Here is a 285,599-nt window from a genome sequence, read left to right as displayed (position 1 = left end):
AAATCACCCGAAGTGGGATTACTGTATATAGTATACTGTGGCTTAGTTGTTATTACCTCTTTTAAAGGGCATACAAAGCTGAAATCAGACTCTAAGGCCACCTTTCATCAAAGGTATGGATAAAATAGTTGATGAGAGTATTCTAGAGTTATAGTGTTCTCTCTATCCTCTAGGAGTTTTTCGTTTAATGCCGTAATGAAGGAATTTCTGAAATTCGAAAGCCTGACAGTTCCACTACTTACTGGAAGTTAGGGGAGTGCAGTTTCAACTTTCCAGGTTGCAGCCAAAAAGGAAGGAAAGCTAACGAATTGGATGAGTACCACCATTATTTTTCAAACTAATTTGTTCAACTGTATAAATAAATTAGACTTGTTTCAACCCCTAGTATGTACAGAGCTAGGTATTAGTATATTAGAAAGTGAGTTTTGTAAAGTCACGTAGTATAGACGTTCTCTCTCTCTCTCTGTCTCCAAAGAAAAGGTTGCATTAATTGAACTACTTAGGAACCACCCGTCTCCACTGAGCTAAACAGTGCTCTACCCTACCTCAAATACTGGCTTTCGGTAGAGCACTATAAAATTTTGATACGGTTTCACCCTTCAACAACTGATAAAACTCTTACATAGTATATAAAGACTCCTTCTGAGCCAAGAAAAAGCCCATAACAGCCGATAAGTTTGTATGTCAGAGTCAGAAATGCTTTATTGTCATAAAAGTTTAGGTTTTGTTGTCAAAGCAGGCTTAAGAACTAAAACAATCTGAAACATTAACAAGAATTTAAAACAATATATTAATATGGCTAAAGCACACTTCAAGAAGTCTATGGTAAAAGTCTGTGATAACAAATTTTATATGTTGACAAAGTAGGCTTGAGAACGAAAAAAATCATAAACATTAAAATAAAGGTCAAGAATTAAAACAAGATATTAATATGGCTCAAGCACACTTCAAGAAGTCTATGGTAAAAGTCTGTGATAACAAATTTTTTATGTTGACAAAGTAGGCTTAAGAACGAAAAAAATCAGAAACATTAAAATAAAGGTCAAGAATTAAAACAAGATATTAATATGGCTCAAGCACACTTCAAGAAGTCTATGGTAAAAGTCTGTGTTAACAAATTTTTTATGTTGACAAAGTAGGCTTGAGAACGAAAAAAATCAGAAACATTAAAATAAAGGTCAAGAATTAAAACAAGATATTAATATGGCTCAAGCACACTTCAAGAAGTCTATGGTAAAAGTCTGTGTTAACAAATTTTTTATGTTGACAAAGTAGGCTTGAGAACGAAAAAAATCAGAAACATTAAAATAAAGGTCAAGAATTAAAACAAGATATTAATATGGCTCAAGCACACTTCAAGAAGTCTATGGTAAAAGTCTGTGTTAACAAATTTTTTATGTTGACAAAGTAGGCTTGAGAACGAAAAAAATCAGAAACATTAAAATAAAGGTCAAGAATTAAAACAAGATATTAATATGGCTCAAGCACACTTCAAGAAGTCTATGGTAAAAGTCTGTGTTAACAAATTTTTTATGTTGACAAAGTAGGCTTGAGAACGAAAAAAATCAGAAACATTAAAATAAAGGTCAAGAATTAAAACAAGATATTAATATGGCTCAAGCACACTTCAAGAAGTCTATGGTAAAAGTCTGTGTTAACAAATTTTTTATGTTGACAAAGTAGGCTTGAGAACGAAAAAAATCAGAAACATTAAAATAAAGGTCAAGAATTAAAACAAGATATTAATATGGCTCAAGCACACTTCAAGAAGTCTATGGTAAAAGTCTGTGTTAACAAATTTTTTATGTTGACAAAGTAGGCTTGAGAACGAAAAAAATCAGAAACATTAAAATAAAGGTCAAGAATTAAAACAAGATATTAATATGGCTCAAGCACACTTCAAGAAGTCTATGGTAAAAGTCTGTGTTAACAAATTTTTTATGTTGACAAAGTAGGCTTGAGAACGAAAAAAATCAGAAACATTAAAATAAAGGTCAAGAATTAAAACAAGATATTAATATGGCTCAAGCACACTTCAAGAAGTCTATGGTAAAAGTCTGTGTTAACAAATTTTTTATGTTGACAAAGTAGGCTTGAGAACGAAAAAAATCAGAAACATTAAAATAAAGGTCAAGAATTAAAACAAGATATTAATATGGCTCAAGCACACTTCAAGAAGTCTATGGTAAAAGTCTGTGTTAACAAATTTTTTATGTTGACAAAGTAGGCTTGAGAACGAAAAAAATCAGAAACATTAAAATAAAGGTCAAGAATTAAAACAAGATATTAATATGGCTCAAGCACACTTCAAGAAGTCTATGGTAAAAGTCTGTGTTAACAAATTTTTTATGTTGACAAAGTAGGCTTGAGAACGAAAAAAATCAGAAACATTAAAATAAAGGTCAAGAATTAAAACAAGATATTAATATGGCTCAAGCACACTTCAAGAAGTCTATGGTAAAAGTCTGTGTTAACAAATTTTTTATGTTGACAAAGTAGGCTTGAGAACGAAAAAAATCAGAAACATTAAAATAAAGGTCAAGAATTAAAACAAGATATTAATATGGCTCAAGCACACTTCAAGAAGTCTATGGTAAAAGTCTGTGTTAACAAATTTTTTATGTTGACAAAGTAGGCTTGAGAACGAAAAAAATCAGAAACATTAAAATAAAGGTCAAGAATTAAAACAAGATATTAATATGGCTCAAGCACACTTCAAGAAGTCTATGGTAAAAGTCTGTGATAAAACATTTTGTTGTTAAGGCCTTCTCTTATATCAGCAATGACACACATTTTCCAATTTATTCTTTTAATATAAAGTGAATACCAACTCAGCTATAGAGTCTGAAAAGTCGAAAACTGTTTATATTTACCTCATTTTACGGTACTCAACCTACATACCGATCATGGTGTGCGGTATATACTCTAAGTCTTTGAGAAAATAATCATCAGATGGCACAAAGTCTTCAAGTTTTCGGACGGATGAAAACTCATTTAATACACTAACAAAGGTCTCTGCCCACTGTACCGTACCAACCATGACCGTGCTAGGACCGTATCAGACACGGAAAATAACACGACACAATCTACTTTTCCCACTGTAATGGATCAACCGTGTTCTAAGCCCGTAAGCAACACGTATCATACGGATATGATGACCGTTAGATAGCCCTTTGACAACTATAGGTAATGTGAAGTATTGTATGTTTTTCCGGCTTACTCATCAGTGAAGTGTGAACGTGAAGAAGAGTTTACCACGAAGAACGAATATGGCTGTGAGATTATTTGCTCGACAATTGGCATTGGTAGCTATTATTTTGGACGATGAAGAAGTAGAAACTCAAAAAAAGACCCGACGCTATTGGATTCACGACTCTTTAAGAGAACGAGAAAGTGAAAGAGACTATTGGACATTCTGGTATTTGTAGAGTAGGGAAGGAGAGTGTAGACTCACAGCACTCAGGCCACATGTGACCCATTGTACATTCCCCCGAGGAGTTGTCCTTCTAGCTCATCGTCCATCCTGTCCTGTCCAGGAAGGTGGACAGGTCACTAGGAGACATCTCCTTTATATTGGCAGGTGTAGGCCAAGACTCGCCGAACACACACTCTCTTTGGCAACTTTGAGGTGTCTCACGGTGGCCTCTGCGAAGGTTTTAGAAGGTGCAGCAATATTACTGTCGTTGCGCGCCTTCTTCAACCATCTTGGGGTTCCCTTCGTGAAGGTGCATAAGTGAGGGAGCTTTCCTGCAGGGGCAGCCGGTTCCTTGCCTTTAATCAAGGCTGAGCTCTTGGCGCCCGCCGCAGGAAGTTCCCTTGCTGTTGAAGGTGATATGCTATGTCCAGCCTCATCCCAAGCAGTAGATTGGGGTGGACATTTCTGTTCATCCCCAGCCACTGCCTTAGATTGAGGTGAGCACTTCTGTCCAGCCTCGAGATTGGTTTTTGTTGTTTCTGTTGTTTCATTCATATGTGTTCCCACCAGTAGCAAGGGAAGAGTTGGTCACCTCTGGCAGAGCCCCGCATTACCAGAGGTAGGCTGATTACAATGAGGTTTCGCCCAGTTCCCCAAGGGGATCGATCGTGACCGCATATCACCCTGCGGCCATTCAGCTGTCGGCACGATTCCTTACACTTTAGCGTGGGAAGGCTGGTCCACGGTGGCATGTTTTGCAAAGGCTTTTGGGGGGTTCTAGTTCCCCCCGCCAAGACTCACCGAACACACACTCTCTTATTGGCGACAACTACGGGCACTCGCACAGGACATGCCTGACAGTCTCATCTTCCGCTTCACACATCCTGCATAGAGGTGTGTCCACTAGCCCCATATCATGGAGGTGTTTCCCCAGTTGACATTGGCCAGTCAGAAATCCTGCTGTTAGTCGTAGATTTTTTCTGGGCATCGCCAGATATTTCTTCGGCGCCAGCTTCCCAGGGTCGCCCAAGGTGATCTTTGATTTCATCCCATCTCTTTAAGGATTGAGCATGGGTGTAACATTTGACTAGTTCCGCAATTGTCGAAGTCATCAGAGGCCGTGGGTGCCACTGGGTCCTAAAATTCTTAGTCCAGCCGCTTCCTTGGCTAAAGAGTCGGCAATGCGATTATCACAACACAACAAAAAAATATTTTTTGAATGTTTCCTACACTGAATTAGTCAATTTCTACTAATTTTGGGGTGATAAAAACGAAAATAACAATGAAAATTTTTTTTAGCTCTGGTTTTTGAGATACACAGTACTTAATCTTAAAGAGTAGTTATACTATACGTGAAAAGTGAAAGTACATAAAACAATATTGTTATGTTTCTTTTAGAATATTTTAAGTACAAAATTAATAAAAAAACCATTATTCTTAGTGTTTTGACAAATAAAAGAAGTTTGTACCACCAAATTTCAATTAAGTCCATCCGATTCATTGTAAGATCGCTGTCGTTTAGCTTGTCTTTTATAAAACACTTCTGGAGCATCCCTACACACAGACCAGCAGTAGTCTGCAAGCATTGCTTCATTCCAACGGCCCTGATATCTCTGTTCCATTAAGGCAATGTCTTGATGGAATCTTTCTCCATGTTCGTCACTCACAGCTCCACAGTTTTGTGGGAAGAAATTAAGATGAGAGTGAAGAAAATGAATTTTTAAGGACATGTTGCATCCAAGTTGGTGGTAAGCTTGAAGAAGCTCTTTAACCAATGCTGTGAAGTTATCATCTCTTTTGTTACCTAAAAACCCATGTACAACCCCCTTAAAGGCTTCCCAGGCTCTTTTTTCATTTCCTGTTAAAATCATGTCAAAAGCAGGATCATTTACGATTTCACGGATTTGAGGCCCAATAAAGATGCCTTCCTTGACTTTAGCATCACTCAACCTGGGAAACTTTGCTCTCAAGTACTTAAAAGCTTGTCCTTCCTGGTCCATGGCCTTCACAAAGTTTTTCATTAGTCCCAACTTAATATGTAATGGGGGAAGGAGAACATCCTTAGGATCTACAAGAGGCTCGTAAACTACATTTTTCTCATTAGGGTTTAGGTCTCGTGTAGGCCAGTTCATTTTTTTATAGTGAGATTTTCTATCCCGACTGTCCCACAGACACAAAAAACAACAGCACTTGGTGAACCCTAATTGCATTCCTAGGAGTATAGCAATGACTTTCAGATCACCACAGATGTGCCACTTGTGTTGTTCATATTTGATTGATTGGAGAAGTGTTTTCATATTTATATACGTTTCCTTCATGTGAACTGCATGACCTATAGGAATAGAGGGTAGCTGATTTCCATTATGCAGAAGTACAGCTTTTAAGCTCAGTTTTGAAGAGTCTATAAACAGTCTCCATTCAGATGGAGTGTGATCCAAATTCAAGCAGTCCATCAAACCATTAACATCAGAACAAACTACGAGGTTTTCTTTCTTCTCAAAAAAAGGAAGCAAATCTTTTTGACGCTGTCTATACTGAGATATTTTCACATCATGTTTTAGAAGATTCCACTGTTGTAGTCTTGACCCTAACAGCTCAGCCTTTTCCTTAGACAAGCGAAGATCTCTTATAAGGTCACTCAACTCTGCTTGACTAATTCTGTGCGGATCACTAGACCTATCGCTTACCTCAAAATCAGGGTCATAGGATGTAGAAGGATGGGTTGCTCCTTCTAAACAGTCTTCATCACCTTCCTCTAAAATTTCATAGTTTTGGGGTGGAGAAGGGACTGGCAAATTGTCTGAGTGTGGTACAGGCCGAAGAGCAGATGGGAGATTAGGGTATTTAACCGTTCCTCTTTTCTTCATAGATAAACCTTGCTTAATGGGAGGAGTTAAGCAGAAATAACAGTCGTCTGTATGATTGGTAGGCTCACGCCAAACCATAGGTACTGCAAAAGCCATTGCCCGGTTTTTATTTTTCAGCCACTCTCGCAATATGACGGAACAAGAATTACAACATATATGAGGAGCCCATGATTTATCTTGGTCCCCAACTTTCACACCAAAATAATGTTCATAGGCTGTCTTAACGATAGGTGTCATTTTACGTTTCTGAGCCTTAAATGTTATTTCACCACATATATAGCAAAAGCTATCGACAGAATTCATACACTTTCGAGGCATTTCAGATCAGCACTTAAATTAATTTAAAAATCAACTTCAGACGATAATTTCAATAGCAACCTCGTGCGTACAATTGACAAACTCACATAGGTTATGTTTACTACTTAAGAACAGCTGATGAGAGGGGTGTTATGTAAACAAACATGTGTACCAACTGTTGGTGATGAAATATTTCATTTGTTGAAAACTCAATATACATATATATAATATAATGATACTATATCTTGAAAACAAGAGCTAATATATAATTTTTATGGTCACTTTCGGTTTTAACACGTGGAAATACATTAAAATCATCTAATTTCAACCCCGAAACAAAAACTTTGTTGTGTTGTGTTACCTTTACTCCTGTCGTGTCCTTTAACCTACCTCAGGATAATGTTATTATCTACCGAGGCTTTGGCTAAATCTTGGTGGCACTCTAGTACTAGCCCTGAGGTAACACGTTGTCTGTTCAAGGATAATAGGACTTGTCTGCTATCAATGCAGATTGTTATGTGTTTGCCAGAAATTCCTGTGTTGGTTATTTCTGTTTGGACCACGCTGGTATTTTTTTCCATTCCCTACTCAATCCTCAGCCTTAGTGATCTGGAGTACACTCCACATCCTGAGCCTTCTTTAGTTTTTGAGCTGTCTGTATATATGCGTATTGCATTTGTAGCATCTGATTCTGTGTTCTGCTTAATTTGTATTTTGTAGGGTTTATTAAACACAAACCTGGGTTCAATTGCACCACTGGTTGCCTGCAGCAGAGGTTGCGCAGTGAGCGTTTCTCGCCAAAGGCCCAGCCTCAATCGACCCATTCCTACTTCGAGGTTTACACCAGCCGTGCAGAATCGTACCATGGCCATTAACGCAACCTCCTTTGGCCGTTCCCCTATTTAGACATTTAGTTGATGATGAGGAATTTGTTTTCAGTATTTTTGTATGTCTACATCTCAATGAATGTATTGCTGAATAGAATTGAAAATGATAGTGTCAGGAAAGACACATGCTTTAGAAAGTGTCTGTTACCAAAAAGAAAAGCTTGCTGTGTTTTTACGGTAGGTAAAATGAAATTCCTTTTTGCTTATTTAATTTTTAATCAAAATAAGGTATCATTACATATTATTTGCATTCCAAGGATTATCTTTATACATATTCCACTGAGGAGACGTTGGCATAGGCGTAGAGCTCAATTCAGATCAAGTACTTGTGAATTCGTGTCGAGATGAAGTGCATGTAGTAGGTGGTGCAAGCTGCTGTAATTCCATCTCAGAAACTAAACCAAATATCTTATTTTTCGCAACAGCTTGTAAGTAAGGAGAAAATTTTTTAACTGTTCCTGAAATACTTAAAAAAAAGTGATCCAGTTCATCGTGATCCCGTGGTGCAAGGTTATTTTGACTTTCTAATAATTTAATCAACACTGCAGATGCAGTCGTCTGTCCTCGCATATCTTGGTCACGAACTTCGCTATTCATAATGGATAGGTCAGAACCAGTATCATTCACAGCATCAGCGTTAGTACTGATTATTTCTTCCTTGATTTGAGACATGTGGACCGCCGTCGTAACATCATCCTTCATTTGAGAAGCTTCATCGCCTTCATCCGGTTGTTCATCGTCGCTTGTCAGCTGCGCGGACTCTAGCCTTTTTCTTTCTACGAAGAAAGGAACAACAAATGACATTTCTTCTTCATATTTCCATTTTTTAATGTTTTTAGCAGCCTGTCCAGTTTTTCGTTTTTTTTTATTGAGAGCTCTTCTGTATGAATCTCTTAAACCTTGCCATTTTAGTCTGCACGATGAAGCTGTAAGAAAAATAATCAATTTTTAATTTATTTTCAGGTTTATATCAACTGGTGATTCGTTCACAACCATTACGTTAAGCTATCATATGGGAATGAGTTCAGTGAGACGTTCAGTATTAGAAGTTTGTGATCCTATAATTGAAAATACAGTACATTTCTTTAATGTCTCCCCCTTTCATTTTTTGAACGGGTCGATTCAAAAATTGAAATTTGGGATAATGAAATTAATGCATGAATACTTTATTTTGAAGTGAAATTAACAGATGGCGATTGGATGTCATCTGGGAAATAAATTAAATGGAAAGGGTGGGTCTTGTGACACATTTTTTGAAGCTCCTGATAAATGCTTCACAACCCTAGAATATGAAGTCAATATATTCAACTACTACAAAATGACGGAACTCATGATCATTGCCTGAACACATTGACATTTAACTACATAATATGAGGAATAGTCTATCCATTCCCAATTGGAACGACAATAATATGAGGACAGTCATGAACATTTCTTGCCTGTGGCCCCTAGTCGCTCAGATAATTAGTAAACGTGGTATCAAATGTAGTTGAGGAATAAAGGCTCGGCTAGCTGGACTAGCTAAATACTAATTTTTTGTCGTTTCACAATATTTCTTTATCAGTGCCGTGTGTTCGTGGGGTTAGGTTAGGTAGTGAGTGGTTTTGCAAACCGATTTTTGAAAACTTTTTCTAGAGATCAATTACCCTAACACCAAACTGATATTTTTGCACTCGACGCGCGTTTCGCTAACAAGGTTAGCATCTTCAGGAGAAGCAAATTGATACTGAATCTAAATACAAGGGTTAGCTGTTTATATACATAAATATACAAATTAATTTGTCAACAATAGATATGGCTTTTTGGAGACATTTTGAAACAAATTACGTGTGAGGAATCTGTGTAAATCGACAGGGATCCGGAATTCGAAAATAAGGACTTACATGTTCAAGTTCAGGAAGTAATTTCAAATATTCATGAATGCTTGAAGTAGGAAAACTGTCACACTTCACAGAATGCTATTGTGAATAGAATATGCGAGTTAACGAAACTATCGCGTTCGACAGTTTTTCGAATCATTAAAATAGGGGATGTCATTAACCATGCAATGAAACGAAAACAAAGGATTAAAAAATTCGCAAACGTTGATGGTGCTACAAAAGATGTGATTCGGCGAACAATTCATGGTATATACCAAAAAAATTAAGTACCAACCTTGGAAATGATTTGGTATAAATTACTCGACTATCCTTATTACAATTACAAATCTTTAGAAACTCTACGAGGTGTCTTATTATCTTGTGGTTTCAAATATAAAAAATTGAACAAACGGATGGTCATAATGTAATCGACACGCATTGTTCAACTTCGACAAGAATATTTGAGGCGAATAAAAAGCTACCGAGAATCCAGCAGACATATAATCTACCTCGACGAAACTTGGTTCGACACCCATGAGGTGATCAAATATGGCTGGGTAGACGAAACCAAGTATTGTGCTTTGAACACACCTTCTTCAAGGGTGAAACGTGTTATAATTTTGCATGCCGGGAATGAAAGTGGTTTCGTACCTGACGCTTTGCTTCTGTCGGCCAAAAATATAAAAGATTCGTCTGCTGATTACCACAAAGATATGACTGCGGCTTTATTCGAAACCTGGTTCAGTGAGCAGCTTCTCCCAAATATTCCTGCATACTCGGTTATTGTTATGGATAACGCTTCGTATCATTCTCGGTTATTGACTACAATACCAACAATAACACAAAAAAAGCAGATATTGTTGATTTCATGCGAAATCTTGACATGGAAATACCCGAAAAGATTCCAACGAAAAAGGTATTACTGGCGACCATAAAACAACGTAATTTCAAAAAAGGGTATATTATTGATTCGATGTGTGAAACACGTGGTCATATTCTCTTAGGTTTGCCTCCATACTATTGTGTGTTCAATCCAATTCAAATGATTTGGGCCACAATGAAAGAAAGCTTGCGGAAATGTAATCAGTCACCGACTTTGAATGCTGTGGTGCTTGACAATATAAGTCGAGTGGTGAATGAAGTAGGTAATAGTGATGTGTGGAATAACTGTGTGGCCCACGTTATAAAAGAAGAGAACAAATATTATGTGCAAAGTTCCATAAATCCGATCGTTATTCAACCCAATGATAATTCCACCTCATCCGGATATAGCGAAAAAAAATTTTGATTTTTCTAGCAATTTTGTTGGCCTCTATTATTTTGTAAATATATGTTTGACGAGAATTCGGTGTGATTATTTGTGTTTTCATTGTATTTTAGAGTTTTCGACTCGGAAATCAACTACCTTAAATTTCGAAGTTTTTCATAATCACTCATGATAGAAAAATTCAGTTGAGATAACTTTTTCATGGGGTGATCAATTGCTATGAGTGTAAGAATAAGTAACTGAAAAACTACCACTGAAAAATAATATGCCGACGCCTATGTCGGCATATTATTTTTTGCTGTTCCAATTGGTATTGGAAATACTATAATAAGAAGATCAGAAGATGCTCCAAATGGTTGCTTTGAACTTCTTGACATATGAACAGCCTATCCGATATTTCACGCCGAACATTTTCGAACACAGAAACGTCAATATCTCTACAAATATTTATTATTCTCTGCCGTATATCCAATATTGAAGCAGGTTCAGTTTCGTACACCTTTTGCTTCAAATAGCCCCATAAAAAAAGGTCAAAGGTGTCAAATCTGGCGAGCGGGCTGGCCATTCTGTAGGACCTCGACGGCCAATCCAACGACCGGGAAAAGTAGTATCCAATTAGTTTCTTACTTGTCTGGAGTAATGTGGTGGTGCTCCATCTTGTTGGATATACAATATTCATATCGAATTCATTAGGATTCGCTTCGACGATTTCAGTGATGAGAGGGTCAACAGTAGTTTCCTGCATATAAAAATACAGTTCCCCTGTTAAATCTTGTAAATCTAAAGAAATGAACTTTAGACGTTCAAGCCAGTCTCGAATATACCTACACAGTAGGTTGAATGGACTGACGCCTATCAGAAAACAACTACTCCCCTGGCTAATACCACGTAGGGCGTTGGATACAACTCCCCTCAAATATTTTCTACAGATAGGACGATTTGGAAAACGTTCATTGAAAATCCTTTCGGTCTCGTGAAAGTTACGCGTCGCACCGTAAATAAAAATCGCTTCAATTTTTTCTTCCAATGGACGAGAATTGACCATTTTAGAAATTGTTGACCTGGTACCTTTCTACTAGTAAAACCGAAAACTAAATGAGACTATTCTAACTGAACAATGATGTTCATTGTCGTACTGACATTTTTTGTCGATTCTATAAACTAAAAATAACCTAACAAACCTTATCGGGTTGTTGGAATGGCCATACGGCAGATAAAAAGGAATATTTCTAGAAATATCGATATTAATGTGTTTGTCTTCAGGAAATTATTAAATGTCCCGTCATTTTGTAGTAGTTGAAGATATTGACTTCATATTTTAGGGTTGTGAAGTATTCGTCAGGAGCTTCAAAATGATGTATCACCTCTTTCCATTTAATTTTTTTTTCAGATGGCGCTCAGTCGCCATCTTGAAAGTTTCATCTGTCAATTTCACTTCAAAATGAAGTATTCATGCATTAATTCCATTATCCCAAATTTCAATTTTTCAAGTTGACCCGTTCAAAAAATAAAAGGAGGGTATTAAAGAAATGCACTGTATGTTTCATAAAAGTTTTCCAACGCCTAGCACAGAAATATGGGAGATAAATATCAATGGATTTTGGAACAAATGGAGTTTTCCCAACTGTGTTGCTGCTATAGATGGAAAACATGTCGTCATTCTAACAAGTCCAAACAATGGTTCTCTGTATTTTAATTATAATTAACTGTATTAACGAAAAAAAAAATATTACTCACTATTCTGATAATTTAAGATACATTCAGTTCTTACGGAGACTAGTTTTTTTTTCGCCTTTTCGAATACACACTTTTTATAAAGGTGTAAGTAATATGATACGGTTCTTATAAAAAGATAAGAGGGTATTTTGTGACGGTGAAGTAATATCGGAATAATCGTACAATATTATTTCTTCTTCACGAAATCCCCTCCAACCTCAGTGATTATTTTGCGTAGAACCAATTACGACTAGGTGAGTATTGTAAATAAATATTGATTAAAGTTCCTTTTTGCAAAAATAATGTGGTTTTTTAGGCTAAATTATACTTTATGGGATACTCACGGATTTTTGCGATTTTTTCTGTGATGATACTGCCTGATGGTAGGAATTCAGAACACTTTTTATTTTTTGTCGAACTTAATTAGTTTCCGAGATATAGCCCGTCAAAGTTTGTATGACGTCATATTTTACCTTTTTTTAAAAGCAATAAACGATTGCAATTCACATATTTTTTTATTTAACACAACTTGTTCCATATCATCGCACCTTTTTCTATCCCTTTTCAATCACTCATTGTCAAGTTTCCTGAAATTAGAATGAAATTTAATTATTTGTCGGGTGCACACAAATCACTTTTTATAAATTGCATTTAGTTTCACTATTCGAAAATACGTTCCTTTAAGAATTTGGAGATCAGGTTAGATGTTGAGGAAAGATAGTTTTTACAAAAGTGAATATTCGAAAATACGTTCTTTTTAAAATTTGGAGGTTAGGTTAGATGTTGAGGAAACATAGTTTTTTTAAATTCTAAAGTAAGGTTAGACTGAGTTAGGTTAGGTCGGGTTAGGTTAGATTGAGTTAGTATGTGACAAATTATGGAATTTCAATCTAATTTCAAGAAACTTGGCGATAAGTGAATGAAAAGGGATAGAAAAAAGTGCGATGATATGGAAAAAAAAGTGTTGAATAAAAAATATGAGAATTACAATCGTTTATTGCTTAAAAAAACGGTAAAGTATGACATCATACAAACTTTGACAGGGTATATCTTGAAAACCAATTGAGTCCAAAAACTCAAAAGTGTTCTGAATTCCTACTATCACGTAGTATCATCACAGAAAAAATCGCGAAAATCCGTGAGTATACCATTAAGTAAAAGTTTCCTTTTTTTTTTAATTTGTAATATACCTACCTGGGCGTTGCATGAATGCTTCAACTATTTGCCAGTAATAAAAATAATATGTAGGTAGGTTAAATACCTAATGTAAATAAATATTGACGTACCTGGTTGTTTCAGTTGTTCTGCAATCTCTGCCCAAGCCCTGCTCTTTTTCTTGCTATCCATATATTTAGGATGCTGCAGATTGTACAAAAATTCGTACTTCCGCACAAGTTCAATTAGTTTTTCGTCCTCCATTTTAACAGCGTCTGCTTTTGTTGATGTTACTCGTTCAACTGATTGTGACTCGGCGAGCTGCAACAACGCGTTACGTATCCGTTTATCACCGTCGTCATACGCGTTTACATCCCGTTTATACACCGCACCGTCCCGCTGCCGGAGACCTACGGTTTAGCAACGTTGCCATACACGTTGCGTATCAGTACATGCAAAATATGCTCGACTCGAATACTGTGATTGTAAATAAACGCTGGTTTATTACGGCCCTACATCTATCGTGCATCGACAAAATGAGATTGTCAATGTCTTGTTGAGGTACATTTGCCCATTCAGCGATTAAAAGCTCTCTCAATTGAAACGTTGTGTGAATGTTCCCCATATGCGGAGTAATTCTTCGTTGAAGCATGTCCCACACATGCTCGATGGGATTCAGGTCCGGTGATTGTGCTGGCCATGGCAATACATCAACTCCTTCGTTGGTGAGCCAGTCAGTCACTAGACGCGCGACATGTGGACGAGCATTATCGTGCATTAGGTGGAAGTTTTCACCAACAGCACCAGCAAACGGACGGACGATAGGTAGAAGAATGGTGTCGAGGTACTGTCGAGCTGTGAGGGAGCAATTTGGAAAAACGAGATCGGTTCTGCCGCCGATCATGATTCCGCCCCATAGCATTACTCTACCACCTCTGTATGTGTGGACATCCTGGACGTGTCTCAAACGTTCATTATTTCCAGGTCGTCTCCACAGTCTTACTTGACGAGAATCTGGATGAAATCCAAATCTGGATTCGTCTGTAAACAAAACTGTGGCCCAATCATTTTCATCCCAGTTTTGATGTTCTTGACACCACTCTAATCTTCTACCGCGATTGCCTCTCGACAAAGGTGGACATCTAAGTGGCCTTCTGTTGTGGAGATCTGCTTCATGCAGACGATTTCTGACAGTATCACGACCAATGGTTACCTGGTGCGTCTGCTGCAACACGTTAACCAACTCAGGTGCTGTGATTGTCGGTTGTCTTCTTGCGGTTAAGACCAAAAATCGGTCTTGAACTGCAGTTGTAGCGTGTCCTCGCCCTGGATGTTGTTCGGCTGGACTGCCAGTTTCACGGAAACGCCGCCACAATCGACTGATAACACTTTGGGAGACCCCCAAACGAAGAGCTACATCATTTTGTCGCATGCCACCTTGAAGAAGCCCTACAGCTCTATTCATCTCAGCCAATGGTAAGTGATGGCGTTCCATGTTGAAGCACAATATTTCCAGTTTAATTGCTGAGCAAGAACTGCATAGAATGTACAAACTCGACACTTTCAGATTATTCATTTTAGCCGAAAACCTACAGTTTGTAAAAAACTTGAGGAAAGATTAGTTACCGTTTTTGCAGGCTTTGTTCAACCCATAGAATTCTACAGGGTGGTCGAGTGTACCAATTTAATCGAAATTAAACGACCTCATGCATTTATTTTCATGATATTTAGTATGTTATAAAAATATCCCTAGACTTTTCCGATGTGTATATACCGGGTGTCCCACATTTTATGTGACAGGCAATATCTGGTTTGTTGAAGGAGATACACAAAAATGTTATATACAAAAGTTTCAGGAGTTCATGAGAGCTATATTTTGATATAATTTTTAAATATACAGGGTGTTTGGTGTAGGTGCTACAGACCAAAATTCCATTTTTTAAAATAGAACGCCCTGTATATCATTACATATTCAGATGCTACGTTAAATTCTGATATCATTTCATGTTTGGTTTTTGAAATTCGGTTACGGCGTTGTTGAGTTATTGCACTTTTCCTTAAATATAAAGTTTCAAAAAAACTTATTTACTCGTACACGAATCCAGTCTATATCTTTTATTAAATTGAACTAGACTACTACTGAATACAAACCATTATTCTCACCTCTACGATACGATATCGATATCAGTTGAATATAATATTGAAATTCTTGAGAATGTGACTAACTTGAGGGTGAATTGCTTTATATTGCACAATTTCATCAAGTAGCTTATGCTTGTTGATGCCATAGTAACAAATGTTGTTGAATTGTATCTACTTGTCAGTTCGATTCAGTGATTCTTTGCAAAACAGTAACTGTGTTCTTTGTGCGAAAACTCCAGTATGCCTTTCGCGTTTAATCCAAGTGATTGCATTGATATGTTATTAATTTTTGGGAAATGTCAGAAAAACTGCCGTCAAGCACAACATCTATACCAAGAACGTTTTCCAGACAGACCCATTCCGTCACGAATGACTTTTTCGAGAATTGTAGAAAAATTGCGAACTGGGTCATTTCCTTCTACTATAAAGCATCGTCATCATACGAGATCTGTTAGAACTGAAGATTTAGAGATCAATGTGTTGGCTTATATTATTATTCATCCACATGTTTCTATCCGTACTCTTGCAGAAGAAGTCGGTGTGAGTAAATCTAATGTAGAGAGAATTCTGAAAGAAAATAAATACCACCCATTCAAAATTCAGTTGGTACAAGGTTTGAAACCCACGGACTTTGAACGACGACTTGAATTCATTGCTTGTATTCAGGTAATATTACATGAAAGTCCTAACATATTCAGTCAAATTTTGTGGAGCGATGAATCGCGATTCCACAATAATGGAGTTGTGAATCGATATAACAGTCACTATTGGTCTCAAGAAAATCCCCACTGAGTCCGCGAAAGTAATTTTCAAACTACTTGGGGTATTGATGTATGGTGTGGATTGTTCAATGGCCGCATCATAGGACCTTACTTTTTCAATGAAAATCTCAATGGATTGCGATATTTACATTTTCTAGAAAATGATTTGATCCAGTTGATGGAAGATATTCCCATAGCAGAACGACAAGGAATTTGGTGGCAACAAGATGGTGCTCCTCCTCACAATTCACAGGTTGTATCTGGATAGAACGTACCCAAGTATATGGATTGGTAATAAGGGTCCAATTCGGTGGCCGGCTCGTTCCCCAGATTTATCACCACTTGATTTTTTCCTATGGGGTTATTTAAAAGATATTGTTTTCACTACTCCCCCTTTGAATGTGGATGATCTAAAAATGAAAATTCGACTAGCGTGCAGTGATATTACGCCTGATATTATAAGAGCGACTTGTACGAGAGAAGTGATTCGACGTTTCGAAGCCTGTATAATATCTAATGGGCATCACTTTGAACAATTTTTATGAATTATTGCTAGGTACCTACCATTCTTATGAAATGATTTATCAAGTTATATTATTTACATTGTTATTAATTAAAGATTTGTTTTCGAATACACCTCTTTCAATTTCGCAATTGTTTCATATTCAAAATGATTCCTGACTGAATTCCACAACTCAAAATTGAAACCATTACTTCGAACACCCAAAATTTTGACTAATTTTCATGTGATCTGATGCGGAGAGAATAATTGTATGAGATATTAAAAAAAATAATAGTCGTTCTCAAGACTTTACATTTTAAGCAATAACTCAACAACGCCGTAACCGAATTTCAAAAACCAAACATGAAATGATATCAGAATTTAACGTAGCATCTGAATATGTAATGATATACAGGGCGTTCTATTTTAAAAAATGGAATTTTGGTCTGTAGCACCTACACCAAACACCCTGTATATTTAAAAATTATATCAAAATATAGCTCTCATGAACTCCTAAAACTTTTGTATGAAACATTTTTGTGTATCTCCTTCAACAAACCAGATATTGCCTGTCACATAAAATGTGGGACACCCGGTATATATATATATATATATATATATATATATATATATATATATATATATATATATATATATATATATAGATATATTAGTGTCATAGGCGTACTGCATTCAAATTATTTACTCTCAACGAATTGAATAAATGTATTTATACGCCGAAAATACAATATATATTCTTGAAAAATATCATTCATAACAAACAAAATAACAAATCTACTATGACAAATGTTAAAATATGTCCAGTAGTGACCAAGACATTCTCCAACAAATAGGTATTTAGTTGAAGGGGATTGAAAAAACATTGTTTTTTTTGAAGGCGGTATAAATAAATATTCCTTTGAATTATACTGTCAACAGACACATCGCACCCATCAATAAGACCGACTTGGCTTTTTAGCGGGGTTATTCGTGATATTCTTCAGTTTACTTCGAGAGTGCGTTGAATAAACAGCTATACAACATGGAAGCTAGTTGTTCGGGAATCGTGGAGCGTCTGAAATTGTCACCATTAAATATAAATGAAAAAACAATTGTTATAAATGTATATAATTCTTTAAGAATACAACATCCGCCCGAAATAAAAAGTAAGGAGGAAGTAGTGCAAAAATGCACGAGTATGACCGGTGTCAATAGATCGACAATTTTTAGAATTCTCGAAGAAAACAACAACTTTTTCGAGTCGAAAGTATCTACTGGTAGAAAGTGTTTGGTTTTCGATGAAGAAGTGAAGAATTCTATTAGGAGAACAGTACACTCTTTTTACATAAAAAAACGAAATACCTACATTAAATAAAGTTTTTTCAGTTATTCGTGAAGAAAGTTTTTTTTCCTGATATAAGAAGAACTCGATTACGAAAGATATTACATGAGCTGAATTTCGTTTTTGGAAAGCAAAATAGAAAGCGCATGTTAACACGTTCAGTGGCGGTTCCCATATGGAAATTACACTTCGTGTGACACTAGGATTTTATTGTGGAAATAGATTCGTTATTGCTTTAGGTAAGTGATTTATTTGAAATTTTATGTGAAAAAAAAAATCATAATATGCTTTTTTTTACTACTTTTGATGACGCCGATCAGCGTCCTGTCACGCTGTCAAGGTATATTAGCATTTGTCTTAGCATGACGCTGAACGGCGTTATGAATAAAAACAAATCAAAAATGTAAATAAAATAATTATTCAAAAACAAAAGCGCTTCTATCATAATAAAAAAAGCCTGGGTTCTACCAAAAGTGTGACATCTAATTGTAATGCCACTCCTCAAAACAGGTAGGGCACAAAGATGGCTTTCCAACACATCCCTTGCATCGGAAACTGGTTTCGCGGCGTGTGTTTTTCATAGTACACAGTTTACACTTTCGAAAAACAGACTTCTTTCCAGACTTAATTCCTGGGAGACCAGGAATTTTCTCGGGCCAATGACCTAAGTTTTCTTTTTCTTCAGAATTTTGAAATTTTCTGATACTGTATCTGCTTGTTATTACCAAGCTCTTTGTCTCGATGTTTTCGGGCAGGTTTATCAGGCACTTGATCAAATCATCCCTGAATTGAATAAAAGAGTATCTTTTATTACCGCCTTTGAAATACTTTCTGTAAAGATAGAAGGCATTCCATACTGACACGTCTAATAAATGGAACAGAACTTTTTTGTACCATCTAAGCGTTTTGCGCGGAGAAGAGTAAGTGGAAGTAATTTGATCGCATCTATCGATCCCGGACATGTGATCATTATAGGTTACAACTTCTTCAGGCTTCAAATATTCTTTTCCAAATCTGTTTGAACGTGTCACCAAGCGTGGATGGTTCCGAGTTGTAATCACAAGAACATCTCTCTTGTCCTTCCATTTCGAGACATATACGTTTCCTCTACGTTGCCAGATATGTTTTCTCTTTTTGAGTTTAGATGCCACAACTTTTTGGGATTATTTTTTCGATTAGCCCTTAGGGTTCCGTTTGTGTGTGTTCTCAACGTCAAAAGCTTCTTTGATAACTCGTAGCTGTTGTAGTAGTTGTCCATAAAAATGTGGTGTCCTTTCATAATATAGGGCTTCAGCAGTTTTAGTACGAGAGCGGTGGTTTTACTGACATTATTGTCAAGCGCTGCAGCCTGAGCTCCACTATACATTTCCATGTTTAGAAGATACCCATCTGAAGTGGTTACTTCGAAAAACTTGATGCCATATCTACTTTTCTTGTTTTTTATGTACACTCGAAATCCTAATCTTCCACGAAAATGTAAGAGACTTTCATCCAGAGAAAGTTCCTTGCTTGGACCGTAGACGTTTTGGAATTGGGAGATCAACATATCGAGAAGGGTTTGCACTTTGTCTTTGGATCTCGAACCAGGAGGGGAACAGCAGATAACTCTGAGGATTTGTTGGTAGCGCCTTCCAGACATGGTAAAAGAGAACACTAGATGATAATACAACGGATCCGAATAAGAAAAGTAGCGTTTCATATTTTTCGTAGATATCTGGCCTTGAAGCAAGCATAAGCCAAGAAATTTCTTCATTTCTTCAATTGAAATGGGGCGGAAATTCCCGTCTCTACTATGTCTAGTTTTGGGTCTGTTCATGTTGACTAAGCTATTTCCATAGTTGTTTGAGCATTGTAAAATATATGTCTGTATTTCTGGAGTGAACAGTTTTTCAAATACCTGGAGTGGACTGGAGTTATCATCAAGGGTGATTTTCAAACAGTTGCCAGCTTCATCGAAGTCAAACTCTGGTATATCTGTTGTTGTGTCCTCCCAATCGCTGTCCCCCTGGTTTTGAGTTTGCTGAACAAAAAGTGTCCGTCAGTGTAGGTTCAGTGTCAGTCTCCGAATTGGCGGTCAAATCTGCTTTATCATTCTCCACATCTAACTCTGTAGAATTTTCACTTGGTACATAATCCTAATCCGATCCATCCTCTCCATCATCCTCATATGGATTTGATTCTTCATGTTCAGATCCAGAAGATAACTCGTCAAACAAACGTTTCAATCTGCGTTGCTCTCTCTCATAAGGATCATTTGTATGACCATCTCCATCCATCTGGAATTCAAATAAGTATTTAGCTATTTATAGAAGTGTAGGCAATTATAAAATCATAATAGATCAAGACACTGAACGTGTTAATAGAAAAATCAGAGATTGTAGAATGAAGAAGAAACTATTTAAGAGAAATAAAGAAAGACAGAGCACTAGGTAAATCTATTTTTTATTTCGATGAAACATGGGTCAATGAGGGTCATACCGTCTCGAAGGTTTGGCAAGATCAGAACATCAAAAGTGGAAGACAAGCCTTTATGGAAGGTTGGTCCACTGGTTTGAAAATTCCAGTTGGAAAAGGTCGTCGTCTTGTCATCACTCACATAGGCAGCAGTGAAGGATTCGTGAAAGATGGATTGATGGTGTTTGAATCGAAGAAAAATGGGGATTATCATCAAGAAATGGATGCCACAGTATTTGAAGAATGGTTTAAAAACATACTTGTAAAATTTCCGCAGGGATCCGTAATAGTAATGGATAACGCAAGTTACCACAGTAGACGAGTCGAGAAGCTTCCGACGTCGTATTAGAAGAAAGCAGATGCTACTGAGTGGTAACAAATGAAAGCTATTTCTTTTGAATCGACCATGTTAAAAGCGGAGCTCCTCAACTTGGCTAAACGTCATAAGTCAAAATTCATCAGGTATGTCACCGATGAGATGGCGAAGACTAAAAGAATGTCGGTTCTTCGGTTGCCGCCTTATCACTGTGAACTAAATCCAATAGAGTTGGTTTGGGCTCAAGTTAAAGGAATCACCGCAAGGAATAATAAGACCTTCAAGCTGTGTGAAGTAAAGAAATACCTATACAGTGCTCTGGAAACAGTCGACCACCAATCTTGGGAAAAATATATCCACAAAACAATTATAATCGATGCAGAAATGTGGGATCTGGATGATCGCATAGACTCATTATCAGAAAAAATTATTCCAGTTGTCATCGATCCTAATGAAACTGATTCATCCAGTGAAGAATCACTCAACGAATCCCTGTAGACCTTTCTCAGATTAAAATTATCGCAATGTCTTATTCGAAGTAAGTATTCCCAATAAATCTATAAAATTGTTTCTGAATCAACTATAAAATCCAATAAGGAATATGAATCTTCATTTCCAAACCAACAAGAATATATAAAGTGTATCTCTCAGTGCAGCCACACTTTTCTACTTCCTGAAAATGTCAAAGTTGAAGCCGAAACGTCAAATTTTGAACGTGGTTCAACTCTAAATCAGATGTTCAAATTTCTAACCGCGGAAATCTATTTGTATACTTATCTGGTGATGTTTTGAATACTTTATCCATCTTCATTATCATATCGACGATCAATTTGATATTATCAGTATCAATGATAATAATAATATAAAATTTATTTACATCAAAAGACGAATCATAACCACAAATTATAATGTTTTGATTTAAATAGGTTTGATAAAGAAAATGGATAGAGTCTTCAAAATGTCACCAGATGATACATATTTCTTTTAATATGCAACATATTTTAAATTTAAGTTATTGACAAATTTGATTTTTTTTCCAAAAAGCTAATTTATCAAATGCAGTAACATTTTGCCCTTTCTGTTTAAAATCTGTTTTTCCGTTAATCAGTTGTCGTTCCCATACGAACAACAACTCTCAGAAGTTGAGAAATTTGTGCAAGCTAAGGACTAACGAGGTCTTACCTTTTAACGTGTTATTCCTAACACGGTTGCAGAATCATTCCACCTTCAACCAGATAAATTCTCGCGAGAAAAATATCTGGTCGAGGCGGGAATCGAACCCACGGCCTTCCGATCGTGAGTCGGGCGCACTACCACCGCGGCCTATTCCACAACATTTGTATTTATTTGTAAATTTAATATTCTGATTATTTTATAGATCTGTAGAAGGTAAGAATTCTAAATACTTGAACAAAATCAGTTTTCACCATATTTTAATTATCTTGTCATCATACAGAATATATCAATGGAACATTTATATCAATACCCCCAGTCCGACGCCTATTAATATTATCTTTAACGTAATATCAGAAAAAGCATCGAGCGGTTCTTTTGGCGGTATTCGCATTCTTTGTCGGTGTTTTCGCGTTCTTTGTCGCATATCCCTATTTCAAGGGCTCGTCAGCGGCGTCCTCAATGATTTTGTGGGTGAATTGCAGTGCCATTTGCTTGAGACGACTATGTTGCTTTCTTTGATGTAGCGACATGTTTGCATTCTTGAAATTCTTCTACTCTCAGACAATACTGAACGAACCATAGCATGTGCCGGTACGTTTATGGTCATGGTTTGGTCTATATCATGTAATAATAATGATAAGAACAATACAAAGATATATTTGAAAATGAAAATAGGTTACAGGAGATTCTGGTACTACTTGGCGAAGTCTAAAGGCTACTCTAACTCAACCAACAAGCACCACTCCATAATGCACGCAAACATACAAAAATAAAAGCAATTAACAGTGATGGTACCACGAAATGAGAACCGTAAATAAAATAATAGTTTGTGATTACCTTCTAAAGATAGTTGATAAATAATTTAATTTAATTGATCTGTTGTCTAAAACGCAAAAGTTGACATTACTGACTATCATAGATATAATTTTTATATTTGTATTTGAATTTCCTGATATTGAATCTCTTCAATTGCTCAGGCAATGAATTATAGAGTTTTACACCACCAAAAAGAAATGATCTCTGAAACTGTGCAGTGCGATGTTGAGGCAAAGTTAATTTGTTTTTATGTCTAATGTTTCTTGAGTGAATATTTTCACGCAGAATTAGTTTTTGTATTAAAAGAGGAGAATGGGGAAGGATGATCAATTTATGGACAAAACAACCCAAATGATGAATCATGCAGTTTTTCATATTGAGCCAGCGGGAGTTTTTAAAGGCTTCAGAAATTGAATCATACTTACGAAGTCCATAAATTAGGCGGCAACAAGAATTTTGCACTTTTTGTATTCTTTTTGTATCTGAATTATATAAGAATGGCCCATATATAAAGTCACAGTAGTTGAAATGGCTTAGCACCAAACTATCACAGAGCATTCTTTTTAGAGGTTGGCTCAAAATAAAACGATTACAGTATAACAGTTTCAATGACATATAAGCTTTTTTCATTAAATTTTTATTAAAGATCAGTGTCAAGCATGACGCCTAAGTTTTTAGCTGTATTGACAGGAGTCAAGATAGTATGACCTAGTTCTAAACGGAAATTGTTTTCTGCAAATTTACGATTCTTCTGCCATCCAAAGTGCATCATCATTGTTTTATTAGGATCAATTTTCAAATCATGTTCACTTGATAGCCTATTGATCAAATCAAGATCAGTGCTGAAGAGATTTTGTGCCTCAGCACACTCATCGATTTCAAAGTGCATGTATAATTGTATGTCATCAGCATACGCCTGTATTTTACATTTCTTGATGGACGATATAATGTCAGTAGTATAAATGATGAACAATATAAGTCCCAAAATGGAACCATGTGGTACTCCTGATAGAATATCAAGAGGTAAGTAGTGATGACCATCAACAACAACTTTTTGAGATCGACCAAGTAAATAAGACCAGATGAGAAATAAGGCAGCACTATCAAAACCATAATATTTGAGTTTCATGCAAATCAGCTCATGATTGATGGTATTGAATGCTTTCGAAAAATCTAGTAGTACCAGAGTGCTAATCATTCCCTTATCAAATCCCCCAACAATATCTTGTGTGACAGTAGCAAGAGCTGTAGCCGTGCTAAAACCCTGCCTAAAACCACATTGCGATGATGATAACAGATTATTGGTATTGAAATATTCATTAATTTGTAAATAAACTCTTTCAAAAATTTTACTCATGGTTGGAAGTATACTGATAATTCTGAGATCAGAATAACTAGCTGGATCATTATTCTTGTGAATGGGTTTCCCAATGTCCATTTTCCACAAGTCTGGAAAATATGAATATTCAAAACAACAATTGATGATATGTGTAATATATTTACCTATAAATGGGCTACAAAGTTTCAACATTCTGATTGAATTATTATCAAACCCTGAAGCTTGACTTTCAATATCATTCAGGATTTCATAAATAGCTTCTTCAGTAGCGAATCGAAATGAGAAGTTATCTTGCCTGATTAAATAATTATTGCTATAAAATTCAATATTTTCATCACAATTATTAGAAACATTTTGTACGAATTGGGCAAAATAGTTGTTTATTTTATCGGAATTCGAGAGGTGATTGGGTAATGGATATTGTTTTTTTGAACGAACATCGTATCAATTTTGTTGTCTATGAACTTGGAATATCAAGAGATGGAATTGTGGATACTGAGTGTTTTTGTTTTAGAATATTGAAGTTGAGGTTGGAACATCTTTCAATTCATGTATTTGCTTGAATTAATTGGAATTATTTCATGGCTATTTTCCATATTTGACAATAACATGGAAAGTTTGGAAGAACCTGTTGGTAAATGTTAGAAAATGGGTTTGTGTCTAATACTTACATTAGATGGAAATCAAATTGTAATACAGGAGATTATCACAACGAGATTAATTTTGAGAAATAGGTGTCGGAACAGTTGATCCCCAATTAGCCGTTAAAGGGCGTTGTGGTGATCATAAAGGTGACCTTGAAGGCTAAGGTTGTTTTTAATATTAATCCCCGCACTGCGCATTAACTTCAGGTTATATTGGAACTTTTTAGCTGGTAGCGTATCCTTGGAAAGTATTTTAGTATTCAAATGAAACAAGAGTTGATTTTTGTTTTGTTTCTAAAAGGGTAAAAACTCCAATCGAAAATGAAATGATAGATAAATAAATACTTAGAAAGACATTTCATTTATGAATTCATTCATATGGTTCGCCACAACATACAGGTAATGAAAGTAATCTTTTTTTCTTAATTGCTCTCAATTCTAGCCACTGTTCTTGATTTGGAACATACATTTCTGCTGGCATCAATTCATCTTTCTCACTTTCGGAAGACAATTCTGGATCTGAAAAAAACCGATATTTATTATACAGCTGCATGTACTCGATATCATTTGAATCGAAAAGAAAATGTTTCCACAAAAAATTAGTTTTACACATTTTCAAACTGTTGATTCTTAAGTATATTGGTTTGACAGAAGTCACACCAATGAATTTTTTCAGTAATTACATTCCGTAGAGGCGTCAAATGATGAAGATTGGTAATGATATTACTGGAGTTTTATCCCGACACCAAACCTTTATTTCAACACCTCGACACGAGTTTCGATCACCAAGTGACCATCTTCAGGAGGAAGATTAAACTGAATATACATACAATGTCTCCTTTTTCAGTTTGTGAAAATCTTTTTCATCATCATTATTAGTGAAATTATAAAACAACGATAAAAATAAAAACAACAATAAGAATTAATTGGCGTTCCGTGGCGACTTCATTGATTCGTGTTTCCTTATTTATACCATAGATATCTCTGCTAGTTATAGTCGTAGTAACTAATATAGTAATTCTTAAAGCTATCGGCGAACTCAAAGGCCAAACAAACCAATACAAAGAAATAATGCCGCTTCGAATTAGTCCACGTGGACTGAAGAACTGGCGGTTCGTATACAATAATTTTTACTAACTGAGTTTTATGATTGGCTGAAGAATCATAAAATCAAATTTGAAGTCATGTTACGGCGACCAATCAAATATAGCGATGAGTATCGCCGTTGTGTCGTCAATGTTCAGTTCAGAACTGATCGCGATTCGAGTGTTGTAATTCGATATTGGTGGAGTTATAATAACTTAAAATTTTGTTATTTGTTTAAAATGTGGCGTCCTTGGACAAGTACTAATGGTAATAAGGAGTGTGATAACAACGCAAACTTTTTTCTGTGTAGTGATTCCAATAGCGTTGGTGAACAATGCGAAAAAGAAATACCATCAGTGAATGAGATTCGGATGCATTTGAATATTGAAACACAGAGAGTATGTTTAATTGTATATATTAATCTACATATTAAGTTTGGTTTCGAGGGAAAAAAACTATTACAAGCAACATCAGATTGGATCGAAATTCCTTTCTCAACTGTACGTAAAATAGTCAAAAACAAACCTTATGAATGCAAGACGCGATGTGATGCGGGGTTACCAAAACCTTTAGATGTTCATCTAATAAAATCTTCCGGCCATAACTTGAGCTGTTATGACAAAACTCTTCAGAATTGGATAAAGAAACTAGGATTTAGATTTGAAATAATAAACAAACGTCAAACAGTTATGGAAAGCAAAAGAATAGTGGATTTGCGTAACAAATACTTAGAACAAATAACTAAATATAGACAAGAACAACGGCAAATTTTCTATTTGGACGAAACTTGGTATGACATTATCGACACAGTTACGAAAGGGTGGACTGGTGGTTCGAAAATATGTACGCCTAACATGCCTGCAAACAAAGGATCGCGACTAATCATTGTACATTGCGGAGGAAGTAAAAGATGGGTTTCGAATTCTTTGAAATTATGTGGAAAAAAACTGTAATGTTGTTTATCATAAAAACATGGAAGCTAATATTTCTAAGGAATTGTTTGAAAACACATTGGTCCCTTTGGATGCGAATAGTGTAATAGTTTTTGGCAACGCTTCCTATCATTCGCGACAGTTCATCAAAGAACCGAATAAAAATTCGTGGAAAGATGAAATACAAAGTTTTTCAATGGATAGCAATTTGTATTTTGAAGATAACTATACCAAAAACCAACTAGTTGAAGTTTTACAGATAAAAACATTTGAAAAAGTGTACGCCCTTGAGAGTATTGCTGAAAAGTATGGATACACCATATTGAAACTTCCCCCCTATTTTTGTGTTTTATATCCCATCGAGTTGATTTGGGAAAAATTGAAAGAAAGCATCAAGTGTAAAAATAATTTTCCATAATTTAGTAAGAAGGTGATAAAAAGGAGACTGGCAGAAAAGGATCAAAAAAGAAATTTTAGTCGAAAAAGGCTATATGGAGACATTTCCATATCAATGGTGGAAATAAATTCATCATTGATTTAAACGACGACAGTGATAGTGAAACGGAGAATATGGAGGATGAATTATCATAAAGCACACAGGTATATTTATGTAAAAATAAGGTACCTAAATCTAGGTCTATTAAACGCATAACTTAAAATTTCACATACACGTAAACACACACACCCATTTAAAAATATAGGAATATATTTACACACATACACATATATATCTACAAACATAAATTCACAATGAGTTGTTTGTGAGGTTGTCATCCAAGAATTCTTGATAACTATAATAGCACTTATCTATTAAAATGTTTTTTATGACTGCCTGAAATTTTATGTCGCTTCTAATTCCTTTAACTTCAGTTGGTAACTTGTTGAAGCAAGTAATGGCATTGTAGGTACTGAGGAGACTTCTTAAAAAGTGTCATTCTATGTTGGGGAATTTTAAGAAGGTCACCATTACGTGTATTATAGTAATGATGATAGATATATAATCAGAAATGATTATTGAATAACAAAATTAGTTAGATCCCTAACTATTTTATTAAAGGGGACCTGCTGGAAGATAGGGTGCAACTATATCCTTTATTTGAACTATACCTGCGTCCTAATTATCTTAAATTAATTTTACGATGTGGCCTTATGTAATAGATAGGTGAATCCGATAATTAGAATATTATTTCAACAAGCTCTATAGTATACTATTAGGTATTGGTCCACCATCGTTATTAATATTCCATATTTCACGTGCGTCTAATGTTCCTCATATCTTATTTTCATAGATCTTTTAGTCTGTCCATAATATTTTGCATCAAGTCCTTACGTTCAATTTCGTAAATTCCAGACTTTTCCGAATTTTCGACTTTATCTTATGGACTTCCCCAAAAGGCTCTGTAGTATATGACCTGTTTTAAAAACCATCTTCATACCTAGTTCCTTGAAAATCTTTCCAAAGTTACTCGTATATTGGTGGTATGAAACTGAACAACAGGAGGGAACGGCTATGGGTTACCCCCTTGAACACGCCAATAAAACTGTTGAGAAAGCAGAAAAGACAATGACTGCCTCTCCTGCCTTTTACCAAACGTGAGGGGCCCTAGAGCATCGAAGAGGAAGCTCTATGCAAAGTTTATATACCAGCGTGGAAAAACGTTGTTAAAAACAAAAAGCTGTAGCTAAAACTTGCAACAATCCAAAGAACAACAATAATCAAGATGTGTTGTAAATAACTAATTGATTAGTTTTTTAATATGGATTTTCATCAAGTATCGGCCAATTCTAATAAATTAAGGTGTGTTGTGTTTACCGAACCATATCCACAGATGGTGATGCCGTCATAGTAGGGTTTCCGCTGATAGAACTCTTAGTAAGAGAAAGAACGGAAATGTTTTTCCATGGTATATCGAAACAATTTGCTAGAGAAACTTTTCTGACGAAATGAGATGAGATGAATCAAATGGAAAGGAAAGCGATAAGAATACCATTGAAATACCGAGACCATATTTGATGCAACAAACATTATGACGTCCCTCATCTCTGGAGAAAAAGGATGGCGAATAGCATATAAAACCATAAGAGACATCATAGAAACTAAAGAAAAAGAGGACAGAGAAAAATTTGGAACAGTAAATGTACAGTACAATGAACAGTAAAATGTTATTCAGCAGGCGAGGGAATTAGCGGGGTATACAGGATTTGCACCCAGCGGCCTGGAAGTCTCCGGACTGTCGTGTGAGGCAAGAACTTTGCACGGCGCTATACAAATTTTCCCTCTGAGTCAACATTGCAGTCCTCAAAATTTTTCCCGCATAATTTCGGAGAATTCGGAACACATCCTTTACTTCCTCCGCAATGCACAATGATTAGTCACGATCCTTAGTTTGCAGGCATGTTAGGCGTACATATTCTCGAACCATCAGTCCACTCTTTCGTAACTGTGTCGTGAGTGTCATACCAAGTTTCTTCCAAATAGAAAATTTGCAGTTATTCTTGTCTCTATTTAGTTATTTGTTCTAAGTATTTGTTACTCAATTCCGCTATTCTTCTGGTTTCCATAACTGCTTGACGTTTGTTCATTATTTCAAATCTAAATCCTAGTTTCTTCATCCAATTCTGAAGAGTTTTGTCACAGCTGCTCACGTTATGGTCGGAAGTATTCAATTTTTTTCTTATGATTTCAGTTGAAGGAATCTCATTGCTTTTGTAACAGTCGTTTAATGTTTTTTTCAATGATTTCATTAGAATTCGCCTTTGAATTCGCCGCTGGCTTTAAGAATTACTATATCTGTTACTTCGACTATACCCTTGATGATATCAACATTCAAAACCTATTTCTACATCCCTAAATAAAGTGAAGATATAAACTAATTTTTTATACTTACCTGGTAGCTTCCTAGACTTCTTTTTCATCATTTTTATTCTTTCTCCAGGTCGCCTCAACAATAGTTTACCTACCCCTTCACATCGTTTCAATACTTCATTTTTGAGTAATTTTTTCCGCATCGGATCCGTTACATAATGAGAATTGTCCAACCATACTACAACATATCCAAAATCATGAAGTAACTGAAGTGCACCGTCTTCACTGAATCTGATTTTATTCACATAAATATGGTCCAGCCAAGATTCACATATTAATGTCAATATCATATTTGTTACTGAAGGATCGTCTGTAGCTTGCAGTACGGGAACTAATATTCGATCTAGAAAAGTTGGGGTTAGAGAGCGATCAAAGTTAATTAAATCAACTACCTAGGTACGTAGTGACAAACGAACTTGGATTTTCAGGTTTTGTATTCGACTGGGGTTTTCTCCAATAAGAATGGCATGGAAATATCATTTGAAGATTGGCCGAACAAATTATTTTGCAGACAGTTGCTAAATTACTAACACATTCCTTCGGGATATCCTGAAATCATTTCATTTCTATTATAGAATGAAGTTATCAGTTACATAAGAGGCCATCCATAAACTACGTCACACGAATTTTAGAACCTTCAGACCCCCGGCCTTGTCACGGTTTGTCACATTTTTAGAACCCCCCCCTGATGTGACGTCATACATTTTTCAAACTTATGCATGGCATGTATTTGAAAATAATTAAAAGGAAACAGTTATTTTAATTTCTTTTATTATTATTATTATTGAATAATCTTGAATTGAATAAAATCAACATGAAATCAAACATCTCTGATAACGAAAAGAAAAAACGATTAGTTAGGAAACAATAAGCGACTAATTACGTTAATTAAAGATAAAAAACTTGATCATCTTATGTCCACGGGCTTTGAAATATGTTTGAAATATGTTTTTCCGTTAACCAGCTGTCGCACCCCTACGAACGACAACCCTCAGGAGTCGAAACTTGTGCGAGCGAAGGACTAACGAGGTCTTACCTTTTAACGTGTGATTCCTAACACAGGACCCGATAATTGAAAATCGAATTCCTTCAGAGTATCATTCCTCAAACTAGGCTGAAGCGGACTACTAACAACAGTTTTGTCATCGCCCCATCTGCCTGTGAACGAGGTAACCAACCGCATATTCGAATTTACTCCAAATTCCTCGTATAAGGAAAGAAAACTGTACATGAAGTAAGTGGGCATACTTGAATACTGTCTATAAATCAAATAATCGGAAATCATCGACTTTATGTTGATGATAGACACTACCTTGCATTAACGAGTTGCCAAACAGTGGTCAACGAAAATCTATTGCGACAGTTGTAACGCCAACAGCATATGCAGGAATAACTTCAGTGAAAAATCCTGCACTGACACCTGTCGGATATAATTAAACGACCTTCGTGGTATTAGCCAGGGAAATAGTTGTTTTCTGGTAGGTGTTAGTCCATTAACATACAGTGTAGGGTGTTAAGACTGGCCTGAAAGAAATATTCCTTTGCATGATTTGATTTATAGCCAGTCTTCAAGTATGCCCACTGACTATACAGTGTCACCGATAAAGTCCGCATCAAATGGGAAACTTTTTTATTTATCGTTTTATGTGAAATTTGATTTTGGCAGTAGATTCTGCTTAAGAAATGATGTCAAATGGCGTCTACAAAATAGGTCACGTGATTTCCTTAACCTGTCAAAATTGACATTTAAAAAAAGAAACATCGAAAAATGACATTATTCTTCAAAATATCCAAAAATATCAAAGGATAAAAACATTTTCTTTTGTAATTTTATACCCACACACCAACTTTCAAACCCATAATAAGTATTTTATATTTTCACTATTTTTCCGCATTCCTGCTTTTTCTACTTATCAAAATTTAAGCACACCTGTACTAAATCATTTATTTTAACTAAACTCATCACCGAATTTCTTTTTTTGTAATATAATAATATTTTAAGAGCCTCTTTGATGTTAAAAACAAATTTTGAAAAATAAAAGTTGTCAAACTTGATGCAAAGTTCATCTAGTTTCAACGGGGCTTTCCAAACTATACAGTACTTAAGTTTTTTAATGAGCAAATGGCCTCACAATATGAATTAGAACAAAACGGAACATTAGGAAACAATATCTTAGAGTGTTTATTGTTTTTTTAACAAAAAATACAGTGGAATTTAATCTTAATTAAAAGGAACTGAAAATAAACATGTACCTATACCTAATAGCAAAAAAACACGAAAAAAAGACTCACGACATTAAATACACTACATTTCTGTATGTCTTCCATCGCGTTCTATGCAGATAATTGTCCTTCTTGATACATCTTTTATTGAGTTGCTGATACTCACAGGGTTTATGTTTAAAATAGAGTTTCTAATAACAGTTTCTAGGTGATTCACGTCACGAAAAGGTCTTTGTTTATAAACGATTTGTTTTAAGTAACCCCACAAGAAAAAATCTAGTGGGGTTAAATCTGACGACCTAGGCGGCCATATTTGCTCCATATTTCGCCCAATAACTTTGCCCCTAAACATTTCTAATAGTTTCTCTTTGACTTGTCTTGAACTATGAATAGGAACCCCGTCACATTGATACCACAGACTGTGTCTTATTTCAACCGGCATATTGTCCACTATATCACTGATCTCAGTATTTAGAAATTGCAAATAATCCTGAGAAGTTAAATTGTGTCTAAAAAAGAATGGTCCCATTACCTGATTATTTAAAACACCGCACCACACATTTGTTTTAAATGAATATTGGTCCCGACATTCTATCACAAAATGAGGATTTTCCTGAGCCCTCCACCTACAATTCTGAGAACTGAATACGCCGTTCGATGTGAAGGTAGCTTCGTCGGTCCATAGGATTTTGTAAGGAAATTTTCTGTTTAATTCTACTTCTCCTTGGTACCAGAAAGAGAAATCTAGTCGAACATCGAAATCTCTTTCCTTTAAGGTATTTATAAATTTGGGTTTGTAGGGTTTGAATTTATTTTTATGTAAAATTGCTCTCACGCTTTCTCTTTTAACGCCAGTTCTATCTACAATATTGGTAATACTTGATTTTCCCTGTTCGATAACATCCAGGCAGACAGCCAACTGAACCTCATCATTATTGCGTGATGGATTATGACGTTTTTTAAAAGTATTTTCAACTGAACCAGTCAGTTTGAATTTTTTTAAAATCCTACTTACAGTGGATTGCTGTACATGTCTACCAGGATGTCTTGCGTTAAAAATATCAGCCACTTGTCGATGCAATGTGTTTTCACCACAAATTAGCACAATTTCAATTTTTTCTTGTAAAGATAACATATTATTTTAATTTTCATACATTACATTGAACTAACGGGCATTAATTTATTCAGTGACAGTGACGTTTTCTAAAACACATTATGTAGTTTCATATTTTTTCACAGCCTACCCAGTTTTTTTAGGTAAATGTAAATACTATGAGTTTTTTTCTTTTAATGAATGGGCTTCAAGAATCACGAAATAATGTTTCCTAATGTTCCGTTTTGTTCTAATTCATATTGTGAGGCCATTTGCTCATTAAAAAACTCAAGTACTGTATAGTTTTGAAAGCCCCGTTGAAACTAGATGAACTTTGCATCATGTTTGACAACTTTTATTTTTCAAAATTTGTTTGTAACATCAAAGAGGCTCTTAAAATATTATTATATTGCAAAAAAAGAAATTCGGTGACGAGTTTAGTTAAAATAAATGATTTAGTACAGGTGTGCTTAAATTTTGATAAGTAGAAAAAGCAGGAGTGCGGAAAAATAGTGAAAATATAAAATACTTATTATGGGTTTGAAACTTGGTGTGTGGGTATAAAATTACAAAAGAAAATGTTTTTATCCTTTGATATTTTTGGATATTTTGAAAAATAATGTCATTTTTCGATGTTTCTTTTTTTAAATGTCAATTTTGACAGGTTAAGGAAATCACGTGACCTATTTTGTAGACGCCATTTGACATCATTTCTTAAGCAAAATCTACTGCCAAAATCAAATTTCACATAAAACGATAAATAAAAAAGTTTCCCATTTGATGCGGACTTTATCGGTGACACTGTATGTGATGAGAACTGTGTATTCATGTTATTTGCAGGTACAAAAAATGTGTACGAATGTTCGAAATGGCCTCCATTTTCCTGACTACACATTTGGCACCGTTTTAAAAAGAAAAACCAAATTCTTTGGAAGATGATAGGCTTCTGACGAAATCGATTTGCACCTCCGAAGATTCGATGCCTCAGTTGTTGTTCGCCAATTATTTCAACAGAATACACTCTCTTTCATAAAACACGGAAAACGAAAAATAATATGGCTAAGATCTGGACTTCTGGCTGGCTGAGAAAAAGTGCATCTGGGCCCCTTCCAATCCACTGTATAGGGTACAGACCGAAAAGATATTCCCTAAATTCGTTATCGAAATGAGCTGGAGCTCAATGTTGTGAATACCATATATTTTGCCTCATTCCTAATTTTACCTCTTCCAAACATTCTGTTAAATCGAAGAACTGTAAGTTACTTGCGCCATTTGAATTATTTGGAAGTAATACTGGTCCTATTAAATTCTTATTCAAAATGTCTTCCCAAACATTGACTTCAAAAGTCTTTTGGTGATGAGTCGTTTGTTTTGCGTGAGGGTTTTTTTTCGTTCCATTTGTGTGCTGTATAGTGAATCGTGAACTGTTTTAGGTAATAGTAATCCGGTCAATCTAGACATTGGGAGGTACATAAATTCACAAGCTGCAAACGCGTGTAATTGTTCAAACATAGTTAAAAATAAGATTTCAAAATTCCGAATGATTGCGATGCCTGGAAAAAAATTTATTCGAGGTCAAAGGTCAAAAATCTGGAAAAAAAATTGAAAACTTGCATAATAAAATACAGTGTGTAACAACGAAAATTTAACAGAGCCGTTTTTGAATACAAAAAGTAAGATTTTTAAAGAAAGACGGACACGTCGATTTCTAATTAAAGGGGGGCACCTTTAAGACTAATCAGATTTTTTGTAGTATGCATCCCCTCGGAGGGGTGCGTCCGACGACCCTTATTTAGATAGGGAAATTAGGTCGAGTGGCACCTTGTTTTAAAGGTCTTTCGAATACCTTCATATCTCTGTTAAAAGAAAATGTTTGTAACGATTAGTTTTCGAGATACTTTGAAGTTAAAATTGCCATGTTAATAATACATTAGACAGACCACTCGGTAACTTGTATGCCTAGATAAGAAAAATTTCGAGCAGTTCTTCTTATCAGTTCTTTGTTAAATAAAATCCCTTTTTTTAAATCAATACCCACTCCTTTTCTTCAAGTTTTCATTAGTACATCGTTCGATTGTTTTGTTTAAACGGGTCGTGTATTGTTATTTGTTTAAAAATGGCTCACACTACTGCTGAAAGGGTTTCAGTTATTGCTTTATTTCTTGGCAACGACCAAAATGCTGATAGAACATCAATTTTATTTAACGAGCAAAACCCTGGTAAACACCAAAGCAGAAATTACATTCTGGATTTGGTCACAAAATTCAGGGAGACAGGTTCGGTTTTGAATAAGAAAAGAAATGTTCAGAGAAGGGTAGTGAATGATGATAATGCGATTGGAGTGATTGGTCAAGTCATCGCCAATCCCAGGTTAAGTACCAGAGGTTTATCAGCGATGGCCGGAATAAGCCATATGAGCGCATGGAGAATCCTTAAAAACCACAAATTCCATTCTTACAAAATCAAACTTGTTCATGATTTTAACCGAAAACAGGAGTTTTGTAAGGGCATGAGTGAGATATTAATGCAAAATCCCAAGCTGCTTTATAACATCTGTTTTTCGGACGAAAGCTCATTTTATTCAAATGGTTGCATGAATCGTCACAATTGCCGTTATTGGTCGGATGAAAACCCAAGACGATACGCAGAAATACATACCCAACATCCCCAAAAGTTGAATATCTGGGCCGGAATATTGGGCAATCATATTATATGTCCATTTTTCATTGATGGAAATTTAACCGGTGATTCTTATTTACAACTTCTTGAAGAGGCAATACAACCTCGTATAGTTGAGATAATTGAACAGGATCCAAGATGTCAAGATGAATTTATCCATTTTCAACAAGACGGTGCACCACCCCATTATGCCCAGCAGGTTCGAAATTTTTTGAATAATCATTTTGAAGGACAATGGATTGGCAGAAGAGGTCCAATTGAATGGCCAGCACGATCACCAGATTTAACACCACTGGACTACTTTTTGTGGGGATATTTAAAGTCTAAAGTTTATGCTACACAGTCAGCCAATTTGGATGAATTATGTCGTAGAATTATTGATGAATGCCGAGCTATAACTCCTGAGATGTTGAATAATGTAGGAGCAAAATTCGAACAAAATCTTTATTGTTGCATGGAGCAAAATGGGGCACAGTTTGAACATTTACTCTAAATTTCCTATGTGAGTTACCCTTATTAGGTGTTACTTTTTTTGTGTGTGTTTTAAAAACAATTATTAGGATTTATTAACCCTAAAACAGTTTTTTAAACTTTTATGTCATCAGAATTCAAGGAAATCAGCAGGTTGTATTCGTTGTGTAGGTAAGTTTTTAGTATGATTCACTTTTTTATCACAAGCATAAAATATTCACGTCAAAAGGCAACCTTCATAAGGAGGTAATAGCAGGTTGTCATAAAAAGCAAACATCAATTTTTTTTTATGAAAGTTCTGAACGTAAATTGTACCTTAAAAACAATTTGATTTATTTTAAAAAGAGTTGAACTCAATAAAAATACCTTTAAATCTTAAAATTATCTCGAAAACTAATAGTTACAAAAATTTTCTCTTAACAGAGATGTAAAGGTATTCGAAAGACCTTTGGAACAAGGTGCCACTCGACCCACTTTCCCTATCTAAATAAGGGTCGTCGGACGCACCCCTCCGAGGGGGTGCGTACTACAAAACATCTGATTAGTCTGAAAGGTGTCCCCCTTGAATTGAAAATCGACGTGCCCGAGCTTTTTTTAAAAATCCTACTTTTTATATTCAAAAACGGCTCTGTTAAGTTTTCGTTGTTACACACTGTATATTAGAAGGGTTGGAAATTGTAAAAGCGATTGAAATTAAAAAAAAGTAAACATTTATTCATCTGAGTCATAACCTTCAAATTCTTCTTGTCGTTCTTCTTCTAGGTTTTCTTCTTCTTCTTGATCTTCTTCTTCTTCTTGATGCTCATCCTGGGTGTAGGTAAACTGCGTCAAGAGTGACGTATCGCATGTTTCCTCGTTGGTATCAAATGAATCCTCCACTATTGGTGATTCAGCATTAGAACATGACTGGCCTTGACAATGTGTACATGCCAGAGAACACAACAGTCCAACTTTTTTACCACCACATTTAGCGCTGCATCCTTTTTTACAGTTGCAAAAAATTGTGTTCAGCAGTTTTTCCGGCGCAGGTGGGAGTAAAGTCTGAATCGGTTCTAATGCATTATCGACCAACTTCCAACCCAGTCTTTTGGGTCTAGCTGATAACCAAGCCACACTTGAACCTGGTAATATACCCGGAAAAGATGTTGATGAGCAGCAACTGAGGTTGGAGGAAGACAAGCTAATTGCACCTGTTTCTTATTTTTAGTGTTTTTTACGAAACATGCATATCGATACTTATCTAAGCAGGCGGTTTTTTTTGGAGCTTTGTACATAGGAAGTAGAAACTGAATCCCGTTGGTGATAATTTCTTGTTGAGTCAAATTACTTTTTTGAAAACTTCAGCACATTGAACTAAATATTGTTTTTCAAACATTTTAAAGACTGTTGTTTTACCCCTCATGTAAAATGAAGACGTCATATCACAGCCAGTTATTGCATGTAAAAATAGTACATGATTTTTACTCTTTGCAAAAGTAGATAAACTTTTTGACGAATATATTTCTGTTTGACTTTGAGCTTTTCCTGGCTTTAGAAAGAAAATAGTTTTTTCAAGTGGAGTTCTAGCAGTAAGAAGTACGAGTAAGTCTACACCTTCACCAACAATAATAGTTGTATTTGTCAAATTAAATTGCTCTATAGCTGTTTCAATAATCAGTACGTCGGCATCGTTATTAGCCTGTTTAACCAATATATTTTCGCCAATAAACTTAGTGGTAGTAATCTTTTTATTATCCTTCTCCTGTTTATCCTTTGAAAGCATAGTTTATGATTCACTATTTTATAGTTTAAAAACCTCACTCTGTGACATTCAACATGGTTTCTTCGCTAAACGTTCCATCGAAACAAATTTAGTCATTTACACCGAATATATCTCGAGTGCACTGGACATCCGTGAACAAGTTGATTCACTGTATACTGATTTCAGCAAGGCTTTTGACAAGGTTGATCATAACATACTCGAAACTTGCTGGAATTGGTGTACAGGGCGATCTTCTTAGGTGGCTGTCCTCTTATGTATTTAATCGTAGTCAACTTGTTAGCATCAATGGATTCAAGTCGACGCCCTTCGTGGTTATCTCAGGGGTACCTCAGGGCTCACACCTGGGTCCACTGTTGTTTTTAGTATTCATAAATGACATACAGTCTTGTTTCCTTTATTCTAATATTTTGTTATATGCGGACGACTTGAAAATATTTAAAAAAATTACCTCTATAAGAGACTGTTTAAAAATTTAGGAAGACCTTGCTAGATTTGTAATATATTGTGATATGAATAAGCTGAAACTCAACGTGGAAAAAAGTAGATGTATTTCGTTTTATAGAAATCATTCACCCATATTGTTTCAGTATTTGTTGAATAGTATTGCATTAAATAGAGTAGAATATATCAAGGACCTTGGAGTATACTTTGACACAAAATTGAATTTCAATCGCCATGTTGAATATGTCATAAATAGAAGCAACAGAACACTGAGTTTCTTCAATAGAATGTGCAGAGACGTCAACAACGAAGCCGCTATTAAAATTATCTATTATGCATTTGTTTATAGCAAGTTGAATTTCGCTAGCATTATATGGAATCCTTGCTATAATACATTCAAATTGCGTTTAGAACGACTGAAAAATAGGTTTGTTAGACATCTCCATTACCGAATCACTAATGTCTATGTAACTCACGGTATTATTCAAATCCGTAACTATTATAACATTCAGCCTCTAGAGCAACGGAGAATCACTTCGGATCTAGTGTTTGGCTATAAAATTTTAACGAATCTTATTGACTCACCTGAGTTGATAGCAATGATGTCCTTTCATGTACCCCAGAGAAACACAAGGAATAAATATTTATTAGCTACTTCCACATATAACACCAATGTGGGGAAAAACTCTCCAATAAATAGAATTACAGACTCATTCAACAGATACTGTTCCAATTTGGACGTTTTCTCCATGTCCTTACAAATGTATAAAAGTAACATAAGGAAAATATTCAATTTTTAATCATTTATGTTTTAGATTAAGCATTTAGATCATTTACCTGTTGAACGCCAGTTTTGTTAGCACAATCTGTATTTTAGTGGATACTTGTTTGGGTTCTTTTACCTGTATGTGTCCCGAATTTAGAATAAATAAATAAATAAATAAATAAACATTGAAATGAACCAAGATTTGTTGTAAGTATTTGCAAGAAATTTCTGTTGACTGGTAGGAACTGTCATAACTTCATCAAATAGAATATCGGAAGATGAAGATGTTGCTGAAGTTCGGCAAGGCATACTTATGCATATAATGACGATTACAACTTTTTGACTCGTCGTATCTCAGAAACGGTGGCTCTAAGAAAAAAAAGTATTGAAACATTTTTTGTAGAGAATTTTATGATCTACAATTTTTATTTTTATTTCATGATAAAATTTACCGTTTTCCTGAAAATCGCGAAAAACCAATTTTTTTCGTGATTTTTGACCTTTGACCTCGAATAATTTTTTTTCCAGACGTCGCAATCATTCGGAATTTTAAAATCCCATTTTTAACTATGTTTTTAACAATTACACGCATTTGCAGCTTGTTGTAAATTTATGTACCTTCACTCATATTTTTTAGTCTAACTTGACCGGACTATAGGGAAAAAAAATCATCTGTTTGGTGAATTCCGATTGGGATATTTTTCGCATAACGCTTTGCAGCTGCTGCACTTTCCCCTTGGCATTCACCTGTGATTACCAGAAATACAGATAATCATCTGAAACCTTGTTTAAGCCTGACCAAACTTACCCAGAATTAAATGCATATCTGCCATTTCTGCAACCGTATAAACCATTGTAACAGAAAGTTCCATCACATATTATTTAATAATTTCGATGAGTTTTTTCTAATCGATTCAGTCTTTTTTGAAAGATCAATTGTTTTTCCTGCATCGTAGAAGAATATTTATATTTACCTTCAGTTTTTGTAGATTGACTTTCACTTCAGAGACAAGCTTGGCTCTCATTAAAGCACAAACTTCTACATGCACTCCCAGGCCTCCTTTTTCAATTTCGACATTATGATCACTCATTCGCAGATTATTCATCTGGCTAAGGCAGTTCACAATATCTCCATGAGTCAGAGTGAAAAATTCTGTCACATTCCACGTATTGGCAATTTTCTTACTCCTGTTCATAGCCCAAAGTCTTGTTGTGTGTATAGAATGATCTGAAAATGTAACTATTCAAATTTCATCCTTCATGAACACTAAATGCAGTTATTTCATTCCACTTAATCTTCAGGTTTTGGTTCAAAATTTATTATTAAAATCAATCAAAAGTATAATATACACTGAATGGAAATAGTGAAAAAAAAACATTCGTTTTGAGGACATGAGTTTTTGGGTTCTCCCAGATTTATTACAGCCAGGGCCGTAGCGAAAAGAAAAACCAGGGGGGGGAATCCAAATTTTCCCAACTCCACCAGCAAAATTCCCCAACTTTCGAAGAAATGAAAGCCGAGGGATTAGTTACTACTATAATATATTAATTTTCTTACTTAGCTAACCAAATATTGGCTGAATGCTTATGCCCGTTACGGTATGCACAAACAAAAATAAATTTTGGTGATTATGAAAGTAATAATGGGAATTATTCTATTTTGAATCAAGGTCCTTGGTCTTCCACCATACCTAACATGTATAGGAATATTCAATACAAATGAAAGGAAACAACACTTAAATAATATTGTGCTTATTATTTTCTACTATTATTTTTTCTATCTTCACGGTCCGAAATTTCCCAACTTCTCCAAGTCGAAAAAACAGCAAAAAGTTGGGAATTTTGTAAAATCGTCACTTCAAAATTTGTGGACTGTTCAGGGCTGTTTTCTTACTTGGGAGAAATTAAACTTTTTTGAAGATTTCAAACTACTAAGAATTCTCTTCAAGTTATACATATTGGGAAATCCCAACCTTCTCCTGGTTCTTTCCCTTTTCTTATTACCTCTCCTTTCCTTTTCTCTCATTTTTACTTTTTTAATTTTTATTTATTTTCTTACTATTATTTTCGTCTATGGCCCAAAATTTCCCAACTTTTTCCCAAGTCTAAAAAGCAAGGGGGGAGGTTCCCCCCCCATGGCGACAGCCCTGATTACAGCAAAACCTTCGACTCACAGAAAATTGTTATACAAATCATTAATATGATTAACTATAGTTTTAAATGGTACTTATTAATTTTGAGCTGCTTATTGATACAACAATGGAAATGGATACGTGGACTATTCAAAAAATGAGGTGAATTTTCAAATTTCGCGGGCTAAGTATATTCGGTAAGCGTTTTTTTTATTTGTTCATAATGGTACACTCTCATGTCTTTCCCAGTAACTTCGAGAAAATCAAAATTAAATTTGCAACACAGTTATTCAATGCCACCATTTCGAAAGCCTTAAAAATGTATGTTGAATTTGAAGTCCTACCTATGCTACTTCAGGATTTTTTGAAAAAATTAACGAACTTTTCGACATATTCAACTATTCTTGATGCACAGGCTCAAAAAAATGTAATATTGCAAATCAATTTTTTAAAAGACTCTTTGAATACTTATATTCAACAGTCTCAAAATTGTAAATAAAGAAAATCAAAATGTTATGAACAAAGAACCTTATATTCAGTTTTTCATTAAAACAACGATGAAAATAAAGACAACAATAAAAATTTTTGCATTTGCTTTTTCTGCTGCAGGAAAACCTGGAAAAACCTGCAGCACCACATCATCTGAAGATCTTGATCTACCAATGTCCTCTTTCTTATACAACAAAATTGTGGGGTGTCTCCAGAGGCTTCAATAAATTCAATACATCGCCAGGACACGATTATCGTCAAACTTAAACCAGTCCCTTTCGTAATAATGACCAAATTCAACGCCAGAACCACAGTGAACAATGACTGCATGAGTATTATAATAGTGGTCTGCTAGCCTGAAGTTTCGAACCTTCGTAAGAGTTTGGTGCTTCCGTCAGAGGTTGAGTCATGTTTGAAGATCATCCGTGTTATTATTAGATTGACTGGTGCCTCAGCTATACTTGTTTCCTTAAAACAGTCAGTTAGTTTGCCGCATGTTTGCAATACAGTCGATCATCACCTGTTAAAAATTCCATTTTCAGATGATTTAACAATAAGCTTTGCACGGACTGGTTATTAGTCATATTAGGAAAAGCTAGATGAAGTTCCAGAAATTCGCTACCTCTTGAACATTTACTACAAAGTAAACAAGTGAGGATTTTTCCAGCAAAAGATTTACAAACACAAGACGAGATGGACTGTACGGAATCATTGATTTTGCTATTGTTTTGCTCACGAAGAGTATTCAACAAGAACCCCAAGAACTCGGAACAATCCTCTTGTCATTCTAACGAGTATCTAGTGGACTTCAAAGACTCCAGGAAATCGGTTGGAGGGAAAGATGATACCTTCTTACGAAACTGCAGCTGCATGAACAGGTGTTTGAGTTTGATGAATAAATAGGAAACATTTCCGTTCTCGTTCATCATTGAAACCTCGGAAATTCTTTGTCATGAACAACACTTGTAAAATGCTATTCATGTAGCAAGTGTTTCCTAAATTATCCAATCCAATTTTTTTCTCTAGATTTTCAGGAAAACTCTACTGATTCGTAAGGAAGAACACGTTTCACAGAAAATCTCCATAAGAACCATTTCTCAAGCTGCAGTCGATCCTTCCAAGTGAAGAAGGGTTTCGTAGAGGGATCGATTCGGCTCTTACTTCATGAAGCTCTTCCACTGAAAGGGAACCAGTTCTACGAGGACTGCAACTCATATTTGGGGGGCAAGAATGACCTGAGTCCACTGACCGCACTGACCGCAGGTGGATCAATCACTTGTGAATTAACCTTGATAGGAGAATGATGAATGTTCACATATCTCGGCTTGTTTCGAAGAGGTTTCAGTTCCGTACTGAAATTAGGGCAATGCATGGTCTCATCAAAATTATGTGAAGGAGGAATGGTTCCCAAGGCCGAAGCAGCATTGCCACGTTGAATAGCAATACTAATTCTTTCTATTAAAAAAGAGGTAGAACGGTGATCTTTCGTTGCTTGGCCTATTCTCCTTCTGAGTTCATGAACGAATAGCAGAGACTCCGGGCCATAAACACCAAAAGTTTAAACCGCTACTGGGTGGAACAGATTGTTGTTACCAAGATTTTGGTATTTTTTTCTTTTCAATTTCTCGCCAGACAATGCTGCAGTTCCAGCAGACTTCGAACTTCCGGCTAGATGGGAAGCCGCGACCGTGTCAACGCAAGTGAAGTCCCAAAGTGAACAAAGTGAAATTTGTAAATGGTTTTAAAATCTCAATAAATGCATTGCTACAATTATGGCCAGTGCTAGAAGGAAACAAATTTTCATTTTTATCAACAAGAAGACCTTCCATCAATTTCACAATGGAGAAGAAAATCCACAACGAATTGCCATTCTTAGACGTTTTGGTGAAGGGGACCGACACTAAATGGGAAACATCTGTATACCGAAAACCCACTCACACGGAACAGTATCTGAATCACGAATTTAACTACCATCAACCTACCAATAGAGGTATCGTCAATATTCTATTAGACCGTGCTTTTGGGCTCTTTAATACGATAGAAGGTCTCGAAAAGGAACTAGACATCATCAAAAATGATCTTCAATGGAATGGCTACTCCAGAGAGATAGTGAAACAGACTTTTTGCTAAAAGACAGCAGAAGCATCGCAAGGAAAAGAAGCCGTCACAACCAGTGCTTGCACTTCCCTACAACAAAGGATTATCGAAAAGAATAAGAAGAATTGGATCCAAGTACAACATAAGAACCTATTTTACATCTGGGAACAGTATCCGTAACATCCTCATGAAAACCAGGCCACCAAACGCGAACTGCGACTCCAAGAATTGCATTTACCGGATACCCTGCGAGTGCGGAGAATCCTACATCGGTAAAACTAAGAGGCCATTGAAAGTTCGCATTACCGAGCACAAGAAACACACAGAGCGAGAAGAAACCAGCAAATCAGAAATAGCAGAGCATGTTTGGACTCATTAAGTTTTCATAATACCTCGTCACGTGTTTCGATCACCAAGTGATCATCTTCAATATGAAGATTAATATTTCTCTTGAAGGTGATCACTTGGTGATCGAAACACGTATCGAGGTGTTAAAACAAGGGTTTGGTATCGGGATAAAACTTCGGTAATAGTCACTGAATAACATAGTTTGAAATCATCTATCAATATTTCTTGAATGTTAACATTTTTGTATAATTTACCTAATCGGTGAAGGACAGGAATCTGTTCAACTAATGGTAGTTCGTCCAGAGGAGCACCAACTATCCAATCTATCGTGGTTTCACATTGATTGCATAGCATGACTAGATCTTGTAACAGATTGGCAAATAGTTTTCCAGCATCTGGATTACAGGTTGTTTTAGCAGCGACAACCGCCAAGCGAAAATTTTGATCCCAGGATGTTGAGGTCACATGAACACCGAGAGCATCTGCTAAATTTGCTAGAGATGATAGTACAACAGCAGAAACATCAGCTGAAAATTAAGTCGTCATTCTATATAATACGTATATCATCGATTACTATAAGTAGTTTATATGCTAGTATTGAATCTATATGGTTTTTGGTTAACCCTAACCTTCACAGCTGGCGGACTATTAGTTTGTGGGATAGAATATTCTGAATGAAGCAACTTTTGTCAGTTTGAAAAAAGGGATAAAAAGAAATTGTGTGTGTTGATGAAGCATTGCTTTTTGGCGAGAAAAAAAAACGGTGAAGCAGGCTTGTCTTTATAAACATTATTCGGACCGTTAAGAGGTGGTTTGCTAAATAGATCAGGGTCGATAATTTTTGAAACCGAAAAAGTAACAGTAGGATGAAACTCAATAGAAAAGGAGGGAAATATGATAAAAATGAAAGGAAAAATAAATTACGGGCGATCTGGGTTGGGAAAGTGGGGTGTGTTTTTGAAGGAAAAAAATGGTTTATCTCTCGATTTCCGGCAAAACTACAAATTCTATGGAAAAAAGTTGAATGGCAAAGTTGTAGGTAATAAAAAGATCTACAACTTTTGTTGTTACAATTTTTTCACTAAACTTCAAAATGTATGTAAAAAATTGAAATAACCAAGTTTTAGCTTTTTTATTTTTATCTTTTTCAAAAGAACATTTTTTCTACGAAATTTGGTGAAAACTCACTTTTTCATGTCCCAAATAAAGTGTAATTTATTTGATTTGAAATATTCATTTTTTCACCTTATTTTGACTTAATATCAAAAACCCTAATTTTCAATTGAAAATTCTCGCGTCAAAATATCAACTTTTTTCAAAAAGTCGGTGTGCTTTTTGTTCGTTGAAATCTCTACTTTCTTATGGTGTAAAAAATTACATTACTATAGTAAATGGTCTCAGAAAATGTAATAAATCGAAACAAATCGAATTCGATTTTTTTTAATCATTATGTATAATTTCATCAAAAAAATGTGATTGCTGCATTTTTATCCAGTTAAAAAGTTCATTTATTGAATTCTAATTATATTCATGTCACAGAAAATCTCATAAAATATAAATATACATGTAAATCGTACTATTGAATTTAGATTCTTCATTCTGATTACGTTATTAATTATATTTTTAAAAACGTTGATCTTGTTATTTATAAATACCTTATCTTGAATTTTAATCACTCAAACACCAATTTTTGTCTCTTTGATGGCATTTCGTCATTGTTAGATTCGACAAACCTTTCCAATTTTAGTTGATCTTTTAAATCTTTAAGACCATCACCTTCTTTGTCTCCAATATTATTTCCAGTCTACATTGATTCTTCATCGACAATTTCATCTGAATCATCAACTTCCTTGAAGGTTTTTTCTTCCATATTGAAGCAATTTTCAGAACCATGACAATTTGAGCATAAATTTGTGCATTTCAAACCGTGTTTTCGATCGCCACATCCAGTTTCACAGCTGCAGCAAATAGTTTCGAGCAATACTTCCGGAATTCATTCCTTTTCTGTAAATTTGGGCATAATTCCCCGTTGATGTTGCTTCCAGCCCCAAGCTGTTGCTGTCATTTTGTTACCCAACCAAGTTTGAAGCTGATAAGATCCCTATAACAATGTTGCTCCGCTGCTCCTTCTCTGGGTGGGAGGTTTGCCAAAGTGAAAGATGATTTAATTTTTGCCAATTTATATTTTTGAAATCTTAATTGATTCAGTGTTATTTTTTCATTTCTCCATTTATAAATAGATTTGATTACTTGTAATCCATTTTTAATATCTTCTTTACTTGCATCTTTCCAATAAAAAACATTGGTCAAATTTGACAATTTTTTAGCGTCTAATGATGAATTTACGAGACTTTTCTTTTCTTTTCCGGCAAATCCACATGTTGTATGGCAACCGGAAAAACAATGCAGAAATGGAACAATATATTTTTGAAGATTTATTTTTGAAACTACTAGACGTGAAAAATAGATCCCTTGCATTTCCAAAACCATTTCCATTTGAGAAGTTAAATATCATGATTATTTAAATTTAATTGATTTAAAAGGACCAAAAGATCAATATGTAGTAAATAAGGCCCAGACCCTCCTAGCCCCTTCCCCACTTCTATATGAAATACCTTTCAATATGCTAAAATTTTCTGCAATAAATAGGCACCTACAAATATTATTTAAAGAAGATTCTAAAACTTTCTCAAAATATTGTAGATGTTTTTATCGACCTTTTTTGGGTATTTGTTACCTTCCATAATCTAAACAATATAAAAATTATAATGGAGAACTTCATACAAGTGTACATAGAGCCTTATTCTAAGAGACGTAAGCTAAAAGAATCAGCGTATATTCTCATATCTGGAGAGAATTGTATTCCGAATAGCTCCTTAGAAATAGACCGTACTTGGCTACCCATTTTGAAAAAAAATTCGAATAGTAGCGAAATGACAACAGACTGATATCGGAGAGCACCTTGTATTACATCCAATTTTTCAGTTGTCAATCAACAACATTGACATAATTTCATATTTCAAAACTCCTTTGACATCTGTCGAAGAAGTAAAGAAATAAATAATCGAAAAGGAATAACTCCCAGTATATTAGAACTTTTTGTCCATTTCTGGACAAAAAAAAAAATTCCTTCATATTTTTTCATCTGAACTTTTTATATTCCAAAACTGATACTAACCATTCGGTATGAACTGAGTTATCCATTCTCTTAAATATTGACTTGATTGAGGTGGGCGAGCTGACAATGGACACGTTGCCCACCATAATATCACGTGTTCTAGATAATTTCCAACTTCTCCCCATAAAACCTGTTCATAGTACTCTGTAACTTTTGATCGAGCTCTTGAGCTAATCTTTGGCTTGCCTTGAAATAAGAAAGAATACTGTAAACAGGAGCATCCTAAATGGAAAAAGATATCATAAAACTAAACAGAATGGTTCGTAAGGAAGCCTTTATCTTCCACAGCCAAATATTTACCTGAACTCGTTTTTTTAATTCCATCATCTCCTAACATGGCTGGAGCTTCTCTCACAGTGACTGCAAGTAAATCCAATACATTTTTTTCTTCATAGGAAATCAGATCTCTCAAATTTGAAAAACTGTGACTGTCACTAATATTTTCAGACTTGTCCTTCACGAAATTATCGGATATTTCAGGGGGAGACATGTGCTTCGTTAAAGTGCTAGAGAAATGAAAATTAAAAAAGTTTTACATTAGATAGTCTGTTCTTTGGAGAACCTTCACGAATTACAGACGAAATCAGTCATCTTGCATGTAAAGCGAGCTCAATAGGAATTTGAAAATATATTCATTACTTTTCTTACCTCAAAAAACATTTGTTAGAGAAACAACATCAAATAACTACCTATACATTTGAATAGCGTTAGTGAAATAGATAGAGAAGAAGTGATTTCTGAAATGCTTGAGCGTCAAAATCGTGCATCAAACCTCATCATGTTGAACATTAATGAATCGCAATTAAAGACTTAGGCTGAAAGAATCTCACAAGATACAGAAACTGTTAAAAAAGTTCTTGAAAATTGTAATGTAAATAAAAATAATTTGAAACTGTTCAGATTAGGGAAAGCATTAGCAAACAGAACCCGTCCTATCGAAGTTATATTACAATCGCCAGACGATGCAAAATATGTCCTTAAAAATAAGCAACTCTTAACAGTCCCAAGTATAAAAATATTTAGCGATCAGACTAGAGCTCAGCGAGAGTACTATCAAAGGTTTAAATCAGAATTGCAAAACTTGATTGAAAACGGTGACAACTCAAAAACAATAAAATATATGAATAACAAACCTATGATTGTCAACAAAATTTGGAATAATCCTTCAAAAAAGTAGAAAATAATTCTAATATACAATTAAACACTGACATTATATACCTAAATATTCAAAGTCTTCTTAAAAACAAAGAAACAACCCAAAAATTATATTACTAAGTGAATCCCGAATAACCAATGATATTGAAGAAAGTGAACTGAAAATTCCTAATTACAATATAGTACGCTGTGACTCAAAAAGTCGACATACAGGTGGTGTCTTAATATATATAAAAAGTGACATTGTGAACTCTGTATATAAAACATTTATATTAGAAGGTAATTACTGGTGTAAAATTCTGAAAATTAGACTCAAACGCCCAATTTTAGTGGGATGTCTTTATCACTCACCCTCAGGATCTAATGCAAAATTGTTAGAGGATTTTGAAAATATCTGTGATAGTTTATTTTCGACAAAATGTCATTGTATTTTAGTGGGCGACTTCAATCTGAACTACTCTGATGATAGTTTTTATGTTTCAAGATTAAAAAACCTTCTCAATACGTATGGCATCTCGCAAATAGAGAGAGTTACTAACCACAGCGAATCGCTTATAGAATATGTATTAACGAACGTAAATACATGTCAAGCGTCGGTGCACTCATATCCAATAATAACAGACCATTCAACAATCACTGTCAACTTTACTAATATTCATAATAACGAAAATCAAACTATAAAAAAATATAGAAACTTAAGTGAAAGCAATTTGGACCTTATAAAAATTAACTTAATATCATGTAAATGGTCTTTAAATTCTACTGATGTTGAAGTTATTTATAAAGAAATACTGTATAATTGCAAAGCAGTTATTGATGATATTTCTCCAATACAAAATTGTAGTATTAACAGTCATTTGCCATGGTTTGATAACGAAGTTCACTGTAAAATTAAGAATCGTGATAGGGCATACAGAGCTTTCAGAAAACAAAATAACTGGGAAACTTTCAAGAAATTGAGAAATGATGTCAGTGTGTTGAAAAGAAAAAAAGATCAATATTATTTTGAAAAAATTGATCGGTATAGAAACAACTCTAAACAAATGTGGAAAACTCTCAAAAAACTAGTTAAAGGAGATGACATTGACTTTCCAAATTGTATTCAGTTTGAGAAAACTGGTGAACTTATATTACTAAAAGATGTTATTGAAATATCAGATAACTTCAACAGTTATTTTGTTGAAAGCATAAATGAAATTGTGGCGAGCATTGACTATTCAGAGTCATGGTGCAATAAAAACTTTAATTTATACAAAACTTTCTCAGAATTCAGATTGCTTTCGTTTAATGACCTACGTAAAATTATAATTTCCTTGGATAATAAGTGCAGTATACATGAAATCCTCAACTTCAAAATATTGAAACAAGTTTTTGAGACTATCGGTCACGTTTTATTGCACCTTATCAACACCTCTCTTGAAACTGGCGAAATACCAGAAAGATTGAAAAGTACTACTATTGTTCCTATACCCAAAATTCCTCATACTATTAAATGTAAAGAATTCAGGCCAATCAACACTTTACCTCCGATTGAAAAGGTACTTGAAACAGCAGTATATAACCAACTAATAGAATATGTGGAAAAAAACAACATTTTAATCAACAATCAATCGGGTTTTCGCAAATTGCATTCGTGTGAGTCAACTATCTCTAAACAAATTTAAATCTGAGCTGGATAATAATAAGTTTGTTGTAGTCGTGTTCCTTGACCTCAAAAGAGCATTTGAGACCATTGATAGGTATATACTACTAGCCAAATTGAATATATAAGGAATTGAGGGCAAAGTGTATAATTGGTTATCTAATTAATTGACCAACAGAAAACAACGGGTAAGAGTTAAAGACATGTTCTTTTGTGAAATTGACAATTATGTTGGAGTTCCCCAGGGTAGTGTTCTGGGACCCCTTCTTTTTATACTAAACGACATGCCATTGTTTGTCGACTGTGAATTTATGATCTTTTTTGCTGATGATACTCTATTGGCATGTAGCGATGTGAACCTTACGATGGCTATACAAAAAATGAATAATACTCTAGCAAGTGTCAACAAGTATTTAAAAATTAATAAACTCAAGCTGAATGTGATGAAAACAAAAGCGATGATAATCACCACCAAGTTTAAATACAGCCAAATAGACTCTAAAACTATTAATCTCAACATTGATGATGACAAAATTGAAATAGTGAATTCAACTAAATATCCAGGATTCCAGATAGATAACACTCTATCGTTTGATGAACATTTTGAATATATTCATAAAAAAATTTCAAAGAAATTATTCTTTTTTTCTAGAATTGCCAATAATAATCTTTCAACGGAGTCAAGTATCACAGTGTACAAGTCAATTGTTCAGCCACACTTTGACTATTGTTCCTCTACCCTATATCTATTCAATCAGAATAAATTGTCTCAACTCAAAAAACTTCAGAATCGTGGTATGAGAATCATTTTGAAGTGCCGCAGAGATACTCCTATCACTATTATGCTCAATGTTTTAAATTGGCAATCCATTTCCCAAAGACTGCTATACTTCACAATGATCTTCGTATACAAAATATTGAACAATTTAGGACCATCTTATTTTAATCAGTATATTGTCTTTCATCACGATATTCACCACCACTTCACTCGAAATAATAATAACTTATATATTAACAGAACAAAAAACAAAAATACTATGAACTCATTGTTTTTCAAGGGTTTTGATCGGTTCAACAAATTACCTAATGCAATTAAAAATAGCCCATCTCTGAACATGTTCAAAAATGAACTGAAGAAATTTGTTTTAAATGTACAAATATCATATGTATTTGTTACCTGTAGCTGTAATTTGTATAATTCCATTCATCTAATGTTCGTTATATATTTCAAAGAATTATGTAATTTATCTTTCTACATGTTGCATTGAAATTTTTCGAATGTATAATGTTGCTGTTTTTGTAGTAATGTCTTTAAAAATATTTTATTGAACTTATCTTTGTCATACATTTAAGTCATTTCTATATGTAACACATACCTTTTTTTTATTTCTGCCATTCTAGTTAATTTGTATATTATTAGGATATCCTATTTAAATAAAGATCTATCTAATAATAATTAAATTGATAATTATAGGCTTCCTAAATGTTACGATTTGGCAATGTTGATTATTTCTATTGTTCCTATTGTCAATCAAACAAGAAGTGGGAATAGGCCCGTGCTGTCACCGGCCTACCACATTCGATTTTTAATAATTAATTAGGGGAAAACTACAGTACTTAGAGAGCTGAAACAAAGTGTACTGTTTTTCAATTTGAAATTTCTATCAAGATCATGAAACAAGTCCATTTTAATATTTCTCCAAATTGGAATTTGAACAGCAAAATAACTCACAGATAAATCTCCAAACTAGAATTATCTGACCCATTATCGTCATCGGTGTTTTCATAAAGTTTATAAGTTTCCAATAAGCAGTCAATTAGTTTATGGCAACACAGTTCTGCTCGATTGTAAGCTATAATCTGCAAAAGTCGAGTAACTGATATTTTTCTCATGGGCAACATCAAATAAGGACAGGTATTGATGCATATACTTGTGTTGTTCATAATATTATACTTCTTGTCCATATCAAGTAATCCATTGAAACACACTGATATCCTGAAAGTGAAGAAAAATCAGTCTTTAACATTTTGGAAAATACATGAAAATTTGAATTTGAAATTTGTGTGATTAATAGTAATAATTAATAAGAATAATAATCAATAGATAGATAGATCATTTTTCATTTCCGACAGGTATAAGAATACCCAATAATAGGGAATCTAAAGACTAGATACATGTGTATAAAAAATGTTTTGAATTCGAGAAAAATTTACATTCACGTGTGTGTTTGAATAGATATTACAAAGAAAATATTACGTATTGTAGGTAAACGTCGTGATACAATTTATTATTATATAAAGATAATGGAGATGGGAAAAATGTTTTTGTCTGTAAAACTTCAAGTAGTTATCTTCAAAATACAAATTGTTATCTATTAAAAAACTTTGTATTTCATCTTTCCTCGAATTTGTCAAGAACTATTACACTATTTGCATCCAAAGGGACCAATGTGTTTTCAAACAATTCCTCAGAAATATAAGCTTCCATGTTTTTATGATAGTCAACATTGCAGTCCTCAAGTTTTTTCCACATAATTTCAAAAAATTCAGAACCCATCCTTTACTTCCTCCGCAATGCACAATGATTAGTCGCGATCCTTTGTTTGCAGGCATGTTAGGCGTACACATTCTCGAACCATCAGTCCACCCTTTCGTAACTGTGTCGTGAGTGTCATACCAAGTTTCGTCCAAATAGAAAATTTGCCGTTGTTCTTGTCTATATTTACTTATTTGTTCTGCGAATTTGTTATGCAATTCCACTATTTTTCTGCTTTCCATAACTGCTTGACGTTTGTTTATTATTTCAAATCTAAATCCTAGTTTCTTCATCCAATTCTGAAGAGTTTTGTCACAGCAGGTCACGTTATGGCCGGAAGTAATCAATTTTTTCCTTATGATTTCAGTTGTAGGAATCTCATTGCTTTTATAACAGTCGTATATTGTTTTTCTCAATGATTTTATTAGATGAACATCTGAAGGTTTTGATAATCCAGCATCAAATCGCGTCTTGCGTTCATAATTTTTATTTTGACTATTTTACGTACAGTTGAGAAAGGAATTTTGATCAAATCTGATGTTGCTTGTAATAGTTTTTTCCCTCGAAACCAAACTTCAGATGTAGATTTTTATATACATTGAAACATACTCTCTGTGTTTCAATATTCAAATGCATCTGAATCTTATTCACTGGTATCTCTTTTTCGCATTGTTCACCATCGCTATTGGAATCACAACACAGGAAAAAGTCTGCGTTGTTATCACACTCGTTATTACTATTAGTACTTGAGCAAGGACGCCACATTTTAAACAAATAACAAAAATTTTAAGTAATTATAACTTCACCAATATCAAACTTCAACACTCAAATCGCGATCAGTTCCTGAACTGAACACTGACGACACAACGGCGGTACTCATCGCTACATTCTATTGGTCACATGCCTTCAAATTCAATTTTATGACTCTTCAGCCAATCATAAAACTCGTTTAGTAAAAATTATCCATAACGAACCGCCAATTCTACAGTCCACGTGGACTAATTCGTAGCGCATAATTCCTTTGTATTTGTTTTTTGGCTTTTGACTTCGCCGACACCTTTAAGATTACTATATCGGTTACTTCGACTATAACTCTCCTTTTCATTTCATTTCTGGATCAGTATTCGACAGAATTATCGACAATAATGTCGCTTGGACGCTTTGTGCCATATTTTTTGTATATCAAGCACCCGTCGCTTTTTTTCACAATAATACCAATAATTTTCCTTCGTTATTGTTTCAAGCTGATTTAAAAAAATTATCTTTGAATTTTTAGTTCGATGTTCTTTAAAAGCGTGTTTCTTAATCTTTCAAACTATATTTATTTTTCATTTTTTAGTTATTCGTGAGATTAACCTACTAACCTACCTCAAAGTTAATACTAGTAACCTCTCTCCATAATAAATGAACAGAAATGCAATTTCATTAATCAGTTCCTGAATAAAATACGAGAGTTTCAATTTAACTTTCCAAATCAAATCCTGCCACATTTTATTAAGTTGACCCTTCTTCAACAGAAATGTAGTCTTGAAATCTTCTGATATTGTTTCAATAGAAGTAATAATATTTTCCAAATCCTGGAATGTAATAACTAAACAAATGATCGTACTATATTATTTCATAACTTACTGTGATCTGTACTTCATTATCGGTGGTAATATGTGAATAGTACTTCAAAGTAGATTGGTTTTTCAAAGTGGTCAACAAAATTTCGAATCTATAGAGTGTATTCAGGCACGTCACTTCTAAATCACTGCAAGTTTTGAATGCGTCAGCATTATCCACAATTTCAATTGGCAACCATTTCCCTATAATCTGAATGCTCCTCGACATTACAGGAATTCAACAGGAAAAGCATTAATGGAAAAATCAATATAATATTCTACCTTCAGTTACTTCCTATATTGACGTTCCACACTCAGGTACATTTTTATTCCACTTTTTGATTATTGTGTTGGAAGTTACCACTTGATCAAAAAACATTGTTTCTAGATTTGTAGACGATACAGTTAAAATCAATTTAGTTCAAGAGACTTTTCATTTCATTGAAAACAGTACTTGTTTATTAAGGTTGTTATGGCAATGGGGAGTGTCTTAGGAAAGTCCAACTAAAAAGAATACGCATACTTTCAGCAATTTTCTAATGGATATAATCAAGAATATCCCATTTTATTCACTAGGTATATTCATAAATTCTCTCTGTGTAACCTCCACGTAAGCAATGTCTGACTTTTTTCCCCGCTTCCGGAAAATATGAACAAGGTGTCATTCGATTTGGAATAACGTGTAGATGATTTTTGAAAAAAATTCAATGCCGCTTGCGAAAATTGTAAAACTTATAAACAATTAACTGAATAAGATGGTGTTTGGTTTTTTGCAAATATCTTAAAAACTATTTGACATTTTTCAAATTTGGAACTGTAGGACCAATATTTATAATTTTCCCAAACGGTTGAAAGTACGTCCTAAAACAGATGTAGTTCAAGTAAACGACTCCCCAGCTCCCCTTTAATAATATAGTTAGGGAGCTAACTAATTTCGTTATTCAATAATAATTTCTGATTATATACGAATCAAAATTATATATATATATATATATATATATATATATATATATATATATATATATATATATATATATATATATATATATATATATATATATATATACATCCCGATATCAATATGGCATCCATACATTGAATGCGCTGATAGGGCGTCCATCATAATTTGAAGAATTTACCGAATATATTTCATGGTAAGTACTAGAAAACTGATTTCTGTAGGCTGGCATGACATTTTTACCACCATAAAAAAATTGAGTTCACTATTGATTCGATAGTAGAGCGTCCGTCCGTCAAACATTCATAAGAACTCCTCAGTATACACCATCATCAGACATCTGATTGATAATAGGGAGTCCAATAAGTATATTTTCATACATGAAATAGATTATTGGGAATCCTTACAACGTTGCCAATATTTACCGCATTAAATGTAGGCAGCAAGTGGGTTTTAATTTCTTCACATCTGTTTTTCAACAAGCGTTGTGCCAACGACAAATTGCGTATGGATTTCAGGTAGCCGGTATGTATTTCATTTTTACATAGGTACCAAGTGATATTGACTGATCATGAAAAGTTTATTCCATAACGAAATTTTCAATATCATTCGATAATTTTTGTCTTGGTTGGCATATTTCCATTTTAACACTGTATGATATTTAAGCGAGCCGAATATAATGATAGGAGAAGTGAAACCGACACATGCATGGTGTGATTATTGAAAGTTCAACTTTAATTACAAAAAGTTCATTGTATATTTCCATTAGAAAACAGCAAGAATTCAAAGTATTCAAACTAGTTGAAGACGCCAAAATGACAGACGATAGGATAAATAATATGAATTACCAAAGAATGTAAATATTCACGGCCGTAGATGACAGTGTAAAATCTGTTTTCAGCGTTTGCGTGGTTTGCAGGTTTTTATGCCTGACGTTTCGTCTACTACTGCGGTATACATTATCAGAGGCGATGTGGTAACGGTTGCAAAGCCCGAGTTCGTGGTCGAGTTGTTGTTCCCGTTAACTGAGTTATTGAGCATTGAAAAATTTGGTTGTTGAAAATTGGACGTGCCTGAGTGTTTTGTTGAGCACAGTCATATTTACTCAGTGTCATATTTATTCCATTTGGCTGATACACACTACACAGGATAGCCATCTAGAAGGCATCAAGACCTGTCAAGATTCATTTCCGTGTATGGTATACGATTTTTCGAGTCATGCATTTTTCAATATTTCTTTAAGGACTGACCTAAATATTTTTTAATTTTTTCTAGAGTTTTTCGTTTTTAATACGCTTTTATTAGGTCGACCTGTATGTATGTATGTAACTATGTAGTCAAATCTAAGAAAACTAATTTAACCATCTTTTAAAGATCGTAGCGTTATGAAAATTGGCAGTTTTATGTGATTTTGATGACAATATGGTAGGTACTCTGGAGCTGATTTGATGATGGAGCCGGAAGATAGGCACTAGGATTCCATGATGAAATATCGTATCATAGTCGTGTTTGGTCTTGTAATGAACGTGAATCTCTTTTTATCAATGTGCTCCACAAGATCACATTATAAAAGTTCAAAAACATTATATTTTGTTCATTATGATTTTTTTTAGTAACATAACATATTGTTTTAATTTTTCTATATATTTATCATTATATCCTGTTTCTGTATCAAATAAAGACATTCGGTAAGTTGAACAAACTGTTTTAGCGCAATTTGTTTATAAATTGTGTGTGACCGTATGGGAATTCAAAAAATTTTTATCTTCATAATATGATATTCAGAAAAAAATACGATTTTTAATTGTTTATGAACGTTTTTTTATATATCTCGAATGTTCAAATGATTATTCGGAGAATGTTTTCTATTTTGAAAATCATAATTGACATTTCTCTACAAATTGACAGAAACATTTTTCATAATTAATTTTATCATTTATTACCAAAACAATTTATTATTAACGCATTCTTAACCGTCAGAGTTAGTATCTGAGTTTGATACGTAGAATGCCTGAATCAGTTTTCGATATACTGGATGGTTAGTATTTTGTTGATCAACAATCATGCCGTACTCGAAGTTGAAATTGTCATCATCCCAACAACATCGGATGCACTCATCACTGTTTTTCTACTGCTTTAAGTTTTACTGCAGTTAGATACCTACTATGCAACTACAATGAACTAGTTTCAGTAATTCTAAACCTGCCAATGATTATGGTGTTTTCATGGGCAAAAACAGAGTCTCTGTTTTTTCTCATCCCCAATCTGTAGCTGTTGAAAGATTGTTAAGCTATGTTTGAACTTGACTAATCTGATCAAGAAGTGCTTTTTTCCGAACTTTCTTCAGCAGTCTCCGAAAATTATGGTTGAGGTGTCATTCGATTCGGAATAGCGTCTAGAAAGTTTTTGAAAACGGACGACTTCCGAAAATGAAAATAGCAAAAGTTATAAACAATTTAGAGAATAATAAAGAATGGATTTAATTTTTTGAAAATATTTCTAAAACTAATTGAGATTTTCAAAATCGAAAATTCGAAAATAGGAAGAAATTTCCTATTAAAAAGTTTCAACTCCCGGAACTGTAGGACCAATATATATAATTTTCCCGAAGCCCTGAAAATGAGCTCGAAATCGGCTGTCTGGCCGCGCGTGAGCCGTGCCTGTTTGGGCCATTTTTACTAAAAAAAATTTCAGCATTAAAAATATATAAATTAAGGAATGAAAGAATTCAGGCATATACTCAAATGATAAATGAACAATAATCTGTCGGTAAAAAATGTTTATTGCAGTTATTCGATTTATTACGCTATTGTTAATTAACAATTTTCTATCGCTCGATCATCAACAAATCAGAAGTTAGATGAACATATTTCTTTAAAATTTTTATCACTCATTGTTTAAAAATTTATTATAAACAAATGCATTGTTTATAACATGATTGAATTTTTTTTGGATCTTAATTTTTGATAAAAATCATGATTTTTTTCAATTGTCTCTTGAAGAAATTTTTACAATGCAAAAATACGCATTTGTTGAGTAACAATTTTTTTACCACCAATTAATAATATTAAGAAACCAATTTTTTAAAATAATTATTCATCTTGTTTTTAATTCGGAACAAAAACAATTTAATTTTTAAAATTCTCCATTGTGTATTGAATAAACAATTTGTTATAAACAAATGAATGTTTTCATTTCATTTTTGTTCCAGTTGCAATTGATGAATGAAAAAAACCATGCATTTTTTCATTCACTCCATTTTTTATCGAATTTATAACAAAGTTTTAAACAATAAGTGATGAAATAAAAAAAATATTTTTATGTAGCTTCTGATTTAAAAAAAACATATCAGTAATAATGATGAATAAAAAAATTTTTTCGATTATTTATTAAACTTTTTCATCAAAAAATGCAGTAAATTGTTAATAAATAATTGAAAAATAATAATTTTTCAATATTTCGAAAATGAATCTATTCCTAACCGTTATAATCATAACTCTACGAAAGGAAAAAATTTCACACTTTTAGTTTAAAGTGTGAAAATATTACATTTGCAATAATGATAATCGAGTGATAAAAAATTGTTAATTAACAATAGCATAATGAATCGAATAATTGCAAAAAAAAATTTTTACCGACAAATTATTGTTCATTTATCTTTTGACTATATGACTGAATTTTTTCATTCCTTGGTTCATATATTTTATATGGTAAACACTCTTTTGTAAAGCTTAGCCCAAACAGGCACGGCCTACGCGCGGCTAAACACCCGATTTCGAGCTCATTTTCAGAGCTCCGGGAAAATTATAAATATTGGTCCTACAGTTCCGGGAGTCAGGACTTTTTGATAGAAAACTTCTTACTCTTTTCGATTTTTTTTTCGATTTCGAAAATTCCAATTAGTTTTCGAGATATTTCCAAAAAAATAAATCCATTTTTTATATTTCACCAAATTGTTTATAACTTTCGCAATTTTCATTTCCAAAAGTCATCCGTTTTCAAAAAAACTTTCTAGACGCTATTTCGAATCGAATGATACCTTAACCATAATTTTCGGAGCATATTGAAAAAATTTCGAAAAAAAAGCACTTCTTGAGTAGACTAATAAGTTTTCGAAGAATGAGTAATTAAAGCGGTCGGCGGTCATGTTGCTAAGATTTCCGTCTTTGTGTTAGTAACACTCACCGATAAACGGTCTATTCTACATTGATTTATAAAATGTTGAATAGCTCCAAACAGTCTTAACATTATTCGTTCTCCAGCGTCTATAACATCCCTGTTGAGTGGGATCTATAGAAAATTTTCAACTTCGTTTCTCAAAATTGAATCTTTCAAAATTGAATTCATCAAAGTGTTTACCTCCATTGATAATCTTCGAATTGCATAATCTTCGAAAATTTGCTGAAATATGACATTTTTATACCAAGTGATTTTGTGCAAAATACATCCACCATCAATAATGAATTCATTTTCAGGAGGATCAGTTGTAGACTGTTCTGATGTATGCAGCAATAAACTCATACGTTCATGAAGTAAAGAAATTAAAGTTTTGTTGTCAATCATCGCTGCTACAATCCGCTGAAATAACAGTGAAGCATCGACATTGACAGATTCATTGTCGATTGAGAAGAATAGATTTGGTGTACCTGCAAGACTTTCAACTCGGTATTTCATATAAAGAAATCTGTGGGATATCATTATTTGAATTTATATTCCATATGACACAACATAAATACGAAGTACGAATGTTCAGTGAAAATTAACGATTGTAAAAATCCAATTCTTCACAGTGAATTCATTCAGCTACATGAATTATAGAATACAAAAAAACATTCTGTATTGATAGTTAATTTTATATCCTAGAAACCAAACAAATTAGTTCACTTACATAATCTGCGGGAAATATTCCAATGCTCATTTCCCAACTTCTTCAATGTCAGTTGCAAATTCACAACTTATGACAAAACAAAAACTGTCTTATGAGCTACATGATGACAATTTGAAAATTTTCAATGGCTTTATCTGAGCAACCGAATGAAATAAAAAAAAATCTCAGAAAACAACTTCCATCATAGGAAGGGGGTAACAAAATGGTGTGATAACTAACTTGTTTTCACTTACCCCCTCGCCCCCAGCCACCCCAACTTTATAATCTCAAATGGCAACCCCTACTTATACGCAGCTACATTCGATGTAGTAATTTTTGGTTTATTAAATAAAGCACTATTTATTTAAATTACAATTTTATTTTTTATTATTAGTTTACGAAATGTTCAAAATGATTTCCGTGTTAGGAATCACATGTTATAAGGTAATATCTCGTTAGTCCTTAGCATGCACAAATTTTGACTTCTGAGGGTTGTCGTTCGTAGGGGTACGATAACTATTTAACGGAAAAAACAGATTGAAACAGAATTAGATTTCCATCTTTTTCAAGATAATAGAAGAGTATATTTTCGAACTCTTGACGTATATTGGCAAATGTTTCTTTGGAAATAGCTCAGCATTCTTGGATTATTCTTTCCTTCAGTGGCTTTATTGAATCAGATTGCGTCGTCTTTAAAACAACCTATTTTAAGTAAGTGGCCCAGAGGAAAAAATCTAGAGGAGATAGGTCCAGGGATGTGAGAGGCCATTCAGTAGAATCTCTTCTTCCAATACATTGATCAGCATAATTATTATCTAACCATTGAATAACTGGAACTACAAAATAATAAGGTTCCCCATTCTGTTGAAAATGTAATACATTTTCTTTCAAAGATAAATTGCCGTGTATGTCTCTGTGATTCTCTAATTCATGAACTATCCGAGGTTCGATAGATCTTTCTAGCATGTGATCATACATTTCGCCATTTACATTTTCTTCTATATACAGTGTGTAACAACGAAAACCTAACAGAGCCGTTTTTGAATATAAAAAGTAAGATTTTCAAAAAAGCTCGGACACGTCGATTTCTAATTGAAGGGGGACACCTTTCAGACTAATCAGATTTTTTGTAGTACGCACCCCCTCAGAGAGGTGCGTCCGACGACCTTTATTTAGATGGGGAAAGTAGGTCGAGTGGCACCTTGTTTTAAAGGTCTTTCGAATACCTTCACAACTCTGTTAAAAGAAAATTTTTGTAACGATTAGTTTTCGAGATAATTTGAAGTTAAAATTGCCATGTTGATAATACATTAGACAGACCACTCGGTAACTTGTATGCCTAAATAAAAAAAATTTTAAGCAGTTCTTCTTATCAATTTTTTGTTAAATAACAACGTTCGATTGTTTTGTTGAAACGGGTCGTGTATTGTTATTTGTTTAAACATTTCTTTCACTACTGCCGAAAGGGTTTCAGTTATTGCTTCATTTTTTGGCAACGACCAAAATGCTAATAAAACATCAATTTTATTTAACGAGCAAAAACCTGGTAAACACCTAAGCAGAAATCACGTTCTGGATTTGGTCACAAAATTCAGGGAGACAGGTTCGGTTTTAAATGAAAAAAGTGATGTTCAGAGAAGGGTAGTGAATGACAATAATGCGATTGTAGTGTTTGGTCAAGTCATCGCCAATCCCAGGTTAAGTACCAGAGGTTTATCCGCAATGGCAGGAATAAGCCATATGATCGCATGGAGAATCCTTAAAAACCACAAATACCATCCTTACAAAATTAAACTTGTTCGTGAACTCAATGAGGATGATTTTGACCGAAGACAGGAGTTTTGTGAGGGCATGAGTGAAATATTAATGCAAAATCCCGAACTGCTTTATAACATCTGTTATTCGGACGAAAGCTCATTTTATTCAAATGGTTGCGTGAACCGTTACAATTGCCGTTATTGGTCGGATGAAAACCCAAGACAATACGCAGAAATACATACCCAACATCCCCAAAAGTTGAATATCTGGGCCGGAATATTAGGCAATCATATTATAGGTTCATTTTTCATTGATGGAAATTCAACCGGTGATTCTTATTAACAACTTCTTGAAGAGGCAATTCAACCTTCATAAGTAGGTGCCACTCAATTTACCTAAAATGTAATGGTGGTAACCAACCCCATCCCCGGAGAAATCTCCTCGTAATAAACAAATAATTCGACATCAAATGGACACGTATTAGCAGGTTGTCATAAAAAGCAAAAATTTATTTTTTTTATGAGAGTTCTGAACGTAACTTACACCTTAAAAACAATTTGATTTATTTTAAAAAGAGTTGAACTCAATGCAAATACCTTTAAAACTTCAAATTATCTCGAAAACTAATCGTCACAAAAATTTTCTGTTGACAGAGTAGTAAAGGTATTCGAAAGACCTCTAAAACAAGGTGCCACTCTCCTTCCCTATCTATCCCTATCTATTATCGAGACGAATAAAAAAAAATAGAAGAGGCGTAAAATATTCAAGTCTTAATATTAATGCTACGATGGTAAAAATCATGTTTTTGAAAATTTACTAAATTAATAATAGAAAATAAAATTTATTCTGAATGAATTCTGTTATTTGATGAACCAAAACTTACTGCATCGAATGTAGCTTTGAAGAGTACCATTGAAGAGCATATCTTAAGAGCTTTCAGATAATGTATCACAAGTAGGTGGTTGCCTTTCAAAAATATGAAGTTGTGGTGGCTGGGGGCAAGGGTGTGAGAGAAAAAACAAGTTAGTCATCACATCATTTGTTTCTCCCTTTGTATTATGAAAGTTGTTTTCAGCGATTTCTTATATTTTATTTGGTTGCTCAGAGATAGACCTTGTAAGTTTTCAAATTGTCACCCTGTGTATGAAACCGGCGCCGACCTACAAACATACCAAATCAACGATATTTCTAACAAATCATTGAGACTTCCCTCTCGCAAAAACTATTGCATTGTTGTCAGTTATATGGACGCCTCATAATCGCTCACATGTATGAAAAATATACGGCACAAGTATACGCGTACCTCCCGAGCGCCACCAAAATAAAAAAGACTCAACTAGAATATACGCCAATACATATAATTTTGACAATGAAATTGATAAATAGGCGCCCATCTGAAATTTTGTCAGATGGAAGATAGGGAACCTCTGAACTGCCTGGCATGGTGAAACAATTCGGCGTCCATATATGGACGCCTCATTGAAACCGGACGCCCGATTGATAGAAAATTGTAAATGTACGGAAGCTCTATTGATAGTTGGATATATATATATATATATATATATATATATATATATATATATATATATATATATATATATATATATTCCCATATTGATTTCAATTTAAGAGCCACCGGTATACAGCTGTTTCAGCCTATTGGGCATCGTCAGTACCGGGAAGGTGTTCCTCGATTGAAGACAAAATGTAAAAAAAAACAAGAAAGTATTTGATAAAAATAGCTGCGTAAACGCAAGCGAAACAAAAGTGGAACCACCTATTGGTGTGAGACCCAAGTCAACTTGTCAAGTACTTTCTTGGTTTTTCTCATTTTGTCTTCAATCGAGGACCGCCTGCCCGGTACTAACGATGCCCAATAGGCTGAAACAGCTGTCTACCGGTGGCTCTTAAATTGAAGTCAATATGGGAATGATCAAAAAGTACTTATCTATTCATTCATTCATATATATATATATATATATATATATATATATATATATATATATATATATATATATATATATATATGTACACATATAAATAGAGATTTTATCGAGTGTGCATAATACAATTCAATTCAAAAATGAAATGATTGTGGACACAACATTTCTAAAAAGGGGGGCAAACCGCGGACACGAGGTTCTGGATATTGGCCTCGACAGCGCGGTGCAGTCAAGTGTAAAGATGGGCAACACTTGTTTGCCGAAAGCAGGAAACAACGAATACGCACGGAGTCTACAACAGAAGTCAACCACACATTTGTGGTTCCAGTTAGAAGACCTAGAATTCCCAGGCTACATCTAACATGACCACTTAGGCAGCTACAGTTAACTGCGTAACATCCGGGTCCAGGATATAAATCTGTTTTAAAAATCTGTTTTAAAATCTGTTTTTCCGTTAACCAGCTGTCGCACCCCTACGAACGACAACCCTCAGAAGTCGAAACTTGTGCGAGCTAAGGATTAACGAGGTCTTACCTTTTAACGTGTGATTCCTAACACGGGTTGGACGGTAGCAAGTGAAGATCGATCGTTCAGACTAGGGCTTGAACCACCGACCAACACGGCAGTCAATTCGAGTGAGTGAACAAAGCACCCACGCCGAACCGCTTGGCTACCGACTGACAAATACAAATAGAGATTTTACCGAGTGTGCATGATACAAATCAAAAATGAAACAATTCATGGACACAACATTCCAAAAAAGGGGGGCAAACCGCGGACACGTGTTTCTGGCTATCGGCCTCATCAGCGCGGTGCAGCCAAGTGTAAAGATGGGCAACACTTGTTTGCCGAGAGCAGGAAACAACACATACGCACGGAGTCAACAACAGAAGCCAACCGCACATTTGTGGTTCCAGTTAGAAGACCTAGAATTCCCAGGCTACATCTAACATGACCACGTAGCTACAGCTAACTGCGTGACATCCGGGTCCAGTATATAAATACAAATAGAGATTTTATCGAGTGTGCATGATACAAATCAGAAATGAAACAATTCGTGGACACAACACTCCAAAAAAGGGGGGCAAACCGCGGACACGTGTTTCTGGCTATTGGCCTCATCAGCGCGGTGTAGTGTTGTGTGTTGTGTTGTGTCCACGAATTGTTTCATTTTTGATTTATATACATATATATATATATACATATATATTATATATATATATATATATATATATATATATATATATATATATATATATATATATATATATATATATATATATATATATATATATATATATATATATGTTAACTCGAAGATTCTCACGGATAAAGTATGATGAGCTGTTTTCTCGGGTTTCGCTCCGTGTTCTGTGTATTTTCTCCCCATAAGGATTATTTTCACAACGTTTCGGCAAAGTCTCATTTGCCATCTTCTGGTGATGTCTGGTTTTTTCAACTAGACTGATTACTTCGAACTCTGTGTCTCAATTTATAGGGATGGATGTTTCCCTTTACCTGCGTTGCTGCCACTACCTGTGTTTGTTCGACTACCTGTTTTGGTCTTATTAACCAGGAACTGTCCAGGTTTTTTAATCATTTGAATGAAATCCATCCACGCATTAAATTTACGAAAGAAGTTGAAGAAGGCAACCAGCTCGCATTTCTCGATGTACTGATTATGAAAAAGCCAGACGGAACATTAGGTCACACGGTATATCGAAAGCCAACACACACGAACAGGTACCTAAACGCAAATTCACACCACCACCCAAAACAAATTCACGCGGTGGCAAAAACACTCATTACACGTTCGAGGAGGCTGGCAGACAACGATCACAGACAACAAGAGTTGAACACCATCGAAACAACGCTACAAATGAATAACTACTCAGAAAGAAGTATAAAAGCGGCTGCCAAGACCACACGGAAACAACAAAAAACTCGAGATACACCGGTCATAACAACCACACTACCATATATTGCAGGAACAACAGATAAAATCAGCAGAATTCTTCACCGACATAACATATCAACTTCGTTCGTACCAGAACGAACAATAAGGTCCATGCTTCGTAATCCCAAGGATCAGATACCACTGGAATCACAAGGAGTGTATGAAGTACCATGCCATGATTGTGACAGGACTTACATCGGCCAGACCAACAGACGAATCAACATTCGCAAAGATGAACACAAACTAGCAGTGAAGGGAAAAGTCACCACGTCTTCTCTCTTCCAACACGTACTTCAAACAGGACATAACATCAATTTCGACAACACAAAAATGCTAGCAAGCAACGAAAACTTTTACTCACGAACAATCAGAGAGGCAATCGAAATTGAAAAACGACCTAATAATATGAACAAGAGGGATGATGCGCAAAGATTACCATCAACATGGAGATCCGTTTTATCACTTCGCACAAGCAATCAGACCGCTCAACTTCAGAGGCAAAACTCGGTACATGACAATACAGGTACAATAACAGAGACAGGAGAGGCAGCTCAGGTAATAAGACCAAAACAGGTAGTCGAACAAACACAGGTAGTGGCAGCAACGCAGGTAAAGGGAAACATCCATCCCTATAAATTGAGACACAGAGTTCGAAGTAATCAGTCTAGTTGAAAAAACCAGACATCACCAGAAGATGGCAAATGAGACTTTGCCGAAACGTTGTGAAAATAATCCTTATGGGGAGAAAATACACAGAACACGGAGCGAAACCCGAGAAAACAGCTCATCATATATATATATATATATATATATATATATATATATATATATATATATATATATATATATATTAGATAGATAGATTCATTCTCAATTGATACACAAAAGTGCTTACAGTCGTCAGTTGCATAAATGAATGTCATCAGATTATAAACCAATGGTTAGTTACATGAGTCAGAATACATCTTAAAATGTTAGTTTAACTAATACAACATATATGCACATAGACAAAAACTTACTAAATATAGTTAAAATAAATAAAAGGTTACCAATTATGAGTACACATGCTTTATCCCGTCATAATAATCATTTGTTCTGTATAAACACATATCCTTCAAGATTTCTTCAATTTTATTTCTGAAACTAGTCAATGACAAGTTTTCTATATGGTCTGGAAGCTGGTTGAAATAGCTTATTCCTACTATTTTGGTTTTGTTAATTCTATGGAGAGGTTGTAAAATATGATTTTTCCCCCTGGTGTTATATGTGTGATTCATTCTGTAATTTGAAAAATTATCTATGCAAGATTTTCGTACACAATGCTGGAGTAGAGTCATAACATGTATTTTTTCAAAAATTGGTTTGCAAGAGTCATCAAATTTGGCTTTTACAATTGAACGCATAGCAGCCTTTTGCACCATAAATATTCTTTGCAAGTGGGTATCAGCTGCATTTCCCCAACTTGGTATTCCATATGTCATGACAGAATGAAAAAGTGCATAGTAAACTGTAATAGCAATATCTTTATTGGTGAGATGTGATATGCTGCGTATGGCAAATACTGTTTTTGACATTTTGCTACACAAATAGTCAACTTGAGGTATCCAAGACATGTGATTATCTAAATATACACCAAGGAATTTGACACATTTAGTTTCAACAGATGTATAATCAGTCGTAAAAATACAAGTTTGAGTTTTATTTTGATTTAGATACAATTCGTTGTGATCAAACCATTCTTTTGCCGTTGACAAAACATTTGTAGGAATAATAAGGTTTTCATCGTCAGTACCGGGCAGATATAGGTGAGTGGGAAAGTAGGGATTCAAATAACAGGGTGATAATTGAAAATACTTCTGAATACTACTTACTCACATATATATACAATCGATCGCTTTAAAAACACTTCAACAACTTTTTTGAGAGTTTCTGATAATTCCTCTTCCATATTCTGAAAGTGTCCAATCTCCATGTAGTCTTTTTCAACTAATTTACCTTTTTTTGATCCTTTTCTGCCAGTCTTCTTCGGTAATATTAGATACTTCTTCTTTAATTAGCTCTATAACCTTCTTATCAAATTTTGGAAAATTATTTTTACGCCTTATGCTTTGTTTATTTATTATTTTAAATGTAAATCCTAGTTTCTTCATCCAATTCTGAAGAGTTATGGCATCTCAGCATCTCACGTTATGGCCGGAAGTATTCTATTTCTTCCTTGTGATTTCAGTTGTACGAATCTCATTGCTTTTGTAAAAGTCTTATATTGTTTTTTTTAATGATTTTATTGAATGAACATCTTAAGGTTTTGGTAATCCTGTAGCACATCGCGTCTTGCGTTAATGAGGTGTTTCTATTATCTGTTTCTGTATTTCAATATTCAAATGCATTCGAATCTTATTCACTGGCAGCACTTTTTCGCATTGTTCACCATCGCTATTGGAATCACTACACAGGAAACAGTCTGCATTGTTATCATACTCGTTATTACTATTAGTACTTGTCAAAAGATACCACATTTTAAACAGATACAGAAATTTCAAGTACCTGATTAAAACTACACCAATATCGAATTCCAACACTCAAATCGCGATCAGTTCCTGAACTGAACACGACGGCGATAACCATACCCGTATTCTATTTGTCGCCGTTTCAGCCAATCATAAAACTCGGTTAGTAAAAATGATCCAATACGAACCACCAATTCTACAGTTCACGTAGACTATTTCGCAGCCGGTTCATTTCTATGTATTGATTTTTCCGGACTTTGAGAGTGCCGCCAACTTTAAATGTGCACAATATCTTTCACTTCGAGTAAACTCTGGCTTGCGCAAGACTCGCACAGTTGGGACCTTTAATGAACAAATAATATTTCGACTGACTAAACATCGAAATTGAGAATTAAAAAAATCAAGGCACCTATTGGATGAATGAATAATAATCCGCAGTTAAAAAATTTTCACCGTGATTTCTATGTTCGCATATCTCATGAACTACAACAAATATGACAAACAAATATCACTCATATATTATTTTATCCGGCGTATATTTATCAATAATTTCAGCGTCATCAAATTCACTTAAAATGCATCATTTTAAGTGAATTTCCATCCTGGAAAGTTTACCTTTCAAATTTGATTTGGCTTTATGCATGAGCTTCTCAGGTACAGTGGAAATTAATGACTTATCTGGTACTCTCTGAAGTCGACAGCTTTCCTTTATCTTTTCTGTATTTTGCTGAAATACACGTCATTTCTCTTTATAATTCATTTCAGTTTCAGGACCAAAAAGCCTATCCAACTTTTCGTTCATTCCAGTATCATGGTCCGGTTCTTTTGTTTTAGGCTTGTCATCAGACTTAGGTGGGAGTGAAATTGATGATCGATCGTATGTTTTCTTGAGCTGATCACTATCGTCTCCCAGATGGATGTTCACTGTCGTCTGCTGTAACTTTTGTCCTTCCACCAAACCTGCTTCAAAATCCTTTTCTGAGTCTCTTCAACTTTTTGTTTATCTCAGCACCATTTCTTTCTAAAGTTGATTTGATTTTGTGTATGTACCTCTCGGGTCCAGAAGAAATTGATTATCGAATTCCTAGTTTCTGAAGTGGACGACACCCCTTATCCAGGTGTCTGAGTTCTTTTATCAATTCCCGTATTCTCCCTGACTCTCTCACGATTTTTAATAGCCTCCAGAGATTCAGATCGTTCCAACACCTGTGCAGTTCCTCTTTCTCTCAGCCCCTCTTTAGACTCATTCATTCAAGCTCCCCCGCACTAGATCAAAAGAAATATTTCGACAATTACATTTCAAATGTCGAGCAGACGTAGTATAAATTTGAAAAGTTTTTGAAGCACTCACGATATAGCAGAATTATTTTCAAAATTTTTCACAGACGTTTTTGTTGATGAACAAAATACATTTTCTTAGACTCAATTTACTAAAACGAATAATACTTCTAATTCATCACAAGAGTAAAAGTCGAACAAGGTTGAGAAGAAAATTGGATTTGATAATTTAGGAAACACTTGCTACATGAATAGCATTTTACAAGTGTCGTTCATGACGAAGAATTTCAAGAATGATTCTTTAACGATGAACGAGAATGTTTCTTACTTGCTTTGTCTTGAATTCTCAATTCTCTAATCCGTTGCTGATATCCTCGAATTATTTTTGATTTGTCAATTACCTCTCGACCCACCCTTCTTTCCTGCCCTCATGTTCTTTCGTCTACCTCCGTTTCCTCGATGATTCATATCTGATGGTGGACGTGTACCTGCTGTCACTGGTAAGCAATCTTCTATAGACCGTTTCTTGGCCGGTATAACGACGCGCTGCACTTTACTAGGAGGTTCATCATCTAATCCTTCTTTGATCAAACATCTCTTTCGCCGCACTGATTCACACTTCAAACTGTCATCCATTTTGTGAATCCCATCCCTTTGGGTACCGTACAGCTTTTTCAACCTTTCGATCAATCCAGCACCTGTATCTTCCTCCTCCGGACCATAAAGCCTTTTTCACCTTTTCATCAATCCATCAACTGTGTCTCGCTGAAATTCACCCCCTTTCTCCCCTGGTTTAGTACCATAAAGCCTCCTCAACCTTTCGGTCAATCCATCATCTGTGACTCGTCCTTTTGGTTCAGACTCTTCACCAAACACATTTGATTTGGCTTCATGCATGGGCTTGTCCGGTTCAGTGGAAATTAATGACTCATCTGTGACATCCTGAAGTCGACTACTTTCCGTATCTTCCTGAAATTCACGTCCGTTAACCTTCTCTGGCTCAGGACCCAAAAGCTCTTTTCCAGCATCATGATCCCGTTTTTTTGTTTCAGACGATTCTTTGCCCGTCTTACAAGATAAAGACTCATGCATGGACTTCTTTGGTGCGAAAGAAATTGATGGTCGAGCCTTTGTATATTCAAGTCGACCACTATTCTCATGCTGGTGTTTACTCTTTGTCGTTTGTTGCAACTTAAATTCTTTCACTACATCTGCCCCATTTCCTTCTTCTGGTTCAGGAGAAAAAAGCCTCTTCAACTTTTTGTTCATTTCAGCACCACGGTCTGCTTCTTTCTCGGATGTTGATTTGTGTAGGGGCCTCCCGGGTGCAGAAGAAACTGATGAACCAACACCTATTTTCTGTCGATCACTCCCCTTCTGCAGGTGTCTGATTTCTGTCCTCTGCTGCAATTCCCGTTTCCTCCCAATATATTTTCCACGATTTTTGCTTGCTTCTAAAGAAACAGATCGTTTCAACTCCACTACTGCTCCTCTTCCTTCCAGGCATACTTTAGACTCTAAAGACTTTTTATCCTTCAAAACTGCCTCAGTAGACGATATTCTGACCAGGGCCGCCTTGGGATCCTGTTTTATAAAGTTTGGTTTGCCTTCGTTTGAATCTTCTTTTAAAACTCGACCATGTTCCGCCTCCCGGCGTACGAAGTCACTATTTTGCTGACATCCGTCTCTTTTGTTTCCTATTCCACCATCACGGTCGGGAAATTCTTCTTTTGGATCTGAAGACTTTTTATTCAACCTTTTACTTGAAGTTTTTATATTCCTTCCCTTCGCTGACTTAATAGATGACATTATGACATGGTCCATTTTTGAAATCTCGTCTTCAAAACTTGGCTGAAGATTTCGTTTCTCATTCAAAAATTTGCAGGTATCCATCTTGATCAACTGGTAAATGAATCTGACAATAAAACAATCCAGTTCAATAACCACAGGTAAACAACACTAATTAAATGTACTACTTAAATTTCTCAAATTTATATTATATTACATCCATTATGGTCGGACGGTCGACTAAATTGCGCTTTCACCAATCAGAGTGTTACCTGGAAACATTAGAATTGATAGTTACTTTGCTTCTTTTACTACCTGAATAATATATGTTCTATTTTCTAAGTAGGTGGGGCTGATATTATTGAGTTCTATATTGTTTTCATATAGAAAAATGTGAAAATTAATATTTTGGTATTTCAATACCAAATATTCTCCTAGTAATATTTCATTGATTTGATTATACAAAATGCACAACATGTTTTTTTTTTCATATATTCACGATCTAATATTATACTATGAAATATAGATATAAAACATGTAAAACGTTGCATAATTCGTTTTTTTTTTTAATAAAGCAATCAGGAAAACTTTACTATTACTTTTCATGTGTAAGGTATATTAAACTCAAATAACACTTTCGAAGTTATACTTTTCAAAAAGGTATCGGCAAAATCTTTTGAAATTGTGATTGAAATTGTATTTTCAAAGGAATATTGAAATGTTATATTCAATTAAATAATTCATTTCAGAATTATATTCGTCATCATCGACTCGTCTACGATCTGAAAATCATTAGTGACATACCATTCTGTTACAAAATGACAGTCAACTGATTAACCAAGTACAAAAGTTTTAATGAGTCGTCCCATGAATGCCCCGCTTTCCATAATTGTCAGATTGCTTTGATACTGATACTACATTATCAGTTATTGAATAATTTCTTGCAACAGAATCACGCAAGTTTAAAGCCGCAGAACCTCCGTATTGCATTTTTTCTCTACCCAAATCACATGTTGATGGTTTTCCAAACGGCTTTGATGAAGATCCATAATAATTTCAAAAACTACACCTCACGATTTGATCTCAACAAACTTCAAGCTTGTGGTAGTTTAAAGGCGTAGTTAAAAAAAATGTGATAAATATGTTCATTATATCCAGACGACTTTCTTTTAGTTTCTCAAGGTGTAGGATCCGAATTCATTGCGCAGAAGATTCTAGAATTTAGCTGCGGGTACAAACTGAAGAACTGTGTTTAGGAATGACCAGCACCGACCTGTTTCTAGTGAAAAAGCTGTTAATAATCGAGAAATAATTCACTTTTTTCATTAAATAATGTGACATTCCGGTGTTCAAGACTTTGTGGGTGTTTGTGAGTAGGTGCAGTGTCCTGAGTTTCACTAGTTGCGGCCAACCTGATTTCTTCATGACCGGTGGGTCGTATTTTCGAATGTCAAAAGAAAAACGAAGGCAACTGCTTAGAATTCGTTGAAGACAGAGGTAATCAAATTGAAGTATAGCAGGGTCATAAATGCTATCGCAATATAAGACTTACATAATTTCAGTTTGAGTTGTTGATTAAGTCCCGATTTTGGAACAGTTGCTTCAAGTTATCAAAAGACGTTCGGATCAAATTGCTAACGTGTTTTGTAGAGCGCACTTCAGAATCAAAACACAGGCCTAAGTTCTTGACATCAGTTACAAAAGGCAGAGAATGTCACCATTTATATGAATATGAAGACTATTTTTGCAATATCTCGCAATCTTTTATGTCCAAAGATCATTACTGCCGACTTTTTGGAGTTCAACTTCAATTTACGAGCTGATAAAATATCAAACATGATCTGTAAATCACTATTGATGAGGTTTCGAGCGGAAAGTACGTGAAGACATTCAAATACGTTTATGTGTTAAATACAAAAAATGTATTTATGCACGAAAAAATTATTTATAACGAACAAAATAACTAAAAGACTACAACCTCCACTTTCCAACGAGCTATGAAAAGTTACAACCGATGGAGATGATCATGAAAATGGTATTATCAACAAGATCCTAAAAAGAAACACGTGTTTTTTCTTTGATATGCTTTCTCTAACTCATATCTCAACTGTAGATGTCCTTATTCAGTCTTTATTTCATAATCAATATAGTATAATATAATCATCAACCCGAAATGTGTTGATTGATAGTGATTGATTATTATTTCAATAAAGAACTGTTTCAGTGAATCAAATACAAACCATCATATTCAATTATGTAATACTGAACTATTGTAATTTCTGGAATTAGATGAATGATTAAATCTGGTAAACCTAGGTTAGATTTTAAAATAACCATACAGTATTACTTCTAGGAAAACAGATAAAATATTTGCATTTTATGTCAAAACCTAATTAAATGATCAATTCTGACAAAACAGATAGATTCAGGAGACACAATTAAGACAATATTATTTTTAGGAAAAGAGTTTTGAGTTGTCCTACTGGAGAAAGTGACAATAAATCAAGAATCACTTGGAATGTGATAAATACTCTCAACAACAAGGCAGGAAATAGCAACACCGTTTTCTCTAATACTCATGGAGACAGGGTAAATCTAGCAAATGATTTTAATGTCCAGCTATCGAGAGTATTCATAACAGGTAAAATTTCACCCCAAGTAAACTCACCCAGCTGTAAACTCAAAAATTAAATGAACGGTGGAATAGGTTTTTGAATATTTACGAAACTGACCAGTGTTACCACCTTTTCAAAGTTGGTACTATCACTCAATAGTATCTTTAAAACGAAAAATATGGCTTTTTGGCATCGACCTAAAAAAAGTGATCACCTAATTTGATTACTACCTACATTTGATTTCGATGATCAAATAAAAGAAAGCGCCAATACAGTTAATCCAATTTATTTATACACGAAACAATAACAAACAAAACAAATACAAGATTACTTCTCCTTTTGCCTTCCCTCTTGTTCTTTCCTTACACCGTCTACTTCCTTATACCACGATGATTTCTATAATAATGGTAGATATGACCTCTCGGAAGAAGTGTGGATCACTGTCATCCCAGTAACGGCATTTATGCCTATTCACGGCTCCATTCAAGAAAAAATTATTCTCATCGGAAAAGCACGTATGATAGGTGCGGATCATCAATTAGTAGCTGGCTCAGTTGTTCAAAAAATTGCAGCCTTCTATCAGGATCATCTTCATTGAGTTCCTGTACTGATTTAATTTTGTACGGATTAAATTTATAGGCTTTTAATATCCGTATTACGGACGAACGGGAGACACCTGAGGCTGCAGCAAGCTGACGGGTACTTTGAGTATGATCCAATTCAACATGTCTCAAAATAGCGACCTCCTTTGCTTCATTTCTGATCGGTTTCCGTGGCTGGTGTTTCACGTTACAGACAGATCCGGTATCGACAAACTTTTGGACTAACTTGGCAACGAACCAATCATTCACATTTTTCCCGGGATGACTGTTATTAAAGAGGCGAGCAGTAAGTCTAGCACAACTATTATGTTGATAATGAAGTTTAACAATTTCAACTCGTTCAGGAATGGAATAAACGATTTTTACAGTAAAGTTGAAATAATTTCAGAAGCAACCGAACTGAATCAATGAACGTTTGCCTAAATTTTTTTTGTACACTTATCTGCTGTTGTTGTTTGAACCAAAATACGCACGAGAGGAATTGAGGAATGTAGGAGTGATGAAAATGCCGTTTTTTCCGCATTTTCATCAACACCAAAAATATCGAGTAAATGTTCTTGCTTTTTTTATAACTATTGAAGTAAGTACAACAAATTAGGTATCATTGGAAAGAGAATTTTGTGCCCTTTCAAATGACATATCACTCGACCCCACTTTTCATTTAAAATTTCAGGGTTGTTACTCACCCTCGCTAGGGGGTTGAAGGCACAGGTAGAAAAATACATCTAAAATGTGTCCCCCTCAAAAGCAAAATTGACCTGTCCGAAGAAAAGCAAGGTGCATACTTTTCGTTGGACCACTCGATATATGCACATAGACAAAAACTTACTGAATATAGTTAAAATGAATAAAAGGTTACCAATTATGAGAACACATGCTTTATTCCGTCATAATAATCATTTGTACTGTATAAACACATATCTTTCAAGATTTTTTTAATTTCATTTCTGAAACTAGTCAATGACAAGTTTTGTATATGGTCTGGAAGCTGGTTGGAATAGCTTATTCCTACTATTTTGGTTTTGTTAATTCTATGGCGAGGTTGTAAAATATGATTTTTCCCCCTAGGGTTATATGTGTGATTCATTATGTAATTTGAAAAATTATCTATGTGTTTTCTAATATATATAAGATTTTCGTACACAATGCTGGAGTAGAGAGTCATGATACCTAGTTTTTCAAAAATTGGTTTACAAGAGTCATCAAATTTGTCTTTAGCAATTGAACGCACAGCTGCCTTTTGCACCATAAATATTCTTTGCAAGTGGGTATCAGATGCATTTTCCCAACTTGATATTCCATATGTCATCACAGAATGAAAAAGTAAACTGTAATAGCAACATCTTTATTGGTGAGATGTGATATGCTGCGTATGGCACATACTGTTTTTGACAAATTGCTACACAAATAGTCAATTTGAGGTATCCAAGACACGTGATTATCTAAATATACACCAAGGAATTTGACACATTTATTTTCAACAGATGTATAATCAGTCGTAAAAATACAAGTTTGAGTTTTATTGTGATTTAGATACAATTCGTTGTGATCAAACCATTCTTTTGCCGTTGACAAAACATTTGTAGGAATAATAAGGTTTTCATCATCAGTACCGGGCAGATATAGGTGAGTGGGAAAGTAGGGATTAAAATAACAGGGTGATAATTGAAAATACTTCTGAATACTACTTACTCATATATAAATACAATCGATCGCTTTAAAAACACTTCAACAACTTTTTTGAGAGTTTCTGATAATTCCTCTTCCATATTCAGAAAGTGTCCAATCTCCATGTAGTCTTTCTCAACTAATTTACCTTTTTTTAATCCTTTTCTGCCGGTCTACTATTTCGCAGCCGGTTCATTTCTATGTATTGGTTTTTCTGGACTATGAGAGTACCGCCAACTTTAAATGTGCACAATATCTTTTACTTCGAGTAAACTCTACGCAAGACTCGCACAGTCTGGACCTTTAATGAACAAATAATATTTCGACTGACTAAACATCGAAATTGAGAATTAAAAAAATTCAGGCACCTATTGGATGAATGAAACAATATATAAAATAAAATAAAATTGGATGAAACAATAATCCGCAGTAAAAATTTTTTTATCGTGATTTCTATGTTCGAATATCTCACGAACTATAACAAATATGACTATATCACTCACATATTTTTTTATTCGGCGTATATTTATCAATAATTTTAGCGTCATCAAATTTACTTAAAATGTATCAATTTATGAATTAAGAACAAAAATGAGCCAACAATGACATTTTTCCTCAAGTTTATCAGCCCTAGCCTCTTACAAACTGAAAATAAACTAGAAATTGTATGGTTATTTCAATTCAGTTTTTTCATTATCAATTGTTCATATTCATTTCATTCCATTTCAGATTATTATCTCCTCTGATGATAAAATAAAAGCTATTGTGGAAATAAATGAATTTCAATTTATTCATATACAAAACAACTACTACCTCGTTTCCCTTCCCCTACTACCTCTTATCCTTCCTTTATACCCCGGCTACCTCTTTATACCAACCACCATGATTCCTACAATCTCCTATAGACAGGTATATCGATGCGCGACACTTTCTTAGGAGGTTCTTCACCTGATTCCTCTTCAGTCAAGTTTCTCTTCTGCCGCACTGATTCACGCATCCATGTGTCACCAATTCTGAAAATCCAAACTGACTCCAATTTCCCGATTCAGTCGATGGGCTGCCGACGCGGTCCATCCTGGAAAGTTTACCTTTCAAATTTGATTTGGCTTTATGCATGGGCTTCTCAGGTACAGTGGAAATTAATGACTTATCTGTTACTCTCTGAAGTCGACAGCTTTCCTTTATCTTTTCTGAATTTTGCTGAAATACACGTAATTTCTCTTTATAATTCATTTCAGTTTCAGGACCAAAAAGCCTATCCAACTTTTCGTTCATTCCAGTATCATGGTCCGGTTCTTTTGTTTTAGGCTTGTCATCAGACTTAGGTGGGAGTGAAATTGATGATCGACCGCCTGTTTTCTTAAGCTGATCACTATCGTCTCCCAGATGGATGTTCACTGTCGTCTGCTGTAACTTTTGTTCTTTCACCAAATCTGCTTCAAAATCCTTTTCTGAGTCTCTTCAACTTTTTGTTTATCTCAGCACCATTTCTTTCTAAATTTGATTTGACTTTGTGTATGTACCTCTCGGGTCCAGAAGAAATTGATGACCGAATTCCTAGTTTCTGAAGTGGACGACACCCCTTATCCAGGTGTCTGAGTTCTTTTATCAATTCCCATATTCTCCCTGAATCCCTCTCACGATTTTTGTTAGCCTCCAGAGATTCAGATCGTTCCAACACCTGTGCAGTTCCTCTTTCTCTCAGCCCCTCTTTAGACTCATTCTTTCAAGCTCCCCGCACTAGATCAAAAGAAATATTTCGACAATTACATTTCAAATGTCGAGCAGACGTAGTATAAATTTCAAAAGTTTTTGAAGCACTAACGATATAGCAAAATTATTTTCAAATTTCTTCACAGACGTTTTTGTTGAAGAACAAAATACATTTTCTTAGACTCAATTTACTAAAACGAATAATACTTCTAATTCATCACAAGAGTAAAAGTCGAACAAGATTGAGAAGAAAATTGGATTTGATAATTTAGGAAACACTTGCTACATGAATAGCATTTTACAAGTGTCGTTCATGACGAAGAATTTCAAGAATGATTCTTTAACGATGAACGAGAATGTTTCTTACTTGCTTTGTCTTGAATTCTCAATTCTCTAAACCATTGCTGATATCCTCGAATTATTTTTGATTTGTCAATTATCTCTCGACCCACCCTTCTTTCCTGCCCTCATGTTCTTTCGTCTACCTCCGTTTCCTCGATGATTCATATCTGATGGTGGACGTGTACCTGCTGTCACTGGTAAGCAATCTTCTATAGACCGTTTCTTGGCCGGTATAAAGACGCGCTGCACTTTACTAGGAGGTTCATCATCTAATCCTTCTTTGATCAAACATCTCTTTCGCCGCACTGATTCACACTTCAAACTGTCATCCATTTTGTGAATCCCATCCCTTTGGGTACCATACAGCTTTTTCAACCTTTCGATCAATCCAGCACCTGTGTCTTCCTCCTCCGGACCATAAAGCCTTTTCCACCTTTCCATCAATCCATCATCTATGTCTCGTTGAAATTCACCTCCCTTCTCCCCTGGTTTAGTACCATAAAGCCTCCTCAACCTTTCGTTCAATCCATCATCTGTGACTCGTTCTTTTGGTTCAGACTCTTCACCAAACACATTTGATTTGGCTTCATGCATGGGCTTCTCCGGTTCAGTGGAAATTGATGACTCATCTGTGACATCCTGAAGTCGACTACTTTCCGTATCTTCCTGAAATTCACGTCCGTTATCCTTCTCTGGCTCAGGACCCAAAAGCTTATTTTCAGCATCATGATCTCGTTTTTTTGTTTCAGACGATTCTTTGCCCGTCTTACAAGATATAGACTCATGCATAGACTTCTTAGGTGCGAAAGAAATTGATGGTCGAGCCTTTGTATATTTAAGCCGACCACTATTCTCATGCTGGTGTCTACTCTTTTTCGTTTGTTGCAACTTGAATTCTTTCACTACATCTGCCCCATTTCCTTCTTCTGGTTCAGGAGAAAAAAGCCTCTTCAACTTTTTGTTCATTCTAGCACCACGGTCTGCTTCTTTATCGGATGTTGAATTGGCTTTGTGTAGGGGCCTCTCGGGTGCAGAAGAAACTGATGAACCAACACCTATTTTCTGTCGATCACTCCCCTTCTGCAGGTGTCTGATTTCTGTCCTCTGCTGCAATTCCCGTTTCCTCCCAATATATTTTCCACGATTTTTGCTTGCTTCTAAAGAAACAGATCGTTTCAACTCCACTACTGCTCCTCTTCCTTCCAGGCATACTTTAGACACTAAAGACTTTTGATCCTTCAAAACTGCCTCTGTAGACGATACTCTGACCAGGACCGCCTTGGGATCCTGTTTTATAAAGTTTGGTTTGCCTTCTTTTAAATCTTCTTTTGAAACTCGACCATGTTCCGCCTCCCGGCGTACGAAGTCACTATTTTGCTGACATCCATCTCTTTTGTTTCCTATTCCACCATCACGGTCGGGAATTTCTTCTCTTGGATCTGAAGACTTTTTATTCAACCTTTTACTTGAAGTTTTTATATTCCTTCCCTTCGCTGACTTAATAGATGACATTATGACATGGTCCATTTTTGAAATCTCGTCTTCAAAACTTGGCTGAAGATTTCGTTTCTCATTCAAAAATTTGCAAGTATCCATCTTTCTCAACTTGTAAATGAATCTGACAATAAAACAATCAAGTTCAATAACCACAGGTAAACAACACTAATTAAATGTACTACTTAAATTTCTCAAATTTATATTATATTACATCTATTATGGTCGGACGGTCGACTAAATTATGCTTTCACCAATCAGAGTATTACCTGGGAACATAAGAATTGATAGTAACTTTGCTTCTTTTATTACCTGACTAATATCTGTTCTATTTTCTAATTAGGTGAGGCTGATATTATTGAGTTCCATATATGGTGGAAGTGTAGCTGGTATGACTGGCAGGCAATCCTCTACAGACTGTTCCTTGGCTGGTATATCGATTTTATCCCTATGCTGAGAATCTCGCATCTCAATAATTTTGCCTTTATTCACAATATGGCTTGAATTAGCAACATGCTCCCGTAATTCTCTCTTAGAATTTGGTTTGGTTCCATTCCTCACGTCACGACATCCAGATTTCTGATGCCCCATTTTCATTGTTTTACTGGATGGTACTACGAAGAGGTCCATTTTTGAAAGCTCATCTTCAAAATTTGATTTGGCTCCTTCTAGGCGCATCGCAGGCGCAGTAGAAGTTGATGGCTCATCTGTTATTTTCTTAAGTCGACTACGCTTCTCTATCTTCTCTGATTCTTTTGCTTTAGACTACTCCTTCATTCCAGGGTCATAGTTCGGTACTTTTGTTTTAGATTTCTCATCAGACACTTTGGCCTTCTTACAACATGAAGACTTCTGAGTTTCCTCCCCTGAATTTGATTCGCGCTTTCCAGGTGAGAAAGAAACTGAAGGACGATCTTCTTTGTTTTCAAGTCGACCACCATTTTCGTCAAACAATCAAAATATTTGTTTGATTCTTTTATCCTACATTCATTTCCGTCACCACCATTATCAGCAAATAACGCCCGTCGATCTTAAAACTCAGCGTTTATGTATGTTAGCAATTACAAAAATTCAACTCAAAGTTTTTTAAATAGTTACGAAATTGACCAGTGCTACCACCTTTTCAGAGTCGGTACTAGCACTCAATAGTATCTCTATTACGAAAAATATGGCTTTTTGGCATCGACCTAAAAAAGTGATCACCTAATTTGATTGCTACCTACATTTGATTTCAATGATTAAATAAAAGAAAGCGCCAGCAGAGTTAATCCAATTTATTTATACACGAAACAATAACAAACAAAACAAATACAATATTACTACCCTCTTTTCCTTCCTTCTTGTTCTTTCCTTATACCGTCTACCTCCTTATTCCACCATGATTTCTATAATAATGGTGGATGTGTATCTGCTGTTACTGGTAGGCAATCTTCTATAGACCGTTTCTTGGCAGGAATATCGATGCGCAGCACTTTTCTAGAAAGTTCTTTGTCTGATTCCTCTTCAATCAAGTCTCTCTTCTGTCGCACCGATTCATACATCCATGTGTCATCCATTTTGAAAATTCTAATCCTTTGCTGATATCCTCGTATTATTCTCGATTTGTCATTTTTTTTAACGTGCTCTCGTACTACCTCCTTTTCCTTCCCTCTTGTTCTTTCCTTATATCGTCTATCTCCGTTTTCGTCTATGATTCCTATCAAATGGTGGACGTGTATCTGCTCTCACTGGTAGGCAAGCTTATATAGACTAGCATAAAAACAGTTCAGAAGATGCTTTCGAAATAAATGCATTACTTATCGAAGAAACATCGGACATTTTGCTTGAACCATTGGTTGCGCTAATAAATAAGTGTTTTTAGATGGCATTTTCCCGGATTTATTCAAAATCTCAAGAGTTTTGCCTTTATCGAAAAAAAATAACCTTGAAACTATGAATAAATTTCGACCAATCTCAATAATTAACACGTTTCCTAAAATTGTAGAAATTTCGCTCAAAGAATGTTTAACACATTATTTTGAAAAGAATAACTTCCTCGCCAACACTCAATTTGGTTTCCGCCAAAACAAATCTACAATAAGGGCACTAGTGAAGGTCGTGGAGGACACTGTCGATGGCCTTGAAAAAAAGCAACATTCCATCCTTTCTATGTGCCATTTGTCTAAGGCGTTCGACTGTGTCTCACACGACCTACTGTTAGAAAATTATCTTATTATTGAGTGGAATACCACTCAAATTGATGTCATCGTATTTAACAAATAGGCAACAACTGTTCAAGATGAAAAATACTACATCCGAGCTCAGGACAGTGAAACATGGAGTTCCTCAGGGATTGGTCCTTGGTCCTTTGCTTTTTATCATTTACATAAATGACATTTGTCAACATATGCTAGAGGATACAGCCACCATTCTTTTCGTTGACGGTACGTCACTTTAACAATAGTTCGTCAGATTTTTATAGCCTTGCTGACAATTCGATTGACCTTGCTAGAATAATGACACTACCATGCATTTACATATATCAAACTCTTTGTGAAATAAACTTAAAAAAGGAAACTCCTTTTTTGTCAGATCATCACAAATACGACACAAGATCAGCAAACCGAATAGCACTAAAACATTTCAGGCTAAATAAATCGAAGTCAAATTACCTAATTTGAAACTTTATAACAAGTTGAGCTCAGAAATGCGTTTCCTGAATGATAGAGATTTTAAGGCTAATGTGAAATGTCTACTCCTAAAAAATTGTTTTTATACTGTACAAGAATTTTCGAATTATTCTTTTAAATGAAATTAAAAAAAATGTCTCTCAATATTTTTTGTACTATGTGATGTGCTGTAAACCACTGTGTGAAATAGCCAATAAAGTCTATCTATCTATAATGTAATTATTTTAATATTTCTTGCCTACTTGCATTTGGAACTATGAATTTGTGTCCTGTACCATTCACTTCGGACATATTATGTTTGAATCTAATATAATTTTTGTGTTTCAGTTAAATGTTTTATGTTGTTGGGCAAGCCGGCTTTCAAATATGATTTTAGAGTCACTAACTCATTGTCTTCATTTGTTTTTCTTACAAGTTCTTTCCGTTTATTCTCAGTTATGTTTAAATTTAATGGAATCAAACATACTTGGGCTTCGATTTCAACATCAAGGTTTTCATCAAAAACAGAATCTTTTTCAAATGCTCGTGAAAGATTATCGGCTAATTTTAGTTATCTTATCCTTCCTTTATACCGGCTACCTCTTTATACCAACCACCATGATTCCTACAATCTCCTATAGACAGGTATATCGATGCGCGACACTTTCTTAGGAGGTTCTTCACCTGATTCCTCTTCAGTCAAGTTTTTCTTCTGCCGCACTGATTCACGCATCCATGTGTCACCAATTCTGAAAATCCAAACTGACTCCAATTTCCCGATTCAGTCGATAGGCTGTCGACGTCATTTCTCTTTATAATTCATTTCAGTTTCAGGACCAAAAAGTCTATCAAACTTGTCGATCAATCCAGTATCAGTGTTTTGCTGAAATGCACGTCTTTCCCCCTTCTTGGGTTGAGTACCATATAGCTTTTTCAACCTTTCGATCAATCCAGCATCTGTGTCTTCCTCCTCCGGACCATAAAGCCTTTTCCACCTTTCCATCAATCCATCATCTGTGTCTCGTTGAAATTCACCTCCTTTCTCCCCTGGTTTAGTACCATAAAGCCTCCTCAACCTTTCGGTCAATCCATCATCTGTGACTCGTCCTTTTGGTTCAGACTCTTCACCAAACACATTTGATTTGGCTTCATGCATGGGCTTGTCCGGTTCAGTGGAAATTGATGACTCATCTGTGACATCCTGAAGTCGACTACTTTCCGTATCTTCCTGAAATTCACGTCCGTTATCCTTCTCTGGCTCAGGACCCAAAAGCTCTATTCCAGCATCATGATCCCGTTTTTTTGTTTCAGACGATTCATGAAACACTTTGTCCGTCTTACAAGATAAAGACTCATGCATGGGCTTCTTTGGTGCGAAAGAAATTGATTGTCGGGCCTTTGTATATTCAAGCCGACCACTATTCTCGTGCTGGTGTCTGCTCTTTGTCGTTTGTTGCAACTTAAATTCTTTCACTACATCTGCCCCATTTCCTTCTTCTGGTTCAGGAGAAAAAAGCCTCTTCAACTTTTTGTTCATTTCAGCACCACGGTCTGCTTCTTTCTCGGATGTTGATTCGGCTTTGTGTAGGGGCCTCTCGGGTGCAGAAGAAACTGATGAACCAACACCTATTTTCTGTCGATCACTCCCCTTCTGCAGGTGTCTGATTTCTGTCCTCTGCTGCAATTCTCGTTTCCTCCCAATATATTTTCCACGATTTTTGCTTGCTTCTAAAGAAACAGATCGTTTCAACTCCACTACTGCTCCTCTTCCTTCCAGGCATACTTTAGACACTAAAGACTTTTGATCCTTCAAAACTGCCTCGGTAGACGATACTCTGACCAGGACCGCCTTGGGATCCTGTTTTATAAAGTAAAGTAAACATGTAAAAAGTTGCATAAATCGTTCTTTTTCAATATAGCAATCAGGAAATTTTTACTGTTAATTTTCATGTGTAAGGTATATTAAACTTAAATAACACTTTCACAGTTATACTTTTCAAAAAGGTATAGGCAAAAAGTGGCAATCTTTTGAAATTGTAATTGAATTTGTATTTTCAAAGGGATATTGAAATCATTAGTGACACCCCATTATACTATAAAATGAGAGTCAACCGATTAACCAAGTACAAAAGTTTTAATGAGTCGTCCCATGAATGCCCCGCTTTCCATAATTGTCAGATTGCTTTGATACTGATACTACATTATCAGTTATTGAATAATTTCTTGCAACAGAATCACGCAAGTTTAAAGCCGCAGAACCTCCGTATTGCATTTTTTCTCTACTCAAATCACTTGTTGATGGTTTTCCAAACGGACTTGATGAAGATCCATAGTAATTTCATAAACTACACCTCACGATTTGATCTCCACAAACTTCAACTTTATGAATATGTTCATTCTATCCAGGCGACTTTTTTTTAGTTTTTTAACGTATAGGATCCTAATTATTTGGGCAGAAGATTCTAGAATTTAGCTGCGGGTACAAATTGAAGAACTGTGTTCAGGAATGACCAGCACCGACCTGTTTCTAGTGGAAAAGCTGTTAATATTTGAGAAATAATTCACTTTTTTCATTGAATAATGTGACATTCCGGTGTTCAAGACTTTTACATTCCATTGCCCACATCACGACATCCAGATTTATGGTTCCTCATTTTCACTGTTTTGCTGGATGTTACTAGAGAGTGTTCCACTTTAGAAAGTTCTTCTTCAAAACTTGATTTGACTTCTTGAATAGATTTCTCAGGTGTAGCAGAAATTGATGACTCATCGGTTACTCTCTGAAGTCGTGAAGGCACAATCAAGACAATATAATTTTAGGAAAAGAGTTTTGAGTGAACAATGATGATGCACATGATCCGTAATTTTTGGCATAGAAGCGGTGTAACTTTCATAATTAGACGCCATAAAGTATTTGTAAATAATCATTACAGTGATAAATATGTTCTTTCTATCCAGACGACTTCTTTTTAGTTTTTCAACATGTAGGATCCGAATTCACTGGGCAGAAGATTTCTGAGATATTTTGATTATAACAGATAAGGTATGAACGATGTTTTCATGTCGAAATATTATGTTCATCAACCACATTCGGGAAGGTGTCGGAAAAGTGTGACAATGTTTTTGATCAATTTTCATTAATCAGCTACTTTGTCAAATAACCGAAGTGAATGGTCATTTCTTCAGAAATATTACAATTTCTCGGTAACTTTCTCTTGAAATGAACGTGATTTCAAAACAGAAATCTTTTACACTTCAACCATATGTCAAGCATTCGTCTTGACGTCTGTTCGAGACACAGAGAATGTGTGCAGTAAAAAGAGATATTGAAAATATTACAATACTGACTTGTGAATACTAATAAATAATAAATTCATAATACGGTATCCATTATTTTGGTTTCACTTTCCAATACTTGAGAAGCACTCTGCCCAAGAAATCCAATCGAGTGAAATTTTCAGGAGTATTATATTTAAACAAGTATGCTAGAGACGTACAGTTCCATCGTCAACATGAACATAATGGTATTGAAGGATGAAAAAGACAAATCAAGTCAACAAATATATCTTTATCAAAGTGTTACATATTTTAACACCTGTAAGTGTAATATACCTATTTGAACATCTCTTAGTGTTAAACACCTACTTAGGTAGGTGACACTGAAAACTTCAGCCTCAAATACCTTAAACAGTTAGACCGCATGAGAATTCTATCGACTGAATCACGGAAGGAGAGTAAAGTCTTCATATTTGAAGGTGGTGACAATGTTTCTTCCATTATATCGGACTTCCATTGTCTAATCTTCTATAATATAAAAATGAATCGCAAAATGTGTTGGTAAGCGCATAACTCAACAACGCCTCGACCAATTTGGCCAAATCTTTTTTTAAAATGTTCGTTGAAGTTCAAGGATGGTTTTTACGGCGAGAAAAATTAGAATTATTGCTGGAAAAACCCTAAAAATAGCCCTTTTCTTTAATGTCGCGTTCCGAAACTCGCGTTTCTTTTGTATTAGTTTCGGCACGCGAGATAAAATGCATCAGTTTCCACGCGTTACCAACAGTGTTTTATTATTTTTAATATCCAAATTACAATTCGTACGGCTTAAAAGGATTTGACTTCAAGTCATATCAAATTAAAAAAAAAAAAAGTTGTCTGTGACCTAATCTACTGAGTTTGCTTTTGTCAACTGATACACGAAACAAATTCGTATATCGTGTTTTGTGCAGAGTGTTTACTTAGTTAGTGTTTGTTTAGTTCGTGATTAGTGAAAAAATAATTTATATTTGATATGCCTCCTATAAGACGAAGCAATTTAGGTAGAAGAACCAGAAATGCTAAAAACCAAGCTAATTACCGATCTAATCGTACTGCACAAGAACGTGACGACGGAAATGAACGTGAAAGAATTCGGATATCACAAACGCGTGAAGCGCGAGCGCGACATTCAACTAATAATCGCGCAAGTTTGAATCGAGCTGCTTTCAGTTACGATGTGTCAATTGACTACAGTAACTACCAATGTGTTGTTATTGGTTCTATGAACTCGGTTTGCTCACACTGTAAGGCATTAAAATACAAAAACGAAGCCAATGGATTGTGTTGCGCAAATGGTAAAGTGAAATTGATACCATTGGATCCACCACCAGAACCATTGTACTCATTGGTTTCAGGAATAGGAACAGATTCTATACACTTTTTGACACATATCCAACAATATAACAATTGCTTTCAAATGACTTCATTTGGGGCAACAAATGTAGTTCGGGAAAATTTTATGCCAACTTTCAAGGTATGTATTATAGCAGTTACTCATAATTATTTTAGCGAACAAAATTTTCTGTCACAAAAGTTAAGATGTGTCACTAATCTTCAATTTCCTAATCACTTATATATCACTTAGTCATCATATTATATGGTGATTCAGTTTCAGTGACACTTTTATTATATTTTATATTTGATAGATATTAGTTAAAACTAAATATATACTTTTTAAGATCAAATATTATTTAAGTTTGATCACTGACAATCCATTAATTTATACCACACCATAATATTTTTTTTTATTTACAGATACAAGGGCAAATATATCACAGAGCAGGTTCACTGTTACCAGTGTCAGATAGCGACAACAAATTCCTGCAAATTTATTTTATGGGCAATTCACCACAAGAAATTGATCTGCGTTGTGCACATAACAATTTAGTAAAGAGGTCTATTGTAGAACAATTACAAACTTCATTTCATCAACACAATCAATTGATTATATTGTTTAAAACTGCCCTGGATCTGATGCCATCCGATAATCACAAAATTGTAATCAGAGCTGATAAAACACCTGCAGGTCAACATACAAGACGTTTTAATGCACCAACTATTGATGAAGTTGCTATCGTTGTAGTTGGAGAAAACTTGGAATCCCGTGATATTGTTTTACATCGTCGGAATGATCAATTACAACGTATAAAGGAAACACACCGCTCATATGATGCACTGCAATATCCCATTATATTTTGGCAAGGTAAAGATGGCTACGATTTCTCAATAAAAATGATAAATCCCATTACAGGTAACTGAAATATTAGTTTAGCTATGGCGATAATATCTCAGTCATTATATTATGTATTTTAATTTTATATTTGAATGTTATTAAAACAAAATCTATTTACAGGTTCTGAAACCAACAAAAAAGTCAGTTCAATGAACTATTATTCATACCGCCTAATGATTCGGGAAAATGAAGAAAATCACATATTGAAATGTCGGCGATTATATCACAAATATGTTGTTGACATGTATGTTAAAATTGAAACGGAGAGATTAACATTCATCAGGTTGAATCAAACCAAACTCCGATCTGAAGAGTATATTCACCTTCGAGATGCGATTAATACTGATGGAAATGCACAGAATGTCGGTCGGATGACTATTCTTCCAGCAACATACATCGGAAGCCCTCGGCATATGCACGAATATGCTCAAGATGCCATGTCGTATGTTCGTCATTATGGTACAGCAGATTTGTTCATCACATTTACATGCAATCCACAATGGATAGAAATCAAGCAGGAGTTATTCCCTGGGCAATCACCCATTGATCGTCATGATATTACAGCCAGAGTCTTTAGACAAAAGTTGAAATCTTTAATGGATTTCATCGTAAAACATAATGTGTTTGGTGAGACACGCTGCTGGATGTATTCTGTGGAGTGGCAGAAACGAGGATTGCCACATGCACACATTTTGATTTGGTTGGTTGAAAAGATAAGGCCAAATGAAGTTGATGCAGTGATATCAGCTGAAATCCCTAATGTACAAGTAGATCCTGGATTGCATGAGGTAGTTATCAAAAACATGATACATGGTCCCTGTGGAACTCTTAATCAAAATTCACCGTGTATGATGGATGGTAAATGTTCAAAACGATATCCACGGACATTAATATCGGAAACAATTACTGGTAATGACGGTTATCCATTGTATCGTCGCAGATCGACAGCAGACAATGGAAAATCAACAATTGTCAAATTAAATCAACAAGATATTGAAATAGATAATCGTTGGATTGTTCCATATTCACCCATTTTATCAAAGACATTCAAAGCACACATCAACGTTGAATCTTGCCATTCAGTGAAATTTATTAAATACATTTGCAAATATGTAACCAAAGGGAGTGATATGGCTGTGATTGGAATTGGTGCACAGAATTCCAATGATGAAGTTACCCAATACCAAATGGGCCGCTATGTCAGTAGTAATGAAGCAGTTTGGCGAATATTTTCTTTTCCTATTCATGAGAGACACCCTTCTGTTGTTCACTTAGCTGTGCATTTAGAAAATGGACAAAGAGTGTATTTTACAGCACAGACGCAGTACAAAGAGCTGCTCAGCCACCATCTACTATATTAACCAGTTTTTTTGAGACATGCCAAAACGATGATTTCGCACAAACATTGCTATATTCTGAAATGCCAAAATATTATACCTGGAATCAATCCTCAAGGAGATTTATACGACGGAAACAAGGAAAACCAGTTCCAGGATATACAGATGTATATTCCACCGATGCGATTGGCCGGATTTATTCAGTACATCCAAGCAATGATGAATGTTTTTATTTACGACTGCTATTAGTCAATGTACGTGGCCCAACATCATTCCAACAGTTACGAACTGTTGATGGTGAATTGTGTGGATCCTACAGAGAAGCCTGTCAACGTTTGCAATTGCTTGAAAATGACGCTCATTGGGATCAAACTCTCAATGATGCTGTAATATCATCACACGCTCATCAAATACGAACATTGTTTTCTATAATCATATCTACATGCTTCCCATCAAACCCAATTGATTTGTGGATCAAGTACAAAGATTATATGTGTGATGATATTTTGTATCAAATACGGAATAGAATGGGAAATCCAAATATACAAATCAGTGAAGAAATTTACAATGAAGCATTGATTTCAATTGAGGACATGTGCTTGATAATGTCAAACAAACTATTAATTCAATTAGGCCTGACCGCGCCCAATCGTCCAATGCATGACGCTTTTAACCAAGAGTTGCATCGAGAAAAACTGTATGATCTCAACGCTTTGAAAGAATTAATTCAAACAAATCTTCCACTGTTAAATGAACAACAGAAGTATGTATTTGAAACTCTTATGAAAGTAACAAATGATGAAACTGGAGGGATTTACTTCTTAGATGCACCTGGTGGTACAGGAAAAACTTTTTTGATTTCATTAATATTAGCAACACTTCGCTCACAAAATAAAATTGCACTTGCACTCGCTTCGTCGGGAATCGCAGCAACTTTGCTTGAAGGTGGTCGAACAGCCCATTCAGCACTAAAATTTCCATTAAATATGCAAAGCAATGAAACTCCAACCTGCAACGTTTCGAAGAACTCTGCAATGGCAAAGGTTTTGCAGCAATGTAAATTGATTGTTTGGGATGAATGCACGATGGCACATAAAAAATCTTTGGAGGCTTTAGACAGAACCTTAAAAGATCTACGGAGCAATAATAACCGATTTGGTAGTGCAATGATTTTATTAGCAGGAGATTTTCGTCAAACATTGCCAGTGATTCCACGATCAACGCCAGCTGATGAACTCAATGCATGTCTAAAGTCCTCCAATTTGTGGAAACATGTCAAAGTACTTCATTTAAGCAAGAATATGCGTGTCGAGTTGCAAAATGACCAATCTGGAAACATATTCTCTAAACAACTCATTGACATTGGTAATGGCAAATTTCCTATAGACATGTTGACTGGCTGCATTAACTTTCCTCAAAGTTTTTGTCAGTTAACTCGATCAAAAGATGAACTTATTCAGAAGGTGTTTCCAGATGTTTCTCAAAATTACAGAAACCATGATTGGTTGAGCGAACGAGCTATACTGGCTGCAAAAAACATAGATGTAAATGAATTAAATTTCAAAATTCAAGAACAAATTACAGGCGAATTGAGGATATATAAATCAGTTGATTCGGCTACTAATCAAGATGATGTAGTCAACTATCCACCGGAATTTTTAAACTCGCTGGATTTGCCAGGATTGCCACCTCACAATCTTCAATTAAAGGTTGGATCGGTGGATATAATGTTGCGAAATATCAACCAACCGCGTCTTTGCAACGGTACACGGTTAGCGATAAAAAAATTACTAAACAATGTGATAGAAGCAACTATACTCAAAGGAAAGTATAAAGGAGAAGATGTTCTCATACCGCGCATCCCAATGATTCCGACTGATGTGCCATTTGAGTTTAAACGACTACAGTTTCCAGTGCGGCTTGCTTTTGCTATGACTATAAACAAGTCCCAGGGGCAATCATTAAGTGTTTGTGGTATTAATCTAGAAAACCCATGTTTCTCACATGGTCAATTGTATGTTGCCTGTTCCCGTGTTGGAAAACCATCAGATTTGTTTATCTATGCGCCAGGTAATCAAACAAAAAACATCGTATACCACAAAGCACTACAATGATAATAATAATAATTATGATTCACATGATTAACAATAAAGCGATTACTTACTTTTAAATCCTTATATATGTTTTATTTAATTATTTTTTATTCACAACGCCCTATCACCAGGGTGACGGTTCTGTTCAGGAGAATTTTTTTAAATACGTAGGCAAAAAAACTGCCACATTACAAATCTTTTTGACAGGACGAAGTCTGTCGGGTCAGCTAGTATAGTATAAAATGATTTGAAATCCCTGAGAGATCAATAAAATCAAAATGAATAGCTTAAAATAACAATTATATTGAGCAAAAAAAACCCTGAAATGAAATTACAATTGAATAAAATACAAGCAACCATTCAAATTCAAAATTAAAATCCTCTCGTATAAATGTGGAAATCATTAGTTTAAATGAGTCGTGGCATGAATGCCGCTGTTTATAATTGTAAGATTGCTTCGATACTTTGTTGGCGGTATTTCACTCATTGAATATTTTCTTGCAACAAAATCACGCTAGTTTGGAGCCGCAGAACCACCATATTGTACCTGTTCTTCACAAATTTTTTTCGATATCATATCATATATCAAATTTATTTATATACAAAACAACTACACGACTACTACATCCTTTCCTTTTTCTCTTCTTATATCACCATGATTCCTATAATGAAATGATGGATGTGTAACTGATCTTACTGGTAGGCAATCCTCTATAGACCTTTTTTGGCAGGTACATCGAGGCGCGGCACTTTCCTAGGAGGTTCTCTATCTGGTTCCTCTTCAATAAAGTGTCTCTTCTGTTGCACTGAATCACGCATCCATGTGTCACCAATTCTGCAAAACCTAATTTTTTTCCGATATCCTCGCATTACTCTCGGTTTAAAACATGTAGATTTCTGGCACTCAACATTAGACGGTCCACCTTCTACTCTTTGAAGACGATTACTTCCCTTTTCCCGGTTTCTGTTTTCCATATCTGTCATATTCTCTGGTTCTGGAGAGAAAAGCCTGCTCAACTTTTTTTTTAACCTAGCACCATGGTCAGGTTCATCTTCGAAAGTTGGTATGACTTTGTGTGGGGGCCCTCTAGGTGCAAAAGACATCGACGATTTGACTCCTACATCCTGAAGCCTACCACTTCCCTTTTCCAGGTGCCCGACTTCTGTCCTCTTCCGCAACCCTTGCTCTTTCCTAATATCTGTGTTAGGTTTAGATCCTCCATGATTTCTATAATGAAGTGATGGAAGTGTAGCTACATGCTCCCGTAATTCTCTCTTAGGATTTGGTTCGGTTCCATTCCTCACGTCACGGCATCCAGATTTCTGATGCCCCATTTTCATTGTTTTACTGGATGTTACTACGAAGAGGTCCATTTTTGAAAGCTCATCTTCAAAATTTGATTTGGCTCCTTCTAGGCGCTTCGCAGGCGCAGTAGAAGTTGATGGCTCATCTGTTATTTTCTTAAGTCGACTAGGTTTCTCTATCTTCTCTGATTCTTTTGCTTTAGACTTCTCCTTCATTCCAGGGTCATAGTTTGGTACTTTTGTTTTAGATTTCTCAGACACTTTGGCCTTCTTACAACATGAAGACTTCTGAGTTTCCTCCCCTAAATTTGATTCGCGCTTCTCAGGTGCGAAAGAAACTGATGGTCGATCTTCTATGTTCGCAAGTCGACCACCATCCTCTTTCTGGTGTCTGTCCCTTGTCTCCAGCAACTGTCGTCCGTTCACTATATTTGATTCATGATCTGTGTCTGGTTCAGGAGAAAAAAGTCTCTTTAACTTTTTGTGTATTTCAGCGTCACGGTCCTTTTTTTTTGTATTACACTTTCCATCAGACACTTTGCTCGTCTTCTGACTCCCATTTCTCGATTCAGTCGATGGACGGCTCTTTCCTGTATTTTGTTGAAATACACGTCCTTTCTCTTTATAATCATGGTCCGGTTCCTTTGTTTTAGACTTTCCATCAGACTCAGGCGCGAATGAAATCGAAGATCGATCCTTATTTTTCTCAAGCCGAACATTATCGCCTTCCTTTTCCGGTTCAGGAGAAAAAAGTCTCTTCAACTTTTTGTATATTTCAGCACCACGGTCCGGTTTTTTTGTATTACACTTCCCATCAGACACTTTGCTCGTCTTCTGACTTCCATTTCTCGATTCAGTCGATGGATGGATCTTTCCTGTATTTTGTTGAAATACACGTCCTTTCTCTTTATAATCATGGTCCGGTTCCCTCGTTTTAGACTTGCCATCAGACTCAGGCGCAAATGACATCGATGATCGATCCTCTTTTTTCTCAAGCCTAACACTAGCGCCTTCCTTTTCCGGTTCAGGAGAAAAAAGTCTTTTCAACTTTTTGTGAATTTCAGCACCACGGTCTGCTCTTCTTTCTGAAGTTGATTTGGCTTTGTGTAGGGGCCTCCTGGCTCCAGAAGAAACTGAGGATCTAACTCCTGTTTTCTCAAGTCGACCACTTCCCTTTTCCAGGTGTCTGATTTCTGTCAATTCTCGTTTACTCCCGAAATCCTTTTCAAGATTTCTATTCGCCTCCAGAGATCTAGATCGTTCCAAATCCTTTACAGTTCCTCTTTCTTTCAACCGCCCATCAGACTGTTGACCCAACATAATTGCACCTGTAGGCGACATCCTGATTTGGGCTACTTCGAGATCCTGTTTTCTAATATTTGGTTTGCTTTCGTTTGATTGTGTTTTCAAGACTCGACTATGTTCCGCTTCACAGCGAACGAACTCACTACTTTGCTGACATCCATGTCCTTTGGTCAGTTCCTTCTTTTGTTTTTCTGTGTCTGAACCACGCGAGGAAAGTAAATTCGCCTTATTTCCTAATCCACCATCATGTCCACGGAATTCTTTTGGATTTGAATACTTTTTATTCAACCTATCACTTGTGGCGCAGCTTGAAGATTTTGTATTTCTACCCTTCACTGACTTAGTAGATGAAATTATGATCTGGTCCAATCTTGAAATCTCGTCTTCAAAACTTGGCTGAAGATTTCGCTTTTCATACAAATAATTGCACGTGTCCATTTTTCTCAACTGGTAAATGAATTTGACAATAAAACTATCGAGTCCACTAACCACAGGTAAATAGCACTAATTGAATGTATTACTTAAATGTTTCATATTTATATTATATTACATCCATTTTGGCCGGACGGTCGATTAAATTACGCTTTCACCAATCAGAGTACTACCTGGAAACAAAAGAATTGGTAGTAACTTTGCTTCTTTTGCTACCAGATTAATATCCATTTTCCAATTGGGTGTGGCTGATATTATTGAGTTCCATATAGTTTTCATATAGAAAAAAATTAACATTTCGGTATTTTGAAACAGAATATTTTCTTAGTAATAATTCATTGATTCGATTATACAAAATGCACAACATTCTTTTCTTTATATATCTACGATCTAATCTTATACTGTGAAATGTAGAAATAAAACCTGTAATAAAGAGAAATAAAACCAGCAATCAGAAAAACTTTATTGTTACTTTTCGTTTGTAACAAACTCAAATAATACTTTCAGTTATACTTTCCAAAAAGGTGACAGCAAAAAGTGGCAATCTTTTGAAATTGTAATTGAAATTGTATTTTCAAAGGAATATTGAAATGTTATATTCAATTAAATAATTCATTTCAGAATTATATTCGTCTTCTTCATCTTATATAAGTCTTGAAAACAGAATCTAAAAATTATTAGTGACATTCCATTCTACTACAAAATAAGAGTCAAACGATTAACCAAGTACATAACTTTCAAGAGTTCGTTGCATGGATGACCCTCTGAATTGTCAGATTGCTTTGAAACTACAATAGCGGTATTTTATCACTTACTAAATATTTTTTTGCAAAAGAATCAAGCAAGTTCATAGCCGCAGAACCACCGTATACTTTGACAGAAGTACTACTTTGAAAAAAAAAAAAATAAAAACATATCTGTATATTCTATGATATGCTTTCTCTAATTCATATATCAACGTCATTATTCAGTCGTCATCATCTCATCTCACTTGATCTCGCTTCCAATTCCCTCCTCTACCGTAATTCGCAACTCTCTAATTTTTGAGGGCAAGAAAATTTTCAATCACCTTCCCCTAACCTTGCGTGTCATCAAAAGCGAAGTCAAGTTCAGAAAATCTGCAAAAACGCTTATAGTTGGGAGGGCCTACTATACCCTGGAAGAATACTTTCAGGATTCTTTTTGCTGAGATCTCTATCTTTGGCGGCGGTTATATAACGTATGCCTAATTCTTTATATATTAGAGGTAGTCCTTGTAATTTCATGTACAAAATGTAAACATTTTTTCTTTTTGTTTTTCCGGCATGTTACTTTATTCATTTAATTGGCACATCGTAGTTTTGTTGTTCAATGTTATTTGGCTTAGTGGTGTAAATCTTGTTGCTTTTGTATATATAATTATGTCCGGTTATTGTAAGTGTGAATTTATGTGTATTTATGATCTCCTTGCTAACTGTATATTTCTGATGTTATCATGGTGACTGTATGCTTTGTTATGAGAATTGTTATTCTTGGACAATAAAGTATTTTGATTTGATTTTATAATATAATCATCAACCTGAAATGTGTTGATTGATAGAGGTTGATTATTATTTCAATAATGAACTGTTTCCGTGAATCAATTACAAACCAACATATTTAATTATGTAATACTGAACTACTGTAATTTCTGGAATTAGATAAATGATTAAATCTGGTAAACCTAGGTAGATTTTGAAAAAACCATCAAGAATCATACAGTATCACTTCTAGGAAAACAGGTAAAATATTTGCATTTTATGTCAAAACTTAATTGAATGATTAAATCTGCCATAACAAGTAGATTTAGGGGGCACAATTAAGACAATATTACTTTTAGGAAAAGGGTTTTGAGAGGTCATACTAAAGAAAGTGACAATAAATCAAGAATCACTTGGAATGTGATAAATACTCTCAACAACAAGGCTAGAAATAGCAACACCGTTTTCTCTAAAACTCATGGAGACAGTGTGAATTTAGCAAATGATTTTAATGTCCATTTTTGTAAACTCCTAAACCAGCTATCGAGAGTATTCATAACAGGGAAAATTTCACCCCAACTAAACTCACCCAGCTGTAAACTCAAATAAAATGAACAGAGTGGCAAGGACAATGTACTATCAAAAATTCGAAAAAAGTGTATCCCGTCATTATTTCCAGTTCTGTCACATTTTTAATGAATGCCTAGTATCCGGAACTTATCCAAATCAAATCATTCAATTTTTACATCTTTTTTACTGTTCAATTTTCAATTGTTTTTTGTATTATTGTAATTTCATTTCGGGGTTTCTTTTGCTTGACATAATTGCTATTTTCAGCTATTCATCTTGATTTTATTGATTCATTCAGGGATTTCAAATCATATTACATCATATTAATAAAATTGGTAAAACACAGAAACTATTCTTTATGATGATCTCCTGTTTCGCCAAACAATCAAAATATTTGGGTAATTCTTTCATCCTACATTCATTCCCTTTACCATCATCATCAGCAAATAACGTCCAACATTCTCAAAACTCAGTATTCATCTAGGTTAGCAACTACAAAAATTTAACTCAGAGTTTTTTATATACTTACGAAACTGAACAGTGCTACCACCTTTTCAGAGTCGCTACTAGCACTCAATAGTATCTTTAATAAGAAAAATATGGCTTTTTGTCATCGACCTAAATAAATGATAACCTAATTTCATTGCCACCTACATTTAATTTGGATGATTAAATAAAAGCTGATGCGCCAATACGGTTAATCCAATTTATTTATACACGAAACAATAATGAACAAAACAAATACAAGATTATTACCCCCTTTTCCTCTCCTCTTGTTCTTTCCTCATACCGTCTACTTCCTTATTCCACCATGATTTCTGTAATAATGTTGGATGTGTATCTGCTTTTACTGGTAGCCCATTTCTTGGCAGGAATATCGATGCGCGGTACTTTTCTAGGAGTTTCATCATCTAATCCCTCTTTGATCAAATATCTCTTCCGTCGCACTGATTCACACATCCATCTGTCATCCATTTTGTGAATTCCATCCCTTTGCTTATTTCCTTGCACCTTCAAATCGTCATTTTTCATTCTTTGGTTTATGATACCAACATAATCTCTCACTTCTTTCTTAGGATTTGGTCCGATTCCATTGCTCACGTCACGGCATCCAGATTTCTGGTTCCTCGTTTTCACCGCTTTACGGGATGATACTATAAAGTGGTCCATTTTTGAAAGTTCATCTTCAAAACTTGATTTGTCTTCTTGAAAAGGTTTCTCAGGTGCAGCAGAAACTGATAACTCATCGGTTACTCTCTGAAGTCGACTACTTTCTTCTATTTCTTCTGTGTCTTTTATCTTTCCTGTGTCATGTGTTTTCTCTTTATAAATCTTCTCTGATTGAGTACCATATAGCTTTTTCAACTTTTCGATCAATCCAACATCTGTTCCTTGCTGAAATTCACGTCCTTTCTCCTCTGGTTGAGTACTATGAAGCCTTCTCAATCTTTCTATCAATCCAGCATTATAGTCTCGTTCTTTTGATTCAGACTTTTCATCAAACCCATTTGATTTGGCTTCATGCATGTGCTCCTCCGGTTCAGTGGAAATTGATGACTCATCTATTACAGTCAGAAGTCGACTACTTCCCTTTATCTTTTCTGTATCTTCCTGAAATGTACGTCTCTCATCCTTGTAATTCTTCTCAGGTTCAGGACACAAAAGCCCTTCCAATTCCTCATTTTTTCCAGCATTATGGTCCCGTTTTTTTGTTTTAGACGATTCATGAAACACTTTGCTCGTCTTACAAGATAAAGACTCATGCATGGGCTTCTTTGGTGCGAAAGAAATTGATGGTCGGGCCTTTGTATATTCAAGCCGACCACTATTCTCGTGCTGGTGTCTATTCTTTGTCGTTTGCTGCAACTGATATCCTTTCACTATATCTGCCTTTTTTTTCTGGTTCAGGAGAAAAAAGCTTCTTCAACTTTTTGTTCATTTCAGAACCACGGTCTGCTTCTTTCTCGGAAGTTGATTTGGCTTTGTGTTTATACAAAATGCACAACATGCATTTTTAATATATCTACGATATGATTTTATACAGTAGAATATAGAAATAAAACCTAGACAAATTTTTTTTCAATATTATTTTATATTCCCAGAAATTAGGAAAACTTCACTTTTAATTTTCATGTGTTCGGTATGTCAAAGTCAAATAATACTTTCACAGTTATACTTTTCAAAAAGTGAACATTTTTAAAGATTGTCACTAAAAACGTATTTTCAAAGGGATGTTGAAATGTCATATTCAATTAAATAATTCATTACAGAATTAGATTAGTGACATCCCATTCTACTACAAAATAAGAGTCAACCGATTAACCAAGTACAAATGTTTTAATGAGTCGTCCCATGGATGCCCCGCTTTCCATAATTATCAGATAATAATAATAATAATAAATTTTATTTGCATTCAATTATAGTATTTCCAATACCAATTGGAACAGCACAGAGAAGGAATTCCTGCCTCGACATAGGCGTCGGCATATTATTTTTCAGTAGTAGTTTTTCAGTTACTTATTCTTACAATCATAGCAATTGATCACCCCATGAAAAAGTTATCTCAACTGAATTTTTCCACTATGGGTAATTATGAAAAACTTCGAAATTTGAGGTAGTTGATTTCCGAGTCGATAACTCTAAAATACAGTGAAAACACAAATAGTGACACCGAATTCTCGTCAAACATATATTTACAAAATAATAGAAGCCAACAAAATTGCTAGAAAAATCAAATTTCTTCTTTGCTATATTCGGATGAGATGGAATCGTCATTGGGTTGAATAACGATCGGATTTATGGAACTTTGCACGCAATATTTGTTCTCTTCTTTTATAAGGTGTGCCACAGAGCCCACAGGCCGTGAAGATGGAAACAATAATAGTAAAAAAATGAAAAAAAATAAAAATGAGAGAAAAGAAAGGGAGAGGTGATAAGAAAAGACGTTGGGATTTCTCAACATGCATAACTTGGAGATCTCATACTTTGAAATTCTGAGTTGTTTGCAAACTTCAAAAAAGTTTGCAAACCAAGTAAGAGAACAGTTCACAAATTTTGAAGTGACAATTTTTCAAAATTCCCAATTTTTCGCTGTTTTTTCGACTTGGAAAAGTTGGGGAATTTCAGGCCGTGAACTTAGAAAAAATAATAGTAGAAAACAATAAACACTATATTATTTAAATGCTGTTTCTATTCATTTGTATTTAATATCCATATACATGGTAGATATGGTGGAAGACCAAGGACCTTGATTCAAAGTAGAATAATTCCCATTATTACTTTCATAATCACCAAAACTTATTTTTGTTTGTGCATACCCTAACGGGCATAAGCACTCAGCCAATCTTTGGATAGCTAAGTAAGAAAATTAATATATTATAATAGTAACTTATCCCTTGGCTTTCATTTTTTCGAAAGTTGGGAAATTTTGCTGGTGGGGTTGGGAAAATTTGGATTTCCTCCCCCCTGGTTTTTTCTTTTCGCTACGGCCCTGAATGTTATCATTTGTTTCAAAAGGTCTCCAGAAAGCCATATTGATGAAAGTACCCAAAGACACTAAGATTTTTACAAAAATCGGTATAAAAGATGAGATTAGAACTTTTGGTGTAAAAGTTGAAAACTTTTTCTAGAGATCTCGACGCGCGAGTTACAGTTCGATAACCTCTTACATCAGCAGGATATTGTTCGATGACCCGAAGACGACATCAATTATTTTGCTGATATCTGCAAAGTCGGCAATAATTTATGTATAAATAGGTTCAATTGATTTGTAATAGCCAGTACTTATATTTCATAGTTATTAGTTGTTACTCTGTTCAAATGAAAAGTTTTTAAAAACCCTTTTGTGTGAACGAGAAATATAATTGGCGCAGTCATTAGGATAGTGGAAGAGTCCTTAGAAGATCCTCGTCGTTCTCAAACGTTTATCCACTATTCTCCCGAACCAAGTTCCACCAAGAAGCAAGTACTCCAGGAAGAATTCCGGCCGTAGACAAGAATACCTCTTCACTATCGTCCGTCAAGGAATATCTACATAGAAATAAGTTTTTGGTGACAGAATATGCAACGAGCCATCATCGTCATCCTGTAAGCATAAATGAACTCAACTTCATCAATTGCAAATACCATTTTACGTCCCCCTACCTTAGTTTTACCAAATTCACCTTCAAGTATCAATTCTCGCCCATCCATTATTCCTCAAACAATTGACCAACCTTTAAATCCCATCAACATGGCTAAACAATTCGACCTGAAGAATTTTTGGATTGTACCCGAATACGATGGAAGCCCAAATGAATTATACCAGTTCATCAACGTATCAACAATGATTCTGAACGAATATTGGAATACTGAAGACCCCGGTTGTTTTCAGAACCATATATTGATACAAGGACTACTCAACAAGCTACGAGGCAGAGCCAAAGACGTCATCTCAGTTTATGGATGTAGTGACTGGAACAGCATCAAAGGAACTCTAATCCAAAACTTCGCCGACCAACGGAATGAAAATTCCTTAACAAGAGATTTGGTAAACCTGCGACAAGACCAGAACGAAACACCACAACGTTTCTACGAAAAAGTCATGGGGCTTTTAAACACAATATCAAACTATATCGAATTACACACCGCCGATGAAACAATAAAGATCAGCAAGAAAAGCTTTTTCCAACAACAAGCTCTAACAACATTCCTAGCCGGACTACGAGAGCCCATGGGATCCACCATAAGAGCAATGAAACCAATAGACTTGGCAACAGCAATGCAGTACATCCAAGAAGAAAACAATATCCGTTATCTACAAAGGACGTTTGGACCCCCACAAGTCCCCAAGAAACCACTCCAGACCCAGCAAAAAACTGCAAATCACCAATATGCCCAACAATCAATACCACAGCGGATGTACCAACCCATGCAACACTTTCAACGACCCGGACAACAACAACCTCATCAGGCAATGGGACTCCAACCACAATTTCAACAACCGACCTTCAGACCACATTGGCAACCAAATACTCAACAGAAACAGATGTGGCCTTCAGTCCAACCACAACGTTTTGGACAGAATCAACCAAACAGGCAGAACGGACAAGAACCAACACCAATGAGCATCAGTACCAGAAATACTTATGGAGCACCAACGAGGAGCATGAGAACCCAACCTCAGGCAAGACCAAATTTCAATCCAGCTCCCATGTTCAACATTGAGCAACATGACGAAGACTTTGGATACGAAGCAAACCCCTATTACATTGAAGAAACCTGCTCTTATCCCAATCAAGAACCGACTGAAGAATTCCAGGTTCAAGAAGACCAACAGGAACCAGATGTAAATTTTCCATTGGATCCAGGACAAAACCAAGAAACATAGTGGAACTGCATACATTCGACGATAAGAGAGAACTTCCTTATATAACCATTGCAAATCCTCCCCTCAAACTCCTCATTGACACCGGATCAACAAAATCCTTTCTCAATCCTGAATTAGCTTTCCAATATTACAAGGATTGCATCAAAAAAGATCCCTTCGTCGTCACTTCCATTTTCCAAAACTATTCTCAAGATTACAGTGCAGAAATCCCCATATTTCCTGAGTTTAACTCAAACGGCATTCTGAAATTCTACCTCTTCAAATTCCACAAAACTTTTGATGGCCTCATTGGACTCGACAACCTGAAATTTCTCAAAGCTGAACTGAATTTTCCTGAATCCTCCCTTTTAACCGAATACTCCTCTCTCCCAATCCAGTACTACGAAACCAATAAGACCCAGTTCTACTCTATTCAATTGGAGCCAGACAGCGTGACCCAAGTACGACTACCGGTGAAGGAGAAGAATGGAACTATCATGATACCAAGACAGAAACTGCAAGGCGCTTACATCCGTGAAGCTCTCACTGATGCCCGTGATCATCTAGCCTGGACGGAAATTGTCAACTTCAGTCCAGATAAACTCCAAATCGTTCTAGCCGAACCAGTATGCAGCAGCCCAATAAATCTTCGAAAGCATCATATCTATTCTGCTGACATAATCCCATCAGGAAACAGAGACCCAATCAACAACATAGATGATCTAATCAGAACAGACCACCTGAATCCAGAAGAGGAGATGCATATCAGAAAATTATGCAGAAGATATGCTGATATTTTTCACCATCCAGATTCCTCACTCACATTCACCAATCAGGTCAAACACCATATAAAAACCAGAGACGAAATCCCAGTCTACACAAAATCATACCGATATCCGTATGTACACAAGGAAGAAGTCAAGAAGCAAATAACTTCGTTATTGGACCAAGGAATCATCAGACCTAGCCAATCTCCCTGGTCCTCACCAATTTGGGTCGTTCCAAAAAAACTGGACGCCTCTGGAAAAGCAAAATGGCGTATCGTTGTGGATTTCCGCAAAGTCAACGAGAAGACAATCGACGACCGCTACCCTATTCCGAACATTTCTGACATCCTCGACAAACTGGGAAGGTGTCAATATTTCACTACCCTGGATTTGGCAAGCGGATTTCACCAAATAGAGATGGCAGAGGAGGACATCCCTAAGACCGCATTCAATGTCGAAAACGGACACTACGAGTACCTACGTATGCCGTTTGGACTGAAAAATGCTCCAGCGACCTTTCAAAGGGTTATGGACAATGTCCTAAAGGGTCTACAAGGGACTATCTGCTTGGTTTATATGGATGACATAATCATCTTCTCTACATCTCTGCAGGAGCATATGGTCAACCTCACAAAAGTTTTCCAACGTCTACGAGAAACTGGTTTCAAAATACAAGTAGACAAGTGCGAATTCCTGAAAAAAGAAGTCAGCTTTCTAGGACACATCGTCACTCCAAATGGGATAAAACCAAACCCAGCAAAAGTCAAAGCAATCATGGATTATCCTGTACCTCGAACTGTCAAAGAAATCAGAGGATTCCTAGGACTTCTAGGGTACTACAGGAAGTTCATCAAGGACTTCGCCAAGACTACCAAACCGTTAACCTCCTGTCTCAAGAAAGATGCCCATATAGAGCATACGCCAGAATTCCTAAAATGTGTTCAAACTTGTAAAAACCTGCTTACCAATGAACCACTACTACAGTATCCGGACTTCACAAAGCCCTTTAATCTGACCACAGATGCCAGCAATTTCGCCATAGGAGCCGTTCTGTCCCAAGGACCCATAGGAAAAGACAAGCCAATAGCTTATGCATCCAGGACCCTGAACGAAACTGAAATGAAGTACTCTACCATCGAAAAGGAAATGCTAGCAATAGTTTGGGCCACCAAATATTTCCGACCGTATCTTTTCGGCAGAAAATTCAAAATTCTGTCAGATCACCGTCCTCTCCAGTGGCTCTTCTCCTTGAAGGATTCAAACTCAAAACTGGTCCGATGGCGCCTGAAGCTAGAAGAGTATGTAAGTGGTCTACAAAAAAGGCACAAGCAATACCAACGCCGATGCGCTCTCCAGAATAGAGATACATACAAAGGAGCTCCATGAAGCAAACTACGACGACGACAAGGCATCTCTATTCAACCATCCTCCATCAGAAGTTCCTGAGTCTGCAGATGACATCATCAACGATCTGTTTAAAGATTGCTTTCATCACCATTTTCCTGAAGATAAAGACCCCATACTGCAAGAACAAGAAATTCAGAATGAACCCCCAACCGAAGGAGACAAGGAATGCGTGAACCTGAACCCGGAAATTACCCCAGACGAAGATACTAGTGGCATCACCAACCATACAGCCAGAGAAAGTCCAATATTAGAAATACCAATATCAGAGAAACCTCTCAATGTCTTCAATAACCAAGTCATCTTCAAACAAGTAAGCTATAACCCAGCAAGAACGGTGATAGAAGAAATATTCCCGAATAAAAGAAGATACTATGCTCAATTGGGAAACGACAATATGGACGAAAATGTTTTTAACTTTTTCAAAGAATATATCAGCCCGGGAAAGAAATACGCTTTGATGTTCGAAGATGAAGAACTCTACCCCAGCATGTGCAGAATCTTGAGAGAGACATTCAAGAATTCCTCTTTCGATATCATAAAATGCAACCGCCTTTTGGAAGATGTCAGTTGCTCAGCTAGACAAAAAGAAATAATCAAGCAGCATCATGAAGGAAAAACAAACCATAGAGGAATCACCGAAACGGAAACTCGGATCAAAAGATTGTATTATTGGCCCAATATAAAAAAGGATATCGAAGAAGCTATCAACTTATGCGAAACTTGTCAAATCAACAAGTATGATCGAAGACCAGAGAAGCCAAAGTTCATGCTGACACCTACCCCAACGAAGCCTCTTGAAATAATTCACATGGATACCTTTCAGGCTGCTGGACAAAAATTCCTGACGATTGTGGATGCATTTTCAAAATATGGCCAGGCGTATCCAATAGAGGGATGTAATGCTATCAACACTCTCAATGCTCTCTTAGTATTCATCAACCATCATGGAATACCACATATGATCGTCACTGATAATGGAACGGAATTCAAAAATGGACTGATCCAAGAATTTGTTGACACACATAAAGTCAACATTCACTATACCACTCCAGAAAACCCTCAGTCAAACGGGATAGTCGAAAGATTCCATTCCACATTGATCGAGCACTTGAGAATATTGAGAGATACGCATAAGAAAAGAGACATCAAAGAACAGATGCTCTATGCCATCCTAGGATACAACAACTCTATCCATTCAGCAACAAGACAGAAACCTATGGACATTCTGAACGGACATCTCAATAGTCAAGACCCATTCGATATCGACATAAGACGAGCCTTGATTAACAACTACGTCCAACAACACAGGGAAAAAACGAAGGAAATATATAGGAAAATCAACGAAGATTTACAGAAACAGAAAACAAATATCATAGAGAAGAGAAACAAGAAAAGAGAAACTCCTATTACCTACAAACCCTGCACCAAGGTGTACACAAGAAAAACAGTGAAAAGAAACAAACTGCTACCACCCTTCCTCCCAAAATCCATCCAAAAAGACCAAACAGTAACTGTCGAGACAGAAAATGCAAACGTCCATAAGAAAAATATAAGACATTTGCCTAATAAGATTACTAAATTCTTCGTCCCTTTACAGTCTTCATCTGACGAGAGGACAGGAGATCGAAATCCAGAACCTCAAGACAAATCCAGGACTACTTCCCCTCAAGATGGGACAAGCAAAGATCAAGACTAGTACCCACGACTTCATCCACTACTACGATCTTCAACCCATCCACGAAGATATCTACACATTGTTCCAGTACGAAAGTTATGGTTCTGGAAGGAGTGCATCTGATAAAACTTCCACCAGGTTGTGAATTCAAAACCAACAACGAAGCCTTCATAAACTCCAAAAGTGTCATATTAGACGAACCCCTCACTTTACCAAATATCAAGACAGCTCACATCAATTCCTCGCTGAAATTCAAACCATTGAAATTAGATAAGATTCCCCTGGATAAACTACAACATCTGACCCTAGAAGAAGAGAGGTTACAACTCATCCCAGAAGAAACCAGACAATCTGATAATAGCCATTTCTGGATGACTCCCATTTACATTTCAATCACCATCTTCATTCTATACGTAATTTACAGATTGAAAAGGCAAACGAAGAAAGAACCATCCAATGATGATCCACCAGTTCCCGAACACGAAGCATCATCTTCAGTCTTGTTCGTCCCTTACAAGACTTCCCCAGGGGATGGAGAAGTTACAGTTCGATAACCTCTTACATCAGCAGGATATTGTTCGATGACCCGAAGTCGACATCAATTATTTTGCTGATATCTGCAAAGTCGGCAATAATTTATGTATAAATAGGTTCAATTGATTTGTAATAGCCAGTACTTATATTTCATAGTTATTAGTTGTTACTCTGTTCAAATAAAAAGTTTTTAAAAACCCTTTTGTGTGAACGAGAAATATAATTCGCGTTTCGCTAACAAGGTTAGTATCTTCAGGAGAAGCAAATTGATACCGAATCTGAAGACAAGGGTTAGCTGTTTATATACCTGAATTTTTTGGTACGATGTGGACTTTGTTTGTTAAATGATGATTATACTAATTGATGTTTCGGTAATTATCTAGTGGAACCACTACCTGCAAATTAATTTGTCAACAATAGATTAAAAAGCGGACAAATTAATCATTATCAATTTGCTTCTCCTGAAGATGCTAACCTTGTTAACGAAACGCGCATCGAGTGCAAAAATATCAGTTTGCTGTTAGGGTAATTGATCTCTAGAAAAAGTTTAAAAAAATTGGTTTGCAAAACCACTCACTACTTAACCTAACCCCACGAACACACGGCACTGATAAAGAAATATTGTGAAACGGACAAAAAATCAGTATTCAGCCAGTCCAGCTAGCCGAGCCTTTATTCCAGTCTACATTTGATAGCACGTTTACTAGCTATCTGGCCGACTAGGGGCCACAAGCAAGAAATGTTTATGACTGTACCAGGGACGCTTTGAACATAAAAGCACTGGTAGTATATACATTTCCCATTTGCCGGGCACTGATTATGAACGCCCCTCGTAGTGCTCTTATTTTTAATGCCGTTCTAATTGGGAATGGATAGACTATAAATTTCCTTGTTAAATTAAAATTGAACACAAATTTGTTCCAGATAGTCACACGATTGATATTCCAAAATTTCAAATTTGAAGATATTTTTAAGATACATACCAACGCCTCCACCTCTTGAACCTCTGTCTTTACGAATGTATATCCCTTAATATTCAGCATATTGGTCAGATGTTATATGATACTCCAATAATATCGAATTCCTCTTTTAATTAAAGGGATTTGAATTCGGCAAAATGGCCAAACAAGGACCTAGTATTGAATGGAACAGATATCTCCCTCATATAAATTGAAAAAAAATTAATAATATGTATATATTAAATAACAAACAATATTCCTTTGAAATAGAAAAGAAAAATATTTCCAATGTGTGAATCCGGCTGTTTACATAAATTTAGTATAGTTTCTTCTGATTTCAGTAGACTTCTCTTTCAATCAACCACAGTAAACAGGTGTCCATTGTTCGTCCAAACGTTATTCTTTCCCAGCTTATCCATTCTACGTTTGATTAGATCTTCAGCTAGCACCATATTGATCCCTTTGAGCTGTCTTTTCACGGAAAATACTGCATTTCTATTTTGAACGCTCCCAAACTTTATAATAACAGGCCTGGGTTTGGACTTGCCCTGACTTTTACCAATTCGATAGCATTGTTTTATATTTGGATCACTTATTGCTAACTTAGATGAAAATATATTTTCAAGATTTGCTTTTAAATTTCCGTTATCGGTTTCTGGTACACCATAAAATCGTAATTGATCCAGCCTCAGCTTTTGTTCCAAGTCTTCAACTTTTTTGGATAACCCTTCATTCTCACCCTGTATATCGAATATTTTCGAAATCAATTTGCTGGTTTAATTTTTCAGCTACCTTTTTTGCGATGGCGTCAAGAAAAACATCATCACTCATAAATTCCATGAGAATTTCTTTTGTTATTTCTTTAGTTATATTCTTCAGTTAACTTTTTTCTCGTTCAGTAAATCCCACTTTATGATAGCAATAAACCGGAGCTACAATAAACACGTCTACTCACTGCGAACGAACATGAATTCAATTCATGCAATTTTAAAGCCGTAGAACCACCGTATTGCATTTTTCTCTACTCAAATCACTTGTTGATGGTTTTTGGAAATATACCTGTTCTTTACAAATCTTTTTCGATGTCATATGATGCCAACAGTGCAGAAATTAGGAGAACTTTACTTTTCGTGTATAAGGGTCATCAAACTCAACTTACACTTAACAATTATACTTTGCAAGAAGCATATTTGCGTACCAGCACTCAACAGTGCTGGTACGCAAATATGCGTACCAGCACTGTTCTTTAATAAGAAAAATAGGGCTTTTTGGCATCGACTCAAAAAAAATGCTGTTTCACCTATTCATTCATCAAAATAAAAGAACTACTTAAGAACCTAATTGAATATTTATTGTAAAAGAAACGGAAAAACACAAGTTTCTCTTCTGTCGCACTGATTCACACACCCATATGTCTTCCATTTTGAAAATTTTAATCCTTTGCTAATATCCTCGTATTATTCTCGATTTGTCATTTTTTACATGCTCTCGTACTACCTTTTTTTACTTCCCTTATATCGTCTATCTCCGGTTTCCTCGATGATTCCTATCAAATGGTTGATGTGCACCTGGTCTCACTAGTAGTGCAATTTTCTATTCCTCGGCCGGTATACTGATACGCGGCACTTTTCTAGGAGGCTCATCATCAAATCCCTGTTGGATCAAATACCTCTTCCGTCGTACTGATTCACACATCCATCTGTCATCTATTTTATGAATTCCATTCCTTTGCTTAATTCCTTGTACTTTTAAATCGTCAATTTTCATTCTTTGGTTCATAACACCAACATGATCTCTCGCGTCTTTCTTAAGATTTGATCCGATTCCATTGCGTCCGCCACGGCTCACTGTTTTGCTGGATGTTATTATAAAATGATCCATTTTAGAAAGTTCATCTTCAAAACTTGATTTGGCTTCTTCTAGGCGTTTCGCAGGTGCAGCAGAAATTAATAACTCATCGGTTACTCTTCTATCATCTATCTCTTCTGTGACTTTTAACTTTTCCGTGTCATGTGTGTTCTCTTCATAAATTTTCAACTTGTCGATCAATCCAGTATCCGTGGTTTGCTGAAATGCACGTCTTTCCTCCTTATAATTCTTCTTGGGTTGAGTACCATATAGCTTTTTCAACCTGTCGATCAATCCAGCATCTGTGTCTTCCTCCTCCGGACCATAAAGCCTTTTCCACCTCTCCATCAATCCATCATCTGTGTCTCGTTGAAATTCACCTCCCTTCTCCCCTGGTTTAGTACCATAAAGCCTCCTCAACCTTTCGGTCAATCCATCATCTGTGACTCGTCCTTTTGGTTCAGACTGTTCATCAAACACATTTGATTTGGCTTCATGCATGGGCATCTCCGGTTCAGTGGGAATTGATGACTCATCTGTGACATCTTCAAGTCGACTACTTTCCGTATCTTTCCGAAATTCACGTCCGTTATCCTTCTCTGGCTCAGGACCCAAAAGCTCTTTTCCAGCATCATGGCCCCGTTCTTTTGTTTCAGACGATTCTTTGCCCGTCTTACAAGATAGCATGTACTCATGCATGGACTTCTTAGTTGCGAAAGAAATTGATGGTCGAACCTTTGTATATTCAAGCCGACCACTATTCTCATGCTGGTGTCTATTCTTTGCCGTCCGCTGTAACTGATATTCTTTCACTACATCTGCCCCATTTCCTTCTTCTGGTTCAGGGGAAAAAAGCCTCCTCAACTTTTTTTTCATTTCTGCCCCACGGTCTGCTTCTTTCTCGGATGTTGATTTTGCTTTGGGTGCAGAAGAAAGTGATAATCCAACTTCTATTTTCTGACGTCGACCACTTCCCTTTTCCAGGTGTTTGATTTCTGTCCTCTGCTGCAATTCCCGTTTTCTCCCAATATCTTTTCCACGATGTTTGCTTGCTCCTAGAGAAACAGATCGTTTCAACTCCACTACAGCTCCTCTTCCTTCCAGGTTCTTGGGATCCTGTTTTCTAAAGTTTGGTTTGCCTTCTTTTGAATCTTCTTTCAAAACTCGACTATGTTCCGCCTCCCGGCGTACGAAGTCACTATTTTGCTGACATCCATGTCCTTTGTTCAGTTCCTTCTTTCGTTTTTCTGCTTCAGAACCGGACGAGAAGAGTGAATTCAACTTATTTCCTATTACACCATCACGGACGGGGAATTCTTCTTTTGGATCTGAAGACTTTTTATTCAACTTTTTACTTGAAGTTTTCATATTCCCTCCCTTCGCTGACTTAATAGATGACATTATGACATGGTCCATTTTTGAAATCTCGTCTTCAAAACTTGGCTGAAGATTTCGTTTTTCATCCAAATATTTGTAGGTATCCATCTTTCTCAACTAGTAAATAAATTTGACAATAAAACAATCAAGTTCACTAACCACACGTAAACAGCACTAATTAAATATAATAGTTAAATTTCTCACATTTATATTATATTACATCCATTATGGTCGGACGGTCGACTAAATTACCTTTCACCAATCAGAGTGTTACCTGGAAACAAAATAATGGGTAGTAACTTTGCTTCTTTTGTTACCTGATTAATATCTATTTTCTAATTAGGTGGGGCTAATATTATTAATTTCCATATAGTTTTCATATGGAAAAATGTGAAAATTAATATTTCGGTATTTCAATACAACATATTTTCCTAGTAATATTTCATTGATTCGATTATACAAAATGCACAACACTTTTTTTTTTTAATATCTACGACCTAATATTATATTATGAAATATAGAAATAAAACCTGTAAAAAGTTGTATAAATCGTTCTTTTTCAATACAGCAATCAGGAAAACTTTACTGTTTTCATGTGTTATGTATATTAACTCAAATAATACTTTCACAGTTATACTTTCAAAAAAGGTATCGCCAAAAAGTGGCAATCTTTTGAAATTGTTATTGAAATTCTATTTTGAAAGAGATATTGAAATGTCATATTTAATTAAATACTTGATTTCAGAATTAGATTCGTTATCGTCATATACGATCTGAAAATCATTAGTAACATCCCATTCTACTACAAAATAAGAGTCAACCGATTAACCAAGTAGGTACAAAAATTTTAATGAGTCGTCCCATGGATGCCCCGCTTTTCTTAATTGTCAGATTGCTTTGATACTTCGTTGGCGGTATATTATCAGATATTGAATAAGTATTTTCTTGCAACAGAATCAGGCAAGTTTAAAGCCGCATTTTTTCTCTACTCAAATCACTTGTTGATGATTTTCCAAACGGAACTTTGACCAAATGTACCTACCTGTTCTTCACAAATATTTTTTAATATCACTTTATGCTACCAGTAGGTACAGAAATCAGGACAACGAACACTTTCACTTTTCGTTTATGAGGTTCATCAAATTCAACTAACATCTAACAATTATACTTTTCAACTAGTTATTGAAGCATGATTAAACTGTTTAATATTCGTCTTGAAGATGCGACTACTCTTGGTGATCGAAACACGTGTCGAGGTGTTGAAAATAACGGTTTGGTGATGTGATAAAACTCCAGTAATATTCATTACTACACCAAAGGTTCCAAACAGTGCATCACAAGTAAGTATTGCAATGATAAATGATACCTAATATTATTCCCAATAATGCTTCAGAAGTGAATTTAATAATATACTATTTCACCTCTTTTCCCCGGTTTCCATTTGCTGAAAATTATATCGAACAAATTTAGGTTATGAAGCCCGTTTTGTTTTCGATGAGAATTTAAAATTTGCCGCTCAAAGGTTAAAGGGATTTTGACAGATAAACTACCCATTTTAATCGGGTCAAAACTCCTGTCATGCAATAAGCATTTGTGTATAGAACAACATTACTGTAAAGTTATGAAAGATGTCACAAAATACCTTACAGAAAAGACACTCAGCACGGAACAGGAGCCATGAACTTTTTGAAAACCTTGAGGTAAGCAACCTAAAAGTTTCGTCGAGTGGTTAGTGAAACTGAACATGGTTGAATTGTTGAAATATTGACCCTACAACCTGCCGAGAAGCTATCGTAATAACTTCTCAACTGCAATCGAGTTATTCATATGATTTGAATTCACTGCTAAAAATTACATGAAACACCTCGAACACAGAATATAGGTCACATAATATTAACCCCTCAACATCATCAAAGTGCCACCAGATCTAAGGTATTCTGTAATACTGTGGTGAGCTTACGAAATCCAGTACTTTCCAATCTTTGCTGATTGACAAAATTATTTTTATTCAAACACGAACCAAATAAAACTATTCTAAATGTTATTCAAAAATGCCATGATCAATCGATTCAAATTATTTCAACAATTATAAACGGTACTCAGTGTTTTCCTGATATTGAAACAAACCCATTATTTTATTTTGCAGCAGTTAATACACAGAATGTCATAAAATTCAACTCCTCAAGCTCTCAATGTCAAAGGCCTCTTGACAGATGTTTTTTCGGTAAGGTATTTTGGAGTTGACTATTTCATTTGTCAGTAATGAGGACAGTCTCATACAGCTGTTTGAAAGTAATGTAAGGAAAGGAATACATTACGTCTCGGGAAGTTATCTAAAAACTTTACTATTTGTAACAATGGTATTTCAGTATAACAGCGCCATCTTAATGTAATGTTATTTCAGGGTAACTTTTTTGGGTTAAATGGTAAATCCTTACCAGTACCTATTCCCTTCTATCTTTTATGCTGTGCTGGCTGTAGTCTGTAAATTTTTATTTTGAATTTTTTTAAGTGTATGAATGATTTGATGTTTCAAGGTTTCGGGCTGTTAGTTTAAAGTGGGTAACCTTCAGAAAATTTGAAATTATTGTGCAACGACCTGTTTCTTCACAAAATGAATTTATTTTCAAGAATCCGCGTTGCAAAGAGCTATAATGAATGTTTTCTAAATGTGTCTCAACGTTTTTGAAAAAAGTATTCCGTGTGATTTTTATGATCATCCTCAAAATGTGCAGTGGTGTAGGTAGCGACAGTGATCAATTTTTATATACTTTTAAGGCCTTTCAGTTCGATAAGATCATACCTAGCGCAGGTTCCAAACAACCCGTTCCTCGTAGTGGACACAGAATTGGAGCAGACTCTTCCAACTTCTATTCGTTTGGAGGTTATAACCCGTTAGTAAGGGGCGAAGTTGAGCAAAATGACGACGATGACTTCTGGGTACAATCTTTTCCTCTGTTCCAAGAATTATGGAAATTCAACTTTGCTTCCAAGAGATGGACAAGATTCAGAAACAGTGAATCGCTTCCCATGGAATTAGCATCTAATGCACTCATTCTACATGGGAATATCTTGATGGTATATATTTGCGTAAGATTTATTGGTTTTCGGGGCTTTATTAAAACAACAACATATGGGATATGGTCATTGAAGGGGTGATATATAGTGAGGACATTAACCTTGACAGTTGTGATCCTCTCGGATCACAGTGTACTTAATAAATTATAGAGGGCTACAACTTGCTACTCTCAATAGTAAGGTTATAAAATTAGCAGAATAGCACTGCTGAAGTTTCAGTGAAGTGGGAATAATGACTCTCAACTGAATTTTTCATTCCAGGTTTATGGAGGAACAGGTTCACCATTTGGAATCAGGTCCAGCAACCAACTTTATGTTTGTAAAGTAACTGAACCAAATGGTTTAATGGTCGAAGTGCATACTACAGGACAGCTACCTTTGCCGTTATATGGACAGGCTGTTGTTTTGCACAATGATTACTTGTATACCATTGGCGGTACAACAGGACTATCATATACATGTGATATTCATAGGTAAGTCATGAAAGTGAGAAAGTGAGTTGATGATGGTTCTCCATTCGTTCAGTAGAGTTTTTTGATTTTGTTACCGGCTGTGACAGGCGCAGATGACGAATTTACGCTTCAACACTCCTATATTGAGTGTTTCAAAAACATCGCATTTGATTTATAGTAGTGATCGGTTGAAGATCGATGTAGCGCAGGTCTACATGGATCCAAGTTATAGTACAGTTAAATTGTATTCTCGATTTAAGTTAACTCATTCAGGCCTTCGGGTTCCTGCATATATACTGGATCTTTTAGAATTCCATTTGAAAAGGCAGATTTTACATCAAACTGACTTACATATAAATCATACTCCACATACATAGACAATAATATTTGAATACTGCACATTTTTGCAACAGGTGCATAAACATTATCATCTGGAATACTTTGCTTCAAACCCCAAGCCGCCAGCCTTGCTTTTTTTTTAACTTTATCACCAACAGTTTTCTTCTGAATAGCTTTTTTGCACATCGGATAGGAGAATAGCCACTGACAGAGCTGCATACATACAATCATCCTCAGAATCTGAATTCATTACATAATCCTTGAGATAACCAGGTAGCCTGGTATTTGTTATACTTTTCTTTCTCCCGTTTGTTTCTGGTTGTATTTGCTCATCTTCCTCTTTCTGTTCACCCTCTTTTATTTGTTTTTCCTTATTGTTTTGTTCCAGTTCTTTTTCTTGTTCTCTGGGTTCATTTTCAATATAAATACCTGACTCTTTCTTCCTTTCATCAAATATTATATTTCTTTCGTGAATTACTTTCTTTTCTTGATCATCCCATAGCCTGTATCCGTTTTCCACATATCCTATCATTATCATCTTTTTACAGTGTGAATCCAATTTTGTTTGCAATTTTTATCTAGAATAGGTTTTTCATTATTCCAAATTTCTGCAGGCATTTTTTTTATCTTTCAATGTTCTCGTTTCCAATCTATTCAATAGGTATACGACATTTCTCATAGCTTCTCCCCATAATGTTTCACTCAAATTGGAATAAAAAATCAAACAACGAGCTTTCTCCATGATTGATCTATTGTACCTCTCAGCCAACTCATTTTGTTCTGAATTTTAATGCCCCTCTTCAAGTAAAAATGTTTGAATTCTTTTGATGAATAGTCCAGGGCATTATCACATCTGACCTTTTCTATTCTAGTTCCAAATTTAGCCTTAAACATTTCAACATAGTTTCCAAAATGTTCAAAAACTTCTGTTCGTGTTTCCATCAAATAGCAAACCCCAAAATGAGAAAAATGGTCAATGAAGGTTATAAAATATATCTTACCGTCATAAGTTGTGGGATTAATTGGACCACACACATCTGTTGAAACGGTTTCAATAATTCTTGTTGTTTTTCCCCCTTCTTCCAATTGTGGGAATGGTAATCTAGTTTGTTTCCCCTTTAGGCAAACCTCGCATATTCCATTGATTGCATATCTAGATGAATGACAGTTATATGGCCAGTCTGTCCATGGAAAATCAAGGTTTGTTATCATCATCCGGTGTAACAAAACTTGATTTTCCATGGACAGACTGGCCATATAACTGTCGTCAAGCAATTCAAAATTTATGAAATACAGGTTTCCAGTCAATTCACTTTCCGAAACTCGATTTCCTTCTCTTGTAAGACTTTAAGACACAGTACCACGTAACACCTGTGGTACTGTGTCATTGTCTTCTTGTTGATTCTTTGCGGTTCCACCCGCACTATCAAATTAACGACGTTCTCAGTGCGAAGATCTTTTCTTGTTCTTTGGGGACTTTGACCAAGAACAATGGCAGAATTTTTCGGTCCCTCCGCGAAGTCATTAGGTGGCATTCTAACACCGTATAACCTTGCTTTTCCAGGTCTACAGTAACGTCGGACTCTTCGACGTTCTCCGGGATTCCCCGGATTACCGCGTGTAACGGTACTTCCTTTTTCAAGGTGTACGTGTGGAAGTCCAGTACAAAACGTCAAGAACCAAGAAGAGTACTTGTTAAAAATAACTGCGTAGATGCAAGCGAAACATAAGTAGCACCATCTATTGGTGTGACACCCAAGTTAGCTTGCCAAGTTTTTAAGTAGATGTAGGTGGTTTAACCCTTCTTTAAAACAGACAACTGCATCAGCAGAAAGTTGGGAAGCTGTCCTGGAATGCCATTGGAAACGGATCCACATGTCAATTTCCCATGAACATATTTCTAGCAGCTATAAACATATGGATTCGTTTTCCGATGGCATTCCCGTAACTTAACAGATCAAACCCAGGAAAATTACCTTTTTTAATTCTGCGGGGTCCTTTCTGTCTGTCTGTAAAGGATAAATATAAAGTAAAATTGTATTTCAGATTGAATTTGAAAACCATGAACTGGGAAGTAACTTACCTATGTAATGGGCGAGGGGAATATGAACCGAAAGGACGTTATAGACACGAGGTTGGCTTTGATGGTCGAAATATCTATGTGTTTGGTGGAGGCACTACTGATGAAGCCTATGGTTTCGAATATATACCTACATTTGATACACATTCATCTGTTTGGTTCAGACAGAATACATTAAGGGATAGTAGAAAAGGTGAGTCAATTTCAGGTTTAGTTTTTAATAGCTTCATTGAGCAAGTCAAGAACATTTTGTCGTTACAAAAAGTCAATAAGTTTCCTTCTGAACTGAAAAAATTATGATGTAACAAGGATTATACTGACTCATACTGATAAGCAAGCACTATTTTGCTCTTGCTTTTTCTCTATTGAATAATTTCTGACACTTCAATAATTTGTCAAGGTAACTGACTCTCAGCGACCCACTACTAGTTACCCGGGGTGTACCCAGAGGAACTGTATTGAGACCCATCTTATTTCTCTTGTATATGAACAACATTTTAAAAATTTCTGATTTCAATAACTCTATTTGCTGATGACACAGCTATCACTTTTGTTGGGGAAACATGGGAAGAAGTATACGCTGTAACAAAACAGCAACATACGACGTGGGCGAGCTGGATAGCTTGCCAATAATTTAAATAAAACTCGGGCGTTTTCCAACACTTTCAATTCCCAGCAGAAATATTGAAATTCTATGGAAGTGAAAACTGCAAATTACATAAACAATAATTTTTGTATAGACTCAAGAAACCTTAATCAGAATTTTGATTTGGAAACTCATTTGTCCCGAGTCCTTCATTTATTTATTAATTTATTTATTCATTAACGGGTAACACCCAATTGCTGCCACAGTTTATCATATGCCCTTAAAATACTTCTTGAGATCATTTGATACAGGGATTTTTCCAGGTGTTTGGAAAAAATCTTTCCTTTCTCCAGTATTCAAAAGGGGAAACAGAAATGATATTTAGAATTACAGGGGTATCTCGAAAATGTCTTGTATTCCCAAAGTATTTGAATCTTTAATTACGGATGAGATATTCAATAATTTCAAACACGTCATAATAGATGAACAACAGGTCTACTGCCACCAATTTAGCTGTCTATCAAAACTTCATCACAAATAAGCTTGAGCAAGGGTTAAAAGTTGATGTTATCTACACGGACCTTGCTAAAGCCTTCGATTCAGTTTGTCATGCACTATTAATTTTAAAACTTGATAATCTTGGAATAATGGGCAAATACTTGAAAATTATTGAATCCTACCTTTCCGGTAGATCGCAGAATGTGAGGATAGCGGACAGTGTGTCAGAAACAATTCATGTAACTTTAGGGGTTCCGCAAGGTTCGCACATTGGTCCTATATTATTTCTACTCTTTATTAATGATGTTAAAGCAGTGTTTAAACACTGTAATATATCTCTGTATGTGGACGACCTTAAGTTTTTCAAAACAGTGCAATCTACCAATGATATTGAATGTATTCAGAATGACCTAGATAGCTTTTGTACCTACTGTGATACTAATTGTCTAAAAGTTAACTTTAAGAAATGTAATGTGTTGAGATTTCATAGAATAAGACAGTCTGTCATTGGAAACTACTCCATTAATGATGCAACTCTTCAAAGATCTAAGCTTTATTGATCATGTCAATAATATCTGTAATAAAGCATTCAGAATGCTCGGATTCATCAAAAGGAATACCCGGCATATTACAGAATATGATGCTATTAAGACATTATACTTTTCACTGGTTCGGAGTATTTTGGAATATAATAGTGTAATTTGGTGTCCTCTTTATTCTTGTCATTAAGAGAGGCTTGAAAAAGTGCAAAATCGCTTCTCTAAATATATAATTTGGAAACTTGGCCTACCCTAATTTGGATTTACCTCGCAAATGAGGCTGTCTGTATTAGATTTATTATCACTTGAGGACAGATGTAAACTTGCAATGGTTCTATTCCTTCATTAAATAATAAACTTCCACTACAATTGTTCAGCTATTTTAGATGGCCTTTGTCTTTCTATTAACTCAAGATCCTTAAGAAGCAATCGCATTTTTTTCATTTGGGTTGCGATTCCACAAGACTAACTATGGCTCAATGGCAATAAGTTGTAGGCTTCAAAAAAATTTCAATACATACTTTTCAGAACTTTATCTTTTTCATTTGTCATATTTAAAATTCAAAAAAATGGCAATTAGACGACTTCATCAAGAGATTGTTCATTAAACTTCTGAATGGTCGTTCATTATTTCTTTTAATAATCATAACTTATTCTAGTATTCGTACATGCCTTTTTTTTTTTTTTTTTTTTATTTGAACTTAATGCACTATTTGACAAATGAAAATGCATACCTTTATTTAATATGGAGTAATAACTTGACTCTAGGGTTTCTTTGCACATTGATGTAACATTTGAGACTTTGTTACAACTCTGTAATGTACTTGACATAGTTACGTTTTTGTTTTATAATTTATTTATTCATTAGTGTTGATTGTCTTTAAGCTTATTTGTCTTTTTAATATTTTTTCTTTTTTTATGTTCCATTTGGTATTTTATTAATAATTTGTGGTGTATAGGACTGATAAAAAATAAATAGGTTATTTATTTTTAAGCAATTACAATAGTTTATATTGAGGATTTTACTTGTTGGGTTCATAACTGAATTCTAATGCTTGACCGGTTTCAACAATAGAAACTTTCTCTTGATGTACCATTTAGGATTTTATAATAATTCTGTAGTGTACTTGACCGATAAATAAATAAATATTCTCAATACTCCAGTGTGTTCTATCTAGTGTTCTATGCTCATTTTTTTATGTCTAAAAAATAAATCTTCCACCTATTCCAAACACCTTTTTGTCCACATTCTTGATAAGCATGCAAACTTTCAATATGTTGAATATTTTCATAAAGTTGATTATTTCCAGGTTATCCAAAACCTAGACGCTGCCACGGAGCGGTTCAGGTTGAAATCAACCACGGGGTACAGGTATTTATAACCGGGGGACATGACGGTGAAAATATTTTCAATGATTTGTGGAGACTGGATCTGAAGACGTACCAGTGGACATATTTCTCAAACTGCCAACTTCCTCAACCTACGTACTTTCATGCTACCGCTGTCACTCCCGAGGGCAAGCTCTATGTATTTGGGGGTAACTACAGCATTGAAGATGACGTGAGGAGAAGTAGTGCTGTATATTCTACGTGGCTGTGTATACCAAAACTGAGTGAAATTTGTTGGGAGGCTGTTTTACATTACAGTCCACACATCACTGAATGTGACAGCAATGATTTGATAAATATTGGTTTGCCAAGACATTTTGTGCTAAGATTAGGCAACGTTAATAAATAATGTGCATGTAAATGTGTTTTGATACAAGTGTTGCGAAACCATTATTAGAAATATAATATATGAATTGATGAAGGTAGACGTTACTAATTGGTAGGAAATCATATATATATATACACAAAACTTAGGAACTATCTTTGGGTGATCAGCAGAACGGAAGTGTACCTTTATAACACAAGTTATTCTAATATTTCGATAATAAAGTTTATTATCATTATCAAGAGCTACAAAAAATGTGATGCAATAATATGAATTTTGTTACAAAAAGGCTCAAACTTACTGTTGGTGAGGTTGGCTGAAAATAATGTTACATTTAAATAGTTGAAACATGTCAATAAAATAAAACAAGTTATCAGATTGAAAGAAAGTTTTGACTCCTCACTGATACAAGAAAGATTATTTAAATTTACATAATAAAATCGTTATGGTTTGAAATTATAATTTACTGGTAAAATCCATGTAGTTGCAGACCACAGAGAGAGAAAAACAATTGACATTGACAGCTGTTCTGTGATTCAATTTGAAAGATCGTTCGTTTGTAAGTTTATGTTTCAGAGTGGAACAAAAGAGAAAAGTTATGGTGCAAGTGTGATCATCAGAGTCAACTGTTTTGTGAGATTATTAATGAGAAAACCCAATGTCAGAAGCATACAATTATTTATTAGAATGAAGTAAAACCCTGCCTTAGGGAAGTTATATATGTATTTCAAAAACATGAAAATTTATCATTAAAATGATGTAACTCATATTAAATAATTTGAAAAGAACATAACAAATATACAACTTCCCTAAGGCAGGGTTTTACTTCATTCTAATAAATAATTTATATGCTAACAATGTCCTCTCTCTTATAAAACAAAATATAGGGTGTCTCCAGAAACTCCAATAAATTCAATGCATCGCCAGAACACTTCGTGACACGACTATCGTCAAACTTAAACCAGTCCGTTTCGTCTTTGACCAGGGCGTAATAATGACCAAATTCAACGCCAGAACCACAGTGAACAATGACTGCATAAATATTATAATAGTGGTCTGCTAGGTTGAAATGTTCATCTATTTCGAACCTTCCAAAGACTTTTTTGCTTCCGTTAGAGGTTGTTTGAAAATCATCAGTGTTATTATTAGATTGACTGGTGCCTCAGATATACTTGTTTCCTTATAACAGTCAGTTAGTTTGGCGCATGTTTAACAATACAGTCGACCATCACCTATTAAAAATTCCATTTTCAGATAATTTAACAATAAGCTTTGCACAGACTGGTTATTAGTCATATTAGGAAAAGCTAGATAAGTTCACATACGTTTTCGGAACTTCTTGAACATTTACCACAAAGTAAACAAGTGAGGATTTTTCCTGCAAAAGATTTACAAACACAAGACGAGATGGGCAGTACGGAATCATTCAGTCCAGAGCGGTCAGGAGTATTGATTTTGCTATTGTTTTGCTCATGAAGAGTATTCAACAATAATTTGGAACAATCCTCTTGTTGTCCTAACAAGTATCTAGTGGACTTCAAAGACTCCAGGAAATCGGTTGGAGGAAAAGATGATACTTTCTTACGAAACTGCAGCTGCATGAACAGGTGTTTGAGTTTGATGAATAAGTAGGAAACATTCCCGTTCTCGTTCATCATTGAAACTTCGTTCTTGAAATTCTTCGTCATGAACAACACTTGTAAAATGCTATTCATGTAGCAAGTGTTTCCTAAATTATCCAATCCAACTTTCTTCTCTAGATTTTCGAGACAACTATCTACTGATTCGTAAGGAAGAACATGTTTCACAGAATCTCCATTAGAACCATTTCTCAAGCTGCGATCGATCCTTCCAAGTGAAGAAGGGTTTCGTAGAGGGATCGAGTCAGCGCTTGCTTCATGAAGCTCTTTCATTGAAAGGGAACCAGTTCTACGAGGACTGCAACTCATATTTGGGGGGCAAGAATAACCTGAGTCCACTGATCGCACTGAAAAAGAAGAAGGTGGATCATTCACTTGTGAATTAACCTTGATAGGAGACTGATAAATGTTCACATATCTCGGCTTGTTTCGAAGAGGTTTCAGTTCCGTACTGAAATTAGGGCAATGCATGATCTCATCAAAATTATGTGAAGGAGGAATAGTTCCAAGTACTGAAGCAGCATTGCCACGTTGAATAGCAATGCTAATTCTTTCTATCAAAAAAGAGGTAGAACGGTGATCTTTCGTTGCTTGGCGAAGTGTTCGGGCGATGCATTGAATTTATTGGAGACACCCTACATTTTGTTTTATAAGAGGGGACATTGGTAAAACAAGATCTTCAGATGATGTGGTGCTGCAGGTTTTTCCGGGTTTTCCTGCAGCTGAAAAAGCAAATGCGCCACTGGAATCAATGAAGTCGCCCCAGAGCGCCAATTAATTTTTATTGTTGTTTTTATTTTATTTTTATCGTTATTTTAATAAAATGTTCAAAGTTCATAAATTTGTATGCTTCTGACATTGGGTTTTCTCATTAATAATCTCACAAAACAGCAGTTGACTCTGATCACACTTACACCATAACTTTTCTCTTTTGTTCCACTCTGAAACATAAACTTACAAACGAACGATCTTTCAAATTGAATCACAGAACAGCTGTCAGTGTCAATTGTTTTTTATCTCTCTCTGTGGTCTGCAACCACATGGATTTTACCAGTAAATTATAATTTCAAACCATAACGATTTTATTAAGTACATTTTAATAATCTTCTTTGTATCAGTGAGGAATCAAAACTTTCTTTCAATATGATAACTTGTTTTATTTTATTGACATGTTTCAACTATTTAAATGTAACATTCTTTTCGACACAGCCATCCTCGACAACAGTAAGTTTGAGCCTTTTTGTAACAAAATTCATATTACTGCATCACATTTTTGGTAGCTCTTCCTTGATAATGACTTTATCGAAATATTGGAATAACTTGTGTTATAAAAGTACACTTCCGTTCTGCTGATCATCCAAAGATAGTTCCTAAGTTTTGTTTCTAACTAGTCAGCAAAGAGTGTCCTGTAACTATATATATATTTGAATGATGCAATTCATTTCCCTTTATTTTCAGTGTTTTAATATTAACATATGTCACAAAAAGGGTTTGAAGTTTTATAACTTCTATTTATTATATAGGAGTGCTTTCGATAGCTGGCTGCACTATCATCTTTTGGCTCTACTCAAACTGAACGTTTTATCTTCTTGTTTGTTCTGTTATACGGTTAGAACACCTTTGTGCAGGTACTGCAGGTAAATTTGCCTGTATTGTGAGTTACATCAAGTAATATTCTTTGTGTTGGATTTTCTCTAGGTTCAGTGTTTCTAGGAATGTGTATTGTAATGTTTAGTATATTGAATGTTAGGTCTTGTGTTTTGGTTTGTATTTATACCTCGATAAGTGAATTATGACTTTTAAATTTATGGATGTTAAGTTTTCCCAGATGTCCATACCGTTTTCTTTATTGACTTGTTTAATGTTCTCTGGTGGGGAAAAGTTACGTTTGTTTTGTATGGCGTGTTGCTAGGTTTGACTTATATGTTATTGGGTTTATGTATGCCTATTTGTGCTCGTTGTACCTTTGGATCAGTTTTTTATTGGTTTGGCCGATATAGAATTTGTTGCAGTCCGAGCATTGTACACTGTACACTCCATTTAGTTTTTGTCTTCTTCTTTTTCATAGCTGTTTAATGTTTGTGTTTTCTTGTTTGGCTTGTACGTGATGTTGATATAACCCAAATACAGGTAAATTTACCTGCAGTACCTGCACTAAAGCGTTCTAACCGCATAAAGGAACAAACAAGAAGATAAAACGTTCAGTTTGAATAGAGCTATCTTGGATTTGGAAAATCCGTAGGATTTATTTAACAAAAGGTACAAGTATCGTTTCTCATTAATGTAGATGTAAATTTGAAAAATTGCCTAAATTTCCAGTCACACTGACCATATGATTGGCAACTTCATCATCAAAAAGGAAACTTCATTTTGAAGATATGCATATATTTTATAAAAATGGTTAACTATGAATGTTGCAAAACAAGATGTATCCTATCTGACCACTATATTTGCAAAAAATGTTTTAAAGTATTCCATAAGAGCTGCGTAGTAAAAAAGAAAAATGACTACTATTTATTGAAAGATTTCTTAATTCTTTGTGGCGACTGTGGGGAAAGTTATCTGGTAACTAGTTACAAAGAAGAAGAAAGTTTATTGGAGCAAACTGTGAATGATCCCAGCAAACACAATTATGTTAAATTGATATAAATGTTACATAACTGATAATATTATGTGTTATGTAACTGTTATATATTGGTATATTTGTCGAGTACCACTCTGTTTAGCTACTCGACTGTAATTATAAAAAAACTATTGTTTTTATGGAGCAGCTCGACTTCGAGCCAATATGTGATTTCAGGCACAGTTCAGAAAATAAAATCCTTTAAAATAAAAGATATTTTCTTTATTACCAGCAAACAGAACAGTAACTATGTTACGTAAAACTTACATCCCTGTTATGGCGAAATGTCCGCCACAAATACATCCTGATTTTTACGTAACATTGATGTCATTACTTCACATATATTTTATATAATTTCAGTGAGTAAATATAAACAAATTATAAAACTCGCTCGCAGAAAAACTTGGAATCATTAAGTGGGAAAAGCATCCTTCAAAAACCAAACTCTGCCTTCACAGTTTTTTTTTAATACTCATCAACAAAAACACAAATCTCAACGTATCACATGATAATAATGTCTCAAAAACTCTAGCCTCTCACAGAGCGGACGTAATATTGAAGTAACAACCTTACATAGGAGTTAAGTGAAACCTAATATACCATATTGACGTAAGTTTTTACATATTAGCTACGTCACATTCATATAAATTATTTATGTAAATATGGGGTAAAAGTGTCTTATAAATGTAATGAAATATTTACATAAGTGTATTACATAAACATGTTCCATTAATTTTATGTCATATTTACGTAAATGTAACAACTGTGTTTGCTGATATTTAACCGCAAATACAGTAATGTTGAACAGTTACATTCAAAAAATCAATGAAAAAAATAAGCTTTTTGCTGATGAAGCTGTGCAGAGAGAAGCCGAACTGAATGATCTAATTAAAACACAGCTGGAGTGCATCATTGAACTTCAAAACCGACTAAATGATATAGAAAATAATACATTACACACTGACACAATGGTTTAGACTTTCACGGCTGAGGTTTTCAGTGTCATTTCTTTTCGAGTTTGAAAGCCGTGGATTTTTGGAATTTCTTCCTGACGTTTCGCTGGCGCAACTTCATCAGAGGTTTAACCATCATGGCTTGTCAGGTAATCAGTTGTATCTGTACAACAAGGTTGTAGGTATGTGTATTTTTGGTAAACAATATATCTTTGGTACTGTGGGATTTGAAAGTTGTAGCCTCCTCTTTAAAATCGGTGTGATCAGTGTCTTGCATTTTTTCAATGTGGCTTTTACGTTAGCGGTCATCTTGGATAATGGATTTCGTGGTAATTTCTGATATGAACCATTTTCAATTAAGCTGTCGACTCTCTCAAAATAATCTTCTTTATCCAAAATCACCTGGAAAATCGATGCGACCAATAGTCTCAGCAATTAATTCGCCTTCGTACAATATCGCTAAATGGTTGACAAAAGAATTTGAAAATCTCCCTCACAACTTTTACATTTAACTTTTTTTTCTGTAAGCAATAATAACGATGATAAGCGGTGGGTAATTTATAGTGAATAACCCTGTACAAGCTACCGGCTGAAAATGTTCGTACGTTTTCGGCGAACACCGGTGTGACACAAAGGTAACACAAGCATGCGCGCGCATACTTTTTCTAAAGTAGTCAGGGTACAAATTGGCATCGTAGACCAGCAGTTGCAGTATGAACAGTTTTGTCTGCCGTTATCCTGTCTTATTAAAAAGTTGTTGTATTTTTCAATCTAGCCACCCATCTTACAGGTATTTTTATACGATTTTATTACACCTGCTATACAGGGTGTTTCAAATTCGATCCTCACCATTGGGATCCCGGAAACTTTGAGGGATACGAAGATGGTTAAATTGGGGCAAAGTTGCGCATTTACCTGACTAACAATATGCCGTCGAAAATAAATTGCACTTCCACATTGCCACTTGTTCCCTACTACATAAGGGTGTTTTCAGATTTGCAATCCGACGTTTCGTCTTCCGGCTACTATCATCAACTTTATTTTTTCTTATGGGCGCTACATTGGATTCTTTCTGGTTTCAATAGAACCAGATTTTACATTTTCAATTATGTATCCTAAGTTATCATTTTTTTTGCTTGATATACAAAAAATATGGCACAAAGTGCCCACGCTATTTTCACAATACCAGTATTTTTGCGTTCGTTATTGTTTTAAGCTTATTTAAAAAAAATATTTTTAACTTTTTAGTTCGATGTTCTTTGAAAGCGTGTTTTTTAAACTATATTTATTTTTTGGGAAAGAAAGTTTTTGGCTTTCTACTACTCCATCTGATACAAAAAAAAAGAAAACGTTGCACTCCGCACTTGCCCAATCCCAACTATCCTATGGTATAATAGGTTGGGGAGGAGTATTATCTTAGGAATCTAAATGTCATACGAAAATGGATACTGAAGATTATATTTAATAGGAAAAAAACTCATCCAACTGCTGCCTTATTTAAAGAAGCGAATGTATATGATATTCGACAACTTTTTTTGTAAGAGCATACTCAGTAATGTAAAAAAAGGAAACATCAAAATAAAACCAATCATCCACTCCTACAATACTAGAAAAAAAGCAAACTCTTTAAATACATCACGATGTGACAAAACCATAGGACAAAGAAATGCAACATATCTCGGACCACGCTTATACCTATTACCAGAAAAAATCAAAAATATCAACAGTTCTCACATGTTTAAGAGAGAAGTAAAGAAATTCATTCTGAATACCGAAAGAGCTTTCTTTTCTGATTTTGTTAATCAAACTATTTCAAACAGCAATTCAACTTAAGCATTTGTTGAGCAGACAAAAATAACTATGTATTCTGTCTGAAACTACTGTCTCTGTTAATAAGGTAATTGATTAATTTATCATTCATTATCTTTCAATGTTAGATTAAGTATTTATACAGTTAATTACAATGTGTCCTTATCACGAACAAGCTATAGATTTCTATAGCTTCTGTGATTATCTTGTTTATTTTCGATAGCACTCTATGTAATGTATATCAGTGTATGCGATAATAAACATATTATTATTATTATTATTAAAAAAGACCATTGATATTATAACGAATCTGAAGCCGGCCCTGACCGATATCTCAGCCAGCAAACAAATGACTCATCGCGAACCACCGCGAAAGGTATAGATGAGTGCTGAAACCCTTAGAGAGATCTGGAGCGATCGTTGCCGATATAAAAAGGCTGCTTCCTGTCCCGAGCAGCAGTCTGTATTCAGAAAGCGAATCGTGCGTTTAAATAAATACACACATCGGAAAAGTCTAGGGATATTTTTATAACATACTAAATATCATAAAAATAAATGCATGAGGTCGTTTAATTTCGATTAAATTGGTACACTCGACCACCCTGTAGATTTCTATGGGTTGAACAAAGCCTGCAAAAACGGTAACTAATCTTTTATCAAGTTTTTTACAAACTGTAGGTTTTCGGCTAAAATGAATAATCTGAAAGTGTCGAGTTTGTACATTCTATGCAGTTCTTGCTCAGCAATTGAACTGGAAATATTGTGCTTTAACATGGAACGCCATCACTTACCATTGGCTGAGATGAATAGAGCTGTAGGGCTTCTTAAAGGTGGCATGCGACAAAATGATGTAGCTCTTCGTTTGGGGGTCTCCCAAAGTGTTATCAGTCGATTGTGGCGGCGTTTCCGTGAAACTAGCAGTCCAGCCGAACAACATCCAGGGCGAGGACGCGCTACAACTGCAGTTCAAGACTGATTTTTGGTCTTAACCGCAAGAAGACAACCGACAATCACAGCACCTGAGTTGGTTAACGTGTTGCAGCAGACGCACCAGGTAACCACTGGTCATGATACTGTCAGAAATCGACTGCACGAAGCAGATCTCCACAACAGAAGGCCACTTAGATGTCCACCTTTGTCGAGAGGCAATCGCGGTAGAAGATTAGAGTGGTGTCAAGAACATCAAAACTGGGATGCAAATGATTGGGCCATAGTTTTGTTTACAGACGAATCCAGATTTGGATTTCATCCCGATTCTCGTCGAGTAAGACTGTGGAGACGACCTGAAAATAATGAACGTTTGGGACACGTCCAGGAAGTCCACACATACAGAGGTGGTACAATAATGCTATGGGGCGGAATCATGATCGGCGGCAGAACCGATCTCGTTTTTCCAAATCGCTCCCTCACAGCTCGACAGTACCTCGACACCATTCTTCTACCTATCGTCCGTCCGTTAGCTGGTGCTGTTGGTAAAAACTTCCACCTAATGCACGATAATGCTCGTCCACATGTCGCGCGTCTAGTGACTGACTGGCTCACCAACGAAGGAGTTGATGTATTGCCATGGCCAGCACAATCACCGGACCTGAATCCCATCGAGCATGTGTGGGACACGCTTCAACGAAGAATTACTCCGCATATGGGGAACATTCACACAACGTTTCAATTGAGAGAGCTTTTAATCGCTGAATGGGCAAATGTACCTCAACAAGACATTGACAATCTCATTTTGTCGATGCACGATAGATGTAGGGCCGTAATAAACCAGCGTGGAGGCCATACTTTGTACTGATTCCAATTTTTTTTGTATTATGATTTTTTTTCGGGGTGCCAAAGAGCCATATTTTTTTTTTTTAGTTTTGCTTATATGCGCACTCAGTATTTATGACCATTTAATAAATTTTATTGTAAGTTACATTCGTTTAATAATCCCTAAAGCGATCTAAAAAAAATTATTGCCATTTTTAAAAATATCCCTAGACTTTTCCGATGTGTGTAATTCGAACAGTGAAGATAAATTAGGCGTTAGTTGCTGGAATATTAATTAGTTGGATAGTGAAATATTGTTAAAAATATATTTGTTTAAGACAGTTAATTCTTCAACTCGTTACAATATTTTCCGATTCCGGAGAGGGAGGCTGAAAATCAGCTACCAAGCCCAAGGATGGCACGCAAAGGAGGGTTACAAATAAAGCAGCAGGCGCGCGTGTTGATAAAAAAAATCCTTTTTTCAAATGGAGAAATACATGTAAAATGAGTTCGAATCATATCAAAGATATTACGTACAGCGCCATCTGCCCGCGAATAGATCAAGCAATAATGTCGATAAATCTGTCAAATACAGATCCCAAGCTTGAGAGTTACAAACATACATACATACAAGTGAAACTAATATAAAGCGTGTAAAAACGGACAAAACTTTTAAAACAACCTGATACTTACCCATAATTTCTAACTCTACTCTTTGAAGAAAAAAAACGGGAGTTTTGATAACAGTCAACAACAAATATTTATTGGTAGAATTTACAATTAAAATCACGAAGTATGAATTCACTATTATGACCAGCACTCAATTTGATATCGACCACTTTTCTCCATATTTTCTACATAATGTGTTGCATTTTCCAATGTCATAACTCCACATTCTCTGATGACTTCTATAAAAGCTTGTCTAACTCCCTGGGGCATGTTTCTTGCATTACCTGCCACAAAAATAAATGCATCTTTCTGCAATGCCTCCCAAACTAGTAGTTTATTTTCAATTATTTTGTCTTGAACATACCTGCAAAAGATATTTCGAAATTAGTTGCTTTTCAATGTTACTGTTGGAAATATTCAAATATAAATGAGTGTAAATGTTACACGAGGATGAAGTAAATAAAGATAACATGGAATAAAAAAAAACTTTGCAATAGGGAGAGAATATGTTTGTTATGATCTCGTTCGCCAGCCGAAATTGGATCTACTCGACTGAATTTACTGATTTATAGTATAATAGCGTAAGATACAGCCCCTTAAAGGGGGTACATAAAATTTGTATAACAATTTTTTTCACAAGCACTAAAAAAGTTACAATATTGAAATTAACCTGACGTTTTGTACTACCAAAAAGACACTTAGCCAGAAATTTATTTGGTTTACCCCATGGTTGTAAGGGGTGGAAAACGCAACCCCTATAGTTTATTTCCAATGTAACTTTTTGTCTTATTATTTGTTCACCATTTAAAAATTCATTTCCGATAGCCTGTTTCATTCTAAACAAAAAATGTCTCCTGGGTTTTTTGCCCAAAATTAACCAGTTCGCAGCAAAAAATTATTTAACGAACAACTACAGAGATACATCGTCATAAATGCGAACTGGATTTATTGTTATTTTGTAGTTATACTAAACAACAAACAAACAAATAAAAACATCATTCTTTCATAAAATATCATATTCGAACATTTGGTATCTAAATCAACTTCAAAAATATTTTTAGTGCTAAAACTATACTAAAACCAATAATGATTGAGAGTAGAAGTAAGCCCAGTTGACAGCAAATCGGGGGCGTGCTTATTAATTTTTGAGAGGGTTAAGAATGAAAAAAAAATTCTTAGTACAATTAGTTAAAATATTCATACACATTTTTTATTTATTTCATTAAAACTTTGCAGTATCGTAATTTACCTAATCGTTGTAGTCATTAGGTGGGCCTTATGAAAACGGAGTAATAATCGTGGTAATTATAGTAGGTACCAAATAAATTAACAATATTAATAAAAAACACAATATATATATATATATATATATATATATATATATATATATATATATATATATATATATATATATATATATATATATATATATATATATATATATGATGAGCTGTTTTCTCGGGTTTCGCTCCGTGTTCTGTGTATTTTCTCCCCATAAGGATTATTTTCACAACGTTTCGGCAAAGTCTCATTTGCCATCTTCTGGTGATGTCTGGTTTTTTCAACTAGACTGATTACTTCGAACTCTGTGTCTCAATTTATAGGGATGGATGTTTCCCTTTACCTGCGTTGCTGCCACTACCTGTGTTTGTTCGACTACCTGTTTTGGTCTTATTACCTGAGCTGCCTCTCCTGTCTCTGTTATTGTACCTGTATTGTCATGTACCGAGTTTTGCCTCTGAAGTTGAGCGGTCTGATTGCTTGTGCGAAGTGATAAAACGGATCTCCATGTTGATGGTAATCTTTGCGCATCATCCCTCTTGTTCATATTATTAGGTCGTTTTTCAATTTCGATTGCCTCTCTGATTGTTCGTGAGTAAAAGTTTTCGTTGCTTGCTAGCATTTTTGTGTTGTCGAAATTGATGTTATGTCCTGTTTGAAGTACGTGTTGGAAGAGAGAAGACGTGGTGACTTTTCCCTTCACTGCTAGTTTGTGTTCATCTTTGCGAATGTTGATTCGTCTGTTGGTCTGGCCGATGTAAGTCCTGTCACAATCATGGCATGGTACTTCATACACTCCTTGTGATTCCAGAGGTATCTGATCCTTGGGATTACGAAGCATGGACCTTATTGTTCGTTCTGGTACGAACGAAGTTGATATGTTATGTCGGTGAAGAATTCTGCTGATTTTATCTGTTGTTCCTGCAATATATGGTAGTGTGGTTGTTATGACCGGTGTATCTCGAGTTTTTTGTTGTTTCCGTGTGGTCTTGGCAGCCGCTTTTATACTTCTTTCTGAGTAGTTATTCATTTGTAGCGTTGTTTCGATAGTGTTCAACTCTTGTTGTCTGTGATCGTTGTCTGCCAGCCTCCTCGAACGTGTAATGAGTGTTTTTGCCACCGCGTGAATTTGTTTTGGGTGGTGGTGTGAATTTGCGTTTAGGTACCTGTTCGTGTGTGTTGGCTTTCGATATACCGTGTGACCTAATGTTCCGTCTGGCTTTTTCATAATCAGTACATCGAGAAATGCGAGCTGGTTGCCTTCTTCAACTTCTTTCGTAAATTTAATGCGTGGATGGATTTCATTCAAATGATTAAAAAACCTGGACAGTTCCTGGTGACCATGAGACCAAATCACGAAGATGTCATCGACATACCTCAGCCAGAGTTTAGGTTTCAAGGGTGACGTTGCTATTGCTTCGGTTTCGATTTCTTCCATAAAGAGATTGGCAACAACGGGTGATAGTGGCGAGCCCATTGGTGCCCCTTCAATTTGTCTGTATCGTTGGTCGTTATAGATGAAGTAAGTGTTTTTGATGCAATGTTCCGCCAATGTGATGATATGCTCTTCCGGTTTGTATTTCTTTTTGATTATTTCTAGTGCCTCTCCGGTGGGTACCTGGGTAAATAACGAGGTTACGTCAAAGCTGACAAGGATGTCGTCCGGACTAACGGTTTGTGTTTTCAATATGTCTATGAGGTGGTCGGCATTGCGCACATACTTTATCCGTGAGAATCTTCGAGTTAACATATATATATATATATATATATATATATATATATATATATATATATATATATATATATATATATATATATATATATATATATATATATATATATATATATATAACTTTTTTTCACTATTGAGTTGCAGCAATTGATAAGTGAACTCTTTATAACTATTCTCAAGCTTTCGAGTAACTTAAACTCATCATCAGGGGTACTAGAAAATACAAATTACAAATTTTTGATAATAGAATATAATATAAATGTAAATGTACAAATTTTCATCTAATCTTCAACCTCAGATTCGTCACTGTTGCTACCGCTATCACCAAAGTGAATTATGATTGGTTCAATATTGTGTTCAATACAGTTGTCTACGTCCCACATTTTTTGCTCTTCTTTTAAAACATGCTGCATGCATTTCTTCCAGTCTTCTGCAGAAACAGTTCGAATAGCTTCTTGTAGGTGATGTTGCACGTCCACTAATTTAAATGTTCTGTTTTCTCGTGCCACATATCCTTTTACTTGCGCCCAGAATAATTCTAAGTGCCTCCAGAACTGTTTGTAGTGTGGGCAGCTCATTTCTGAAAAAGAAACTGTGAATAGTTCTGCGTATACTGGTTTTGGCTTCATCAACTGTGATTTTTTTCCGTCCGCTACTAGTTTTTGGCGTTTGTACGTCCCTATGAATTTCTGCTTCTCTTAGTATTTTGTAAATCGATGATTTTGGTACACCGGTATAATCAGAGCACATATCAACTAATTTATCTTTTGTAATTGTGGAACTTAATGATGTAGAAAAGCCCGGTTGGTTATTCGGAGGTACACACGTAGAATTACAGCACATATGCACAAAGTCATCTTTTGGTGGCTGATGATCTCTTTCAAGACAGTGAAATACTCGCAGTACAATTTGTTTTTCTCTTACTGACCGAGACTCCGACCGTTTTACCTTTTTCGACGTGGAAGGCCCGACCATGTCTCCCATTTTTTGAGTAGTTTGAGAACGGTGTAGAAATATAATTATGTAACGCTTGAACACTTATTAGCACTGTTATTTTCACCAGTTGTTATCACAACACGTCGATTGCTGACTAACTTAACTGTAAAACGTACAATTCACGCTGTATAATTCACAAACCAATGATACGCTCATGGCTGCAAGTACATTAGTGAGGACTGCAACGATGAGATGGAAGTTACGGTAAAGTGACAAAGACAGAAATATCGTTGCGTACAGCGTTGCCACTAGTTGTAATAAATATCTAACACTATACAGAAAATAATTAATTTTAACTGATCAGTAATCAGGAAATTTATAAGTATTACTCATTACAAGCTCATTACTGATTTTTGTCATAAATAATACCTTTTAATCGTACTAGTATTGTGTATTATCTATAATTTGCCACAATCTACAACTCTACTGCTTACTATATTTTGATTCTGCTATAAACTGGTAACGTAAAATTTAGATATGACAACGCGCTTTACTCTCAATCATTATTGGTTTTACTATAGAAACTTCTCGCTTCGCTTTGAAGCTTACCGCCATCTATTGTACAGTTTGACAACTATCGGACAGGAAATAGTTACTGTCTAGTCCCCTAGATGGCGTTACACGAGAAAACGCGTGTTAAGCGTAAAGGACTGGTAAAGTTTGTGTTAAAAGCAAAAAAATATTTTTAAATTAGCCATCGCCCCCCTAAACCGCTTCAACGCCCTCCAATCTTCTCTGTGCCCTTTACTGCTCCCCTATAGGCCTCCAGCGCCCAAAAGGGGGCGTTATCACCCATGACTGCTATATAAGAACCACTGAAGAAATCTGCAAAACTATCAATAATATCTGAGGGATTATCGATTATGAACTAATTTCGAAAAAATAGAATATTACTTTTATTATTATTCATCATCATAGTTACTCACACTTTTGTTTCTCCTTCTCTTGAGAATGCAGGAATGAACGATAGCCTTTTCTGTTCAGCTAAAAACTCGAAATCTTCTTTACATAGAAAGTCATGTTTGGGATGACGACAACCATAAAATAAAATGAGATTTTTCGGATTTGAATTATTTTCTACATATCGTTCAAACGCATAACTTCTAAAAGGAGCTACACCGGTCCCAGGCCCCACCATTATGACTGGTCTCTCCTGTAAAAAAAAATGTAGAAAATGGACATATGTAAAGTTAGAGCTTGCTCACGTAATCCTTCGAGAACTTGAAAGAACCCTTTTTAATCCATGATGTTACGCTATCCCCACTTCTTAATCCCGCTAAACAGTTGGATCCCAAACCAAATCTCTCTTTCACTAGCTTTGTTTTATATCTAACTACAGCAAGTAGTATATGAACCTCGTTATGATGCACTTGATTACTACTTGCGATAGAAAACTCCCTGGGTTTTATAGGAGGTACTATTTCCAGAAGCTTGTCAAGGGTCAAGTTTTTTGTAGCGTTTGGAAAATCGCTCAATACTTCAACTATGTTTCTCCTGGGTTTGTATGTATAGGAATACAAATCAGTTTGGCCTTCTGCTGTTGTAAATTCTAAACATTTTTCTCGCTCTAACTCGCTGTCCGTCAGCTGAGCTAATACATTAAAAGTATATCTTCTGGGTATTGCCATCAGATCAAAATACTCGCTACACAGCTGTTCAAATGTCACTTCATATTTCAATACTTCAGGTACAGGAACGTTCTGATCATTTTTACTGACTGCTATCACAGTTTCTGGAGGAATAATCACACCATTCGATGACAGTACTTTTTTGAACTCTTCCACCTGCCACGAAAGATTTTTCGGTCTGAAGACAAACACGTCTCCAGGAACATATTTCTGATTTTCACAGGCAAATTTTATTAGGCGAACGTCCTGAAAAACAAGTTTGTTTGAAAGTGGTCGTGAAAGTTGTTACAAATAGAAATTCAATTGGGATACGAGGGAGGTCTGAAAAGTTTCCGATCTCAACATGAAGATGGCAGCACTTGTGAATAAAAGCTAGTGAATATGTGTGATGTGCGACAGTGAGTAGTGTGTGTCGAAGTGCTCCTAGTAAATAGCTTGATTCGCTAAGAAAACGTGCTTTAAAAATTGTTTTTATCTTGGCAGACGTCTCCATTGAACCTCTAAGTATTTGTTACTTGGAAAATTATTGAATTATGGTTATCACGAGAGAAATAAGAGATGAAATCCAAAATGCCGTGAATGAAGCATTCAGGCAATGTCTTAACAATAAGGTATTGATAAAAACATTAGCAGTAACAAAAACAGTTGATGAGAAACAAGCGCAGATGGAACAAAAAATGGAGTAGATAAGGAATGAACTCATTCAAAGAAAACATGAGTACGATAGGAAATCAAGCATTTTCTTAGGAAAATTTCATTATATGGAACAAGAAAGTTAAAAAAAACAACCTAAGAATATTCAACATTCCAAAAAAAAAACAAAAGAAAATACCAGAAAAGAAGTAACTAAACTTTTAACTTCTAGTATTAATAAGCACACAGAGTACTGGACAAAAGTACCTGGCAACAAACACAGTAGAACCTTCATTAGGGAACCATCCGAGAAAAGAACCGAAGAACTACTTCAATACAGTAGGGATCGGCTCAGAATAATTACAGGGTTACTAACCGGTCATTGTCCGTTTAGAGGACACCTGAATAAAATGGGGCTGTACAAAGGAGACCTTACCTGCAGATTATGCAACGAAGGGATAGAAACAGCTCTACAAATCTTATGCCAATGTGAGGCACTGAATCACAGGAGGCAGGCTATATATGGACAAACAAAACTACGCCCAGAAGAATATGAGACGAACATCCAACACGGAACCTGTACAAACTAGTACAGGGAACGAGACTGATGGAATGGGTGTCATGAGAAGACTTAGAACTTTGTCACCTCATAGGAAAAGTAAATGTGAACGGAAAACCACGAGTTATACTTCTGAAACTTCAAAGTCATGAATTGTGACAACAGATTTACCATAACTATTGATGTATCTTCTCTTCAAACTGAAATTGATTTCGTGGTTCATCTGTTGACAGTTACTCACCAAATTTTCAGTCATTTTGGACGCGCGGTTAAGTAACACTCCTTTGAGTGAGTTGATGAGTGTTTTTATGAAAATGGACAAAGTCGAGTATCGAGCTGTCATTGAATATTTGTTTTTGAAAGGCAATAAGCCTACGCAAATCAAAGATAAGATGAATTCTGTGACCACCGTATTAAAGTGAGAGAAATAGCAGAGGTTATGAACGTGTCAAAAGAACTTGTTTATCAAGTGATGAATCAACATTTAGGCATGAGCAACCTGTCCGCGCGTTGGGTGCCGCGTTTGCTCACGTTGGACCAAAAACGAGTTCGAATGAACATTTTCAACGTTCTGTTAGCGCAGTTGATGCGCAATGAGTCCGAGTTTAGACGCTGATTAATTACTGCAAACGAGAAACCGGCTCCAAAAGAAGGAAAAACTGTTTTTCCGGCTGGCGACTGTTTTTTGGGATAGTCATGAAGTTATTTCAATCGATTATCTTCAAAAAGGAAAAAAATACAGGAGCATACTACTTATTATTACTCGACAATCTAAAGGCAGAACGTGCGAAAAACCCGCCACATTTGCAGAAAAAGAAAATCCTGTTTCGCCAAGACAAGGCACCGTCTCACAACTCAACGGTTGCCTTGGCGAAAATCTCTGAATTACGTTTTGAACTGCTTGGCCATCCGCCTTACTCGCCAGATCTACTCCCAAGCGACATCTTTTTGTTCCGTCATCTAGAAATTGCCCTCGGAGGACAGATATTTTCGTCAAATAAAGAGGCAATCACCTTTGTGAACTATTATTTTGCAGAGAAAAACGACCAGTAGAATTCAAAGGAGACTATGTTGAAAATTTTTTTTTATCTAAAAAAAAATGTCTTGTATCTTTGTTAAGTCGGAAACTCTTCAAACAACTCTCGTACATCTTTCAGTATTTACTCGTACTATATAAAGGAAGCTCTTTCAACTTTTGGGCAACACTACCCTTATCTAATCAAAATCACTTTATTGTCGAAATGGCAGAAACAAAAAACAAGTATGAAAATCTATGTGCACAAAATTTCTATGTATCTACAGTTTTAGTTGAAAAATCTGATCACTTATAAATATACAGATATGATATGAAACACAATTTGAGTAGTTTGAAAAAGTATATTACTTGAAAATGATTATGAGACGTCAACCTCCTATTTTCCAAAACAACTGATACGAAATCTGTAGATTTTCTTGTGGAATAATATATTGACTGCTGATTGGGTCTACGATTACTGCCAAAAGAGGTGATGACGTCCCATCTGAAAGAGATGAAAGTAGAATCACATTCTCACAGATAACACAAAGCATCAAAACAGTAAAAGTTGTACCTCTCTTCAAGAAAAAAGATCGTACTCTGTTATAGAATTATCGCCCAGTAACTGTGCCATATAGTCTCGCAAAAGTTTTAAAATACCTATACATTCTTAGATACTCTCATCAGTTTTGGGAAAATACAAAGTCATTAGTAATAATCAACACGTTTTTCGACGTAACATGACTACATCCACGGCACAGTTTATCAATGCGGATGAATGCCATGTTACAATATTCTGCGACTTGAATAGCTCCTTCAATTGTGTGATCCATCAGCAATTGATGAAGATATTGGAGAGTTATGGAGTGAGAGGTATACCATTAAACTGGATTTCATCCTTTTTAACAAAGAGAAAACACTCAAGTTTCAGCATAATAGCTAAATTAAAAGCATACGCTCGAATAGTAAGGAAATCGAAATGGGAGTTCCACAGGGATCGATCTTGGGTCCAATTCTATTAACTTTGTATGTGAATCATCATGATGCGATGATTAGTACTGCTGATTATACTGCGTATGCAGACGACTTTACATTGTTTCTGTCCTCTAAGGGTAATGAATACCTACGAACGAATGTATTGCAACAATTCATGCAATTTTTACACGCTTTATATTAGCTTCACCTGTATATATGTATGTATGTTTGTATGTATGATTGTTTGCTTGTAACTCTCTAGCTCGGGATCTGTATCGACAGAATTATCGGTATTATTGCTTGATCTATTTGCAGGCAGATAGCGTTGTACGTAAGTATCAATTATTACCTAATCTATTCGCGGGCAGATGGCGCTACAAGACCTCGTTGATAGGTTGTTCAAAAATAAATCAAAATAAAAAACATATTTTAAGACATTATAAGTGTTAGCAAAATTTTGTACTAGAGATGAAATATTTAAATATTTTTAATTACCCGTGATTTAGTACAGAAAAAAATTTTGAACGAAACGGGAGATACATTTTAAAATCTAATTCTATTATTTCATATCAAATCAAAAGATTGATTTGAAAAATATTTTTAGTCCATTAATATTTGGAATTAAACTTCAATTCAAAACATCAAGACTAAATTGTTTTTTAAAATTATTACTGCAAATTTTCTCTTTACTTCGAAACAAATTTTACAACTGTCCGCCATCTGTTGGAGACTTACTGCATCTCAGTATTACTATAGAATTTAAGACCTTAAACTTTATTATGTTGTTTGAGAGGAATTTTACATACTTGCGCCGTCTGTTACAAGATTTATAATTATTACGATTTGGAATGTGTATACCTAATAAAACCAAGCCAGTAAAGGTGATGTCTCAAGTCTTTACAAGATGCCAAACATGTTTTGAAAATCAAGCACCCTATAAATATACCAAACATTAAAATATACAGTGCTATTTTAAAATTTCTCAAAAACAACAAGTGCCCGAACCAACAAATTGTTGATGAAATAAAACATGGTATTACAAAACAATACCAATAAATCTAGGATGCTTCTCAATTCAGACATCTGCACAAAGTTTTTTGACCAACGAGTATGATATACTCGTATATAACCTTGTCAATTATAATCCAAAACTAATATTAGACGAGGCATAATTATAAATCATACCACTGAACATAAATTTTGAGAATCATAAATGTGTTCAAATCTAAAGAAATTAACTTTAAACGATCAAGTCAATCTCAGATATACCTACACTATATATACCTACCTATATATACCTATATATATACCTACCTATCGGAAAACAACTACTCCCCTGGCTGTGTCAATCACAGCATATTGCTTCGAAAACTCATAAGTTATGGTTTTAGGGACCACAGTCATATTTGGATTAGTTCATACCTTTCTGACAGAAAAAAATTTGTAAGAACGTCATCTAACTCGGACGTGGGAGAGATAAACTGTGGAGTACCTCAAAGCTCTGTGTTAGGTCCTATACTGTTTCTGTTATACATTAACGATTTGACCAACATATCGATTATAGGAAGCTTTACCTTATTTGCTGACGACACCATATTAGTGTGGCATGACAAGGGCATAAACAGATTGCATAACAAAATGTGCCAAAGCATGAAAAAAGTTAAGAATTGGTTTGACTCGAATCTTCTATCATTGAATACCAGCAAAACAAATATATTAAGATTCAAGTGTAATAAACCTGATATACCCAATAACACAATAAAAAATAACTCCACTTTGAAATTTTTTGGAATTTATTTAGATGAAAATTTAAAATTCTCTCAGTATATTGCACACATCAACAAAAAATTGGCATCAGGATGTTTCGCACTGAGAAACATCTCAAAGGAACTGAGGTTTGTTGCAGCGAAAGCAAGCATGCCTTAATAGACTCTCATCTGAGGTATCGTATACCCTTTTGGGGTGTTTGCAGTAAAAAACTTATGCAGTCAGTTTTTGTCTTGCAGAAAAGGGCTATCAGGTACGTATGTAAAGAACATAGAATCCTTACGGTTATTTCAATATTTATATTGGAAACCTGGAAACATCAAAGGGAATCAAATCTGGTGAATACGGTGCCTGAGGCATGATTACAAACAAGTAATGATGGGTAAGCAGGTGCATTATCGTGATGCAAAAGCCATGAGTTGTTTTTTCACAATACCAGATGATTTGTTCGCATTGTTTCTCGCAAGCGGCACATAACTTCAAGATAATACTCCTTATTGACGGTACGACCATATGACAAGAACTTCTGATGCAGTACACCACGGTAATCGAAGAAACCAGTGAGCAAAACCTCGACATTTGATCGAAGTTGGCGTGCTTTTTTTGGCATTTTTGAACCTTGGTAGATCATAAGACGAATCTACATTCGCAGCTAAATTTACTTGAAAATGTGATAACATACAATCAAAAAACTTTTTTGACTAATTTGACAATAATTCCAGCTTACCTGGGCATTATTGTAGAATTTCTTGGCAGCGGTTCAATCCTGGGTGGCAGTGGATATGAAAGTAACAGGTTTTCCCATAGATTCTCCATCCAGGGATCAGCAGCCCCATCGTACCCCAAGTCATGCTGATCATCCCCCAAACCCAGAGGCAAAATTGGTTTGGCTCCTAATTGCAATAATCTTTTATAAAGTCGTTTAGCTACAAAATTGAATTTTGCATAGCTGGAGTCTCCAAGTCCAAACACAGCAAACCTAAAACAATATCATCACAGAGAATGGTCTCGAGTTAGAATTTTAAACTCACTTTACGTTATCTAAGATATTGGGTGGTAAATTTTTTCGTAAAAGAAACTTCCAAAATGATTTCATATTATCTGGCTCTTCACCTTGCCCTGTTGTGGAACATACAAATATGACACACTTCTCGTTTATCAATTCCAGTACATTGTATTCATCTAGAGCCTGCACTGTAGTCTTAAAGTAAAAACGTTTAGATTCTCTCCAAATCCTCTCTGCTAAATCTTGGGCATTACCAGTTTGAGACCCATATAAAACAGCTACTGCTTCATTCTCGCAAACCATACTTATAGAAGTTGGGTTATGACATAACATGATAAAATTCACTCTTCTGTGACATAACCCTAAATTACCGTTCAACAAATAAAATCCGGTACTTCGTTTTCTGTTTCACAACTTCTGTGCTTGAAATATCTCAATACTCCAAAAAACCTATAACACTTTACAATAATAACATTCTGTAAATTTTAAAATCACGACATTTGTCAAAAATTTTGACATTTCATTTAACCCACAGACTCACAAACCATGGACCATGGTCTGTGATTTAACCAATATAGTTATCTGCCAGACAATTGCCGAACGATCAGTGGTGGCTTTCCCCTATGGTAGGTATCATACATAAAGAGATTTTTGTTCGAAGAAAAGGACTGCTACAGTAAGTCAAATATGAAATTAAATATTTCAAAATGAAAAAATGTAAGATGCGTGCTACGTTCAACAAATAATTACTTATTGCTGATTTTATGTTTTCACAAATTGAAAACAAAAGTGGAATCATCCATCTCATATCTAATTCATCTAAAGGAAAGTCAATCTGAATCTTTCCGTTGGAGATAATCTTTTCAAATGAATTACTAAAATACAGGGAAACTTATAAATTGACAAGGACTTTGTACATTTTCTTCTTTGCTGGCACCACGAACACATTGGTTTTTCGTCTCCATCTAGAATTTCTTCTCTTGTGAAGGAATCCAAGCAATGTGACAAACTCAATTGGCCAGTTCTCTGTGGTATGGGAAGAGACAAATCCCAGAAAGGATCGAAGGTTACTAATGAGTGTCCACATCAGTGTGTGCACTTCATAGTGGATTTTAATTGACCAACAAAATAGTCTACAATCTTAGAGTTGTTCATATTCAAATATCTCAGTCAGCACTCTTGTGCTTCTCTGCTGTCGCTCAATTTTTCGTCAATCTCCGTTAAGATCAGTTCAGGTTTCTCAGTAATTCTATTGAGGTCCTCATGTAAACCTTCTAATAGATATCGAAGGAATTTGTGGGCGTCTTAATGGGCAGAACCCATGAATCGAGGGGCAAATCTTTGAATCTGACTTTTGAAGTAGACTGTGTCAATTACTCTTATCAGATAAATCTTCTGACCACAATTCCTTGATAACTTTTGCGAACGCTTTGATTAAAACACCTTTCATACTAGAAATACTAGTATTGATATCTTTCATGTAAGTATGTATCATTTTTTAAGTATTCCAGCAACCATCCCGTGTTTGATAAACATTGGATTACACTGTACATGAAACAAGTTTTTCCAAGATTTTTTAACCCATTGAACCCAATATCACACCAATATAGTAAAACCAATAATGATTGAGAGTAAAGCGCGTTGTCATATCTAAATTTTACGTTACCAGTTTATAGCAAAATCAAAATATAGTAAGCAGTAGAGTTGTAGGTTGTGGCAAATTATAGATAATACACAATACTAGTACGATTAAAATGTATTAATCATGACAAAAATCAATAATGAGCTTGTAATGAGTAATACTTATTCATTTCCTGATTACTGATCAGTTAAAATTCATTATTTTCTGTATAGTGTTAGATATTTATTACAACTAGTGGCAACGCTGTACGCAACGATATTTCTGTCTTTGTCACTTTACCGTAACTTCCATCTCATCGTTGCAGTCCTCACTAATGTACTTGCAGCCATGAGCGTATCAATGGTTTGTGAATTATACAGCATGAATTGTACGTTTTACAGTTAAGTTAGTCAGCAATCGACGTGTTGTGATAACAATTGGTGAAAATAACAGTGCTAATAAGTGTTCAAGCGTTACATAATTATATTTCTACACCGTTCTCAAACTACTCAAAAAATGGGAGACATGGTCGGGCCTTCCACGTCGAAAAAGGTAAAACGGTCGGAGTCTCGGTCAGTAAGAGAAAAACAAATTGTACTGCGAGTATTTCACTGTCTTGAAAGAGATCATCAGCCACCAAAAGATGACTTTGTGCATATGTGCTGTAATTCTACGTGTGTACCTCCGAATAACCAACCGGGCATTTCTACATCATTAAGTTCCACAATTACAAAAGATAAATTAGTTGATATGTGCTCTGATTATACCGGTGTACCAAAATCATCGATTTACAAAATACTAAGAGAAGCAGAAATTCATGGGGACGCACAAACGCCAAAAACTAGTAGCGGACGAAAAAAATTACAGTTGATGAAGAAGCCAAAATCAGTATATGCAGAACTATTCACAGTTTCTTTTTCAGAAATGAGCTGCCCACACTACAAACAGTTCTGGAGGCACTTAGCGATCATGAATTGGTCCCAAAAATGGGTAAAGAAACTTTTAGGAAACTTGTACACGAAATGAAATTTACGTACGGAAAAGTTGACAGGAAAAGCATTCTCATTGAACGTCAAGAAATAATAGCATGGAGAAGAAACTATCTAAGAAAAATTGACAAATTTCAGAAGCTCAAAAAAAATTGCAGGTATGGCAGGATGGTAATATAACAAGTACACGACAAGCCTTTATTGAAGGTTTGTCAGTTGGGTTAAAACAGCCATCTGGAAAAGGTAGTCGTCTGATAGTTACGCATATAGGAAGCGACAGTGGATTTTTACCAAATGGTGAATTAATATTTAAATCTAAGAAAACAGGCGACTATCATGAAGAGGTGTTTGAAAAATGGTTTGGAGGCATCATTCAACTTGTGGAATCTGGGTCTGTCATCGTCATGGACAATGCCCCATACCATAGTCGACATTTAGAACCATTACCGAAACAATCATGGAAAAAAGCAGCAATTCAAGAATGGTTAATTAATAAGAACATCCAATATAACAAAGATAGTTTAAAGGCAGAACTACTTCAGCTAACAAAATTACACATAGACAAATATAAAAAATTCGCAGTGGATGAAATGACGTTAAGTCGTGGAATTACAGTTTTAAGGTTACCACCATACCACTGCGAATTAAACCCAATAGAATTAATCTGGGCGCAAGTAAAAGGATATGTGGCACGAGAAAACAGAACATTTAAATTAATGGATGTGCAACATCACCTACAAGAAGCTATTCGAACTGTTTCTGCAGAAGACTGGAAGAAATACATGGAGCATGTTTTAAAAGAGGAGCAAAAAATGTGGGACGTAATAGACAACCGTATTGAACACAATATTGAACCAATCATAATTCACTTTGATGATAGCGGTAGCAACAGTGACGAATCTGAGGTTGAAGATTAGACGAAAATTCGTACATTTACATTTATATTATATTCTATTATCAAAAATTTGTAATTTGTATTTTCTAGTACCCCTGACGATGAGTTTAAGTTACTCGAAAGCTTGAGAATAGTTATAAAGAGTTCACTTATCAATTGCTGCAACCCAATAGTGAAATATATATATATATATATATATATATATATATATATATATATATATATATATATATATATATATATATATATATATATTGTTTTTTATTAATATTATTAATTTATTTGGTACCTACTATAATTACCACGATTATTACTCCGTTTTCATTAGGCCCACCTAATGACTACAACGATTAGGTAAATTACGATATTGCAAAGTTTTAATGAAATGAATAAAAAAATGTGTATGAATATTTTAACTAATTGTACTAAGAATTTTTCTTTCATTCTTAACCCTCTCAAAAATTAATAAGCACGCCCCCGATTTGCTGTCAACTGGGCTCACTTCTACTCTCAATCATTATTGGTTTTAGTATAGTTTTGACTGAAGAATGTATCACCGATCTATTGTTGTAACTGTTGATACTATGTTTGCCACTACTCTACTACAGTCATATGGCTCCTAAAATATACAATTCTCTTCCTTCAAATGTGAGAAACTGCATAACAAAACAATCATTCAAATATAATTTAAAATCCTTTTTGACAGAACAGTGTTTTTATAAACTGGTTGAATATTTGTCGTGGCAATTTGCGGTGAAATAAATTTTTTAGTATTAGTAAGTATAAGTATTAGTATTATTGTATTTTAAATGTAAACAAGTGACTTTTTCCATATGGTTTGTAACTGTCTCAGGGAAATAAATTACTATTATTATTATTATTATAACTATCTTCTGAGTAAACACGGAAACGATTATTGGATTGGTAGGATACGGAATTCGAAGCAGAACTGCTCAAACTCACTCAAAACTGAATTGGTTCTTTAGAGGACTGTGTGGGCTCAGCCAGAGGACTAAACCCAGCCTCATTTAGAGTTCCCACTTCCTTTTCTGTCAAAGCTTGACCGTTTTGCTGCGAGTCTTCCACCACACAACTGCACTTCCACAACTGCAATTCTTGTACTGTATGGACATATTCGTTGCGTTGCGTGAAAACATGAGAATTGGATAGCGGCATCGGTGAAACAGATTTGTGACAGATAATGCTCGATTGGGGATAAGGATAGGACAGGATTGGCTGTACTATCATAAGGTAGATGCCGATATATTTTATTCATGGGAAACATTGATAATTCACTTAGGGTTTTTGATTGAGTAATTGTACCTGAACATGAAGCTGCATTTCCTCTTTGAATCAGAATGCTAATTTTTTGAATCAAGAAAGAGGTAGCTCTTGGGTCATTCGTCTCTTTGGAGATCCTAATGCCGATTTCATGAATGAACTCCAATGCTTGGGGGCCTAAGGTACCAAATGTTTCGACTCATATTGCATAAAAAATTAAATTATCTCCCAAATAACTGTATTTTCGTGTTTTTGACAATTCCTCTGATGGAGCCGCTGCACCGCTGGATATAGAAGTCGAAGAAACGTGACAAGGAGCCAAAGTATCGACGCAGGTGAAATCCCAGACAACCGGTTTTCTTCTCCCATGCCATCTGGTCGTTTCCCATCATCACTGTAAGTGCCTGAGGGTTCTAAGATGGAAGGTATATTTGCTGAACCTAAGGCACATTTGATGACATCATTTACAGCTTGATGACGGAAAAAGTGTCCGGCGCAATATCTACAACTCAATCCATGATATCCTCGGGAGTCTACTTCCGAGGAGATCATGGATTGAGTTGTAGTTAAATAGAAATATTGGAACCTAACCGAAGGCTTCGTCCAATAATGTACCGAGGGATGAAACTGGTAAGGCATCCAACCATGCGCCTGCTGCATGTTTTGATGATACTACTTTTAAACGTGCCTTATCTATAGGAGATTTAGCCAAGTCTAACATTCAAGGCATTTCTACAAGAGGAGTACCCCAGGTTTGTTGAAGATTTTTTCTGGTTCTTGGCACTTCTAGGTTAGTTCATGAGATCCATAGTTGTTCGGCCTTCCTCAAATTGTTATCCGATGGAAAGGAGGGTGGTAAAATTGAATATATCATATTGATCACACTATAACTTGAAGAAAGAAAGATAGGTAGTGAAAGATCAGTGATTGTACGAATGCCTAAACCGCCAGAAGATACAGGATGAGTAGCCTGATTCCATGCATTGCTCTCCAATTGATCATTCAACAAAAGTCGAAGAGTGTTACGAATTTTTTCATCAAACTTGATCTGATAAGTTTGGTGATGCCAGGTTGAAAAACATCTCATGAGATGGAGGAGCTTTGGAATAGTCAAACAGTTTCTGACAAGGTGGAAAGCTACATGTCTTGGAAGAGCATGAACACGAGAAGACATAATTCTGAAATTATGTAATTTTTCGTCAAAAAAAGTGATGAATGATTCTTCTGTGAGAGGGGAACCAAGAAGAATTGAATTAGTTCTGTCAATTATTTTGATTCCAGGATTGGAATTTTCTCGAAATATTCAAATCAGGTTAATTTAGAAAATGACGTTCACATTTATGGAAGTTTAGTTCAAGCCCAATTTCCTTTGACTTTTTGAGGCATTGAGCACTTCCTTATAGTCTAATTCAGGGATCTCCAAACTTTGAAGCCTTCGGGCCATAATGATTTTTTCAGTTTGTTCCAAGGGCCAATTTCTGCCCTTAACTATATTTCTAGACTAGGATAGTCGCAAAGTGCGTGACCTAAGCAAACTTACGCTTTTTTTGCATTTAAATTATTATTGTGTCTTGTGGCACTTAACGACATCTAGTGGCGAGTAATGGTACTATGTACTATTTCTTTCAGCTACCCGCTAGGTGGCATTAGGCGTAATTAAATATTTGGAATTACCGCGTTGGTTCGAGAAAGTTCTGGTTCTAGCTAGTGAATTACGATCACCTCGAGATGGCAGTAATAATTTCATTTAAAAAGGCTAGCGGCGCAACTGCAAGTTAGTCTGCGTAGGAAATGCAAAGGAAGCGAAACTGTCTATTGTGAAATAAAGTAATACCCGTCAATAAAAGTATTTTGATTTGACTTATTGTTTTTATGTGTGATTTGTTAGTATGGAAAAGAAGCGAAAAATCGACAGTGAATGCAGAACGTTCCAAGAAAAATGGAACTTTCAGTATTTTGTGATTGACTCCAGTAATAAGGCGCTATGTTTAATTTGTAATGAAACCAATAGCTGTTCTTAAAGACTATAACATTAAACGACACTATGAATCGAAACATCTTCAAAGTTACTCCAAATATACAGGAAGTTTGCGGAAGGAAAAATTTGAAGCTTTGAAACGCGGACTCAAATCGCAGCAATATTTGTTTACCAAAGCGAATACTGAACAAGAGTCTGCAACTCGCGCCAGCTTTCGTGTGGCTCTTGAAATCGGAAAACGTGGCAAACCATTCACCGATGGAGAAATGATAAAAGAATGCTTGATTGCAGTAGCCGAAGAAATATGCCCCGAAAAGGTTAATTTATTTAAAAGTGTCAGTTTGTCAGCAAACACCGTGGCTCGGAGGGTGCAAGACATCGCAGAAAATATATCATCTCAACTGTCTGACAAAAATGGACATCATGAGTGGTTTTCTCTAGCATTGGATGAGTCAACGGATGTGTCAGATACTGCTCAGGTGTTGATTTTTATTCGCGGAGTAGATAAAAGATATGAAGTGTATGAAGAACTTCTTGATATTGATAGTATTCACTGCACGACAACTGTGGCAGATATTTTTAAGGGAGTTGAAAATGCCATTAATAAAAAGAACTTTCGATGGAGAAATTTGAAATTTATAACAACTGATGGAGGCAAAAATATCTGTGGTAAAAATAAAGGAGTGGTTGCACTGGTGTCCAAGGGTGTAGAAAATCATGGTGGTTCGAAACCATTAGTCTTACATTGTATCATTCATCAACAGTCCTTATGCGGAAAATGTTTGGATATGTCTGAAGTTCTAAAACCAGTCATATCAGTTGTTAACTTCATCAGATCCACTGGGCTGAATCACCGACAATTCCGCGAGTTTATTCAACAGATTGGAGAAAATGATTTACCATATCATACTGCCGTACGCTGGCTTAGTTGCGGAAAAGTCCTTAAGCGCTTTTTTGAACTTAGAGCAGAGATCGAAATTTTTTTAAATGAGAAGCAGCGCCCTTTTGCCGATTTAGAAAATAGTGAATGGATGTGGAAGTTAGCCTTCTATGTCGATTTGACAAATCATATGAACGAACTAAATTTGAGATTGCAAGGAGAAAATCAGCTTCTTCCTGATTTATACATCAATATCAAATCCTTCAGACAGAAAATAATACTATTTCAATCTCAATTACGTAAAAAATGTTTCGCACATTTTGAAACATGTGAAATATTCAGCCACACTACAAAGACTGAATTTCCCGTCAATTTTGCAATCGAAACTTTGAGTGCTTTGAAGATAAATTTTGATACTCGTTTTTCAGATTTTGATGTCATTGCGAATGAAATTAAGCTTTTTCAAAATTCTTTTGATTCTGACATTGAAACCCTGGCTCCGGAAGTCCAAATGGAAATTATTGATTTACGGTGCAGTGATATGCTCAAGAACAAATATCAAAATTCATCTTTGTTGGAATTTTATAAGAGTCTTCCACTGGAACAATTTGATAATTTGCATAAATTTGCTCGTGGGTTGTTTTCTGTTTTTGGTATCTACTACTTACTTGTGTGAGAAAACGTTTTCCAAGATGAAGTACACAAATAATGTTTACAGATCTCAATTAACCGATGAGCATCTTAAATCTCTTTTGATAATTGGTACAAGTAAAATTGATCCACAACTACAAAGTATTGTCTCAAACTTAGATACCTAGGTTTTCTTTGTCATCATTTATGTCGTTAAGTTTTACCTTGCAAGTAAATTAAACCGAGTAATTATCATTCTGTGTTTTCTTCTTCACAGCAATAGTAACAACAATTAGGTAATCATTGGCTGTCGCGGGCCAGATTGATAACAGTAAATCATTGGCTGTCGCGGGCCGGATTGATGACACTGGCGGGCCGCATTTGGCCTGCGGGCCGTAGTTTGGAGTCCGCTGGTCTAATTGATCTCCTTGATGATATTGTGTGTCAAATATCAGTATAGAAGGCTGGTAGTATCATTGAAATACAAAAAGATATAACTCTGGAACACTATTTTGAACCGATTTCAAAATGGAGTCTCGATTCAGCATATTGAAAGCATTCTTAAAATCCAATTTAAGAAAACTTTTCCGTCCTTCGACTCGTGTTCATTAATATATCTTCGAGCAGCGTGGGATACGGCTTCACCACCACTTGGAGATCCAAAACCATATTGAAATGGGCACAACAAAATCCTCATTCTATTGTGAAGCACAGAAGACAAGGAAAATTTTGATTTAGTGTGTGGGCAGGTGTTTTTAGGGGTAGAATCATCGGCCCGTTCATTTACAATGGCACTCTAACATCTCAAAAGTATTTAGTAATTTTAAGGCAGAATATCGAACCTCTTGTTGATGAATTGCCACTACTGGAGCTCAGAAAAATATATTTTCAACAAGACGAAGCTTCGCTTCACAACACTGCATTTGTCACCAATTTTTTGTCTGCAAATTTTGGTAAAAATCGGATAGCCAACCAAGGATCCAACCATTGGCCGGCCAGGTCACTGGACCTAACGCGCATGGACTTTTACCTCTGGAAAAGGTTGAACGATCTTACCAATTCTAGATACAAATAGGAAGCGGCAGTGATGCAAAGTTTTGCTTCTCTCATCACTCCTAATGAACTGATTAATTCGGCAAAAAACGTTCTGAAAAGGTGTTCCTGAGTGAAGAAGAAGCTGGTAGACATTTTGAACACCTTCTCTGAGGGAATATGTTCCATTGTTTGTTCTTTATATATCATTATTATTATTGTTGAAGTTTCATTCATTAGTAGTAAATATAGTATAAATTGTTATCAGTTTTATTGACTTGTGACATGTTTACTGCCTCATTTGGAAGTTTACTGCGTTCTGCAACATCACTGTCTCTACGACCACGATTGAAGTCAGTAAACCACAACGTTTAAATGTTGTTTTTGATGGAGCGGAATCCTCATAACACTTTTCAAGCCATTACTTCGCTTGAACGGTATTTTTTCTCATCAAGAAGCAGTGTAAAATTTAAACACGAAATTTTTGCTTCATTGTTATGTAAATAACGAAAGTAGTGTCACTCTTAGCACAATAACTCAGAAATCTATGAGCAGAATATCATGAAATTTCAACAGATTTCTTTTGAAGGTTAGCACTAACTGAAAGAGCGGCAAATGCAATAAGGCTAGCGCCATCTATGTGTTAGGTCTGACACTTTTTAGCCCGTGTAGTATTCTCCATGAATGAATCAACTTTCATTTCATATGCCTTCCTTGCGAAATATAATGAAATGTTTCCAGATTTCTTTATGGGTCTTTTTTGTATCAACTGGAATACTAGTGAATATTGTTTCGTCTACTTTTTGCAGAGAAACACTGCCAAATCGCTTGCTTTCACTCATTTTTTTTTCAAAATTGATCATTACAAACTCGGAGATATTGTGCCGACACCTCGCGTCATGATTTCCGATCTCATTGTGTTCATATCAACCGGTTAAACAGGACTAGTGCAAATAATCGATGTAGAACTCTGTAGAAGACACATAGCATTCAAATTTTTCATCGTTTTTATTATTACAGGCTTTATATTAGCTTCACCTGTATGTTTGTATGTTTATTTGTTTGTAACTTTCCTTTTCATTTCATATCGGGATCTGTATTTGACAGAATTATTGACATTATTGCTTGATCTATTCATGGGCAGATGGCGTTGTATCTAACCTGCTTCTAAACAATATACCTACGGCTGATTGATCCCAAAGTTTAGATAAAATAAATATAGTTAAAAAAGACTAAAAAACACGCTTTTATAGCATACGAAACTAAAAAATGAAAAATAAATATTGTATAAAAAACTTAAAAACAGGCTTTCAAAGAACATTGAACTAAAAAGTTGAAAATATTTTTTTTCAAATAAGCAAAAGCGAAGGCGCTTTGTGCCATATTTTTGTATATCAAGCGCCTGCAAAAAAATTATTTTGAACTTTTTAGTTCGATGTTCTTTTTCAGTAGTAAACTATAACCTTTGAATGGGGTAGATTCAACTTTCATCATTGTCAGAAATGATAACATAAAAGGCAGATGAAATAATGTACCACGTACTATTTTTTTATGACGATTATACCTACATAGATCTGTACATTCCCAGTAAACCCGATGCATGAAGTTCTATTGTGAATAAAATTTTAGAACAAGAGGCAAAACAGAAGTACTTAGTATGTTTTCTACAGATTAAATTTCAAAACCAGCTCTGAACAAAATCGACCTCATTATTCTGATAACAAAATCTGATTCTCCAGGAAAAGTTTTCTGAATAATATTGAACTTCGCCGGGAAACCTTTACTCAACATAAAATTACAATTGCTATCTCCTTCCACCGATTATTTCCGTAAACATTCCATTCCTTACTCCTCTGTCGGTGTCATCTTTTCGAAGAAACAGGGATCATCAACGATGGTGGCGCCACCTTCGCTTATTCTTATTGGTTAATTGCTTCATCTTTATGGTGGCGGATTGGAGTTTGTTTTGAATTTGCCGTGAATTGTGGATTTCCATAAATATTTCAAATAGTAATTGTGTTTGTGATATATTCCGACGTATGAATGACCAGTATTTCATGCAGATAAAAAGTGAACGCTAATACATCATAGACAGCTCAGTTTAGGGCGTGTAGAAGCCAGCGTAGGATAATGGCCGTGATTCAGTGAATAGCCAGAGCCAGTCGGTGCCGTTCTCCCAGTTCGTGTTTATAAAAGTGGAATGCAGCTGAATATAAACGACGTGTCAGCGATATATTGTAAAACAACATTGAGGTTTCGAGTTGAAATAAAGCGTTGAATGTATTTTTTATACAGTTCATTGGTTTTGTGAAATCCTCAACTTGAATTAATACAATGAAATCAGGTTAGTTTATTTGTTTACTGGTGCTTATATTGTAAAAAACTTGTTGTTATAAATCGTTATCCAAGTGTTCAGTTCAGTTTAAGATAATTCTGTTTTTATTCGAGGGCCATTATACTTGATCCAAACTAAATAACAGTATGTACAATAGAGAAATATTGAGGTGAATTTTGCGTTTTAAACGTAAACTACTATTTACTGTTTAAAATTTTTTTTGTTTCTTGCTTGAAATTTTATTATTTACAGATCTACGTTTTGAAACGTCAAGTTAGAGATTTAGGTTAGGTTATTACCCAGTGGATTTATGTCAAGTCTTGAGAATCTATTTTATTTTTCATGGTATTTTTTGCATATTATGCTAAACATCGGTTGTATTGCATGCACTTATTGAACCTCTTGAATTGAGTTGAGGGTGAAAATGACAAATTTGAAAAGGTTTCACTGCCAATTTCAGTTACTTTTCCATTATTAGGGATAAAATAAGTTTATGTAACGCAAATATTCCATTGCAGTTTCTATTGCATTCGTTCCTACAACTGCATAAATGCACGAATAGGTAAACGGCCGGAATGACCTGCTTTACTGCCTACCGCTCAACCAAATAAAACTGCCTCACTCTACTTTTATAGCGTTGCATTGTTGCCAGATCAACCAACAGCGATTTTATCCGAATTTAAAAAATCAATGATTGCAAAGTCCAATTTTAACAATTGTTTCTTGTTAGAGATATTGTATGAAGGGGACAGAGATATGGAATCAAAAGACTATATATTTTTTAGTTCCACACTCGTTGAATGTTTTATAACGGATCATTCATTAAGCGACCGTAAAATGGGACAAGCGCGCGATACGTTGCTCGAACATAACACCCACTTTGATAGAAACAATTTTATTATTTGCACGTGTTGTTGAATGTTATATCTGTCCATGGTGATTTGTTGGGAAAACAGACTATTATAATAATAATTTTATTAGTCTCAAGAAACACAGTTTTTAGATACGTGAACACAATTTCTAAAATAGTTTTGAGAGGATAAGATTCGTCAATATAGTTTCTAAAAAATGCTTGTAGGTAAATTTGATTTACAAAAAAATACAAGTTAACAAGATAAAATTCCAATCTTATAAAATTTGAGTAAAATGTAAAGCCATGAGCTTTTACAAATTATAAATAACATAGCTAACATAAATGGCAATAATTTGACAGATAAATTGCTTCAATAGTTCAAAATTGTCTTTGGGATAAGTACACTTTTTATGATAAAGATTAAAAAATGTTATGTGTAATGTTTGAAGTAACATGTGTCACAATAAAAATCTAGATTAGTAAATAGATAATTGTCTAATCAACTTTCGTAAGTTGGAAAATATGTTTCAAGTGCTATCAGTCAATACCCACTTATTTGAAAGAAATTATAATTTTTTCCATAGCGACGCCGTTCTTTAAGAAAAAAAGTTGTCAAGAAGTTTAGTTCGAGGTGTATTGAGTTGAACTTCGAGCTGAAGCACTTCTGTAGTTTTGACAAACACCTACTCGAGAAAAACAAGCGATTAAAAAAAGAAGAGTTTATAAACGACATTAATTTTCAGAAAATATACATCTCATTTGGAATAGGAAGTGTAAAAATGATATTTCACATTATTTTTCAAGCATTTCTTCCGTTTGGAAATTATAAAAGATGACGTAATTATTTATATATTATATTGTGTTTGAAACAGATTTAAACTGGATTGAAAGTAATTGCATTCCATTTTTCAAACGGATCCAATAAAATCTTGCGTAATTTCTGTAAATAGGGAGTTGCTTATTGAAACATGGCAACAATGTACACAACCTCTTTCCCTTAACTACCATGCCCCTCTAGCAGCTGGGATGATAATGCAGCGTTGCCATATTTTTACGTACCATCTGATTTTATTGACGAATGGATCCGTTTTGGCAGTTGCCACATAAACCAATCAGGATTTCGTGATTTAGTTCGTCTACTCCCCTCTCTTTATTTCCCATATTTTGAAATATGGCCTACTGCAGTCGCTTGATAAATAAAAACAAATTATATTCGTCACATTGATACTTGGGCAACGTTGTAAAATTGTTGTAGAATTTTATAACTCTTGCAGGCAGGCAACTTTGACCGTTTTCTTTGTTATTTGCAACATTTCTGACTTTTATGTTGAGAAGGCAGGTATGCCAGACCCATAATTAATGTAAATATTGGTGGTAGAGTTTCTCTGCAGACTTCTCGAGATTTGTTTTCGTAGAATTTACCGGCGTGTCTACACCCCTTATCGTGGGGTGAGGTATCTACAAATTTGTTAAAATATGGATAACTGCAAAGACAAATTCTATTAGGTTAGGTTCACGACATACGACAATTCTAATCCTGTAGAACTTACAAAGTTTTAGGACAGGTCAAATAGCATTTTGCACATAAATACGTGAAATATTACTTGAAATAAAATTAAACCAAACATACAAAATATGAAAGATTGTCATAGACATATAATGATGGACAAAACATATCAACTTCATTCAACTACAGCTTCATTAAATTAATGTGATAGAGAAAAAAAATTAAGGAAGATTGAGAAATGCATCTATGGTATAAAAATTATGATGTAATGAAAACCTTTTAAGGGTGGTTTTGAAAACCTGAATTCTATCAGTAGTTTTGAATGATTCGGGAAGTTTGTTATGAAGTTTTAGCCCCAAGTAAGAAGGTGAGTTAGCGGTTATATTTGACGGGATTTATGTGAAAATCATTGCCCTCTCTTATGTATTTACATTTTATCGAATTCGTTATTTTTTTTGTGAAATGAGACAATTTTTGCAGTGCATTATTGTCAATACGATAATAGATTACAAATAAACAATTTGTTTGTAAGCCTGATTTCCTAAATTAAATATAAAACGAATAAAAACATAATTCTTTCATAAAATATCATATTCGAACATTTGCTATCTAAATCAACTTCAAAAATAGTTTTAGTGCTAAAAGTAGGTGAGTGATAGTAAAATGACATTTAATCGAGCCTTTACTTTCTACCAAGATCGTGAGAAAATTGTATTTTGAGTCTTGAGCAATTTTTTCGAGCTCCTCTTGAAATTTTTGCTAGAGGTCATTCCAAATCGAATGAGCCCGGGATCATAATTTTCGGTGCCCTTGGACAGAAGTTCCAAAAAAAAGGATCTTGTGGCCCAGACTACTAAACAAAATTTAGTAGAGGCTACTTTACCACTAGCATGACAGTATTGCCTTAAGGTTTGACCATTAAATACAATAAAGGAACAACGTTTAGTATAATAGGATGTATAGGCTATTCACGTTAGGAAGAGAATGACGTCATTTTTGGTAATTTTGTATATCCAACATAACAACGTTAAAATTCCCACTGAAATGCGTTCAACAGCAATGAAACTGGTAACATTTCATTTTGTAAGTTGTTCAACTGATAGTAAAATTTCAGACGTTGCCGAGTCGAAAAAAACTGGAAAACTGCCAGTCCTTCTTTTCTTTTCAGAACTAATCATTTCTTTTGATAAGACCTGCGTATATTCAATATGACTAAAGCATTGTCGAAATAGTCTCAACAAATACTGAAAGTAAGTAAGGATAATAGCAATAAAACATATCAACAGTACAAAAATATTTTAAAGTTCGAAATAGTGCACATGTTGGCATCGCCGTAACTTGTCATCTTGTGACGTCATTCTCTTCTTAACGTGAACACCCTATACCTACCCCTATTGAAGTTACCCCTTGAATTATGGAGAAAGATACTTACCTACCTAATAACTTGTATTGTGAATATTATTCAGAAATAGGTGCATTTTGCTGTATAGGGAGAATTAGATTCTCTGGGTTTTAATGCATAATAAAATCCATGACATGATCTTGCCCTTGACGCCTGAAGACAAAATATTTCCTATATTTTGTCTTCGGGTTAAAACGACATATACACTGTAGGTACGTCTATAAACTGTCACAACTTTGGTTTGGTCATTAATTAACATGTAGTTCAACATCATGACGTTATGATTGTATAACCCCCTGGCTGATTTTATTCAAAATACGAGGTCTGTCAATGGTTTTTTGAAATGCACCGTACTCAGGCAAGTATTTGTCCAAAATACCGATTGATGTTCTATCCGGCTGTTCTTTCCGGATATAATTCAAAATAAATGTCTGCTGTTTTCATACTATCCCTATCAAATTTATAATAAAGTTTCAACATACAGTGTGTAGCAACGAAAACCTAACAGAGCCGTTTTTTAATATAAAAAGTAAGATTTTTAAAAAAAGCTCGGACACGTCGATTTCTAATTAAAGGGGGACACCTTTCAGACTAATCAGTTTTTTTATAGTACGCACCCCCTCGGAGGGGTGCGTCCGACGACCCTTATTTAGATAGGGAAAGTAGGTCGAGTGGCACCTTGTTTTAAAGTTCTTTCGAATACCTTTACATCTCTGCTAAAAGAAAATTTTTGTAACGATTAGTTTTCGAGATAATTTGAAAATTTAAAAGTATTTTTATTGAGTTCAACTCTTTTGAAAATAAGGTTTTTAAGGTACAATTTCCGTTCAGAACTTTCATAAAAAAATAAATTTTTGCTTTTTATGACAACCTGCTAATACGTGTCCATTTGATTTCGTAAAAAAGTAAGAATTATTTGTTTATTACGAGGAGATTTTTTCGGGGGATGGGGTTGGTTACCACCTTTACATTTTAAGTAAATTGACTGGCACCTCCTTATGAAGGTTGCCTTTTGACGTGGATATTTTATGCTTCTGATAAAAAAGTGAATCATACTAAAAACTTACACAACGAATACAACCTGCTGATTTCCTTGAATGCTGATGACACAGAAAAGTTTAAAAAACTGTTTTAAGGTTAATAAATCCCAATAATTGTTGTTGTTTTAAAGCACACACAAAAAAGTAACACTTAATAAGGGTAACTCACAAAGGAAATTTAGAGTAAATGTTCAAAATGTGCGCCATTTTGCTCCATGCAACAATAAAGATTTTGTTCGAATTTTGCTCTTACATTATTCAACATCTCAGGAGTTATAGCTCGGCATTCATCAATAATTCTACGACGTAATTCATCCAAATTGGCTGGCTGTGTAGCATAAACTTTAGACTTTAAATATCCCCACAAAAAGTAGTCCAGTGGTGTTAAATCTGGTGATCGTGCTGCCCATTCAGTTGGACCTCTTTTGCCAATCCATTGTCCTTCAAAATGATTATTCAAAAAATTTCGAACCTGCTGGGCATAATGGGGTGGTGCACCGTCTTGTTGAAAATGGATAAATTCATATTGACATCTTGGATCCTGTTCAATGATTTCAACTATACGAGGTTGTATTGCCTCTTCAAGAAGTTGTAAATAAGAATCACCGGTTGAATTTCCATCAATGAAAAATGGACCTATAATATGATTGCCTAATATTCCGGCCCAGACATTCAACTTTTGGGGATGTTGGGTATGTATTTCTGCGTATTGTCTTGGGTTTTCATCCGACCAATAACGGCAATTGTGACGGTCCACGCAACCACTTAAATGAAATGAGCTTTCGTCCGAAAAACAGATGTTATAAAGCAGCTCGGGATTTTGCATTAATCTCTCACTCATGCCCTCACAAAACTCCTGTCTTCGGTCAAAATCATCCTCATTGAGTTCATGAACAAGTTTAATTTTGTAAGGATGGAATTTGTGGTTTTTAAGGATTCTCCATGCGCTCATATGGCTTATTCCGGCCATCGCTGATAAACCTCTGGTAGTTAACCTGGGATTGGCGATGACTTGACCAATCACTCCAATCGCATCATCGTCATTCACTACCCTTCTCTGAACATTTCTTATTTAAAACCGAACCTGCCTCCCTGAATTTTGTGACCAAATCCAAAACGTGATTTCTGCTTAGGTGTTTACCAGGGTTTTGCTCGTTAAATAAAATTGATGTTTTATTAGCCTTTTGGTCGTTGCCAAAAAATAAAGCAATAACCCTTTCAGCAGTAGTGTAAGGCATTTTTAAACAAATAACAATACACGACCTGTTTAAACAAAACAATCGAACGATGTACTAATGGAAACTGGAAGAAGAGGAGCGGGTATTGATTTTAAAAAAGGGATTTTATTTAACAAAAAACTGATAAGAAGAACTGCTCGAAAAATTTTTTATTTAGGCATACAAGTTACCGAGTGGTCTGTCTAATGTATTATTAACATGGCAATTTTAACTTCAAATTATCTCGAAAACTAATCGTTACAAAAATTTTCTTTTAACAGAGTTGTAAAGGTATTCGAAAGACCTTTAAAACAAGGTGCCACTCGACCTACTTTCCCTATCTAAATAAGGGTCGTCGGACGCACCTCTCCGAGGGGGTGCGTACTACAAAAAATCTGATTAGTCTGAAAGGTGTCCCCCTTCAATTAGAAATCGACGTGTCCGAGCTTTTTTTTAAAATCTTACTTTTTATATTCAAAAACGGCTCTGTTGAGTTTTCGTTGTTGCACACTGTATATGTAGACCTTTTAACTATGTTTTTGTTTCAGAAATGATGTAATGAAATGTTGGAGAGAACTAGATCCTATTTTGATAATGTTTTGTCAAATAATTTCAATTATACTCAAGACCAGAGCGACGTCAGAAAACTAGACAGAACGAATCGAAATAGACTGAGAAATTCAAAATCGAATTTGAAGAATGATGACGTGAGTGAAGCGGCAGATGACCAAATCATGACACGTAAGACTAGGACCAGACGACCGAGGATACCAGCACTTCAATCTGGCTACTGCGCAGTTTGCAACCTGCCCTACAACAACGTTGAGGATCACATACAATCGAAGAAACACCAAAAACTCATCGGGGGAGATGCCAATTATATTGCTCTGAATGGATCACTGAACGGATTCTTGGAAAATAATAGTATACCGTTCTTGAATCTGAACGGGGTCGATGCCATAGGTAGGTTTCAAATCTAATCTTGTTTTAGTGGGGCGTACATTCAATTATGTAGCGATTTTACTATGTTGGTACAGTCGTCTCGAAGAAGTCTCTACAGTTTCAGCTGTTTAGCATGTTTGGTTTGTCGGTGAGATGCATAAAAGTTAGGAAGGTGTACCACAGGGCTCAGTTCTGGGTCCTGTGTTGTTTTTGTTGTATCTCAATGGAATTTATGCTGTTTCTGCTGATGACACATCACTTATAATTTCTAACAAGAATGATTCCCTACTAAAAAGCGATTGTACTGAAATAGTAAATAATCTATTCACATGGTGCTGTTCAACTGATCTATGTTTAAATGCAAATATGACTAGCATGATACGATTACACACAAGGCAAAGTAATTGCATGATGTGAAATGATAATGCAGTGAAGGTTCATATTTTCTTTTTCAACCTCTCTTTCTAAGTAATGGCAACCAGGTATAATCCATTTCTACAGAGCTATTTGAAATACACTTGTTACCTGCTAAAAGAACATAATGCCGATCCTGCCATCTGTCTTCTCTTTATTTATTCACGATGTTCATTTTTTTTCACATCTAGTGGTCTTGAGATCTCACCTATATAACTTTTTCCTCGGGAACAAGGTATATTGTAAATATAATCTTTCGTTTTTTCAACCGTATTTTCTGGTTTAGTTTGCGTCAAAAGATATCTAAATGTGTTAACAGTTTTAAAAGTTGTTCTTACAAAGGTTGTTCTTACATTTTATCTATAACCGATGTGAGGTATAAATTTATGGATGTTGCAGTTACTACATGATAGGAAATCATTATGAAGAAAAGAGAATTGAAACTTTCTGTTTTTTTTTAATTAACACGCTTTTATAAGCTTCACCTGTATGTATGCATGTATGTTTGTTTGTAACTCTGCTTGATCTATTCGCGGGAAGGTGGCACTGTGTGTAACCTCCTTGATATATCAATATTATTGCTTGATCTATTCGCGGGCAGATGGCGCTGTACCTAACCTCCTTGATATATCGACATTATTGCTTGATCTATTTGTTGGCAGATGGTGCTGTACGTAATCTCATTGATATTTCTTGATCTATTCGCGAGCAGATGGCGCTGTACGTAACTTCCTTGGGTTACAAAGGAGGATAACAAATAAGGCAGCGCCTGCTGCTTTGGGCTTGGTAGCTGATTTTCAGGCTCCCTCTCCGGAATCGGAAAATATCAATGGTCATTTTTCTAAACAATATACGGCTAATTGATCCCAAAGTTAAGATAAAATAAATATAGTTTAAAAAGACTAAAAACCACGTTTTTAAAGAACATCGAACTAAAAAGTTGAAAATATTTTCTTTGTAATTTATTTTTATTGAATTAGGATTCTCTAATATACAGGTTAGGTAACTTAAAATATAATATAATCAAAAATTTATAAATAATGCAACTTTATATACATACATAATTTTAACTCAACTTTTGAAGAAATTTTTCAGTTTCCATCATGAATATATTTTAACAGTTCGCTCATGAAAATCTTTAATGATGGAGTAGATTTAATTGAATCAGGTAAATCATTAAATCGGACAAAACCTTTAAAAATGAACTGCTCATACTATTTCATGTATTTGTTCTATTTACACACATCGGAAAAGTCTAGGGATATTTTTATAACATACTAAATATCATAAAAATAAATGCATGAGGTCGTTTAATTTCGATTAAATTGATACGCTCGACCACCCTGTAGATTTCTATGGGTTGAACAAAGCCTGCAAAAACGGTAACTAATCTTTTATCAAGTTTTTTACAAACTGTAGGTTTTCGGCTAAAATGAATAATCTGAAAGTGTCGCGTTTGTACATTCTATGCAGTTCTTGCTCAGCAATCAAACTGGAAATATTGTGCTTTAACATGGAACACCATCACTTACCATTGGCTGAAATGAATAGAGCTGTAGGGCTTCTTCAAGGTGGCATGCGACAAAATGATGTAGCACTTCGTTTGGGGGTCTCCCAAAGTGTTATCAGTCGATTGTGGCGGCGTTTCCGTGAAACTGGCAGTCCAGCCGAACAACATCCAGGGCGAGGACGCGCTACAACTGCAGTTCAAGACCGATTTTTGGTCTTAACCGCAAGAAGATAACCGTGATACTATCAGAAATCGACTGCATGAAGCAGATCTCCACAACAGAAGGCCACTTAGATGTCCATTTTTGTCGAGAGGCAATCGCGGTAGAAGATTAGAGTGGTGTCAAGAACATCAAAACTGGAATGCAAATGATTGGGCCACAGTTTTGTTTACAGACGAATCCAGATTTGGATTTCATCCAGATTCTCGTCGAGTAAGACTGTGGAGACGACCTGGAAATAATGAACGTTTGAGACACGTCCAGGAAGTCCACACATACAGAGGTGGTACAGTAATGCTATGAGGCGGAATCATGATCGGCGGCAGAACCGATCTCGTTTTTCCAAATCGCTCCCTCACAGCTCGACAGTACCTCGACACCATTCTTCTACCTATCGTCCATTCGTTTGCTGGTGCTGTTGGTGAAAACTTCCACCTAATGCACGATAATGCTCGTCCACATGTCGCGCGTCTAGTGACTGACTGGCTCACCAACGAAGGAGTTGATGTATTGCCATGGCCAGCACAATCACCGGACCTGAATCCCATCGAGCATGTGTGGGACATGCTTCAACGAAGAATTACTCCGCATATGGGGAACATTCACACAACGTTTCAATTGAGAGAGCTTTAAATCGCTGAATGGGCAAATGTACCTCAACAAGACATTGACAATCTCATTTTGTCGATGCACGATAGATGTAGGGCCGTAATAAACCAGCGTGGAGGCCATACTTTGTACTGATTCCAATTTTTTTTTGTATTATGATTTTTTTCGGGGTGCCAAAGAAGAGCCATATTTTTTTTAGTTTTGCTTATATGCGCACTCAGTATTTTTGACCATTTAATAAACTTTGTTATAAGTTACATTCGTTTAATAATCACCCGTCAACTTTTTTTTTTTCGTAAAGCGATCTAAAAAAAAATTATTGCCATTTTTAAAAATATCCCTAGACTTTTCCGATGTGTGTATATGAATGTGACTGTTGTGCCTAGTAGAATGGTGATGAATGTCCTTATTAAAATCTGTCTGTTTAAAATCTGTTTTTCCGTTAACCAGCTGTCGCACCCCTACGAACGACAACCCTCAGAAGTCGAAACTTGTGCGAGCTAAGGATTAACGAGGTCTCACCTTTTAACGTGTGATTCCTAACACGGAAATGAAAGTTATCAATGATAGCAAGTATGGTCATTTTATTTGATATTTTATAAATGAAAACCATGGTACAATAGAATAATCTTTTATATACTGAGAGCCATTGTAGAGCAGATAGCATGGTATAAATTGGTGTATACCTATTACATTTTAAAATTATTCTCATTCCTCGATTTTGTAGTTTTTGTATTTGTTGCACTCTGTTCGAATTAAAAGAGAATAAAATAGATGCACAGTAGTCAAAATGAGGTTGGATTATTGATTTATATACCAAAGTTTTTGTATCTGTTGATAAGTTATTGGCGATTCTTGAGAAGAAATATAATTTTTCTGCCATCTTTTTTTCAATATATTTGAAGTGGAAGTCGAATGATAAGCAATTATCAAGTTGAAATCCCAAATACTTCACTGATGTTACTATTGTTATACGTTCATCTTCAATTTTTATATTTATGTCGTTTGTATTTATTTGATTATATTTGAATTTAGTAGTAATTATCATTACTTTTGTTTTTTTAACGTTAAGTTTGATTTTATCGGTTTTCTGATATTTTTCTACTTTCTCTAGAACTTTATTCATTCTGCCAACAGTTTCTTCCAGCATAAGGTAGCATCTGCAAATAAGTTGATGAACTCACAGTCTCCAAATAATTGTATATCATTCAGATACAGAATGAATAATAGAGGACCAAGCACACTACCTTGTGGTACTTCTGTGTGATTGGTTATACAGGGTGTCCCTGGACTTCCTCTTTTCCTCTCGGTAATGTATAGATGGGGTCAAAATATCACCACTACTTCTTATAACTTTTTTTTCTAAAAGTCTTCGTAACCAAGTTACGGGCCCTCGAAGTTACAAAATGAAAAATGTTTTTCTTTGATAACTTTTCAAGTGAATATTCAAAATCATCCAAATTTTGGTAATTGACTAAACAAATGAATTCTGTCGATGAGCTTTCATGCAGGAGTCAGTTGTTTTGCTACAAAGTCAGGAACGGACTACCCCCGATGGTCCACACCCCAAAACTTTGAAATGACAGATATTTTTCAATATTTTCCAACAAAATAAGGTTACTTGGACAATTTTATGAATAAAAGTACTCGTGTGGAAAGTCGATCGGAGCAACGAGTCTTGATAAAAATGTAGTTCTACTCGACGACATCAAACCCGCTCGTCCACCATTATTTGAAATGAATAATTATCAAAGCAGAAATAATAATGATAACGTTAATTCAACAACATTTATCTTGAGATGTCTACCATTATTCGAAAATATTAGTTTTTAAGGAAAACGGAAATGATAGGTAAAATGTTCATAACGAATTTTTATAATGCAAACACGTTTAACTAACGAAACTCAAGAGCCTCAAGAGCAAACAGAAATGAAAAATCCGCTACAGAAACTGCTCGATATGACCACCTTCTCTCTCTATACATTTTCTTAGTCTGCGAAGACACCCTCTCCGTACTTGAAATAGCATTCCAGGGTCGTTTCGTATGGCTTCACAATGTAATGTTATTCTATTCAACAATGCATCTCTTGTGTGAATAGGTGTAGCGTAAACAAGGCTTTTTAGATGCCCCCACAGAAAGAAATCCAATGGATTTAAATCCGGAGACCGCGATGTCCATAAATATGGCCCACCTCTACCAATCCATCTATTGTGGGAAATATGGTTCAGATGGTCACGCACAATCAAACTAAAATGAGGAGGAGCGCCATCATGCATAAACCACATATCTCTTCGGGTTTGCAATGGAACATGTTCCAAAAGTCCATTCAAATCGTTCTGAATGAACTCCAAATAACGTTCTTCATTCAATCGGTCCTGTAGAACGAATGGTCCTATAAGATGGTTTCCCAAACATTCACGTTGAATTTCCGTTGGTGTTTGGTTTGCAATATCCCATGGGGATTTTCTTCGGCCCATATATGGAGATTATGAGAGTTGATAACTCCATCTCTACTGAAACATGCTTCATCAGTGAATAAAACTCGATTAATAAAAGTCATATCCTCTCTTTGCCTATCCATGAACCAATTGGCATATTCCAGTCGTGCTGGAAAATCTTGAGGTGTCATGGCATGTACCTTCTGGATGTGAAATGGGTGGAGCAGTTGTTCCCTAATTATTCTATGAATAGTGGACTTGGATGTATGGAACTGTTCTGATAGATTTCTGATGCTCATTGAAGGATCATCAGCGACGGCTTCCAAAATATTTTCCTCCAATACAACGGTACGTACAGTCCTAGGAGCGCCCTCACCATCTCGTTTTGGCAAAAGTGTACCTACAATAATATCGAAATAAAACAACGTGCTCAAATTAATTATCAATTATTACATACCTGTCTCCCTCAAGCTGCGATCAACACGCTCGAATGTTTCTCTTGACGGTACCGTTCGGTTGGGAAAATGCTCGGAATACAGACGACGAGCTTCTGCAGCATTACAAAATGCTCGTCCATAAAATACATGCATATCTGCATATTCATTGAATGTAAACTGTTCGGCCATATCAAAAAAATTCAAAATATCCTATAGAATATTGACAATACAATGATAGTCATATGACAACGCACCACTCAACAAAACAAAATCGCATTCCAGTTTCTCATTTTTTATCAAAACTTTCTAAAAGTTTTTTTGTCAACATCTGTGAAAGAAATGGTACATAATTATTCCCTGGATCATTTTCACCTGATCATGTGCAGCCGTTTTTGTAGTTCATTCGTTTGCTTTTTATTAGTATAGTAAATATTTTTTCCGATGTGCGTTTTTTCAGCTAAATTTAGATTCGTGTTAAAGAATTCCTCCCATAAAATTATAATTATCAGTGAAACTCCTCAACAGTTTAGCTGTGAAGAAGAATTTGAAACATTCGAATGTTGAGTTTCATGAGATTCAGATAACTGATCAACACGAAACGTGATTATTCCACACGTATTATGTACATACAAAATATGGAATGAATTCGATATTTCATAGTAGAGTAGCTTGTTAGTTTAAAAACACCACGAATCTACAGAACTTGATATTTCTTTTGAAAAAATATCTGCTATCACAATTGTGACTTAAACTTCCATATAGGTACTGTACTTTTTGTTTACGACTTCATTTTAGCATCCTTTGTATTATTCCTGTTATAAATGTTGTTGAATTAACGTTATCATTATTATTTCTGCTTTGATAATTATTCATTTCAAATAATGGTGGACGAGCGGGTTTGATGTCGTCGAGTAGAACTACATTTTTATCAAGACTCGTTGCTCCGATCGACTTTCCACACGAGTACTTTTATTCATAAAATTGTCCAAGTAACCTTATTTTGTTGAAAAATATTGAAAAATATCTGTCATTTCAAAGTTTTGGGGTGTGGACCATCGGGGGTAGTCCGTTCCTGACTTTGTAGCAAAACAACTGACTCCTGCATGAAAGCTCATCGACGGAATTCATTTGTTTAGTCAATTACCAAAATTTGGATGATTTTGAATATTCACTTGAAAAGTTATCAAAGAAAAACATTTTTCATTTTGTAACTTCGAGGACCCGTAACTTGGTTACGAAGACTTTTAGGAAAAAAAGTTATATGAAGTACTGGTGATATTTTGACCCCATCTATACATTCCCGAGAGGAAAAGAGGAAGTCCAGGGACACCCTGTATATGATGAGAAATAATCGTTCACACATACTCTGTTTCTTTTTTGATAAATAGTTACATAATCATAAACTATCCCCCCCCCCCCAAATCTTCTCAGCTTCTGAAGCAAAACACTTCTATCAATCATTTCAAAAGCCCTTTTGAAACCTAAAAAGACAGCTACAACATATTTACCTTTATCTGTTTCTTTGTAAATTTAGTTAATGATAACTGTAGTGATGTTTCACAAGAATGTTTTTTTCGAAAACCAGACTGATTGATAAACATGATTTGATTTTTGTCAATAAACGCTAATAGTCGATTATATACTGCTATTTCTAAAACCTTCTCCATTGGAATTGTGCAACATTAGCACAAATACCTATAATTTTCAATATTTCAGGAGTACACGAAACATCTTTTGAAGAATTGTCTCCAAAGTGGAAAAAACGAACCATTCCCGAACACGTACACGTTCAATAATGTGTGATCAAGTGAAGTCGTCGCCGTTACCGTCAACTGATTGTGATACCGCTGGACATCACTTGAGATCAAGAAGAAATGTTAGTTACATGACACCACCGTCGGACGATGATAGTTTAGAAGATCATCCTAATTTGAATTTTCATGCGGAACCGATACATCCCGAATACAAGGAATACCGAGAGTTGCGATCTAGTACACGGGCATTGGCTGTAAGTTATTCAATTACATATTTCAAAATCATATTGTATGATATGACATTACGAGGGTAGTTTGAAAAGTTTCCGTAATGATATGACATTACGAGGGTAGTTTGAAAAGTTTCCGAGCTAACAATTTTTCGACATAGTGTCCTTTCAACTCTACACAATTCTCCCAGCGAGGCTCCCATTTCTGTTACTCGTCCAAATAGTATTCGGTTTTTTCTCGCAAAATAATTGTTCACATAAGTGATTGCCTCTTCATTTGACGAAAATATCTGTCCTCCGAGGGCAATTTTCAGTTGAAGGAAAAAAAAGAAGTCGCTTGGGACTAGATCTGGTGGATAAGGTGGATGGTCAAGCAGTTCAAACCGTCATTCGTGGAATTTCGTCATGGCAACCGCTGAGATGTGAGACAGTGCACGTCTTGGTGAAACAGGATTTTCTTTTTCTGCAAATGCGGCCGTTTTTCCGCAAGTTCTGCCTTCAACTTGTCTAGTTGTAATGCGTAGTATGCTCCTGTAATGGTTTTTATTTATTTACGGGCAGCCCATTTAAAGTATGAATTACAAAGTTAAATTATAATTGAAATATAATCAATAAATGTACTGAAATACACATTGCAACTGAGAATAATTTAAAACGGGTTAATTTAGAGCAGGGGTCTCCAAACTTTGAAGCCTTCGGGCCATAATGATTTTTTCAGTTTGTTCCAAGGGCCAATTTCTGCCCTTAACTATATTACTAGACTAGGATAGTCGCAAAGTGCGTGACCTAAGCAAACTTACGCTTTTTTTTGTATTTAAATAATTATTGTGTGTTGTGACACTTAACGACATCTAGTGGCGAGTAGTGGTACTATGTACTATCTTTTTCAGCTACCCGCTAGGTGGCATTAGGCGTAATTAAATATTTGGAATTACCGCGTTGGTTCGAGAAAGTTCTGGTTCTAGCTAGTGAATTCCGATCACCTCGAGATGGCAATTGCATATAAAAAGGCTAGCGGCGCAACTGCGAGTTAGTCTGCGTAGGAAAGGCGAAGGAAGCGAAACTGTCTATCTGTTTAAAAAAAAATCTGAATAAAATCTGTTTTTTCCGTTAACCAGCTGTCGCACCCCTACGAACGACAACCCTCAGAAGTCGAAACTTGTGCGAGCTAAGGATTAACGAGGTCTTACCTTTTAACGTGTGATTCCTAACACAACTACAAAGTATTGTCGGTGGAAAATCACAATTACAGAAATCTCATTAGTGTTTTTGTTTTACTGTGATTCATTTCAATTATTTGTTAGTTATTAATATGCTTAAACTTAGATACTTAAGTTAAGTTTTCTTTGTTATCATTTCTGTCATTAAGTTTTACTTCACAAGTAAATAAAACCGAGTGATTATCATTCTGTGTTTTCTTCTTCAACTTATCATAGCAATAATAACAACAATTAGGTAATCATTGGCTGTCGCGGGCCGGATTTGGCCCGCGGGCCGTAGTTTGGAGATCCCTGATTTAGAGTATAAAACGACAAAAAACAATGAGCGGTAATAAAACATACCACATATACTACCTCAAACTATACAATAATAATGATAATAATTGTAATTTATTGAATGAAATTACAAATTTGCTCAATTGGACCAAAGTACTTCCTCCCGTGTAACTAAATTGCTTTGAAATTACAGAGCTTATTTTACAATATCACAAAAAAAATTATGAATATAAAAATGAACAAACAAAACAATTTCATCAATAAAGTTGTGTTACTTTTTCTACCAGTGTTTCTGTTGGGTGTCGATGTCGTACTCTTGCATGGAGGTTTCTTGTCACAGCATACTTTCTAATGATTTCTAGATTGTCGTCTTTTCTAGCAAACTTCTGAGTAAGTGACGGTAGTCTTTCCTCGATACGGATAATACCAGTGACTTGGTTCAGCAGAGGGTTTGAAGGGTTATGTTTGGGGTTATTGGGATGCCTTAGTCTTGTTATTTTCCTGATAGCCGTAGTTTCAGATATTTTAATTGTTTTCAAGGCTCAATGTTTGATATTGAGAAACCTGCTCCCGGGTTTGTCAAACTTGTAAAATGTGCGTCCCTTGCAATCACTTTCTTTTTTTTTGTTATTGACGTGGCTGTTGAAGTTTAGTCTGGAATCAAGCGTAACACCCAGATAATCAACTGTCGATTTGGCATGTAAGATATGTTGGAAAATGTTGGTTGTTGGTGAAGTTGCGGAATTCCGATGATTAAATATGATGAACTGAGACTTAGATGGGTTTGGTTGGAGCCTCCATTTATTCAACCAGTTTTTTGTTATTGTTGCAAGATGTTCCGAATTGCTAATAACTTTGTCTAGCGTTTGATCGCGCGCATCTGCATTCTGGAGATCATATGCTTCATACCTGAAGGGGTTGATATTCCCTTGTTGGTGCCGATAAATCTCAGAGCTGTATAAGTTATATAACAATGATGAGAGCGGTGAACCCTGTGGAACTCCCTGTTCTGGGATGAATTCGTCTGAAAAACTACTCAGTATTTCAACTCTCAGTTTCCTGTCAATTAGCAGATTCTTAATTGTATGTACTATATAGTGAGGACAACCCAGTTGATGCAGTTTGAATAAAAGACCCTTGTGCCGGATACTATTGAATGCTTTGTTTATATCCAGAAAGAACGCTGCCGTTTTGTTGTTGTTCACCTTGGTTGTTTCAATGTTATTCGTCAGAATTGTGAGAGGATGTATAATATATCTTCCTTGTCTAAATCCAAACAGGTAACTTGGAATTTCATCATTAAGCAGTTGGAATAAACGGTTTCATAAAAATAAGTTTTTACCAATCACAACAGAACAAAAAAAATTTTTTTGAATGTTTCCTACACTAAATTAGTCAATTCCTACTAATTTTGGGGTGATAAAAACGAAAATAACAATGAAAAATTTTTATTAGCTCCGGTTTTTGAGATACACAGTACTTAATCTTAAAGAGTAGTTATACTATACGTGAAAAGTGAAAGTACATAAAACCATATTGTTATGTTTCTTTTAGAATATTTTAAGTACAAAATTAATAAAAAAAAACATTATTCTTAGTGTTTTGACAAATAAAAGAAGTTTGTACCACCAAATTTCAATTAAGGAAGCAAATCTTTTTGACGCTGTCTGTACTGAGATATTTTCACATCATGTTTTAGAAGATTCCACTGTTGTAGTCTTGACCCTAACAGCTCAGCCTTTTCCTTAGACAAGCGAAGATCTCTTATAAGGTCACTCAACTCTGCTTGACTAATTCTGTGCGGATCACTAGACCTATCGCTTACCTCAAAATCAGGGTCATAGGATGTAGAAGGATGGGTTGCTCCTTCTAAACAGTCTTCATCACCTTCCTCTAAAATTTCATAGTTTTGGGGTGGAGAAGGGACTGGCAAATTGTCTGAGTGTGGTACAGGCCGAAGAGCAGATGGGAGATTAGGGTATTTAACCGTTCCTCTTTTCTTCATAGATAAACCTTGCTTAATGGGAGGAGTTAAGCAGAAATAACAGTCGTCTGTATGATTGGTAGGCTCACGCCAAACCATAGGTACTGCAAAAGCCATTGCCCGGTTTTTATTTTTCAGCCACTCTCGCAATATGACAGAACAAGAATTACAACATATATGAGGAGCCCATGATTTATCTTGGTCCCCAACTTTCACACCAAAATAATGTTCATAGGCTGTCTTAACGATAGGTGTCATTTTACGTTTCAGAGCCTTAAATGTTATTTCACCACATATATAGCAAAAGCTATCGACAGAATTCACACACTTTCGAGGCATTTCAGATCAGCACTTAAATTAATTTAAAAATCAACTTCACACGATAATTTCAATAGCAACCACGTGCGTACAATTAACAAACTCACATAGGTTATGTTTACTACTTAAGAACAGCTGATGAGAGGGGTGTTATGTAAACAAACATGTGTACCAACTGTTGGTGATGAAATATTTCATTTGTTGAAAACTCAATATACATATATACAGGGTCCTGCAACAGTGGCGCGGTGTTCCATATCTCTATATAGGAAGCAGATAGGAATCTAATTTTCTATAATATTACCTTATTGCTCGAGCTCGACAAAATAAAAATATTGGCGGTCACACAGGGTGTTCGATTTTTTCTGGGCGGATCCCAACGGTGTCTTTTTAAATGGCAACCTATATTTTTTTATCGCTTTTTCGGTTTCTTCATAGAAAATAAAATAAACTTTATGTATATCTGCACTTCGAAAATATTGACGGTTTTCGAGATATCTAGCATGACAGGTTTTTTTTTCCAATATTCGTCACTCAGAATATTTGAAATTATAAAGTGGTGCCAAGTCCAGTTGAAATTTTTTTTTGGTCGAATATTCTACATTGGTAACTCTCTCAAACGATATATCTGAAATCTACCTGTGATATACAGGGTATGAAAAACCGCTTGCCAAATATTGTAAATGAAAATTTGCAAAATCTTCCTTAGATTAAATGGAACACCCTGTATATTATTGATCCATAAGAAGCGCCAACGAAACCTCTACAAATTTCATTAAGTATACCCTATGGCTAAGTTCAATAGTTTTTCTTAAATGAGCATTTCTTTCGAAAAATGGTCATTTTTTCAAAGCGAAATCCATTTGACGACTGATAAAAATATACGAAAGATATCTTGTTTCAATTTTGTACATTAGAAGGTGTCCAAACAAATATTTTTTAACGAAATAAATGTATGTACCTATCACTTTTTGCTAAATGGAAAATTATTTTTTCATTGGATGCAGAATTTCACTCATAAATCGTGCTTGAGTTCTAGATATTCAAATTTGTCAACTGGCAAATTACAAAACTACAAAAGGGAGAGTTTAATTAAGGTTGATAATGAAACTTTTATAAAATATATTCAACATGTCTTCCATTTTCTTGAATGCAGAGCTGAAGTCTATGTTTGAAAGACTGTTCTATCCTGCGCAAGACAGCTGGTGTAATGCTGCGAAAAGCATTCGTAATTCTAAGTCGCATATTTTCGGGAGAAGTTGGTGGCTCAACGTAAACCATATTTTTTATGTATCCCCATAAGAAAAAATCTAGTTTCGTCAAATCTGGTGATCTAGCGGGCCACCGTACAGGCCCATTCCGTCCTATCCATTTATTGGGAAATACTTCATTTAGATGATCTCTCACTTCTGCCGAATAGTGAGCAGGTGCACCATCATGTTGTAACCACATTCTATTGCGGGGGTCAAGAGGAATATCATCTAACAAACCTGGTAAATCATTTCGTAAGAAATTGAGATTCATATGTCCCTCAAAAAAGTATGGACCAATTACATATTCTCCAATGATGCCTCCCCAGACATTTATCGACCACCTATGTTGATAATCCACCTGTCTCAATAAGTGAGGATTTTCTGTCGCATAATAATGGTAATTATGTCCATTTACAAATCCATTTTTATGGAATGTCGATTCATCCGACCATAAAATATTATTTGTTCATGGCCCAATTGCAAAATCTCACTCTTTTCTCGAAATCAGCATACAGTAGTTCTTGGTGTAACTGAACGTGGTATGGATGCAAGCGATGTTTCTTCAATACTCGTTGCACTGATCTCTCACTTATATCCACTATTTCCCCAATTTGTCGTTGACTCCTACTAGGATCTTCTTCAACAGCAAGAAGAACTTGCAATTCATTATCTTCATTAGTAGCTGGCTTGATGCGCTCATGTTTGGAATAATTAATAGATCCAGTTTCAACGAATCGTCCCAAGACCTTTCGGAAAGATCTTTCATCTGGATGCCTTCTATCTGGATATCGTTGAGAATAAATTCTACTTGCCAATAAACAATTTCTGTCTGATTCACCTAATATGAAAATCATATCAATCAAATCACTTTTTGATAACAACATTCTGATGAAATTATACCGACAGTTCAACTTCACGATTGACTAAAAATTTCAATATTCATTTGCAGCCAAATATTTTGTTCTGTCATTTGCCAGACTACTTGATTTCCAATAAATATTTCATTCGCTGAAAGGTTGTTTTAGACCGAAAGAATATGACACAAATTCCGAGATTTTTGAAATTATTGTAACTATTCAAGAACGTCCATTTTGTGGTGTAATTCGCAACTTGTTTATCTAGCAACAGGTAATTTTAGGAATGGGCGATATTTTAAGGAAAGGGTATTTTTTGTATATTCTTATCAGTCGTCAAATGGATTTCGCTTTGAAAAAATGACCATTTTTCGAAAGAAATGCTCATTTAAGAAAAACTATTGAACTTAGCCATAGGGAATACTTAATGAAATTTGTAGAGGTTTCGTTGGCGCTTCTTATGGATCAATAATATACAGGGTGTTCCATTTAATATAAGGAAGATTTTGCAAATTTTCATTTACAATATTTGGCAAGCGGTTTTTCATACCCTGTATATCACAGGTCGATTTCAGATATATCGTTTGAGAGAGTTACCAATGTAGAATATTCGACCAGAAAAAAATTTCAACTGGACTTGGCACCACTTTATAATTTCAAATATTCTGAGTGACGAATATTGGAAAAAAAAACCTGTCATGCTAGATATCTCGAAAACCATCAATATTTTCGAAGTGCAGATATACATAAAGTTTATTTTATTTTCTATGAAGAAACCGAAAAAGCGATAAAAAATATAGGTTGCCATTCAAAAAGACACAGTTGGGATCCGCCCAGAAAAAATCGAACACCCTGTGTGACCGCCAATATTTTTATTTTGTCGAGCTCGAGCAATAAGGTAATATTATAGAAAATTAGATTCCTATCTGCTTCCTATATAGAGATATGGAACACCGCGCCACTGTTGCAGGACCCTGTATAATATAATGATACTATATCTTGAAAACAAGAGCTAATATATAATTTTCATGGTCACTTTCGGTTTTAACACGTGGAAATACATTAAAATCATCTAATTTCAACCCCGAAACAAAAACTTTGTTGTGTTGTGATACAGGCAGGAGAATAATCGGACATATAGTCTTTTTCAACAAAAATTACTTTTTTAGTCTTCTTCGGTAATATTAGATACTTCTTCTTTAACTAGCTCTATTACCTTCTTATCAAATTTTGGAAAATTATTTTTACGCCTGGTTTCGATCTCGAGTGGATGTAGTAATCCGTTATTCAATGTCGTGGAAAAACCTCACTTCACAGAGAGAATTCACTCGCTTTACCGGCCACGGTAGACAAAATTATTATTCCGAAATTTTACTATAAATCCGCCAGATATACGCTCATACGCTCAAATTAACACTTCTTTATTTCCCTAATAAACCCATATAAATCGCGCTATTTCTCCAATCTTTAAAACATTACTTATTATCGCTCAAATAAGACGCTCGACCGCGCGTTGTTTCCGCTCTATCCTCTCGATACGCGGCGTCGCGACTTTTTTTTTCAAAATCTTTTAACTCGCTCCCCTACGCTTAAAGACCTCCGTCCACGACTTTCCTTTTCCCACTGCCTCTCGCCGGCCACTTTTTCAAGATCCGTTTCCCTGTTCCAAAATCTTCGTCACCTCCCTCGACCAATTCCGGGAGGCTCTCTTTCTCTCGGGGTCAACTTCAATTAGTCGAATCATGATTAATTAACCCATAACCCCGCCTTTTTCTTTTAATGGACGCTAAGCTCGGTTTCAAGTCTCAGAATTCCGACTTCCCACAAAATTGTTCACTCAGCAAAACTTCGAAAGCCTTTTGTTTAGATTACTGTCTCCAATCTACAAGTCTTTATGACCTAGGCTGTTTATCTTATCCAAGATTTCCGTACAGTGGTCCTGTATTTGAAATAACAATATATGACCCACAAGTGTTCTTACATAATCATTTTCTCCTTCTCGCTAGTTAGCCGATAAATTTTAAACTGTTATTTCCTTCATGACTGAAATCGTTTTTTTTTTGGTTTTTTTTTCTTAAAGCGATAATTTTTTTTGAACGTCGCAGGTGAAATTTGTGGATTTCATGCAAATGATTCTATGTTTTAAAATACTGACATTGCTAGGTATTACAACTGCAAGTAGTTGGTTTTTGGTATAGTTATCTTCAAAATACAAATTTTCATCCATGTAAAAACTTTGTATTTCATCTTAGCTTTTATGTTCTTATGATAGTCAGCATTACAGTCTTTAAGTTTTTTTCCACATAATTTCAAATAATTCGGAACCCATCCTTCACTTCCTCCGCAATGCACAATGATCCGATCCTTTGTTTGCAGGCATGTTAGGCGTACACATTCTCGAACCATCAGTCCACCCTTTCGTAACTGTGTCGTGAGTGTCATACCAAGTTTCGTCCAAATAGAAAATTTGCCGTTTTTCTTGTATATATTTAGTTATTTGTTCCAAGTCTTTGTTCCGCAACTCCACTATTCTTCTGCTTACCATCATTGCTTGACGTTTGTTTATTATTTTAAATCTGAATCTTAGTTTCTTTGTCACAGCAGCTCACGTTATGGCCGGAAGTATTCAATTTCTTCCTTATGATTTCAGTTGTACGAATCTCATTGCTTTTGTATCAGTCTTATATTGTTTTTTCAATTATTTTATTGAATGAACATCTAAAGGTTTTGGTAATCCTGTATCACATCGCGTCTTGTGTTCATAAGGTTTGTTTTTGACTATTTTACGTACAGTTGAGAAAGGAATTTCGGTCATATCTGATGTTGCTTGTAATAGTTTGTTTCCCTCGAAACCAAACTTGATATGTAGATTCTTATATACATTGACACATACTCTCTGTGTTTCTTGGTATCTCTTTTTCGCATTGTTCACAATCGCTATTGGAATCACTTCATTGGAAAAAGTCTAAGTTGTTATCACACTCGTTATTAGTACTATTAGTAATTGTCCAAGGACGCCACATCTTAAACAGATGACAAAAATTTATAGTAATTATAACTGCACCAATATCAAATTTTAATACTCAAATTGGGATCAGTTCCTGAACTGAACATTGATTCATCACCGTAACATGATTTCAAATTTAGTTTTATGACTTTTCAGCCAATCATAAAACTCGGTTAGTAAAAATTATCTAATTGTGGAATTGGCCGCGGTGGTAGTGCGCCCGACTCACGATCGGAAGGCCGTAGGTTCGATTCCCGCCTCGACCTGATATTTTTCTCGAGAGAATTAATCTGGTTGAAGCTGGGATGATTCTGCAGCCGTGTTACAAATCACATGTTAAAACGTAAGACCTCGTTAGTCCTTAGCTCGCACAAGTTTCTGAACTTCTGAGAGTTGTCGTTCGTATGGGAGCGACAGATGGCTACAGTCCACATAGACTAGTTCGCCGCCGGTTCATTTCTATGTATTGGTTTTTTTGGCCTTTGAGAGTGCCGCTAACTTTAAGTGAAAGTTTGGCTTTAGATAAGTTTCATTTTGTTTGCCGCTTGGATATTACGGCTTTTCTGATATGCGGTTTTAGATGGTTGTGGACTCTTGAAGTTCTGTGGCATCCTTGGCTAAACTGTCGGCCTTCTCATTGCTCTCTATTCCGATATGTGAGGGAGCCCAAAGAAATTGGATTTGAAATTTTTATAAAAAATATTTACATCAACTCACTCAAACGACTGTTACACAACAACTGCGCGTCCAAAATAGCTGAAACTTTGGTGAGTAACTGTCAACAGATGAACAACGAAACTCACTAGCTTTTATTCACTAGTGCTGCCATCTTCGTGTTGAAATCGGAAACTTTTCAGACCCCCTCTCGTATATCATAGAAAATCTACATTTAAACTTGACAGTGCACTGTAAAATTAACAAAAACTGTTTTATCTATGTCAAACTGTGTTAGTAACTTTTTTGTTCATCATTGAAATAAATATTTGAATATAATTTTTCACGTTGAACTTCTTTTCAGAAATTGACTGGAGAAAATATCCAGGAGGAGTTGTGGAACTCCGGAAGACCTAAAAGAACTTGTATAGGTAAAAAGCGCCACTCGGTAGATGAACCGCCACCGACTACAAATTGTAAAACATTCTATAAAGTCGAAGTAGTTTCCCCAAAACCGCGATCGGGCGTTGGCGTGAAAGAAAAGGGAGCAACAAGAAGGCAGCAGTCGAAATCTCCCAAGAGAGATGAAGAGAAAGAGAAAGCTCTTATAGTCAAATTCAAAAAAATGCGCAACTCCGAACTAACTAGATTGAACAATGAGGCGACAAATTTTTTGTTTCCTAAAAAGGATGACGAATCTAGCGAAGAATTTGAAGAGGTTGATGATGAAGTTAACACCATTACTAGCTCAGTTGAAAATGATGAAAGTATTTCATTGTCCTGCAGCGATAATGAAAACTCCATCGCTAGCTCTCAGAAATTTAGGATTGAAGATGACCACTCAATGGATAGTACTTGTTCTAGTGGAAGAAACAAGAAGAAGAGAAGAACCCACGCAGAAGCGTTCATAATGGACAATCAAAAGTACTATAAATTTGAAACTCCGGGTTCACGGTAAGTTTTCTAGTATTTTTATATGACTTTCTGGCCTAGCTGGAGAGTAGATGAACAAAGCCGGTTTTATTACACCGGAATTTCAACTAACAGAAGCAATGAAGTACATCGTTTTCCGTGCGTTATCGACCGTTTTTCGTGCGTTTTCGACCGTTTTTCGTGCATTTTCGACCGTTTTTCGTGCATTTTCGAACGTTTCCGTGCGTTTTCGACCGTTTTCCGTGCGTTTTCGACCGTTTTCCGTGCGTTTTCGACCGTTTTTCGTGCATTTTCGACCGTTTTTCGTGCATTTTCGACCGTTTTTCGTGCGTTTTCGACCGTTTTCCGTGCGTTTTCGACCGTTTTTCTTGCGTTTTAGACCGTTTTTCGTGCGTTTTAGGCCGTTTTTCGTGCGTTTTAGGCCGTTTTTCGTGCGTTTTAGGCCGTTTTTCGTGCGTTTTCGACCGTTTTTCGTGCTTTTTTGACCGTTTTTCGTGCGTTTTAGACCGTTTTTTGTGCGTTTAGACCGTTTTTCGTGCGTTTTAGACAGTTTTCGTGCGTTTTAGACCTTTTTCGTGCGTTTTAGGCCGTTTTTCGTGCGTTTTCGACCGTTTTTCGTGCTTTTTCGACCGTTTTTCGTGCGTGTTAGACCGTTTTTTGTGCGTTTAGACCGTTTTTCGTGCGTTTTAGACAGTTTTCGTGCGTTTTAGACAGTTTTCGTGCGTTTTAGACAGTTTTCGTGCGTTTTAGACCGTTTTCGTGCGATTTCGACCGTTTTTTGTGCGTTTTCGACCGTTTTTCGTGCGTTTTCGACCGTTTTTCGTGCGTTTTCGACCGTTTTTCGTGTGTAATCGTCACATACTTGACCAACTGCTCCACGAAAACTCTACACAAAAAGCGTTACGCGAAAAAACGTTACACTAAAAAAACGATCGTTTTTGTTTCGTATCGCTTTTTGTGTAGCGCTTTCGTGCCGCAGTTGGTCAAGTATGTCACGGTTACGCACGAAAAACGGTCTAAAACGCACGGAAAACGGAAAACGATGTACTTCATTGCTTCTGTTAGTTGAATTTCCGGTGTAATGAAACCGGCTACGTTCATCTACTCTGGAGATATTCACGACTAAAATAAAAAAAATTGCTGGGATTATAATTATCTAGAACAGAATTGAGAAAGCGTCTAGTTTTTTGATAAAAGATGAGATTAATTAAAGTTGTCGTTGTACTGGGTAGATGTTGAGAATTATTATTAAAGTATGAAAAGGCTTGAGGAATTGGTTAAAGCTTTCGTGGCCGAGATTTTCAGTGCTACGATTTTCATTCGGGTTCGAAGTAACAATATTTCACTATCGCAAACTAATTTATTTATAACACTCAGCACTTAATTTATTTTCACTGTTTGAATTATTTGTTTAACCGCTCGATTCACTTTCTGAACTCAACTGCCCTCTTGGGACGACAAGCCGGCCTTATATATCGGTAACGATCGTTCTAGAATTCTATAGTTGTTTCAGAACTCAACTAGAGTTTAATCGGCGGTTGCCGACTGCATTCCTTTTACGGTGATGTCATGTGTTTGTTCGCTGGCCGGTGTATCGGTCAGGGACGGCTTCAGATTCGTTACATTATATTATAAATGTGAAAGTTTGTGAGGATGGATGAAAGTATGTATGTTTGTTACTCTTTCCTGCGCGGGGGTAGAGGAGCGGTTTAAGCAATGAAGCGCCATCGCCGAGAACGCGACCCGAACGCGGGCAGATGTCGTTGACGGTTGTGTTAGTTTTTGTGACAATTCTTTATAGGTAACATAATTTGATTCTCGAACCTATTCATTACATAGTGCAGTTGGCATATCTGTATTTTTAAAGTAAAAATATAAATTACTAGGTGTTGCCCGCTCTTACATTAATGTACATCCAAAGCTACTGAACCTAGAATCTTGAAATATGCAGGTAGGTTCTTTGTATAGCGCAAATAAACATCAAGAAATGGAATCGCGAATTTGCACCCCCAAGGGGAAAATAGGGGTTCACTTGTCATCCATATATTCATTGATAGAATAATAGTGTAACGAATTTGAAGCCGGCCCTGACCAATATCTCAGCCAGCAAACGCATGACATCACCGCCAAAGAAGCAGTCTGACTCGCCGTGAAAATACTAGGCGAGTACAGAGACCACTAGATAAATCTAGAACGATCGTTACCGATATATAAGCCCTGCTTCCCGTCCAGAAAGTGAATCGAGCGGTAAACAAAGAATTCAAACAGCGAAGATAAATTAAGCGTTAGTTGCTAAGTGTTGAATATAAATTAGTTGTGTTGTTAAAAAAAATTGTTTGAGACAGTAAATTCTTCAATTCGTTACAATAGGATTTATCCAGGAAAAACTCTTTGATTTGATAGTTATACTGTTTTAGAGCCAGATTTTTTATTGTACTTGGAAGTTTATTGAACAATTTAGTGGCCATAAGCCTGGGGCTTGATTCATATACAACTAGTCTGTGTGTTGGCACTTCCAACTGTAGGGAATTTCTGGTATTATAATTCTTATTACCATTAATAGTAGGATAACTGCTTATGTGCGATTTTACATATTTTAATATCTCATGATAGATGTATATACTTGTAACAGTCAATATTCTGAGATTTTGGAAAATAAGTTTGCAACTTGTCCTTCTAGTAACACCTTATGGTTCTTTTTTGAATTTTGAGTATTCTGGAACAATCACTGGATGCTCCCCAAGCTATAATACCATAGGAAATGTTACAATGAAAGTATGCATGGTAGTACATTAATAAGAGTGATCTATTAACATTCCAGCGTAGTTGTTAAATACAATAGGATATTGAGGTTCCATTTGAGATTTTCTGTTATCTTCAAACCCAAAAATGTTGTCTTCTCTTGTTGAATTGATCCATCATTTGACGTTATTAGTAAACTGTGATCTGGAGTGGTTCTTGAATGATTAAAACGTAAAAGCACAGTTTTTCTTTCATTTAACAAGAGTCTGAGAACCACTTTTGGGTTCTTTTTATTTCATCAGATGCTTCATTAACTGTAGCTTTAATATTTTCCTGAGTTATCAATAAAGATGTGTCATCAGCTTACATAACGAACTGATCACTATAAAAATCATTTACATATATTATATATAAGAGTGGATCTAATATAGAACCCAGAGTAACCCCGAGAGAACTGTAACGGTAAAGGCAGATATTGATGGGTCTCCAGGAGGTTTACAAACACTTACATCAAAACATCACACAATAAATAGTTGCTAGTCAATTGTACAACTTTGAATTTGTAAACAGTTATTAGGTTTTTAATTTTCAATTATAACAATCACAAAAAAAACAGTGAAAGAAAAAAACCTGAAATGACATTACAGTGAAATAAAATACAAGTAAAAAATAGAACAATTAAACAAAGAAATAATAAATATAGTTTTAAAAAACTGAAAAACACGCTTTTTTTCTTTTCGTTCAAAACTTTTTTCTGTATTAAATCACAGGTAATTGAAAATATTTAAATATCTAAATATTTCATCTGTAGTACAAAATTTCGCTAACACTTGGCAGTCCATTCAGTCGAGGAATCAGAGAGTTTTTGAAAGTACGGAAACTCATGAAAACCCGTTAGTTAAGGAAGCCACAAATTATGCTGTAGACGACCCCTCCCGATATAGAAAGCCCCGACACTCTGTCGAATGAGGCCCTCATGTCCCCCGTTAACGGATGAACAACTTTCTCATCCATCCCACCGCAGCCAGGTAGGGGTATCCCGTGAAGGGCGGCACTGATGTCTGAGGACTTCATGCCGTCATACCATCAGTTATGAACCCATTGGTCCTTCTCGAAACCAATAATAATCAGCCGAAAGGGTAGGGGAGCTGGACTCCAAGCCTGAAAGAAACGAGGATGACTTTCCTTATAATTCTTGAAATCCATTTTTTATTTTGATTTTCTATTGAACAACCTATCAAGGAGGTTACATACAGCGCACTCTGCCCGCGAATAGATCAAGCAATAATGTCGATAAATCTGTCAAATACAGATCCCGAGCTTGAGAGTTACAAACAAACATACATACATACAAGTGAAGCTAATATAAAGCGTGTAAAAAAATTAAGAGTTTCCAAGACAAGTTACTCCATGACTTTTCGATTGTTAGTATCTACAATCGCCTTCGGATGATGACTGGACTAATTCCTTTGAGAGATGACTATTTTTATGGGTCATTCGAGTACTTTTCTTGAATGTGGGTTTCCATTCCAGAGTTTTTTGTAGTCCCTCTTCAATTTTTTTTATGATACTGTTCATTTTTAGGTTTTCTAGTTAATTGATCAAGTCCATTTATGTGATTTTTATATTTGGCCTCTAAATCTTGTGGAATTTTTTTTAATTATTGATGTTCAATAATATAAAATAAACATGAAATGTTTATTTTATGTTGTTTTTTATGTTTATGCACATAAATTTCAATTGGAATTGATTTTAACTTCATTAACTTCATACCCACATTCTTCATCTTCATCGTCCTAATCTTAAAACTCTTTTAGGTTGAGATATCACGGATCTTATTTACCGCCTATGATAAAATCACTGAAACACAATGGAGATTGTTCCCCCAAAAGAGAAGTTACGAAAATTGAGGAGCCAGAAGAGAAGAAGATGAAATATAGTAGGAATGCCAAGGTCAAATTAGATAACTATACATTTTCTTTCGAGAAAGTTCCTTCAAATTCACCCTGGTATAGTGCGTTCCAAAGGCTGGATAAAGGAGAACAGACATATAGAGTTTTTAGTGATTGTAAGTATTTGTTGTTATGAAATATGTTTATTATTATATTTCTGTCACACATTGAATAGTGCAAAGTTTTCATTAACAATTTATATTATTAGAACTGACAATATTAATTTTTTTTTCTCAAAACGGTTAACAGACGACGCAGAGACGAATCTCTTCCCTGTTCTTCTTGAAAAAATTCCTGTACAGCTGCTACAACACTTTCGGTTCATGCATCATGATGCACCAGCCCATTTTAGCATTACTGTATGTTAGTACGGTAGTACGGTACATTGGCTGGCTCGATCGCCGGATTTGAATCCTCTAGGTTTTTGCATTTGGTATTTTCTTGAGTCGTTAGTTCATTCCACTCCCGTCAAAAGTGTCATGACCCAAGGAAGCAAATCGTAGCCGGCCCCGCGACAATAAGAATTAAACTAGGAATATTTGCACAAATATGACAATCAATTAAGCGAAGAGTTGAATCTTGTATCACATATGAAGGTCATTTTGAGCATTTGTTCTAGCTTTGCGCCTATTTATTTATCAGTTTTAGATTCGGTTATTGTTCTGTTTTAATATTTATTTATATTTTATATTTATAAACAGGTTACCCCAATACATGTGATGCACTATTTGGAACCTTTGGTGTAGTAATGAATATTACTGGAGTTTTTTCCCAACACCAAACCATTAACTATTTTTGTAAATCATGCCCTATAGAAAATAACGCCGGCCGCCACTGGTAGCCATAAACCAATGGTGACGTGGCTAAGAACGCGCAAATGTACGATGATTCCCCGCCACTCTAGAAGTAGCGAGAATAATGCTACCGATTTCGACGGAACTTCGGCGAAATTTCTGGGGCATTCGATATAAAAACGCTAGCCGCTCGCGTCTAGCCTTTTTATATCGAATCACCAAGTGATCATCTCCAAGACGAACATTAAACTAGTTCAGTTTGAGATATAAGGAACACTTAGCACACCTAAACTATGGAAGACCAGAAAAATCAGCAGTCGCCCATCATATTGTTGTAAATCATGCCCGAAAAAAATCAACGCCGGCCGCCACTGGTAACCATAAACCAAACGTGACGTAGCTAAGAGCGCGCGAATGTACGATGATTCCCCGCCACTCTAGAGGCAGCGAGAATAATGCTAAGTACCGATTTCGACGGAATTTCGGCGAAATTTTCTAGTGATTTCGATTACAATATTTAAAGGCCAGCCACAAAGATATCGACACAGTCAAGTGGACGTTACAGTGCGGTAGCGAAATGATTTAGTAAGGCAATAGACATTCAAAATGGTAGTTGAAGTGTTTGTTGTATTTAAAGTGAAATAAAGTTAAGTTTGATTATTCAGTGTAGAAAATAATTGGTCAACCCACGAGGAAAAACGTAACATTATGTTCACTTATTTCTACACTCTCATAGGCATCTAAATGCCCGTTGTTGTTAACTTGTCTAACTTATCTTAATGAATGAATGTCTATGGACTAGTTTTGTTGCAAAATATTGTTACGTTTTTCCCTGTGGGTTGACCAATAACTGAATACACTGAATAATCAAATTTTACTTGATTTCACTTTTAATACTTCAAGTAAAACTTCAACTAGTATTTGAATGTCTATTGCCTTACTAGATCACTTCGCGTACCGCACTGTAACGTCCACTTGACTGTGTCGATCTTTGTGGCTGGCCTTTAAATATTGTAATCGAAATCACTTGAAAATTTCGCAGAAATTCAGTCGAAATCGGTACTTAGCATTATTCTCGCTGCCTCTAGAGTGGCGGGGAATCATCGTACATTCGCGCGCTCTTAGCTACGTCACGTTTGGTTTATGGTTACCAGTGGCGGCCGGCGTTAATTTTTTTCGGGCATGATTTACAACAATATGATGGGCGACTGATGATTTTTCTGGTCTTCCATATTTTAGGTGTGCTAAGTGATCCTTATATCTTAAACTAAACTAGTTTGATGTTCGTCTTGGAGTTGATCACTTGGTGATCGAAACACGTGTCGAGGTGTTGAAAGAAACGGTTTGGTGTTGGGATAAAACTCCAGTAATATTTTTTACCCCAATACATTTAAGAAATTACAAAAATATCAGAATATCTGATATTTTTGTTCTGGCGATGCATTGAATTTATTGGAGCCTCTGGAGACATCCTACATTTTGTTTTATATGAGAGAGGACATTGTTAGATCAATATCTTCAGATGATGTGGTGCTGCAGGTTTTTCCGGGTTTTCCTGCAGCTGAAAAAGCAAATGCGCACTGGAATCAATGAAATCGCCCCGGAGCGCCAATTGATTTTTATTGTTGTTTTTATTTTATTTTTATCGTTGTTTTAATAAAAAATCTAAAATATATAAACATAAAATAACGTTAATAAAATAAAATTTTAATTTTACAACATTGCCACTAAATTACATGTATATAATTCCTTATATATTTGATAAGCTGCATCATTATATAAATAATTCCAAATCTTTTTTTTTATATAAAAATAAAATTAAAGAATGGCTAATAGGACTTCACGATTTTTTCCATGATATAATGAATTTCAATAAATCATGGTATACATTTCATCAACTATATTTCTGAATAATTTTATTTCATTTATATATTGTTATTAAGCACATATTTTAAATTTATGTATTCATTTGTTATTTTTTTTTCCTTTATCCTTTTTTCTTTTATTCACATATGTTCATGTACTTTGTATATGCATATATGTGAAATTGTATTTAGGAAGATGTATCTTTTTTCATAACTTAACTTGACGCAAGTTTTACTTCTCAAGGTTATTATTAGTTTATTTAGAAGTTTGTTCATTATTTCCGATGTATATATCATAAAATGTCATGAATAAAATTATTATTGTTTCATCAGTCCGGACTTTCATTGTCTGATATAATATAACTTGATTTGACGACCCTGAAAAAATTAAAAAGATTAACTGAAAATAACAATTTTATTAAACAAAAAACTGAAATTACAAAGAAATAACATACAAGCAACAACCAAACAAATAAAAAATTTAAATATTAATAAAAGCTGAAAACTAAAAATATTATCAACAAGAAATGAAAAAATTAAAATTAAAAGATTTCAAACCAAGTTATGTCACGACGTTTCGATTGTTAGTATCCACAATCGTCTTCGGGTGATAACTAGACTTATTCCTCCGAGAGATGACTATTTATAGGTCATTCGAGTGCTTTCACCTATTCCCTCTTTCCGCTTCATTGGTTTTAGCGGGAGATGACCATGTTCCGTATCTCTACGCTAGCTTGACTAAATGCGTTGTTGGACATAACTTGGTTTGAAATCTTTTAATTTTAATTTTTTCATTTCTTGTTAATAATATTTTTTAATTTTCAGCTTTTATTAATATTTCGATTTTAATTTTTTTGCTTGAATGTTATTTCTTTGTAATTTCAGTTTTTTGTTTAATAGTATTGTTATTTTTGGTTCATCTTTTTAATTTTTTTCAGGGTTGTCAAATCAATTAATATTATATTAGACAATGGAAGTCCGGACTTATGAAATACACCACGAAACATTGTCACCACCTTCAAACTTATTATTGTTGTTATAATTATAAATAAATATCAATTAAACAACAATCTAGCTACTTGTTTTTTAAAAATATTGGGATTTTCGCAAAGGAAATCAATATTATTACAATATAAATTTCCCAATCACAACATACATACATCGGAAAAGTCTAGGGATATTTTTATAACACACTAAATATCATAAAAATAAATGCATGAGGTCGTTTAATTTCGATTAATTTGGTACACTCGACCACCCTGTAGATTTCTATGGGTTGAACAAAGCCTGCATCTGTATCTGTAGAGTAGGGAGGGTGAGTGTAAGCCCACGCACTTAGGCCACATGTGACCCATTGTACATCCTCCCGAGGAGTTGTCCTCCTAGGTCGTCGTCCATCCTGTCCTTTCCAGGAAGGTGGACAGGTCGCTGGGAGACATCTCCTTTATATCGGCAGGTGTAGGCCGAACACACACTCTCTTATTGACGATAACTCCGGGCACTCGCATAGGACATGCCTGACAGTCTCGTCTTCCCTTTCACACATCCTGCATAGAGGTGTGTCCACTAGCCCCATATTATGTAGGTGTTTCCTTAGCTGACAGTGGCCAGTCAGAAATCCTACTGTAAGGCGTAGATTTTTCCTGGTCATCGCCAGATATTTCTTCGGCGCCAGCTTCCCAGGGTCGCCCAAGGTGATCCTGGCAAGATTACATCCTTTGATTTCATCCCATCTCTTTAAAGATTGAGCATGGGTGTAACATTTGACTAGTTCCGCAATTGTCGATGTCATCAGGCCGTGGGTGCCACTTGGTCTATGGGTTGAACAAAGCCTGCAAAAACGGTAACTAATCTTTTATCAAGTTTTTTACAAACTGTAGGTTATCGGCTAAAATGAATAATCTGAAAGTGTCGAGTTTGTACATTCTATGCAGTTCTTGCTCAGCAGTTAAACTGGAAATATTGTGATTTAACATGGAACGCCATCACTTACCATTGGCTGAGATGAATAGAGCTGTAGGGCTTCTTCAAGGTGGCATGCGACAAAATGATGTAGCTCTTCGTTTGGGGGTCTCCCAAAGTGTTATCAGTCGATTGTGGCGGCGTTTCCGTGAAACTGGCAGTCCAGCCGAATAACATCCAGGGCGAGGACGCGCTACAACTGCAGTTCAAAACCGATTTTTGGTCTTAACCGCAAGAAGACAACCGACAATCACAGCACCTGAGTTGGTTAACGTGTTGCAGCAGACGCACCATTGGTCGTGATACTGTCAGAAATCGACTGCATGAAGCAGATCTCCACAACAGAAGGCCACTTAGATGTCCACCTTTGTCGAGAGGAAATCGCGGTAGAAGATTAGAGTGGTGTCAAGAACATCAAAACTGGGATACAAATGATTGGGCCACAGTTTTGTTTACAGACGAATCCAGATTTGGATTTCATCCAGATTCTCGTCGAGTAAGACTGTGGAGACGACCTGGAAATAATGAACGTTTGAGACACGTCCAGGAAGTCCAGACATACAGAGGTGGTACAGTAATGCTATGAGGCGGAATCATGATCGGCGGCAGAACCGATCTCGTTTTTCCAAATCGCTCCCTCACAGCTCGACAGTACCTCGACACCATTCTTCTACCTATCGTCCGTCCGTTTGCTGGTGCTGTTGGTGAAAACTTCCACCTAATGCACGATAATGCTCGTCCACATGTCGCGCGTCTAGTGACTGACTGGCTCACCAACGAAGGAGTTGATGTATTGCCATGGCCAGCACAATCACCGGACCTGAATCCCATCGAGCATGTGTGGGACATGCTTCAACGAAGAATCACTCCGCATATGGGTAACATTCACACAACGTTTCAATTGAGAGAGCTTTTAATCGCTGGATGGGCAAATGTGCCTCAACAAGACATTGACAATCTCATTTTGTCGATGCACGATAGATGTAGGGCCGTAATAAACCAGCGTGGAGGCCATACTTTGCACTGATTACAATTTTTTTTGTATTATGATTTTTTTTCGGGGTGCCAAAGAAGAGCCATATTTTTTTTTTAGATTTGCTTATATGCGCCGTCAGTATTTTTGACCGTTAAATAAATTTAGTTGTAAGTTACATTCGTTTAATAATCACCCGTCAACTTTTTTTCCCTAAAGCGATCTAAAAAAAATTATTGCCATTTTTAAAAATATCCCTAGACTTTTCCGATGTGTGTATTTGAGATGGGTGCATAAAAATCATAGTTGTTTGAGTGATGTAGTACAACGAATAAGTGTATTTGTCTGGTTTGTCTATTCAGAACATTTAATGGTATAATAGAAATAACTTCCAGAGAGTCGAATATTATTTGAAAAATTATTATGGTCCTATTTCATTTAACAAACTACCAGAAGATATAAAAAACTAGAATACAGCATCGTTTACAAATTATATGAAGAATATTTACTTGGAAAACGCTTTTTATAGTATCGATGAATTCTTATCATTTGACTTCAATACCAACTAATATTTTGAATTTACAATCAACGTAGACAGTGATATTTATATTGAAATTGTTCACATCTCATTTCCTTATTTGTTTATTTTTTATTTATTCATTTAGTGTTTTTACGGTATTCTTATGATATATAATATTTGACAAAACCTTATAATACTATTGTATTTTTTATGGCTAATAAAATGCCAGAGATTATTTTTGAAAAGGTATCATAGTCCTGCAATCACTTAGACTGAGTAGTCTCATCCAGTTCATTATTTCATTGTAGTTATATTCACCAACAACTAGACCTAGTTTGTATGCTATGATTTTCTTTGACAGTATATTACATCTCATATCATTATGCAAATACTTCAATTCAAATTTCATTTTTCAGATTTTTGGGACCCTTTCATACTACCCTATCAAATACCATCGATTCCAGCGCTGGATCCAAGATGTTGCATTCATCACTACAACCAAATCTTGAAGTGTTTAAAAGAGCCTTTATCAGGCCCAGGTTCCAGATGTTCTTCACCAGAACATTCTCCGGTTTCTTCTCCGCCTTCCACTTACGCCCCAGACATGGATGAAGATAGCAAAATGAGTGCGACTACGGTGAGCTCGATGTGCAGCACGGAAGGAGACTCGGCAGACACGAAATCAAGAAGTAGAGGGTCACTCGGTGCAACTGGACCAAGAACGAGTCCTGGCAAGAGACCTCGAAAGTCACCTAGACAACATGCTTCTACTCTAGCCATCTTGAGTAGTTTGATACACAACAGGCGGAAGCGGGCTAAAGATAATATTGCAGAAGAATCGGGTCAGGGTTTGCCCGCTATCCCTGAAGAAGTTGCTTTGGAATTGCCTAAAGCGGAACCTGAGCCTAGAGCGGAACGTGTACCTAAAGCGGAACCTGAACCTAGAGCGGAACCTGAACCTAAAGCGGAACCTGAACCTAGAGCGGAACCTGAACCTAGAGCGGAACGTGTACCTAAAGCGCAACCTGAACCTAAAGCGGAACCTGAACCTAAAGCGGAACGTATACCTAAAGCGGAACGTGTACCTAAAGCGGAACCTGAACCTAAAGCGGAACCTGAACCAGAAAATGCATCACAGCCTGTTTCCGCGCCAGTGTTGAAAGGTAAATCAGCTGTTCCTGTGAAATCCAAAACACCTAGGAAGTATAAACCGAAGATAGATTACTTTTCGATTGCACGTCAAATTGATGAGGAGCTGGACACTGCAGTAGATGAAGATTCAGAACGCTACAAGATAGAAAATGTGGAAGACAGTTCGATTGATTTCCACAACTGCAAGACCACCCTGGCCGACATCATGATGTTGTACGAAGAAGGCAAATCCAAAGAAACCGAGAACAGTTGTAGGAGGTTTTTCAATGGCACGCCCGGGCGTAAACCTGGGCGGAGAAAGAAAATGAATAAAACGGGCTGGCCGAATAAAAACAAACGGCAATCCAGAAGAGGCCACAGCAAAGAAAAAGAAGAAAGCAATAACAATGAGAATGATGGAAGCACAGTTGACTCTGAGAGTGTAAATAATGACTGGGACGAGGAAATGTGTGAAGAAGAGCTCCGACCGACTGATAGTATTAAAAAAAGCGATAGTGTAGAACTTGAAAAAGTGGTGAACAAGAAAAACTGTGATGTTGACAGGGTAGATCGAAGCAAGGTTCCGACTCAAACCATCGCTAGTGATAGGTTGCAGTTTCAACCGTACGTTTGTGTTCAAAAACTCGATAGTCGGAACCTTGTTAGGAAAAAAGATTTACCTAAGCGAACTAACAGGCCGCAGAGGCGTATGCCGGGCTCGCCGAAATCTCCTAAAGTGTTGAGGAAACCGAGGGGGAGGTGGTATAGAGAAAGCTAGGGAGATGTAAAAAGATGTAATTTATTTTTTTTTATTAATTCATAGTTAATTTATACAGATTATATTCTATTTTATACCAGGATATATTAGTTTATGTGTAGCAAGAAATGACGAGTATTCTTGTTTTCTCCACGATTGATTTATTGGAGTCGAAGAAAAGAATATGAGAAGTGAATAAATACAGACCTTGAAAATATAATAGTTTTTATTGGATATTTACACTTATATTAGCACAGCAAAACAATTATATCTTGACGAAGGAATATAACGTGACAGTATGTGGTATCCCTTGAAATATATATTTTTAGTATGTTCACCTCGATTCTAGTCATGAATACTGAAACCGTAGGTGATAATATCACATCGCTGAAGATCAATATAATAAAGTTTAGGCACCCAACATTCGGCCAATCTTCGGTTTCGTCCTAAGAATTGAGGTTAGGTTTATTTCTCGTGATGAACTTTTCTTCCAACTCTCCGGGAACCTTGAAAATATTGCATTTTCAATAAATATATTCTACAGCTGCCAATAGCAAGGTCACGTATACGTTAGTCCATCTTAAAACTATATTTCAAACTACTCATTTTATCGTACAGTGCATTTCTTTAATGCCCCCCCCCCCTTTTATTTTTTCAACGGGTCAACTCGAAAAATTGAAATTTGGGATAATGGAATTAATGCATGAATGCTTTCTGTATCTGTAGAGTAGGGAGGGTGAGTGTAAGCCCTCGCACTCAGGCCACATGTGACCCATTGTACATCCTCCCGAGGAGTTGCCCTCCTAGATCATCGTCCAACCTGTCCTTTCCAGGAAGGTGGACAGGTCGCTGGGAGACATCTCCTTTATATCGGCAGGTGTAGGCCGAACACACACTCTCTTATTGACGATAACTCCGGGCACTCGCACAGGACATGCCTGGCAGTCTCATCTTCCTGTTCACACATCCTGCATAGAGGTGTGTCCACTAGCCCCATATTATGTAGCTGTTTCCTCAGTTGACAGTGGCCAGTCAGAAATCCTACTGTAAGGCGTAGATTTTTCCTGGTCATCGCCAGATATTTCTTCGGCGCCAGCTTCCCAGGGTCGCCCAAGGTGATCTTTGCAAGATTACATCCTTTGATTTCATCCCATCTCTTTAAGGATTGAGCATGGGTGTAACATTTGACTAGTTCCGCAATTGTCATCAGGCCGTAGGTGCCACTGGGTCCTAAAATTCTTAGTCCAGCCGCTTCCTTGGTTAAAGAGTCGGCAATGCGATTATCTTTACTCCTGTCGTTGCCTTTAACCCACCTCAGGATAATGTTATTATCTACCGAGGCTTTGGCTGAATCTTGGTGGCACTCTAGTACTAGCCCTGAGGTAACACACTGTCTGTTCAAGGCTAATAGTGCTTATCTGCTATCACTGCAGATTATGTTTTTGCCAGAAATTCATTTCTTGGTTACTTCTTTTGTGGCGATTGAGATACCAGCCAGTTCTGTTTGTACCACGCTGGTATTTCTTCCCATTCCCCACTTAATCCTTAGGCTCAGTAACCTGGAGTACACTCCACATCCTGAGCCTTCTTTGGTTTTTGAGCCATCTGTATAAATCCGTATTGCATTTGTAGTATCTGACTCTGTGTTCTGCCTAATTTATATTTTGTAGGGTTTATCAAACACAAACCTGGGTTCAATTGCATCACTTGTTGCCTGCAGCAGAGGTTGCGCAGTGAGCGCTTTCCGCCATAGGCCCAGCCTCAATTGACCCATTCCTACTTCGAGGTTCACACCAGCCGTGCGCAATCGTACCATGGCCATTAACGCAACCTACCTAACGTACAGATCCAGGGGGTCAGACTCGTGATTAATTCCATTGCCGCGGTTGGTGTTGTTCTCATGGCTCCTGTGATGTTTAAACAAGCCAGTCGCTGTATTTGATATAATTTTTGGATGGCCGTTGCTTGTACAACTTTCGGTCCCCATGCAATGGCTCCATACGTTAACATAGATGTTGCAGTGTAGATCCAGGTGACCACACGGGGTGAAAGACCCCATGCGCGTCCCACTGTCCTCCGACATTGCTCATAAGCCACGTATGCTCTTTTTGCTCTACTCTGTAGATGAGAGTTCCATGTTAGCTTCTTGTCGAGGATAGTACCAAGGTATTTCACCTCTTCAGAGAAGTTTAGTTTGCTTTTGAAGATTTCGGGAGGTTTTAAGCCTGTTAAACTTCTTTTCCTGGTGAAAAGGACCATCTCAGTCTTCTTGGGATTGATCGATAGTGACTGTTCCTTACACCATGTTTCTATTAATTTGAGCCCATGACAGATGACACTTTTAAGATAGCTACTGGGCGCCATCTGGAAAAATAATTAAATGGAAAGGAGGTCTTGTGACACATCTTTTTGAAGCTCCTAACGAATACTTGACAACCCTAGAATATGAAGTCAATGAATTTCACTAGTTCGGACTTCCATTGTCTAATATACAGGGTGTAACTGAAAAAGTGTAAAACATTTAAGGTGATTTCTCATCGAAAAAAAGATAGGATCTTTCATATAAAGAAACTTCATTGGAGCATCCCTTGTTAAGATACAGCCTCTTAAAGGGGGTACATAAAATTTGTATAACAATTTTTTTCACAAGCACTGGAAAAGTTACAATATTGAAATTAACCTGAAGATGGCGCCCAGTCGCCATCTTGAAAGTTTCATCAGTCAATTTTGCTTCAAAATAAAGTATTCATGCATTAATTCCATTATCCCAAATTTCAATTTTTTGAGTTGACCCGTTGAAAAAATAAAAGGTGGGGGTATTAAAGAAATGCACTGTATACTCGACTTCAAAATTGCAACAAAGGAAATTAACAATAAACTTGAAACTACTTCTGTAAGGATGATTTGAGAAATTTTAAAATATTCAAATGAAAATATCGTAAAGTTACAATCCAAAACACAATTGTTTTTATGCATGAAAGTTGATTCTTGAGATTCTTTATTGTCTGAAAAACTAAAAATATTATTGACAATATAATACAAACAATATAAATAAAAATTGACACAACAAAACACATATCAGTCAGAAGATAAACCTAAATAATTTGAATTGGACATACAGGTCCTTTCAACGAAAACTTGACCCCCCTCCCCTAAAAGTCAGAAACGGACATTTAATCGAAAATTTCAAAGAACAATGTCAATTTGCAGTCAGCAACTACAACCCATATTTTTTTCAATGGCATGGTTTTATTTAAGAAAAACCAGAAAATTCGCTGTCGCTCATTTTAATGAGGAAATCAACAACAAATAATATCAGTAGAAACAAAATCAACGGATAAATTGTTCAAAATGACCTCCACTTAGTTCACTTTCTCCACAAAAGTGGAGAACACGAAAGTGTTCCATACATTATTTAATATGTATGGAGTCAGAAATCGGCATTCCTGAACAATTCTCTGTCGTAGGTCTTCCAGATTTGTAGAATTTATTTAATTAGTAGTAAACGTTTTGAAATGGACGACACTGTTAGGTTTTTCTGCATTGGTAGATTTTCTAAAGAAATGAACTTTAAACGTTCAAGCCAGTCTCGGATATACCTTCAGAGTAGGTTGAAAGGACTGACGCCTATCAGAAAACAACTACTCACCTGGCCAATATCACGAAGGGCGTTGAATTATATCCGACAAGCGTCAGTGTAGGAATCTTCACAGAAAATTTCCTGTGTATGCAGTTGGCAATACAACTGAAAGAGTCGGCCTTCAATTTTTAGCCACTCATCAGTGCAAGATAGTGGCCATCATCGACTTAAAGTCAAGGATATTCCATAATTGAAAATCGGAATTCTTTCAGAGTATTTCATTCCTCCTCCCAAGTTGGAGCGAACAAAATGTCACTCCATCTAGTGGATGAGGTACTAACCAACTGCAATTCCGAAATTTGCCCGATTCCTCTGAATAAGGAAGAAAAACTTTCTTATATACGGATATGCAGTTGGTTAGTACCTCGTCCACTAGATGGAGTGACATTTTGTTGTTCACTCCAACTTAGGAAGAGGAGTGAAATACTCTGAAAGAATTCCGAAATTCATTAGTCAGGGAAGCTATGGATTATACTGTAGACGACCCCTCCCGATATAGAAGGTCCCGACACTCTGTCGAATGAGGCCCCTATATCCTCCGATGAAAAATGAACGACGTTTTCATCCAATTCACCCCAGCCAGGCAGGGGTACACCGTGAAGGGCGGTACTGATGTCTGAGGACATTCATGCCGCCATACCATCAACACCCACATCAGTTATGACCCGTTTGTCCTTCTGGCAAACATCAGTTCAAAGGGTAAGGGAGCCAGGCTCCAACCTGACTAAATTCAAGATGGATTTCGTCGATTTTCAATTATGGAATATCATTGACTTTAGGTCGATGATGGCCACTATCTTGCGCTGATGAGTGGCCAATGAGCCTGAAACCGGTCTACAAGTGTGCCCGTTCCAAAATTGAAGGTCGACTCTTTCAGTTAGAGATGGCACTGAACAGTCAAATTTGAAGAACTTGTTCGAACTGTTCCAGGTCTTATCGAAAACACAGTATACTATATACAGTAATCCCACTTCGGGTGATTTTTGGTTTGAATTTTCTACACGCAGACCCAGGAGTTGCAGTCTCAGGTCTGCGCAAACGACGAGTTCAAGACAGGCACGCAATCAAAGCGTTTAAACACTGCTCAACATAACAAATATTTATATAAACTGCTCAAAAAAATACAGTCGATGAAAACCATGTTGGGCACCTAAGAAAATTGTACAAATGATAATTTTGCATTTGTGTAATATTCAAGTAACCCAGATCATTTCGACAATGATGAACTATGTTTCAAGTAGATTTTAAAAATTCATGGGATCGGATGTGACAAAATATACTTTAATTTCAACAAGAAAAAAGACAAGATGAAGAACGAGTTTTGTTATTCATGAACCATGGTACTGTGCAAGTGCTCTCTAGGAGGAATAACGAGTCCCTGTGTGTATACAACCGTGATAGCATGGTCTGCACTGATGAGGAACACTTCAAAACGGTTCGCAGTTGGTTCCTTGTTCGAATCAGGCGAAGTCCCACTATTTGTCCTAGAGAGCTCTTGCAAAGTTGTTTCTTCAAAGTGAGAATCTTTGCAATTATGTCTGAGGCGACTTGGATTCCGAAAGGTTAACAGTCGTAAGGTATTTTTGATAGTCAAATTTACATTATATAAGAAGTTGCTGACTAATAGGACATGTTTCATTTAGAATAACTGTTTTTAATCTACGCAGCAACTTTTCGGGGTTGATTAGACATCTAGACTTGTATAGATTCAAATATCAACATTTGTCAATATATGTCGAGTTATTAGCTAAAGAAGTAGTTGTTTTCTGTCGGAAAACATATATAATGGTATAGTCAAAATGCATTTGGACTTGTCAGTGATTTTATTATCAATTTTTACTTGGATAAAAGCTGGAAGAAGCAAAACAACCTATTATCTTACAGTGTAAATAATTCATAACTTCCGACTCCGAAAACTCTCACATACATTTATAGTTAGTACATACATACAAAAAAATTATTTTTGTATGATTGAACACTACATACTTAATTACTTTTTTACTTCTTCAAGTCCTGAATAGTAACTACATAATTCAGAAAGAATAGGCTCTACAGATTCCTTAATCTTGAGTGATGAATTCGATTAGGAATATTTTTAATAATTGGTCCTTAATATAATCGAATCGGCAAACTCGTCCGCCATCTTGAATTCTCCAATCAATAAATGAATATGCTATATTTGGCCCCAAAAATCACTACAAAGAAATTTCGCATGGATTCGTACCATGGTTCATGAATAACAAAACACGTTCTTTATCTTGTCTTTTTTCTTGTTGAAATGAAAATATATTTTGTCACATTCGAATATGAACATCTGCCGATTCCATGAATTTTTAAAATCTACTTGAAACTTAGTTCATCATTGCCCAAATGATCTGGGTTACTTCAATATTACACAAATGCAAAATTATCATTTGTACAATTTTCTCAGGTGCCCAACATGGTTTTCATAGACTGTTTTTTTTTTGAGCAGTTTATATGAATAGTTGTTATGTTGAGCAGTGTATACACGCTTTAGTTGAGATTGTAGTAGGGAGAAATGTCATTAGTGTCAAATACGTCATCATTATAAAAAATGAAACTCCTGGACACCGACATCAAAGGGACCGACGCTGAGTGAAACTACTGTATACAGAAATACTGTGTCGAAAACCTGTTCTTTTTAAGTGTTCATGTTCACCTATTCTTGAATGACGTCTCATATCTTGCGTCACGGTCACGTTTTAGCGTTCGGTTCCGAGTGGTACCGAATTTCCGTACGTTCCCTCCATTCGTCTTGTTGTTCTGAAGTTTTATTTCAGTAAAAGGCTGAATTTTAGTGTAAAATAAATGAAAATTAAGCCCTATTCGGATTTTTTTTTCAATCATAGAGAAACAACTGCAACTAGCAACATGTGATATTTGCAAGCAGGTTATTTTTTCAAAATCTTCCATTACAAATTTAAAGCGTCATGTGCTTAAAAAACACACCACCGTAAAATTTCTACCCACTGAAAGAACAGTGAAAACCCACATTGAGAATTCACAGGAACAGAGACCTACCTACTTACAGGTAGGTATTTAATTAATTCGTTTTGCATTTTTTCTGTCAAAAATGTCATGGAAAACAATTTTGATTTGTCAGTTCTCAGTGTAGCCGAGAGCACACTTCATCCAGGTTCCAACACCAACCTATGCAAGCGTCTTTGGAATAGCCACTCACCATCTGAACGAGTTCAGTTCATTGAATAGAACAGGTTCACTGAACAGTTGACTAATACCTGTTCCGAAAAACCAGTACGGTTATTTTGAGCTCATCTCTACTTTCAGTTGTATTGCCAATTGCGTATGCAATTGGAAATTTTCTGTGAAGATTCATGCACTGACGCCTGTCGGATATAATCCAACGCCCTTCGTGGTATTAGCCAGGAGAGTAGTTGTTTTCTGGTAGGCGTCAGTCCATTCAAACTACTGTGTACGTATATTCGAGACTGGCTTGAACTTTAAAGTTCATGTTTTTAGATTTGTTTACTGCCAGTTTTCAAGCATATCTCACTGACTAATAAGAAACACACTAATAAAACTAAATAATTCTCAAATAACGTCTTTATTTTTAGAAAACAACTTTGTTCAACAACTACAATATTTGTTGTTTAATTTTACAATTTTGTAAATGTTTCCTAATATCTCACTCGAAATGATCCCCATTTTTTTCAGTATCCTCAAAAATATAGAGGTCTTTCTAGAATTTCATTATAACCTCAATTACTGAAGAACCATTATCGTTCATGAAACTCGGATTAGGTAGATGTGTGAGTCAAGAAATATAACAAACTACTAGTTAGACTGATAAGTGAATGACGAATATAAATGTTCCGATAGTATATCCGACTTGCTGTTGACAAGTATAACTTTCCAAGTCGCCCAAAAAGTATTCAATTTAGAGGACCAAGACTAATAATGATGAAAGCAATCCATTCCAGCTCATTCTATTTTTCAATACATTGCCAAGTAAATAAGAATAAGTGAAGAAGAAATGAGGTTATGGATGGACGAAAAGACAATTGCTACTTTCATACTCTTGATCAAACATTATATTTATTCATCGGCTACAACTAATGACAAATGCCTACCACATTCAGCAACAAGATGCGTCAAAGCTGTTTCTATGGCCGCATCCACTAAAGTTGGCTCAACTAATTTATAATCAGAAGAATTGGCTAAGAATTTTATATGAAATCCTCAAACATCTCTAGGGTAAAAAGGATCTAAGATGAAGTAGGTATGACTGAAAATGCGTTTCAAAGTTTTTCCGAATACCTACTTCAAAAGTTTGACTGATCAACCAATTCTCCTGAGAATCCAATTGAGGCGATTCATTCACATTCACAGCTCAGTAGTTCAACTAGTATGAGATTATGTTCACATGCAGAGCAGCAGGATGAAGAAGAAGTACAAAGAAATATGAACTAAAATAAAAACTGATCAAGTTCATATTAAAATATTTGCAATGTTAGTTGCCAGAGAAGTGAACAAAAATGAAAAATCACTACATGGAGCCAGGCCAATACAAAGCATAGTTTTTCTAAACCTGCATGTGCACATACTCTACCCAAAACAATAGTTTACAAGAGGACACATAAATTTATTGCCAACAACAAAGGTACTACAAGGGTGGTCTGAAAAGTTTGCGATCTCAACATGAAGATGGCAGCACTCGTAAATGAAAGCTAGCGAATTTCATTTGTTTATCTGTTGACAGTTACTCACCAAAGTTTAAGCCATTTTGGACTTGCAGTTGTTATGAAACAGTCGTTTGAGTGATTTGATGTATTTTTTTGAAAATTGACAAAATAAGGTATCTAGGTGTCATTAAATATTTGTTTTTGAAAGGCAATACATCTATACGCAAATCAAAGATGAGTTGGATTCTGTGTATGGAGACTCTGCACCATTATTTACCGCAGTGACATTTTGGGGAGCTAAATTTAAACGTGGCTGTAAGGGGTTGGGATACGATGAACGTTTGGGACGTCCAAAAACTGCAACTACCAACGAAAACATCGCCAAAGATCATCGAATGGTGCTAGACGACCGCCGAATGAAAGTGAGAGATAGCAGAGGTAATGAACATTTCAAAAGAACGCGTTTATCACATATTAAATAAACATTTAGGTTCGAGAAAGCTGTCCGCTCACATCACGTTAGTCCAAAAACGTATTCAAATTATATTTCGAACGCTCTTATGGCGAAGTTCAGGCGCAATAAATCTGAATTTGGGCGCGGATTAATTACTGTAGATGAAACTATGCGACATTATTTGATAAGCTGATAAGACAAGATAAGAGCTTGCGGAAAAACGGCCACACCTGCAGAAAAAGAAAACGTTGTTTCACCAAGTTGACTCACACCTCAGCAGTTGGCGTGGCGAAAATCCAAATGAGAGGCAATCACCTTCATGAACAACAACAAACCGTTCTTTTCAACACCTCGGCACGTGTTTTGATCACCAAGTGATCATCTTGCAGAAAAAAACGCCTAGTACTATATGGACATATTACAGAGATGGGAGGATCGCTGGGAAAAGTGTGTAGAGTTAAAAGGAGACTGTCAAGAAATAAAAAAAACATCTGAAAAAAATGTCTTGTATCTTTGTTGGGTCGGAAACTTTTTAGATCACCCTCGTATTTTATCTGAAGCACTATTAAACAATTCATAATTGTGTCCAGAAAGATTTCAGCAAAATAAATCCAATTTTTTTTGAGTAGAGAATTATATATCAAAAATTATTACTTATTACCTACTGGCAAGAAAAACTGATCACAAATAATGAATATTTCATAACAAGATCACATAAATTGTGGTGCTAAAACAAAACATTCCAAATTAATTTTCAGTTAGATTTTCATTAGTATTTACATGTTGAGTTTGGCCTGATTCCTGAAAAACAATGAAAACAGTTAGGAAAAATGTTATAAAAGAAGCAAAACGAGCCCACACCACATCACAACAAGTTTATGATGTTAACTTACAGTTGGTTTGGACCGGTGGGTATCCACTGCATCTATGTTGAGAGGAATTTCTTCTACTCGACAGCCATAAGCAACAGGCGTTAATTTAATTATGGTGTGCAGAGGAACTCTCAGGTATGGTAAGTCATCTGTAGAAAAGGGTTGAGATTAGGTGATTATCATTCTGCATTGATATCTCAATGATTTTTTAGTGATATCTGACATACAGGAGCTTCAAAAATTTCTACCAAGATATTTTTCAGGTAGATCTGTTCAATAATTTGACCAAGAAATTATTGAAGAGAAAGTTATATACTTGGTAAATTGTTTGAATAACATATTTGATACACATATGCTAATAACTAATTTCAGAGTAAAAAACCAAAAGCTCCATGGCTGGTGGGAGTAATAAAAATAATGATTGCTGAAAGAGTAAAATTTGAGAGAACAAAATTACAAAGGTACTTCATGCGTAATCTTACCAACCAGGCTATCAAAAGAGAAAAAAAGCTCATTTTGCCCGCGAATTTTTGTAAACTTCACCAAAGGACATGTGTAAAACTCTCAAGGCTAACAAATATACACCCGAAAGGAAAAATAATATAATGAGGAATTGAATGGGTATTGTAACGAATGTGAAGCCGGCCCTGACCAATATCTCAGCCAGCAAACACATGACTCATCGCAAACCGCCGCAAAAAGAATAGGCGAGTACAGAGACCTCTAGATAAATCTAGAACGATCGTTACCGGTATATAAGCTCTGCTTCCCGTCCATAGAGGGAGTCTGTAGGTATTCAGAAAGCGACTCGAACGGTTAACAAAGAATTGGAACAGTGAAGATAAATTAAGCGTTAGTTGCTAAGTGTTGTATATAAATTAGTTGTGATAGTGAAATATTGTTAAAAAATAAATTTGTTTAAGACAATTTATTCTTTAATTCGTTACAGTATTTTATAGAATCAAAATGAACCACCGCAAAATTTATTGAATTTTTATAAAAATAATAAACGGATTGATACTGAATTTAATTTTTAAGAAACTAATGATGTGTTTGTGTACAATACTACTTATACCCTATATCACCCCAAATTACAAATTTCTGTTCAACTGAGAATGTCTGGAAGAGATTCATTGTCAAGATTCTGACTGAAACACAAACTCCAATGGAATTTAAAGATTTAAGGGGAACAAGTATTTTCTTGAGAGAGCCATGGAGTTTAAAATTTAAAAACCATCTTTTGAACTTTTCTTTGTTCCCTTTTGTTCAACCGTAATTTTTTATTCGTTTGAAAGACCTATTAAAATGGACGAAGCGCGCGGTACGTTGTCCGAATAGAACACACATGTTGATGAAACAATTTTATTATTTACACGTGTTGTTGAATGCTGTATCCGTCCATGGTGATTTGGTAAAACAGACTAAATAATTGACAACTAATTTGACAGATGTACCTTCAACAAGATGACCGTTATCAATTGTCAAAGTTCGGAAGTCCCCCGTTGGAATACCCCATACATATTGCAGATGACTTAATGAAAGCAATAGATGAAAGCAAATGTACGGTGGTAGTCCTACTAGATTTTAGCCGAGGGTTTGATACTATTAAACATAATATTTTGTTAGGTATTTTGGATTATTATGGTTTTACTGCCAACGTAAGGCATTATTGACGGCTTATTTGAAGGATAGACAGCAGTTGATTATAGAGATATGTCATATCTCAAATCAGGGGTACCTCAAGGATCTTTTATTGGCCCTTCATTATTCTCTATCAATACTTTTTACTAACTATAGGCTTTGCACACTCATCAGGTGCGTTTATATGCTGATAATACTCAAATATATCACAGCTTTTAGGCGAAAATGGCGGACAATGCCTGTGATATTGTCAATGCAGATATAAATAAATCTGTTGAACTGGCAACGGATTACTGTTCATTTATAAACAAAAGTATATAGAATGTGACAAACTTTGGTTCAAGATTTCACTGTTCCATGGTGATTAACTCTGCAAAAATCTGCATTCGAAATGAACCACTAGATATTGTTAGTGAAGTAGAAAAATCTTGGTGTTGTAAAGGATGTATATTTGAGATTTGAAAAATGTATAAATAAACTCTTACAACGTGCCTACTTTGCACCGAAAATCATTTATAGTATCAGATGTTGGCAATGTCTATTCCAATTCAGGAATTCATCCAGATGAATGTTGGAAATATCAAAAGTTCTCTTTGATGTTTGTGTTCGTTACCAACTGGCCGGATAGCCTTAGTTGCTGAGGCCATTAAATCGAAAAGAAGAAGAAGATGTTTGTGGTGACATCTATGTTATGCAACATCCATAATATTAGTTGGCAGCACTGCCGTGCATATTGTTTTGAATCATGATACTATAACCATAAAGATATGATCAATTGGGCGACGAGAATTGGACCTCTGCGCGCACGACGTCATCGCGTGACAAAATGCATTAGTACGCCTCAGCGAAGCATGGATTTTATATGCAATTTGGATTAATTTCGACGATTTTTACAACATTGTAACTATTTTGTAACCGGTAATTTTATGAGATTGAATGTAATAATGGAAAAATCAGTCTATATAATTTAAATTGCTTTACAGAGGCAAATTTTAATTTTTTGGCATGCTTTTACGGTAGCAGAATAAATCGTGTATAAAGTTAGTACAACACATTTTAAAATGGGAAGACATCAACATAATATTATATAAACGACACAAATACACAATATTTTTTTAAATGTTTATTTATTTATCAATGGGAATATCTCAATTTTACACAAAGTAAATTTTACAAGTGAATGGTCTAGTCTAAGAATATAATTTAATTTAATTAATTTACAATTTTGGTCATTTTGCGTTTTCTCATACTAGATATTTCTTTAATATTTCTGTTCAAAATTCTTATTCTAAAAAACAATTTGCACCTAAAAAATAAATTTTTTGCTGCATTGCTTAACTGGACACTTTCCGCTAATTTATTTGAATTTACAAGATAATTTTTTTCAATTTTCAAAGATTCTCCATTATATTTGGTGAATATATGGTCTAGCTCATTACATTTGGATAAAAACTCTTCACTAGGTTTCTGTAAACCACCTTCTGTTAAATGGTTGACCCAGGAAAAAGAAATCTCATTGGAATCGGGGATAGAACCAAGTTTTTCTTTGTTTCTCAACTTAAATGCGATAAAACCTGCCAAATTTTCCAATCCGTCCCACCTTAACTCTTCCTTTGTATCGAGTTTATTTTTTTCAAATATTTCCTTCTCATTTTCATCGTCTTCAGATAAATCTAAAGCACTAAGCATTTCTCCGGTAAGAGCCTAAAAGTACAATTTTTTATTCAAAATTAATTTTAAAGAAAGAAAATAAATCAAAATGAAACCAAATTTAATAAATGAAATAAAATCCTCTTAATACCTGCTGCATTACTGAGTTCTTGGCCTCATTTACAATATTTGCAGAAGTGGTTGGTTGGTTAGTTACAATGTCAAGTTCCTCTTCAATATTTGCGGATTTAGATATTACATTATCATTTCTGCCCACCAAATAATTTCTTAGCTGATATTTGAATTGTAGGGCATTTGGGTGGTCATGCAGACCACCAATTGCTCTCATAATAGAAAAAAATCCTTCAAGTGGGTCCTGGTTAAGCCGGTACGTCAATAAATATTTGACACCAAATTCTTCTTTGAGGTCAAAAAAAAGCTTTTGCAAGGATTCTATACTTATAATAATCCCTTTCTGAAACGGTAGTAAAGTATTTGACCCAATCTTTCTCATATCTTTAACCATATTTTTCATTTTTTCCAAAATTTCGTTTTGTTCTTGTAAAGCCAGACCATACCCTAGAATATTGATTTTAAAATGTATTAAATAAGTAGTTTAGAATAGAATATTGTTATTTTTACCTTTAACTCGATTTCGTGAATCTGCATGTGGTATTTGCGAGTTAAAAACGTCAAACCAGTCATTGACAATTTAAAAAAGTTAGAGCACTCAAGCCAGTTATTTTATGTTTTGTAAATGCTCAGCATACCCAATCTAGACATCGCTTTTGAAATTGTATGCGAAAACAACTTAGAAGCATATTTTACTTTCTGCCTTTGAGCACCTAAAAATCAATTGGAATTATAATATAATAAGTTCATGACCTCATGATATACACAAACAAAATCTTAATTTTAAATGGTAGTTACCTTTTACAATTAATAAATCTGCGTTAAGCTTATGGGCAATATTCAAGTCCAAATTTTTAGTATTTTGCAATAAGTCTTACAACTGGTTTGGAATTGATAATTTTTCCGTTTAAAAGATATCCACTGTCAAGAAAATGATTCCTTAAAAGTTTAATCATATGTGGGGCGTCTGCAAATATGTGAATGTCTTTGTCGTTAGCTGGATTCTTGAAACTGGTGTTTCCTTCAGTATCGGTAGCTAGTTGAATCGTTTTTAGTTTTTTTGTTATTGTTATTTGTACAACCGGTAACTGCACAGTAAACCATTGTTCATTGTTTTGTTTTCAAATATTTGACGTATATTTGATACACAGAAACACGCAAGGAACCTAAACACAGCGACAGCATTCACATCTCACCACATTTCACAGCGCGATTCGCCATTCTCGATCGCTCGTTTTGTCACGCGCTTACGTCAGAGGAGGAAGAGAGATAGAAGATACGATGCGCGTGGGTTTATCTTTATGGTTATAGTATCATGAGTTGACAGCACTGCCGTGCATCTTGTTTTGAATTATCACTAGTTGAGTAAAATCTTACATCTCAACAACACCGTACCTAGTAAATACCTAGAAATTCAACACTATTTTCAATTTATTTCTGGCAATTGTGAATACGAATAACCAGTGTTTTATCTGTGTTGAAAAATAAATCGTGCCCATCAAAAAAAAGATATTTGATTTAATGCTCTTGAACATTCAGTTTCTAAGATTGTTGTAGGTATCAGGTGCAGACACAATCAATGAAAAATCGTCAGCATGGGCTGTCTTTATAAAGTCAATGCAAATAGGACCTTATATGGAGCCCTATGGTACATACATTGTTGTTTCTACGTTGAGAGTTACATTTGACGACAGTTCTGGATATGATAATACAAAATGACTTCTAATATTAAATAAAAATATTTTGCTGTAAATGAAATTTAAAATAATGCTCCCAATTTATAAAAAACTAGAAACTTCAGATTAGATGAGCATTATCAGCATTTAGATTTGTGAATAATTAGTGATCAAACCAATATTTTAAACTCTTCTGAGATTGATTTAAATGTAATCAATCGAACACAGCAGGTTTTCCTAAATATTTGTCAATCATCATTTCTAATATTTACCTGCTGTTTTATCCAAGAAATAGGCGAGTAGACATCTAATCACTGCTTGGTGTGATACAACAAGCACATTTCCTTGCCTTTCTAACTCCATAATAACAGGTTCTAATCGTGCTACCAAATCTTCATAACTCTCACCTCGAGGATACCTGTATGCGAACTTATTTACATCTCTGGATGCAAACTCTTCGGGGTATTTTTCTTTGATTTCTTCATAGGTCATTTCTTCACAGACGCCCTGCAAAAATCATTGATAATGTACTGAGAGTGTGGTTAGTGGGAAAAATAACAATGTAGTGAATAAATTTGAGTCCACTAGTTCAATAAACGATCAACCAACACCCGAAATGCAAGATCTGCCGAAAACATTGCCGCTGTCTGTGAGAGTGTGCAGGACAATCCGAAGTGGTTGATTTCGTGTCGCTCACACGACTCGACCTTTCGCAGGTCATAACTTGGTGAATTTTGCATCGTGACTTTGGCCTGCACCCGCACAAAATTAAACCGATCCAGGAATTAAAGGTAAACGACCATAGACAACGACGAGTGTTCGCTGAATTGACTTCGGAGCAGTTAGCAACTGACCCTAATTTTCATCGAAAAATTATCTTCATTGATGAGGCCCATTTCTGTATTCCATAACAGATGTTTGGAGTACAAACTGAATAGGGAACTATTTTCTGTATAATTCAATCTAATATATAAATAACATTTTTGTATCACAGTGTTAGTTGTCATACTCCTCTGTTATTTTGATGACATTCAGTTATTCCTGCCAGGCATCTACTGTTGCCACTTCTCACTCAGTAAACAGCACGGAGTAGGGATGAGAACGAAGCCGGTCTCCTGTCTCTCTCACACAAAAAGCCTTCTCTCACCCCCTACACAGTTTTCGGCCACTATTATTGTTTATCCATCGAGCGTAGATACAGCTGTGAATTAGCCAATTCATTGGATTTGCCAGGCATGCCATTGCATAATTTACAACTGAAGGTGGATCGCTCCGTAATTTGAATCCACCACGGCTGTGCAACAGCACACGATTTGTCGAAGCCAGTATTTTAAATGACCCGAGGTGAAAATATATTAATATCGCGAATCCCTATTACACCTACAGATGTGCCAATTCATTTTAAATGTGTGCAATTTCCAATTAGATTGGCCTTGCAATGACTATTCCGTTTGTGGCTTGGATTTGAGCACACCCTGTTTTTTTACACGGAAACTGAGTGAGCAAACCATTCAGTTTGTTTGTATTAGCTAAACATGGGCTAACGGAAAATATTGTACACAGTATATCATTGAAGAACTCATATTATTTGTGTTATTGTTTTGATAGAAATAATTCAAGTGGCAAAACGACGTTTGCCACATAAATTTTTCTTTGGTTTCTTTTGCGACTATACACTATCTTAACAATTTATTTGTAGATTACCTGAAAATTTTCATACATGTCTGATAACTATTATACACGTGTGTTGTATGGGGCCTGTATGAATGAATTCAATTATTATTATTACAATAAAATATCAACTTACAGCGTCTATTTCATTGAGGGATTTCCATCTTTCTTGTGGTACTTGTAGACCAGCCACGGTCTGGATAGTTCTTTTGAGCCAGGACGTCCAAATTCTGAGACCATTAATTTTTTGATCCTGGATATAAGCTGCCAAAGCATTAGCGTATTGTCTACCTCTCGCGCTCAAATTCGAGTCGCCTCCAATGCGTCCCAACAAATTTTGTTCACTTTCACCATGCTAAACAAACAAATGAATGATAACAATAATAACAAATAGTGAAGTTAACTGACTTACTCTTGTTAAATAAATTGTTCTAGGGGTTATGTGGATGTTCATCAGATAGTAAACGATTCTAGCTTGAACATGACCTTCGTGCTTGTGTACCACTACTTTTTCCCCTGTATTATAGATTTTCATGAAGGATACATTTTTTTCTCGTTCTTCGTCTAACGGGCTGTACCTTTCTTGGTAATGTAAGATTCTTTGTAAGAAATCCGCCAACGCCGCATCTTTATTCATATTCACATAATCGGGGCTGCTAACTTTTACCTCCATGATATTCTGCTCGATAATTTTGGGATCATCGCACACCTGAAAAAAAAACAATAAACTATGTGCATGTTTCTATCTAAAGGGTGTTCCAACAGAGACTACCGAACTTTAACAATTCATAACGGCCATCGTTTTGAAGCTACAAGTGTCAAATTAGTTATCAATTATTCAGTCTGTTAGCAAACGATTGACCAACACTCGTAGGTCGACGAAACGTAAGATATACCAAAAACATCGCCGCCGTCTATCTATGAGAGTGTGCAGGATAATATCCAAGGCAGTCGATTTCGCGTCACTCACAAAAACTCGGCTTTTCGCAGATCACAACTTGGCGAATTTTGCTTCGTGACTTGTGCCTGCATCCGTACAAAATTAAACTGACATCTAAATTGTAATGTAAGTCACAGTTATGTGTTTGATTTGGTGGATACAGTTCAAATTGAAATGTTGGGAACATTTGCTGCACAGCGCTCGAGCTCCTTACGAACAGAACAGACATGAATGTCATGCAAGAATGAAAGAAAAGCATTAAAATGCATAATTCTCATCCTTAAAAAATGCAGATTCTTCAAGAGCTCCACAAGGAGTTCTGTGAAATCATGTCTCATCAAGTCAATACCATTCCTAATCTTCTGTTAAACATCTGTTTTAGTCATAAGCGTTCATTTTTTCTGAATGGCAATGTTATTAGACAAAATTGTCGCTATTGGAGTGACGAAATCCCACATATGTCAATGCCAATATCAATCCTCACGAGCTAGAAACTCAAATGGATGCAGAAAGTAATGAACTTTTGCAGGGGGGTATGTTACATTTCCAGCAGGACGGTGCTCCACATCATTATTTTCTTCCTGTCCGACAGAAGTTAAACGAGAGATTTCGGGACAGATGGATTAGCAGAAGTAGGGCAGTTGAACGGTCTCCGAGATTACCAGATTTAACATCTTCAAATTCATTTCTTTGGGAGCATTTTGAATTACTTGTTTATAAAACACAACCTTCTGATAGACTTTATTACTGCTTAGAGCAAAATGGACGACATTTTGAACAGCTTATAAGATAAGCGTAAGTAGATTTTATGTTTGAAATGTCTTTCTCGAAAATTAAATTTTATTTTGTAAAAGGACGATAAACAACAAATAAAAAATCCCACGCGTAATACATTTATTCCTGTCATTCAAGGGTTGGAACAGTGTCACCTACTCTTCTAACCATTTTTTTATTTATTTAACACGCTTTTATTAGCTTCACCTGTATGTATGTATATTTGTTTGTAACTCTCCTTGCTTGATCTATTCGCGGACAGATGGCGGTGTACGTAACTTCTTGATATAGCGACATTATTGCTTGATCTATTCGCGGGCAAAGTGCAATTTGTTACCATTCATTTAAAGTAGAACTCCTGTGAATTATATCTGATTTCATTCCATAATGAATGTTTAAAATACAAACTGAGTAGAGAAAAGTATCTTCTGTATAATCCAGTGTTCATATAGAAGTATTTGTTTCAAAAGAGTTTTTTTTCTTTCGTGTAATTCAATGTTTATATGAAAGTAGCTGTTTCAGGAGGACTTTCTTTCAGTTTGTGTCTGAAAGTTACTTATTTGCATGATCTACACATCCATGTATAGAGTTACTTATTTTGAAATTGATTACTTCCTTCCTTTCCTTGGAAGATTCCCTCATCCTTGTTTTTTGCATCAAGATGATGTAGTAGAAAGCCAAAAACTTTCTTTCCCATATTAGTATTATTGTGAAAAAAGCGTGGGCGCTTTGTGTCATATTTTTGTATATCAGGCGCCCGTCGATTTTTTCACAATAGTATTTTTCGTTCGTTATTCTTTTAAGCTTATTTAAAAACAAATGTTTTTAACTTTTTAGTTCGATGTTCTCCAAAAGCGTATTTTTTAGTTTTTTAAACTATATTTATTATCAAACGGAGTCATTACAATAATTAGAGAGAGTGAGAAATACGTTTATTGTCCTAAGAAAGAGTTCTTGTTGACAAACGATTATGAACTATGTCAAACTAATATAAAAGTAATTCCTAAAAGCCCATTTATATAAAATAGGGTGTCAAACAGATTTTTACGAAACAAAATAAATGCTAAACAATTTAAAATTCAAAAAATTTCCTTAAAAAATATGCTATATTATAGTGACATACATTAGTAAACGATAATTCATAAAAAGCGTTGTCATTGTAAAATTCATCTAAACTATAATAGGCTTTATCAATCAGAATGTCGCTTAATTTTTTCCTGAAGATATTCAAAGAATAACTCTTCAGGTATATGGGAATTTTGTTGTACATCTTTATTCCATTGTATATCAATGAGTCCTTCACCATTGTTGTTGTGGGCAGGGGAAGTCTGATTAAGTTATTATTGTCAGAATTCGTTGTTCAATGAATAATGGTTTGCAGTGATCTTGGAACTTTGCCCCGCACACATACCGGACAGCTCGCTTCTGTAAAACGAAAACAGTCTGCAGCATGCTTTTGCTGCATACTCCCAAGAAGGCAATACCATATCTTATACGAGCATCCACAAAGGCAAAGTACGCCGATCTTGCAAAGGTTCTACCCAGTTCCTTCGAAACTGACTTCACTACAAAGCAGCCAGATGCAAGTTTTTTATTTAACTTGATAGTATGATCCTCAAATTTAAGCTTATTATCAATGTGAAGACCTAAGAATTTGGAGGACAATTTCATCTCGAGAATGTTGTTATTCAAACTAAGAGGTGGGAGTTCACTGGTGAGGAGACGGGTTTTATCAAAGTTTATAGTAAAACCAATAATGATTGAGAGTAAAGCGCGTTGTCATATCTAAATTTTACGTTACCAGTTTATAGCAGAATCAAAATATAGTAAGCAGTAGAGTTGTAGGTTGTGGCAAATTATAGATAATACACAATACTAGTACGATTAAAAGGTATTATTTATGACAAAAATCAGTAATGAGCTTGTAATGAGTAATACTTATACATTTCCTGATTACTGATCAGTTAAAATTCATTATTTTCTGTATAGTGTTAGATATTTATTTCAACTAGTGGCAACGCTGTACGCAACGATATTTCTGTCTTTGTCACTTTACCGTAACTTCCATCTCATCGTTGCAGTCCTCACTAATGTACTTGCAGCCATGAGCGTATCATTGGTTTGTGAATTATACAGCGTGAATTGTACGTTTTACAGTTAAGTTAGTCAGCAATCGACGTGTTGTGATAACAATTGGTGAAAATAATAGTGCTAATAAGTGTTTAAGCGTTACATAATTATATTTCTACACCGTTCTCAAACTACTCAAAAAATGGGAGACATGGTCGGGCCTTCCACGTCGAAAAAGGTAAAACGGTCGGAGTCTCGGTCAGTAAGAGAAAAACAAATTGTACTGCGAGTATTTCACTGTCTTGAAAGAGATCATCAGCCACCAAAAGATGACTTTGTGCATATGTGCTGTAATTCTACGTGTGTACCTCCGAATAACCAACCGGGCATTTCTACATCATTAAGTTCCACAATTACAAAAGATAAATTAGTTGATATGTGCTCTGATTATACCGGTGTACCAAAATCATCGATTTACAAAATACTAAGAGAAGCAGAAATTCATGGGGACGTACAAACGCCAAAAACTAGTAGCGGACGAAAAAAAATCACAGTTGATGAAGCCAAAACCAGTTTACGCAGAACTATTCACAGTTTCTTTTTCAGAAACGAGCTGCCCACACTACAAACAGTTCTGGAGGCACTTAGCGATCATGAATTGGTCCCAAAAATGGGTAAAGAAACTTTTAGGAAACTTGTACACGAAATGAAATTTACGTACGGAAAAGTTGACAGGAAAAGCATTCTCATTGAACGTCAAGAAATAATAGCATGGAGAAGAAACTATCTAAGAAAAATTGACGAATTTCGGAAGCTCAAAAAAATTGTACTTCATGGACGAGACATGGGTAAACCAAGGACATACGGTCAAAAAAGTATGGCAGGATGGTAATATAACAAGTGCACGACAAGCCTTTAATGAAGGTTTGTCAGTTGGGTTAAAACAGCCATCTGGAAAAGGTAGTCGTCTGATAGTTACGCATATAGGAAGCGACAGTGGATTTTTACCAAATGGTGAATTAATATTTAAATCTAAGAAAACAGGCGACTATCATGAAGAGATGAATGCGGAGGTGTTTGAAAAATGGTTTGAAGGCATCATTCAACTTGTGGAACCTGGGTCTGTCATCGTCATGGACAATGCCCCATACCATAGTCGACATTTAGAACCATTACCGAAACAATCATGGAAAAAAGCAGCAATTCAAGAATGGTTAATTAATAAGAACATCCAATATAACAAAGATAGTTTAAAGGCAGAACTACTTCAGCTAACAAAATTACACACAAACAAATATAAAAAATTCGCAGTGGATGAAATGGCGTTAAGTCGTGGAATTACAGTTTTAAGGTTACCACCATACCACTGCGAATTAAACCCAATAGAATTAATCTGGGCGCAAGTAAAAGGATATGTGGCACGAGAAAACAGAACATTTAAATTAGTGGACGTGCAACATCACCTACAAGAAGCTATTCGAACTGTTTCTGCAGAAGACTGGAAGAAATGCATGCAGCATGTTTTAAAAGAAGAGCAAAAAATGTGGGACGTAGACAACCGTATTGAACACAATATTGAACCAATCATAATTCACTTTGATGATAGCGGTAGCAACAGTGACGAATCTGAGGTTGAAGATTGGACGAAAATTTATACATTTACATTATATTCTATTATCAAAAATTTGTAATTTGATTTTCTAGTACCCCTGACGATGAGTTTAAGTTACTCGAAAGCTTGAGAATAGTTATAAAGAGTTCACTTATCAATTGCTGCAATCCAATAGTGAAAAAAAGTTATATATATTGTATATATCTATAATTACCACGATTATTACTCCGTTTTCATAAGGCCCACCTAATGACTACAACGATTAGGTAAATTACGATATTGCAAAGTTTTAATGAAATAAATAAAAAATGTTTATTAATATTTTAACTAATTGTACTAAGAATTTTTCTTTCATTCTCAATCCTCTCAAAAATTAATAAGCACGCCCCCGATTTGCTGTCAACTGGGCTTACTTCTACTCTCAATCATTATTGGTTTTAGTATAAAGAAAGCTTATTTGAGTCGCACCAGCTCTTAATTTTTTCCATGTCTACAGTGGCATCTTGAGCTAGTTTTGTAGGATCTTTTCCCTGCCACAGCAACGTTGTGTCGTCTGCAAATAATGTAATGCTAGCAGCTAGATCCAGTTGTGTTATATAATTAATATACAATAGAAACAAGATGGGTCCTAGGATGGAACCTTGAGGGACACCTGCTTTGATTTCTCCCACATTTGAGTCGGTTGAGAGTCTTACAATTTGCTTTCGATGCAATAAGTACGATTCAAACCATCTAATGCTTCTGTGCCCAAAACCATAATGTTTCAGCTTCCGCAGTAAGATTCCGTGATCAACGAGGTCAAATTCATTGGAAAAATCATAGAATACAGCTGCTGAATAGGCACCAGAATTCATATCACTATAAATCTTACGCAGAAAGTTAAAAATTGCATCACTTGTATTTTTGTTGTTTTCAAACCCATACTGCTGTGGACTCAATATATTATTATTATAGAGACAGTAAATTAGCCGCCTTTTTATGATTTTTTCAATAATTTTGGATAAGGTCGGAACAAGTGATATAGGTCTGTAGTTTATTGGATCATCCCTGGCACCACCTTTGAAGAGCGGAATCACTACAGAAGTTTTAAAAAATTCAGGATCAGCACCTTAGATCAGGGCAATTGTAATCACACATGTAAGTTCAGAAAACAATTTTTCGGAAAATGCTCATCAAAAAATGGTGAGTTAAGGTACCATTGGAAGCAGAATTAAACGCCAATCAAAATGAAGTGCCACTTGATCCCCCTTCCCATTTAAATTTATAAGGGTAACATCTACCCTTATAATAGGGGGTTAAACAATGAGGGCTACAAATGGTCCTTGAAGTGTCCCCCTTCACAATATAATTGACCTGGTTTTTATATTCCTCATATTGTTCACTGAAAAGAAGATATCAAGAGTGAGAGTTTTCAAATTGACACCCTGTATTATTGAAACATGCAAAATGTTTAGAAATAAATCTACCTCTGGAGTTAATCAAATACCTCTTGATGAAGATTGTTTCGTATTATAGTTGAGGTATTCTTATATTCAACCTAGTTATTAGAGCACAAAGTAGATTTCCTGATAGATTTCACGTGTCTGTTGAGAACTGAAGTGGTTTTTCGCGAAAACAGCTTTTATCCAGCAAGAAGTAGTAGTAGAAGTAAATTATGCGAATTATTTCAAGATGGATTCTGAAGTGTGAATTTTTGAATGATATTATACTTCCAATAAAAGTGAACATACCGACTCGACAAAAAAAAGCTTGAATCCCATTTTGTTGACAACAAAGTCTTGGATTATTTTTCTTCTCTCTGGAGTGGAATTGGTAGCGTCGAAAACAGCAACTTCTCCTCCGTTTTCCAACCATTTACAGACATCTTTCAGGGCTTCCAAAGCGCACTGAGTTCTGATAGCCATGGCTTCGGTGTTATCCGGCCGGAAGAAGTCATGATTCTTATATGCACTTGTGGCATGTCTTCTGTACTCTCCTAAATTGAACACTTTGGTGTTTATTCCTATCCAATTCAAATATCTGGAAAGCTTCTTGGAAATGTAAGTTTTTCCTCTGGCTGGCAATCCGACCATAGCAATAACATGCGGAGTGTTGACGTAATTAGCTCTTTCCCCTGAAAAGAACAAAAAAATCTCAATACACTGAAGACAATAAGGGTGATAGTTACGTTGATTTATATAGGGTCTTTCAAAAGGAACTTCAGGACCTTTTGACAATTGATAACCGTCATCTTGTTGAAAATACATTTGTCAAATTGATTGTCATTTATTCAGTCTGTTTTACCAAATCACCATGGACGCAAATATCATTCAACAACCCGTGCAAATAATAAAATTGTTTAATGAAAATGAGTGTTATGTTCGGGAAACGTACGGTCGCCATAAATGTCCTAACGGGAGGATTCCTGGTCAGTGGCAGAAATAAGTAGGGTGAGGGGGACTAAAACTCCCCAAAAGCCTTTGCAAAACATGTCACCGAGGACCAGCCTACCCAAGCTAAGGTGTAAGGAATCGTGCCGACAGCTGAATGGCCGCAGGCGGTCACGAACGATCCTATTGGGGAACTGGGCGAAACCTCATTGTAATCAGCCTACCTCTAGTAATGCGGAGCTCTGCCAACTCTTTCCTTGCTACTCGTGGGAACACACATAAATGAAACAAACACAAACACAGAAACAACAAAAACAAAAACTAATCCCGAGGCTGGACAGAAGTGCTCACCTCAATCTAAAGCGGTGGCTGGGGATGAACAGAAATGTCCACCCCAATCTACCGCTTGAAATAAGTCTGGACATCGCAGATCACCTCGTGATGTAATACAAAGGCCAAGGCGTAAGCGCATTTGCGGCGCCGAGGCCAAAAGGAGAAAGGGAGCGAAATATGCAGGAGTGGCAGCAACTATAAATACACCCTCCTCCTCCCCCACTCTACCTCCAACAGCAAGGGCACTTCCTGCGGCGGGCGCCAAAAGCTCCGCCTTGAATAAAGGCGGAACCGGCTGCCCCTACAGGAAAGTTCCCTAACTTGTGCACCTTCACGGAGGGAACCCCGAAAAGGATGAACAAGTCGCGCAACGACAGTAATATCGCTGCACCTTCTAAAACCTTCGCGGAGGCCATCGTGAGACACCTCAAGGTTGCCAAAGAGAGTGTGTGTTTGGCGAGTCTTGGCATAGGCCTCTGCCAATATAAAGAAGATGTCTCCTAGTGACCTGTCTACCTTCCTGGAAAGGACATGATGGACGATGAACTAGAAGGACAACTCCTCGGGAGGATGTCTAAGTGCTGTGGGTCTACACTCACCCTCCCTACTTTACAGATACAGGTACCCGTACGTCGACGAAAAGCAAGGTCTGCCGAAAACATCGCCGCGTCGCTCACAAGAACTCAGTCTTTTGTAGACCACAACGTGGCGAATTTCGGGTCACGTTCTTCATGAACTCAGGGTCCTCCTGTAAGGTGAGTCGTTGGGTCGAGGAGTCAGGCACTAGGTCACTGACTCCAGGGGAATAGCCGAGGAGGTCAGACCAGCATCTCGAGGACGCTTATCCCAAGACCGTTGGGCGCTATGAATAATAGCAACCTGCACGAGGTGGCCCTGCATAGCAGTGTACTCTTAATGCTCTGGCAGAGAGAGGGGCTGTGAACCGAACACAACGGATCTAAAGAAGGCAAGTTGACAAAATCCCCCAAGTCAAGGTGTGAGTTACCGTGCTGAGGACTGAATAGCAGCAGGGTAAGCTATCGAAAAACGGTACCTCTGAGACACCAGGTCGCATCTCAGAGTATCAAGACCTTACTGCGGCATGCGGAGCTCTGTCACGGCGGACTAAGTTTCCCTAACTACTCGTGGGATTCATTTGGATTCAAAAAAAGTTAAAAAAAAGAAACAGAGGCGATCACCCCCAAACACACACAGAAGCCAAAAGGGCTTGGCGCTAAGGCCCCAAAGCAAGCACCTAAACACAAGGTTCTTGTATCCTCCCGGATGAAGAAGTGAAAACTGCTCATCTAGGCGGAGCTTCGAAAATGAGGCTCAAAAAACACTTAGAAAGTGGACTACATAGTCGCTAAGAGACGTATTCCAAAAACACTTTATTGTGAGATTTTCACTAAATTGTTTTACAAAAACGCAACACGTGTTTCGCCATACAATGGCTTCATCTGGCGTGTCTTTCAACTAATTCTACACATTCAATACTAAATATATATATAGTTTATGGAGTACCTGAAATCAAATTACCTGTAAACGAAGTACCTGAATTTTAAGTAGCTGATATTTTACCTGAGTTTTTAACGAATTAAATTACCTGCACTTATGTTCCATTTTCACATTTGAAAAAATATATTCAGTAACGGAGAGTTATTGAGTTCTAATTGATCATTCAGTAAATTACCCGAATTCCTGAATCTATTGATTTCTAAACATTCTAGATGATTAAGTTTCAAACTCTTCTCTTCTAAATGTAACACCTCGTACTCATGATTGAACTCGTGTCCTTCTGCTAAAAGATGGTTTGCAAATGTGGAATTGGTCTTTCTATTTACAAAACTACTCCTATGTTCTTTAATTCGTTGGAAAAATGTTCTTCCTGTTTGCCCAATATAGATTTTTGGACAGGAGCCACAAGTCAGCTTATATACTCCTGATCTATCCGACACCAAGGTTTTGTCCTTATTGTTTTTAATAAATTTACTTAGGTTATTATTCGTTCTATAAGCTACGTTTACGCCTTCTTTCTTCAAAAAACGGGCAATATTCCTGTTTGGTTCCCCCACATATGTCAATGTCTTATAACTCACGTTATCGCATCTTGAATATGGGTAGACCAGATCCATGGCTTGCTTTTGTCGTTTTTTGGAAAGAATGGAGTTTACAATATCTACCTTATAACCGTTATTAATCGCGATTTGTTTGATCAAATTCAGCTCTTTCTGGAAATCCCTATCAGATAGTGGAATATTCAATAATCTGTGAATCATACTATTGAATGCAGCAACTTTATGCTGGTACGGGTGTGTGGAGGAATTATGTATGATAATGTCCGTGTACGATGGTTTGTGGAAAATTGCAAACTCATGTTTATTGTTATTTTTCGTAATGGTTAAGTCCAGGTAATTTATTGAATTATTTACCTCCCTCTCAGTGGTGAATTTTATTGACGGGTGGATGGAATTGGCATATTCAATGAACTTGCCTAATTGCCTATCTGTACCAGTAAAACATACTAAGATATCATCTACGTATCTGTACCAGTACAAAAAATTGTTGGCTAACTGATTATTATGGATTTTATACTCTATGTTATCCATGAAAATTTCCGCCAGTAAGGGACTCAAAGGATTCCCCATTATTAGTCCTTCATTGCATGAAAAGAATTCTCCGTCAAACTGGAAATAATTTTGAGACACACAAATGGTGAGTAAATCAACAATCTCTTGTTTTATCAGTGGATTCGCTAAGAGGCTCGTCATAAAAGAAAACTTTCTGAAAAGTCAGCAACCGAAAAAGACCACAAGGCCGGTTACCAGAAAGAGGGCATGAAAAGGTGCTAAGAAAGGCACGAAAGCGGCTGGGAAAAGCATGGAAGAGGCTGAAACAAGCATATCTACTAAACGCCCTCGCTCCAGCAGCAACACACCGCCACAACAAAGCCAGCTGAGGAAGAAACCAAGGGCAAAGATGCCCTTACCTCAGTTAAGGTAGCTGTGGCAGATGCGAGGTATCCAAAGAATAAAATGAGTTCGGAGAGGCTAGCAAAAGTCCAGGACTCAATTTCTGAAGCCCACGACGAAATCCCACCTGAGGGACCTCAAGTGCGTTTTGCAAAATGCACACATACCTGGTTATGACGTGCGCAGATCGCACAAGTGCAGACTGGCTCAGAGATGCCATACCCACCATAAAGCCATGGGAAAGGGCAACCCTGAAGGTAATGGAAGGGGAGGATATTCCAGAAGCAATCGGCTGCACCACCTACATCCCGGACGATAGAGGACAAAGGCCGGAAGCGGAAAAAATTCTGCGAAGGCTAAAAGTCGCAAACCACGGGCTCAACACTGATCTGTGGAGGGTGTGGTGTAAAACTCCATCGGACAATGGCCAAACTTGGGCGTTCTCGATGGACAGTGAATCCTTTGAGGAGCTACAAAAAGTCGTGATGTCTCCCTATTACAACCTAGGAAGAATAAAGTTCCGTGTTAAGGGGAAACGCAGCCCAAAACAAGGCACAAACCGGGAAGAGGTCAAAGAACCTTCCCCGGGGATCGCAGAGATCCACGAGGAAGAAATAGTAGACCCAACAGGAACGAGCCCTCTCAAGAGGCAAGCAGCACATGAGACGGGTATTCCCATGGAGATGGGAGAAGCCTCGGAGAAGGCAGAGGAGCAGCTCAGTTCACAGAACTAAGCACAACCAGGGTCAGGGTTCTGCAGGTGAACCTCCACCATGCCAAGGCGGCAAGCGTTGTTGTTTGTAGGAGATTCGACAAGGACGGACTGGACGTGGCCCTTCTGCAAGAACCCTGGGTACATGAACGCAGGGTTTCAGGCTTAAAAACCAACTACAACAAGTTACTATACAAAGAAGGTGCAAAAAACCTCGCGCTTGTATCGTATATAGTAATAGGGTAAACTGCACACTAATCCCGGTGCTCTGCACCGCTGATATTGTTACAGCTATCCTGACCACGCCAACAGAGGAAGGCACTAGAAGCTTGGTTAGTAAGCTCAGCATATCTTCCAGGCGAGAAGCTCTGTACACCACCGCAATTAGGCGAAGTAATCGCATACGCGGCCAGGGAAAACCTCCAACTCATCATAGGATGCGAGGCAAATGCACACCATATATTATGGGGAAGCACGGACATCAACACAAGAGGTGAGTCATTATTAGATTCCATACTAACAAAAAGGCCTATTAATAGCCAACGTAGGTAACAAACCAGCATTTGTTACCGCAGCGAGGAAAGAGGTACTAGATATCACACTTTCTTCGGAAAATGCATGTGACAATATAGACCAGTGGTCGCCAACCTGTCGATCGCGAGCTACCGGTAGCTCGCGGAGGCAATTCTGGTAGCTCTCACAACGATTTTAATTTAAAAAATACAAACTGCAAAAATCAGAGAAGCTTCCGAAAATTCCACAAAAAAATCTAATTGTCATTATATTAAACATAAACAGCGGCAACGTTGCGGTGAGCGATCTGCCGCTAACGCCATCAAGCTAGAATCGGCTAGAACCGACCAGCCGGACCAGCGCGTTCGTGTTCGAGAACGATCTGGATTGCTTTGAACAGGATAAATACGCACGGCGCGGCGACAACGTCCAGCGGTTGGGTTAGTAGAGAACAACAAAAATAATATTATGGCAAGCAGTTGTAAGAAGGTAAAGACATACCACTTTCATTCGGAATGGGAAGAACAATACTTTTTTACAGAAGTTAAAGATAAAAATGTGTGTTTGTTATGTAATACTTCGGTCTTCGTTGCTAAAAAAGGAAATATTGAGAGACATCATAAAACTGTACATTCTAATTTTGAAAAATCATTCCCACTACATTTTGCCGCCAGAAAGGAGAAACTGAAACAGTTAAAAAAGTAGTTAATTGGACAACAATCAATATTTTTAAGAACAGTCGACAAAAATAAGGCTGCAACTGAAACATCGTACCGTGTGTCTCAGATAATTGCACAAAAAAAGAAACCTTATGAAGATGGGGAAATGATAAAACAGGCGTTTTTAGAAGCTGCTGATTCGTTATTTGCCAACTTTAGAAATAAAGACGAGATAGTTTCAGCTATAAAATCTATGCAACTTTCTGCTAACACAGTGATGAGACGTGTAGAAGTAATGAGCAATGATATTTTTTTACAGTTAAGAACTGACTTATATAACTGTGTTTATTTTTCACTTCAACTGGATGAATCAACAGATGTCGTTGACACTGCTCAGATGGCTGTGTTTAGTGATTTTACGATTAAAGAAGATCTTTTGAAGTTCATTCCACTGAAAGGACACACTACTGGACATGAGTTGTTTTCTCATTTAAAAAATATTATTTCTTTCGAGAAAATTCCAATATCGAAAATGGTAGGCTTGACAACCGATGGCGCTCCAGCTATGGTGGGTTGTGATAAGGGTCTGGTGGCGTTATGTCGTAAAGATGAAACTTTTCCGCAATTTCTCTGTTACCACTGCATTATCCTTCAGCAAGCATTATGTGGAAATTTCCTGAAACTAAACAACGTTATGAAACTGTTGGTAAAAATTGTGAACAAGATTAGAGCTCAAGCGTCACAAAGAAGATTATTCGGAACCTTGGCCGATGAAGTTGACTGTCAATACGGGGACCTACTCCTTCACTCTGAAGTCCGATGATTAAGTAGAGGACGGGTGCTGAAACGTTTTAATGATGTCCTATCTGGCATAGTTCAATTTTTCAAACAACGCGATGAACCGACTCCGGCTCTGGCTTAGAGATTTTGGTTTTCTCGTGGACATTGAAGAGAAATTAAACGAACTTAATTTGCAGCTTCAGGGGAGAGATAAAGAACTAGCGGAAATGATTTCTGATATAAAAGCATTTATCAAAAAGCTGGAGTTTTGGGAACAAAACCTAATTAACAGCGATGCCAAGCATTTTCCTATTCTTTCAGAAAAAATATCTCAAAATCCATTAGAACCCTATGACAACAAATATCATGTAGAAATAATTTCTACCCTGAAGAATAACTTCAAAAATCGTTTTAAGGATTTCAATGAAATGGCTTTATGGAAATTGATATCCAACAGTTTGCAACTTGTGTTATGCAGAACATTGGCGAAGACATCGCTGCAACAGAAATGGAAGTCATCGAGTTTCAAAATTATTTAGCCTTAAAATTGTTAGTCTCAAGTACTGAATGTATCTGGCCTATTGTAAGTAAAGACAAATATTCAGTTCTATGCCGTGTTGCCTTGAAAGTGAAAGCATTATTCAGTTCAACCTATTTGTGTGAATCTTCTTTTTCCAATATGAAGTTTATTAAGAACAAATATCGCAATCGATTTACAGATGCACATTTGGATAATTGTATTCGAATGGCTGCATCAAATTATACTGCAAACATTAAAAAAATTATCGATGAGTCTGAGTGTCAGCCTTCTCATTGAACGTGCTTTTTTATTTTTCAATGTTTATGTTCATGAGAGTGCGTTACTTTTTTGTTGTTATTATTAACTATTTTTAAATCATACGTGACATGCCGTTGTGGCTGGATAAAAGTTTGTGTTTATTTTTCAAACACCTTCGTTTGATAGGTAGGAATGTACCTATGAACAAGTATGTACTAGTAATATTAGTTATTTTGTTATTAATTTATTATTAGTACCTATGTATTATGTATTGCCAGTTAAATAGTAAAATAAATACATTACAAATTAACTGTAGATTATTTCATTTACGTTGCGTTACGTGGCTTCCGTGTGGGTAGCTTGGTGTTTATTCCAAAATTAACACAGTAGCTCAACACATTGAAGAGGTTGGCGACCACTGATATAGACAATTGACATGTGTCAGAGGAGCCTTCATGCTCCGACTATAGACAGATTAGGTTTGACCTAGTCACCCCCCTCGAACATCAATCACTTATCGAAACCCTAGAGAGACAAACTGGAGAGGCTCTCGAAGGGAACGATAAAAGCCTTGAAAGGGCAGGGAAAAAAGTAAGCAAGGCAATAATTGCAGCTTACGAGGCGAACTGTCCAGAGAAAATAAGGCAACAGTTTAACAAAACAGTCTGGTGGAACAAACACTTAGAAATCCTCAGAAGGGAAGTGCGGAGGCTATTTAACAAAGCTAAAATCAACCAAGACTGGGCGGAATACAAGGCTACACTCACACAGTATAATAAAGAAATTAGAAAGGCTAAGAGGCAATCGTGGAAGAAATTTTGTGAAGAGGTAATGGATACCCCCACTTGTTCGAGAACCCACAAAGTGCTAGCTAAGGAGGGTACTATAAACCAGGTAGGGTTCCTAAAAATGGGCGATAATATCACACAACAACATTTGGGGAAAGCACAGAAATGCTCATCAAGGCACACTTTCCGGCCGCAACAATTCTAAAAGGCCCAGTGGCAGTGCACTGTTCGCAAAGCAAGCCGAATAGGCCGAATGCCTCGGACTGGAGACTATCTACTAAGATAACAAGGCCAAATAGCATTAGGTGGGCTATAAGTAAATTCCAGCCATATAAATCTCCAGGAGAGGACGGAATATATCCCATCTTACTTCAAAAGGGACAGGAATCACTGATTCCAAACTTATGTAATATAATGAGATACATACCGAATGAGTGGCAAAAAGGCAGAGTCATTTACATACCCAAGATAGGGAAGGTAAACGATATGACGCCCAAGCATACCGACCAATTAGTCTAGTGTCTTTCCTGCTCAAAAAACTGGAAAGACTGGTAGATAGATACATAAGATATGAGGTATTATCAGAAGAGTTTCTGAGGCAAGAGTTTAAGGGAAAGACTATTGCAATATACTCTGATAGCCAAGCAGCTATAAAAGCAATTAGCTCCATGCAGGTCAATTCCAAACTGGTCTGGAACTGCCTAGAAAAGCTACAAGAACTAGATAGGCAAAACAGACCGTCATTAGCCTGGGTACCAGGCCGCACAGGATACAAGGGCAACGAAGAGGCTGATTCACTAGCACGAGGAGCACGATGCTCCCCCATTGGCCGAGAACCCTTTTGTGGTACAGCAAAAGCGCTGCGAAAAACTTGTAACAGCAACTGGAAGGAAAAACAATCTCAAAAATGGTGGAATAAGGCGCCGGGTATGAGACAGGCCAAATACTTCATTAAAGAGTCATCGTCAAAATTCACGGAGTACCTACTAAGTCTGAATAGGCGATCAACTAGAGTTCTGGTCGGGCTATTGACGGGACACTGTAGACTCAACAAACACATGAACAACATCGGACTGGCAGACACAGCCCTATGCAGGCTTTGCCAAGAGGATGAGGAAACCTCCTTACACATACTATGCTATTGCGAAGGTCTGTCAAGGATAAGGTTTGCAACATTAGGAAAGGAAAAACCACAACCCTCTCAATATATGGTAAACTTGAGGTCTGGCCTATGGAGTCTAGTTACAAGGACGGGCCTAGACAAGGAAGTGTAGCATACATGAGGGCACACACAACAGACCTGCAAAGGTCGCAGTGTTCAGCACAGAAGCCCCATATTAATCTAATCTAATCTAAGGTAAGTCGTGAGGTTTCAGATTTTGAACCTGGTGATATTTGAAGGGACGCCACTTATATTTGATTAAAATCCGGTTTATTGACGAACATGAAATTCAAAGTGACTTTTCTGCGTCTTTTAACGAATTTTCTGGATAGGCTGTGAAGTAGGCCAAAACTACAATTTCGATGTCCTCATTATTTACGAGTAGTTTTTTTTTGTTGATGACAGACGAAAAAGATTCGAAATCACGGCAGTTTCTTAGAAGTCTTCTCAGAATATTTTTATTGGGTCTGTGTAGATTTGGAAATCTTTCTGCAAAAACACGACAAGTTCTGTCCATTTTCTTATTGCACTCACCATAAATGATTATTAAATTCAGGAAATCTTCATTAGAATACCCCAAAAGAGACATTTTGCACACAAATAGAAAACTACGAAATACACGTCAATTATATCGCAACAAATTTTGACATATTTGTTGTAACTTCATTCGTTTTCAAAGCTTTCTTGGTTTGGTATTGCTTTGAATGATTTACATTTCAAATATTTCCCAAAATCGGATATATCTTGCCAGGGGTGTATTTTAGGTACAAGGACATTCTTCATGAATTTGATATCTTTTTTTTTTCGTAGTATCTAAAAATAATTGAATAGTGTATGGTTTCCATTTGAAAAAAATCGTGTTTCATCAGTTTTCTCGATGTTATGTTTTAGGTGGAAATTTCAACCACCCTGTAAATTATTTTCGAAAATTCGATGGACCTGTTCATGACTTGATGCTTAAGGTGTGATTCTGTGAAATTTCACATTTTCAACTGTTACTGTCTATGAGTTATGTTTTTTTCGGAGTGGTGCTGTAACTGTCAAAAGTTTTCAGAAAAAAATTAATAGGTATCTCTAAAACTAACAAATTTGGGTATAGTCATTGTTATGCAAAGTGGGCCTAACATGTGCTGAGAAATTCAAAAATGTAATAAAATACAGGGTGTTCCATTTGAAATAAGGAAGTTGCCCTCAACTTCCGGTATAACTGAAAGAGACCGGAAGTTGAAAATATTTTAGTTGAGAAGGCCATTTTGTAAAACCCACTACCACAAAATTTCAAGTTTTTATTTTGAATCGTTCTCCATATATTCCTAACGAACGCTCGTCGTGAAAGATCCTGTAGAATAGAAAACCCGGTCAACTTCGGAGCGCTGTAAATCCCAGATTTATTAATGGAATCAAATACATCTGCAGTGGAAATTATTCGTCAATAAACCCACTAAAAGATTGCTCTGATTTCATTTCATTTTAAAATGACCAGAAAAAAGATATAACACCGAAAAGAAAATTTGTTCGAAAATTCTCAGCAATTTTGGTTTATTTTCTATTTTACGATAGAAAGTAATAGGAATAAAGCTGTAGAAAAGTTAATTTGCTACAAATGATATCTCATAAAATTTTCTGTAGGGTTGCTGGTTTACGAGATACAGCCCGAAAACCGTTTGCTTCTCTTTTTCCAAGATTGCGGCCGGAGAACTTGAACTTAAGCTTATACCAACCCACCCCAGACATCAAAAAAATAAAATTGCCTCCTCTGAAAAACGCAACCCTAAATGTAATTTTTCAATGGACTACTTATCTACGACGCAGTTTGGTTAATGAAACAATCACGCAAGGAAAGTGTGCTTGTTCTTTGTTTCGACCTACAAAACGTGATAGATAGCAATATTTACTCGTGACGCGAGAGATTTATTGTTTTGCATTCGCAATTAATTGACACCTCTGGCGAATTATGAAACTGATTGAATTTTTCCACCCACCAAAACTGAGAAAAACCATTTGCTCAAAACAATATACAGTGTGTAACAACGAAAACTTAACAGAGCCGTTATTGGAAAATGTGATTTTGAAAGTAGTACTTCGAAAGAATTTTGAACTACATAACATTTTTCGCCACAAAATATCCTTGTTTTTTTTTAAATAATGGGAAAATGAGAATATGAACTAACATTAACCATCCTAAAACCTCACTGATTACATGTTTCCGTTCCTCTTACAAAATTACCATTTTCTCTCTTATTGAAAAGGAATAACTTTCCTGACAACAAAATAAAAAATAAATAATTTATGTGAAAACAAAAGTCGAGTTTCTCTTAAACAATTTCGTTCATGTTTTGGTGTCAAAACCAAAAAAAAATCTACTTCAATTATTACGGAAGATACGGGGGTGTTTCCATGAGAAGTGAGACAAGTTCGGATTTTTCAGGACTGAAATTTTTTCAGGAAAAAAGTGTATTCGTAGTAAGTTGGTAGTCCTGATCACGAATCTGAAGGAATTTTGGGCTTATTTTGACCCCTAATATGTTTTATCGTAAAAATGGGGTGTTCCAACGCGAGTGGCGGACAGTGTATATTACTTTGGCCAACCCCATTCAGGTGGTAGGTGCATTTTGAGCATTTCCATCAGTCCTGAGAGTTTCATCGTTCTACCTCGAATATTACGGAAGATACGGGGGTGTTTCCATAAGAAGTGAAACACACTGTATATACGGCAGAGAATAATAAATAATATTTGTAGAGATATTTACGTTGCTGTGTTCGAAAATGTTTGGCGTGAAATATCAGATAGGCTGTTCATATGTCAAGAAGTTCAAGGCAACCATTTCGAGCATCTTCTGAATTAACTTATGATGCACTGTTTGGAACCTTTGGTGTAGTAATGAATATTACTGGAGTTTTTTCCCAACACCAAATCGTTATTTTTAACACCTCGACACGTGTTCCGATCACCAAGTGATCATCTTCAAAGAGGAAGATTAAATCTTCCTTTACAGTAATATTCTGAATTAACCTCAAGCTTATTACCTCATATTATACAGTGTGTAACAACGAAAACTTAACAGAGCCGTTTTTGAATATAGAAAGTGAGATTTTTAAAAAAAGCTCGGACACGTCGATTTCTAAATAAAGGGGGACACCTTTTAAGCTAATCAGATTTTTTGTAGTACGCACCCCCTCGGAGGGGTGCATCCGACGACCCTTATTTAGATAGGGAAAGTAGGTCGAGTGGCACCGTGTTTTAAAGGTCTTTCGAATACCTTTATATCTCTGTTGAAAGAAAATTTTTGTAACGATTAGTTTTCGAGATACTTTGAAGTTAAAATTGCCATGTTAATAATACATTAGACAGACCACTCGGTAACTTGTATGCCTAAATAAAAAAAAATTCGAGCAGTTCTTCTTATCAGTTCTTTGTTAAATAAAATCCTTTTTTTAAATCAATACCCACTCCTTTTCTTAAAGTTTTCATTAGTACATCGTTCGATTGTTTCGTTTAAACGGGTCGTGTATTGTTATTTGTTTAAAAATGCCTTATACTACTGCTGAAAGGGTTTCAATTAGTGCTTTATTTTTTGGCAACGACCAAAATGCTAACAGAACATCAATTTTATTTAACGAGCAAAACCCTGGTAAACACCTAAGCAGAAATCACGTTTTGGATTTGGTCACAAAATTCAGGGAGACAGGTTCGGTTTTAAATAAGAAATGTTCAGAGAAGGGTAGTGAATGACGATAATGCGATTGGAGTGATTGGTCAAGTCATCGCCAATCCCAGGTTAAGTACCAGAGGTTTATCAGCAATGGCCGGAATAAGCCATATGAGCGCATGGAGAATCCTTAAAAACCACAAATTCCATCCTTACAAAATTAAACTTGTTCATGAACTCAATGAGGATGATTTTGACCGAAGACAGGAGTTTTGTGAGGACATGAGTGAGAGATTAATGCAAAATCCCGAGCTGCTTTATAACATCTGTTTTTCGGACAAAAGCTCATTTTATTTAAGTGGTTGCGTGGACCGTCACAATTGCCGTTATTGGTCGGATGAAAACCCAAGACAATACGCAGAAATACATACCCAACATCCCCAAAAGTTGAATGTCTGGGCCGGAATATTAGGCAATCATATTATAATGGTTCCATTTTTCATTCATGGAAATTTAACCGGTGATTCTTGTTTACAACTTCTTGAAGAGGCAATACAACCTCGTATAGTTGAAATAATTGAACAGGATCCAAGATGTCAAGATGAATTTATCCATTTTCAACAAGACGGTGCACCACCCCATTATGCCCAGCAGGTTCGAAATTTTTTGAATAATCATTCTGAAGGACAATGGATTGGCAGAAGAGGTCCAATTGTATGGCCAGCACGATCACCAGATTTAACACCACTGGACTACTTTTTGTGGGGATACTTAAAGTTTGAAGTTTATGCTACACAGCCAGCCAATTTGGATGAATTACGTCGTAGAATTATTGATGAATGCCGAGCTATAACTCCTGAGATGTTGAATAATGTAAGAGCAAAATTCGAACAAAATCTTTATTGTTGCATGGAGCAAAATGGCGCACATTTTGAACATTTACTTTAAAATTCCTATGTGAGTTACCCTTATTAGGTGTTACTTTTTTTGTGTGTGCTTTAAAAACAATTATTGGGATTTATTAACCCTAAAACAGTTTTTTAAATTTTTCTGTGTCATCAGTATTCAAGGAAATCAGCAGGTTGTATTCGTTGTGTGGGTAAGTTTTTAGTATGATTCACTTTTTTATCAGAAGCATAAAATATCCACGTCAAAAGGCAACCTTCATAAGGAGGTGCCACTCAATTTACCTAAAATGTAAGGGTGGTAACCAACCCCGTCCCCCAAAAAAATCTCCTCGTAATAAACAAATAATTCTTACTTTTTTACGAAATCAAATGGACACGTATTAGCAGGTTGTCATGAAAAGCAAAAATGTATTTTTTTTATGAAAGTTCTGAACGTAAATTATACCTTAAAAACAATTCGATTTATTTTAAAAAGAGTTGAACTCATTGAATGTATTCAATGATATTTTTTAATAAAAAGATCATTTCATAATTTATTTGTTTTTTTTTCATCATGTAAGAAGTTATAAATATTAATTAGGTTAAAATTCAAATATAATTCCTATGTTTTCATTAATAATTCTGCAATTACATGGGCAGGTAAGTGTTGTTAAATAAATTAATACTGAATAAAAAGTGGATAAGTTAGGAAAAAAATGATAAAATATAATATAATAGTTAATAAAAATTGACAAATATTTATAATCATTGATTTAAAGATAGTTCATCCACTATATATGGCGCGTTTTCGACCGGAGGCACCGGTTGACCTGAAGTGATGCTGTGACCGCGCGCTCTCCGCCCTCTATCTCGAAAACGGTTCACCGTATAAAAATTGTTTTAAACAAAATTTGTAGATAATTTTGTATTCTATAGTATTGATAATAAATACAAATAGCAAAAAACCCATAGGAAATGAGATATTTCCAAAAAAAGCGCAAAAAAACCGATTTTTGTGACCTTTGACCTTGAAATTTAATAGTTGCTTACACCCTACCATATGTAGGTTTTGAGACAACTTTTAGGGTGTCAATATACAAGTATTTACAGACTTACAGCTGAGTATCTCGAATTCCGAGGTGAACTTACTATAATGACTGGACTATTTAATTGTTTTCCCAGATGGCGCCCAGTCGCCATCTTGAAAGTTTCATCTGTCAATTTCATTTCAAAATAAAGTATTCATGCATTAATTTCATTATTCCAAATTTCATTTTATCAAAAAAAGGGGGTGACAATAAAGAAATGCACTGCATATATTTGTCATTCATCAGACATTCGCCATTTTATTCAGAAAGTTCAATGGCCAAGGCTATCAAAAACAGGATCAGAAAAATGTTGGCATGAATTCATTCATTAGATTTAAAAAAATAAAAATATATTCTCTATGTTCATTTCTCATTTTGTTCGTGCTATTTTTTATGTACAGGTTTTCTGTATTTCACTTCTAATGTATTCTCCATAAATACCTATGTGAATGGAAAACGACCTTGACATCACACGACGTTTATTACTAGCACTTGTGGATTCATTCATTTCAAACATCACTGTCCACTCCAATAAAAGGTCACCAACTAAATGTCAAAGTGATGATGAGTCTTGAAACTACGTGAATGGGTTCCTAATTTTCATTATTCTCGCCCATCAACTTAAACAACACTGTTCAGATCAAGTTGACCTGAACTGAAGTCGAGCATCTGGGAGTGCTGATAATAAGTTCAGTACGTATTTTTGTATTTTCAATGGAATGAAAATAGACTGTTATTATCAGCTGTAGTTGAGTATCTGAGTAGATACGGTTACGTGGATCTTTTATTCTTTTTCAATGAATATTTCGGCCAACTGAGTTATTCTTCCTCAAACGACATTACGAGAGAATGATTGTAAGAAGGGTCGACAATTGAAGAATTCAATCAGACAATTTAATCAAAGAATTTAATCAGACGAATTATTAGGAATGATAAGGTTTCTGATATTTGATGAGTATAGTATTTCCAATACCAATTGAAACAGTACAGAGAAGGAATTCCCGCCTCGACATAGGCGTCGGCATATCATTTTTCAGTGGTAGTTTTTCAGTTACTTATTCTTACAATCATAGCAATTGATCACCCCATGAAAAAAGTTATCTCAACTGAATTTTTCCACCATGGGTGATTATGAAAAACTTCGAAATTCAAGGTAATTGATTTCCGAGTCGAAAACTCTAAAATACAATGAAAACACAAATTATCACGCCGAATTCTCGTCAAACATATATTTAAAAAATAATAGAGGCCAACAAAATTGCTGGAAAAATCAAAATTCTTCTTCGCTATATTTGGATGAGGTGGAATCGTCATCGGGTTGAATAACGATCGGATTTATGGAACTGTGCACATAATAATTGTTCTCTTCTTTTGTGGGCCACACAGTTCTTCCACACATCACTATTATCTACTTCATTAACCACTCGCCTTTATTGTCAAGCACTACAGCATTCAAAGTCGGTGACTGATTACATTTCCGCAAGCTTTCTTTCATTGTGGCTCAATCCATTTCAATTAGATTGAACACACAATAGTATGGAGGCAAACGTAAGAGAATATGACCACGTGTTTCACACATCGAATCAATAATATAATCTTTTTTGAAATTACGTTGTTTTATGGTCGCCAGTAATACCTTTTTCGTTGGAATCTTTTCGGGTATTTCCATGTCATGATTTCGCATGAAATCAACAATATCTGCTTTTTTGTGTTATTGTTTGGTATTGTAGTCAATAACCGAGAATTATACGAAGCGTTATCCATCAAAATAACTGAGTTTGGAGAAATATTTGGGAGAAGCCGTTCACTGAGAAATGTTTCAGTAATATTCGATTATAATTGTGTGAATTATTCCCTTTTAAATTACGGCCCTGGAAATTGGTCGACTGAGTTGAATGAAAACATAATAGCAACTTTCACGTCTCCCTATATATCGTAGAGTTTTGCGAGAGTTTTTTTTTCATTTTTAGGTAACTATTCATATTTCATACATTGCTCTGAGCGTTTTCTACAATGAACTTCGAATAAGAGAAAACCTTTTATGATTATTTGAAACATATCTACATCAAAAATATATTATATGTGTTTTAATAAGCAGAAAAAGAAATGATAGCAATAATAACATTCGAAACGAACACTATAATTGTAATGAAAATTGAAATGAAGTAATTTATATACACAAAAAAATTAATGGCGCAATGAATGTTAGAATTGGAGTCCTTCCATTTCGAGACATTTTTAAACTCGGTTTTTCATATTATTTATTGCCCTTAATACACTTATTTGCTGCATTGTTGCGAAATCATTCAAAATCCTCAATCTCGAGTCTTCCACATTTTCTATCTCTCTGCCAGCGTACCTAAATCCTATTTTTCAAATGTCCCCCATAGAAAATAGTCCAAAATAGTAAGATCTGGTGATCTTGCAGACCATCTTATTGTCCCATTATTTGTCTCGAATTGGAAGGACTCCAATTCGAAAATTTATTGCACAATAAATTTTTTTTGTGTATCTATATAAATTACTTACTCCATTTCAATTTTCATTATAATTATAGTGTTCGTTTCAGATGTTATTATTGCTACCATTTTTTTTTTCTGCTCATCAAAACACATATCATACATTTTTGTTGTAGATATGTTTCAGATAATCATTAAAGGTTTTCTTCTTCGAAGTTCATTGTAGAAAACGCTCAGAGCAATGGAAAAAATATGAATAGGTACCTAAAAATGAAAAAAAAAACTCTCGAAAAATTCTACGGTACAAAGGGAGACGTGAAAGTTACTATTATGTTTTTGATCAACTTAGTCAACCAATTTCTAGTGCCGTAATTTAAAAGGGAATAATTCACACAATTATAATCGAATATTATCGAAACATCCCGAAATATAAAATTGAATTTAATTTCTCAGTATGAAGTGAACGTCTACGATCCAAAAACTACAATAAAAAATACAGATCCGTATTTAAAAATTCAAAGATGGGGGTGGCCCAAGTCAGATGACACCCTGTATAAAAGATTCATGGATATATTCTGAAAGCCCACATCAAGTGCCAATAGCAAAATGTGGACAGATTTTCAATATGTCTGCGAATAAAGAAGATATAGGCAAAAAAATAATTTGGAATTTTTTGGTTTTTCCTGTATATCTCCAGAACCAAATGAGCTATATTCGATTTCTTTACATCATTGAATAGGTCTCTAAAATACGCAACTTTGCCATAATTTAACCGACACTCTATCTCTTATCGTTTACGAGATCCCCATGTACAGAAACGAATTTGAATAGCCCCGTATATGCTTTTTTAGCATTTACTTTCATACATTTCTATATTCCATTATTTTTAATATTCGTTTCGTATATACTTTGTAATAATAGCATTTCCTGCAACTGGGTACTCCTGTTGGAAATAAACAACTTTTTTTTTAATTACAGATGCTAAATACATGCTCGACGTTTCCGTAACTATTATTCACAATACACAAATTTATTGAAATTACATAGAAAAATATTATGTCCGAAAATATTGTATCCGGATTCACTGTATCTGAAATGAGTTGTCTCTGTCTTTCTCTTGAATTAGCTTTAAAGCAGGGTTTGAAATTGATGATTGAAAAAATAAAAAACAAATCAGATCAAAATTTTCATCTGGAATTTTTAAAATTATTCGATTCTGAGAGAAACGAATCTTCCCATACGTTGATAATATCTGGAAGATAACACGAAGAAGGCCAGGACCAATGAGGACCAGACAAAAACGGCCTTCGTCGACTTCATCGATTCCCGAGCACAGAATTTTGATGCTGACGTAATTAATCCACGAGTGTTACATTGACAAAAGTTCACTGATTCAAATGGATTTATTTCAATTGAATTGAGTAAGTATTCACTGAGATATTATAGTTTAAAGTAGACTCATAAAAATGGACAAAACTTTTGAAACATCCTAACAAAAAACGTAATAAAAAATACGAAAGAATTAATCAAAATGAATATAGTTGAAGTATTTCAAAGCCATCCATTCTCTTTATTACACAGTAGAGAAACGGGCATAATAAAATCTATACGACAAAAAATAAAAAATAACGATCTTGTTTTCACGAAAGCTGATGAATCGAATGCAATCGTTATCCTTGAACGAGAAACATATGTTCAGAAAATTGAGTCAGTCATTCGAAATGAAAACCTTACTGTCATCAAGAAAGACCCGACGAAAAATAGTCAAAATGAACTGAAAAATTTCCTCTTAGATACTAAAATCATTTTCACGGAATCAGAGAAACGGAGAATCACTAACATGAACCCCTCTTGCCCTAAACCAGGGGTCTCCAAACTTTGAAGCCTTCGGGCCATAATGATTTTTTCAGTTTGTTCCAAGGGTCAATTTCTGCCCTTAACTATATTTCTAGACTAGGATAGTCGCAAAGTGCGTGACCTAAGCAAACTTACGCTTTTTTTGCATTTCAATTATTATTGTGTATTGTGACACTTAACGACATCTAGCGGCGAGTAGTGGTACTATGTACTATCTTTTTCAGCTACCCGCTAGGTGGCATTAGGCGTAATTAAATATTTGGAATTACCCCGTTGGTTCGAGAAAGTTCTGGTTCTAGCTAATGTATTCCGATCACCTCGAGATGGCAGTAATAATTGCATATAAAAAGGCTAGCGGCGCAACTGCGAGTTAGTCTGCGTAAGAAAGGCGAAGGAAGCGAAACTGTCTATTGTGAAATAAAGTAACACCCGTCAATAAAAGTATTTTGATTTGACCTAATGTTTTTATGTGTGATTTGTTAGTATGGAAAAGAAGCGAAAAATCGTCAGTGAATGTAGAACGTTCCAAGAAAAATTGAACTTTTAGTATTTTGTGATTGAGTCTAGTAATAAGGCGCCATGTTTAATTTGTAATGAAACCATAGCTGTTTTCGAAGACTATAACATTGAACGACACTATGAATCGAAACATTTTCAAACTTACTCCAAGTATACAGGAAGTTTGCGGAAGGAAAAATTTGAAGCTTTGAAACGCGGACTCAAGTCGCAGCAATCTTTGTTTACTAAAGCGAATACTGAACAAGAGTCTGCAACTCGCGCCAGCTTTCGTATGGCTCTTGAAATCGAAAAACGTGGCAAATCATTCACCGATGTAGAAATGATAAGAGAATGCTTGGTTGCAGTAGCCTAAGAAAAATGCCCCGAAAAGGTAAATGTATTTAAAAGTGTCACTTTTTCAGCAAACACCGTGACTCGGAGGGTGCAAGACATCGCAGAAAATATATCATCTCAACTGTCTCACAAAAATGGACATCATGAGTGGTTTTCTCTAGCATTGGATGAGTCAACAGATGTGTCAGATACTTCTCAGGTGTTGATTTTTTTTTGCGGAGTAGATAAAAGCTATGAAGTGTATGAAGAACTTCTTGATTTTGATAGTATTCACGGCACGACAACTGGAGCAGATATTTTTAAGGGAGTTGAAAATGCCATTAATAAAAAGAACCTTCGATGGATAAATTTGAAATCTATAACAACTGATTTAGGCAAAAATATGTATGTTAAAAATAAAGGAGTGGTTGCACTTGTGTCAAAGGCTGTAGAAAATGATGGTGGTTCAAAATCATTAGTCTTACATTGTATCATTCATCAACAGTCCTTGTGCGGAAAATGTTTGGATATGTCTGAAGTTCTAAAACCAGTCATATTAGTTGTTAACTTCATCAGATCCACTGGGATGAATCACCGACAATTCCGCGAGTTTATTCAACAGATTGGAGGAAATGATTTACCATATCATACTGCCGTACGCTGGCTTAGTTGCGGAAAAGTCCTTAAACGCTTTTTTGAACTTCGAGCAGAGATAGAAATTTTTTTAAATGAGAAGCAGCGTCCTTTTGCCGATTTAGAAAATAGTGAATGGATGTGGAAGTTAGCCTTCTACGTCGATTCGACAAATCATATGAACAAACTGAATTTGAGATTGCAAGGAGAAAATCAGCTTCTCCTTGATTTGTTCACCAATATCAAATCCTTCAGGCACAAAATAATACTATTTCAATCGCAATTACGTAAAAAATGTTTCACACATTTTGAAACATGTGAAATATTCAGCCACACTACAGAGACTGAATTTCCCGTCAATTCTGCAATCGAAACTCTGAGTGCTTTGAAGATAAATTTTGATACTCGTTTTTCAGATTTTAATGTCATTGTAAATGAAATCAAGCTTTTTCAAAATCCTTTTGATTCTGATATTGAAACCCTGGCTCCGGAAGTCCAAATTGAAACTATTGATTTACGGTGCAGTGATATGGTTAAGAACAAATATCACTGGAACAATTTGATAATTTGCATAAATTTGCTCGTGGGTTGTTTTCTGTTTTTTGGTACTACTTACTTGTGTGAGAAAACGTTTTACAAGATGAAGTACACAAAGATTGTTTAGAGATCTCAATTAACCGATGAGCATCTTAAATCTCTTTTGATAATTGGTACAAGTAAAATTGATCCGCAACTACAAAGTATTGTCGGTGGAAAATCACAATTACATAAATCTCATTCGTGTTTTTGTTTTACTGTGATTCATTTCAATTATTTATTAGTTATTAATATGCTTAAACTTAGATACTTCAGTTAAGTTTTCTTTGTCATCATTTCTGTCGTTAAGTTTCACCTTGCAAGTAAATAAAACCGAGTAATTATCATTCTGTGTTTTCTTCTTCAACTTATCACAGCAATAGTAACAACAATTAGGTAATCATTGGCTGTCGCGGGCCAGATTGATGACAGTAAATCATTGGCTGTCGCGGGCCCGATTGATGACACTAGCGGGCCGGATTTGGCCCGCGGGCCGTAGTTTGGAGACCCCTGCCCTAAACTATATGGCCTGATAAAAACACATAAAGAGGATAACCCCATACGATCGGTAGTTTCGTATATAAATAGTCCGGTAGGAGAACTAGGAATACGTCTTAACAATTGTTTAAAAATATTACCAATTTCGTCCCACCTCACAGCATTAAAAATTCACTGACTTTAGTAGAAAACATAAGGAACCAAACCACGCCAAGTAATTCAATTTTAGAGTTTATTGTATATGTCCGTATAGGACGAAACTGCAGTAAATAAAAGTGGTAAAAAACATAGAAAGTTTCATTTCTCTTTTATTCATTATATTTATTTCATCTAAACATTAGGATCAATCAGGGGTATATTGTTTAGAAAATGATCATTGATATTTTCCGATACATACATACAGGTGAAGCTAATAAAAGCTTGTTAATTAATAAAAGTAATAGAAATAATAGTGGTTCCGGAATGGACCCCTGAGGTATTCCTGATCGGAACACTGATGTAGCATTGAATGTTCCTATGCATCACTCTATTTGACGAATAAACCCATAAAAGTTTCTCATTCCACAGTTTTACAAAACCAATTACGCTTGTCCAAGTTTGGACTTTAGAATTGCCATCGAAGCATATCAATAAAGCATAACTTTTTCACAATGACTGACAAAAACAATACAACACTTTTACTTTTACTCCTCTATTTTTAGATCATTGTTTACCAACTAGATGCTTCTAGGGCGCCCTTCAAATTCCAATCCTTACTACTCCTTTTAAAATTATGTTGTAATTTACGAACCTGGACCAAACGTTTCTTTATTCAAAAACCTCCAACCCAGTGAACCATGCGAGTTATTGTAACAACCACTAGAATCGTTCAAGGATGACATGTTATCACTAACGGGTGTTGTCACAGAATTGATAAAGAACAAAACTGCAAACGCTTACACTAAACATCAACAAAAAAAGGCTAAATTTGTTGAGAACCGTTCACTCAACTCAACTGAAAGACGAACATATGGATTATAATTGCTATTCAGATTATTCAATAGCAAGAAAACAAATGTTCAAACAAAAACTTGAATGTTATGTTACTGCCTGCAGACAACCGACCGTGAAAATAGAAAGGTGAAGTTGGTTGCCTATGTTCTGGTGGAAATCAATAGACTTGCTTGTACAAGGAGCTTTGAATAAGTTTCTGGACTACCGTCCGGATTTCTTAAATAATCTGATTTTCTCGAATGTTTCGTTTCCAACCAATATAACAGTCCTTTTAGGTACACACAATGAAAATATATACAATATAATTCTAACAATTATAATTGAATCGAAAATATCAATATAAAACGTAGTATAGTATTTCCAATACCAATTGGAACAGCACAGAGAAGGAATTCCCGCCTCGACATAGGCGTCGGCATATGATTTTTCAGTGGTAGTTTTTCAGTTACTTATTCTTACAATCATAGCAATTGATCACCCCATGAAAAAGTTATCTCAACTGAATTTTTCCGCCATGGGTAATTATGAAAAACTTCGAAATTCAAGGTAGTTTATTTCCGAGTCGAAAACTCTAAAATACAATGAAAACACAAATAATCACACCGAATTCTCGTCAAACATATATTTAAAAAATAATAGAGGCCAACAAAATTGCTAGAAAAATCAAAATTCTTCTTCGCTATATTTGGATGAGGTGGAATCATCATCGGGTTGAATAACGATCGGATTTATGGAACTGTGCACATAATATTTTTTGTTCTCTTCTTTTATAACGTGGGCCACACAGTTCTTCCACACATCACTATTACCTACTTCATTCACCACTCGACTTATATTGTCAAGCACCACAGCATTCAAAGTCGGTGACTGATTACATTTCCGCAAGCTTTCTTTCATTGTGGCCCAAACCATTTCAATGGATTGAACACACAATAGTATGGAGGCAAACGTAAGAGAATATGACCACGTGTTTCACACATCGAATCAATAATATACTCTTTTTTGAAATTACGTTGTTTTATGGAGTAATACCTTTTTCGTTGGAATCTTTTCGGGTATTTCCATGTCAAGATTTCGCATGAAATCAACAATATCTGCTTCTTTTGTGTTATTGTTTGGTATTGTAGTCAATAACCGAGAATGATACGAAGCGTTATCCATAGCAATAACCGAGTTTGGAGGAATATTTGGGAGAAGCTGCTCACTGAACCAGGGTTCGGATAAAGCCGCAGTCATATCATCGTGGTAATCAGCAGACGAATCTTTTATATTTTTGGCCGACAGAAGCAAAGCGTTAGGTACGAAACCACTTTAATTCCCGGCATGCAAAATTATAACACGTTTTCCCCTTGAAGAAGGTGTGTTCAAAGCACAATACTTGGTTTCGTCTACCCAGCCATATTTGACAACATCATAGGTGTCAAACCAAGTTTCGTCGAGATAGATTATATGTCTGCTGGATTCTCGATAGCTTTTCATTCGCCTCAAATATTCTTGTCGGAGTAGAACAATGCGTGTCGATTCCATTATGACCACCCGATTGTTCAATTTTTTTAAAATTTGAAACCACAAGATATAAGACACCTCATAGAGTTTCTATAGATTTGTAATTGTAATCGGGATAGTCGAGTGATTTATACCAATTCATTTCCAAGGTTGGTACTTCATTTTTTTTGGTATATACCATAAATTGTTCACCGAATCACATCTTTTGTAGCACCATCATCGTTTGAGATTTTTTTATTCCTTTGTTTTCGTGTCATTGCATGGTCAATAACATCCCCTATTTTAATGATTCGAAGAACTGTCGAACGAGATAGTTTCGTTAACTCGCATATTCTATTCACAATAGCATTCTGTGAAGTGTGACAGTTTTCCTTCTTCAAGCATTCATGAATATTTAAAATTACTCGCTGAACTTGAACATGTTAATTCTTATTTTCAAATTTCGGATCCCTGTCGATTGACACAGATTCCTCACACGTAATGTTATCATTTGTTTCAAACGGTCTCCAGAAAACCATATTGATGAAAGTACCCAAAAACACTAAGATTTTCACAAAAATCGGTTTGAACGATGAGATTGGAACCTTTGGTGTATATGTTGAAAACTTTTTCTAGAGATCAATTACCCTAACACCAAACTGATATTATTGCACTCGACGCGCGTTTCGCTAACAAGGTTAGCATCTTCAGGAGAAGCAAATTGATACTGAATCTAAAGACAAGGGCTAGCTGTTTATATACCTGAAGTTTTTTGGTCCGATGTGGACTTTGTTTGTTAAATGATGATTATCCTAATTGATTTTTCGGTAATTAACTAGTAGAGCCACTACCTGCAAATTAATTTGTCCGCTTTTTGATTTATTGTGACAAATTAATTTGCAGGTAGTGGCTCCACTAGTTGATTACCGAAAAATCAATTAGGATAATCATCATTTAACAAACAAAGTCCACATTGGACCAAAAAACTTAAGGTATATAAACAGCTAACCCTTGTCTTTAGATTCAGTATCAATTTGCTTCTCCTGAAGATGCTAACCTTGTTAACGAAACGCGCGTCTAGTGCAAAAATATCAGTTTGCTGTTAGGGTAATTGATCTCTAGAAAAAGTTTTCAAAAATCGGTTTGCAAAACCACTCCCTACCTCACCTAACCCCACGAACACACGGCACTGATAAAGGAATATTGTGAAACGGACAAAAAATTAGTATTCAGCCAGTCCAGCTAGCCGAGCCTTTATTCCTCAACTACATTTGATAGCACGTTTACTAACTATCTGGGCAACTAGGAGTCACAGGCAAGAAATGTTTATGACTCTACCAGGGACGCTTTGAACATAAAAGCACTGGTAGTAGATACATTTCCCATTTGTCGGGCAGTGATTATGAACACCCCTCGTAGTGCTCTTATCTTTATTGCCGTTCTAATTTGGAATGGATAGACTATAACTCGATTTATTTCGAAATTTCTGTGGCAAAATAAACTTCGCTTTGATGCCAGGGGGGATATAAAAAAAGTTTCTGGGCGTCGTATAAATCGTTGACTATAACAATGATAATTCTGTAACAGAATTCAGCCTTTTTTCAGTAGTTGTTTTTGTTGTCGTCAATCTTTTTCCAACTCGATCAGATTATTTGACGATTCTTTGTATTTTTCCATAACACCAGTTTAACAAACAAAAGTTTAACGGTGTCAATTCGCACAACCATGAATTTAACACCAGATCTGGCGAATTATTGAAAATTCCTAAACTGCGTTTGACAACTCCCAAAATGAATTATTTGAACTTAAATCTATATAATACTATTCCGCCAAACTTAAGAAGTCTTAATTTTATCAAGTTCAGAATCAGAATGAAACAATATTTCAAATCTACATGTTTTCACAGTGTAGAAAAGTATTTACGAAACAAATTATGTAGATCATGCAAAGAAGTATTTTTCAGACACAAACTAGAAGAAAAAGCCCGCCTGAAACAGCTACTTTCATATAAACATCGAATTGCACGAAAGGAAAAATTCTTTCGGAACAAATACTTTTATATGAACACTGAATTATACAAAAATTCTTTTCTCTACTCAGTTTGCATTTCAAACATTCGTTATGGAATAAAATCAGATATAATTCACAGGATTTCTACACAGTCTACTTAATGAAAGGTAAAACTGTCACTTACATGGAACACTGTCATTCTAACTGGTAGACATCGATGTTTCGTCGTAAGACACTTTCCTTAGGGTTCTTCAGTACCAATATGTTTCGAAATAATTTTTCTTTCGTGAAATTCAATGTTTATATGAAAGTAGCTGTTTCAGTACGTATTTTCAATCCCCTGGGAAAATTATAAATATTGGTCCTACAGTTCCAGGAGGAAGGACTTTTTTTGGGAAATATCCTCTTCTTTTTGAATCTTTTCAATATATTTGAATAATGTTGTTGTTGTTGTTGAAGTTCCATTTGCTTTAGATTTGAATAATGTCAAATAGTTTTTGAGATATTTGCAAAAAAACAAGTCATTTTTTTCATATTTTTTTTAAAGTTTTTCAAAAGTCATCTACACGGTACTCCAAATCGAATGACACCTCGTTCATACTTTTCGAAGGCGGAGAAAAAAGTTTGACTAGAAAGGCACTTATTGACCAGACTATAACGCTACGTTTCAAGCGATGAGTGTACATCATGAAATAGTGGCAATGCAATGCAATTCTGAAAGCAAAACAGCAGCCACGAAAATGAGGTTATGGTATACTGTGCCAAAATGTAAAAGGGTACAATCTGGAATGAATATTATAATTTTTCCCCTCGGTTTTAGTACTATATTTGTATTACTACAACCTGTTTGGCAATTGAAAAATCCAATGGAAGCAAATTCAGTATACAAATGTAAAATTTCATTATTTACCTATTCTAATCGACATTAATCTGTGCTTCCTGAATTTCCTTCCTTCATGATCTGGTGTTCCTTCCATTATTGAGAATTAATTTCCTGATATACACTAACCGATCACTACCGACCTAACACCTACCATAAAAAAGTTTTTAACTGATATCATGTGACGCGATGTCGTGTAAATTGTTTTTTTGGTTCAATTATTATTAGCAAACTAACGTGATATGAAGTAACACTCTCGTACCTATCTTTGAGACTCGGTGATTACAACCGAACGTGAAGAAGACTCAACATGTGTCCAATCAAAAGGAGCGCTAATAAACAATTAACGTTCACTGATCTGAACGAACAAAAATAAACTGTTGTTTGGCAAATGCTCTGTTGAAATATCGCAAATTTTCACAACTTCCATTTTTTGTTCTGTAAACATATACTGAATATATAAAAAAACGTGCCTTTATCAACAATGTTCCAGGGAATAAATGATTTTATTTTCAAAGCGAAGATTTTTCTGCAATCACTAAAGCCTGTGTCTGAAATTGCATTGTCCTTGAAAGGTATACGAGGTCTGTTCAAAAAATAGGGTGATCGTTCGAATTTCGCGGGATATGTACACTCGATTAGCGTTTGTTTAATTTTTTTATGTTGTTACACTCGTCTCGAACATACAGTGCATTTCTTCAATCCCCTCCTTTTATTTTTTGAACGAGTTAACTCAAAAAATTGAAATTTGAGATTATGAAATTAATGCATGAAGTGAAATTCACAGATGAAACTTTCAAGATGGCGACTGGGCGCCATCTGGGAAAGAAATTAAATGGAAAGGGGGTCTTGTAACACATCATTTTGAAGCTCCTGACGAATACTTCACAACCCTAGAATATAATGTCAATATCTCCACCCACTACAAAATGGCGGAACATTTAATAATTCCTGATGACAAATACATTAATTTCGATATTTCTAGAAATATTCCTTTTTATCTGCCATATGGCAATTCCAACAATCCGATAAGGTTTGTTAAGTTATTTTTTGTTAATAAAAACGACAAAAAATGTCAGTACGACAATTAACATCATTGTTCAATTAGAAAGAATATTCTCGTGATGCTCTGTTTGGAACCTTTGGTGTGATAATTAACATTACTGGAGTTTTTTCCCAACACCAAATCGTTATTTTCAACACCTCCGCGACACGTGTTTCGATCACCAAGTGATCATCTTCAAGAGGAAGATTAAAAACTATTGTCATTTAGTTTTCTTTTTTACTAAAGCAAATTCAAATCCAAGATAGAGTGGATGTAAACATTGACATGCCCTACGCACGTGATATTGAAGATCCCAAGAATTGGCCAGGGTCGTATTCAGAACCAACATCTTGTTGATCGCAAATGCTATACCATACTTAGGAAAACTTTTTTATAATAACGAGTGAAATGAACAAGTTTTGCAGTTTAACGGGGAAAATGCAGATAATATGTGTAATATAAAAAGATCTTCATTGGATTTTTCACACCGCACTCAAGCATTATATGAAAAGAGACGTAATTATTTCTTTATTGATAATTTTTATTTTATGTAAAATCAAAAGGAATATTAATCTAAATTATTCAACTGGATGAATTTGTCTCTTCATCAGTAGTGTCATCCTCACCAATCTGAATTATCAGTGGCTCTATTTGTGCCTCTATCATGTTATCAAGCTTCCACATCTTTGTCTCGACTTCCGATATCACATGCCGAACACACTTCTCCCATTTCTCCGCTGTGACTCTTTTCAAAGCCTCATCAAAAAGTACTTTGAGATCTGCAAATTTGAACGTGATATTATGTTGAGCTACAAAATTCTTCACATCCGCCCATATTAACTCGATGGGATTGAGCTCGCAGTGGTATGGAGGTAGGTGAAGGACTATTTTGTTTTGGCCCGCTGCCATCTTATCGACTATATATTTTTGGTATTCAAGCTTGCGCTCTTTGACAATTTTTAGTAGCTGTACTCTTAGCATTGAGTCTTCAAAGCTAATATTCTTTGATCGCAGCCAATTTTGGATTTCAACCTTCTTTGAAGAGGTTGTCGGAATCTTCTCTAACCGTCGCAAATGATAAGGTCCATTACAATCACAGCATTATCCTCCAGATGGGGTAAAACTTTGGAAAACCACTGTTCGAAAGATTCACCGTTCAAGTTTTCTTCGACTCGAAACACCACAGCCTTTCAGCAACAAACCCATTCTCATTGCCGATGTGACAAATAATAAGCCGTTTTCCTTTACCTGAAATTATGAAGAGGTATGTAAGTAAATAAAACAAATACGAGGGTTACTTTTTATATATTGGGATTGAGGCAGGTCTTAATATAAATATAAGTTTACCTGATGGATTTGTTAATCTGGTGGATAGTCCATCTAGAAAGGCCCTCCTAGATGAGGTCACAGTTTCATCGACCCATACTTTAGTGATAGTATGACCAGCATTAACCCAGGTTTCATCCATATAATAAATTGTTCTCTGTTGTTCCCTATAATATTAAATTTTGGTCGAATACTCTCTCCTCCATAACACAATTTCCTCTCTATCCAATAATAAACTATTGCGCCCTCGTTTTTTCCATACAAAATTCAAATGTTTCAATACTTTATGGAATGTTGATCGCTTAGAACTTGGCAGTAAAACATCTTCATTTATTTCTGTGAGTACTGTGTCTATCGTGGGTATTTCATTTCTGAAAAAGTACTCATGCACTTTCCTTCTGATTACATGTTTATCAGCATCATCTATTGATTTTATAATGGTTTGACGATTCTGATTTGTATTCGGTTTGGAAAATGTATGATTTTGTTTATATTCCCGTGAAACATTGTAAATGGAAGCGCAACGCACTCCAATTTTATCTGGACTCAGAGGATAGCTCACAGTGTCATCAGCAATGTTTGTACTGGACATCTTGGAAAACAATTTTAAACAATATACTATAACGTACGCCACACAAACACGCAAACGACTGATTACAACCCTGTGCTGGTACCGAACTCGTACCAAGAAGGCGAATTCACCAATGAACGCTGTCCTTTCCATCTGACACTGGGCGATCACGTGAACATCACGCTTCAGTTTTGTTTTGTTTTACTTTATCTTGGATTTGGATAGACTTTAGTAGAAAGGCACCACGTCAACAATCTCTGAAATGGTCAATTGTCGTCCATTGAAAGAAAAAAATTGAAGCGATTTTTATTTACGGTGCGACGCGTGACTTTCACGAGACCGAAAGGAGTTTCAATGAACGTTTTCCAAATCGTCCTATATGTAGAAAATATTTGAGGGGACTTGTATCCAAATTCACAACTTCCGGTAGTGTACATAGCAAAAAGCCTCCAGGTCATTCGTCCATTCCGGAAGAACAGCAAGTGCAAATAATTGGTGAGATGGTAGTAAATCCTGAACAGTCTACTTATTCCGGCGCGAATGTTTGTGATGTGTCTCCTTCTACTGTGTGGAGACTTTTGAAGAGGAATAGGTATCATCCATACGAAATCAAAATGGTACACCAATTAACTGAAGATGACCCTGATCGAAGAACAGAATTCTGCGAAATCATGACAGAAACCATTGCAATCCACAATATGTGTTTTGGTGACGAATGTACATTTTTTTTAAGCGGCAATGTTCACAGACAAAATTGCCGTTATTGAACTGACACCAACCCTCACGTTCTCTGGGAAACACATACTCAATATCCAGAAAAAATTAACGTTTGAGCAGGAATATTGGAAAACCATATTGAAGGACCTCTATTTATTGATCAAAATTTATCTCATCACCGAAATCGTCGAAGGGAATCCTAATGAATTCGATCTGGATACTGTATTCCAACAAGATGGAGCACCACCACATTACTCCAGACAAGTAAGAAACTATTTGGATACTTCTTTTCCCGGTCGTTGGATTGGCCGTCGAGGTCCTACAGAATGGCCAGCCCGCTCGCCAGATTTGACACCTTTGGTCTTTTTTTATGGGGCTATTTGAAGCGAAAAGTGTACGAAACCGAACCTGTTTCAATATTGGATATACGGCAGAGAATAATGAATATTTGCAGAGATATTGACGTTACTGTGTTCGAAAATGTGAAATATCGGATAGGCTGTTCATATGTGAAGAAGTTCAAGGCAACCATTTCGAGCATCTTCCGAACTGACATCAAGCTTATTACCTCATATTATGTAGTTGAATATCTATGTATTTAGACAATTATTAAAAGTTCCGCCATTTTGTAGTAGTTGATGATATTGACATTATATTCTAGAGTTGTGAAGCATTTGTCAGGAGCTTCAAAAAATGTGTCACAAGATGGCGAACAGTTGCTATCTTGAAAGTTCAATCTGTCAATTTCACTTCAAAATAAAGTATTCATGTATTAATTTCATTATCCCAAGTTTCAACTTTTTAACTTGACCCGTTCAAAAAATAAAAGGGGGGACATTGAAGAAATGCACTGTATGTAGGTGTAGTAAAAAATCATTTTCAAACCACTCTATCTCTTAATGAAAATTGGATATTAACTTCATTGGAAACAATTCCAAGATGCTCTATTCCAGTTACCGGAAATTAATCTTCTGAGGGGCTTCACAATCAACTGCACAAGTTTGCTGAATATAAAGTAATTTTCTCCATTTTCCTGAGTGAGACAAATTGCTACTTATTACATAAAATAACGTAAAATTCGTATATAAATATTTTCTTTTCGATTATCAGACAGATAATCATCGAAATCAGAATTCAAAAACGTTTAAATCGATTTCAATATATATGCAGATCAGTTCGTAGTCGCTACTAGTATTGAATCGATATGATTTTTAGTTAACCCTAACCTGAAAGAAAAGTGTACAAATTTCACAGTTGTCGAATTATTAGTTTGTGAGACAGAACATTTTGAGTAAAGCAACTTTTGTTAGTTCGAAGAAAATGGTAGGGTTTGTAAGCCTACTCAAATTTAAGACGATGGGAAAAAAATGTTCATAGATATATTCAATTTTTCTTTCGAGTGTTGAAAAACGAAACAAACCCTTTTAGTGAACTAACAAGATTGTTCAAACCAAACTTTATATCTGAAAAATTCTAAGCTATTATATAAAGAGAAAGAGAAATGCTTCATAATGAATATGAACCTCTTGTGTAGAATAAATATATGATAAATTCTTCAACTCTCTCATAAATTTTTTCGAATCAATCACTGAGATGAAAGATATTAGAGATCATCCTCTAATACAGGGGTCTCCAAACTACGGCCCGCCAGTGTCATCAATCCAGCCCGCGACAGCCAATGATTTACTGTCATCAATCTGGCCCGCGACAGCCAATGATTACCTAATTGTTGTTACTATTGCTGTGATAAGTTGAAGAAGAAAACACAGAATGATAATTACTCGGTTTTATTTACTTGCAAGGTAAAACTTAACGACAGAAATGATGACAAAGAAAACTTAACTTAAGTATCTAAGTTTAAGCATATTAATAACTAACAAATAATTGAAATGAATCACAGTAAAACAAAAACACCGACAATAATTTGTAGTTGTGGATCAATTTTACTTGTACCAATTATCAAAAGAGATTTAAGATGCTCATCGGTTAATTGAGATCTGTAAACATTCTTTGTGTACTTCATCTTGGAAAACGTTTTCTCACACAAGTAAGTAGTACCAAAAACAGAAAACAACCCACGAGCAAATTTATGCAAATTATCAAATTGTTCCAGTGGAAGACTCTTATAAAATTCCAACAAAGATGAGTTTCGATACTTGGTTGAGCATATCACTGCACAGTAAATCAATAATTTCCATTTGGACTTCCGGAGCCAGGGTTTCAATGTCAGAATCAAAAGAATTTTGAAAAAGCTTAATTTCATTCGCAATGACATCAAAATCTGAAAAACGAGTATCAAAATTTATCCTCAAAGCACTCAAAGTTTCTTTTGCAAAATTGACGGGAAATTCAGTCTCTGTAGTGTGGCTGAATATTTCACATGTTTCAAAATGTGTGAAACATTTTTTACGTAATTGCGATTGAAATAGTATTATTTTCTGCCTGAAGGATTTGATATTGGTGTATAAATCAGGGAGAAGCTGATTTTCTCCTTGCAATCTCAGATTCAATTCGTTCATATGATTTGTCAAATCGACATAGAAGGCTAACTTCCACATCCATTCAATATTTTCTAAATCGGCAAAAGGGCGCTGCTTCTCATTCAAAAAAATTTTCGATCTCTGCTCGAAGTTCAAAAGAGCGCTTAAGGACTTTACCGCAACTAAGCCAGCGTACAGCAGTATGATATGGTAAATCATTTTCTCCAATCTGTTGAATAAACTCGCGGAATTGTCGGTGATTCAGCCCAGTGGATCTGATGAAGTTAACTGATATGACTGGGTTTGGAACTTCAGACATATCGAAACATTTTCCGCACAAGGACTGTTGATGAATGATACAATGTAAGACTAATGGTTTTGAACCACCATCATTTTCTACATCCTTTGACACAAGTGCAACCACTCCTTTATTTTTACCATACATATTTTTGCCTAAATCAGTTGTTATAGATTTCAAATTTCTCCATCGAAGGTTCTTTTTAATAATGGCATTTTCAACTCCCTTAAAAATATCTGCCCCAGTTGTCGTGCCGTGAATACTATCAATATCAAGAAGTTCTTCATACACTTCATAGCTTTTATCTACTCCGCGAATAAAAATCAACACCTGAGCAGTATCTGACACATCCGTTGACTCATCCAATGCTAGAGACAATCAGTCATGATGTCCATTTTTGTCAGACAGTTGAGATGATATATTTTCTGCGATGTCTTGCACCCCCCGAGCCACGGTGTTTGCTCACAAACTGACACTTTTAAATAAATTTACCTTTTCGGGGCATATTTCTTTGGCAACTGCAATCAAGCATTCTTTTATCATTTCTCCATCGGTGAATGGTTTGCCATGTTTTCCGATTTCAAGAGCCACACGGAAGCTGGCGCGAGTTGCAGACTCTTGTTCAGTATTCGCTTCGGTAAACAAAGATTGCTGCGATTTCGGTCCGCGTTTCAAAGCTTCAAATTTTTCCTTCCGCAAACTTCCTGTATACTTGGAGTAACTTTGAAGATGTTTTGATTCATAGTGTCGTTTAATGTTTGCGAACAGCTATGGTTTCATTACAAATTAAACATAGCGCCTCATTACTGGACTCAATCACAAAATACTGAAAGTTCCATTTTTCTTGGAACGTTCTGCATTCACTGTCTATTTTTCGCTTCTTTTCCATACTAACAAATCACACAATAAGTCAAATCAAAATACTTTTATTGACGATTGTTACTTTATTTCACAATAGACAGTTTCGCTTCCTTCGCCTTTCCTACGCAGACTAACTCGCAGTTGCGCCGCTAGCCTTTTTATATGCAATTAGTACTGCCATCTCGAGGCAGAACCAGAACTTTCTCGAACCAACGCGGTAATTCCAAATATTTAATTACGCCTAATGCCACCTAGCGGGTAGCTGAAAAAGAAAGTACATAGTACCACTACTCGCCACTAGATATCGTTAAGTGTCACAATACACAATAATAATTGAAATGCAAACAAAGCGTAAGTTTGCTTAGGTCACGCACTTTGCGACTATCCTAGTCTAGAAATATATAGTTAAGGGCAGAAATTGGCCCTTGGAACAAACTGAAAAAATCATTATGGCCTGAAGGCTTCAAAGTTTGGAGACCCCTGCTCTAATACATAATGATTATTTTCTGACAACTCTAAATGTATGATAGATGTATTCCATCCAACTTGAAAGGGTTTCGTTAATGAATCCTTTAATGGTGAAATGCAACTTTCTGTTCTAGAATCAATTTTAAAAAAGAGTAAAAAATTAATAATTTCAGATTGAAACATTCGGATGACCGCGATTAAGTGCAATTCTCGTTTGTTGTGACTTGAATTGGATATCAGTTGAAATTAAACTCTACTATTTTTCAATGACTCTAGTATATAAAATTGTAAATAGAATGGCACCAGAATATTTTAAAGATTACATCAAATTCAATTAAAACATTCATAATTATAATACAAGAAATTCCAATAATATACATATAAACAGAACGGCATTCGGAAGTACCATGAATTCGTTATTTTTTAAGGGCTTCCACGAGTTCAATGAATTACCGGAAGAAATAAAAAAAAATATCCATTTCAAAAGATTTCAAAAGAGCACATAAAGAATTAAAAAAAAAAGTAATAGAATACAAATTGTATAGTTATGTGGAATTATTTGGGACATTATTGGCTATCATCTATTGTTTATAATTGTTCACTAGGGTATTTGTATCTGTAATGAAACCAAATATCAGTGTTTCAATAATAATTTAATGAAGATATATATATATATATATGTACCTATATTTCGTGATCTATTTAAATGTTACTTAACATATGATACTGAAATCTTTATATGTAATGTTCATTGTCTGGCTACATGTTAGTTTAAATCTCAAATTGTTTAAATTTAAAAATGTTTGCATACATTTTTTTATATTTCATTGTTCTAGTGTTATTATTACACTCATAGATATGTATATTAGGTTTCCTATTTCAATAAAGATCATTATCTTCATCGTCTCAAGCCATACTACGTTTGCATGTGACAAAAAAAACACAAGAGACAATTTACGTTACTTTTAAATGAATAATAGACGACACTTTCCAAGGAGGACAATATAGCTGAAAAGCCAGATTTGATTCTATGAATATTCATTTTTCAGGTGATTTTTCGGCACTATAATTATTCTGTTCGCCTAAATATTCTGTATATTTGTATATTATATGCTTGGAAAACTTGGGTGATATCAAGTACGTTTTTTTAAATATTTACACTCAACAGAATTGCTCAACAGAAAGGTCGAAAATATTTTTGAATATCTTGAATATTGGTATAACTTTTCAACGGAGATTCTCCAGGAAGGGTTTTTCTCTTATCGCTTTGATGATTACGCAGTTTCTCGGATCATTCAGATCGACTAAGTAACCTAACGACGGTAATATATCCACAAGAAAATTAATGAATCAGCTGAAACATAATTCTAATGTCAATGTCAATAATAAAAATATTTCCTTGATCATGACCTTCATTTAAACAGTTCACTATGTGTGGCGTCGTAACTTTAAAACGTTCGTAAATGTTTAATGATTAGTTGGTGTTTCAAAACTATGAAATTTGCTAGTCGTTAAGAACTTTCTGTTTTATTCGAAACCTGAAATTTAAGATCAACAAGGTTGCCGACAGTGTGACTACGAGTATTTCTTACGTACTGCTGAGAAATATCGACAATTTAGTACCGACTTTTTTTTCAAGGACAGGACAAAAGCACCACAGGAAAATCTTAAGGGCGCCTCTAAGAGAGGTGTTTGTGCAAAAGTAGCGATTCACATTGGATTTGAATTGCTGGAGACCAAATCCATTTGAAAAAATATTTTCAGGAAGTTTATTACACATAAACCCAATTTTCCAAATGAAATAGTTCTTAAACAGTTAAGTTCGAGGTGAACTAAGTTGAACTTCAAAATAATGAGCAGCCACAGTTCGTCGCGTATTTCTGATATGTACCGCTCGAACACTTCTTGTGAAACATCTATAGAAGAGAGACAAATATCCAACCTTTCTTCGATGTTCCAGGCTGTCAAGGTTGCAAGTGATTTTCGTGTTGTATTTCATCAGTTCGGACTTCCATTGTCTAATATAATATATAAAATGATTTGAAATCCCTGAAAAAAACAATCAAAAAATCAATAAGATTAACCGAAAATAACAATTTTATTAAACAAAAAACTGAAATTACAAAGAAATAACATTTAGGCAACAACCGAACAAATAAAAATTGAAATATTAATAAGCGGAAGATGACAGTTTGGCGGGAATTGGTCGTTTTTCGCTTGATTAGAGGTTTCCACATGGTACGTATCTCTACGCTAGCTTGACTAAATGCGTTGTTCGACAGAATATACGCGGCTTCATTGAATTTTCTCCTAAACCAGTGTTCCTCTTTGTGGATGATTTCAGCTTGAGCCCATTTGATATTATGTTGATGAATCCAAACATGCTCTGCTATTCCTGATTTTCTGGTTTCCCTCGCTGTGTGTGTTTCTTGTGCTTAGCGATGCGAACTTTCAATGGCCTCTTAGTTTCACCGATGTAGGATTCTCCGCACTCGCAGGGTATCCGGTAAATGCAATTCTTGGAATCGCAGTCCGCGTTTGGTGGCCTGGTTTTTTTAAGGCTGCTACAGATAGTGTTCACAGATCTGAAGCAGGTCCTGATGTTGTACGTGGACCCAATACTTCTTATCCTTTCCGATAATCCTCTGATGTAGGTAGGGAAGTACAAGTACTGGGTGTGACGGCTTCTCTTCCTTGTGGAGTTATTGCTGTCTTCTAGCTAAAGCCTGTTCTACCATCACTCTGGAGTAACCATTCCGTTGAAGGACATTTCTGATAATGCCTAGTTCCTTTTCGAGACCTCTGTTGTATTACAGAGCCCAAAAGCACGGTCCAGTAGAGTCTTGATGATTCTCCTCTTAGTCGATTGATGGTGGTTGGATTTCTGGTTCAGATACTGTCCTGTGTGAGTGGGTTTTCGATATACAGATGTTTCCCATTTAGTGTCAGTCCTCTTTACAAATACGTCTAAGAAAGACACTTTCCTTCAGGAAAGTGTCTAGTTCTGCACATCAACAACGTAAATCCTTCCATCACTTTCACAATGGAGAAGGAAGTCCACAACGAATTGCCTTTCTTTTCAAGCTTTTTGAGAAGCAGCCTTTGCAATTCCAGCAACATGATTGTACCAAGACAAATTGGTGTCCATTTCAACCCCCAAAAAACTTATTGAAGCAGAAAGCGGAATTGTCTGTTCGGAAATATATCTTCCTGAAGAAAACCGATGCCTGGGTTTTTGTGGCATTGAATTGAACTTGGTTACTTTCACCCCAATTAGAAATCACTTCTAGATCCTCATTAAGATATGCAACCTCCTGCTGCCGATAAAGATGTGCCTCTTTAGCCGATGTCCTGGAATCCAAATGGAATGACGAGACAAGTGTGCTGTCGTCAGCAAAACAATATATTGGATTCTTGGTTTTTTCCAATAAGTCGTTGAAGTACAATAAAAAGATGATATTGATCACTGGGGAACACCAGCGTTGATGATTAAAGTATTGACAGCCACTTGCAGGGAACGTTCTTTTATGAAGCTGAAGAGCCATACACAAAAATGACCCGACAAACCATAGCATCGAAGTTTGGCCAGCAAAGCAATATATTGGATTCTTGGTTGTCATTTCTCAAAAATATAAAAGTATTTTTCTTACGTGTAATTCAATGTTTATATAAAAGTAACTGTTTCGAGAGGGCTTTTCTTCCAGTTTGTGTCCAAAAGTTATTTCTTTGCAGGATCGACACATCTTTGTATAAAGTTGATTTTTTGAAATTGATTGCTTCCTTCCTTACTTTGGAAGATTCTCACATTTCTTGTATCAAGATGAAGAAGTCGAAGGTTAAAAACTCTTTCCCAAAAATGTATCTCCCCTGAAAATAACCAGTGTGAAGGTAGCCATGTGTTTTCATCCATGTGTTTGGTGAAAGAGAGGCGAGCGCGCTATTCCGCCATAGGTCGTTTCACCGCAATTATTCACATGGCTAGCCATGGAAATTTTTACATTGATAGACTCATTGCTGGAAACGAACTGACGTGATTGGAAATGATTCAAATGATGATGAAAATCTTTTTTTTATGAAATGAACCGCATTTTATTGAAATTGTACAAACAACTGATAATAATAGAAGCAGAAAAATAATTCCAAAAGGAAATTCGTTGCTAGGAATATTTTTTCTGTCAATTAATTGAATACACCCCCGACTACCCTTAATTCAATTTTCATTAGAAAAAATCATAACTCCTTGCAGAAACACATTGCTGGGAATATTTTTTCATGAAACCATTGAATTTGGCATGCTTATTAACCCCAGATGGGTCAATGATTTTGTCTCACGAAAATACACCCCCTTCTACCCTTAATTCAATTTTAATTAAAAAAATCATAACTCCTTGCAGAAACACATTACTGGGAATATTTTTTCATGAAACCACCGAATTTGGCATGCTTATTAACCCCAGATGGGTCAATGATTTTGTCTCGCGAAAGAACACCCCCGACTACCCTTAATTCAATTTTCATTAGAAAAAATCATAACTCCTTGCAGAAACACATTACTGGGAATATTTTTTCATGAAACCACCGAATTTGGCATGCTTATTAACCCCAGATGGGTCAATGATTTTGTCTCGCGAAAGAACACCCCCGACTACCCTTAATTCAATTTTAATTAAAAAAAATCATAACTCCTTGCAGAAACACATTGCTGGGAATATTTCTTCATGAAACCATCGAATTTGGCATGCTTATTAACCCCAGATGGGTCAATGATTTTGTCTCACGAAAATACACCCCCTTCTACCCTTAATTCAATTTTAATTAAAAAAATCGTAACTCCTTGCAGAAACACATTACTGGGAATATTTTTTCATGAAACCACCGAATTTGGCATGCTTATTAACCCCAGATGGGTCAATGATTTTGTCTCGCGAAAGAACACCCCCGACTACCCTTAATTCAATTTTCATTAGAAAAAATCATAGCTCCTCGCAGAAACACATTGCTGGGAATATTTTTTCATGAAACCATCGAATTTGGCATGCTTATTAACCCCAGATGGGTCAATGATTTTGTCTCACGAAAATACACCCCCTTCTACCCTTAATTCAATTTTCATTAGAAAAAATCATAGCTCCTCGCAGAAACACATTGCTGGGAATATTTTTTCATGAAACCATCGAATTTGGCATGCTTAATAACCCCAGAAGGGTCGCTAATTTAGTCTCGCGGAAATACACCCCCTTCTACCCTTAATTCAATTTTCATTAGAAAAAATCATAACTCCTTGCAGAAACACATTGCTGGGAATATTTCTTCATGAAACCATCGAATTTGGCATGCTTATTAACCCCAGATGGGTCAATGATTTTGTCTCGCGAAAGAACACCCCCGACTACCCTTAATTCAATTTTAATTAAAAAAAATCATAACTCCTTGCAGAAACACATTGCTGGGAATATTTCTTCATGAAACCATCGAATTTGGCATGCTTATTAACCCCAGATGGGTCAATGATTTTGTCTCACGAAAATACACCCCCTTCTACCCTTAATTCAATTTTAATTAAAAAAATCGTAACTCCTTGCAGAAACACATTACTGGGAATATTTTTTCATGAAACCACCGAATTTGGCATGCTTATTAACCCCAGATGGGTCAATGATTTTGTCTCGCGAAAGAACACCCCCGACTACCCTTAATTCAATTTTCATTAGAAAAAATCATAGCTCCTCGCAGAAACACATTGCTGGGAATATTTTTTCATGAAACCATCGAATTTGGCATGCTTATTAACCCCAGATGGGTCAATGATTTTGTCTCACGAAAATACACCCCCTTCTACCCTTAATTCAATTTTCATTAGAAAAAATCATAGCTCCTCGCAGAAACACATTGCTGGGAATATTTTTTCATGAAACCATCGAATTTGGCATGCTTAATAACCCCAGAAGGGTCGCTAATTTAGTCTCGCGGAAATACACCCCCTTCTACCCTTAATTCAATTTTCATTAGAAAAAATCATAACTCCTTGCAGAAACACATTGCTGGGAATATTTCTTCATGAAACCATCGAATTTGGCATGCTTATTAACCCCAGATGGGTCAATGATTTTGTCTCGCGAAAGAACACCCCCGACTACCCTTAATTCAATTTTCATTAGAAAAAATCATAACTCCTTGCAGAAACACATGCTGGGAATATTTTTTCATGAAACCATCGAATTTGGCATGCTTATTAACCCCAGATGGGTCAATGATTTTGTCTCACGAAAATACACCCCCTTCTACCCTTAATTCAATTTTAATTAAAAAAAATCATAACTCCTTGCAGAAACACATGGTTTCATGAAGAAATATTCCCAGCAATGTGTTTCTGCAAGGAGTTATGATTTTTTTAATTAAAATTGAATTAAGGGTAGAAGGGGGTGTATTTTCGTGAGACAAAATCATTGACCCATCTGAGGTTAATAAGCATGCCAAATTCGATGGTTTCATGAAGAAATATTCCCAGCAATGTGTTTCTGCTAGGAGTTATGATTTTTTCTAATGAAAATTGAATTAAGGGTAGAAGGGGGTGTATTTTCGTGAGACAAAATCATTGACCCATCTGGGGTTAATAAGCATGCCAAATTCGATGGTTTCATAAAAAAATATTCCCAGCAATGTGCTTCTGCCAGGAGTTATGATTTTTTTAATTAAAATTGAATTAAGGGTAGAAGGGGGTGTATTTTCGTGGGACAAAATCATTGACCCATCTGGGGTTAATAAGCATGCCAAATTCGATGGTTTCATGAAAAAATATTCCCAGCAATGTGTTTCTGCAAGGAGTTATGATTTTTTCTAATGAAAATTGAATTAAGGGTAGTCGGGGGTGTTCTTTCGCGATACAAAATCATTGACCCATCTGGGGTTAATAAGCATGCCAAATTCGATGGTTTCATGAAAAAATATTCCCAGCAATGTGTTACTGCAAGGAGTTATGATTTTTTCTAATGAAAATTGAATTAAGGGTAGTCGGGGGTGTTCTTTCGCGAGACAAAATCATTGACCCATCTGGGGTTAATAAGCATGCCAAATTCGATGGTTTCATAAAAAAATATTCCCAGCAATGTGCTTCTGCAAGGAGTTATGATTTTTTAAATTGAAATTGAATTAAAGGTAGAAGGGGGTGTATTTTCGTGAGACAAAATCATTGACCCATCTGGGGTTAATAAGCATGCCAAATTCGATGGTTTCATGAAAAAATATTCCCAGCAATGTGTTTCTGCAAGGAGTTATGATTTTTTCTAATGAAAATTGAATTAAGGGTAGTCGGGGGTGTTCTTTCGCGATACAAAATCATTGACCCATCTGGGGTTAATAAGCATGCCAAATTCGATGGTTTCATGAAAAAATATTCCCAGCAATGTGTTTCTGCTAGGAGTTATGATTTTTTCTAATGAAAATTGAATTAAGGGTAGTCGGGGGTGTATTCAATTAATTGACAGAAAAAATATTCCTAGCAACGAATTTCCTTTTGGAATTATTTTTCTGCTTCTATTATTATCAGTTGTTTGTACAATTTCAATAAAATGCGGTTCATTTCATGAAAAAAAAAAGATTTTCATCATCATTTTAAATCATTTCCAATCACGTCAGTTCGTTTCCAGCAATGAGTCTATCAATGTAAAAATTTCCATGGCTAGCCATGTGAATAATTGCGGTGAAACGACCTATGGCGGAATAGCGCGCTCGCCTCTCTTTCACCAAACACATGGATGAAAACACATGGCTACCTTCACACTGGTCTGAAAATATACCCTCTCAATTTAAGCAAGATTCCTATGGCTGGGATTTAATCAAATAAGCGAATGCATGTTATTTACGTACTGTCATCGATGACATGGATGAATTCGACCCATTCTGTATCAAAGAAGTCGTAATTATGAAAGAATAGAGTGTTTTTTCGGATAATGTTATCTGTATTTGCTACTGAAGACAAGTATCTTTAGGCGAAACATCAAATGTCTAGCTGTGAGGATTACAGTGTTCCAAGTAAGTGAAATTTTACTTCTTCCAATAATTATATCGTGTAAAAATCCTGTGAATGATATCTGATTTGATCCCATACGAATGTTTGGAATACAAACGGAATAGAGAAAGGTGTTTTTCGTATATTTCAGTGTTCATATAAAAGTGGCTGTTCCGAAAGGAGTTTTTTTTTCAGTTTGTGTGTGACAGTTATTTCTTTACATGATCTACACATCTTTGTATAGAGTTAATTTTTTGAAATTAATTGCTTCCTTCCTTTTTTTTGGAAAATTCCCACATTTTTTGTATGAAGATGAAGGAGTAGAAAGCCAAAATCTTTCTTTTCCAAAAACTAATATTTCCTGAAAAATATTCCCCTTTTCAATTTCCTCATATACAGGGTGTTTATTAAACATGCGGCAAAAAATTAAAGGTTAATTCTTGGACTATCATGTACTTTATTGTCAAAGAAAAAAATTCTTATTAACAAAGCTTAAATAAATAAAAAAACAGTAAATTCACAGTAACAATGGAACAATATAGATTCGGACGCTACATGTAGACAGGACATAAGATTCTACAAAGCAGTTAAGAATTGATTTACATGTATAGATAAAATAAATAAATCAGTCGGTTCGACGTCAAGGGTTCAGGTACTCAAAATCTATCTTCAAGATATTCTTCCAAGCTATAATAGGTTATACCTCTATTTTGAAGGAAACAATCTTCTGAACACTAACCAATACGGTTTCCGAAAGTCCTGCTCGACTGTTCAAGCAGTAGCTCGGGTTGTGAGGGACAGTGTTGATGGTTTTGAAAAGGGTCATCATAGTGCTGTGACACTTTGTGATTTGAGTAAAGCATTCGACTGCGTTTCTCATACAAATTTGTTACATAAACTGGAGGAATATGGAGTCAGAGGTGTAGCACTTTCACTTTTTTCATCGTATTTAATGAATAGAAAACAGCTCGTTGATTTAGGCAATAACTGAATATCTGATCTACAGCCGATTGAGCTCGGAGTTCCTCAAGGGTCTGTGCTGGGGCATCTTCTATTCATAATTTATATCAACGATCTCTTCTATGAATTATTACCTTACACATGTGTCATTTATGCAGCTGACACATCGATCCTGTGCTCTGACAACAACTGTCAGAATCTGCTCGCAGCCATGGAACTTGTAGAAACGCAAGCTGAATCGTGGTTCAATTCAAACCTACTGAAACTCAAAAAATAATTTTCTCGACTAATAATATTTCTGTGGCAAAACTGTCAATTTACTGGGAATCACTCTTGACGATGCTATGAACTGGTCACCTCATATAGAGGTATTAAACCAGAGGCTCTCGAAATATTTATTTTCACTTCGACAATTGAGAAATTTTGTTAACATAGAGACTCTTATTTCAGGTTATTATGGATTTTTTCATTCTCACGTTAGCTATATGGAACTCTACTCTGGGGTAACTCCTCCAATGTCAGAAAAGTTTTTACGCTTCAAAAGCGTGCAATTATATTTATTTTGAACGTAGGTTTCTGTGATTCATGCAGGCCATTTTTCAGAAGACTAGGCATTATGACAGTACCATCTATCTTAATGTATCAGACACTTTTGGAAATACATAAGAACATAGATGAATTATCCACCAACTCCAAATTTCATGGGAGTGGGTCGAAAATTGGAACTAATCTTTTGAGACCTCACCGGTTCAATTTACAAAAATCCTCTAAGAACTCACTCGATGTCAATCTATATAATATTCTGCCATCTAGTATCATGAGTTTACCCATGCCAAGTTTCAAAAAGCGCGTCAAGGACTATCTAATGAAACAAAGTGTTTATAGTTCGGAGGAATATATTGCCACAACATCAGTCCTTGAAGAATTTTTATAATATACTAATGTTTATTATTTTATGTTTACTTTTTTTGTGAAATTGTATGTACATTTTATTCAATTACTTTTCTGTATATTTAATCTGATAATGTTTTTTCTCTATAATTTACTGTTACTGTTTTATGTTCAGTTATGATGTTCATCTACATGCTGTACCATCGACTTGCTACTAATGTACCTTTATACAGGGTGTTCCTTAAACACATGCTAATATTTAAGGAGGTAATTCTTAGACCCATTTTAAGAAAAAAACTTCCTATGGACGTATGTCCTAAACGCCTTAACTTTTGAGATACAGGGTGGCAAAGTTTTCAAAAATAATCAGTTTTTTAATAAAAACTGAGATAATTTTTTAGACATCTTTGGCATATTTGGTACATATGTTCCATGCCTCAAGGCGCATTTTCTGATGTACACAAATTTGTATTTTTTCAAACAGTGGCATCCCTAAGGGTTTCGCATTGAAGTACTACGCCAATGCTTTCTTTTCAAAATGAAATCATTTTTAAAGACCTCATTTATTTTTGAGAAAATTTGATCTCTTGGTATTTCTTTGTCCGACGCATGATTTTCACTCAAAAAAATAAAAATCGACAGAAAGAAAATTAACAAATTAGATCAATTCTAAAATGAATGAGAATCTGAAAATTGCTTCATAACGCATTACCAATTTCCTAATAATATTTGAAAACATAATCTGCAAAAAAATAAATTTTTCACAAAAACGAGTTTTATTTTATTTTCTGACAGTAAGTCTAAACGAATAGCACAAATTTGTTAATTAGTAATAATACCAAAACTGATTATAAAAATTGTTGGAAGTGGCCACCTGCACTTAGTATGCATGCTTCCGCCCTTCTACGCATGGAATTACGCACCCGTTCAAATATTCCCGGCGTATTTCGTATAGTTTCACACGAGGCAACTATTCGCTCTCTTAAATCTTCTAAAGTATTACGGGAGTTTTATACACAAGAGTTTTAAGGTGACCCCATAAAAAAAATCTAAACTGTTGAGATCGGGGGATCTTGCCGGCCATTGCTGAGGTCCTCCGCGACCTATCCAACGATTAGGATAAACTGTATTTGAATGGTTTTGGACAATTACACTGAAAAGAGCAGGGGCGCCATCATGCATGTACCATATTCGATTCCTTAACGCAAGTGGCACATCTTCCAATAACCCAGGTAAGTCTTCTTCGAGAAAGTGTAAATAAGAACGACCATCAAGGCGTCCTGGTAGAAAAAATGGGCCTATTAGATGATCACCTATAATTCCTGCCCATACATTAACCGAAAATTGGTGTTGGAAATGGGTTTCGGTTATTGCATGGGGATTTTCTTCAGCCCACACATGATTGTTATGGAAATTTTGAATGACATTCCGAGAAAAATTTGCTTCGTCTGTGAACAAAATTTGTGTCTCAAACTGCATTACTTTGTAGATACCACTGACTGAAGTTCACACGCTGTGGAAAATCTCTGGGGAGTAATGCCTGCACTCTTGAAATATGGTATGGGTGTAACAAAAAATCAACCAAAATACGCCAAACAATTTGATGTCAAATATCCAGAGTTCTAGCGATCTTCCTCGTACTCGTCTCAGGATGTTCCTCAATTTCTTGCAGCACCGCTTCCTCAATTTCAGGAGTTCTTACTACACGAGGTCTACCTTCCGGATTCCCTTTCTTGAAACTACCAGTTTCCCCAAGTCCACGATGAATATTTGAAAAGGTTCGGCTATCTGGTAAGGCACGATTAGGATATCTTTCCTGATAAATGCGCCTGGCTTCTGTTGCATTACCATCGGCAAGGCCATATACGTAATGCATTTGCGCCATTTCCGCATTCGTATAATTTACCATATTTACTGATATTCAGAAAAACAGCGGACTACCAAAATAACTTCAATAACACTTCAAAATCAATCAAAACGCGCTGTGACAGTTTTTAACATCAACACCTTACTTTAAACCAACATCAATATTAGCTACTGACGTTTGTACATACAGAGAATTCGTTTTTTATTGCTATGGTGGGTACGCTGTTTTTTCTGCTTTTAATCTTTAAAAGAAATCACATATCGACAAACTCCATATTTCCAAGAGGTGCAGTAAATAAATTCTGCTACACGTCATTTATTCCAGGATAACTAAATTTATGTTTTCAAAAATTATTAAGCGGTGCTGCGTTATGACGTAATTTTAATTGAGAACAGTGCATCTGACAACAAACAAATACCTTTTAGATCCTCAATTATTTTGCAACAAATCTGATCTCTTAGTTTGCTTTCAGTCGATGCACGATACCGCATCAGATTTTTAAAGAATTTATCCTTAAGTAAAGCGAGTTTTAATTTTTTGAGCGAAAACCATGCGTCGGACAAAGAAAACCCAGCAAATCAAATGTGCTCAAAAATGTATGGAGATTTTAAAAATAATTTTTAATTCAAGATAAAGCAGTGGCGTAGTATTTTTTTCGCCAAAAATATACATTTCAAAACTCGTACGTACGCCACTGGCAGAGAAAATTAAGAAAATTGTACACCAGAAAATGCGCCTTGAGGCATGGAACATATGTACCAAATATGCCAAAGATGTCTACAAAATTATCTCGGTTATTATTAAAAAACTGATTATTTTTCAAAACTTTGCCACCCTGTATCTCAAAAGTTAAGGCGTTTAGGACATACGTCCATACTACGTTTTTTCCTTACAATGGGTCTAAGAATTACCCCTTTAAATATTAGCATGTGTTTACCGTAGTGAAATAAATATCTATCTGTGCTTTCCACACGTTTTCGGAATGTTTTTGACACTATTATACTTTTCATTACAAATGGTAGATAATTGAATATCTTCCGACTTTCAAATATTACAGCATTTTTTGTTAATGTTGAAGTTGGCTATGACAGAGGTATAATGGCATTTTGCCGGGTGTTATATATTCTTTCGAAAGGAAAATTATTTTTTTCTTATTTGAATTAGAAATACTGTTTCTAGAATGAAGATGCAGTAGATTGTTAGTATTCTACTATTTATGAAGAGTGGTCTACAGTGGTCCATACGCTTGGCTCTACATATAAATCTTTTCGCCTTTTTTTGTAGAACAAACACTGATTGCTTCAACTGCTTGCTACATAAACCCCAGAAAGCGATACCATACCTCAGATGAGACTCGACTATTGAAAAGTAAGATGTTTTTCCTGCTAATATTCCCAACTCCTTGGTAATGACCCTGATACCGAAGCAGCCAGATGCAAGTTGTTTGTTTCAAGGATATTTTGTCATTTGATGATTTTCGATAGGGTGCTTTGTTTCGAATAACGACAATAACAATTTTGGTAATTTTAAAATTAGTAACGTATCCGTTGGAACATTCTTAGAGACTTTGTTGTACCCATACCACAGACGAGTTCAGGCACTTCTTCCTGCAGATTTTCTTCCACGTATTACATTCTGTGAATGAATTTTGCACACATTGGTTCAAATCCCTCAACTACTAACACTTATTCTTTCTACCGATGAAGTCAGTTTCTCAATAAATGCCATAAGTAATTTCCAAAATAATCATGTTTGGGCTGAAGAAAATCCACATGAGGTGCTTGAAGATCACTTTTAACATTGGTTCTCGTTAAACGTTTTGGTTGGAATTGTAGGTGACTTCCTGATTGGGCTAGTATTTCCGCCAGGAAGAATTACTGGCGAGGTATACCGCAACTTTTTGGAACAAACACTACCTCAGTTTCTGAAGAATATAACACTGGCTACAAGAAATGCAATATGGTTTATGCACGATGGTGCACCAGAGCATTTTGGCTCGAGAGTTTTTAACAGTAACATACGGAGATCGCGGGATTGGTCGAGGTGGACCTCACTTACGGCTTGTTTGATCACCTGACTTAAACCTTCTGGATTATTTCCTACGGGGCTACCTAAAGTCATTAGTTTGTACTACTCCACTGGGAGATTTGAGAAATCGGATAATTGCTGGGTGTAAAGCAGTCAGAAACGATCCTGGTGTTTTTGAAAGAGTTCGCGAGATGATGAGTTCTTGTAGATTAAGAAACATTACATGTAATTTTTGATAATAAATTGTTATTGTCGAATTTCTTGTTTTTTCGAAACAAAGCGCCTTATCGAAAATCATCAAAACACAAAATATCTGTAGAATAGTCCAAGGAATAGTTTCGTAAATGTTTGCGGCATGTTTAATAAAAACCCTGTATATTTTGACACTATTTCACTTTACACGATCTGATCAATAACTATCGATGGTAAAACCGGGTTTAAGTGAGGCATATAAAGATAGTACATGGAAACATTAAATCAATAAGTGATGAACTATGAAACTTTGTTCGTTTTCGACTCATGCAATTTCAAGTAAATAAACATCGTTTCTGACGATTTTCCAAAATACGATAATAATCATTAAGAGATAACAATTTGAAATCAATTTGAGGATGGCAACACTGTTCAAATAAAACCTACTACGTCTATTAAATTGCATGAATTACAGATAAATAATGCATTGGCTATCATACTTTAGAAGCGTGTCTGAGTAAGGAAAGAAACAAACACCATCTAAAAACATTAATAATAATACATAAATATTTTCTTGGCCTTTCACCAGATAAATAGGTGACTTCCAAGGCAAAGTTCAAAGATAGTTTGTTCTTTTTTTGATTACCCACGGAACGACAGAGACAGTTACACAACAATCGTATTTTGGTCAAAAACTAATGTTTTCATTACCTCCAGGATTGAAAATTAGAAAAATATTTCAGGATTCAGGAGAAATTAGTCTTGTAACAAAGATCAATGTAATACATGAATTTACAAAAAGGAAAAATACGAATGTTTGTTGTCCCTGATAAAAGTTTTCTATGCAACCTACCTACCTACCACTGAATTGTGATTTTATCGCTCCATCAAAGTTTGCAACAAAAGAGAGAGGTCCGTATTTGGGAAACAAAGTTGATGATGGCCGTGTTGGCACGAAATGGTTGATCAAAGATTCTATTCGTAGAAAACCAAAAACATCATGTACTTGTGATGCAGAGTTTGGAACCTTTGGTGTAATAATGATTATTACTGGAGTTTTTTCCCAACACCAAATCGTTATTTTCAACACCTCGACATGTGTTTCGACCACCAAGTGATCATCTTCAAGAGGAAGTTTAAACCGTTTAGTGTTAATACGCTCAAATTGTTGTATGTTACTTTCATAAGAAGTAAGTTAGGTTGTGTATCTTTAATTTGGTTTCCATTTTATCAAAATTTCGTTCAGCGATTGGAATCTGTTAAGACGTAAGTGCTTGAAATTCATGTTTTTAGTGCAATGGATTCTATCCAGCTAGGAGCACATACCAGAATATTTTATTGAACACAGATAGAAGAAAATGTACGGCAATCATATTTTTGTAAAACTGTTATTAAAAGTGATATTTTTAATGGTTGTCAACGTTATTAAAAGATGATGTTTACAAAGTAGCGTGTTAAAAATATTTTTAACACTAGTGTTAAAAGTTAAACGAAACAATTATTCAATTTTCAAAGAAGTTTTATTATGAACAATATTTATTTATTTATTTGTAATACCATACTCTACAGGACGTAGCCCAATTACAGAGCAGGAAATAACAGAGTATAATGAATACATCACAAGCAAGTGACTGTAAAGTCTACAAACACTACAAACTAGTGACTATAAAGACTACACATTTTATATTTATTATAGGTGACAAAACAATTATTTTAGTAAGTGGGATTTTATATTTGACAATTTGCAACTAAATATATCTAAATTGTCGCTAACAGAATTTGTCACTTTACACTGGTATGGATCGGAGAATTCTCCAGAACATTTGTGCGAGATGTTTTTATATAGAAAGTACTCGGGTGTCTGGAACAGATTCTAGGAATGCTAGGAATGCAAGTTGGGCAGTCAACTATGCTTTTGATAATTTTATAGGTTAGTGCAACACTATAATATTCACGTCTTTTTTCGACACTGCAAAAGTTATGCTATGCAATTCAGAGTGGGTTGTCCCTATTGGAGAATAAATACCATCGGTTTTTAGGCTTAGCAGCTTTAAAAATCGTCTTTAAGTTGCTTCTATTCTATCAATGTGATATTGATAAAAGGGGCTCCACACAACTGACACGTATTTTATCTTTGATCTTATGAAAGCATAGAATAAAGTTTATAAAGTCGAAGTTTCTTTGAAATCACTACTGTTACGTGCAATTAATCCGTACAAACGACAGGAGGAGGTTACAACATTATCGATATGCCTATTAAATGATAGTGCAGTGTCAAATGTGACGCCAAGATCAGTAAATGTTTCTGGAAATCATTTTCTATTGAATAATCAAAGATCAAGATATTCGTTTTCAAACTGTAGGACATGACCTTACATTTATCCTGGTTCAGCGACAAGTTATTTCTATAACACCATTCTACAACCCGTCCTACGTTTGCTGAGAGGTTCACACAATCATCTATGTTCTCAACAAGGCAGTATAGTTTTAGATCATCGGCATATAAAACAAAATACACATCTATTACATCTGCAATATCATTAATGAATATATTGAAGAGCAGCGGTCTCAGATTTGAACCTGGTGGAACACCGGAAGAAGCACTATATTCGATAGATTTGAAACCATTGAGCTGAACATATTGTTTTCGATCCCATAAATAGGACTGAAAGAGTGCGATTAAGGATGGAGATAATCCAAAGGCTACTAGTTTGTTCAGTAGAATGTCATGGTCAAGCCTGTCGAAGGCCTTAGAAAAGTCTGTGTAAGTAACATCAGTTTAGGCCCTATTGTCAATAGATTCAGCAATATGTTGAGTTACAGTCAGATGATTGGTGACCGTTGAACTATTTTTCATAAAACTGTGTTGGTTTATACTTATATTGCAACTAGCATGCCGATATATAACTCGCTCCAACAGAATCTCAAAAACCTTTGCAAAGTTGCAAATAATAGAGATAGGCCGATAATTTGAAATATCTCGTCTATCTCCTTTCTTGAAAATGGGACAGACTTTTAATGATTTCCAGATCCTTGGTATTGTAGCCGATCTTAAGCAGATATTAATTAGTATAGTTAGAGGACGAGCAAGCACAAGTGCACAATCTTTTAGGATGGTAGCTGGAATGCCATCTGGACCAATGGTCTTTTTAGGCTTGAGCGACCTTAGTGCCTTGTATACTTCGTTTTCACTGAAGCTTGATCACAACACAACAAAGTTTTTGTTTCGGGGTTGAAATTAGATGATTTTAATGTATTTCCACGTGTTAAAACCGAAAGTGACCATAAAAATTATATATTAGCTCTTGTTTTCAAGATATAGTATCATTATATTATATATATGTATATTGAGTTTTCAACAAATGAAATATTTCATCACCAACAGTTGGTACACATGTTTGTTTGCATAACACCCCTCTTATCAGCTGTTCTTAAGTAGTAAACATAACCTATGTGAGTTTGTCAATTGTACGCACGTGGTTGCTATTGAAATTATCGTGTGAAGTTGATTTTTAAATTAATTTAAGTGCTGATCTGAAATGCCTCGAAAGTGTGTGAATTCTGTCGATAGCTTTTGCTATATATGTGGTGAAATAACATTTAAGGCTCAGAAACGTAAAATGACACCTATCGTTAAGACAGCCTATGAACATTATTTTGGTGTGAAAGTTGGGGACCAAGATAAATCATGGGCTCCTCATATATGTTGTAATTCTTGTTCCGTCATATTGCGAGAGTGGCTGAAAAATAAAAACCGGACAATGGCTTTTGCAGTACCTATGGTTTGGCGTGAGCCTACCAATCATACACACGACTGTTATTTCTACTTAACTCCTCCCATTAAGCAAGGTTTATCTATGAAGAAAAGAGGAACGGTTAAATACCCTAATCTCCCATCTGCTCTTCGGCCTGTACCACACTCAGACAATTTGCCAGTCCCTTTTCCACCCCAAAACTATGAAATTTTAGAGGAAGGTGATGAAGACTGTTTAGAAGGAGCAACCCATCCTTCTACATCCTATGACCCTGATTTTGAGGTAAGCGATAGGTCTAGTGATCCGCACAGAATTAGTCAAGCAGAGTTGAGTGACCTTATAAGAGATCTTCGCTTGTCTAAGGAAAAGGCTGAGCTGTTAGGGTCAAGACTAGAACAGTGGAATCTTCTAAAACATGATGTGAAAATATCTCAGTACAGTACTTAAAATATTCTAAAAGAAACATAACAATATTGTTTTATGTACTTTCACTTTTCACGTATAGTATAACTACTCTTTAAGATTAAGTACTGTGTATCTCAAAAACCAGAGCTAATAAAAATTTTTCATTGTTATTTTCGTTTTTATCACCCCAAAATTAGTAGAAATTGACTAATTTAGTGTAGGAAACATTCAAAAAATATTTTTTGTTGAGTTGTGTAATTTGAAATATCTCGTCTATCTCCTTTCTTGAAAATGGGACAGACTTTTGATGATTTCCAGATCCTTGGTATTGTACCCGATCTTAAGCAGATATTAATTAGTCTAGATAGAGGCCGAGCAAGCACAAGAGCACCATCTTTTAGGATGAAAGCTGGAATGCCATCTGGACCAGTGGTCTTTTTAGGCTTGAGCGACCTTGGTCCCTTGTATACTTCGTTTTCACTGAAGCTTGATATATCAAGAAAGTGATTATTACCAATATCAGAGTTTGGTTGAAACGGGGAAGAAGCGGTATACGATTGTTTGAAAAGATTGGCAAAAACGTTTACGATATTAGAGGACCCCTCCAACAATTGACCTTCAAAATTCAGTACTTGTGATATTTTGGAGCTACCTCGTTTATTATTTATAAATGACCAAAATCTGTTGGGATTGATATGTATTTCTTCCTCAGTTTCAACTGAGAATTTTTTATATGCCACATCAATATCATGCTTTAGTTTTGCTCGAAGATGTTTGAAATCTTCAAGGGCCTGCAGATTACACTCACGCTTGTATTTGCGCCAGATTCTGCTTTTAGCCTGCAAATCTCTAATAATGCTTCTATTATACCAAGGAAGATATTTATTTTTAGTTTCAACTGTAAACTTGGGACAGCAGCGATCAAAAACATTATAAAGTTTTCCATAGAAATGTGTGGAATAATTTTCTGTGTCATCAAGAACTTCCAAGAAGGTCCACTCAATATGAGATATTTGATTATACAGTGGTGGATAGTTGGCTCTTTTAAAATTAAAATTATTCTGGAAACAGGAATGCAGTTTATTTTTGTAGTTAGCCTTTGTCCCAAGTACACAAGTAATATCCAAAGCAGGATGATGCTGATCTTCGACTAGGAAAGGATCCATTGATTTCTCCACATGGCACTCCCCACAATAAATATAGATACAATTACATTTTGTTACAAATGTATTATATACATTAATTACATTATTATTTGTGAACATTAATATGAAAAGTACAATTAGAACAACTGCTGATATTAATACCTTGCGATGTTGAAGAGCCTTGTAATATATTTGAACTATCTGAGTTGACAATTTCATGAGCATTAACATTTAATTCTTGGAGTAAAAAGGACGATGCTGTAACGCTGGAGCTAGCTGTTTGTTTGGTTTATTCTGTCAGCAATAGCCTTTTTATAAGAAATAGATTGATTGATGTAACCCTCAGCTACTGCTGTAGACTTCCATCCGCCGTGCTTCTTGATATCCGTTATATTTGCTCCTGATTCTGCTAGCAAAGAAGCAGAAGACCTTCTGAAACAGTGACCTTTATATTCCTTCGGCTCCGGGAGGTTCAGAAACTCAGCAATGGTAAAGGGCATTTTACCAAACGTGTTTATACCAACTGGGTTGGCACTGTTTCATAATTTGAGTATTTCAGAAAAAACCGTTGATGATTGATAACAGAATTGCGTAAAGCAACGTATTTATTAAAATAATCAATGTTTTTGCCAACAATGCAAAAAGGACGACTTATTTTCGTTTTTGTATTTGGAATTTGAACGATCAATAATTTATTATCCATTAATTTAATGTCTTCCATCAATAAATGGCACAGATCGTCAAATAGTACAACTTTTATCATCAATTATTTTTCATATGGTGCCTCATTTATAAACCTCTGAACTTGTTCAAACGTAAGAGTTTTTGATTGTATGGGCCTACAACTTTCATTTGTCCGCTTTAAGAATGATATTACCTTGAAATATTTCCTTGTATTACCACCATTTTCAACGAACGCACTCGACTTTATCATTGAAAACTTGCTCCACAAAATTGACGAGTTCCATATTTTTGATTTATCTGCTAGATAGGATAAGAAGACGGTTTCGCTGAAATTTCTTTTGACGTTTTTTAAGTCTACACCAGCTAAGAAAATTAGAATATGCAAATGTCGTACTACTGAGCCGATTTTTTGATGAAAATTCAATTGAAGCTCTTTTTGCAGCCTCTTCAATATCGTCAGAAACAGACAATTCCTAACTATTGTTCTTCATTGTGCAAGACATTAAACACCAGCAAGAACTTTAAATTTGACTTTAAATAAAACGCGTGAGCTGTAAACAGTAGGTATAGTATTTCCAATACCAGAGAAGGAATTCCCGCCTCGACATAGGCGTCGGCATATTATTTTTCAGTGGTAGTTTTTCAGTTACTTATTCTTACAATCATAGCAATTGATCACCCCATGAAAAAGTTATCTCAACTAAATTTTTCCACCATGGGTAATTATGAAAAACTTCGAAAATCAAGGTAGTTGATTTCCGAGTCGAAAACTCTAAAATACAATGAAAACACAAATAATCACACCAAATTCTCGTCAAACATATATTTACAAAATAATGGGGACCAACAAAATTGCTAGAAAAATCAAAATTCTTCTTCGCTATATTCGGATGAGGTGGAATCATCATCGGGTTGAATAACGATCGGATTTATGGAACTTTGCACATAATATGTGTTCTCTTCTTTTATAACGTGGGCCACACAGTTCTTCCACACATCACTTTTACCTACTTCATTCACCACTCGCCTTATATTGTCAAGCACTACAGCATTCAAAGTCGGTGACTGATTACATTTCCGCAAGCTTTCTTTCATTGTGGCCCAAACCATTTCAATTGGATTGAACACACAATAGTATGGAGGCAAACGTAAGAAAATGTGACCAGGTGTTTCAGACATCGAATCAATAATATACTCTTTTTTGAAATTACGTTGTTTTATGGTCGCCAGTAATACCTTTTTCGTTGGAATCTTTTCGGGTATTTCCATGTCAAGTTTTCAAAAATCGGTTTGCAAAACCACTCACTAACTCACCTAACACCACGAACACACGGCACTGATAAAGAAATATTGTGAAACGGACAAAAAATTAGTATTCAGCCAGTCCAGCTAGCCGAGCCTTTATTCCTCAACTACATGATAGCACGTTTACTAACCATCTGGGCGACTAGGAGCCACAGGCAAGAAATGTTTATGACTGTACTCTTATTTTTATTGCCGTTCCAATTGAAAATGGATAGACTATACTGTTGGTTGGTAAACAGGTGAATCGGCGTCACCTGACACGGCCACTTCACAGCAAATGCGATAACATGAAAATAGTTAACTGACAAGAGATGTCAAAATGTGTTTTTACAGAAATATTAAATTTATCTATTCTATAATGAAACCGGGACAATTGTATAAAAAACTTTGTATTATATTTGTGTTGAAAGTTTTATTTTGTTCGTTTTATTCGTTTTCACTCACAAAATAAAAGCTTGCTTTCAACACTAATATCATAAATAGCAATTTTAGCTAAACTTTTGAATAATTAAATTGATTGTAGTGACTTGTTAAGACAAATTCAGTTTCTTGTACCCAGATCACAATCCAGGCATATGATTACTTTCTATGATAAAAATCCTAGAACAAATTTATTGAAAAAGTCGCCTATATTTGCAATGTGTGAGTTGTTCAATAAAGTGTCCGACCTGTGCGATATACATCATGACAGCAAACATTTTATTTTAAGAACTATTAATAATTCAATGTGATGATTGGTTTCCTTTTTCTTTTTGTAATCTGAATCTATTTTTTCACTTATATATACTCTCCAATTATTTGTATTTTCCCTATTTGTGGGTGTAAACCTGTTGAAAATAAACATATTATTTATGTATGATATTTCTCAAGGAATAGTACAATAAATTTTCCAATCGCTCACTTTAATGATGTGGTGATTTCAATTTCGTAAGTGTTCTGAAATTATTCATTATAAAACCATTGTTGTAATTTGTTTCAGAAGCATCTTCTTCAGGCAACTATTACAATGTTCCCATATATACTACCTTCACCGTTTCAACACGTCATACATTTTATGTCTAGTCAGCAATTATGTGGGATTTCCCGGTACATAATCTGAACAAATGATCTTTCAAATGCAACGTCTGATAAACGTGTTTATTCTTTTGTGCTCCTTACTTTGGCAAAATAATCCCCAACTCCATAAAATATAATGCCAATTCAATGAATTTTAGAATCACGCCAAAGGTGACTCTATCAGTTGAAAGTTCTTTTTGAATGATTTGAATCGGAAAGTTTTACCTGAAAATTTAAGATTAACTAGACTTTAGTAAATGACCTCTTACTAAATACACACAGATGCTACACTAAACGTAAAATTAATACCTATATTATGAAAATCAACGGAAGCGCCACAACAAATGTTGATATTATTAAAAGCTATGTTTCGATAACTATTACTAATATACAGGGTGTCCAATAAATTTGTGACAGACCAAACTTATGTTTTTCACTTGATTGCATTTCATGGGCAGATTGCTTTTCAAAAATACACGGTTGTTAGGGTTTATGGCCGAGTTGTCAACTTGCCAAGTTTTTAGGTCAGTGTTGGTAGTTTGACTAATCAACCGACAACTGCGGTAGCAGAAATTTGGGAAGCTATTCTGGAATGCCATCGGAAAACGAATCCACATGTTTCTGGAAATGCTATGAAATCAACAATGGGTAATGCAGTCAAGCTGCTGGAAAATAATTCCATGGAAATCAAAAGATAAATAGATAAGTACTATTCTGATCACTCCCATATTGACTTGGATACCACACCAATTGGTGATTCCACTTATGTCTCGCTTGCGTTTATGCAGTTATTTTTACCAAGTACTTTTCTTGGTTATTCACATTTTGTCTTCAATCAAGGTTCATCTGCCCGATACTGACGATGTCCAATGGGCTGAAACAGCTGTCTATCGGAGGCTCTTAGACTGAAATCAATATGGGAATGATCAGAATAGTACTTTACTATTATAATAGTTTGTTTCGAGATCTGACCGAAATTCCATTCTCAACTGTACGTAAAATAGTCAAAAACAAACCTTATGAACGCACGACGCGATGTGATACAGGATTACCAAAACCTTTAGATGTTTAACTAAAAAAAAATCATTTAAAAAACAATATACGACTGTTACAAAAGCAATGAGATTCCTACAACTGAAATCATAAGGAAGAAATTGAATACTTCCGGCTATAACGTGAGCTGCTGTGACAAAACTCTTCAGAATTGGATAAAGAAACTAGGATTTAAATTTAAAATAGTAAACAAACGTCAAGCAGTTATGTAAAGTAGAAGAATAGTGGAATTGCGTAACAAATATTTAGAACAAATAACTAAATATAGATAAGAACAACGGCAAATTTTCTATTTGGACGAAACTTGGTATGACACTCACGACAGTTACGAAACGGTGGAGTGATGGTTCAAAAATGTGTACGCCTAACATGTCTACGCGACTAATCATTGTGCATTGCGAAGGAAATAAAGAATGGGTTCCGAATTCTTTGAAATTATGTGGAAAAAACTTGAGGACTGCAATGTTGACTATCATAAGAACATGGAAGCTAATATTTTCGAGAAATGGTTTAAAAACACATTGATCCCAAATTTGGATGCGAATAGTGTAATCGTTCTTGAAAACGCTTCCTATCATTCGCGACAGCTCATCAAAGTACCGAATAAAAACTCGAGGAAAGATGAAATACAAAGTTTTTTAATGGATAACAATTTGTATTTTGAAGAATTACTATACCAAAAACCAACTACTTGGAGTTTAACAATCAAAAACATTTGAAAAAGTGTATGCCTTTGAGAGTATTGCTGAAAAGTATGGAAACACCATACTGAGACTTCCTCCCTATTTTTATGTTTTCAATCCCATCGAATTTATTTTGGGAAGACTGAATCAAAGCATTAGGCGTAAAAATAATTTTACAAAATTTGATAAGAAGGTAATAGAGCTAGTTAAAGAAGAAGTATCTAATATTACCGAAGAAGACTGGCAAAAAAAGAATTAAAAAGTATATTTAGTTGAAAAAGACTATATGGAGATTGGACACTTCCATATTAATGATGGAAATGAAGTCAATATTGATTTAAATGACGGCAGTAATAGTGAAACAGATAATATGGAAGAGGAATTATCAGAAGCTTTCGAAGAAAGTTAGTGAAGTATTTTTATAGGTTGCACTATATCGTTTACTTGAACTATTGAACCAAATTCATATTTTTTAACAAACCTCGTATACAACAGAAACATTTTGATAACAATTGGATGCATTTTAGGTTTTTGTCATTGTCATTTTGTCTTAATGAAAAAGTTTTCCATACAGTTCGAAATTACAAGAACATAATATATTCGATCATGACCGGATTTTGTTCTCTTCAATTACTACTTAGAAATACTGAACATTTCTATTTCGACATTTTTAATGTTTTTTTAATAATACTCAAGAAAAAATAACGATGCATTAATGGTTTTCTGTAAGCAGTTAGTTCTTTTTTTTGTCAAGTTCATCTACTATCGGCAGGTAACGTTACGAATTCCTTGTACCACATCAGGAGCAATACGAATTTCAAATGAAGAACTAACAATACGACATTCGACGATTGCTCGAGATGGGCTTCGCTAATTAAAAAACACGCTCGTCAAATTTTTTTTTAGGCAGATATTTTTTTCTCTCCGAGTTCGAGTGTCCAACAGTCCAACTATACCTACAAGTAACAGTACTGACAGTAAGTAAGTACTTCGAAATTCTACTGAAGCACGTGTATCTGTTTAAAGTGCGCGTGCGTCCCAAAATTGACGTTTTAGATGTTTGTTTTTGGTCTACTGAGTTGTAGAACAGTGATAAATTTCAGGCAGATATAATCTTAGTGATACAGTGCCTTCTTTACGACAAGTTACACTAATTGAAATTGAATATCTATGTGAATTCAGACAAACCTTGAATTTATTGAAAATGAATCTAGACTCACCTCTGATGGGAAAGGGTTTAGTTTGGACTGTTTCTGTGTTGGGTGGTAATAACCTCTTCGTTTCTGGAGACATGACACTCGGGCATGATTTAACTTCGTTAATTTTTTGGTTGATATTTTTAAATTGTCCGGTTCCATTGCAATTTCCGTGCCGCACTCTTAGAGACCCGGTTAAAACATCTACTCCACTACTCATTTTTAGTTTATTGGCACAAAACGTTAACGGAGCGGTCAGATCAAGAGCACGTCCAACTTCCTCACTACCCGAATCACGATCGTCAAATAAACTATTCGCAAGTTCCAAATAAATTATTCCCAATGGCAACACCGGCTGCGACTGCTTCGAAGGGGAGAGATCTGCGAAATACTCGATTACGGCGCTCTAGTCAGCCAATCACAACAGGTTATGTCATCATCCGATACGAAGGCGATAAACTCTGCTACTGATGTACCAGGTTTTCCCAATATTTTTGGGAAGTCAAGGAGGACGTGATAATGTACCTAGTTGCTTCAATGTTATGTTATTGGGTCAAGTAACGCTATTTATTATTTGAAGCAAAGATTTAAACTTTAGTTATATTGTGTACTATAAATTATTCTATAGTGTTTTTTTGGGGTTTATAACCTTCCACGATCCGAAAAAATTAAAGATGAATCAATAGAGAATACGCTGATGTGTAGTAAAGGGCAAACTGAAAAGTTCAACTGAAAAAATTAAATATTAGCTTTCTTAAGTGGGTAAGTGGGTAATTCCGCAAACAATCCTTTTCCATTTTCAAAAACTGTATTCACTTTTTTCTTTGTTCTGATTGGTTCTGCCGTTCCTACTTGATGAAGATCCATAGCTTTAATCTTCCTCTTGAAGATGATCACGTGTCGACGTGTTAAAAATAACGGTTTGGTGTTGGGAAAAAACTCCAGTAATATTCATTACTACACTAACAACAAGATTTTGAAGGAATACTTGGTATCGATTGCTTTTCAAATGAGTTCATGTGGGTTTCGAGGAACCATCAACAAAATAGCCAGAAGGTTGAATTTTCAGAACATGAAAGTGGGAGATGTTTTCCATCACATTTTTCACATTTAAAATTAATTACAGTTCTGCATTCATGAGCTGCGTGTCCAAATTTAAGGCAAATATAAAAGCAACCTTTCCGTGATAAAATTTTCATACACTCCTTGACACTCATGATTTCCTCGCAGTCAGAACTTCGGTGGTCCGTTTCACAGGAAACTGATTTTAATACATTGTATTCATTAATCCAGATGCATTGGAAACTTCATTAGATATTTATTTCTTTCAGTGGTTCTGCTGCTCAAAACTAGAGGTTGCAAGCTCAATTTTTCATCTCAATCATATTCTTTAATTCAATTACTGGAAATTCCATCTGTTCAGAATTTGATGCACTTTCTGGTTATAATGAACTGTCGCACCTGAGCAAATTTTAAACTATTGAAACGAATTGATTCATCGGCATTCCATTGTTCACGTCAATGTAGCCGGAGTCAGATTCAAGAAGAGCATCAATAAACTGATTATCTAGCTCTGCAGCTTTTTGTTGAAGAAGTTGAGTTTCCTGCAATTCGACCAAATTGGACCCCTCCCTCTATGTACTACTAATTTAAGTAACAAGTCAGAAAAAAACTGGTTTCGGACATGTTGTGGCACTATTTTTTTGGCAACTGGGTATAATAACAAATCAATGACATGATCCTTTATCATATTGTTTTTGTGAAACAAAATTTCGAACATTTTAATTTTTACTTGTATTGAACATTGTAATTCAAACAGAAGATAGGTACTAACAGAAACAATCTTATTTATATCATTATTTTAATAAAAATTTGAACAATTGCTAACATTAAAGGAATTCAATTTGTTCAAAATGCTTGGTATATTTGAATGCCTTTTTTGAAGTCAGAACAAGAAGGTAAAGTTTCAGTTTCACATTGTTTTCATCTAATAATTGCGTTGAATGTGGTCATTATTACGCCTTGGTCAAAGAAGAAACGGACTGGTTTAAGTTTGACGATAGTCGTGTCACGAAGTGTTCTGGCGATGCATTGAATTTATTGGAGCCTCTGGAGACACCCTACATTTTGTTTTATAAGAGAGAGGACCTTGTTAGATCAAGATTTTCAGATGATGTGGTGCTGCAGGTTTTTCCGGATTTTCCTGCAGCTGAAAAAGCAAATGCGCCACTGGAATCAATGAAGTCGCCCCGGAGCGCCAATTAATTTTTATTGTTGTATTTATTTTATTTTTATCGTTGTTTTAACACATTGTAATAATTTTTATATTAATAAACATATTATAATTTTTTAATGTTCTTGGCAATATTAATTTTGATTGTAAGTGAATTGTCTATATTTCCTTCAGCGACATTGGTAGACCTCCAGACACCGTGTCTCTTCAAATTTGTGATGTTTTCGCCTTCATCAGCAAATGACGTCGCTGAAGTTCGACGAATCCTATGACTTGTGTAATTTTTAGGATTGGGTAAATTTAAAAATTTTGCGATTCCTAAAACTGTGGATACAAACAGGCTGAATCGAACATTTTCCTTTTTGTAATTCACTAATACCCTGTTATATGGGGTATGGAATGGCCGTAAAGATTGCCCACTTACAACAGAAGTTCTTTCAATATAATAATAATGATAATTTCTATAAATTCCAAGAAGCATTACATGCTTTTTGAAGGGACAATGTAACATACAAATTGATAAATTCACAAATAACCTGTCTTCCTTGTCATTTGATTAGATCAATTTATATTTTTGTTAGTTCTTCCCATCTACAAGCACCTGCTAACCCAATAATGGTTGCTACCTGAAAATGAAGCAAACTAATTTGATACTTGTATATAATACAATCGTAATATGTTGCATTGAAGTCTATTCAAATCCAAATAGAGTGGATATAAACATTGATATGCCCCACGCACGTGATATTGAAAATCCCAAGAATTGGCCAGGGTCGTATTCAGAACCAACATCTTGTTGATCGCAAATGCTATATCATACTTGGGAAAACTTTTTTATAATAACGAGTGAAATGTACAAGTTTTGCAGTTTAATGGGAAAAATGCAGATAATATGTGTAATATAAAAAGATTTTCATTCGATTTTTCACAGCGCACTCAAGCATTATATGAAAAGAGACGTGTAATCATTTCTTTATTGATAATTTTTATTTTATGTAAAATCAAAAGGAATATTAATCTGAATTATTCAACTGGATAAATTTGTCTCTTCATCAGTAGTGTTATCCTCACCAATCTGAATAATCAGTGGCTCGATTTGTGCCTCTATTATGTTATCAAGCTTCCACATCTTTGTCACGACTTCCGATATCACATGCCGAACACACTTCTCCCATTTCTCCGCTGTGACTCTTTTCAAAGCCTCGTCAAAAAGTACTTTGAGATCTGCAAATTGGAACGTGGTGTTATACTGAGCTACAGAATTCTTCACATCCGCCCATATTAACTCGATGGGATTAAGCTCACAGTGGTATGGAGGCTGGCGAAGGACAATTTTGTGTGGCCACCCAGATCTCCAGACCTCACAGTTTTGGACTTTTTTCTCAGGGGATCTCTCACACAAAAGGTTTACAAAAACCGCTCAACAGATAGAAATGAACTTTGTGCAAAAATTCGACAGGTATGTGCAGATATTAGCCCTCAAGAACTAAGGAACGTAATCAGAAACATTCGTAAGCGCTACGACACATGTATCGAAATACGTGGTGGATTAGTAGAGGCTACTAGAATATGAGTTAGAATTAATTGTTGCACTGAATCGAAACATTTCAATAATTAGTTATTAGTTACGTTTATTAAATTTTTTTGCTTCATTGTTAGTTGAATTGTGTGAATGTAATTCCGTTATTTTCATTAAAAATATTTACGCTATTTGTTTTTTTTTTCATCTGGCGGCACTTTATTGTTGAAATCATAAAAAATGATATATTGTGACTGTTAGCTGTGTGAGTTTTCGAATTTTTGAGTTGTCATATCTTTGTTAATAATGAATATTTTTTCATGAAATTTTGGTCACACCTATTTAGAGGCACTCTCAATCCAGTGGCGTAGTGATTTTTTCAATAAAAAAATCGCTAATAAAAATCCCGATTTTCGACTAAGAAAAAATATCGTAGTATGCCCTGAAACTTTAATAAACATTTCAAATTTTGTCCCAAAGTAGATCACAGCTCTCTCAGCTCTGGCATAATGAACTGAACACCCATCTAACTGGACAATTGAATTTAATCGTTCATTGATTGGCAGCTCGTGAATAGCAACCCAAAACTCTGTGTTTAAAAATTCTAGAAACCTCTGCGCATTAATGTTTTCCTCAAAAAAGAAATGACCAATAATTCGTTCGTTCAATATCCCACACCAGACGTTGATTTTTTAGGAATACTGGCTTTTACAGTTTATTACCCAGTTAGAATTTGCCCAATAGCGACAATTCTGTAATGACACTACTCCATTTGTAGTGAAAGTGGCTTCGTCGGTATAGTATAAAATATTTTTTAGGAAATTTCTATTGTTTAAATATTCCCCTTGGGCCCATAAACAATATTCCAGGCGTCTTCCTTCGTCTCCTTCTTGAAGTTGTGTAAAAATTTTGGCTTGAAAGGTTTAATATTCTTCGCCTTGAGACATCTCCGAATAGTTTCTCGTGGAATATTCAAATCTAAAGTGGCATTCCTTATAATGGCATTAGGATTATTTCCGAAATAATCTAAAATGATTTGATCATTCCTGTCATTCCTGTTTCGTCTTTGTACAGGATTACTTTTCAACATCATTTTTGATACTGCACCAGTTTCATTGAATATTTTATTTATTTTATTTACCGTACCGCAACTCTAGCACTTCTAACGTCATCTCCCGAAAGGCGTACAATTTCAATTTTCTCTCTTACGCTTAATCTTGCAGCCATGACACAAAATAATTCGAAGAACTGTAAGGTAAATATTGTTGACAATAGTATACTTAAATCTTTCACAAGTGTCAAACTGTAATATCATTTCTATTTAAATTGAAATATTAGGTCTTAGTTTTAGTTAATTTGCGTGAAAACTTGAATGTAATTCCGTTATTTTCATTAAAAATATTTACGCTATTTGTTATTTTTCATCTGGCGGCACTTTATTGTTGAAATCATAAAAAATGATATATTGTGACTGTTAGCTGTGTGAGTTTTCGAATTTTTGAGTTGTCATATCTTTGTTAATAATGAATACTTTTTCATGAAATTTTGGTCACACCTATTTAGAGGCACTCTCAATCCAGTGGCGTAGTGATTTTTTCAATAAAAAAATCGCTAATAAAAAATCCCGATTTTCGACTAAGAAAAAATATCGTAGTTTGCCCTGAAACTTTAATAAACATTTCAAATTTTGTCCCAAAGTAGATCTTTCAGTACTCGACTTTTAAAAAAAAATTATTAAAATCGGGTCTCATTGTGTATATATATATATATATATATATATATATATATATATATATATATATATCAGCACCGCGCTGATGAGGCCAATAGCCAGAAACACGTGTCCGCGGTTTGCCCCTATTTTTTGAGCGTATACCACTGTATATATATATATATATATATATATATATATATATATATATATATATATATATATATATATATATATATATATATATATATATATATATATATATACCGGGTGTCAACGAATCTATTAGACAAGTCATAATTTCTAGACTATTGGGAGAATTGAAATGAGATTTGGTATAGTTGAATGGTATGTGGAGAGGAATGTTTTCACATATTTTTCACTTTCCGGTCACTTCCGGTTTCAGCGGAAATGGCTCCGGTTCTGAATTTTTAAATGGAACACCCTGTGTATTGTAACATTTTTGGATTTCTGAGACAATTCTGGATCAGAAACTGACATTTCCGGAAGTTTTTCAGCCTACTTGATTTTTTCAGAGTCACTTAAAATTGCATCTAGGTGGCCATGATCGGACGTAAACTAATCCGACAATCCATATTGGTTTGCATAATTTTAATTATTCATCATGACCTCCTGCTCATTTTAGGCAGTTAGGATTTATATACTGTCGCATTTAGAAGCTTTGTCAATAAGATTTCTATCCTTTAAATAATGAAGCATGCTTTAATTTAATTTGATGAATGGATAAAACATCGCTCCATCATTTCAGATCAGAATCAAAACGATCATTATCTAAGTCGACTGCACGTGGTGAAGCAACTCCAAAGCGTGCAAAGAAGCAACAGTCGCCTGGCAAGGTCATGATAATAGTATTTTGGGATACGCATGGTATAATATTCATCGAATATCTTGGAAAAAAAGAGTGCTGTTTCATCAAGGCAATGCACCCACAAATCATTGAAAACCGTGGCAAAATTGCATGAATTAGGCTTCGAATTGTTTCCGTATCCACCGTATCCTCCAGATCTGGCTCCCAGCAGCTGTTTCCTGTTCTCAGTGCCAATAAAGAGGTGACCGTCGAAATTGAGGCCTACTTTGAAGCTAAAGACAAATCGTACTATAAAATGGTACCTAAAAATTGTATGACCGCGCTTTTCAGCCCAACTGTTACAAATTGGAAGTTTCTAAAATATTTTTATGGGTAAAATTCTGTTATCTTTTCAAACTGTTGTATGATCGAGTTTGATCTTCCTCCTGAAGATGATCACTTGATGATGTAGAAACACGTGTCGAGGTGTTGAATGAACGTTTTGGTGTTGGGAAAAAACTCCAGCAATATTCAAACTGTTGTTACATTGAAAATTGAATTCATTACGTTAAATATGAAAAAATTATTTACCACAATATCAGTTTTTCATTGAAAATGAAGGAAAATTCGAGAAATAAATATTTATTTGTCAGCGTATGAAATAAAATATAACAAAAAATGTATTATATGATTCAACAAAAATAACCATTTGCAAATATTATAAATAGTTGACATATTACTTTCACCAATAACCTGTTGAATCAAATTGCTTTAGTTGAATAAAGTTTATTATTATTACTAACGAGTAGCAGTGAAACATTTTATATACTTTTTCTAAAAGACTGTCTCAAATACGATTTCTGTATGTATGAACGTGCATATTCTCCATGATTTGGGGAATAGACATGAACCAAAGACAAATCGTTGGGGAATTAATTCTGTAGTGCATTCGTTTGAAGTCCGGGTTCTTCTTTCTTTGCTGCCCCACCCAACAATTTTTTAACTTCAGCAATAGCTCTTCCAGGATTCAGCCCCTGGAAAAGGGAACTTGTTAGTAATTTAGAATAAAAAAAATTGACAATAAAGACCTTTGGGCATGTTCTGGTACAATTCATAATAGTGTGACACCTAAAAGCAGAAAAGGGATCTCTCATTTTGTCAAGTCTTTTTTCTGTTGCCTCATCTCTTGAATCAATTATCCATCTATACGCCTGCAAAAAAAAATTTAAAAAAAACATTATTTTAACCAGAAACACCAACTTTTGAATCTCACAATAGAGTGTTTTTTGAATACGTAAGTTATGGATTTTCATCAAGTATCGGCCAATTCCATCATATAAAAAATATACAAAGGAAAGGTAAAACTGTTGCAGCAGGCAGATATAAATATAGTTCAGAGAGCGGTGCCTGTACGGAAGTTGGGATTTATCTCTGTGAAACTACTCTGTAAGATTACTCCAAAAAGACCATGTTCTTGAAATGGAGTGAGTACAGATGACGCTGTACGCAACCTCCTTGATTTAATTCGAACTGACTTTACATGTATTCCTTCATTTGAAAAAAGTATTTTTTTATTAACACGCGCTCCTGCTGTATTGGGCTTGGTAGCTGATTTTCAGGCCCCCTCTCAGGAATCGGAAAATATCAATGGTCATTTTTCTAAATAATATACGGCTAATTGATCCCAAAGTTAAGATAAAATAAATATAGTTAAAAAAAATAAAAAACACGCTTTTAAAGAACATCGAACTAAAAAGTTACATTTTTTTTTTGAACAAGCTTAAAAATTAACTTTTTAGTTCGATGTTCTTTAAAAGCGTGTTCTTTAGTTTTTTAAACTACATTCATTATTAGTTTTGAAAATAAATGAATATGTCTATAAAGACATTATCGATACGGAGAACCGCGCACTTGCAGAATATGAAGTAGCCCCTAGAAATACTTTTCATATAAAAATTTTGACGAATTATTATTTTTACCTGCATTAGAACTGCTGGGCCTAAGTACTTGTCTCCATTCCACCAGTAACTAGGGCAAGAAGTCGAACAGCAAGCACACAAAATACATTCGTACAAACCATCAAGCTTTTGTCTATCTTCAACACTTTGTAAATACTGTTGAACTTCGCCAACCTTTTTCTGATGATCGTCCCTGTAAATCAATTTTCAACTTATTTACTGAGTTGATTCATAATGGAAATCTCCAACTACTAAATGAAAGGAAACTTCACGAGTATTCATACTTGTTTCTGAAGAAGCCATCCCAATCTGATCCAAATTTTGAAATCAGCAATCTTTTAAATTTCATTTATCTTTTATGTTGAGGTTTCAAATGTTAATACTTCATCTATTTCAGGTATTTGGATGAATCTCTCACAATTTTTGGTAAAGTACATGATAATTTAATAAATTCATGTTGAATTTCTCAACCTCTCCATCAATACTGAAAACGCTGTATGTATGAAATATTGAATTATTGTGAACGATACCTCCCCGACTTTGCACGGTTAGCAACGCCGCCGACCGATAGCATCGTCATATTTCAATCATTTTACAAAACAATAATAAATTCTACATATAAACCTCCTTCTCGTACTATATAGTTGTTCTTGAATGTCTATTGATAAATGATTAAACAACCATTCCAAGTATTGCATATTATTTATAGGTGTCTAATCTAATACCTCGCACAGACGAATTAGAACCTAGGAAATAGGTCACAAGTGAAAAATATATTGTGGAATCGCCTGTCGGGAAAAGAAGTAACCTTTGCTGAGTGTACAGGAAATATAAATTCAAATCAAAAAGTTGGGTATTGGACCAGTTAAAACTAACCCCAGAATTCGACCTACAAGGTCAAAGAGCAGCTAGTGAATGGAAATTTTGGAAAATATCATTTGAGGATTACCTGGTTGCAACAGGGTAGCACGAAGCCGCCAATAATGTGAAATTATCCACCTTGATAAATATAATTGGACGAGATTCTGGACGTATTATGTCTAAATTCATAATACCTGAAGCAGAGCAAAACAAATTAAATTGTACTATGAATCTGATAAAAGAATATGTCAACCCCAGAGTGAATTAATGCTCGAGAAAAGGACTCAGAAAGACGGATGATAGTAGATAGTAGATAACACAGTAGATCCTACTGACTGCGCCATGTTCAACGTGTGTGATGTTAGATTGGACACTTATGAATAATATTCAATAGGTACTTGGAATGGTTGCCTAATTATTTAATAATAGATAAATATTACTGGAGTTTTTCCCAACACCAAATCGTTACTTTGGTAAATTTTCGTTTTGAGGACACCTGTCGATTTTGAAAAAATGTTTGCGTGTACCTACGTATTTTGATGCGTAGATTACGAATCCGAAAGAAAAAAGCGGCGCTCTCCCTTATTTACACAGTTACGGCCCTTCAAAGTTCTGAACTTTTCAGCCTTCTTTTTCACAAAATAAACTATTTAAAAACACAAGCATCTATTTATTAGATCACCTTTACACCTTATTCCTCCTTCTTTGACACTTTTCACTTAAATAATCAACATTTTTCCAATAAAAATGTTAAAAAATGTACGGAGCTGCTTTTTGGTTACATATCTCGGTATTTTACGTTTTTAAGGTTAGTGGCATGGTTGGTACGACTGATGCAGTACATATTCCTAAAGTAATTCAAATGTTTTTTACCTTCATTCTTCAGATCGTAAATTGGTTTTTGGTGGTGTATTACGAATTTGAAATAGTAGGCCACGGCAAATACCAACCGCTTTTTTCTGAAATGTCACTAGTAACTAACCTAAAAATAGAATAATGTCACCAGGAGAAGCATTCGTTTTTAAATCAAGTTTTTTATAAAAAAAAATATTGATTATTGAAGTGAAAAGTGTCAAAGAAGGAGGAATAAGGTGTAAAGGTGACCTAGTTGCCGTTTCAGAACTTTGAAGGGCCGTAACTTTGTGAATAAGGTAGAGCGCCGCTTTTTTCTTTTGGATTCGTAATCTACGCATCAAAATACGTAAGTACACGCAAACATTTTTTCAAAATCGTCGGGTGTCCTCAAAACGAAAATTTACCGTTCATATATATTTTACTACTACGGAAATCCGCCTAGAGCCATTGACATGTCTGACGTTGACACATCTGACATCTACATTAAGGCTAATTCACATTATATTAAACACCGTTCATGGTAAGAATCGACTTTTTTGATGTAATGAAAATTGACATCAAACATTCTAGAATCTAAACTGGTGCAACGTGCCTTAAAGTCGTTTTGTTTTTCCAAATAATTCGTTGCAATTCCACACGTGGCAACGCCGTTGAAGGAACGCCTGTGTCATGGTTCTTTACTGTTTACAAACTTCACCAATTGATATTGATATTGACATTGTTGTTTATGTTATGTTGTTTCTGACTCAGAATACAATCACCATATGCCACTGTCAACATTTCAAATGTAACTTTTATGCCTCTCACCAACAAACTAAACAAGCTGAACAGCTGAAACTGAACATATTTTCTGGACAAGTGTACCAATATAAAAAATTAAGAAATCGCTTTTTGAATGTACGTAACCTGAGAAATTTAAACGTTAACCCTATTTTTTAAACGGTCCACTACACTGAGTTCGCTGAAAAGAGTCGCCATTCATATTGTCGAATAGGCCATGTATATAAATTCCGTTTAGTCACTCGGCCACATTTTTGTATCAAAAGTGCAGTGTATTTTTCAGCAACATTCACTGTTTCAAAATGTTGCATAAGCAAGTATTTTTTTAGAATTGAATCTAGAATTCAATGGACAAAAAGTCATCATTCAAAAAGCATTACAAGAAGTATCTCTTTCTGAAACAAACTCCCGAAGCCTAACCTTATTGTATGTTTTTTTTAATATAACAAGAGCATACAGTTCAACATAGTTAAGACACTATAAATATAAAATATGTTGTTATTCTCCCTAATCAGCAAAAATGCTGGTCTCGGGATTCACAAACATTCAACATGACAAGTGAAACAAAAAACTAGTAAACCACTACAAAGCTCATAGTATCAACGTATCAGACATGTGCCTCGAGGCTCAGATGTTCTTTTGAACTATTGATAAATGAACTATAGCCCGGCAACTCACGTATATGAACAGGTAATTCATTGAAGACTTTTATAGCCTGTGTAAAAGGATTGTATAATCCTCTGTTCGTTCTTACCATGCTCAGGTGTAAGTCATTTCTACCCCTTGTATTATACTCATAAAACTGGTTGTTGACTAGTAGATCGTTGTTGCTTTTGAT

At 35.5% G+C, this 285,599-nt stretch overlaps 8 protein-coding genes across 16 annotated transcripts in view; 3 read left to right on the top strand and 5 right to left on the bottom strand.

Annotated features, from left to right (window-relative positions):
- Nucleotides 1–7,662: 7,662 nt before the first annotated feature.
- Nucleotides 7,663–13,836, bottom strand: LOC111516762 (uncharacterized). The gene is made up of 2 exons (XM_023172876.2): nt 13,595–13,836; nt 7,663–8,392 (listed from the first exon to the last, which is right to left on the bottom strand). Exons 1-2 carry the CDS (start codon nt 13,725–13,727, stop codon nt 7,785–7,787), a joined length of 741 nt encoding a protein of 246 aa, XP_023028644.2. The 5' UTR covers nt 13,728–13,836; the 3' UTR covers nt 7,663–7,784.
- Nucleotides 13,837–25,297: 11,461 nt separating this feature from the next.
- Nucleotides 25,298–54,922, bottom strand: LOC111516838 (uncharacterized). 2 transcript variants are annotated; one of them, XM_074170153.1, is made up of 10 exons: nt 54,481–54,922; nt 54,220–54,428; nt 52,048–52,311; nt 47,819–48,024; nt 47,519–47,704; nt 44,595–44,867; nt 40,249–40,502; nt 30,229–30,388; nt 29,862–30,182; nt 25,298–25,474 (listed from the first exon to the last, which is right to left on the bottom strand). In XM_074170153.1, the coding sequence occupies exons 1-10, from the start codon at nt 54,682–54,684 to the stop codon at nt 25,326–25,328; spliced, it is 2,226 nt and encodes a 741-aa protein (XP_074026254.1). In that variant the 5' UTR covers nt 54,685–54,922; the 3' UTR covers nt 25,298–25,325. The 2 variants fall into 2 exon arrangements, with proteins under 2 accessions (XP_074026254.1, XP_074026255.1); XM_074170154.1 differs by having other exon boundaries at nt 30,232–30,388; nt 54,481–54,920.
- Nucleotides 54,923–100,326: 45,404 nt separating this feature from the next.
- LOC141480265 (uncharacterized) lies at nt 100,327–102,204 on the top strand. Its single transcript, XM_074170152.1, has 2 exons — nt 100,327–100,771; nt 100,834–102,204. The coding sequence occupies exon 2, from the start codon at nt 100,917–100,919 to the stop codon at nt 102,051–102,053; it is 1,137 nt and encodes a 378-aa protein (XP_074026253.1). The 5' UTR covers nt 100,327–100,771; nt 100,834–100,916; the 3' UTR covers nt 102,054–102,204.
- Nucleotides 102,205–113,077: 10,873 nt separating this feature from the next.
- Nucleotides 113,078–119,921, top strand: slim (scruin like at the midline). 2 transcript variants are annotated; one of them, XM_023170266.2, is made up of 4 exons: nt 113,078–113,689; nt 113,939–114,150; nt 116,515–116,741; nt 119,482–119,921. In XM_023170266.2, the coding sequence occupies exons 1-4, from the start codon at nt 113,258–113,260 to the stop codon at nt 119,907–119,909; spliced, it is 1,299 nt and encodes a 432-aa protein (XP_023026034.2). In that variant the 5' UTR covers nt 113,078–113,257; the 3' UTR covers nt 119,910–119,921. The 2 variants fall into 2 exon arrangements, with proteins under 2 accessions (XP_023026034.2, XP_023026035.2); XM_023170267.2 differs by having other exon boundaries at nt 113,080–113,677.
- A 9,476-nt stretch (nt 119,922–129,397) lies between these two features.
- On the bottom strand, nt 129,398–141,467 carry LOC111516673 (NADPH-dependent diflavin oxidoreductase 1-like). Of its 2 annotated transcripts, XM_074170151.1 has the most exons (7): nt 141,178–141,467; nt 140,949–141,118; nt 140,645–140,896; nt 137,545–137,680; nt 134,546–135,214; nt 134,267–134,493; nt 129,398–129,695 (listed from the first exon to the last, which is right to left on the bottom strand). In XM_074170151.1, the coding sequence occupies exons 1-7, from the start codon at nt 141,190–141,192 to the stop codon at nt 129,470–129,472; spliced, it is 1,695 nt and encodes a 564-aa protein (XP_074026252.1). In that variant the 5' UTR covers nt 141,193–141,467; the 3' UTR covers nt 129,398–129,469. The 2 variants fall into 2 exon arrangements, with proteins under 2 accessions (XP_074026252.1, XP_074026251.1); XM_074170150.1 differs by having other exon boundaries at nt 140,949–141,467.
- Nucleotides 141,468–159,404: 17,937 nt separating this feature from the next.
- LOC111515717 (DBF4-CDC7 kinase regulatory subunit chiffon) lies at nt 159,405–190,436 on the top strand. Its single transcript, XM_074170142.1, has 5 exons — nt 159,405–159,546; nt 166,871–167,162; nt 177,069–177,658; nt 182,197–182,447; nt 188,862–190,436. Exons 2-5 carry the CDS (start codon nt 166,950–166,952, stop codon nt 190,352–190,354), a joined length of 2,547 nt encoding a protein of 848 aa, XP_074026243.1. The 5' UTR covers nt 159,405–159,546; nt 166,871–166,949; the 3' UTR covers nt 190,355–190,436.
- Nucleotides 190,437–190,541: 105 nt separating this feature from the next.
- On the bottom strand, nt 190,542–274,426 carry Pfrx (6-phosphofructo-2-kinase/fructose-2,6-biphosphatase). Of its 6 annotated transcripts, none has more exons than XM_074170143.1 (7): nt 274,061–274,426; nt 213,860–214,242; nt 207,146–207,442; nt 206,870–207,088; nt 205,335–205,569; nt 199,985–200,112; nt 190,542–190,839 (listed from the first exon to the last, which is right to left on the bottom strand). In XM_074170143.1, exons 1-7 carry the CDS (start codon nt 274,254–274,256, stop codon nt 190,780–190,782), a joined length of 1,518 nt encoding a protein of 505 aa, XP_074026244.1. In that variant the 5' UTR covers nt 274,257–274,426; the 3' UTR covers nt 190,542–190,779. The 6 variants fall into 6 exon arrangements, with proteins under 6 accessions (XP_074026244.1, XP_074026249.1, XP_074026246.1 ...); XM_074170148.1 differs by lacking the exon at nt 274,061–274,426 and adding an exon at nt 241,073–241,286; XM_074170145.1 differs by lacking the exon at nt 274,061–274,426 and adding an exon at nt 236,465–236,689.
- A 6,507-nt stretch (nt 274,427–280,933) lies between these two features.
- The window catches only part of SdhB (succinate dehydrogenase [ubiquinone] iron-sulfur subunit, mitochondrial), a 10,140-nt gene continuing 5,474 nt past the window's right edge, over nt 280,934–285,599 (bottom strand). The window contains exons 4-6 of the mRNA XM_074170149.1: nt 282,287–282,458; nt 281,396–281,518; nt 280,934–281,341 (exon numbers count right to left, since the gene is read on the bottom strand). Coding sequence (XP_074026250.1) covers nt 281,240–281,341; nt 281,396–281,518; nt 282,287–282,458 — 397 coding nt within the window. The 3' untranslated portion in view covers nt 280,934–281,239. The remainder of the gene's footprint in view (nt 281,342–281,395; nt 281,519–282,286; nt 282,459–285,599) is intronic.

Source organism: Leptinotarsa decemlineata, unplaced genomic scaffold (genome assembly GCF_025532065.1).
Source record: "Leptinotarsa decemlineata unplaced genomic scaffold, Ldec_3_MD MMD2_P_RNA_scaffold_7, whole genome shotgun sequence".
In the NCBI taxonomy this organism is placed as follows: Eukaryota; Metazoa; Arthropoda; class Insecta; order Coleoptera; family Chrysomelidae; genus Leptinotarsa; species Leptinotarsa decemlineata.
Note: the sequence above shows the minus strand (reverse complement) of the source record. Positions and strands in the feature narration are given on the sequence as shown.

Bases quoted from the DNA above. Each gene is read 5' to 3' on its own strand.
- LOC111515717 (XM_074170142.1), top strand. From the start codon at position 166,950: ATGTGTGATCAAGTGAAGTCGTCGCCGTTACCGTCAACTGATTGTGAT. The intron at 167,163-177,068 runs GTAAGTTATTCA...ACTTCTTTTCAG, and splicing joins CTAGTACACGGGCATTGGCT to AAATTGACTGGAGAAAATAT. The intron at 182,448-188,861 runs GTAAGTATTTGT...TTCATTTTTCAG, and splicing joins ATATAGAGTTTTTAGTGATT to ATTTTTGGGACCCTTTCATA.
- LOC141480265 (XM_074170152.1), top strand. From the start codon at position 100,917: ATGGCTAAACAATTCGACCTGAAGAATTTTTGGATTGTACCCGAATAC.
- LOC111516838 (XM_074170153.1), bottom strand. From the start codon at position 54,684: ATGTCGAGGAGCATTCAGATTATAGGGAAATGGTTGCCAATTGAAATT. The intron at 52,312-54,219 runs GTAGGTTAGTAG...CTTCACTTTCAG, and splicing joins TTACTAGTATTAACTTTGAG to GATATCAGTGTGTTTCAATG. The intron at 44,868-47,518 runs GTTAGTATCAGT...CTTAATTTTCAG, and splicing joins AACTCAGTTCATACCGAATG to CTGATGTTTCTGCTGTTGTA.
- LOC111516762 (XM_023172876.2), bottom strand. From the start codon at position 13,727: ATGGAGGACGAAAAACTAATTGAACTTGTGCGGAAGTACGAATTTTTG. The intron at 8,393-13,594 runs GTACGTCAATAT...TTTTTCTTACAG, and splicing joins AGAACAACTGAAACAACCAG to CTTCATCGTGCAGACTAAAA.
- Pfrx (XM_074170143.1), bottom strand. From the start codon at position 274,256: ATGAGTAGTGGAGTAGATGTTTTAACCGGGTCTCTAAGAGTGCGGCAC. The intron at 214,243-274,060 runs GTGAGTCTAGAT...TGTTCTTTTCAG, and splicing joins TAAACCCTTTCCCATCAGAG to GGGAAAGAGCTAATTACGTC. The intron at 200,113-205,334 runs GTAAATATTAGA...CCTTTTCTACAG, and splicing joins TTTCTTGGATAAAACAGCAG to ATGACTTACCATACCTGAGA.
- LOC111516673 (XM_074170150.1), bottom strand. From the start codon at position 141,256: ATGTTATGTCATAACCCAACTTCTATAAGTATGGTTTGCGAGAATGAA. The intron at 137,681-140,644 runs GTAAGCTGGAAT...CATCTCTTTCAG, and splicing joins AATTCTACAATAATGCCCAG to ATGGGACGTCATCACCTCTT. The intron at 129,696-134,266 runs GTGAGTAACTAT...TATCTTTTGCAG, and splicing joins AGAGAAGGAGAAACAAAAGT to GTATGTTCAAGACAAAATAA.
- slim (XM_023170266.2), top strand. From the start codon at position 113,258: ATGTTTTCTAAATGTGTCTCAACGTTTTTGAAAAAAGTATTCCGTGTG. The intron at 113,690-113,938 runs GTAAGATTTATT...TTTTCATTCCAG, and splicing joins TCTTGATGGTATATATTTGC to GTTTATGGAGGAACAGGTTC. The intron at 114,151-116,514 runs GTAAGTCATGAA...ATTGTATTTCAG, and splicing joins TATACATGTGATATTCATAG to ATTGAATTTGAAAACCATGA.